The sequence below is a fragment of the Cervus elaphus genome, chromosome 7 (assembly GCF_910594005.1).
Source record: "Cervus elaphus chromosome 7, mCerEla1.1, whole genome shotgun sequence".
NCBI lineage: Eukaryota > Metazoa > Chordata > Mammalia > Artiodactyla > Cervidae > Cervus > Cervus elaphus.
In genome coordinates, this window is record NC_057821.1 from 28,172,099 (window position 1) to 28,460,456 (window position 288,358).

Sequence of the window (288,358 nt, forward strand, 5' to 3'; positions counted from 1 at the left end):
TGCAATCCCACGGACCGTAATCCACCAGGCTCCTCTGTCCACGGGATTCTCCAGGCAAGAATACTGGAGTGCATTGCCATTCCCTTCTCCAGAGGAACTTCCCAACCCAGGGTTAGAACCCTGCTCTCCTGCATTGCAGGCCGTTTCTTTATCGTTTGAGCTACAGGGAAGACCTGCAAACTTTTATTGTTATGTTCCAAAAAGAAGTTTGAAGCACTCAAGAATAACTGACTAAAGGAAGCATTTGATTTACAAAATCCTGAAAGAATATTTAATTTTGATTTTAACATGTGGGTAAATTCTTTGATGTTCCTCCCTTCCAGAAGTGGAGCTTCATTTTCTGCTCTTGAGTTTGGGTTGGACTTAGTGATTCACTTAAAAATTTTCTATTTGTTTGGCTGCATCAGGTCTCAGTTGCAGCATGTGGGCTCTAGTTTCCTGACCAAGGTTCCAATCTGGGCGCCCTGCATTAGGAGCATGGAGTCTTTGCCACTGGACCACCAGGGAAGTCCCAATGATTCCCTTGTAACTGAGAGAACAAGCTGACGTAATGATGTGTGACTCTGGGCCTATGACATCAAACACATTGCAGCTTCCATCTTGGCTGCCCTCTCTCAGATCACTTGCTCTGGTGGAAGATAGCTACCTAGTCATTAGCTGCTTTAAGGAAAGTTGGTATGGCTCAGAACTGAGGCCTCCCAGGACCATCCAGGAGGGAAATGAGGCCTCTTCCAACAGCCGTATGGGTGACCATGTTTAATGTGAATTTCTTGCCCCAGTTAAGTCTTTGGATAATTCAGCCCTGGCTGACAGCTTCATCGCAACCTATGAGAGGCCCTAACCAGAATTCAAGTAAACCTCTCCTGCAATTCTGATTCTGGAAAACTGTGGAACATAATGATTATTTGTTTTTTAAAATTCTCACTTTTACAGCAGTACACAGTTATTACAGCATCCAAAGAAAATAATAGATTATTGCATTTTATTTTTTATCTATTGTAAATTAACAATAGGATGTTAAACATAGAGCTTTCCTGGTATATCAGATGGTAGAGAATTTGCCTGCAATTCAGGAGACCTGGGTTTTATCCCTGGGTCAGGAAGATCCCCTGGAGAAGGAAATGGCAACCCACTCCTGTATTCTTGCTTGGAGAATTTCATGGACAGAGGAGACTGGTGGGCTATAATCTGTGGGGTCACAAAGAGTTGGACACAACTGAGTGACTAACCCTTTCTATTAAACATACCATTTAGTTTTAAGATTTAAGAATTCCCATGGTTAAATGGACAGAAAGCATGTTATTACTATTCACAAAATTTTATTTATTTGAATTTCCATTACCAACTGTAACCCAATTAAACCGAAAGGAAGACCAAGGCTATATTAGGCAGATTCTAAGACATTCAGCGATAACCAACTGCTGGTTATTCACCTTCTCCCACTTGTTTGATCAAACACTAACGCAAGTGGCACTGTGAAGGGATTTTTCTGACGTGGTTAAGGTTCATATCAGTTGAGTTTACAACAGGGGATGATCATGGGTAATCCAGACCGAATCAAGTTAACTCTTAACCAGACTAGGTTATTACTGAACAAAGAGTGAAAGGGATTCAATGCGAGGGAGGGCTTGAAATGGAGGGGCCCACATAGGAAGACATGCTGGTGGCCAGAGGTGCTGAGAGCAGCATTCTCCTGACCTCAGGAAAGGAAATGGGGACCTCAGTGCTACAACTACAAGAAGTAAAATTCTGCAAAGAGTTCTGCGTGAGCTTGGAGGAGGACCTTAAGCTCTAGTTGCAAACACAACCTCATGAAATCTGAACAGAGACCCTCTCCATATCGCGCCTGGACTTCTGATCCACAGAACTGTGAGCACTGAAGTGGCTCTTGTTAGAGCCCACTACATTCGTGGTAACATTTTATGCAGTAGAAAACTAATGCACAGGCTCAGTTGTGCAACATATAAAACATTTTCTCCACAGGAATGAATTTATGAACTCTCACATATACTAGTTGAACAACATAAGATCTTTCCTAATTTCTCTACTTTAAAAAATTTTCTGATTTGTATATGATGCCATCAGACTTCAATACAATCATGTTTGTTTATTTCATTTGTTCAACAATGATTAATTTAGTGCTCACTGTGTACCAAACATAGCTTTATATACTGGGGGTAAAGCTTTAGCCAAAACAGCTTTAACACAAAGCCCCTGTGCTCACGTGCCTTACATTCTGGAAGCTTTCCACGAGTGAGATGGAGCCACTGGAATATTAAAAAATGTCTGAAATGACACGCCTGACCACTGTGGGGGGCATAGTCCATGGGTGGCAGGTGAGGTGGTGGCTCTTGTGCCACAATTCAGGGATGAGAAGTTGGTGGAGACTAACGGGAGAAGAGGGCCTGAGGGATGAGAGAGACAGAGAGAAGGGCTAGAGAAGCAAGAGGTGTGGAAAAGAAGCAGATGTAAAGAATTCTAAAGCAGTGACACTCTCAGATTTAAATACGTTGTTAAATTGACTTGCTTAACAGGTATTCTTTGCATCTTGTATTTGCTCTGTTCTGTGAGGCTGCCTAAAAACCAAATGTCTCCTTATGTCAATCAGGTTACAGAAAATAATACCAAGTGCCCAATAAAATGTGCACATCGCTTAGGTGTGGATCACAAATATAGACGATGCAGGAGTGTTCGTGAAGGGCACTTTGATTGCACTGAACACTTGCAGCTTTGATGGGATTAAAGTTTGTACACTCTGGTTGAAATATAATGTGTTAATAATATTTCTTATTTTCTGTATTTTTTATGCTCTGCCATTTGTGGTCTGGATAACTGGGGAGAGACTTGTGCTATAGAGCTGACCAATTCTTAGAGACAGCAAAGGGCTTGCCCAGGAGCAGCCTTTTCTTTGCAAACTAGACAATCCAGAGTCCGTATCTGGAATCACCCCTTCTATAGCAGAGCCTGGCGGGCTGCAGTCTGTGAGGTCGCAAAGAGTTGGACATGACTGAGCATGAACACACACACATACACACTTCTATCAGGTCTTACATTCCAGGAAGCAATATTCCTCTGCTCTCATTATCCAGGGCCAGGTACCAGGCACCTAGAGACAGGCCCTGTCTCCCAGAACCTGCCAATGACCTTATTCAAACCAGCCAATCCTAAGATGTTTCTCTAGCCCTCCTTTGCTTTCCCTCAGCCCTGAGGAAAACGCCATGAAAGTTTCTGAGCCATGCTTTCTCCCTCTCCCTGACCTTCTGGCCAACCTTGGTGCTTCCCCCTGTGGCCCTGTGTGGTGTGCCATGCCCCCTCCTCTCTGAAAGTGTAATTAGTACAAAGTCTTCTTTCAATCACCTGTCATCACCTAGTCACTGTAGTAAATTCCGGCCTAGGCACGGGTCTTAGGCAGGAAGAAACTGTGCTTCCACGTGCTTTTCTGTATTGACCATGTGCTGAGACTCCAACAGGAAAACTCAGGGCTATGGAATAAAGGTAATTTTAAAGTATAAAAGCCTGGAGCCACAGTTTGGGAAAGTGAAGTTATGAACTTTGGTTATTGCAGAGGTTATTTGAATGGTTATTCCATTCAAATGGGAAGGGTAAAATCATTACTTTTACAGATTAGATGCTCAATCATTCAGGGGACCATCAGGATTATGGTTAACAAGCAAACAGGAAACTGGTCTCTATAGGAATCTCTACATATACAACTGCCCCCAGTTTAATGAGTATCCCGTTGTTTCTTCACCAGCTTTCCGAAGACCAGATTGCTCTCTGGCAACCTATTCCTTGGAAGTTTGTTTTTCCTAAGAGAGTGCCCGAGGGATGAGTGAATAGGGACGCAAGTCAGGGAGAGGGAACTGGGGAAGGGAAGACAAAGGGGTTGAGTCCAGCCTGGGGGTTTCTCCTTGGTTTTCTCAAACAGTCCCAACGCTAGGGAGACTGTGACAAAGGGCTCTTGGTGCAGCCTCGAGGAGAGGGGCGGGCCACAAAGTCCCAGGTGCCCTGGGCGCGGCGCTCAAGGTCTCAGGTTCTAGGGTCAGGGGTTGGCCTCTGGGACACGGAAGCTAAGCACTGGCGATTCCCCATCTCCCTCCCCACAGTTTCACTTCTCTCTCTCACAACCCATGTCAGGTACTTCTTCCTGGACACTTATGACGCTGCTCCGGGCCTCGGTCTACTGGTTTCTAGAGAAGCCAATCAGCGCCACCGCGGTTCCCTGTTATGAAGTTCTCAGACTAGTCCGAACTCACATTCGCCCCAGATCCCAAGAATGCAGGTCACCGAGCCGCGAACCCTCCTCCTGCTGCTCTCGGGGTCCCTGGCCCTGACCGAGACCTGGGCGGGTGAGTGCGGGGTCGAGACGAAATAGCCTCTGCAGGAGAAGCCAGGGGACCGCCTGTCTGGGGCGAAGGACAGCCGGGGAAGACGCGTTTCTATGGCCCCGAGACCAGACTCACTACCTCGCCCCCGTCCCGTCCGGACCCTCCCCTGTCCCTTCCGAGCCTGCAGCCCTCTCCTCTCACCACTCGAGCCTCCCACCGGGCCTTTTCCGTCTCGCACGCCCTCTCGTCCCCTTCTCCCTTACAGGTCACATTCACCTCGGACATGGGGACCCGCGCCCGAAGGAGCGTCGGGCCGGGTGGCAGCCCCTCCCGGTCCCGGGGGTCCACTCCTTGAGGTACTTCCACATTTTGGTATCGCGTCCTGTCCTCGGGAGGGACCTTTATCAATCTGTCGGTTACTTGGACGACACGCAGTTCGTAAGATACAACAGCGACGCCGCGAATCCGAGGGTGGAGCCGCGGGCGCCGTGGATTGAGCAGGAGGGGCCGGAGTACTGGGACTGGCACACCAGCATAGCCAGAGAACATTCGCAGGATTCGCGGTCGAACCTGCAGATCATCGTTGGCAACCACAACCACAGCGAGTTGGGTGAGTCTCAAGCCCTGCATTCCGCTGCGATGAGCCGGGGTCCCCATGAGTTCCCGGGTCCGAGGTTTCGCCCCGAGGTCAGGAGATCCTCCGACCTCTCTTCGGTCTGGGAAGAGCACTGTAGGAACTAGGATTCACAGGGATTGCGTTTTCAATTTAGAAGAAAAAACGGGCTCTGAGCAATCACTGCCCGTGAGTCTGGAGCAGGAGGGGGGCTAGGTTGAGCGCTGGGCGGGGCAAAGTGGGCGGCGCTAACCGCGGGGGCGGGGCAGAATCGCACAGTTTCCTTTGGATGTCTGGCTGCGACGTCGGGCCGGACGGCCGCTTGGTCCGAGGGTACGAGCACTTCGCCTACGACGGCGAGGATTACATCACGCTGAACGAGGACCTGCGCTCCTGGTCCGCGGGGGGCACGGTGGCTCAGATCATCCGGCGCAAGTGGGAGGCGGAGGGAGTCGCGAAGCAGTATCGGGAATACCTGGAGACCGAGTGCGTGAACTGGATCCGCAAATACCTGGAGAAGGGGAAGGAGATGGGGCTGCGCGCAGGTACGAGGGGCCCCGGGCCCTCCCAGATCTCACCTCAGGTTGCGGCTGTACCTCCAACTAGCCCAACCTACAGGGGAGAAGCATAGGCTTGACACTAGAATTCTTCCCCCTCTCCCCCACCACTTGGATCCTTAGAGTAAGGCTTACAGATTCTTACCCAGTGTCTGAAATGACACTCCTGACCACTGTGTAGAGAATAGTCTATCGGTGGCAGGTGAGATGATGGTTCTTGTGCCACAATTCAGGGATGAGAAGTTGGTGGAGACTAAGGGGGATGAGCGATGTGAGAGACAGAGAAAAGAGCTAGAGAAGCAAGAGGTGCAGAAAAGAAGCAGACGTAAAGAATTCTAAAGCAGTGACACTCTCAGATTTAAATACATCGTTACATTGATTTGCTTAACAGGTATTCTTTGCACCTTGTTTTTGCTGTGTTCTGTGAGACTGCCTAAAAACTAAATGTCATTCTCAGGACAATTAAAGGATTCTGTCTCTCTGGATGTGGAGGTCTCTGAAATAATTTATTAACAGATTTCTTTGACTTTGGCCCAAGTCTTAGTGATTCACTCTCTCACCTTTTTCTCTGCCCCATGCCTTCTTCACTGGCCACCTGACTCCAGATTTTTTGAGTCAACTCGGTCTTCACCTAGGTCAGGACCAGAAGTTTGTATCATCTCACTCAGAGACCTGGAGCCTCCTACCCTGGGCTGTCTTATCCTGTTTCTAGAGCTTCTCAAAACATAAGAAGTTTTCCCATATCCTGGGGTCCAGGCTCATGTCTGGCTTCTGCACTCTCACCTCTCACACCATTTATTCCCTCCATTCTCAGAATGGTCACAGAAGTGCCCGCTCATGTGGCCTGTTAGAGTTAATACAAAGTTCCTAAATTTTCTCACCTTTCTCCTCAGTTCCTCCAAAGACCCATGTGACCCGACACCCCATCTCTGACCGTGAGGTCACCTTGAGGTGCTGGGCCCTGGGCTTCTACCGGGCGGAGATCTCACTGACCTGGCAGCGTGACGAGGAGGACCAGACCCAGGACATGGAGCTTGTGGAGACCAGGCCTTCAGGGGATGGAACCTTCCAGAAGTGGGCAGCCCTGGTGGTGCCTTCTGGAGAGGAGCAGAGATACACATGCCGTGTGCAGCATGAGGGGCTACAGGAGCCCCTCACCCTGAGATGGGGTAAGGAGCAGAGTGGGGTGGAGATTCCTCTCAGATAAAGCAGGAGCCCTTCAGGACTCAGTTCAGTAAGGTCAGGGCTCAAGCCTGAGGTAAGGGCCCTTCTCTTTCTTCCACAGAACCTCCTCAGCCCTCCATCCCCATCATGGGCATCATTGCTGGCCTGGTTCTCCTCGTGTTGGCAGTGGTTGCTGGAGCTGTGATCTGGAGGAAGAAACACTCAGGTAGGGAGAAGAGTGAAATCTGAGTTTTCTTGTGCCCCCAGGGGGTTTCAGGACAGAAAATGTCCAGTCTTTTGCCTCAGTGCTGGGAGGCACCACCTACATAGACGTACTTACCCAGTCTGAGGTCCTGTTTCTGACACTCTTTTTAAAAAATAATTTTATTTATTTATTCATGGCTGTGTTGGGTCTTTGTTACTGCACAGGCTTTTCTCTAGTTACAGAGCCGGGGGCTACTGTCTAGTCATTGTGTGCCCGGCTTCTCATTTCGATGGCTTCTTTTGTTGTGGAGCACTGGCTCTAGGGTGTGTGGGCTCAGTAGTTGCAGCTCCTGGGTTCCAGAGCACAGGCTCAAGAGTTGTGGCTCAGGGAGTTGGTTGCTCCACAGCATATGGAATCTTCCTGGACCAGGGATCGAATCTGTGTCTTCTGCATTGGCAGGTGAATTCTTTATCACTGAGCCACCAGGGAAGCCCTCTAACACTCTTTTGAAAGGCATGTGTGTAAAAGAGGATTACATTCTCACTTTGATGATTCCCTTAATGGGGATCTGATTTCCAGCAGCTAAGTATAGACATCCAGAAGAGGATTGGTACAGTTCCCATAAACCCTGTTTCCTCATGTTTCTCAATCCTGCCCTGGATCTGCATTCACAGTTCTGGAAACTTTCCTAGGATTCAGGACTAAGGGCTTCCTATAGAACCTCATGACTCTGCCTCTCCTGAGGCCTCTCACATGATGTCTTTTACCCACAGATGGAGATGGAGGGAGTTATACTCAGACTGCAAGTAAGTATGGACAGGTGTGTGTGTGGGTGCACCCTGAGACCCTTGAGATAGTGTAGATGGGAACCCCCTGGGGGGTTTACCCACCCTGTATTGTCTCCTTTAGTTTTAACTCCTGTGGGCTCTGACCAAGTTCTGTTCTATCCCAGGAGAAGACAGTATCTGAGGCCCTAATGTATCTCTCATGGCTCCTAAAGGTGAGACTCCGGAGGGCCTGAAGTGGGAGAGGGGTTGGGTTATGGGGATGCTCTGGATTTGAACATTTTGAGTAGTGGAAATTTGTCCAGAATGTCTCCACCTATGATGACTGACCTGAATTTATTCTTGATTATTTTCTTCTATAGTGTGAGACTGATGGCTTGTGTGGAACCGAGCAAAGAAAGCTGTGTTCACGTCCCCACTCTATGACTTTAGAACCCAGACCTCTTTTCGTAGAGGTGTCTGAATGTGTCTGTGTTCTTGTACTATAATGTGAGAAAGTGGGGAGGCTGACCCACCCCTGCCCGCAATGGCCTCCATTTCTTCTCCCCACCATTGTGCGATGGTATCATAGGTGTTTGTGTATCATCATATTATTTATTTACATATGTGCAGTTCTTTGTTGTATATCAGTGCTACCGCAAAAAATATCATTTTGAAAAACATACTTTGAAAGTGGCTGAGTGGTTCCTAATTTAGCCATTGCCTTTTGAGATCATATGTTAGATTGACAAAGTCCTTGTAATTTTTATGTATTTTATTTTTAAAGTAAATGATTCACTCTACTTTCTGATCAGAAATAATGTTAACTTTGAACTTCCCTGAGGTCTAGTGGTTAAGACTCTGTGCTTCCACTGCAGGGGGCATGGGTTCCATCCCTGGTCGGGGATGTTCCACATGCTGCAGTGTGGCCCCCCCCTGCAAAAAAAAAAAAAGATATAATGTTAACTTGAAATCTTAGTTTGAGTAGTTCAACTTTCAGCTAATTATGTGCAATCCTATCTGACAGAAGTTGTGTGTGTACAGTGAAGCTTAGAGAATATCAACAAAAAGTGGATGTGAATCTTCAGTTCTTAAATTACAGACAAAAAGGAAAGTTTATAAATCACAAGTCTTGCTGTTCTTTCTGCTAGATCAGCTCAAGATAGACAAATTGACACCTGGGTGTGGTTTCCGTGTGTATATGGTTTCACCTCCTCTTTATAAATAGCAGGAAGCACAATTAATGGGTTGTATAAGCATATGTTTAGTTTTGTAAGAAACCGCCAAACTCTCTTCCAAAGTGACTGTATCATTTTGCATTCCCATAAGCAATGAATGAGATTTCTTTATTCTCTGTATTTTATTGGCATTTGGTGTTTCAGTGTTATGCTTTTTGGCTGTCCAAATAGCTATGTTGTAGTACTCTTGTTGTTTTAATTTGCACTTTTCTGATGACATATGGTATGGAGCATCTTTTCATGTACTGTTCTGCCATCTGTATGTCTTCTTTCATAAGGTATCAGTTAAGGTCATTGGCCCATTTTTTAACCAAGTTTTTTCTTATTGTTGAACTTTAAGTTCTTTGTATATTTTAGATAACAGTGCTTTGTCAGTTATGCATTTTGTAGGTATTTTCTCCTAGTCTATGGCTTGTCTTTTCGTTCTTTTAAGCATTGCTAGATTTAATATTTAAATGTATAATTTAAAAAATATAGTAGTACAGCAAAACTATTTATAAAATACCTCTTCGATAGAAAACTATACTTAGAAAGTTTTCTCACTTTATACCAACTCTGTAATTGGAAAAGTACTTTTATTTCATATATGAATAAAAAAATTTTTTGAATAAAAATTTGATACTATTTTTCTATACTCATAGAGAACAGTGATAAATGTGTCCTTTATATAATTCAGATATTTGATTAGTTTCCCAGTATAAGAAAATGTTACCCCTGAAGTAAGTTTCAATAACATTATTTTTGTTGAAATAGGGTTTGTTCCAAAGGTAATAATAACAACAAAGCTGGGGATTCCCTGGCTATCCTGTGGTTAGCTGTTCAAGCTCTCACTGCTGAGGAACTGGGTTCAATCCCTGGTTGGGGAATTAAAATCCAACAAGCCACCTAAGGTGGCCAAATAACAACAATAATGAAGCTATTTTATTTTTTTGAGGGTAATACAGAGTTTATTGAATTAGATTTTTCTAGTTAAAACTGAGATCACATTTACATACTATTTTGCTAGTCTACATGGGTACATTATTTCTAACAAGTTTAGACTTGTTAGATTGAAATGGCCTCAATAATACAAAGCCACATGCACACACCCACAAAAATTGTTTTTAAACAGTAGTGCATACATTATACTCCTTGGACTTCCCAGGTGGCTCAGTAGTAAATAATCCACCTGCCAATGCAGGAGACACAGGAGACAGTTCAATGCCTGGGTCGGGAAGATCTCCTGGAGGAGGAAATGGCAATCCACTTCTTGCTGGGAAAATCCCAGGGACAGAGAAGCCTGGTGGGCTACAGTCCATGGGATCACAAAGAATTGGACACAACTGAGTGACTGAGCAGACACACACAAAGCCAGCTTTGCTTAAAAACCGCTAGTTCTAAAGATCAGTCTGTTTTGAAGACTAACCAAGACACACACCATATGATTCTAAAATCTATTTTAGCCATTTTGTAAGATAGCCATTGAGCTAGTTACTGGACTGTGATATATATTTTTAAAAAGGACACTGATGAGGGGCACCATCTGGTATTAAAATAACTTTTACCAGACAGCTGACTGCCTCCCTCTCCTGTCAAAAACCTCTGGCCAAAAACCTCTGGCTCCCCTATGAAGACCGAAAGGACCTGGCGATACTTCAGCAGCAGTTCCCTTACAGCTTGATGGTGACAGAAGCAGGCCCATGTCCGCCTTTAATTCTACCATATTAAGCAATTCGCAAACAGTTCTGAGATTAGAACATTTACCAGGGTACTTACACGCTCACTGACACGGAGAGTCTGCTAGAACAGAGGAAAAGTCATAGGTGGGTAAGCAGGAAGGTAGACACAGGAAGAGCCAAGCTGCTCTGTCCAACACCTGTGTGTGTACCTGTGCTTTAACTAAATGAACTCAGGAGGCCAATAGCAATTCAATTCAGTTCATTTCAGTCCCTTAGTCGTGTCTGACTCTTTGTGACCCCATGAACCACAGCACGCCAGGCTTCCATGTCCACCACCAACTCCTGGAGTTTACCCAAACTCATGTCCATTGAGTCAGTGATGCCATCCAACCATCTCATCCTCTGTCATCTCCTTCTCCTCCCGCCCTCAATCATTCCCAGCATCAAGGTCTTTTCAAATCAGTCAGCTCTTCGCATCAGCTTGCCAAAGTATTGGAGCTTCAACTTCAACATCAGTCCTTCCAGTGAACACCCAGGACTGATCTCCTTTAGGATGGACTGGTTGGATCTCCTTGCAGTCCAAGGGACTCTCAAGAGTCTTCTCCAACACCACAGTTCAAAAGCATCAATTCTTTGGCACTCAGCTTTCTTTAGTCCAATTCTCACATCCATACATGACTATTGGAAAAACCATAGCCTTGACTAGACGGAACTTTGTTGACAAAGTAATGGCTCTGCTTTTTAATATGCTATCTAGGTTGGTCATAGCTTTCTTTCCAAGGAGTAAGCGTCTTTTAATTTCATGGCTGCAGTCACCATCTGCAGTGATTTTGGAGCCCCAAAAATAAAGTCAGCCACTGTTTCCACTGTTTCCCCATTTATTTGCCATGAAGTGATGGGACTGGATGCCATGATCTTAGTTTTCTGAATGTTGAGCTTTAAGCCAATGTTTTCACTCTCCTCTTTCACTTTCATCAAGAGGTTCTTCAGTTCTTCTTCACTTTCTGCCATAAGGGTGGTGTCATATGCATATCTGAGGTTATTGATATCCCTCCCAGCAATCTTGATTCCAGCTTGTGCTTCATCCAGCCCAGCATTTCTCATGATGTACTCTGCATATAAATTAAATAAGCAGGGTGACAATATATAGCCTTGACGTACTCCTTTTCCTATTTGGAACCAGTCTATTGTTCCATGTCCAGTTCTAACTGTTGCTTCCTGACCTACATACAGGTTTCTCAAGAGGCCGGTCAGGTGGTGTTCCCATCTCTTTCAGAATTTTCCACAGTTTATTGTGATCCACACAGCCAAAGGCTTTGGCATAGTCAATGAAGCAGAAATAGAAGTTTTTCTGGAACTCTCTTGTTTTTTCAATGATCCACTGGATGTTGGCAATTTGATCTCTGGTTCCTCTGCCTTTTCTAAAACCAGCTTGAACATCTGGAAGTTCATGGTTCACATATTGCTGAAGCCTGACTGGGAGAATTTTAAGCATTACTTTACTAGCATGTGAGATGAGAGCAATTGTGAGGTAGTTTGAGCATTCTTTGGCATTGCCCTTCTTTGGGACTGGAATGAAAACTGACCTTTTCCAGTCCTGTGGCCACTGTTGAGTTTTCCAAATTTGCTGGCATATTAAGTGCAGCACTTTCACAGCATTGGCTTTCAGGATTTGAAATAGCTCAACTGGAATTCCATCACCTCCCCTAGCTTTGTTCGTAGTGACGCTTCCTAAGGTCCACTTGACTTCACTTTCCAGGATGTCTGGCTCTAGGTGAGTGACCACACCGCCGTGATTATCTGGGTCATGAAGATCTTTTCTGTACATTTCTTCTGTGTATTCTTGCCACCTCTTCTTAATATCTTCTGCTTCTGTTAGGTCCATACCATTTCTGTCCTTTATTGAATGGACTTGCTCAATTCACCTTCCAAATCAGAACAAGACTAAAAAGCTCAGGTGAGTTTTCTATGTGCACAGGTTCTGCCAGTGATGAGGAGCTTGTAAGCAGGCTCTCTACTCCTTCTGCACAACAGGATGCAGGCACAGAGCCCGACCAGTAGCTGGAGACCTGCAGATGTCACTGCGCATAGATAACATGCCTCATGATTTCCGGTGGTTTCTTCACAACTTCCGGTAGCCTCATACCCTGCGGCATAGAGATCAGAGGGGCGGGCCAGGCTGCCATGACAACTGCTGGCAGTCTCCTTGCAATAGCTAAGAGGGACATTCTGATTTTTGGTTTCTTTGAACCAGACTGTATTTTCTTAGTGAGAAGAGTTGTGAATGGGACAACAGGGCAGCTGTCTGGGAACATAATAGCCCAGCTAGCAGCACAGGGTTGGTTCCACCGTAGGTTTTATATATTTTCCAAATGCTGCAATCAACCTCATTTTCCACCTTCGCTCTGTAAACACATCCCCAAACCACTGCAACAACTTCTGTGACAAAAATCTAACAGTAGGATGACGACAAACGTGGCAGGTCCATAGCGGCTTTCCTGGATGGTGGCATAGCAGCCAATCAGCCCGGTAATGAAGATCCGAGCTCCTACAGCTACGATCAGCACAGCAGGGAGGAGAGGGTAGACATCTTCAAAGAAGTGGTCGTACTGGTTCTAAGGGATGAAGACATACGCTCCCACACCAGGACATGAGGTTGAGAAACACCAGTGTGGTCTTGGAGTAACTTATGCCACACTGGCCCTTCTCATGGATGGGACACGCTCACTGACGGAGGTTGCAATGGTGACATTGCCTCCCTGCTGGGAACCGCCCAGCCTGCAGAGGAAGGCGGGGCCCTCCCCCACCCAACCTTCCTCGACATCGCTCACTCCAAGCCCCAGCCAAAGGTTTGTTAACAATGATGGATGGACTGAATTGTTAAAAAGCGATAGCAGACCCTTTGTTTCATTTTTCTAATGCTGCCCTGTCCACATGAAACTGTTTATATTTAAATCTATTAAAATAAAATGAAATTTAGAATTCAGTTCCTACATTGAACTGGCCATATTTCAAATGCTCAAAAGTCCCATGTGGTCAGTAGCTACCATAATCAAAGTGTAGATCTAGAACATTTCTATCATTGCAGAAGGAAATTTTGGACAGCAGCAGACCAGTGGATTCTTCTTTCATAGGCAGAATCTTGAGTATAGTTACAGGATAATGACAATGCGGAGTTCCAATTCCTATTCATGAACTCTTTTCTGATGAGTGAGTGTCCATCTCCTGTGTGAGTAAAGGTTAATTATTCCAACTAGACAGAAATAGTTAATATTACTTTTAACAGTTTTACATTGTAAATTGCAACCAATAGAGGGGCATGTAAAATACATTTGGCTTTACTTTAAGTGAAAGAATTTTTTTGTTTTTTTTACATATCATATTATATTAATTTACATACATCTATTTTCAGGTGTACCACATAGTGATCCAAAATTTTTATAGAGTATAATCCATTTTGGAGAAGGAAATGGCAACCCACTCCTGTATTCTTGCCTGGGAAATCCCATGAACAGAGGAGCCTGATGGACTGCAGGCCAAGGGGTCACAAAAGAGTTGGACATGACATAGCAAATAAATAACAACAATGTACTTCATTTAAAGTTGTTACCAAGTATTGGTTAAATTTTCTTTGCTGCACAATATACCCTTATAGCTTATTTATTTTATACACAGTAGTTTGTACCTCTTATTCCCCTACTCCCATCTTAACCCCTTCCCATTTCCTTCTCTCCAGATTACTAGTTTGTTTCTGTATCTGTGAGTCTGTTTCTGTTTTGTTATATTCATTTGTTCATTTTATTTTTTAGATTTTACATGTAGCGATAACATACAGTATTTGTCTTTCTTTGACTTATTTCACTAAGCATAATACCCTCCAAGTCCATCCATCTTTTAGGATTTGAAATAACTCAACTGGAATTCCATCACCTCCACTAGCTTTGTTTGTAGTGATGCTTCCTAAGTCCCACTTGACTTCACATTCCAGGATGTCTGGCTCTAGGTGAGTGATCACACCATCATGGTTATCTGGGTCATGAAGATCTTTATTGTATAGTTCTTCTGTGTATTCTTGCCACCTCTTCTTAATATCTTTGGTCCATATAATTTCTGTCCTTTATTGAGCCCATCTTTGCCTGAAATGTTCCCTTGGTATCCCTAATTTTCTTGAAGTGATCTCTAGTCTTTCCCATTCTATTGTTTTCCTCTATTTCTTTGCATTGATTCCTGAGGAAAGCTTCCTTATCTCTCCAAGCTATTATTTGAAACTCTGCATTCAAATGGGTATATCTTTCCTTTTTCCTTTGCCTTTAGCTTCTCTTATTTTCTCAGCTATTGTAGGCCTCCTCAGATAGCCATTTTGCCTTTTTGCATTTCTTTTTCTTGAGGATGGTCTTAATCACTGCCTCCTGTATAATGTCGTGAACCTCAGTCCATAGTTCTTCAGGCACTCTGTCTATCTGATCTAATTCCTCGAATCTATTTGTCACTTGCACTGTATAATCATAAGGGATTCACTTTAGGTCATACCTGAATGGTCTAGTCATTTTCCCTACTTTATTCAGTTTAGTCTGATTTTGGCAATAAGGAGTTCATGATCTGAGCAACAGTCAGCTCCCAGTCTTGTTTTTGCTGACTGTATAGAGCTTCTTCATCTTTGGCTGCAAAGAATATAATCAATCTGATCTCAGTATTGACCATCTGGTGATGTCCATGTGTAGTGTCTTCTCTTGTGTTGTTGGAAAAGGGTGACTAGTGGAAATGCTATGACCAGTGCATTCTCTTGGCAAAACTCTATTAGCCTTTGCCCTGCTTCATTCTGTACTCCAAGGCCAAATTTGCCTGTTGCTCCAGATATCTCTTGACTTCCTACTTTTGCATTCCAGTCCCCTGTGATGAAAAGGACATCTTTTTTGCGTGTTAGTTCTAGAAGGTCTTGTAGGTCTTCATAGAACCATTCAACTTCAGCTTCTTCAGCATTACTGGTTGGGGCATAGACTTGGATTACTCTGATATGGAATGGTTTGCCTTGGAAACGAACAGAGGTCATTCTGTCATTTTTGAGATTGCACCCACGTACTGCATTTCAGGCTCTTTTGTTGACTATGAGGGCTACTCCATTTCTTCTAAGGGATTCTTGTCCACAGTAGTAGATATAATGGTCACCTGAATTAAATTCGCCCATTCCAGTCCATTTTAGTTCACTGATTCCTAAAATGTTGATGTTCACTCTTGCCATCTCCTGTTTGACCACTTCTAATTCATGGACCTAACATTCCAGGTTCCTATGCAATATTGCTCTTTACAGTATCGGACTTTACTTCTATCACCAGATGCATCCACAACTGGGCATTGTTTTCACTTTGGCTCCATCTCTTTACTCTTTCTGGAGTTATTTCTCCACTCTTCTCCAGTAGCATATTGGGCACCTACCGACCTAGGGAGTTAGTTCATCTCTCAGTGTCATATCTTATTGCCTTTTCATACTTTTCATGGGGTTCTCAAGGCAAGAACACTGAAGTGGTTTGCCATTCCCTTCTCTAGTGGACCACATTTTATCAGAACTCTCCACCATGATCTGTCCTTCTTGGGTGGCCCTACACAGCATGGTTCATAGTTTCATTGAGTTAGACAAGGCTGTGGCCCATGTGATCAATTTGGACTGATCAGTTTTACATCATTTAGGTCTTTATTCTGAGATTATTTTTGTGTATGATATGAGGAAAATTTTTTTATCTCATTCTTTTACATGTAGCTGTCAGTTTTCCCATCACCAATTATTGAAGAGACTGTCTTTTTTTCCATTGTATATTCTTGCTCCCTTCATTGTAGATTAATTGACTAGATGGCATAAAAACAGATATATAGATCAGTGCAACAGAAGACAGGGCCAGAAACAAAGACACACCTCTAGTCCCAGAACTGTTGTACTTCTGCTGGTGAACGGGGCTGATGCCTGCTGACTGGTTTGTGAGGCTGGTCGTGAGGCTGGTGTCAGCTGGCTAGTGGGTGGTGCTGGGCCCAGAGTATCCTGGGGCTGGTGCCTGCCCACTGAGGAGTGGAGCTTGGTCCAGGGGTCTCTGGCTGCAGGGCCCTGGGAGTCTTGGGTCGAGTGCCTGTGCCAGTCTGTGGGGTGCATCCTGGGCCCTCTGGTGGAGGGCCGTGTTCAAGGGTGGCTGTGGGCTCAGGGAGTTTTAAGGCAGTTTGCCTGGGAACTCACATCCCCTCATTCACACCAGCCACCCCCCCCCCCCTTACATACACACACACACATAATGATTCATATGAGGTCTGTGCAGCATTGCATTGCCCTGGCCCAGCTCCTGGTGGAGCAGAACTTCTCAGTCATTTCCATGCACTGGGGGATGCCCCAGGAGGAGAGGTGTGTCAGAGATGGGGAAGATGTTTTGTGTCCTTGGGAGGAAGAGGTCAAAAAGAGGCCTTTCAACATTTTTCTACTTTCCTTCCTCACAAAGGCATTCTCAGTATCAACAGTTTAAAGATTTTCAACAATGAATTCTTGTGGCTACCAACCTTTCCTCTGTGAGCAAAGGGGAAAACAGAAAAAGAGACACAGAAGTACAGAACAGACTTTTGAACTCTGTGGGAGAAGGTGAGGGTGGGATGTTGTGAAAGAACAGCATGTATATTATCTATGGTGAAACAGGTCACCAGCCCAGGTGGGATGCATGAGACAAGTGCTCGGGCCTGGTGCACTGGGAAGACCCAGAGGAATCGGGTGGAGAGGGAGGTGGGAGGGGGAATTGGGATGGGGAATACGTGTAAATCTATTGCTGATTCATGTCAATGTATGACAAAACCCACTGAAAAAAAAAAAATAAATAAATAAATTAAAAAAAATATTTGTTGATCTAATATCCTCAAAAAAAAAAAAAAAAAGAAAAAGAGAGGAAATTCCCTGATGGTCCAGTGGTTAGGACGCCATGCTTTCACTGCAGGGGGTAGAGGTTTGATCCCTGGCTAGGGAACTAAGATCCCACAAATTTCGCTGAGCATACAAGAAAAAAAAAAAAAAAGCGAGGGGTGGTGGGAAGAGAGAGAGAGAGAAAGCTATCCCTGGTGCCTCTTTTTTTTTTTTTTTGATAAAGATACCAGACCTATCCAGGAGTTGGTGATGGACAGGGAAGCCTGGCATGCTGCAATCCATGGAGTCACAAAGAGTCGGACATGACTGAGCAACTGAACTGAATGGAACCAGATCTATCATAAGGCCCCAGATCTATCATTTTGGGGCAATCTTTACCGTCTTATTTAGCCTCCTTGAGGGCCCCATCTTCAAATTCAGTCTCATGGGTCTTAAGTATTCAGCATGAGAATTTGGTTGGGAGGGATGTAATTAAGTCCAGTAACAGAAGTGTTGATTTGATTTCCAGAGGCCCAGACTCATTAGGTGCGAAGCTGTGGTCACACTCCTAGGTGAGGTACAAGGCTGGGGTTCTGTGCTCTGAAATCCACGGCAGCATCTGTGCAGAGGCTCAGCTTCCCTGGTGGCTCAGATGGTAAAGAATCTGCCTGCCATGCAGGAGATGTGGGTTTGATCCCTGGGTTGGGAAGATCCCCTGGAGAAGGGAATGGCAACCCACTCCAGTGTTCTTGCCTGGAGAACTCCATGAATGGAGGAGCCTGGTGGGCTACAGTCCATGGGATCACAAAGAGTCAGACACGACTGAGTGACTAACACTTTCACTTCACTTTACTTCACTTCACCTGTTCCCCATGGGTTGTTCTCAGACAGTAACTGGTCTCAGCAGGGACACCAGGGGAGGCTCATTCCTGGGAGATATGGGGCTCTCCAGATGACCACCTGTGACTTGAGGACTCGCTCTGGCCTTGTTTAACTCTGGTCAGATTGTCTGATGGTCTTGGAGAGTCCAGTAAACCTCTCCTTCTGTCTGTCACTTGGGATCAGAGTTGCATCTTGGTCTGCGAGCTCTCATCTTTACTGATGCCCTCTCCATATTCTCTGACAAGTGTTTAATAAAATTCTGCTGATCCTAATCCCATTTTGGCAATTGTTCCTTCTCCTTTTAAAAAATATTTATCTATTTGACTTCTTTGGGTCTTGGTTGCAGCACTCAGGATCTTTTGCTGCAGTGTGCAGACTCTCTAGTTGTGGTGTGCAGACTTAGTTGCTCTGCTGCATGTGGGATCTTAGTTCCCTGACCAGGGATCCAACCTCGTCTCCTGCATTGCAAGGTGGATTCTTAACCACTGGACCACCAGGGAAGTCCCAGCACTTGTTTCTTGGAGGACTGGGACTAACAAAATAATTTCCATCTGTATACCAATACCAATATACTTATTCCATTTTGTAAAATCCTTCTCTTTTCCCAACTTCTCCTACCAGTGTTTGCACCATTTTGCTTGTTTCATATTATCTCTTTGAGGTAATAGATGATTTTTTCCAAAAAATTGAAGTATAGTTAATTTACAATGTTGTGTTACTTTTAGGTGTAGAGCGAAGTGATTCAGTAAATATATATATATATATATATATATTCTTTTTCAGATTCTTTTCTATTATAGGTTATTACAAGATATTGACTATAGTTCCTTGTGCCATAAACTAGATCCTTGTTTTTTACTTATTTTATATATAGTAGTTTTTAACCTGTTTTATATGTAGTAGTGAGTATATGTTCATCCCAAACTCTTAATTTATATCTCCCCTCATCTTTCTCTTTTGGTAACCGGAAGTTTGTTTTCTATGTCTGTGAGTCTATTTCTGTTTTGTAAATAAACTCATTTGTCTCATTTTTTTAAAGATGCCACATATAAGTGATATTGTATGATATTTGTCTTTCTCTAACTATAGATATTTATTGTTTCAAGCTACTAAGTTTTAGAAGTAGTTTGACACACAGCAATGGATAACTAACAAAGCTCTCGTAAGTCTCTATTATTCTATAGGCATTGCCTACATTTATTTTATTTCCTTGCCACTTGAAAATGTTATTTATACTCATTTCCAATTACTCTCTTCTTCTTTCATTGTTTATTTTCTTTTGTCTTTTTTGCTTCCTCCCTTCCTTTCTTCCTTCCCTCCTCTCCTCCTTCCTTTATTCTTATTTTTGGATATTTCAAACATATAAAAAAATACTAAGTAGGTATACTAAAAGGAAGCACTATTTGTATATACTAAAAATATAATGCCAAGATATATGGAATAAAAGCAAAATAAAAGAAGTAACTAGCTGTCTGAAAAGAAAATGCTTGGTTGATTGTGCAAACAAGGAAGTGAGTAACTCTTACTTCCTTCCCTTAAGCTGTTTGTTTCATTTTTAGAACAAACACATCAGCTACATGAACACTTAAACATTTCTGATAAAAGCTTTTTTGTTGTTGTTTCATTTTGCTTAATTATAATATAGTTGATTTATAATGATGTGTTTGGTAGTAGCACTTTGGAAATCAAAATAGCGCTATTCAGTATGGTTAAAGTGTATATACGATCTACTCTAGTATTTGACTTTAAAAATCCTGAAAAAATATTTAATTTAAATTTTGGTTTTAGCACATATATGAAAGCTTTGATGACCCTCCCTTCCAAAGATGAAGCTTAATTTTTTTTCTTCTGAGTGTGGGCCACACTTAATGGTTCACTTCTACTTGAGAGAGTAAGGCTGATGTAATGGTGTGTGACTTGGAGTCTAGGACATAAAACTCACTTCAGCTCCCATCTTTGTTGCTCTCTCTCACTCAGATCACCTGTTCTGGGGAAAGCCAACTGGTATGTTATAAGCACGCTGGTGGGGCTACTAGTACAGAATCTGCCTGCCAGTGCAGGAGATGCAAGAGACATGAGTTCGATCCCTGGGTCAGAAAGATCCTCTGGAGTAGGAAATGGCAACCCACTCCAGTATCCTTGCCTAGAACATTCCATGGGCAGAGGAGGGTGGTGGGTTATAGTCCATGTAGTCGTGGGGCCATAAAGAGTTGGACACGACTGAGTGACTAAGCACAAACATAAGGAACGTGTTATACGCAGCCCTGTGGAAAGGTCCGTGTGGCTGCAAATGGAGGCCCTATTTCAACAGCCTGCAGGCCCAGTCAAGCCATCAGATGATGCAACCCGGGCTGACTGTTCCCTTTCAAGAGGCCCAGAACCAGAGACCTTCTGGGAGATGATACATGTTCGCTGTTTTGAGCAGCTGATTTTTGAATAATTTATTATGCAACAAGAGGCAACTGATACAGTGTCTTAGGAGGAAAACAAATTATTGTACTTAAATTTTTGGTTGCTCTAAATTTCTCTAAATGCCTACTCAGGTCCAAGATGTACTGAAAGAGCATTGGATGGGAACTTGCAGACTTGGATTTTGCTTGAACTATGCTAACTGAGCAAGTTATTCAACCTCCATAGTTCTCTGCTTGTTTCCTGTAAATGGAGGGTTAGAGTATGACCTTGCAGGTCTCTTCTGGACCAGCTGTCTCAGAGTCTGAGTGCACATTCCTGAGCAGAGTCACAAAGCACAGCATTCATGTAAGAGGACACCCGCCCAGAACACTCATCCTTCAGGTGCTGAGATGCAAACAGCTCAACACTAACAAACACCAAATTTGTGCTGAGAAAATTCCTGAATGGATTTCAGAATTAAATACAAGTAATTCTGGGGTTGCTTTCCTGGTGACCCAGCAGTAAATAATCCGCCTACCAAGGCAGGAGACACAGGTTTGATTCCTGGGTCAGGAAGATCCCCTGGAGATGGGAAGGGTAATCCTCTCCCTCTCTCCCCCCTTGTTTCCCTCTATCCACCAGAGGAGACAAGGCTTGAGCATCAAGTATGTGCCAGACACTGTTCTGAGCACTTCATATATCAACTCAGCCAACCCTCACCACATCCCTAAAATGTCACACATTATATTAAAGCCAAATCATGTCTCCTCAGGCTCCTTTGGCTGTGACAGTCCCTCTCACTTCTCTTGTGTTTGATGACCTTGATCCTTTTGAGAACTCCTCAGGGATATTATAGAATCTCTCTCTATGTGAGTTGGGTTTTTGTGAAGAAAACCACAGAGGTGAGTGACATTTTCCACACATCAAGGGTATATACATGTCCACTCAAATACCACTAATAAGTTCACCTGATCACCTGGCTCAGGTACAATTTCCAGGTTTCTCTTTGTGAACGTTTTATTTTTAGTTCCCTATTTCCCATACTGTAACCTTTAAAAGGAAGTCACCATGTGCAGCCCACACTGAAGGGGGTACCTGCTGTAAACACTGGTGTGCAGGGGTTTGTCTAAATATAAGTTTTCCAATGAGTTGGGGAAACACTAGATGAACTGGTAGACTGGATGAAGAGCACGTGTGTACCGTCATTACTCTCTTGTGTGTGCTTTTGAAAAACAACCCGAAAACTCCCTGTAATTGTAAAACCCTTGACTGATCATCTTCAGATTACATGTTAGGACACGCATTCTCTGCTCCAGGACCCATCATATTTTGACTAAGTTGTTCAGCCGTAGAAATTCTATCACTGGAAAAGATGGGCTGGATTCTACCCACTGCAAATAGCTGAAAATGCCATGTAACATACAAAGACCATATTAAAAGCATCAAAGAGTGATGATGTTCTAATAAATGATGACACTCTAAAAAGAAGGGAAAGAACCTGCTTGGCCTCCACAGAGAACTCAGTCCTGAGAAGAGAAGAGAAGGCTGTGACTCCCCAGAGCTCAGGAATGGAGCCCAGCAGGTCCAGCTCTGTGTCCCCAGCTCTTCACTTTTCTACCTACCTGCCTTCCTTCTTAATAATTTAGACAAACCTTTATAATTCTGATTATGATGTATCTGTGTAATTTATGATATATGTTTAATCTATATTCACAGTAAAACAAGTAATAAAGTATTCTTTTTTTGTAATAAAGTGTTGAAAGAGATAAATGACAAAGTAAAAAGAACTGTAATCCTCATGTTGGAAATATTTTGTTCCATTGTGCTTGTTTTTTTGTTTCTTATGCATCCTCCTGCTGTTGGAAGTACTGGAAATTTCTCTGTCTAAGTTGAAGAGCACAGACCTCAGTGGCCCCCACCCTGCACTCTCCAGATGCCATTTCCCAAGTCAGCTCACTCTCCTGAGTAAGAGGGGATTTTCAGTTCTACCTCCCTCCTCAGTCCCCTCCACTCCTTTTTTTACTTTGTCTAAAAAATTAATAATTTTTTTAATATTTTTTTCTCCTTATTTTTTCTAAAATAAAATTTATTTATTTGACTGTGTTGGTTCTTAGTTGCAGCATGGTGATCTTCCTTGCGTCATGTAGGACCTCTCTTGCAGCACAGACTGTGGCACACGGGCCGCAGAGAACACGGGTTTCAATAGTGGTGGCATACGGGCTTCACTGCTCCACGGCAGGTGGGATCTTAGTTCCATGACTAGGGATCAAACCAGCATATCTTGCATTAGCAGGTGGATTCTTAACCAGTGGACCATCCAGGAAGTCCTGTCAAACTCAAAGTCCTGTCTTTGAGTTTGAATAGGAGCATGTGCTCATATTAATATCTTTGTGAGTGTCTGGTTGACACAGACGATTTATGGTTTTTTATGATTTTTCATCTTTGGGTCATACAACCGTATTCCCCAAGTGTAAAAAATTCATGTATGTTTTTGTCTACAAGAGAGGGGTCCAAGGGTGAAGGGGAAAAAATTGATTGAATTTGAGGGGAACGTATAGAAGAAGTTAAGAATTTTAAGGTGGAGCTTTCCTGGTGGCTCAGTGGTAAAGATTCCACCTGCCAATGCAGGAGACAGGTTCAATCCCTGGCCGGGGAAGATCCCACATGCTGGGGAGCAACTAAGCCTGTGTGCCACAACTACTGAGTCTGTGCTCTAAAGCCCGCGTGCTGCAACTTCTGAGCCCACAAGCCGCAACCATTTAAGCTCGCATGTCCTAGGGCCCGTGCTTTGCAACGAGAAGCCACCACAGTGAGAAGACTATACACTGCAACTAGAGTGTAGCCCCTATTCCCAGCAACTAGAGGAAAGCCCATGCAGCAATGAAGACCCAGCACAGCCAAAAATAAATACATAGGTAAAATTATTTTTAAAAATAAAATTTAATTATTATCATTAATTTTATTATTATTTAATTTTTAAGTATTAAAAAATAATTTAGGGGTGGTGGATTCTAAGGTTACCTCTTCTGCTTTAATTTTACAGGTATGTACAGGGCCTTCAAGATATTTGATATCTGCTGTGTTCAATAAATACTTTCTCTTGGGCGAGGTGAAGACTTCCGTGTCTAATTATGTTTAAGTAGGTTAAAGAAACAGGTTAAGGAAAACAAGAGGTGCTCAGTGCAATAAGGACAAGGATTATCTCCAGTGAGGGGCAGTTTTGAACTCTTATGACCTTAAGGTGATAAACCAGGGTTTGCTTAATGTCTGAACATTCTCGTTGTTAAAATACACAAGACCCGCATAGACAAATCCATGATTTCCATGTGAAGATTGCATTTTAATATACATCAACCTGTGAGTCACACAGTATCTTTTGGAGGAAGAGACTGAAAATTAAGAATACTCTGGATATGCACTGGCCAATATGCTAGTGACAAGTCATACATGGCTATTTAAATTAAATAAAACAGAAACAGACTCACAGATATAGAGAACAGACTTGTAGTTGCCAAGGGGGAGGGGAGTTGGGGAAAGAATGGCCTGGGGGTTTGGAGTTAATAGATACAAGCTATTATGTATAGAATGGATAAACAGGGGACTTCTGTGTTGGTCCAGAAGTTAAGAATCCACTTTGCAATGCAGGGGATGAGAGTTCCATCCCTGGTCAGGGAACTAAGATCCCACATGCTGTGGGGCAACTGAGCATGTGCCCCACAATGAAAAGATCCCACGTGACACAACAAAAATCATTCATGCTGCAACTAAGACCAGACAGAACCAAGTAAATAAGAAACAAATATTAAAAAAAATAGAATGGATAATAACAAGATCCTACTGTATAGCACAGGGAACTGTATTCAAAACCCTGGGATAAATCATAGTGTAAAAGAATATAAAAAGAAAATATATATGTGTATAACTGAGTCCCTTTACTGTACAGCAGACATTTTTTCTTAGTTTTTTAAATTAATTAATTAATTAATTTTACTTTACACTATTGTAGTGGTTTTGCCATACATTGACTTGAATCCGCCACGGGTGTACATGTGTTCCCCATCCTGAACCCCCCTCCCACCTCCCTCCCAATCCCATCCCTCTGGGTCATCCCAGGGCACCAGCCCCGAGCATCCTGTATCATGCATTGAACCTGGACTGGCGATTCGTTTCACATATGATAATTTACATATTTCAATGCCATTCTCCCATATCATCCCGCCCTTGCCCTCTCCCACAGAGTCCAAAAGACTGTTCAACACATTTGTGTCTCTCTTGCTGTCTTGAATATAGGGTTATCGTTACCATCTTTCTAAATTCCATATATATGCGTTAGTAGAGAAGGCAATGGCACCCCACTCCAGGACTCTTGCCTGGAAAATCCCATGGATGGAGGAGCCTGGTAGGCTGCAGTCCATGGGGTCTCGAAGAGTCAGACATGACTGAGCGACTTCACTTTCACTTTTCACTTTTATGCATTGGAGAAGGAAATGGCAACCCACTCCAGTGTTCTTGCCTGGAGAATCCCAGGGATGGGGTCGCACAGAGTCGGACACGACTGAAGTGACTTAGCAGTAGCAGTAGCATACTGTATTGGTGTTTTTCTTTCTGGCTTACTTCACTCTGTATAATAGTCTCCAGTTTCATCCACCTCATTGGAACTGATTCAAATGCATTCTTTTTAATGGCTGGGTAATATTCCATTGTGTATATGTACCACTGCTTTCTTATCCATTTGTCTGCTCTTGGACATCTAGGTTGCTTCCATGTCCTGGCTATTATAAACAGTGTTGCAATGAACATTGGGGTACATGCGTTTCTTTAAATTCTGGTTTCCTCACTGTGTATGCCCAGCAGCGGGATTGCTGGGTCATATGGCAGTTCTATTTCCAGTTTTTTAAGGAATCTCCACACTCTTCTCCATAGCGGCTGTACTAGTTTGCATTCCCACCAACAGTGTAAGAGGGTTCCCTTTTCTCCACACCCTCTCCAGCATTTATTGCTTGTAGACTTTTGGATAGCAGCCATTCTGACTGGTGTGTAATGGTACCTCACTGTGGTTTTGATTTGCATTTCTCTAATAATGAGTGATGTTGAGCATCTTTTTATGTGTTTGTTAGCCATCTGTATGTCTTCTTTGGAGAAATGTCAGTTTAGTTCTTTGGCCCACTTTTTGATTGGGTCTTTTATTTTTCTGGAATTGAGCTGCAGGAGTTGCTTGTATATTTTTGAGATTAATTCTTTGTCTGTTGCTTCATTTGCTATTATTTTCTCCCATTCTGAAGGCTGTCTTTTCACCTTGCTTATAGTTTCCTTTGTTGTGCAGAAGCTTTTAATTTTAATTAGGTCCCACTTGTTTATTTTTGCTTTTATTTCCAAATAAAATTATTCTGGGAGGTGGGTCATAGAGGATTCTGTACAGCAGAAATTAACACAACACTGTAAATCAATTATACCTTGATAAAATAAATAAAAATATTTTAAAAGTTCACTCAGTAAATAAAATTAAAGTGCTCAGCACAATAGCCACTTTTGAGGTGCTAAGTAGCCACATGCAGCAAGTGGCTCCCTGACTGGACAGCACAGATATAGAACAATTTCTTCATTACAGAATGTTCTGTTGGACAGGACTGCCCTTCATGCTTTGTGGGCCTCAAATCAGATGCATTAGCCATGTGAGTTGAAGCAGTCAATATTATTTCTCTTAGACATTATGTCAGATTTCTGCCTGGGATATGAATACATAGTAAGTTGGTATGAAACAAAACCAAAATTAGTTATAAGAGCATGTGGTGTCTTCAGGCACAAACTGTCCCAATCCCAAACAGGAAACACCTGTTTCCCCACCTCCCTTCCCAGACTAAGAACACTCTCTGGCATCACTTTCTAGGGGGTGAGTGCTCTTCCAGAGCAACCCAGGGGCAGGACCTTCAGCTGAGTTTGGGAAGGCAGGAAGTCCAGTTCAGGGAGAAGGATTTTCCAAAATGAAGAGGAGGCAAAGGCAGGGATCATTTGGGAGACTCACTAGTTTATTCAAAACAGCAGTTCTCAGACTGTGGTCTTTGGAATCCTTGACATCACTTAGACTCTTTTATGAGACCCATGAGGTGCTACCTACTTTCACAGTATTATTAAGATATTATGTGACTTTCACTATGTTGATATTTGCTTTGAGGCAAAACTTCGCAATATTGAAGACTATGGCAGCAAACTGTAATAGTAATTATTTTCACCACAACTTACTTGCACAGAAAAAAAGTAAATTTGCTTCAAAACATCCTGATTGACACGTTAAAAATTCTTTTTTTTCATAAATAATTATGGAAAAGAATATGAAAAAGAATATGTATATATATACAAAGTTGAGTGACTATGCCATACAGTATGAATTAACACAATATTGTAAATCAACTATAATTCAGTAAAATAAATTTTATAAATATTAATAAATGAAAATTCTTATCTTTAAATTCACATTTTTACAAAAAAAGTTATTTCTTTTTTTTTAAATGTGCTTGACTTTATTGATGTTTCTCTATTTCCCAATGCACCAGTTTGAAAAAGCAGTTATTTCTTTATTTAGGCTGGGCAAGGTCTTAGTTGCAGCTCGTGGGTTCTTTACCTGCAGCAAATGGGGTCTTCAGTTGGCATATGGGATCTTTAGTTGCAACATGTGAGATTTAGTTCCCCAATCAAGGACTGAAATCGGGCCTGCTGCCTTGGGAGTACAGAGTCTTAGCTGCTGGACCACCTGGAAAGTTCTTTAAATTCACATTGTAAAAGTATCTTCTGTAGCCACTGAGGTGCTGGAGCTCCTGGAAGCCCCTCATCCTGAGGAAAGGGAAGGTGGAGACTGAGATGGTCCCCAAAATATGACACTCAGGGTGAAGGAGCAGGGCAAAGTTGAAAGCATCACTCTTCAAGTAGTCTAGAGACAGCCCCAGGGCACTCCTGGAGTCCACCCCCAAACTGGTGCCCTGGTACCAGCATGAGCCCTCTGAGCCCCTCCTGCTTCTCAGGATTCCCAGGTGCTTAGACCTCAGCCCCACCAGCATCCTTCAGCAGAAGGAGTGAGAATGTGGAGAAATGCATGTGAGAGGTCGTGATGGGTCAGATCTGAACGGATACACACCAGGTCCTCTCCTGCTCCACTGACAGCGACATGGTCCTGTGGCGACAAAGGAGGCTGGGAAGTCTTCCCCATGTGTCCCCAAGAGGGCAGAACAATTAAAGTCGTCAGCAGCAGTGAGTATTCATTTCAGTTTATTTAGCTTTCAAATGTTTAGTGACTGTTTACCAGACACCAAGCTCTGTGCAAAGAATGGCCTGAGACTTGATTGAGCAGCATCTTGGTCAGAGAGAAGCTCTGAATCCACAGGAGAGAAGACATGGTGGGAAGTGCCTGCCATCCCAGGAGAAAAGGATAAAGAGAACGTCTTCTGGAAGTTCATAGAGTGATTCTAGATTGGAAGGTGCCTGGACATGATAGGATTTGGACTCTACTTTCAGAGAAGAACAGGATATTGGTGGGAGAAGCTGGAACAGGAGCTTTAAAGTAGAGCCTTTAAGTACAGGGTGTCATAAGAAATAGTATGATATTGAATTCATTAAATTTGTACACTGTAAAGTTATGAATGATTGGAACAATTATTCATATTAAATGAAAGAGTCGAGTAAGATAAGGGAATCCAATTTTTTAGAAAGCTATATAAATCCAGATGAAATCATAGATATGTTGAGTGATAGTTTTCTATTTTCTAAAGTATTTTCTTGTTAATATAAACAGAAATGTGCCATAAACTGCTTTGCTTAGATAGACTAACTTCTCCCCAGCAGACCATAAAGCTGGGATGTAGATAAGTGAACTCAGCACCTTTCTACCCTCTCTCTGCAGTTCCCCTGAGGCAGAGACGTCCTCTCTAATCTCCCCTGTGGAACCAGCTCTTGACTCAGGGGCTCAATCAACACTCCCCAAAACACTACACTTGGCAAGTGGCCTCTCGTGTCCTAGTCAAGACAGTAACTTTCTCTAGAAGGCACCTCCAAAACACCAAAACTTACAGAATTTGGTTTGCTCTAACAGGAGGGCTGTGATGGTGGCAAGTTGGAATATGAGCTTCTTTTGCTGATTTGTCAAGGAGCCCTGCAGCACTCACATTGCCCCTAGAGGACAGTGTATTGCTGCTTATGACAAACACACTGCCCCATTCCCTTGATGTCCTCTCCAAATTAGCCTTAATCAGAGTTTTATAAATGTAGAGGATTTCTTTAAAGTACATCGATTTGCTTTTCTTCTTTAACCTCTCTTGGAAGCTATTGAAAGTCCACTACAGGTAACAAATATAAGATGTGCCCCTGACATAAGTTGTCTCTGTGACACACAGACATGTAAAACTATGTGTCCAGTCCCTCATCTGTGCCCACCTCTGTCCTGCCCTGTCTCTCTCTATCATCTATAAACATCTATCTGTGTAAAACAGCTTTTGACAGTCTGTGTAATGTACTAGAGATGTTTTTCAATCATGTTGCCCCTGCTTTGTGATATGAGTCTTTGGGGACCAAGTCTGCTCAGAAGACATACCATACCAGGGAATGTCCCTGGCACCTTAGGAGACCACGTGAAGGTAGGCAGTAGATCTCAGTGGAGTCAGGCAAAGGGGGAGGTCTGCTGAGCAGAGCCAAGGTCCGTACTGTCTCCTGTCCCCAGAGCACAAAGTCTGCCTTCCTGGGGAAACTTTGCTAAAATCCTATATATTCTAAGAAACAACAGGGTGAGAATAATGAACAATGGTTGTAATAATTGTGAGAGAGAGATGAGGTGATGATTTTAGTTATTGGTTTGTTCTCTGCCAGCAACAGCCTACACTATATTCCATTCTAACCAGTGTTCAGCCATGTGAGAGCATTGATTTTGAATGTATGACAGGCCCCCAGCCCAGCACTGGGCAAAGCAGACATGCCACTACTGCTGAATGAACACATTTGGGATCAGGACCTGACAGATTTGAGAATGTATTTGAAATCGGGACTCTCCTGGAGCTGTCCTGACAGGAGGACATCATAAATCAGCTGCCACCTCTCCTGCTAGGCCTGGGACACTGGAGAACCTTCCCATAGCACCCCTCAGCCAGGACTCACCTAGTTCCAGGTACTCCCCAGATCAAATCTCTCCATCTGCTCTAACTTCTCCTGCTCACTTTGGCCTCCTTGATTGTCCTACTGTGTGTTGTCCACTCTAGGGATCTGGGGACACCTCTGATACCCTTAGTAAACTAACACCAGATCCTATGGAGCTAAAGCTTAAATACGGGATTTAACTGACAGGAAATAATTACATGGACAAGTAAAGTTCTATATGACTCTATCTTAATACAGCTGCTTTTCTTGAACAACGAGTGGTAACCTGATGACATAAAACAGGCGTGTGCTTTCTTTGAAGTGAGCAAGCTTGGTGAATGTCGCACTTTCTCTGATGATGCTCTAAAAGGCCTGATGCTCTGCAAGAGGAAGAAGTAAAGTATGTCATGTTATAATGCACTATAGAATGGTATGATAATTCTAAAACCTTCTATTATTCACTTGTGCTAGAGAGTGAATAGTGGTCTGTTAAACTTCTCATGCTTAGATGAAATTCAGAAGATGGTGTTCTAACCTTAACATGTATCTTGCACAAATATTGTTAATGTTGCATTTCTTATTGCAAAAATGAGCTGCTTCCCTAAGGAAAATCAAAAGTTAATGGTCACCTCTCAAAATGCTAATAAATAGTTCTTTTTCTCAAAAAACCAAAAGTATCAAAAAAAAAAAACAAAACAAAAGTATCTTCTATGATGACATGGGAAGTACATATCAAGAGCTTCTGCTACATTCCAAAGTCCTGTGACTCAAGGAAAATAATCTGTATGAGCTGAACTACCCTCTCTTGCATGGACTACAATCTTTACTTGAAAGAGTAAATGGGGACTTCCCTGGTGGTCCAGTGGTTAAGACTTTGCCTTCCAATGCAGGGGGTGCAGGTTCAGTCCCTGGTTAGGGAGCCAAGATCCCACATGCCTCGCAGCTGAAAAAACAAAACATAAAGCAGAAGCAATATTTTAACAAATTCGATAAAGACTTTAAAAAAATAAGAGTGAATGACACTGGAAGATTTATGTAACTTAGTGAAACAATGTATTACTTACAAAAAATCTTATATTAGTATAAGAGATTCAATATGGAAAAAAACCTTAGGGATTTTGATGTAACAGAACAGTAAATAGACAGTAATATAATTTCAGGTCCACTTTGAAAATAACCTTTAAGAAACTACCAGTTGTGTAGTTTTAGATTTGTATCAAAGATGAACTTACATAATTACCTGAAAAGGTTATAAAAATACTACTCTTACACACATGTGGTGGTGTAGTCGCTAAGTCATGTCCAACTCTTGCAACCCCATGGACGGTAACCTGCCAGGCTTCTCTGATCATGGGATTCTTTACGCGAATACTGGAGTGTGTTGCCATTTCCTTCTCCAACATACGTGTGGGCCTTTTTATTTTCATAGATTTCAATCAAAATAACAGATTTAACGTAGAAGCAAACCTGAAAATCCTGTGGTCTTCTAATGAGATGGCAAGAAAGGGAATTGCAAAAATATAAAAAATGTAGAAAAATGTAGGTAGCGTATTAAAAAGCAGAGACATTACTTTGTCAACAAAGGTCTGTCTAGTCAAGGCTATGGTCTTTCCAGTAGTCATGTATGGATGTGAGAGTTGGACTATAAAGAAAGCTAAAGGCGGAAGAATCGATGTTTTTTAACTGTGGTGTTGGAGAGACTCTTGAGAGTCCTTGGACAGCAAGGAGATAAAACCAGTCAATCCTAAAAGAAATCAGTCCTTAATATTCATTGGAAGAACTGATGCTGAAGCGGAAACTCCGACAATTTGGCCACCTGATGTGAAGAGCTGACTCATTGGAAAAGACCCTGATGCTGGGAAAGATTGAAGGCGGGAGGAGCAGGAGATGGCAGAGGATGAGATGGTTGGATGGCATCACCAACTGGATGGACATGAGTTTGAGCAAGGTCCGGGAGTTGTTGATGGACAGAGAGGCCTGGCGTCCTGCAGTCCACAGGGTCACAAAGAGTTGGACACGACTGAGGACTGAACTGAACTGAAAAAGCTTCACTGTTCTCACTACCATGTTTGTTTTGGGAAATAACTTATTTTTCATATTAAATGCATGGGTTATTAATATTACTCTAAACAAGTTAATTAACGAATTCAAACTTTATAATCTCTACCATGGAAAATGTCGATTGGACTCAGGCAGTGTGGCAAGGAGCTCTCGGCGGCGTAGGAAGGGAGGCATCAGGGCAAAGTCCCAGGTGCCCGAAGAGGGCGAAGCTCTGAGTCTCAGGGTCAACGGCCGTGTCTGGGGCGGGGACGCTCGGTCTTCAGGTTTCTCGTCTCTTCGAGTTTCATTTTCTTTTCTTTCTTCTTTATTTTTTTTTGAGTTTCATTTTCTTGTCTCAACGATTGTCGGGCCCTCCTGCCTGGACACTCGTGACGCGGCCCCAGTTCTCACTCCCATTGGGTGTTCGATTTCTACCTGCCAGTATTCGTCTGCGCAGTTCCGGGTTCCAGTATCTGTCCACCCGCCGAGTCTCTTCCTCCCAGATCCCCGGGATGTGGGTCGTGGGTCCGAGAGCCCTCCTGCTGCTCTCGGGGGCCCTGGTCCTGACCGAGACCTGGGCGGGTGAGTGCGGGGTCGGGAGGGAACGGCCTCTGCGGGGAGGGGCGAGGGGACCGCCCGAGGGTAGGAGGGGCCAGGACCCCCAGGGAAGGAGTGACCCCCGCCGCCCCCGACCAGACCCGGGGCCTCCGCCAGGTCCCGTCCTGTCCCTCCCTTGCTTCCCGTCCCCTCTTCTCTCCCCAAAAGTCCTGGTCCTTCTCCGACCTTTTCCGTCTCACGAGCTCCTCTCTCCCTCCCCTGCTCCCTGCCTGGTCACCTAGGACCCGGGACCTGAGCTGGGAGGAGGGTCCAGATCTCACCCCTCCCCGCCCCCAGGCTCCCACTCCCTGAGGTATTTCTACACCGCCGTGTCCCGGCCGGGCCTCGGGGAGCCCCGCTTCATCACCGTCGGCTACGTGGACGACACGCAGTTCGTGCGGTTCGACAGCGACGCCCCGGATCCGAGGATAGAACCGCGGGCGCGGTGGGTGGAGCAGGAGGGGCCCGAGTATTGGGATCAGGAGACTCAGAGAACCAGAGACACCGCACAGTTTTTCCGAATGAGCCTGAACACCCTGCGCGGCTACTACAACCAGAGCGAGGCCGGTGAGCGACGCGGGCCCGGATCCAAGTCACGACCCCCATCCCCAGGGACGGCCCGGAGTAGCCCCGAGTCTCCGGGTCCTAGGGTCACCCCAACACTGCGGGAGGAGCTCGCGGGGGCTTGACCCAGTTTCATTTTCAGTTTGGATTTAATGACCGCGTGTGGTCGGGGCGGGTCAGAGTCTCACACCCTCCAGGAGATGTATGGCTGCGACGTGGGGCCGGACGGGCGTCTGCTCCGCGGGTATGACCAGTTCGCCTACGACGGCAGAGATTACATCTCCCTGAATGACGACCTGCGCTCCTGGACCGCGGCGGAGACGGCGGCTCAGATCTCCAAGCACAATGCTGAGGCGGCCGGTGATGCGGCGCGTGTGAGGAACTATCTGGAGGGCAAGTGCGTGGAGTGGCTCCGCAGATACCTAAAGACAGGAAACGACACGCTGCTGCGCGCAGGTAAGAGGAGCGCAGGGCCTCCCTGATCTCCCCTCGGGCTGGAGCTGCCTGGCTTCCCACGAGAAGAAAATGGAGTCTCTGTGGGAACAGCGCCGCAACGTCAGGAGAGGGAGGAATCCGCCCAGGTTTTCATATTCTGTACAAGACGGTGACTCGCCAGTGGCCCCACTGGTTATTTAGTCGCTCAGTCGTGTCTGACTCTTTGCGACCCCATAGACTGAAGCACGCCAGGCTTTCCTGTCCATCACTAACTCCGGGAGCTAAGCTCAAACTCATGTCCATTGTGTCTGGTGATGCCATCCAACACTTTCATTCTCTGTCATTCCCTTTTCCTCTTACCTTCAATCTTTCCCAGCCTCAGGGTCTTTTCCAATAAGTCGGCTCTTCACATCAGGTGGCCAAAGTATTGGAGTTTCAGCTTCAGCATCAGTCTTTCCAATGAATGTTCAGGGTTGATTTCATTTAGAATTGACTAGTTTGAACTCCTTGCTGTCCAAGGGATTCTCAAGGGTATTCTCCAACACCACAGATCAAAAGCATCAATTCTTCAGCACTCAGCCTTCTTTATGGTACAGTTGTCACATCCATACATGTCTACTAGAAAAAAACATAGCTTTGACAATATGAACCTTTGTCAGCAATGTGATGTCTCTGCTTTTTGATATACTGTCTAGGTTTGTCATAACTTTTCTTCCAAGGAGCAGATATCTTTTAATTTGGTGGCTGCAGTCACTGTCCACAGTGATTTTTGGAATCCAAGAAAATAAAGTCTGTCACTGTTTACATTGTTTCCCCGTCTATTTGCCATGAAATGATGGGGCTGGATGTCATGATCTTAGTTCTCTGAAGGACAATTAAGGAATCCAGTGTCTTTGACTAAGAAGAAGTAAACCATCCCTGAAAAAGTTGGTCAGTGCTGCCCTTTGACCCTGGCCACCATCTTGTGAACCATGACTTTGTCTCTCAAGGCTTGTTCTCACCCTGAGAACATCTTAGGAGCCCTGACTCCAGCTTTTCTAAGTCATTCAGCCTGCTCCCACGTCAGGACCATTACTCTGAATTCTGCCTCTTACACGGAGCCTCCTCCCTTAGCTGTCACCCTGACTCCAGAACTTTCCAAGGACTAGGAGCTGTTCCCAGACCCTGGAGTCCAGGCTGATGTCTGGTGTTTGTGCTTCTTCTTTTCAAACCCACTCTCCTGTTTATTCTCAGGATGGTCACCTGATGCTGCTTCCGGTGGCCCATGGGGGTAACACAAAATGTGAGTTTTCTGATTCTTCTTCCTCAGACCCTCCAAAGGCACATGTAAACCATCACCCCATCTCTGACCGTGAGGTCACCTTGAGGTGCTGGGCCCTGGGCTTCTATCCCGATGAGATCTCACTGACCTGGCAGCGAGACGGGAAGGACCAGACTCAGGACATGGAGCTTGTGGAGACCAGGCCTTCAGGGGATGGAAGCTTCCAGAAGTGGGCAGCCCTGGTGGTGCCTTCTGGAGAGGAGCAGAGATACACGTGTCATGTGCAGCATGAGGGGCTTCAGGAACCCCTCACCCTGAGATGGGGTAAGGAGGGGGTAGGAATGGAGCTTCCTCTCAGATAAAGCAGGAACCCTTCTAGGCACAATCAGCAAGGTCAGAACTGAAGCCTGAAGTCTGGCCCCTTCCCTTTCTTCCACAGAACCTCCTCAGCCCTCCGTCCTCATCATGGGCATCATTGTTGGCCTGGTTCTCCTAATGTTTGCTGTGGTGACTGGAGCTGTGATTTGGAGGAAGAAGCGCTCAGGTAGAGAAAGGAGGGAGGGATCTGAGTTTTCTTGTCTCACTGGGCGGATTTCTGGCCCAGATGGAAGTTTGCCTGCCTCCTTTCTGGAAAGTACCCTCCACACACATGTGGAATCTGAGCTGATGCTAAGACTGACCCTTTTGTTAAGTACATGTGAAAATGAAAGACAAATTTTTCATCTTCATAATCCCATTTGGGGGCCTGTTTCTCAGCATTTGAAGGTCAGGAGGGAATGTCCCTCCTGAGGGCAGACCTCCAGGAGGGCAGGTGGTCCAGTCCCCCCGTGTCTCCTTCTTTCATGTTCCTGAGCCTGTCCTGGATTTTTGGTTACAGTTCTGAGAAGTTCTTTGTCATCCAGGACTAGGGAGTTCCTCTAGGGTCTCATGACTCAGTCTGCTCCCTGGTCTCTCATGTGATATTTTCTTCTCACAGGTGAAAAAGGACGGATCTACACCCAGGCTTCAAGTAAGTACAAAGTGGATATGATTCCCGAGACCCTTGTGAGGGTGCAGAAGGGAGGCCATGGGGGACTCACCCTCCTCAAAGTGCTTTCTCTAGTTTCTCTCCTGTGGGTTCTGACCACGTCCTGGTCTTGTTCTCCCCCAGGCTGTGACAGTGCCCTGGGCTCTGATGTGTCTCTCACAGTTCCTAAAGGTGAGACCCTGGAGAGTCTAGATTGGGAGAGGAGTTGGGGCAGAGGGGACACACTGGGTGGCAGGGGTCTTTGAGTGGGACATGTGAGTGTGTGGGGGGCTGTGGAGAATGTCAGCCCTTACATGACCTACCTGAACTGGTTCCTGATTCTTTTCTCTCACAGTGTGAGACAGCTGCCTTGTGGGGACTGAGTGATGCTTCATCCCACTTTGTGACGTCAGATCCCCAGACCCCTCTTTCTGCAGCTGCATCTGAATGTGTCTGTGCTCCTATTAGCATAACGTGAAGAGGTGGGGAGACTGCTGACCTCTTCCAATGCAAATTCCTGGATTTATAAAGCAGCGCCTAATAGTCACAGCAGGTTGGAATATGTGACCTGTCAGCCTTGGATCTTTTCTCAAGAGAAAATATCGTTATGTGTAGAGTGCAGACTGGTTGGTGTGGGAGCGAGGGGTGATCAGCTTTTGTGGGGAAAGTACAGGCAGCATTGATGTCAGAGTGAATGCATGTTGTTCTGTAGCTGCAACAAGAGAGCAAGTGGCCTGAGTTTACATTAATAAAGATAGAATACAGAGGCATGTACACTGATCTTTCCTTAATCTGATATTTGTTGTGTGCCAGATAGATGATGCTCTATTTTTGCATCTGTGAAACCTCAGTAAACTAAAAACAGACACACTCTGTTGGCCTCGTGCCCTATGTTCTGGTGAGAGGGGGCAGAGTGAGCCTAATAAGTGAGGAAAGTGTCTGCCTAAGGATTGGCAAGTTCTTTGACGAAGGCGACCTAGAGTATGTGTGTGGGTACAAGGAATGTGGCTGTTTTACTAGGGTGGTCAGTATAGGCCTCGTTGAGGAGATGATATCGGAGTAAAGGTGTGAAGGACGTGAGAGAATGTCCACTAGGATCTCTGGGGGAAGTTCTCTCCAGGCAGAGGAGCCTCCAGTGCAAATGCAGGAAGGCAGGAGAGTGTATGTGATGAAGGAAGAGCCAGGAGGCAGGTGTGACTGGAGGAGCGAGGAATTGAGATGAGATCCAGTGTCTGGCCAGATCATGTGGGCCTCCAGCATATTGGAAGGTGTCTGATGTCTGTGAAAGATGTGGACTCATAAGATGGTTTGAATAGAAGATGACCTGGTGTGACTGCTCGCTAGGAGCGTCAGTCTAACTGCTGTGCAGAATCAGGAGGTGAAGGGAGAACGATGCAGTAGAGGAGCCTGTAGGATTAGTGCAGGGTCCAGGTGGGGATGCTGGTGCTCCCCTGGACCCTCATTAAATCTAGACAGTCGGGAGTAGAGCCTGAGAATCTGCATTTGTGATAAGGTTGGTGCTGATGCTGCTGGTCTTCAGATCACACTTTCAGTAGCAAGAACAAATGTAGGCCAGGATTCCCACATGCTGTGTATCAGCCTCACACACAGAGATTGTTAAAAAAGCAATCCCTTGGTCTTATCCTAATACTCTGAGAAGGTGGTTCTGGGGAGAGGCTGAACATTTTATAAGAAGCCCCACAGGCAATTCTGATGATTAGCCAATTTGGAAACCCCTGAGGTATATGAGAGCGAGTGGCCAGAGAGGGGTCTTAAATGCACATTTAAAAGCGTATTTTTTCTTCAGAAAGAAAAGGGAATTTATATTGACAATTCATATTGTCAATTATGAGGTGTGATGTTGAGAAATAATGTAGTTCTTATTCCACCTGAAGACTTAGGCAGTGGTTCAGAGTTCAGCGTAATGAAATCCTTGCTCTCTGAAACTATTCTCCAGGTTGAGTTCTCCTCACTCATTCTTGGAGCTAACAATGGGATCCAAATTAAGTTAGACATACAGTACTATATATATATGGCCCCACGGGAACAGACCCACAGTGTTCACTCCAGGCCAGGTGCCACAAAGGAACTTTCGCCCCCGCTGGGGCACAGTGTCACTGTTCACACAGTGAGCCCCTCATGCTGGACGTGGACCCCGCACTGAGGACGGCTATCACTGAGGCTCCTGACAACTGGAGGTGGTTTGACTCCCACTCTTGACACCCTTGTCAGATGCATCCTGCCTAGTTCCAGCTTCTCTGTGTCACAACGGCCTGAGTAGAGTCTGACATGTGGTCACCTGAGTGCTGGGACTGCAGCTTTATGCTGTGTGCTCTGGCAAGAATATTTGGGAAAGTGGGTCTTCTTTAATGGAGGAAGGTGGTCTCTGCCTCCTACCAAGACTCTTTTAGTGTGGAATTCTCCTAATCTAGAAATGCTCCTAGTGAGGGGGAGAGAGGGATGGACAAGGATGTCAAATTTCAATTGTTAGAGCAAAGATCTGGAACTGGAACTTGATCTGGTACAATGCAGGCACTTGGTTTTGGCTGAAAGAACACGTGACTAATAAATGACATCCAGGGTAGAGATCTGCTTGCTTACTTGTTTGTTTTGTTTTCATTGGAGTGTAATTGATTTACAATGCTGTGTCACTTTCTGCTGGACAATAAAGTGAATCAGCTGTAAATATATCTAGTCTTTCAGATTCTTTCCCCATATACACCATTAGAGAGTGCTGGGTAAAGTTCCCTGTGCTATGCAGTATTCACAGCACTTTAAAGTGTTGCCCAGGTGGTGGAGGGAGATCCTAGGAGGATGGCTCTGCTCCAGATGCTGAAGAATCCAGACCAGGTGGGAGCATGTCAGAAGGGTCCAGGATGACATTTCCAAAAAAGGAAAAACTGATGGAATATCCAAAGTATCCACACTTCTTGGAAGAGTCATGCAAAAAGAGCAATCATTAGAGCTGAATTCATGAGAGCTTCATAGAACACAATCAGGAAAAGCAAAGCCTCATCAAGAGGCTCTTTAGTTCTTCACTTTCTGCCATTAAAGTGCTATCATCTCCATATCTGAGGTTTTTGATATTTATTTCTCCTGGCAATCTTGATTTCAACTTCTGATTCATCCAGCCCTGCATTTTGCGTGATGTATTCTGCATATGAGTTAAATGAGCAGAGTGACAATGTACAGCCTTATTATACTCCTTTCCCAATTTTAAACCAGCCTGTAGTTCTGTGTCTGGTTCTAACTGTGCTTCTTGACCTGCATACGGGTTTTCAGTAGACAAGTAAGATGGTCAGGTATTCCCATCTCTTTAAGACTATTCCACAGTCTGTTGTGATCCACACAGTCAAAGGCTTTAACATAGTCATTGAAGCAGAAGTAGATGTTTTTCTGGTATTCCCTTGCTTTCTCTGTGATCCATCAAATGCTGGCAATGTGATCTCTGGTTCCTCTACCTTTTCCTTTTCTAAACCCAACTTGTACATCTGGAAGCTCTCAGTTCACATACTGCTGACGCCTAGCTTGAATTTTGAGCATGATTTTGCTAGCATGTGAAATGAGTACAATTGTACAGTAGTTTAAACCTTCTTTGGCATTGCCCTTCTTAGGGACTGGAATGAAAACTGACTTTTTCCAGTCCTTTGGATCGCTTCACTTCCTCATATGAAGAAAAGCCTTAAGTCCTTTCACGGTGAGGTCAGCTCCTCATGACTAGCAGAAAACCTTGGGAAGATAAGTACCTGATTGCACTGGATTCCCCCTTTACCAAAATCATATATGCTGACCTCCCCTCCGTACCTCTTTGGAGCTGTTTCTCAGAGCTATCTGAGGTGCTGTCTCCCAGGCTGCGGTCCTCATTTTGCCCCAAATAAAAATTCACAAGTCTCAAGTTGAGCATTTTGTTAGTTGACTTGTGTATTAGTCATGGAAAAGAAAAAGCTGATTGAACTAAGTATGATCAATATATAAATAATGTGGGAAACTGAAGGAATGGGAAGAGTGAAAGAAAGCAATGACTTAACTATTGCATCAGCCACTGTGTGATGGGACAGACAGTGGCTGTGACAGAAGAATCAAGCAGCAGTTGTAGTAAGGCACTGTGTTTAGAGATTTGGAAATAAAAGCCAAAAGAATCAGCTAAAAATTATTGAAAGTGGTTGCCAATGGGAAAGCAGAAATTGAGAAGATTCAGGATTATAACAAGAGTCTGTATCATGAGAAATCATGCACAGATATATGACTTCTTAATTTACAGACAATTGTGCCTTTGATTAATCACACAAGAAAATGAATGAGGATGAAAATTTATGGTTAATGAAAGCTGAGTACAACAAATGACACTTGGGAGTTTACTAAAATGCAAGAATACTCTAATGGAAACTTGCATGCACAACTGCGTGAAAGATGTTAACTGTGAATAAAACCATGAAAGAATATATCATCCCATTCAGATAAACAGATATGGAATGAGTTCTCTATTCCCATTACCTTACTGTGCATCATGTGCATCGTGTGCACCAGGCAGGGAGGGAACAGGACCTGACCTGGGAGAACCCTTTGTCTCCCTCTTGCTTCCAGTCCGGTCCTGCTGCAGAAAGTGCTCCTGTCATCTGTCTCGGGTCTGTGGGAGGTGCCCCTTAGAACACGCTGCCACAAATGCTTTACCTGGGTGAGGCTAAGGTGGTCCTGACCAAGGAGAGCACCACTCACCTGTATGCCCCCAGACCAGAAGTCAGGAACAACTGAGGGTCCGATGGAGAAGTCTCACCTCCTGTCTGCCCTGTGGAAATCAGTCTAAGCTCATGGAGGGAGATGCAGCTCCTTGATTGATGCCTCCATGTTTTGGGCTCCTTTACTCTCTCGGTTCAGGACACTCATCCCCAACAGTCACAGCTCCCTAGAAGCAGACTGACCCCTGGTCCTCCTAATCAGAAGCCCCCACGCCCTGTCCTGTCCCTTCCCCCGACATAGCCCTTCAGCTCTGCTTCATCACAATAGAGTGACAGCTGCTCAGGGGAGATTCCCCCCAGGGTCAGCCACTGAGCACTGGCCCCAGGAGTCCCACTGCATTATCCCCCAGCCCTTTATGCTGATCCTGTCAGACAATGGGAGCTGGGGGGAGAGAGAGGTCGGGAATTATTAGAGCCTCCCCAAGGCTGAAATAAAACTCTCCTTTTCCCCAGAATCATACACACTGTCCCTTCCCAGCATGGGAAACAAAATGCAATCCAGATGTGTATATTTAAAGAGCAGTTAAAACTTTTAATATGAAATAATACAGATGTTGCAGGCATGAAGTAACATATATGCATATTTGACTGTGACAAGGATGAAGGGAACCTTAGATTTCCAGAAATCTGCTAGTAGTCATCTGAAGAGAAGCCATAATAAGGAAACTGGCAGATAAAGCTTATTGGTAACAATTTATTGTCCATGTGCTCTATTATAAAAAGCAAAAGTAATATTAGTACTAGTGTGGTGCAGCTGCAACCACCTCAAATATATTAATGCTTTTAATCATCCCAATCACGACTGCAAAGAAACACTAGTTTTTCCATTTCATAGATGAGGAAAAGGAGACCTCAAGAAGGAATGTGTTATATTTTACATCAACTAACTTCAAAAATAATAATAATAAAAAATACACCTATATGGAATCTAGAAAAATGGTACTCATGAACCTATTCACAGGGCAGGAATGGAGATGCAGATGTGGAGAATGGCCTTGTGGACACAGTGAAGGAAGGCGAGGGTGGGACGAATTGAGAGAGTAGCATTAAAACATATCCATTACCACGTGTAAAATAAAAGCTAGTGGGAAGTTTTGGTATAACATAGGAAGCTCAACCTGGTGCTCAGCAACCTAGAAGGGTGGGATGGGGAAGGTGGAGGGAAGGACCAGAGGGAGGAGATACATGTATACTTATGGCTGATTCACACTGCTGTGTGGCAGAAACCAATACAACACTGTAATGCAAGTATTCACCAATTAAAAATAAAATATAAAATAAAAATAATTTTAAAATAATAAGATAAATAACAGAACACACATAAAAGAAAAAGTGCTATTAATACCAGAACTCGGAACTGAATTCAGGCCTCCTGGCTGCAAATTCTAAGCTTCCCCTGTTAGATTGATGGAACCAGGATCTGACATGAGGACTGAAATTCTGGGTGTGTGAGGCCATTATTATCAGTTGGCTCCATCTGGAATTGATCCAGGTCTTGTAGGCTAATAGGCTCTGGGGAAAAGGAAAAACCAATAAATAACTGACCAACTGGTTGCAGAATATTGTTTTTTATTCCCTCAGAGATTCTCTTTCAGTTGCTCCAAGGTCAGATTTGACCATCCTCTGAGGGAAGACACATCCGTTCTTTTTTGCCTCCTTTTCCCCAGCTCTTGCTGGACTCCTCCTCTGATTCCATCAACATCATCACCTGTCCCTGCTGCCACCACCATCCACAACAGGGACAGAAGTCGGCAGGAAGAAAGGAAAAGATACAGGGGTGAAAACTCAAGGTACTCGTGCCTTCAACGCAGACCCATCTCCTAATTGGTTTCCCCTTTCAGTTTAGTTCAGTCTCTCAGTCGTCTCTGATTCTTTGTGACCCCATGGACTGCAGCATGCCAGGCTTCCCTGTCCATCACCAACTCCCAGAGCTTGCTCAAACTCATGTCCATCAAGTTGATGATGCTATCCAACCACGTCATCCTCTGTTGTCCCCTTCTCCTTCTGCCTTCAATCTTTCTCAGCATCAGGGTCTTTTCCAATGAGTCAGTTCTTTGCACCGGATGGCCAAAGTACTGGAGCTTCAGCTTCAGCATCAGTCCTTCCAATGAATATTCAGGACTGATTTACTTTACGGTTGACTTCTTTGATCTCCTTGCAGTCAAAGGGACTCTTAAGAGTCTTCTACAACACCACAGTTTAAGAGCATCAATTCTTCAGCACTCAGCTTTCTTTATAGTCTAACTCTCAGATCCATAGATGACTACTGGAAGAACCATGGCTTTGACTAGAGGGACCTCGGTCGGCAAAGTAATGTCTCTGCTTTTAATATGCTGTCTAGGTTGGTGATAGCTTTTTTTAAAGGAGCAATTAATTTCATGGCTGCAGTCACTGTCTGCAGTGATTTTGGAGCCCCAAAAAGTAAAGCCTGTCACTGTTTCCATTGTTTCCCCATCTATTTGCCATGATGAAACCGGATGCCATGATCTTAGTTTTTTAGAGTGTTGAGTTTTAAGCCAACTTTTTCACTGTCCTCTTTCACTTTCATCAAGAGGCTCTTTCGTTCCTCTTTGCTTTCTGTGATAAGGGTGGTGTCATCTGCATATCTGAGGTTATTGATATTTCTCCCAGCAATCTTGATTCCAGCTTGTGCTTCATTCAGCTTGGGATTTTGCCTAATGTACTCTGCATATTAGCTAAATAAGCAGGATGACAATATACGGTCTTGACATACTCCTTTCCCAGTTTGAAACCCGTCTCTTTTTCCATGTCTGGTTCTAACTGTTGCTTCTTGACCTGCATACAGATTTCTCAGGAGGCAGGTAAGGTCGTCTGGTATTCCCATCTCTTGAAGAATTTTCCACAGTTTGTTGTGATCCATAGTCAAAAACGGTGTAATCAATAAAACAGAAGTAGATGTTTTTCTAGAATTCTCTTTCTTTTTCTATGATCCAATGGATGTTGGCAGTTTGATCTCTGGTTCGTCTTCCTTTTCTAAATACAGCCTGAACATCTAGAAATCCACGGTTCCCAAACTGTTGAAGCCTGGCTTGGAGAATTTTGAGCATTACTTTGCTAGCATATGAGATGAGTGCAATTGTGTGGTAGTTTGAAGATTCTTTGGCATTGCCCTTCTTTGGATTGGAATGAAACAGAACTTTTCCAGTGCTGTGGCCACTGCTGAGTTTTAGGAGAAACTAATATGGTTCCCTGATTCTGATTTCCTTTACCTGCTGTCAGCTCTGCCATGAGGAGTGGTCTACACTTGGGTACAGGATGTTTTGAAAAAGCACTGGATGTAGACTTTCAGACTTGGACTTTGCTTGAACTGTGTTAACTGGGCAAGCTATTCATCTCCCATGGTTCTGTTTATTTCCCCTAAATGGAGGGTTAGATTACGACCCTGCGGGTCTCTTCGGTACCAGTGGTCTTGGATCTGAGCATGCGCCTCTGAGCACGGAGTCACAGGCGCAGCATTCACGTCGGAGGACACCCCGCTCAGCACACTCGTCCTCCAGGTGCTGAGATACAGCCGCTCGACGCTAACAAGCACCAAACTTGTGCTGAGAAAATTCCTGAATGAATTTCAGAATCAAACACAAGTGACTCTGGGGTTGCCCCAGCCTGGGTTCAACACACCCTGCCTGGGCTCCAGAGTCTCCAGCGCCAGCTCCCAGACCAGCACTGACACACTCCCAGCATCTCTGCGTGTCCCGCCCTCCTCTCACACTCTGAGCCCTTGGAACGTGGGTCTGTGCAGGTGTCTGGATGTGACCCCTGGAGAAACCTTGGTTGAATTCATGCTCCTGTAAGGCTCAACTGATAAGAGCTGAGCAGCCTCACCATTCAGCTTTGATTGAACCTCTTCTTTATGTCTTGACTTGGTTTCAGGGCTTTCCACACACTGTTTCAACAGAGCTGAACCCTCAAGAGACATTAACCAGAAATTATTAAACTACAACGTCATCCCTGAACCCACTGTGCCTGATTGCACCGCATACCTTCTTGCACACTAACTCCTGACTGCTTGCAATGTCATTATTTTCTTTTCCTTTTTGTCTTTGATGATTATCCTACTCATCCACGTGGGTGAAGTTCTATCCAAAGTTCCACCTCATTCATTAAACTCTAACTACTGGGGTGTCTGGCCCATGAACTTTAGGAAACTATTCCTCTGCTTCACCTGTAGCCATTAAGGAGGTTCCAGTCTGGGACATCTCTGCACATGCATCAGTGTCCATAAGGAGTTCCCAGAAGTAGGGGAGTATCATCCACCAGTCATTGTCAGCCCTCTAATGACCAGCACTAGGTTTTAATCTGGTTCCCCATCTCCAGAGCCCCCAAATTATTTGCTAAGCATGCATCCATGAGCAGTGAGATTGCTGGATTAATACTTAATTAATGGCACACAGACCCCAGCCTTCATTCTCAGGTGATGACTTGTGTTCACTCACCTGCCTCACCTGATGCTACGGGAACCCCGTCCAGAGGGCCTCTCGCTCCTGAGGACTGGGGAGAGGTGGAGAGCATCGCTCTCCTGCTTTCTCCCAGGCTCCTGCCTGCTTTCATCAATGGGTGCTCTCTGTTCAGACCAGTCTCCAGCCTTTGGCTGTGATATCAGCGCACATTTCTCAGATTTAGTGGGAAATCCTCACCTGACTCGTCAAGAGCTTGGTCTCATCGTCAAAATAGTTTGGCTCCTCCATCAACCACACAAGATTCTGCCCTCCCTGCCTCACTGTTCTGGAGGATGAAAGTTCCTGATGAAAGTGTCCATCCTCAAACCAGAGGCAGTAAGTGCAGGGACTCCTGACCTGGTTCAGACACAGCCGTGCAGAAATACCGCAGAGCTTGATCCTGAGGTCAGAACCAGTGGATCGAAGGTAAGCCCTATTATTTATGAGGAATGATCCTTTCCCAGTGTGTGAGAAATGTTGTGTTGTGTGTGTGAAACAGAGAGAGAGATTTATTTTCAAACTTGGCTCATGAGCCTAAGGGTCTTGTGCTTCCAAAGGTGCAGGGCTGGCAAGCAGGCTGGAGACTCAGGGAAGGATCGATGTTACAGAGTCCAAAGGTGGTCCGGACAAAAGTGTGGCTGGCCTGACTCTCTTCACTCTGAGATTTAGGAAAATCGTGAGTTTATCATTACCCTCATATTGCACAACTTTTAAAAGGCCTGTGTGTTTGGCTTTTCCTTTGTTCTTATTGTTAGTGTGCTGCTACTTTTGTGGAAAGAATAGTTGTGCAATGTTCTGACTTCTGTAAATTTATGAACTTACAATAGGGAGTTCCCTGAAGGTTCAATGGTTAAGACTGCACTTCCAATGCAGGGTTGCAGAACTAGAATCAGTCGAGGTGGGGGAACCTGGATCCCACAAGCTGAAGGGCATGGCCAAAAAAAAATAAAAAAGAAAAAAAATTTTTCAAAATAACCTACAATAGATTACTAAGAATAAATAAATTCTTAGTCACACTCGAAGAGAATGAAGATGGTACTATTATCATATTAGGTAGTGAGACTGCGGGTGAATTTTGTGGTGTACAATCAGAAAAAAATTGAAAGAAAGAAAAGAGCTGATTTTGGCTGTCATGATGCAAAAAAAAGAAGAAAAGAAAACAAAAACGTACATGTACTATCCAATTTATTCCATTTATAACTCTGAAGTCAGACAGATATAATCACAGCTTAACTATCAAGTGTTTGGAATGAGACTCAGAAGTGCCCAGCCCAGGGTCACACAGCTTTGCGTGCCTGCGTGCTAAGTCACACAGTCATGTCCGACTCTTTGCAACCCCATCGACTGTAGCCCGCCAGGCTCCTCTGTCCATGGGCTTCTCCAGGTGAGGATACTGGAGTGAGTTGCCTTGCCCTCCTCCAGGGGATCTTCCCAATCCAGAGATCAAACCCACATCTCTTAATGCCTCCTGCATTGGCCTGCGCGTTCTTTACCACTAGCGCCACCTGGGAAGCCCAATGATGCTTTGAGGAAGTTTATTAATTCTTTTTTTTTTTTTATTTATTTTTATTAGTTGGAGGCTAATTACTTTACAATATTGTAGTGGTTTTTGCCATACATTGACATGAATCAGCCATGGATTTACACATATTCCCCATCCCAATCCCCCCTCCCCCCTCCCTCCCCAGCCCATTCCTCTGAGTCTTCCCAGTGCACCAGCCCTGAGCACTTGTCTCATGCATCCCACCTGGGCTGGTGATCTGTTTCACCCTTGATAATATACCTGTTTCGATGCTGTTCTCTCAAAACATCCCACCCTCGCCTTCTCCCACAGAGTCCAAAAGTCTGTTCTGTACATCTGTGTCTCTTTTTCTGTTTTGCATATAGGGTTATCATTACCATCTTTCTAAATTCCATATATATGTGTTAGTATACTGTATTGGTCTTTATCTTTCTGGCTTACTTCACTCTGTATAATGGTCTCCAGTTTCATCCATCTCATTAGAACTGATTCAAATGAGTTCTTTTTTAATGGCTGAGTAATATTCCATGGTGTATATGTACCACAGCTTCCTTATCCATTCGTCTGCTGATGGACATCTAGGTTGCTTCCATGTCCTGGCTATTATAAACAGTGCTGCAATGAACATTGTGGTGCTTCCTTAACTGAAAAGATATTTATTTACCACATACTCTCTGCCAGGCCCTGGGGATGCATTAGGTGAAAGTGAAAGCCAATCAGTCCTGTCTGACTCTTTGCAAACCCATGGACTACAGTCCAGGGAATTCTCCAGGCCAGGCTATTGAGTGGGTAGCTTTTCCCTTCTCCAGGGGATCTTCCCAACCCAGGGATCGAACCCAGGACTCCCGCATTGCAGGCAGATTCTTTACCAGCTGAGCCACAAAGGAAGCCCAAGAACATGCCCTGTGTGTTTCGATGCTAAATAGTCCAGCTGGAAAATAAGCATTTGGAATAGAGAGCAAGGGCCCCACTCTAGTCTGGGAGCAGCTCAGGACGTCCTTCCTGAGGAGGGGACATTTGAAATCAGCCTTGAGATTGGACAGGAGTTGACGGGGCAGCTGTGGTCTGTATAGAGGGAAACCGCTGATAAGGAGTCGTGTGTGTATATTGGACGGTGTGGTGGTGTCACAGGGCTGACCAAGTCCCTGGAGACTGGAGAGTGGGGGCTCCACCTGGGCAGTCTGGACCCCAGTATCCTCCCCCACCCTCCTAGCTGTGTTACTCCAAACAAGTTATTTCCCCCTGTGCTCATCCGCATCTGCAAAACGGGTGACGTTTTCGGGATGTGGTGAGAGTTGGCTGAGTTGATGTAGGAAGTGGTCAGGACAGTGCCTGGCACAGACTGGATGCTCAAGCCTTGTTTGCTCTGCTGGCTGGAGGGAAACGAGGTGGGAGAGAGCGGGAGGCTGAGGATAAAGGCTGGGCCCTGGAAGCCCTCCTTGCCTGGTGGGATTTCATTTGCTGACCCAAGATCCTATCAAAGACATATGATATAAATTAGGTTCTAATCATGTTCCCTTCAGGCTCCTCTGGCTGTGACAGTCTCTCAGACTTCCCTTTTTGTTTGATGACCTGGATGCTTTTGAGAATTGCTCAGGCATAGTGTGGAATGTCTCTGTATTTGAGTTGGGTTTTTGGATAGAAGGCCACAGAGATGAAGTGACATTCTCCACACATCAAGGGTTTATACTGTCCACTGGAATATCCCTAATAAAATCACTTCAGCACCCACCTAAGATATATTTCCTAGGTTTCTCCTTATGAAGTTCTATTTTTACTTCCTCACTGTCCACACTATAGTCTTTGGAAGGAAGTCACCATGTGCAGTCCACACTTAAGGGGCACTCTGATATAAACTCTGGTGTGCAGGGGTTTGTGCAAATACAAGTTTTCCCATGGGATGGAGAAGTGCTAGACTGATGAGCAGACTGGATGGAGAGTCTCTGTGTAGCTTCATAAGAAACTGCTGACTCTCATTTCTGGCTGCTGCGCTGCTTCCTATTCCTGCCCCAGTGAGCGAGGGTTTCTGCTGCTCCATGTCCTGGTCAGCGCTGGGCATCACCGGTTCTTGGATTCTAGCTACTCTACTAGGTGTGTGAGGATGTATCATTGCTGTTTTTATTTGCCTGTCTTAATAACATGTGACATTGAGCATATTTTGTGTGTATTTCCATATCATCTTCAAGAGGTGTCTGTTAGACTTTTCCTTCATTGCAAAACATAAATTGCTGTTTATTTATATATTGTTGAATGTAATGGTTCTATTTATATTCTAAAGCAAGTTCTTCTTCATATATGTGAATTTGCACATAATTTGTTCCTCTCTGTGCCCTGAGCTCTTTCCCTGAAATAACAGTGTTCATTAATGTCTAGATGTCCATTTCTGAGACGAGAAATAAGGAATTCCTAACTGCAATGGTTTCTAAGTAGAGGTCTTGGGTGACTGGGGAATGCAGGGAGAACATGAATTAGTTATTTTGTCTATTCTGGAGTATCTTCTCAATCCTCTTGTGTGGAGTTAAATAATGCTTTCAAAAAATGAGCTGAAAGTACCTTGCCCTTGTAAAACCCTTGACCGATCACCTTCAGGTCAAGTGTGAGGACGCACATTCTCTGCTCCAGGACCCATCATATGTCGACTGAACTGTTCTGCCATAGAAATGCCACCACTGGAAAAGATGGGCTGACATGTACGGACAATTCTTCCCACAGCAAATAGCTGAAAATGCCATGGAAAATACAAAAACTGTTTTCAAAGCATCAAAGAGGCGACAAAGTCCTAATAGATGACCACACATCTCAAAAGAAGGCTAAGATTCCGCTTGGCCTCCACAGGGAACCCGGTCCTGAGAAGAAAAGAAAAGACCGTGTGAGTCACTGCCCGGAGCCCAGACACGGAGCCCAGGACGTCCAGCCTCGTGTCCCCAGCTCTTCACTTGCCTCCCACCTGCCTTCTTTCTTAAAAATTTAAATAAGCTTTATAATTCTGATTATGATGTATATGTATAACACAGGATATAATAAAGATTCACTGTAAAATAAGTTACAAAGGGTTGAAAGTGATAAAGGACAAAAGAACTGTAATCCTCACACAGGAGATATTTGGTTGCACTTACTTACCAGTTTACTTTCATCTTCCAGCTGCTGCCCAGGTGCTGGAACCGTCTCTGTCTAAGCTGTTGAGCTCAGACCTCAGTGGCCCCCACCCTGCGCTCTCCAGAAGCTACTTGCTGAGTCAGCTCACTTCCTCCTCCCTCCTCTGTCCCCTCTACTCTTTATTCTTTTTTTTTTAAATATGTATTTGTTTGGCTGCTTCGGGTCTTAGTTGCAGCACGAGGGAGCTTCCTTGCTCCTTTGCCGTACATGGATTGTGGCACATGGGCTCCAGAGCAGGTGAACCTCAATAGTTGTAGCATGCTAGCTGAGTTGCTCTGTGTCCTCTGGGATCTTAGTTCCCTGACCGAGGATTGAAGGTGTGGACCTTGCATTGGCAGGCGAATTCTTAACCACTGCAGTTGGGAAGTCCTGTCAAAACTGTTTATGTGTCTTTGAGTTTGAATAGGTGCATGTGTTTGTATCTTTGTGAGTGTTTGTGTAACACAGAGAAGATTGATGGATTTTTATGATTTTTCACCTTTGGTCATACAACTCTTCATTTCCCAAGTGTAAAATATTCATATATATTTTTGTCTAGGAGACAAGAGTCCAAGGGTGAAGGAAAAAAGAATTGCTTGAATTTGAGAGGAAAGTGTAGAAGGAGAAGAATACCATAGAACTAGTTCTTTCCAGCTAGAGTAACCCCTGAAACGAGAAGCTGTGTGCCATAACTAGAGAGTAGACCCTACTCGCCACAACTAGAGAAAAGCCCACAGAGCAATGAAGACCCAGCACAGCCAAAAATAAACAAAGAAAATTATTTTTTTTTAAAAGAATTTTAAGGTGGTGGATTCTTAGGTTACAGCTTCTGCTTCATAATTTTACAAGTATGTACACGTCCTACAAGGTAATTGATTTCTGTTGTGTTCAACAAATACTTTCTCTTGGGTTGAGTGAACACTTCTGTGTCTACTTATGCTTACCAGGTTAAGGAAACCACCAAGAGTTCAGTATAATAGAGACAAGAATTAGCTCCAGTGATGGGCACTTTTGAACACTTATAACCTGAAGGTGATATACCGTGGTCTGCTTAATGTCTGCTTAACATTCTAGTTGCTAAAACACTTATTAATGAAACTTCCTGTGTATGCAACATTTTAAGGCTATACCTTAAATAGACAAACCCACTATATTCATATGAAGTGAAAGTGAAGTCAATCAGTGGTGTCTGACTCTTTGCGACCCCATGGACTGTAGCCCACCAGGCTCCTTGGTCCATGGGATTTTCCAGGCATGAATGCTGGAGTGGGTTGCCATTTCCTTTTCCAGGGGAATTTCCTGACCCAGGGATTGAATCCACGTCTCCTCATTGTGGGCAGATGCTTTACCGTCTGAGCTACCAAAGAATGTATGTTAACATGCATCAATCTATGAGTCACACAATAACTTTTGGGAGGAAGAGAGTGAAAGTTAAGGACATTCTAGACACGCACTGTCCGATATGCTGGTGACTAGTCATATATGGCTATTTGAATTAAATAAAATTAAAATAGACACAGACTCACAGATACAGAGAACAGACTTGTTGTTGCCAAGAGGGAAGGGTCTGGGGAAGGGGGCTGGGGAAAGTAATGCCTGGGGGTTGGGGGTTCGTTAGATGTAAACTATTACATAAAGAATGGGTGAACAGGGGACCTCCCTGGTGATCCAGTGGTTAAGAATCCGTCTCGCAATGCAGGGCAAAAGGGTTCAATCTCTGGGCAGGGCACTAAGATTCCACATGCCTTGGAGCAACTGAACCAGCATACCAGGATGAAAAAGATCCATCATGATGCAGTGAACATCCTGTGTATTGCAACTAAGACCCAATACAGCCAAGTAAATAAATAAGTAAGTATTAAAAAAAAATAGAATGGATAAACAATGACAGCACAGGTAACCGTATTCAACATCCTGGAATAAATCATAATGGAAAAGGATATAAAGAAGAACCTATAAATTGTATAACTGAGTCACTTTGCTATACAGCAGAAACTAACACAACATTGTAAATCAACTAGACTTCAACAAAATAAATAAAAATATTTGAACAATTAATTCATTAAATAAAATAAAGAGTACTCATCACAACAGTCATGTTTGAGGTGCTGAAATAGCCACATGTAGCCATTGTCTCCCTGACTAGACAGCACAGATAAAGAACAATTCCTTCATCACAGAACATTCTGTTGGACAGGGCTGCCCTTCATGCTTTGTGGACCTAAGTCAGATGCATCTACGTCAGATGCATTAGACCATGGGAGGTGAAAGAGTCACTATTATTTCTTTAGACACTATGTCAGATTTCTGTCCAGGATATGAAGACATATCAAGCTGGTATGTAACAAAACCAAAGCAGGTCGTAAGTGTGTGCAGTGCCTTTAGGAACAAACTGTCCCCAGTTCCAAAGGGGAAACACCTGTCCCCCGATGCCCTTTCCCAGACTGAGGACACTCTGTGGTATCAGTTGCTAGGGGGGCAGTTCTCTTGGAGAGGAGCCCAGAAGAAGGGCTTTCACTAAGTTTAAGGAGGCAGGGAGTCCAGTTCAAGGAGAAGATCTCTAAAACAAAGAGGAGGGACAGGGATCAGTTGGGAGACAGTCTGGTTTACTCAGAACCGCAATTCTCAGAGTGTGGTCTCTGGAACCCCTGAGGTCACTGAGATACTTTGACTGTTCACTACATGGACATTTGCTTTGAGGTAAACCTTAGCAATAATGGAGATTACGGCAGCAAACTTCACTAGTAATTATTTTCAGTACAATATACTTGCAGGGAAAAAAGGCAAGTTTTCTTTAAAACGTCCTGGTTGACATATTAAAAATTCTTATCTTTCCTTCATAAACCATAATGGATAATAATATGAAAAATATATATATATATATAACTCAGTCAAAATTTGTTTTGCGGTACAAAACAAATTAACACAACAATGTAAATCCACCATACTTCAGTAAAATAAATTTTAAAAATAAATGAATAAAAGTCCTTTTCCTCCTGAATTCATCATCCTTAAATCCATGTTTTAAAGTATCTTCTGTAACTGCTGAGCTGCTGGAAGCCCCCCACCCTGAGGAAAGGGAAGCTGGAGACTGAATGGTTCCCCAACTCTGTGACACCCCCTGTGGGGGAGCAGCACAAAGACGATGGTGAAAGCATTATTCTTTGAATAGTCTAAAGACACCCCCAGAGGACACCTGGAGTCCACCCCCAAACCTGTGCTGGGGACAAGCATGCGCCCGTTGAGCCCCTCCTGCTTCTCGGATTCCTAGGTGTTTTGGAGGTTAATCCCCATCTGCCTCCATCAGCAGAAGGAGCCAGAACCTGGAGAAATGCCTATGGGGAGTAGGGATGGGCCAGGTCTGAAAGGACGCACACCAGGTCCTCTCCTGCTCCATTAGCAGCAGCATGGTCCTGTGACCACAGAGAGGCTGGGAAGTCCCCTCCCAAGAGGGGAGACCAGTTAAAGTTATCAGCAACAGTGAGTGCTCAGTCCAGTTTATTTCGTTTTCAAATATTTATTGACTCTTTACCACACGCCAAGCTCCGTGCGAACAGCAGCCTGAGACTCGACTGAGCAGCATCTTGGTCTGGGAGAAACTCTGAATCCACAGCACAGAAGACCTGTTGGGAAGTGCCTGCCACCCAGGAGAAAGGATGAAGAAAACGTCTTCTGGAAGTTCATAGAGTGATTCTAGATTGGAAGGTGCTTGGAGATGACAGGATTTGGACTCCACTTGCAGAGAAGAACAGGATACCAGTGGGGGAAGCTGGAGCTGGAGCTTAGAAGCAGGGCCTATAAGTACAAGGTGGCATAAGGAATATTGATATTGAATTCATTAAATCCATACATTCTAAAGTTATCAATGGATGGAATAATTACTCATTATATGAAGTGAAAAAGATATCAGGAAGATGAATTCATCCCATATTTTGGAAAGCTATATGAATTTAGATGAAATCACACAGATATGTTGAGTGAAACCTTTCTAATTTTCAAACTGTTTTATTGTTAATATAAAGAGAAAAGTGCCACAAACTGCTCTGCTTGGATAGGCTGACTTCTCCTCAACAGACACTCAGAGCTGGGGTGTGGACAAGTGAACCCAGCATGTCCCCAACCTCTCCCTGCAGGTCCCCTGAGGCAGCGACCTCTTGTCTAGTCTCCCTTGGGGACCCAGCGCCTGACTCAGGGGCTCAGTCAACACTCTCTGAAGTACTACACTAGGGATGTGGCCTCTTGTGTCCTAGTCAAGATAGTGATTTCCTCTAGAACACACCACCGAAACACTGACTCTCACAGAAATGGGTTTGCTCTGACACCAGGACTGTGATGGTGGCAAGTGTGAGTTGTTGGCTCTTTTACTGACAAAGCCAAGGAGCCCTGCAGCACTCATGCCATTTCTCACAAGGCCACCAGAGGGCGGTGTGCAGCTGCTTATGACAAACCAGCCCCATTCAAACATCCTTTCCAAGTTAGCCTTGTCAGAACATGTCAGAACATGTTTCACAAAGTTAGAGGATTTCTTTAAAGTACATTGATTTGCTTTCTGTCTTTAATCTCATTTGGACCCTAGTGGAAGTCCACTGTAAGTAACAAATATAAGGTGAGCCACTGACAGAAGAAGCCCCAGACACTTATGTGTCCAATCCCCCATTTGTCCACCTCTGTCCAGTACGCTCTCCCTCTCTTCAGTTCAGTTCAGTCGCTCAGTCGTGTCCGACTCTTTGCAACCCTATGAACTACTGCACGCCAGGCCTCCCTGTCCATCACCAACTCCCGGAGTTTACTCAAACTCGAGTCCATTGAGTTTGGTGATGCCATCCAACCATGACTACTGGAAAAAGCACAGCCTTGACTAGGCAGACATTTGTTGGCAAAGTAATGTCTCTATTTTTAATATGCTGTCTAGATTGGTCATAACTCTTCTTCCAAGGAGCAAGTGTCTTTTAATTTCATGGCTGCAGTCACCATCTCCAGTGATTTTGGAGCCCCCCAAAATAAAGTCTGGCACTGTTTCCACTGTTTCCCCATCTATTTGCCATGAAGTGATGGGACTGGATGCCATGATCTTCGTTTTCTGAATGTCGAGCAGTAAGCCAACCTTTTCACTCTCCTCTTTCACTTTCATCAAGAGGCCCTTTAGTTCTTCACTTTCTGCCATAAGGGTGGTGTCATCTGCATATCTGAGGTTATTGATATTTCTCCCAGCATTCTTGATTCCAGCTTTTGATTCATCCAGCCCAGCATTTCTCATGATGGACTCTGCATATAAGTTAAATAAGCAGGGTGACAATATACAGCCTTTTTGTGCTCCTTTTCCTATTTGGAACCAGTCTGTTGTTCCACGTCAAGTTCTAACTGTTGCTTCCTGACCTGCATACAAGATTCTCAAGAGGCAGGTCAGGTGGTCTGGTGTTCGCATCTCTCTCCTGACTCGCAAAGAGTCAGACACAACAGTGCAACTGAACAGAACTGAACTGAGTCTGAAGACTGTCTTTGCCACTGAACCACCAGGGAAGCCCAATCTATAGGTCTATGGACTATTAATTCTTTGCCTCATCTGTTATTTCCTTTACTTTCTTGAACGATTTTGTTGAAGAAATCAGCTTGTTAGTACCACTATCTGAATTTTACTCATTTAAGCCTCATGATACACTTTAGCACTTCTCTGTATTTTGCTGTTGTTAAAAAAAAGACTTGGTAAGATTCAGATCACACTAGGTTTTTAAAAATTACTCTAGCACAAGTGCATAATATTAATAGCAGCTTATAGAACTATCATACCATTTCATACTGCTTTATAACATGGTAATTTACTTCTGTTCCTCTTGCAGGGTATCAGGTCTTTTAGATCATCATTAGAGAAAGGGTGACATTCACCAAGCATGCTCACTTCAGAGAAAACACATATGTCTGTGTCATCAAGATTAACATTCATTGATCAAGGAAAACAGCACCATTAAGATCGATTCAGTCAGTTCAGTTGCTCAGTCATGTCTGACTCTTTGCGACCCCATGGACTGCAGCATGCCACGTCTCCCTGTCCATCACCAATTCCCGGAGGTGGTCAAACTCATGTCCATCAAGTTGGTGATGCCATCCAACCATCTTATCCTCTGTCGTTCCCTTCTCCTCCTGCCTTTCTTTCTCAGCATCAGGGTCTTCCCTAATGAGTCAGTTCTTCACATCAGGTGGCCAAAGTATTGGAGTTTCAACTTTGACATCAGTCCTTCCAATGAATATTTAGGACTGATTTCCTTTAGGATAGACTGGCTGGATCTCCTTGCAATCCAAGGGACTCTCAAGAGTCTTCTCCAACACCACAGCGCAAAAGCATCAATTCTTCACCACTCAGCTTTCCTTATGGTCCAACTCTCACATCCACACATGAATCCTGGAAAAACCATAGCTTTGACTAGACAGACCTTTGTTGGCAATGCTATGTCTCTGCTTTTTAATATGCTGTCTAGGTTGTTCAATAGCTTTTCTTCCAAGGGGCAAGCGTCTTTTAATTTCATGGCTGCAGGCACCATCTGCAGTGACTTTGGAGCCAAAGGAAATAAAGTCTGTCACTGTTTCCATTGTTTCCCATCTGTTTGCCATGAAGTGATGGGACCAGATGCCATGATCTTAGTTTTTGAATGTTGAGTTTTAAGCCATCTAGTCATCAGACTAGCTTGATACATTTGTGAATGCAAGCCCTGAAAATAAGAGTAACCTCAGGGAAAGTGACTTTGAAGGTCACTGGGATTTAATTACAGAACTTGTACAGGAATGGGGAAACAGAGTCTCTCAGAGGGCACAAACAAAACCTTGTATGCACCAGGACCCAGGAGAAAGGAGCAGAGTCCCCACTAGAGACTGAGCCAGACTTGCCTGTGAGTGTGAGGGAGTCTTGGGCGGAGGCATGGGTCAGCAGTGGCCTGCCGTGGGGTCAGGGGCACTTGACTGCAACAGTCCTGGGAGGCATGGTGTTCTGGCATAAGTCCTTTAGGAGGAGGTCGCTGTTACCCCTACCATAGTTTGGCTTCAGGTCTAAGTACAGGAAGAGAACACGGGCCCACCCATCAGCAGAAAACTGGGTTAAAGACTTACTGAGCACGGCCTTGCCCACAAGCACAAGATGGGCAAAACGTTTCCCCACAGCCAATCAAATCCTTCCCCACAGCCAGTCCCTCACATCAGGAAACTTGCACAAGCCTCTTATTCTCATCCATGAGAACGCAGACAGAATGAAAACCACAATCACAGAAAACTAACCTAACTGATCACATGGATGACAATCTAATTTCATTCTAACTCAGTGAAACTATGAGCCATGCCATGTAGGGCCATCCAAGATGGACAGGTCATGGTGGAGAGTTCTGACAAAACGTGGTCCACTGGAGGACAGAATGGCAAACCACTTCATTATTCTTGCCTTGAGAACCCCATGAACAGTATGAAAAAGCAAAAACATATGACACAGAATGTGAACCTCTAGGTTGGTAGGTGTCCAATATGGTACTGGAGAAGAGTGGAGAAATAGCTCCAGAAGGAATGAAGAGGCGGACCCCAAGTGGAAACAATGCCCTTTTGTGGCTGGTGGTGAAAATAAAGTCTAACGCTGTCAAGAATGATATTGCATAGGAACCTGGAATGTTAGGTCCATGAATCAAGGTACATTGGGAGTGATCAAACAGGAGACGGCAAGAGTGAACATCGACGTTTTAGGAATCAATGAACTAATCAGAACTGGAATGGGCAAATTTAATTCAGATACCACTATATCTACTACTGTGGGTGAGAATCTCTTAGAAAAATGGAGCAACACGCATTGTCAACAAAAGAGTCCAAAATGCAGAACTTAGGTGCAATCTCAAAAATGACAGAATGATCTCCATTCATTTCCAAGGCAAGCCATTCAATAACACAGTTATCCGAGTCTATGCCCCAAACACTAATGCCAAAAAAGCTGAAGTTGAACAGCTCTATGAAGACCTACAAGATCCTCTAGAACTAATGCCAAAAGAAGGGTGTCCTTTTCATCATAGGTTACGGGAATGCAAAAGTAAGAAGTCAAGAGATACCTTGAGTAACAGGCAAGTTTGGCCCCGAAGTAGAAAATGAAGCAGGGTAAAGGCTAACAGAGTTTTGCCAAGAGAACATACCGGTCACAGCAAACTCCATCTACCAACAAAACAAGAAATGACTCTACACATGGACATCACCAGATGATAGATAGTGAAATCCGATTGATTACATTCTTTGCAGCCAAAGATGGAGAAGCTCTATACAGTCAGCAAAAACAAGACCAGAGCTGACTGTGGCTCAGATCATGAACTCCTTATTGCCAAGTTTAGACTTAAATTGAAGAAAGTAGGGCAAACCACTAGGCCATTCAGGTATGACCTAAATCAAATCCCTTACGATTATACAGTGGAAATGACAAATAGATTCAAGGGAGTAGATATGACAGACAGAGTGCCTGAAAAACTATGAACAGAGTTTTGTGACATTGTACAGGAGGTGCTGATCAAAACCATCCTGCAGAAAAAGAAATGCAAAAAGGCAAAATGGTCGTTTGAGGAGGCCTGATAAATAGCTGAGAAAAGAAGAGAAGTAAAAGGCAAAGGAGAAAACGAAAGATATACCATCTTGGAGTAGAGTTCCAAAGAATAGCAAGGAGAGACAAGAAAGCCTTGCTAAATGATCAGTGCAAAGAAATAGAGGAAAACAATAGAATGGGAAAGACTAGAAATCTCTACAAGAAAATTAGAGATACCAAGGGAATACTTCATGCAAAGATGGGCACAATAAAAGACAGAAACAGTATGGACCTAACAGAAGCAGAAGATATTAGGAAGAGGTGGCAAGAATACTTCCAGAAGAACTATACAGAGATGATCTTAATGAACTGGATAACCACGATGGTGTGATCACTCACATAGAGCCAGACATCCTGGAATGTGAAGTCAAGTGGGTCTTAGGAAGCACCACTATGAACAAAGCCAGTGGAGGTGATGGGATTCCAGCTGAGCTATTTCAAATCGTAAAAAATGATGCTGTAAAAGTGCTTCAGTCAATATGTCAGCAAATTTGGAAAACTCAGCAGTGGCCACAGGACTGGAAAGGTCAGTTTTCATTCTGATCCCAAAGAAAAGCAATGCCAAAGAATCTTCAAACTACCACACAATTGCTCTCATTTCACAGGCTGGCAAGATTATGCTCCAAATCCTTCAAGCTATGCTTTAGCAGTATGTGAACTGAGAACTTTCAGCTGTTCAAGCTGCATTTAGAAAAGGCAGAGGAGCCAGAGATCAAATTGCCAACATCTGTTGGATCATCGAAAAAGCAAGAGAATTCCAGAAGAACATCTACTTGTGCTTTATCGACTACGCCAGAGACTTTGACTGTGTGGATTACAACAAACTGTGGGAAATTCTTAAAGAGATGGGAATACCAGACCATTTGACCTGCCTCCTGCCAAACCTGTATGCAGGTCAAGAAGGAACAGTTAGAACCGGACATGGAACAACTGACTGGTTCCAAATTGGGAAAAGAGTACGTCAAGGCTGTATATTGTGACTCTGTTTATTTAACTTGTGTGCAGAATACCTCATGTGGAATGCCTGGTTAGATGATGCACAAGCTGGAATCAAGATTGCTGAGAGAAACCTCAGATAGGCAGATGATACCACCCTAATGGCAGAAAGCAAAGAGGAACTAAAGAGCTTCTTGAGGAAGGTGAAAAAGTAGAGTGAAGAAGCTGGCTTAAAACTCAACATTCAAAAACTAAGATCATGTCATCCGGTTCTATCACTTCATGGCAAATAGATGGGAAAACAATGGAAACAGTCAGAGACTTTATTTTGGGGGGCTCCAAAATCACTGTAGATGGTGACTGCAACCATGAAAGTAAAAATCGCTTGCTCCATGGAAGAAAAGCTATGAACAACCTAGACATCATATTAAAAAGCAGAGACACTACATTGCCAACAATGGGCCATCTAGTCAAAGCTACAGTTTTTCCAGGATTCATATATGGATGTGAGAATTGGACTATAAAGAAAGCTGAGTGCCAAAGAATTGATGCTTTTGAACTGTGGTGTTGGAGAAGACTCTTGAGAGTCCCTTGGACTGCAAGGAGATCCAACCAGCCAGTCTTAAAGGAAATCAACCCCGAATTTTTACTGGAAGGATTGATGTTGAAGGTGAAGCTCCAATAGTTTGACCACTTGATTTAAAGAAAAGACTCATTGGAAAAGACCCTGCTTCTGGGAAAGATTGAAGGCAGGAGTTGAAGGGGATGACAGAGAATGAGATGGTTGGGTGGCATCACTGACTCAATGGACATGAGTTTGAACAAACTTCAGGAAATAGTGAAGGACAGGGAAGCCTGGCGTGCTGCAGTCCATGAGGTAACAAAGAGTTGGACAACAACAACAAGAGGGCTCTGGATTATCACCAATAAACTAGGCCTATGATTTTGGCCATGTTATTGGATTCATCTCATTTGTGAATAAAGAGATACAACTGGATATTTTTATTGTGATTGTCATGATCAGTATTGAATATTTATAGTAGGTTGAAAGGTAGATGAAGACTATGACAAGTAGATTGATAGGTAGATAGACAGATGTATAGCAGTGGCAAATGTTGGAACTGAACTCAGATTTGTCTGACATTGTGATGAAACTCTATAACATCTCTTAATGCTACTTATAAACTGAAGTTAGCTGTGATTCAAGACAGAAAGGGCAATTTGTTGCTTGCAGTCTGCCTTGTAAAGGTATTCCAGCTGCCACCAGTATTCACAAACACGTTCAGTTTAGATTTACACATTTCTCCTAGGAAACTGTCAAAGAAGATCATATTAGAGTATTTTGTCCATTAGCATAAATGTATAATAGCTTCAAGGTGGTAGGTCAGAAATGAAAGAGGTTGATCAATGTTTAATCATTACAAACTTAAGTCATTGCCCTTTGAACTTCCAGTCACGCAGACCAAGCAAAGCAGAGGACTCCTACAGTTTTGGATCTGGTGCTTTCTCCTTATTCATGTTTATCCTAACTGTACAACATTTTATGTGGAATTATTGAAATGAAATCTTATTGTGACATTTCTGAGTAGTTGTGCACATTTTCCTGGGGAGAAAAGGAATAATAGAACAAAATGAAGAAAAAAACAGAAATGAAAGGTGATAAAAGTAGCAACAGTAAACTGTCTTTTTAGGGACCTTTGGAAGTCTGGACATCATCTGAGACCAATAATTACTCTCAGTGTGTCTTCAAACTTCCAAATTTCTTTGTTCTTCTGAAAGGAACTTATTTCACATTATTTTTGTTGTTCAGTTGCTCAGTCGTGTCCAACTCTGTGACGCCAAGCACTGCAGCATACCAGGATTCCCTGTCCTTCACCATCTCCAGGAGCTTGCTCAAACTCATGTCCATTGAATAAGTTTTGCCATCCAATCATCTCATCCTCTGTCGTCCCCTTCTCCTCCTGCCTTCAATCTTTCCCAGCAGCAGGGTCTTATCTAATGAGTTGGCTCTTTGCATCAGGTGGCCAAAGAATTGGAACTTCAGTTTTGGCATCAGTCCTTCCAATGAATATTCAGGACTGATTTCCTTTAGGATGGACTGGTTGGATCTCCTTGTAATTCAAGGGACTCTCAAGAGTCTTCTGCATCACCACAGTTCAAAATCATCATTCCTTTGTTGCTCAGCTTTCTTTATAGTCCAACTCTCACATCCATACATGACTACTGGAAAAACCATAGTTTTGACTAGATGGACCTTTGTTGTCTCTGCAATTAATATGCTGTCTAGGTTGGTCATAGGTTTTGTTCCAAGGAGCAAGCATCTGTTAATTTCATGGCTTCAGTCACCATCTGCAGTGACTTTGGAGCCCAAGAAAATAAAGTCTCTGTTTCCATTGTTTTCCCATCTATTTGCCTTGAAGTGATGGGACCAGACACCATGATTTTAGTTTTCTGAATGTTGAGCTTTAAGCCAATTTTTTCACTCTCCTTTTTCACCTTCCTCAAGAGGCTTTTTAGTTCTTCGATTTCTGCCATAATGGTGGTGTCATCTGCATATCTGAGGTTATTGATATTTCTCCCGGCAATCTTGATTCCAGCTTGTGATTCATCAAGCCTGGCATTTTGCATGATGTACTCTGCATAGAAGTTACATAAGCAGGGTGACAGTATACAGCCTTGAGGTACTATTTTACCAATTTGGAACAAGTCTGTTGTTCCATGTCCAGTTCTAACTGTTGCTTCCTCACCTGAATATAGGTTTTGCAAGAGGTAGGTAAGGTGGTCTGGTATTTCCATCTCTTGAAGAATATTGCACAGTTTGTTGTGATCTACACAGTCAGGAAAAACAAGACCAGGAGTGGACTGTGGCTGAGATCATGAACTCCTGATTGCCAAATTCAGACTTAAATTGAAGAAAGTGGGGAAAACCACCATGCGATTCAGGTATGACCTAAATCAAATCCCTTATGACTATACAGTGGAAGTGAGAAATAGATTTAAGGGACTAGATCTGATAGAGCGCCTGATGGAGGTTCGTAACATTGTACAGGAGACAGGGATCAAGACCAACCTCGAGAAAAAGAAATGCAAAACAGCAAAATGGCTGTCTGAGCAGGCCGAGCTTGGAGAATTTTGAGCATAATCTTGATAGTATGTCAAATGAGTGCAATTGTGTGATAGTTTGAAGACTGTTCAAACTAGGGCATTGCCCTTCTTTGGAATTGGAATGAAATGGACTTTTTCCAGTCCTATGGCCACTGCTGAGTTTTCCAAATTTGCCAGTATATTGAGTGCACCACTTTAACAGTATCATCTTTTAAGATTTGAAATAGCTCAGTTGGAATTCCGTCACCTCCACTAGTTTTGTTTGTAGTGGTGCTTCCTGAGGCCCACTGGACTTCACCCTCCAGGATGTCTGGCTCTAGGTCAGTGATCACACCATCATGGTTACATGGGTCTTTAAGATCTGTTTTGTAGAGTTCTTCAGTATATTCTTGACACTTCTTCTTAATAATCTTGTCATTGAAGTTACTAGTGAGATTTGTTATTAATGAATCTTGTGCTCCTTTCTAGAATTCTGTTGTGTCAATCTGAATGTCAGCTTCCTCATTTGAGATATAACATTTTAATGGCATATATGCTTTAACTGTTTTTTTTTTCCTGAATGCTCTTTTTTTTTCCCCATTTATTTTTATTAGTTGGAGGCTAATTACTTTACAATATTGTAGTGGTTTTTGTCATACATTGACATGAATCAGCCATAGATCTACATGTATTCCCCATCCCGATCCCTACTCCCACCTCCCTCTCCACCCGATCCCTCTGGGCCTTCCCAGTGCACCAGGCCCGCGCACTTGTCTCATACAGACTTTCGGACTCTGTGGGAGAAGGCTTTAACTGTTTTTAATGCTTCCTTCAGAAATGTTGCATTTGCAATTCTTTCCCTTAGAAAAATCTTTCTGGATTACCTGGTATCTAGTGTCTTACCATCTTTTGAGACTTTATTGACTGCTAATACTTAATATAGGTTGCTCTCCTGTTTCCCTGGTTTGCCATTTCATAATATTAAAAATTATCAATATTTACACAAAAATGGTGTGAATATTGGCCTCAGGTTTTTCATGCTTAAGCAAAATTCAGGAAATGGTGTTCTAATCTTAATATATGCCTTGCACAAAATTGTTCTGTTGTTTCCCTACTGTAAAAATGAGCTGCTTCTTTGAGGAAAATAATAGGCTTGCAGTCATATCTCAAAATGTTAATAAATGGTTATTTTTCTTAAAAAGAACTATTTTCTACGATGACATGGGAAGTATACATCAAGCATTTCTACTACATTCCAAAGTCCTATGTCCCAAGGAAAATCATTTGTATGAGCTGAACTACCCTTTTTCATGGAATGCAATTTTTATTTGAAAGAAGGAATGACACTGAAAGATCTATAAAACTTAGTGAAACAATGAATTACTTTTTAAAAATCTTACATTAGTACAAGTGACATCCAGTGTGCAAAATAGGCTTATCAATTTTAATGCAACAGAATAGGAAATAGTGATATTGTTTCAGGCCCACTGAGAAAATAACTTTTAAGAAACTATCACTTGTGTAGTTTTAGTTTTGTATCAAAGATACACATCCACAAATAACAGGAAAGGTTATTAAAAATATTACTCCTACATATGTATGGTCCTTTTTATTTTCATAGATTTCAATCAAAATAACGGATTCAGTGCAAAAGCAAACATAAAATCCAGTGAGACAGACAAGGAAAAGACTTGCAAAAATATAAAAATGAAAAAACTTCCACTGTTCCCACTATAGAGTTTATTTGGAGAAATAGTTATTTTCATATAAACTAACATGGGTTATTAACATTATTCTAAGTAAATTAGTTAAAAAATTTTAAACTGTTATTTCTACTATGGAAAATATCGACAGAAGTAACCACATAAACAAAATTATCCTTGGGGTCCTCATTAATTTGTAGGACTGTATAAATATCCTGACCAAAATGTTCTGAAACTATCTGACTACACAGTCGCGGGACCAGGACTCAGGGACAGTGTGACTGCAGAGTTCTCTGTGCAGGAGAGGAGGGATCAGGGCAAAGTCCCAGGTACCGGATGTGGTTCTCAGGATCTCAGCGTCTCAGAGTCAAGGGCCTTGTTTGGGGCGGGGGCTGTCTGTGTTAGGATCCCTAGTCTCCTCGAGTTTCACTTTCTCTTCGCAAACTGTGTTGTGCCTTTCTGCCGGGACACTCGTGTCGCGGCCCTAGTTCTCACTGCCATTGGGTGTCTGGTTTTTAGAAGCCAATCATCGGCCCTACGTTTCCAGGTTATAAAGTTTCTACCGGTTCCCACGCCCACCCCCACCCTCCACCGGGACTCGGTTTCTCCCCAGACCCCGAGGATACCGGTCATGGGGCCGCGAACCCTCCTCCTGCTGCTCTCGGGGGTCCTGGTCCTCACCGAGACCTGGGCGGGTGAGTGCGGGGTCGGAAGGGAACGGCCTCTGCGGGAAGGGGCGAGGGGACCGCCCGGGGATCGGGGGTTGGGGGGAGGACCCCCAGAGAAGGAGCCACCCCGCCGCCCTCGCTCAGACCCGTCCTGTCCCACCTCGTCCCGTCCTGTCCTTCCCCTGCTTCCCGCCCCCTTTTCTCGCCCCCAAGAAGTCTGGGTCTTTCTTCGACTTTGTCGGTCTCACGTGCCCCTAGCCCACTCCCCTCTCCCGGCCCCATCACCTCTGACCCGGGACCCGCGCCAGGAGGATGTCGGGCCGGATCTCACCCCCTCCCCGCCCCCAGGCTCCCACTCCCTGAACTATTTCTGCACCAGCGTGTCCCGGCCCGGCCTCGGGGAGCCCCGTTTCTTTGCCGTCGGCTACGTGGACGACACGCAGTTCGCGCGGTTCGACAGCGAGGCCCCGAATCCGAGGATGGAGCCGCGGGCGCCGTGGATGGAGCAGGAGGGGCCGGAATACTGGGAAGAGATTACACGAGATGCCAAGAAAGCTCAACAGAGATTACGGTCAGGCTTGAACACCCTGCCCGGTTTCTACAACCAGAGCGAGGCCGGTGAGCGACGCGGACCCGGGTCCAGGTCACGACCCCCATCCCCAGGGACTGGCTGGGGTCGCCCCGAATCTCTGGGTCCGAGGGTCACCCCGACATTGAGGGACCCTCACCGCTCCCCGATTCGGGAGTAGGCGGGGGCGGGGCGGGCACTTGACCCGGTTTCATCTTCAGTTTGGATTGAATCACCGCGGGTGGTCGGGGCGGGTCAGGGTCTCACACCCTCCAGTGGGTGTTTGGCTGCGACGTGGGGCCGGACGGGCGCCTCCTCCGCGGGATCTGGCAGAACGCCTATGACGGTGCGGATTACCTCGCCCTGAACGAAGACCTGCGCTCCTGGACCGCGGCGGACACGGTGGCTCAGATAACCAAGCGCAAGTGGGAAATCTCCGGTGAGGCTGAGTTCCAACGGAACTACCTGGAGGTCAAGTGCGTGCAGTGGCTCCGCAGACACCTGGAGAACGGGAAGGACACGCTGCTGCGCGCAGGTACGAGGGGCACCGGGCCTCCCTGATCTCCTCTCAGGCTGGAGCCGGCTTTCCACGAGGAGAGGAAAATGGGGTCCTTCTGGGAACACCGCCCCAACTTCTTGTCTGGAGAGGGGGGGATCTCCCCAGGTTTTCATATTCTGTAGAAGACAGTGACACACCAGTGGTCCCACTTCTCTGAAGGACAGTTAAAGCATTCAGTGTTTTTGGAGAAGAAGCAGAAAAGCATCCCTGAAATAACTGGTCAGTGGTGCCCTTTGACGCTGACTGCCATCTTGTGAACCATGACTTTCTCTCTCAAGGCCTATTCTCACCCTGAGACCATCTTAGGAGGCCAGACTCCAGCTTTTCTGAGACTTTCAGCCTCCACCCAAATCAGGACCATTGCTCTGTATTTTCCCCTTACATGGAGTCTCCTATGTTGGCACTCACCCTGACTCCAGAACTTTCCAAGAACTAGGAGTTTTGCCCAGACCACAGATTCCAGGCTGGTGTCTGGTGTCTGTGCTGCTTCTTTTCAAACCCGTTATCTCACCCATTCTCAGTATGGTCACGTGGTTCTGCTTCAGTGGCCCATGGAGTGTGAATTTTCTGATTCTTCCTCTTCAGACCCTCCAAAGGCACGTGTGACTCATCACCCCATCTCTGACCGTGAGGTCACCCTGAGGTGCTGGGCCCTGGGCTTCTACCCTGAGGAGATCTCACTGACCTGGCAGCGAGACGGGGAGGACCAGACTCAGGACATGGAGCTTGTGGAGACCAGGCCTTCAGGGGATGGAACCTTCCAGAAGTGGGCAGCCCTGGTGGTGCCTTCTGGAGAGGAGCAGAGATACACGTGTCATGTGCAGCACGAGGGGTTTCAGGAGCCCCTCACCCTGAGATGGGGTAAGGAGGGGGTAGGAGTGGAGATTCCTCTCAGATAAAGCAGGAACCCTTCTGGACACCATCAGCAAGGTCAGGACTGAAGCCTGAAGTCTGGCCCCTTCCCTTTCTTCCACAGAACCTCCTCAGCCCTCCGTCCTCATCATGGGCATCATTGTTGGCCTGGTTCTCATGGTCACTGGAGCTGTGGTGACTGGAGCTATGATTTGGAGAAGGAAGTGGTCAGGTAGAAAAAGGAGGGAGGAATCTGAGTTTTCTTGTCTCACTGGGCAGGTTTCTGGCCCAGGTGGAAGTTTGGCTGCCTCGTTACTGGAAAGTACCCTCCACACACATGTGGAATCTGAGCTGATGCTATGACTGACCCTTCTGTAAAGTACATGTAAAAATGAGAGACAAATTTTTCATCTTTATAACTCCGTTTTGGGGCCTGTTTCTCAGCGTTTGAAGGTCAGGAGGGAATGTCCCTGCTGAAGCCAGACCTCCAGGAGGGTAGGTGGTCCAGTTCCCTCACGTCTCCTTCCTTCATGTTCCTGAGCCTATCCTGGATTTTTGGTCACAGTTCTGAAACGTTATTTGTCGTCCAGACTAGGGAGTTCCTCTAGAGTCTCATGACTCAGTCTTCTCCCTGGTCTCTCATGTGGTACTTTCTTCTCACAGGTGAAAAAGGAAGGGGCTACACGCAGACTGCAAGTAAGTACAGAGGGAGTGTGATTCCTGAGACTCTTGTGAGGGTGTAGATAGGAGGCCATGGGGGACTCACCCTCCTCAAAGCGGTTTCTCTAGTTTCTCTCCTGTGGGTTCTGACCACGTCCTGGTCTTGTTCTCCCCCAGGCTGTGACAGTGCCCTGGGCTCTGATGTGTCTCTCACGGTTCCTAAAGGTGAGACCCTGGAGAGTCTAGATTGGGAGAGGACTTGGAGCAGAGGGGACACACTGGGTGGTGGGGATCTTTGAGTGGGACATGTGAGCATATGGGGGGCTGTGGAGAATGTGAGTGCTTACATGACAGACCTGAACTGGTTCCCGATTCTTTTCTCTCACAGTGTGAGACAGCTGCCTTGGGGGGACTGAGTGATGCTCAGTCCCACTGTGTGACATCAGATCCCAGGACCCCTCTTTCTGCAGCTGCATCTGAATGTGTCTGTGCTCCGATTAGCATAACGTGAGGAGGTGGGGAGACCGCTGACCTCTTCCAATCCAAACTCCGGGATTTAAAATGCGGTGCCTAATAGTCACAGCCTTGGATCTTTTCTGAAGAGAAAATATCATTATGTGTAGAGTGCAGACTGGTCGGCATGAGAGGGAGGGGTGATCAGATCTTGTGGGGAAAGTACAGGCAGCACTGATGTCAGTGTGAACGGATGATGTGCTGTAGCTGCCATGAGAGAGCAAGTGGCCTGAGTTCACATTAATAAAGATAGAATACAGAGGCATCTACACTCATCATTCCAGTGTCCACTCCAGGCCAGATCCCACAAAGGAACTTTCGCCCCCGCTGGGGCACAGTGTCACTGCTCACACAGTGAGCCCCTCATGCTGGACGTGGACCCCGTGCTGAGGACGGCTATCACTGAGGCTCCTGACAACTGGAGGTGGTGTGACTCCCACTCTCGACACCCTTGTCAGATGCATCCTGCATAGTTCCAGCTTCTCTGTGTCACAATGGCCTGAGTAGAGTCTGACATGTGGTCACCTGAGTGCTGGGACCTCAGCTTCATGCTGTGTGCTCTAGCAAGAATATTTGGGAAAGTGGGTTTTCTTCTTTAACGGAGGAAGGTGGTCTCTGCCTCCTACCAAGACTCTTTCAGTGTGGAATTTTCCTAATCTAGAAATGCTCCTAGTGAGGGGGAGAGAGGGATGGACAAGAATGTCAAATTTCAATTGTTAGAGCAAAGATCTGGAACTGGACCTTGATCTGGTACAATGTAGGCACTCGGGTTTGACTGAAAGAACAAGTGACTAATAAATGACATCCAGGGTAGAGATCTGCTTGCTTACTTGTTTGTTTTGTTTTGTTTTCATTGGAGTGTAATTGATTTACAATGCTGTGTCACTTTCTGCTGGACAGTACAGTGCATCACCTATAAATACATTCAGTGTTTCTTAGATTCTTTCCCCATATACACCATTAGAGAGTGCTGGGTAGAGTTCCCTGTGCTATGCAGTATCCACAGCACTTTAAAGTGCCGCCCAGATGGTGGTGAAGGGAGATCCTAGGAGGATGGCTCTGCTCCAGATGCAGAAGAATCCTGACCAGGTGGGAGCACGTCAGAAGGGTCCAGGATAACATTTCCAAAAAAGGAAAAACTGATGGAATATCCAAAGTATCCATACTTCGTGAAAGAGTCATGCAAACAGAGCAGTCATTAGAGCTGAATTCATGAGAGCTTCATAGAACATAATCAGCAAAAACAAATCCTCATCAAGAGGCTCTTTAGTTCTTCATTTCTGCCATTAAAGTGGTATCATCTCCTTATCTGAGGTTGTTGATACTTATTTCTCCTGCACTTTTGATTCCAACTTGTGATTCATCCATCCGGCATTTTGCCTGATGTATTCTGCATATAAGTTAAATAAGCAGAGTGACAATGTACAGCCTTATTATACTCCTTTCCCAATTTTAAACCAGTCTGTAGTTCCGTGTCTGGTTCTACCTGTTGCTTCTCCACCTGCAGACAGGTTTTCAGTAGACAAGTAAGATGGTCTGGTATTCCCATCACTTTAAGACTATTCCACAAGTTTGTTGTGATCCACACAGTCAAAGGCTTTAGCATAGTCAATGAAGCAGAAGTAGATGTTTTTGTGGAATTCCCTTGCTTTCTCTGTGATCCAACAAATGCTGGCAATATGATCTCTGGTTCCTCTGCCTTCTCTAAACCCAGCTTGTACATCTGGAAGTTCTCAGTTCACATACTGCTGACTCCTAGCTTGAAGAATTTTGAGCATAATTTTGCTAGCATGTGAAATGAGTACAATTGTACAGCAGTTTAAATATTCTTTAGCATTGCCCTTCTTAGGGATTGGAATGAAAACTGACCTTTTCCAGTCCTTTGGATCGCTTCATTTCCTCATATGTAGAAAAGCATTAAACCCTTTCATGGTGAGATCAGCTCCTTGTGACTAGCAGAAAACCTTGGGAAGGTAAGTACTTGATTGCACTGAACTCCCCCTTTACCAAAATCATATATACTGACCTTCCCTCCCTACCTCTTTGGAGCTGTTTCTCAGAGCTATCTGAGGTGCTGTCTCCCAGGCTGCAGTCCTCATTTTGCCCCAAATAAAACTTAACTCACAAGTCTTTAGTTGAACATCTTTTTAGTTGACCTGTGTATTAGTCATGGAAAAGAAAAAGCTGAATGAACTAAATATGATCAGTCTATAAATAAAGTGGGAAACTGAAGGAATGGGAAGACTGAAAGAAAGCAATTACTTAATTATTGCATCAGCCACTGTGTGATGCGACAGACAGTGGCTGTGACAGAAAAATCAAGCAGTGGTTCTAATAAGGCATCGTGTTTAGAGATTTGGAAATAAAAGCCAAAAGAATCAGCTAAACATTATTCAAAGTGGTCTGCTTTCCTATGGGAAAGCAGAAATTGAGAAGAATCAGGATTATAATAAGAGTCTGTATCACGAGAAATCATGCACAGATATTTGACTTCTTAATTTACAGCCAGTGGTGCCTTTGATGAAATAATCACACAAGAAAATGAATGAGGATGAAAGTTTATGCTTAATGAAAGCTGAGTACAACAAATGACACTTGAGAGTTTACTAAAATGCAAAAATACTCCAATGGAAACATGCATGCACAACTGCGTGAATCACATTAACCTTGAAAACCGTGAAAGAATATATCATCCCATTTGGATAAACAGATATGGAATGAGTTCTCTATTCCCATTAGCTTACTGTGCATCGTGTGCACCAGCAGGGAGGGAACAAGACCTGACTGGGTACTCAGCCTGGTGCTCAGTGTCCTAGAGGGGTGGGGTGGGGAGGGTGGGAGGGAAGTTGCAGAGGGAGGAGATACATGTAGACTTAGGGCTGATTCACAGTGCTGTGTGGCAGAAACCGATACATTATAATGCAAGTATTCTCCAGTTACAAATAAAATATAAAATAAAAATAATTTTAAAATAATAAAATAAATAACACACATAAAAGAAAAAGTGCTATTAAGACCAGAACTAGGAACTGAATTCAGGCCTCCTGGCTGCAGATTCTAAGCTTCCCCTGTTAAACTGAGGAGCTGAGTCTGACACGAGGACTGGAATTCTGGGTGTGTGAGGCCATTATGATCAGTTGGCTCAGTCTGGAATTGATCCCGGTCTTGTAGGCTAATAGGCTCTGGGGAAAAAGAAAAACCAATAAATAACTGACCAACTGGTTGCAGAATAATGCTTTGCATTCCCTCAGAGATTCTCCTTCAGTTGCTTCAAAGTCAGATTCTGCCTTCCTCTGAGGGAAGGACACACCTGTTCTTTTTTCCCCTCCTTTTTCCCAGCTCTTGCTGAACTCCTCCCCTGGCTCCACCAACATCATCACCTGTCCGTGCTGCCACCACCCTCTGCAACAGGGACAGAAGTCGCAGGACACAAGGACAAGATCCAGGAGTGAAAACCCAAGGCCTTTCCGCCTTGAACCCAGATCCATTCGCTAACGCAATGCAAGGCTCCCTCACAGACAGGACCCAGCTCCATGTTCCTCCAGCCCGGGAGTGGACACACACACACAGCTCCTTCCTCTCCTCAGTTCTTAGCCTCCTCACCTGCACAAGCACCTGCTCCACCGCCCAGTTCCACCTCAACCCTGATCTCCACCTTCTGCAGCCCCCCTCCCCCTCATCCCCAGCCCTGAGCCAGCAGCTCCGAACTGGAAAGCCCATCCGGAGGCCCAGGGGACAGCAGCCCTGTCTAGAAACACTGGGCTGCCGTGGACTCTGCCCATGAATGGACCCTGGAGCACCCCTGGCCTCGCCCCAACCCTCACTCTCTGCCCAGGCTTCTAGGCTGCACTTGGCCTTTCCTGCTCCTTCCTGGGAATCCCAGCTCCACTCCAAGTGCTGGGCTGGGCTGAGGCAGAGCAGGCCCTCCTGCCTTGCTCAGCCAGGGAGTCAACCAGGACCCGCCCTCACTACCTGCAGGGGATCTGCTTTTCAATGTGGATTGGGGTTCTTGAGAACTTCCCCAGAATGAGGCTGTACCTGGCCTCCTCTGCACCCTGGGACTGCCATCCCACCCTCCACCTCCTAGCGGGAGCGCCCCATTTGAATTCCTGTTTCATTTAATATGCATGGAAATCCTCTTAAGGTCTGCCACCTGAAATCATAAACAATTTTGTTGAACACTAAAAACTTCAAAAGTGATCTTGAGAAATTAGCACATGATTTTCACAGTTTTCCTGGCAAATGCCCCAATACATACAAGACAACCATTTATGCCCCAGAGGAACCAGAGTTGATGTTCCCCAGAGAAGAGCAGGAGAAACTACAGATCTGCTGGGTCCCTGCTCTGGGTGCTACATGGACAGAGCCTGCTGCTGTGAGAACTAACCACCCCTGTATGCCCAGGCCGAAGGCCGACTGATAAGGGAATTAGGTTTGGGGATAAGAAACCAAGCCCCCAACAAGGCAACTGACACAGAAGAGGTGGCCTCGACAGGAGCCGAGTCTCTGCCACCTTTTTCCTGTTCCACGTTCTGCCTTTGCGCTTTGCCACACACAAAGCTCTGCTTCTCTTTTCCTCTCCACTCAACCCACTTGATGATGGGGAAATCAAAGTGATCATCCCTTCCTCAAAATCTACAAGGCAGTGACCACCATGAACAAGGGAACTGACTCAGGGGGCAGGGTGAGTCCACAGAGCGCAGACCCAGTGTCCTGCTCTAAAGAGCCCTTGGACTGTGTCCCAAGGGGCTAGGTAGGAAAAACCTGGAGATAGGATAAACTCAGTGACCCCAGTTGCCTGAGGATTGACTGGTCTCCTCTCCTCAAATGGTCAAGGGATATCTACCAGTCCTCCATATTATGGGGAAGGAGAGCCCAGCAAGCATGCGGGCACTTGATGGGAACTTGCGAAAGGTGCAGGCTGGGAGTGATCCAGCAGACACTCAACTCAGAAGATGGTTCATGGAGGAGGAATTTGAGAGGCTGCCAGACATCTCTAAGTGGGGCCTGGCAAGGGGACATCACATGCAGGGCTCTGACCATCCACCGACCCCTAGTTTGAGCTTTATGATTCTTTCACTTGGATTCTTAATAATGACTGAAAATCCGGGGGAAGAAATGAAGACAGGCACTTAGGTCACCACCTTTCCTCTGAATTCCTCTTCAGGTTTTTATCGCCTCCTCACCAGGTACAGACACTTTACTAAAGGTTCTCTCTGGTTCCTGGATCACCTAGACCCTCCCAACCAGCACATGATTCAACACATGCTCCCCAGACAAGCCCCAGTGAGCCTGACAGAAAACAAACAGAGCGGAGAACGGAGCAGGGAGCTAAATCCTCATCGCTGCCGAATCTCACGCAGAGCACCCCCTGCCCAGATTTCTCACCTGGCCTCCCTGTAGCTGACACTGTCTTCCTCAACAAGAGACAAAATCCGATGATAAAAACAACAGCAACAGGAACGCTCACAATCCACCATGATCTCTGGTGCACCAGGCTCTTTCCTGAAACAGGACCTTATTATATACAACCCGGGCACCCCAGAGCCACAACCTGCTCTCCTCTCCCTGACCCTGGCCTCTGACCCTCCCAGGGCCACAACCCCCTCCAGGCTCACCCCAGTCTCACCCAAGGGTGCGAGGTGTGTACTGTGATTCCCGCTGTGTTCCACAAGGCACTTGACCCGCTGCTCCTCTCCTTGGGGAATTATTATGGTTTCCCAGGTGTAGTAGGTCCCGTTCCCATCAGGCTGGATACCCCCAGACTCCAGGGTGTCCTGGCTCATGGGTTCCTCATCCCGAAACCAGACCACTGAGATATTCCGGGGAAAGAAGCCAAGAGCCCTGCATGTGAGGTGGACCATGCCCTCCGAGTCCTGGCTGCGGGTCACATTCACGGCTGGCGGCACTGTGGGGAGAAAGCACAGAGCCAGTGAGGCCCACGGCCAAGCCCTGCTCCCTGAAGGAGGACGGGGCGCACAGGGCTGCTCCTCCTCACTGTCACCTCTGGCTGAGCCCTCTTCCCCCCAGGCCTGCTCCAAGTCTGTTCTGCACCCTGGGGCCCAAGTCCTCCGGCGGGGAAGAGGAGGGGTGGGATGGGCCTCACTCTCTTGGATCCACAGTTGATGCTGGGGAGGGAGCTGTGAAGGGTGGGCTCCTGGGAACTAGAGGGGATTTTCTGAATCAGGCAGGCTGGGAGCCAGGGGCCCATCCCTATCTAAGGGCCTCCTCTGCTGCCTGACACCCACCTCTGCTCGTACAGATTGTGTCAGAGGACCCGCTGCTCCACTGGACCATTGACACAGGGGCAGTTCATTCCCCCAACCTACCCATCTTTCTACAGTGGATTTAAAAGAACAGGAAAGAAACCCCAGGACACCATGCCAACAGACCACATAAGTGCCCAGAGGACAGGGAGGGTCTCCGTGGGCAAGTCGGGATGGGTGGCTTTAAGATCCGGGCAGAGGAAGGGCCTGGCCCAGGGTCAGTACCTGTCCTCTCCATGAAGCCCGTCCAGGATTCCAGGTAGGCCCGTAATCCTCTACAAAGTTCTCCCTGCATGTGTGCCCGGTAATGCTTGCTTAGAAAGCCGTCTGTGTCCCAGGACTTCTCCATTTCCATGGCCAAGGTCCGAGTCGAGGACTGGGGCAAGGTACATCCGTGGGCCTCCGGGTAACAGGAGAGGAGGAGCTCCCCATCGAAGTGGAGAAGCCGGAAGCCCTGGGGTTGGCTGTCTTCACGGATCTCACAGCCCACGGTCTCCTGGAGGGAATGTAAGCCTGCCCCATCCCCACCCCCCAAGCAGTGACTCCTCTGGTCCCGAGGGCCTCTGTTCTCCCACCCAAGTGAGAAAGTCCAGATAGAGGGCTCCCCCGTGCTCCCCTCCATGTCTTCCCTGTGCTGCTGAACTCACAGACCCCAATTCCTCACCCCCATCCCCAAATTCAGAGGAAAGAGGCCCGTGCTCTGGGCTGCAGACCCTCTTGGAAAATGCCCCACAGCACTCTCGCCCCCTCTGCCCTCTCACCTCTTTTCTCCTTCTGCAGGGACAGGATTTCTGCTAGAAGTTTCCTGAGCTCCTTCCAGGTCTCGTTCAAGTCCTTGGACACTGTCTGCCACACCTCTGCTCCCAGCCTTTCAGCCCACCGTCCCCGGAGCTCTGCCCTGCCTTTCTTGTGATCATAGTTCAGGAAGTTCTGACCATCCAGGTATCCCCCAGCAGAAAACCTGGACTGCACAAAGCCATCCCGGGACAGCACCGTAGTGTTGTAAGAAAGCCTGTGGGATCCTGGGGAAGGAGGAACCGCAGATGAAGCTGCTTTCTGGGAGACAAGTGCACATCAGATGTTTAACAGACAAGTTCTGTGTCCTGACCTGCTCCAGCTGCTGAGGATGCAGAAGAAGCATGTGTTTTATGGACAAGAGTGAGGATTTCCATACAGGAAAAATGGGAAAGAGAAGGAGGGAGAGGGGAATCGAGGAGCGGAGGGAGAGTGTGGAGATGGACACACATGTAGGGCAAGTGCCAGGGCAGGGAGGCGTCGGCTCCCTAAGGGTCCAGGCAGGAGGGCAAGGGAGAGGCAGGAAGAGGGAGAGGGGAGGTGGAGTCGGAGGCAGGGAAGGGCAGTGTCAGACCCAGGACCAGAGGCATCCCTGGTCAGAGGGGGGTCAGGAGATGGAGATCAAGGGCTGCCCCCCCTGGTGCAGGCTCATCATGGACAAGGTGGGCTCCAGGGAGGCTGAGGCAGGAGGCGGAGGGGCCTGAGGGGCTGGGCTGTGGCCCCAAGAGAGATGAAGGTGGCCAGTAAGCTGGGGGAGGTGAAGGAGTGGGTCTGGGCCCAGAGTGCAGAGAGGCCTGGTGAGGCCATGGGTGGGGGGTGTCCCCTGGGAGGAGTCAGTCCATGTGCACAAGGGTCATGGAGAATTAGGAGTAGGGTGGCAGGAGAAGATAGAACTGAAGGCCAAGGTGCACACTGGGAAGCACCTACGTGGTGGGAGGGGTTGGAGGGAGTGACGTCACACCTCCACGGAGGGTCAGGGTCAGGCATCCAGCAAGCAGGGTTGGGGGCCTGGGAGAAGACTCCCTGTAGGAAAGGCCTGCTGACCTAGCGGCATAAACAAGGATTTTGGATTCAAGATTGAGATAGTGAGAGCCCACTGGGGTCATGGAACCAAAGAGAGGGTGATGAAGGCTATGGAAGTGGGCAGTGAACCAAGGGCAGTATTCCTACTGTGGGAAGGGAAGAGATTGCAGAGGAGATGAGGTGAGGGCCTGGGATTGAGGGGCAAGGGATGAGCATGGCTCAGGGGTGACCCCCCCCCCCCCGTTGGGTTAAGGTAAAGACAGAAGAGGAGGGACGCCCTGGGTGAGGGAGAGGGTAAGGTGGAGATTCTGGGCACCAGGGGGCCTGTGATTGATGAGAACTTGGTGAGGGCCCAAGGCACTCGGACAATGTGTGAGCAGGGCAAGGTGCCATGGTGGGAGCTGCAGCGGGACCGGGGCAAGTGGAGTCCAGCACCTGTGGCCTGGAGAGTGGAGGAATCCAGAGGATGAGGTTTAGGATGCACGAGTGGGGGAGGGGCTGTGTTGGTGAAAGCCCCCCTTGGAAGAGGGCCAAGAGCAGGTGCCTGGACAGGGGCGGAGGTAGGAGGATGGGTGTCAAGTGGGGGACAGGTCCTCCCCCAGGGGCTGGGCTCTGTGCTCAAGACCCAGGGATCATTGGCAGGAGAGCTCCCCCTGGTAACGAAAATAGGGCAGTGAGGGTGGAGGCGAAAATCCATGGGTAAAAGTCATACCTAGAAACGTAAGGTTAGTGAAAGCTGAGGGGAGGTAGAAGCCTTGCAGATGACCGATCCTCGCAGGAAAAGACCCATGAGGGGAGGGGAGGGACCTGTAGCGGGAAAAGGGATGAGGATGGGGACGCCCTAGGAAGAGCTCAGAGAACGGTAGAGAGGAGGGGCAGCGGCGGGGGGGGGGGCAGCACGGAGGGGGGAGGGCAAATCCCGAGGGGGCTCGAGGGCCAGCAAGGGAGGAGGTAAGGAGAGATTCAGTTGTGGGACCACAGGCACAGCGGAAAATTAGAGTTCACGTTAGTTGGGGAGGGGCGAGTAAGGGGGGAGGGGAGGGGAGACCACGGAAATCGCAGGAAGAATCCTTTGGTCCCAAAGCCCGCAGACCTAACCTCCATCAGTGATCAGGAGACGCCACAGTGCCCATAGCAGTAGGAAGAGTGTGGATCGAGCTTGCCCCTTCCCAGAGGCCCGGGTCACTAGAAGAAGCGCCCTAACTCTCGGGGCTGAGGACCTTGAACGCCGTCTGCCTGGAAACTCCTTGTTTCCAGCGGCCAGATTAAGAGACTGCAGATCTAAGAATAAGAGAGGATAACTTTCAGGGGCCGAAGAGGGCGCCCCACAGACGGCTAAGAAGTGATCGCCTGAGCCTGGGACCTGGAAAAAACCTCGACGCCATTCAAGACAGCAGCGGGGAGTCCGGGGGGTGGGGGTTGGTGCGGGGGGTAGCGGCAGGGAGCGGGATGGGGACCAGGCTGCCTTGTCAATTAGGGGAATCTGAGGACTGAGACATGTGATGAGGAGGAAACCGGGGAGGGCAGGTGGGGCAGAGAGAGCAGAGGCTAGGTACTGGAAAGAGACTGAAAAGCGGGATGCAGGGCTCGCCACACGCCGTGTGAAGTTCCCGGCCGCTCCTAGACCTTACACCACCACCCCCGCCCCCCACCTTCCTCCCACCCCACCCCCAACTCCTCTATTCGCTGAACCCCCGCCGCAATTGAGACGGTCCCCGCGACGCTCACCGAATCCCATCGAATGCTAACCACACGGACCCCTGAAACCACCCCGGGCTCCGTCCGGACTGAGACCTCAATGAACCCCACTCACCGGTGGCGGTACCCGGGAGCACAAAAAAGGCAGCGCCGGCTAGAAACGGCCAGACAAGAGAGAGCCCCATGGCCCAGATCATGTCTCCGTGCCAGAGGCTCAGGGACCGCAGGAAAGCTGGCGGACCCGAGGAACCGCGGCGGGGAACTGAGCTGTGGTTAAGGCGAGTTGGAGAATTATTTCACCCGCCGCGGGTCCAGGACCCCACCCCCGGCCCCGGCCCCGCCCCCTCTGTTTGGTTAGCCGGTCACCTTCGGCTCCTCAGTTCAGTTCAGTTCAGTGGTTGAGTCACATGACTCACATGAACCACAGAACCACATGAACGGCAGAACTCCAGGCCTCCCTGTCCCTCACCAACTCCCGGAGTTTACCCAAACTCATGTCCATTGAGTCAGTGATGCCATCCAACCATCTCATCCTCTGTCGTCCCCTTCTCCTCCTGCCTTCACTCTTTCCCAGCATCAGGGTCTTTTCCAATGAGTCAACTCTTCACATGAGGTGGCCAAAGTACTGGAGTTTCAGCTTCAGCATCAGTCCTTCCAATTAACACCCAGGACTGATCTCCTCTAGGATGGAGTGGTTGGATCTCCTTCCAGTCCAAGGGACTTTCAAGATTCTTCTCCAACACCACAGTTCAAAGTATCAATTTTTCGGCGCTCAGCAATCTTCACAGCCCAATTCTCACATCCATACACAACCACTGGAAAAACCATAGCCTTGACTAGACGGACATATGTTGGCAAAGTAATGTCTCTGCTTAGACAACTGCAAAGGCTTCCTAAACACAGGTCTGTCCCCAGTTATAACCATAAGGCCCCAAGCCATCCACAGCTGCCCCATCTGCAGAATTAACACACAATGTCTCTACTCCATCATTAAGTGGCAGCTGCCACAACCAGCTAGGTGGCACCATTCTTCCATTTCTCTGTGACATCAGGATGCCACCACTTACACATCACTCTCCTATGGGTTACTCTCCTCTGCCTTCCAGCCCATCAGAACAACAGATCCTAAAAGAGCATCCCAATTAGATGGTGGTAAGGGTGGCACAACCTTGGGATTATACTAAAAACTACTTAACTGTTTGCTTTAAAAGGGTGAATTAAGTGATATATGAACTATATTTCAAAAATACCAATAATGCCATCCTGAAAGTCCTCTTCTACTGAAAGCTGTGCTTTATCCCCAAAGCCATCTTTTGGTCTTTGGAATATGTCCACCATGGTCCTCAAACTTGACTGCTTATAGAACCACCTGGAGAGTTTTTACTGTCCATATCTCTAGGCCATGGCCAAAACCAATTGAATTAGTATCCCTTGGGTTGGACCTAGGCTTCCTATCCTTTAAAGCCCCCTCACTGAATCCAGTTTTAGAATAACTGGTCTAGACCTTGTTGAAATGCTGATGGAACCAAGTGTGCCCTGCCTTGAACCCCATCTGACCATTTTATACACCCCCCCCATTAGACAATGAGTCACTTTGGGATTAGGAACTGTGTTCATTTCATGTTTGCGTCCCCGCAAATGCTTTTAAAAAGTTGTACTCTGCCTCTCATTACTAACCATTCCACTAAGATCCTTATGCAATACTTTTGCTGTGGACCCAAATGTCATGCCTCAGAAAGTTTTAACACATCTTAGATTTCACATCAGTTTTGTTAATTACTTTGACCATCATAATTTATTTAGCAGGTCAGAGATTGGATCCTGTCCCATCCCAGAGAGATCTTTTTCACTGCTAAAGCCCACAAGTGAAAGTGGACCTCCCCCCGAGTAGAAGAGTGGATGGAGCCTGCCTCCCAATGCAGGGAACATGGGTTCCATCCTTGGTCTGGGAAGACTCCACAGGCCCGGGAGCAGCTGAGCCCCTGTACCAACTGGGCTTCCCTGGTGGCTCAGACAGTAAAGCGCCTGCTGTAATGCCGGAGACCTGGGTTCGACCCCTGGGTCGGGAAGATCCCCTGGAGAAGGAAATGGCAACCCACTCCAGTACTCTTGCCTGGAAAATTCCATGGATGGAGGGGCCTGGTAGGCTACGGTCCACGGGCTCCCAAAGAGTTGGACACGACTGAGCAACTTCACTGGTTCACCACAACTACGGAACACCCCCTCCCCGCTCTAGACCAGCTCCTGGCAACTAGAGAAGCCCCCCTGCAGCAACAACGACTCAGAGCAGCCAAAAATAAATAAATAAATGAGTAGTGAAGGTATAGACAGGCAGATGGAAGCCAGCTCTCCTGACAGCTAGACAAGCCTTTTCCTCCAAGTCAGTCTTCTTTCCAAGACTTGCTGGGTTTGGCTGCTCCAGCAAGCCGGTTCACTTAGGTGAATCCTCTCCCTCTCCCCTCAAAGAATTTTAATACTAACGTTACCATGATACGTTTGTTTCCCAGCATTTCGGGATTATTGTAATGAGAGATAAAGCCAACTATTCTGCGTGGGAAGTAGGAGTCCAGACTGGGGGGCTCCTCCCCCAGCACACATCGCAGCTAGTCCGGGGTACCAAGTGCTTTTCATCCGCCCACCCGGCCTCCAGACTCCCCTGCTTTGCTCTATAAACTACTTTTTCTCCATTCTTCCTTTTGTACCCCTGGACTCACCGGCACACGGGCCTCTTTCTCTCCGCAGACGTCTGGTACCACTACAAGGTCGGGAAAGGAAACAGAAAACGACCCGACAGTTGGGAGTTTACATAACCCAGGGCGGGGCTCGGCAAACCCTCGGAAGATCACCCCTCCCCTCTAACTCTGGCTTAAAGGGAAGAAATGCTGTTCGTGGATTAAAAAAAAAAAAAAAGCAGAATGAAGGAATTTATGGGCAGGCTGGGAGAGGAGTGAGCTGCATTTAGGTTTCTCGTTCTCAAACTGCTCAACAATTAACATCTGCAGTCTGCAGGCTGTGAAAACGCAGATCTGTCCGGGTCCACGGAAATTCCCAGTTGTAGGTCCGAAGGGAGATACCGGAACCCGATTTATTTCAAGCACTCTCTGGGTCGATTCTGAATAGGTTTTTCCCGAGCGCCCGAGCCCACGGGGCCGCTCTGGAATTCTAGGATCCAAGTACATTCCCCGCCGCCTCGCGTCGCCCCGGGAAGGAAAGAGTCCGCGGCGGAGCTGGCCTTTGAATCCGGTCCCGCCCACGGCAGAGGCAAGCAGAAACTGAGGATCCAGGAAAATATACACACACTGAGGTTCTGTCAACGTTAGGGAGGAAACTAGACCCAGAGTGACTTCCTTCAAAGACCGGGGTGACTTCCTGAAACGATACAATAGCTGCAGAGCCGTGAGGTGCTTCAGCCTTTGCAAAATGCCAGAGTGAGCTCTGACTTGGGCTTTGGTCCTTGACCGGCCCCAGATGAGTGACGTGTGCTTGAAAACGAGGGGATAAACTGTATAAGTGGGAGTGGAAAAGGAAGGAGGGAAGGGGAAAGGTTGAAAAAAGAAAAAGATAGGAGAAAGGGAGAAAAAAGCTACAGGGAAGATGAATTTTTAACTGTAATTTTACGATTTCTAACATCTTTATTCTTCATCTAGATCTGTCTTTTTTTTCAAGTTTGCTGTAACTGTTTGGTCGCTCTCTGAATGCATACCTAGACGGCTGTTTTTGTTACTGCCCAACCACTGGGGAGTAAATGGCCTAGTCTCTCCCTCCAGATGGGCAAGGCATAGCTCTCAGCAAAAAGACAAGGTGTCCTGTTTCTTTTGTTTACCTAACCAAAAGACTCATTCCAAAGAGATTTATATTTTAAAAATCAACTTTGAAAGTACATACTTTACATAAAACACCTATTTGAAACAGAGTTGGTTGAGTTTTGCCAATTGACATGCCCATGTCACCACGATGAAGATGTAGAACTATTGTTGTTTAGTCGCTAAGTTGTGTGCAGCTCTTTGCGACCCCATGCACTGTAGCCTGCCAGGTTCCTCTGTTCATGAGATTTTCCAGACAAGAATACTGGAGTGGGTTGCCATTTCCTTCTCCAGGGGATCTTCCTAAACCATGGATCGAACCTGGGTCTCCTGCATTGGTGAGTGGGTTCTTCACCACTGAGCCACCAGAGAAGCCCCAGAGTCACCTAGGGTGGGGGTCAAATTCCCTCAAAGAAATATCATTAAGAGAAAATCTTTGTGACACAAATGCTCAAACAAAACCAACACCAGAAAACCAAAATGCTAGTTCAGATGAGATCTCTGAAGCTGGCTGTAATTCTTTGTGGGACGTGTTAGGTAGAAAGGATAACTCTATTTAGGGCTATAGCTCAGTAGCCCCTACATCCCGGGAGCCTCAGAAAGGACCCTGGATCTTCAGCTGCCCACAGGGAGGTTATTCCTGGGGCAAAAGTAGAATCTTCTTGAATTCTTAGTTGCTTAGTTGCTCCCAGCCATGTGGGATCTTAGTTTCCTGACCAGGGAGAGTTTCCTGCATTGGAAGGCAGATTTTTAACTACTGGACTGCCAGGGAATGATCTTTTAAATTGACCTTTTAAATTGACATTTTAAATGACGATATGATCTTTTAAGCTGTGAATTAGAGCATGTCCTCGCCACCACACTCCGAAGAACACTGCAGTGTCTACCCTTCTTAGAATGAACTCCCAGCCCCTCATCACTGCCGACAAGCCCCTCATGACAGGGCCCCTCTGGCCACCCTAGCCTCAGTCCACCACTCTCAGCCCAGCTCCTTCGTCGACACACACGGGCCTCTAACACTGCTCGGTCCTGTACAGGGCTCCTGGCCCTGCTGGGACTCCCCAAAAGCACCCCTTCTCCAGAAACTCACCTGGTTGGTTCCCCCTTCCATTCAGGTCTCTGGTCCAGTGGCCCAAGGTCAAGGCCTCAGAATCGTGGTGTCTAACAAACCCTGAATTATTGCCCCTGCTAGCGCCACTGCCAATCTTCTAGCCCAGCCTTAATTTTCTCCAGAGCAGTTATCAGTGATATCAGAATATTTGTTTTTGTCATCTGTATCACTGAAATATATATTCTTTAAAATAAGAACATTCAGGCTTCTGTGATAATCCAGTAGATGAGAATCCATTTGCCAATGCAGAGGACATGGGTTTCATCCCTGGTCCGGGAAGATTGCTCAGGCAATGCAGCAACTTAGCCGTGTACCACAAGCACTGAGCCCGAGTGCTGCAACTACTGAAGCCTGTGCACCGAGAGCCTGTGCTCACAACAAGAGAACTCCTACTTGCTGCCCCTAGAGAAAGTCTGCTCACAGCAACAAAGACCCAGTTCAGTTCAGTTCAGCTGCTAAGTCGAGTCCACTCTTTGCGACCCCATGGACTGCAACACGCCAGGCCTCCCTGTCCATCACCAACTCCTGGAGTTTACTCAAACTCATGTCCACTGAGTCAGCCATCCAACCGTCTCATCCTCTGTCATCCCCTTCTCCTCCTGCCCTCAATCTTTCCCAGCATTGAGGTCTTTTCAAATGAGTCAGCTCTTCACATCAGGTGGCCAAAGTATTGGAGTTTCAGCTTCAACATCAGTCCTTCCAATGAACACCCAGGACTGATCTCCTTTAGGATGGACTGGCTGGGTCTCCTTGCAGTCCAAGGGACTCTCAAGAGTCTTCTCCAACACCACAGTTCAAAAGCATCAATTCTTCGGCACTCAGCTTTCTTTACAGTTCAACTCTCACATCCATACGTGACTACTGGAAAAACCATAGCCTTGACTAGACGTACCTTTGTTGACAAAGTAATGTCTCTGCTTTTTAATATGCTATCTAGGTTGGTCATAACTTTTCTTCCAAGGAATAAGCATCTTTTAATTTCATGGCTGTAGTCACCATCTGCAGAGATTTTGGAGCCCCCAAAAATAAAGTCAGCCACTGTTTCCACTGTTTCCCCATCTATTTGCCATGAAGTGATGGGACCAGATGCCATGATCTTAGTTTTCTGAATGTTGAGCTTTAAGCCAACTTTTTCACTCTCTTCTATCACTTTCATCAAGAGGCTCTTTTGTTCTTCTTCACTTTCTGCCATATGCAGGGGGTGTCATCTGCATATCTGGGGTTATTGATATTTCTCCCAACGATCTTGATTCCAGCTTGTGCTTCATCCAGCCCAGCGTTTCTCATGATGTACTCTGCATATAAGTTAAATAAGCAGGGTGACAATATACAGCCTTGAGGTACTCCTTTTCCTATTTCGAACTAGCCTGTTGTTCTAACTGTTCATTTCTAACTGTTGCTTCCTGACCTGCATACAGATTTCTCAAGAGGCAGGTCAGGTGGTCTGGTATTCCCATTTCTTTCAGAATTTTCCACAGTTTATTTGATCCACACAGGCAAAGCCTTTAGCATAGTCAATAAAGCAGAAATAGATGTTTTTCTAGAACTCTTTTGCTTTCTCAATGATCCAGTGGATGTGGGCAATTTGATCTCTTGTTTCTCTGCCTTTTCTAAAACCAGCTTGAACATCTGAAGCTCATGGTTCATATATTGCTGAAGCCTGGCTTGGAGAATTTTGAGCATTACTTTGCTAGCGTGTGAGATGAGTGCAATTGTGCGGTAGTTTGAGCATTCTTTCGCATTGCCTTTCTTTGGGATTGGGATGACAACTGACCTTTTCCAGTCCTGTGGCCACTGCTGAGTTTTCCAAATTTGCTGGCATATTGAGTGCAGCACTTTCACAACATCATCTTTTAGGATTTGAAATAGCTCAACTGGAATTCCATCACCTCCACTAGCTTTGTTTGAAGTGATGCTTTCTAAGGCCCGCTTGACTTCACATTCCAGGATGTCTGGCTCCAGGTGAGTGATCACACCATCGTGATTATCTGGGTCATGAAGATCTTTTTGTACAGTTCTTCTGTGTATTCTTGCCACCTCTTCTTAATATCTTCTGCTTCTGTTAGGGTCATACCATTTCTGTCCTTTATTGAGCCCATCTTTGCATGAAATGTTCCCTTGGTATCTCTAATTTTCTTGAAGAGATCTCTAGTCTTTCCCATTCTATTATTTTCCTCTATTTCTTTGCACTGATCACTGAGGAAGGCTTTCTTATCTCTCCTTGCTATTCTTTGGAACTCTGCATTCAAATGGGTATATCTTTCCTTTTCTTCTTTGCTTTTTGCTTCTCTTCTTTTCACAGCTATTTGTAAGGTCTCCTCAGACAGCATTTTGCTTTTTTGCATTTCTTTTTTTTGGGGATGGTCTTGATCCCTGTCTCCTGTACAGTGTCACAAACCTCCATCCATAGTTCATCAGGCACTATGTCTATCAGATCTAGTCCCTTAAATCTATTTATCACCTCCACTGTATAATCATAAGGGATTTGATTTAGGTCATACCTGAATGGCTAGTGATTTTCCCCACTTTCTTCAATTTCAGTCTGAATTCATGATCTGAGCCACAGTCAGCTCCCGGTCTTGTTTTTGCTGACTGTCTAGAGTTCTCTATCTTTGGCTGCAAAGAGTATAATTAATTTGATTTTGGTGTTGACCATTTGGTGATGTCCATGTCTAGGGTCTTTTCTTGTGTTGTTGGACCCAGCACAACAATAAATGAATATGTGCTGGCCTTAGTTGCTCAGTTGTGTCCCACTCTTCTTGACCCCATGGACTGTAGCCAGCTAGGCTCCTCTCTCCATGGGGATTCTCCAGGCAAGAATACTAGAGTGGGTTGCCATGCCCTCCTCCAGGGGATCATCCCAACCCAGGGATCAAACCCAGGCTTCCTGCATTGCTGTTAATACAGGCATATATAGTAGCCTGCCTCAGGGAACCCTGTCTCTCCTCCTCCTGACCCTTAGACTAAAGTGCCTTTGTTTACATCACAGGGAGATAACCTGAGCGTCCCCACCTGTGAGGGACTGTGACATTCTTGGGTTTTTGTGTGGGAAATGACACCACTTGTCTGATGCTTACCGGAGTGGCTCAGAAGTTCATGTGGCTCAGGGGGCGGGTAGGAGGGCAGGAATCATGGAGAGGTGTGATATCTTTGTTTATTGATAGGGCAGGAGATAGTCCATTTCATACCACCTCTGAAATGACTGTAAGGAAGCAAAACTAACAACCATCCCCTGCCTGAGTCTTGTCATTCTAGGAGATATTTGCAAGAATTAAGTAGTCTTTTTACTCTGTTTCCTCACAGCATCCCCATTTCTGATCCATAAAAGAACCTGGCATCCAGGCTTCAACAAGATGGTTATTTAGAGACATTAGTCTGCCGTTTTCTTAGTCAGTTGGCTCTCCAAATAAAGTTGGATTCCTTGCCCTAACACCTTGTCTCTTGGATTTATTGGCCTATTGTGTGATGAGCAGAGAGAGCTTGGACTTGGTTACAGTAGTACACACTGGACAATGTAGGGTAGGTTCAAGCCAAACAGTACAGTAAGAAAGATTTGAGACGGGCCAAGAGGGGCGGGATGACCAGGGAAGGGTAAACTTTTGGTCAAGGTAAAATTCAGAAAGAGAAGGAAAATATAGGGCATGGGAGAGATGCCTCAGAGAAGGAAAAGCTGAGCAAGTTGGAATAATACAGGGCAAAACAGGGCATGCCACGCATGGTATGTCAGGGTAAGCAAGCATAATCTGTCAGGGTGAACTAACATGACAGGTGGGGTACAGCAGAGAAGATTGAAAACGAAAAATCTGAAACTGCTGAGAAGAACAGAGCAGAAAAACACACTCAAAAGGTAAGTGTCATGTGGGTTACAGCAGGGCACATCCATACCTGAGAGAGAAAGGCTAAATAAATACAGAAATGACGAGACACAGAAAGCTTGGGTAAGGTGCCATGGAGCTGGAAGGGTAATGAATGAAAATTGAGTCTGTAAAGAAAAGTTGATCCCATGATGAAACTAAGAAGAATCTGTTCCCATTAACTCATTAGCAAGAATTATGTGGAATATAGTTGTGATTGATGTGGGTTTTCAATATTGGTAGCATATATTAAGCAGATCCCAATATTGATTATCCCAAATTCTCAGGGTCCTACATCAAGGTGTTCATCAACACGTTACCAATCACAGAATTCTGTTCTGCAATTGGTCCTTAAACCTGCGCAATTTTTTAAATTATTAAAAAAAATAAAAAAAAAAAACAAGAACCTTGGCTATTTGTCACCGCTTGCATATCTCAAATCTAGAACAGTCCCAGTACATAGTAGGGGTTCAATAAATATGGGTTGACTGCAAGCTGGCAGAGTGCTTTCAAAAAGCAAGTTGAAAACATGTAGGCTGCCAGTGTGCTCAGTGGCTTCAGTTGCGTCTGACTCTTTTTGACCCTATTGACTGTTGCCTGCCAGGCTTCTCTGTCCATGGGATTCTCCAGGCAAGAACGCTGGAGTGGGTTGCCATGCCCTCCTCCAGGGGATCCTCCTGATCCAGGGATTGAACCTGCATCTCCTGTGTCTCCTGCATTGCAGGTGGATTCTTTACTCACTGAGCCACCTGGGAAGCCCCGAAAACATGTATGACAAGCCTTAAAAATATTCATGCAAAACTTTCCTGGTGACCCAGCAGTTAAGATTCCACCTTGTAATCCAGGCGACCCTGGTTCAGTCCCTGGCCCAGGAAGTAGGATCCCACATGCGGGCACAGATAAGCCAGTGCACCGCAACTATGAGCCTTAGAACTCCTGGACCCACCCACACCTAGAGAGTCAGTGGGCCACAACAAAAGATCCTGCCACAACTGAGACCTGATGCAGCCAAAAAAAAAAAAATGTTCATGCTCTTTGACCCAGTGATTTTTATTCAAGAAATCCATCATTTTAAAATAAAATACAGAATAATGTTTAGGTATGCACATTTTATTTTTTAAAAATTTTGGCCTTGCCAGGTGGCTTAGCAATATCTCAGTTCCCCAACCAGGGATTGAACCTGGGCCTCTGCAGTCAAAGCTCTGAATCCCAACTAGACCACAGAGGAACAATCTCAGGATAAGAATATTAATCAAGGAATTCCATGGTGGTCCAGTGGTGAAGACTAAGCACTCTCACTGCTGTGTCCTGAGTTCAGTCCCCGGTTGGGGAACTGAGATTCTGCAAGCCATGAGGGCAACCAAAAATAAAAAATAAAGTTAACAAAAGAATGTTAATCAAACTATTTGTAAAGGTAGAAAAAAGATACAGAAGAGTGGGTATATTTTTTTTTTAATAGTATACAGCTAGTAAGAGCAGATTTTAAGGAGAGTTTATAATATATAAACTTATTTATTGATTATAGTGAAGTTTTCAAAAACAAGATTGAAAATAATTCATAATGAAAAAAAAAATTCAAAATGTATAACTACAGCTATGCGGTCCTGTATAGACATGCAAATACATGGGAAGCAGTTTGTGCAATTGAGCGTAGCTAAGAAGTGACAATCTGCCAAAGAGCTCACCATGTCCCTCCCCGTGGAGACATTAGATGGTTTCGCATCTTTCTGCTTTTATATATTTTTATATATTGTTTGTGATTGCACAAGGTTTACTTTTTAAATATAATTATTTACTTAGTTAGTTAGCCATTTATTTTTGTCTGTGCTGGGTCTTCATTGCTCAACGGGCGTTCTCTAGTTGCGGCGAGCTGGGGCTTCTCTCTCCCTGTGGTGCACGGGCTCCTCCTCGTGGTGGCTTCCCTTATTGCGGAGCACGGGCTCTAGGGCGAGCAGGCTTCGGTGGTTGTGGCCCAGGTGCTCAGTCGTCTCGGCTCCTGGGCTCTAGAGCACAGGCTCAATAGCTGTGGTGAATGGGCTTAGTTGCTCCAAGGCATGTGGGATCTTCCTGGATTAGAGACCAAACCCCTGTCTCCTGCATCAGCAGGCAGATTCTTTACCACTGAGCCACTAAGAAAGCCCCTGACTTTTTAATGGGATAAAATGCTTATTATGATGTATTAAAACGTGCAAAATAAAGTTTTAATGAAAAATTCAAGTCTCCTTTCCCAACTCACCTTGAAACATCTCTCCTCCAACATCATGGGGCAGAAATCCCTACTGATGGTCCTCCAGGGGAAAGAATTGAACTCTTCCTCCACAATCCTTGATCCATTCTTAGATTTGGGAGTCAACTGAGCAATGAAGGCAACACTAAGAATGCCATCTATTATTGGGCTTCCCTGGTGGCTCAGATGGTAAAGAATCTGCCTACAATGCAGGAGACCTGGGTTCGATCTCTGTGTCAGGATGATCCTCTGGAGAAGGAAATGACACAAACCACTCCAGTATTCTTGCCTGAAGAATTCTATGGTCAGAGGAGCCTGGGGGGCTATAGTCCATGGGGTCCCAAAGTGTTGGACATGACTGAGAGACTTTCACTCCCTCATAAGATCTTACCATCAATTATTATTATTATTTTTTTTTAGGTAGTAAAGAGATTTTTTTTTTCCCAGTGGGTTTTGTCATACATTGATATGAATCAGCCATAGATTTACACTTATTCCCCATCCCGATCCCCCCTCCCACCTCCCTCTCCACCCGATTCCTCTGGGTCTTCCCAGTGCACCAGGCCCGAGCACTTGTCTCATGCATCCCACCTGGGCTGGTGATCTGTTTCACCATAGATAGTATGCATGCTGTTCTTTTGAAACATCCCACCCTCACCTTCTCCCACAGAGTTCAAAAGTCTGTTCTGTATTTCTGTGTCTCTTTTTCTGTTTTGCATATAGGGTTATCGTTACCATCTTTCTAAATTCCATATATATGTGTTAGTATGCTGTAATGTTCTTTATCTTTCTGGCTTACTTCACTCTGTATAATGGGCTCCAGTTTCATCCATCTCATTAGGACTGATTCAAATGAATTCTTTTTAATGGCTGAGTAATATTCCATGGTGTATATGTACCACAGATTCCTTATCCATTCATCTGCTGATGGGCATCTAGGTTGCTTCCATGTGCTGGCTATTATAAACAGTGCTGCGATGAACATTGGGGTGCACGTGTCTCTTTCAGATCTGGTTTCCTCAGTGTGTATGCCCAGAAGTGGGATTGCTGGGTCATATGGCAGTTCTATTTCCAGTTTTTTAAGGAATCTCCACACTGTTTTCCATAGTGGCTGTACTAGTTTGCATTCCCACCAACAGTGTAAGAGGGTTTCCTTTTCTCCACACCCTCTCCAGCGTTTATTGCTTGTAGACTTTTGGATAGCAGCCATCCTGACTGGCGTGTAATGGTACCTCATTGTGGTTTTGATTTGCATTTCTCTAATAATAAGTGATGTTGAGCATCTTTTCATGTGGTTGTTAGCCATCTGTATGTCTTCTTTGGAGAAATGTCTGTTTAGTTCTCTGGCCCATTTTTTGATTGGGTCATTTATTTTTCTGGAATTGAGCTGCAGGAGTTGCTTGTATATTTTTGAGATTAATCCTTTGTCTGTTTCTTCATTTGCTATTATTTTCTCCCAATCTGACGGCTGTCTTTTCACCTTACTTATAGTTTCCTTTGTAGTGCAAAAGCTTTTAAGTTTCATTAGGTCCCATTTGTTTAGTTTTGCTTTTATTTCCAATATTCTGGGAGGTGGGTCATAGAGGATCTTGCTGTGATTTATGTCGGAGAGCGTTTTGCCTATGTTCTCCTCTAAGAGTTTTATAGTTTCTGGTCTGACATTTAGATCTTTAATCCATTTTGAGTTTATTTTTGTGTATGGTGTTAGAAAGTGTTCTAGTTTCATTCTTTTACAAGTGGTTGACCAGTTTTCCCAGCACCACTTGTTAAAGAGGTTGTCTTTTTTCCATTGTATATCCTTGCCTCCTTTGTCAAAGATAAGGTGTCCATAGGTTCGTGGATTTATCTCTGGGCTTTCTATTCTGTTCCATTGATCTATATTTCTGTCTTTGTGCCAGTACCATACTGTCTTGATGACTGTGGCTTTGTAGTAGAGTCTGAAGTCAGGCAGGTTGATTCCTCCAGTTCCATTCTTCTTTCTCAAGATTACTTTGGCTATTCGAGGTTTTTTGTATTTCCATACAAATTGTGAAATTATTTGTTCTAGTTTTGTGAAAAATACCGTTGGTAGCTTGATAGGGATTGCATTGAATCTATAGATTGCTTTGGGTAGAATAGCCATTTTGATAATATTGATTCTTCCAATCCATGAACACGGTATGTTTCTCCATCTGTTTGTGTCCTCTTTGATTTCTTTCATCAGTGTTACCATCAATTATTGATTACTGACTATTGAATAATTTTAATCTCACCACACCTAGAGAGTAGAATGGATTCTTTCATTTTCACAGCTTGAGAATCTGAGTCCCTGTTATACTAAATGTGTAGCCTGGATTCCCAGAAAATGTTGGCCTTGAAACTTAGATGACTCTGGACTTCCTGGGAAGCCCACCTAGGCACCACCTGGGTGACAGATGAGTGAGTCGTTCAGCCATGGAGTGTGGGTCCTAGCGTTCTCAGAGGTGTCTGCAGGTTTTCACCTGAAGACTCCTGCACATACTAAAACTATGTTTTCTCTCCCTTCCAGGTCAAGTATGCTTTTCTTTAAAATGCAAAGATAGCTTCCCTAATATGAAGGCCAACCCACATCCCCCTACCCCCACCCCACCCCATGACTCATCCCAATTGGTAATCTAAATTCAGTGAAATTACCCTTAGGGTTGTAGTTGAGCATGTGGATCCAGGACAGAAGTTATTTGGGGATTTGGACTTGGCTGATCTGGAAGGCAGTCCTGAAAGTTGATGTTTTACTAGATGGGCTTTGGGAAGGGGAAGACAGGTGAGAAGATTCCAAAAGCAAACCTCAGTGAGCGCTGTGTTCCAACAGAAGGACTTGGAAAATCTGCCAGTCATTCTTGGCTTATAGTTTCGAGTTTCAATTCCTTCTCCATTGTAGACCATTCATTTGGCAGACATGTACTAAATATCTACTATGTGATGACCGTTACTTTTAGGAGGAACTGGGGCTGATGGACCCACACTCTCTTGGCACTCAAGGTTGGCTCAGTCTTGCTCAGGCTGATGTGGGTAAGGAAGTTTTCACACAAATGGTAAGTGCAACATGCACAGGTGCCTTGTGGACATATATGTAGACTGGCAGCTTTGAGCAAGGAGTTACAAAAACCTTATGAAAGAGACAGCATATATGAGCTGCATTTTGAGTATAAGTAGGAACCCAATGGACACACAGGACTAATGAACACGACTCATAATCCAAGACATGCATTCATTTGCCTAGGCCAGGACACGACTCAGACTAAGCTGACTGGGGAGCTTTGCCAGTTTCTTTCCTGGCAAGAAAGAATGCCCCCAACATCTGACTGCTTGGGAATCACAATTACTAAATATTCAGATGAGGAGTGGGCAGGGCAGGGCTTGATTTGAACAGGAAAATTCTGCTGGAGGGATTGTTAAAATGCAAAGGCCTGGGCCCCCACCCCTGGAGTTCTCATCTGTAGGTCTGGGGTAGGTCCTGAAAACTGCATCCCAGGTGATGCCAGTGTAGCCTGTTTTGGGTCTGCACTTTGAGAACTATACTAGAACCACTTTCTTGCAGGAAGAGCAAGGGTGTGTGAGTCTAGTTTGGTTTCTAATATCAGAAGGGAACTATGAGGTGTAGAATAAACCAGACCACACCTGACCCACCCTGGCACCGCACGCCTACCCTAGTGACCCAGTGTTTGATTGCCTTGGGGTCACAGGAACGGCAGACAGCCAGGAAGGGACCTGACATTGAGGTCAGAGAGGGTGCCCTGGAAGCAGAGCTCAACACTCATCACCTGGGGCTGCTGCAGCTCCACAGACTGGCTCCTGCCCCCTCAGGTCCTTCCTCACCCCTCAGGACACTGACCTCCAGGCCTTCCTCTCACTCTACCTCAAATGTTTGCACCTCTGATGACAGAGGAGCTCTGATCACACTTTCTGATCCAGACAGGGTAACATAAGGTGACCGACATGGACAAACTTGTAGGTTAACAGAATGGGCTAATAATGAGGGCCCTGAAAGTGTTGGCAAATGGCTTCAGTCAGGTGTCCTAGGAGAAACACCAAAGAGGCTCGTTGGTCTAGGAGTGTGAGTCTTGGTTTGGGTGTGAGAGGTCCTGGGTTCAAATCCGGGTTGAGCCCACATCCTTTTGGGCTTCCCTGATGGCTCCAATGGTAAAGAATCTGCCTGCCTGCAATGCGGCAGACCTAGGTTTGATCCCTGGGTTGGGAAGATCCCCTGAAGAAGGTCATGGAAACCCACTCCAGTATTCTTGCCTGGAGAATCCCCCATGAACAGAGGAGCCTGGCAGGCTACAGTCCATGGGTCGCAAAGTGTTGGACATGACTGAGTGACTAAGCACACAAGAGAAACACCAGTGATATATCTAATTTTTGAGGCTTTGACATGGACGCTAGAGGGCGACCGGAGATTGCTGAAACTACAAGTGTTGGTCCAAACACCAAAAGAATGCTTTGTAGGTTGGGCGAGCATGCTCAGTCACGACCCACTCTTTATGACCCCAAGCAGCCAGGTTCCTCCGTCTATGGGATTTCCCAGCAAGAATACTGGATTGGGTTGCCATTTCCTCTTCCAGGGGATCTTCCTAACCCAGGAATTGAACCGGGGTCTCCTACCTTGGCAGGAGGATTCTTTATCACTGAGCCACCTGGGAAACTCCTAGATTGGGCTTTTCTGCTTAAATCAAAAATCTGTCAAATACTATTAAAAAATAATACTTTTTTAAAGTGGGAATTGCCTGGCAGTCCAGTGGTTAAGGGGCTTCGCTGGTGATTCAGATGGTAAATAATCTGCCCACAATGCAGGAGACTCACGTTTGATACTTGGGTCAGATGTGGCTACCCACTCCAGTATTCTCATCTGGAGAATTCTATGGACAGAGGAGCCTGGTAGGCTACAGTCCTTGGGGTCGCAAAGAGTCGGACACGATTGAGCGGCTATCGCTTTCACTTTCACCAGTGGTTAAGACTTGGCTCTTTCACTGCTGTGGGCTGGTTAGCATCTCTGGTCTGGGAACTAAGATGCCACAAGTCACACAGCTAGGCCAAAAGAATAACAATAAAATAGCCAATTTCCTTGACCAAACGACTTTCATTTGTTGATTAATCGTGCCCTTATTTCATCTTTTAATGAATGAAAGACAGATATGTAAAGAAGGAAAATGCAACTAAAAGAAAAACAACACACTCAATTAAAATGGTAGTAATAATTCAAGGAATTATGTAATAATTCAAAGAATAATAGATCTATTTTCATACCTTAATCTATTTTTCTCCCAGTTTTATTGAGATATAATTGACATACAGCAGTACTGTACACAATTAAGATATAGAGCATCCTGATTTGACTTACATATGTTATGAAATGATTATCAGAGAATGATATAATTTTGAGACATTAAAAAACCTTAATGAAGGTTAAAACTCTTCAAGTTATTTTTAAGTTTTTTCAGTTCCATTTTTCTCCTTTGGAAAAGATAATTATCTTTTACTTTTTATTTTGATTTGGTTCAAATTTCAAGTGCAGCAAAAAGGCTAGGAGTCTCTCTCACTCTTGTCCCATCCCTAACAGGCAACCACTGATAGGAATTTCTTGTTTATTCCTCCAAAGACATTTCATGCATATGCAAGCAAACAGAATTCTATACAAATATATTTTATTCCCCCTCATATAACTTAATATATGCTTTCCTGCAACGTGCTTTTTTACGTTTAACAAGATACCATGAAGATACATATCAAGAGCTTCCTATGTCTTCATTTTTTGTTTTTGTTCTTTTTTGTTTGTTTGTTTCAGGCTGCACCAGGAGGCAAATGGTATCTTAGTTCCCCGACCAAAGATCCAACTAATAACCCCTGCAATGGAAGCAGAGAGTCTTAACTCCTGGATCTCCAAGAAAGTCCTTTTATTTTTTAAAAAATTTCTTAAGGTACTTTATTTCTAGATATGCAGTGTTTCTTAACCAGTTCCTTACTTGTAGGCATCTGGATTTTTTCTTTTAAAGTGAATACGACAACATATAATTTTGAATACAGTCATTTTGCAGATATACCAGTATGTTTTTGGATATACTCCTGGAAGTGGTTCTCCTGGGTGTATGCGTTTTAAAAACTTGGACAGAGATTGTCATATGCCCTTTGAGAAAACACTACAAGTTTACAATCCCATCTGTAATATGTACCTGTTTTGGTATGGTTATTTTTTAAACTATGAGAATATGTGTGTGTGTGTGTGTGTGTGTGCGTGTGTGTGTGTGCTTAGTTGAGTCCAATTCTTTGTGACCCCTTGAACTGTAGCCGGCTGGGCTCCTCTGTCCATGGAATTTTCCAGGCAAGAATACTGGACTGGGTTACCTTTTCCTCCTCCAGAGGATCTTCCGGACCCAGGGATCAAACACTGGTCTCCTGCATCTCCTGCATTGGCAGGCGGATTCTATACCCCTGAACCACCTGGGAAGCCCATGGAAATATGCAGGGATACATATTTGGAAGCCATCTGTGTATAGATGATATTTAAAACCCTGGGACTGGATAGAACTAGAGCAATTAGGAAGTTAGTAGGAACAGAATAAGAAGCCCAGGTAAAGCTCTTAAACATGCCAAAATTTACAGCAAAAGGAGCCAGCAAAGGAGATTGAGAAGGAACAGCCAGTGTGGTAAGAAGAAAGCTAGAACAGTATGTCATAGCTTTAAGGGTGCCTGGGGTGGGGGTGGGGAGTAGGATCATAAATATAAACTCATACAATCACTCTGGAGAACAGTTTGGCATCTCATGGTAAAGATGTGCAATAATTCCACTCCTACAGACATATTCTAGCGTGACACATAGGGACCAAGGAGACGAAAGTTCACTGCAGGCAGCAGGTCTGCGATAAAAAACAAAGGAAAAGTCAATGAAAAGTAAAAAGAGAGATAAATTGTAGCACATTCATACCATTCCCCAGGTGGCTCAGTGGTAAAGAATCTGCCTGCCAATGCAGGAGACACAGGAAACAAGAGTTCCATCCCTGGATTGGGAAGATCCCCTGGAGGAGGAAACCGCAACCTACTTCAGTATTTTTGCCTGGAGAATCCCATGGACAGAGGAGCCTGGCAGCCTACAGTCCACAGGGTCACAAGAGTCAGACACAACTTAGCGACTAAAGTACCACCACACACCTATCAGAAAAGCTAAAAGTAAAAAGATTAATAACTGTAAATGTTGGCAAAAATGGGAAATAACCTGAACTCTTATCCATTGTCTATAGGAATATAGAACAATTACTTTGGAAATTACGTTATGGATCTTCAAAGAAAATAAAACAACAAAGACTCTATGACCAAAATTTATTTTCCTTGGTATTTACTCAAGAAAAATGAAGATAAAAAAAAGGAAAAAAGAAAAATGAAGATATATGTCCCTGAAAACCATATATGAGAGTGTTCTTAGTTGCTTTATTTGTAGTAGCCAAACACTGGGAATACCCTCAAATGTCCACAAACCGTGGTCCAGTCTGCAGAGGAATGTGCTATGCTGTGTTCCGTTGCTTCAGTGTGTCCATCTCAGACAGAATACCGTAGATCCCGTTCTTTCCAGTTAAAGAAATCCCTGCAACGAGCAGCTCTGTGCCACAGCTAGAGAGTAGCCCCCACTCGCCTCAACTAGAGAAAAGCCCACAGAGCAGGAAAGACCTAGCACGGCCAAAAATAAGCAAATAAAATTATGTATTTTAAAAAGAATTTTAAGGTGGTTCATTCTTAGGTTACATCTTCTGCTTCATAATTTTACAAGTATGTACACGTCCTACAAGGTATTTGATTGATGTTGTGTACAACAAATACTTTCTCTTGGGTTGAGTGAACACTTCTGTGTCTACTTATGCTTACCAGGTTAAGGAAACCACCAAGAGCTCAGTATAAGAGAGACAAGAATTAGCTCCAGTGATGGGCACTTTTGAACACTTATAACCTGAAGGTGATATACCATGGTCTGCAAATGTCTGCTTAACATTCTAGTTGCTAAAACACATATTAATGAAGCTTTCTGTGCATGCTACATTTTAAGGCTGTACCTGAAATAGACAAACCCACTATATCAATATAAAGTGAAAGTGAAGTCACTCAGTCATGTCCGACTCCTTGCGACCCCATGGACTGTAGCCCACCAGGCTCCTCGGTCTATGGGGTTTTCCAGGCATGAATACTGGAGTGGGTTGCCATTTCCTTCTCCAGAGGATCTTCCTGACCCAGGGATGGAACCCGGCTCTTCTGCATTGTAGGCAGATGCTTTACCGTCTGAGCTACCAAAGACTGTATTTAAATATGCATCAATCTATGAGTCACACAATAACTTTTGGGAGGAAGAGAGTGAAAGTTAAGGACATTCTAGACACGCACTGTCTGATATGCTGGCGACTAGTCATATATGGCTATTTGAATGAAATAAAATTAAAATAGACACAGACTCACAGATACAGAGAACAGACTTGTCGTTGCCAAGAGGGAGGGGGCTGGGAGAAGGATGGCCTGGGGGTTGAGGGTTAGTTAGATGCAAACTATTATAAAAAGAATGGATGAACAGGGGACTTCCCTGGTGATCCAGTGGTTAAGAATCTATCTCACAATGCAGGGCAAAAGGATTCAATCTCTGGGCAGGGCACTAAGATCCCACATGCCTTGGAGCAACTGAACCCTCATGCCAGGATGAAAAAGATCCCACGTGATGCAGTGAACATCCTGTGTGTTGCAACTAAGACCCAACACAGCCAAGTAAATCAATAAATAAATAATTTTTAAAAAATAATAGAATGGATAAACAATGATAGCACAGGTAATCTTATTCAACATCCTGGAATAAATCATAATGGAAAAGGATATAAAGAAGAACCTATAAATGTGTATAACTGAGTCACTTTGCTATACGGCAGAAACTAACACAACATTGTAAATCAACTAGACTTCAACAAAATAAATAAAAATATTTGAACAATTAATTCATTAAATAAAATAGAAAGTACTCATCACAACAGTCATGTTTGAGGTGCTGAAATAGCCACATGTAGCCATTGTCTCCCTGACTAGACAGCACAGATATAGAACAATTCCTTCATCACAGAACCTTCTGTTGGACAGGCCTGCCCTTCATGCTTTGTGGACCTAAGTCAGATGCATCTACGTCAGATGCATTAGACCATGGGAGGTGAAAGAGTCACTATTATTTCTTTAGACACTATGTCAGATTTCTGTCCAGGATATGAAGATATATCAAGCTGGTGTGTAACAAAACCAAAGCAGGTCGTAAGTGTGTGCAGTGCCTTTAGGAACAAACTGTCCCCAGTTCCAAAGGGGAAACACCTGTCCCATGATGCCCTTTCCCAGACCGAGGACACTCTGTGGTATCAGTTCCTAGGGGGCAGCTCTCTTGGAGAGGAGCCCAGAAGAAGGCCTTCCACTAAGTTTAAGGAGGCAGGGAGTCCAGTTCAAGGAGAAGATCTCTAAAACAAAGAGGAGAGAAAGACAGGGGTCAGTTGGGAGACAACCTGGTTTACTCAGAACCGCAGTTCTCAGAGTGTGGTCTCTGGAACCCCTGAGGTCACTGAGATACTTTGACTGTTCACTACATGGACATTTGCTTTGAGGTAAAACTTAGCAATAATGGAGATTACGGCAGCAAACTTCACTAGTAATTATTTTCAGTACAATATACTTGCAGGGAAAAAAGGCAAGTTTTCTTTAAAACGTCTGGTTGACATATTAAAAATTCTTATCTTTCCTTCATAAACCAAAACGGAAAAGAATGTGAAAAATATAAATATGTATAACTCAGTCACACTACTGTACAGCACAAATTAACACAACAATGTAAATCGACCATACTTCAGTAAAAAAATTTTAAAAATAAATGAATAGAAGTCTTTTCCCTCTCGAATTCATCATCCTTAAATCCACGTTTTAAAGTATCTTCTATAACTGCTGAGCTGCTGGAAGCCTCCCACCCTGAGGAAAGGGACGTTGGAGACTGAATGGTTCCCCAACTCTGTGACACTCCCTGTGGGGGAGCAGCACAAAGACGATGGTGAAAGCATTATTCTTTGAATAGTCTAGAGACACCCCCAGAGGACACCTGGAGTCCACCCCCAAACCTGTGCTGGGGACAAGCATGCGCCCTTTGAGCCCCTCCTGCTTCTCGGATTCCCAGGTGTTTTGGACATGAATCCCCATCTGCCTCCATCAGCAGAAGGAGCGAGAACTGGAGAAGCGCCTGTGGGGAGTAGGGATGGGCCAGGTCTGAAAGGACGCACACCAGGTCCTCTCCTGCTCCATTAGCAGCAGCATGGTCCTGTGACCACAGAGAGGCTGGGAAGTCCCCTCCCAAGAGGGGAGACCAGTTAAAGTTACCAGCAACAGTGAGTGCTCAGTTCAATTTATTTCAATTTCAAATATTTATTGACTCTTTACCACATGCCAAGCTCTGTGCGAACAGCAGCCTGAGACTTGACTGAGCAGCATCTTGGTCTGGGAGAAACTCTGAATCCACAGCACAGAAGACCTGTTGGGAAGTGCCTGCCATCCCAGGAGAAAGGATGAAGAAAACGTCTTCTGGAAGTTCACAGAGTGATTCTAGATTGGAAGGTGCCTGGAGATGATAGGATTTGGACTCCACTTGCAGAGAAGAACAGGATACCAGTGGGGGAAGCTGGAACTGGAGCTTAGAAGCAGGGCCTATAAGTACAAGGTGGCATAAGGAATATTGATATTGAATTCATTAAATCCATACATTCTAAAGTTATCAATGGATGGAATAATTACTCATTATATGAAGTGAAAAAGATATCAGGAAGATGAATTCATCCCATATTTTGGAAAGCTATATGAATTTAGATGAAATCACACAGATATGTTGAGTGAAAGATTTCTAATTTTCAAACTGTTTTATTGTTAATATAAAAAGAAAAGTGCCACAAACTGCTCTGCTTGGATAGACTGACTTCTCCACAACAGACACTCAGAGCTGGGGTGTAGACAAGTGAACCCAGCATGTCCCCAACCTCTCCCTGCAGGTCCCCTGAGGCAGCGACCTCTTGTCTAGTCTCCCTTGGGGACCCAGCGCCTGACTCAGGGGCTCAGTCAACACTCCCTGAAATACTACACTAGGGAAGTGGCCTCTTGTGTCCTAGTCAAGATAGTGATTTCCTCTAGAACACACCACCGAAACACTGAATCTCACAGAAATGGGTTTGCTCTGACACCGGGACTGTGATGGTGGCAAGTGTGAGTTGTTGGCTCTTTTACTGACAAAGCCAAGGAGCCCTGCAGCACTCATGCTATTTCTCACAAGGCCACCAGAGGGCGGTGTGCAGCTGCTTATGACAAACCAGCCCCATCCAAACATCCTTTCCAAGTTAGCCTTGTCAGAACATGTCAGAACATGTTTCACAAAGTTAGAGGATTTCTTTAAAGTACATTGATTTGCTTTCTGTCTTTAATCTCATTTGGACCCTAGTGGAAGTCCACTGTAAGTAACAAATATAAGGTGAGCCACTGACAGAAGAAGCCCCAGACACTTATGTGTCCAATCCCCCATTTGTCCACCTCTGTCCAGTACTCTCTCCCTCTCTTCAGTTCAGTTCAGTCGCTCAGTCGTGTCCGACTCTTTGCAACCCTATGAACTACTGCACGCCAGGCCTCCCTGTCCATCACCAACTCCCGGAGTTTACTCAAACTCGAGTCCATTGAGTTTGGTGATGCCATCCAACCATGACTACTGGAAAAAGCACAGCCTTGACTAGGCAGACATTTGTTGGCAAAGTAATGTCTCTATTTTTAATATGCTGTCTAGATTGGTCATAACTCTTCTTCCAAGGAGTAAGCGTCTTTTAATTTCATGGCTGCAGTCACCATCTGCAGTGATTTTGGAGCCCCCCAAAATAAAATCTGGCACTGTTTCCACTGTTTCCCCATCTATTTGCCATGAAGTGATGGGACTGGATGCCATGATCTTCGTTTTCTGAATGTTGAGCTGTAAGCCAACCTTTTCACTCTCCTCTTTCACTTTCATCAAGAGGCTCTTTAGCTCTTCTTCACTTTCTGCCATATATGTGGTGTCATCTGCATATCTGAGGTTATTGATATTTCTCCCAGCATTCCTGATTCCAGCTTGTGATTCATCCAGCCCAGCATTTCTCATGATGTACTCTGCATATAAGTTAAATAAGCAGGGTGACAATATAGAGCCTTTTTGTGCTCCTTTTCCTATTTGGAACCAGTCTGTTGTTCCACATCAAGTTCTAACTGTTGCTTCCTGACCTGCATACAGGATTCTCAAGAGGCAGGTCAGGTGGTCTGGTATTCCCATCTCTCTCCTGACTTGCAAAGAGTCGGACACAACAGTGCAACTGAACAGAACTGAACTGAGTCTGAAGACTGTCTTTACCACTGAACCACCAGGAAAGTCCAATCTATAGGCCTATGGACTATTAATTCCTTGCCTCATCTGTTATTTGCTTTACTTTCTTGAAAGATTTTGTTGAAGAAATCAGCTTGTTAGTACCACTATCTGAATTTTACTCATTTAAGCCTCATGATACTCTTACTTCTCTGTATTTTGCTCTTGTTAAACAAGAGACTTGGGAAGATTCAGATCACACTAGGTTTTTAAAAATTACTCTAGCCCAAGTGCATAAGATTAATAGCAGTTTATAGAACTATCATATCATTTTACACTTCTTTATAACATGGTAATTTACTTCTGTTCCTCTTGCAGGGTATCAGGTCTTTTAGATCATCATTAGAGAAAGATTGACATTCACCAAGCATGCTCACTTCAAAGAAAACACATATGTTTATGTCATCAAGATTAACATTCATCGATCAAGAAAAACAGCACCATAAAGATCGGTTCAGTCATTCAGCTGCTCAGTCATGTCCACCTCTTTGTGACCCCATGGACTGCAGCATGCTAGGTTTCCCTGTCCATCACCAACTCCTGGAGGTGGTCAAACTCATGTCCATCAAGTTGGTGATGCCATCCAACCATCTCATCCTCTGTCGTTCCCTTCTCCTCCTGCCTTCAATCTTTCTCAGCATCAGGGTCTTTTCCAATGAGTCAGTTCTTCACATCAGGTGGCCAAAGTATTGGAGTTTCAACTTCAGCATCAGTCCTTCCAGTGAATATTCAGGACTGATTTCCTTTAGGATAGACAGGCTGGATCTCCTTGCAGTCCAAGGGACTCTCAAGAGTCTTCTCCAACACCACAGCGCAAAAGCATCAATTCTTCACCACTCAGCTTTCCTTATGGCCCAACTCTCACATCCATACATGAATCCTGGAAAAACCATAGCTTTGACTAGACAGACCTTTGTTGGTAAAGCTGTGTCTCTGCCTTTTAATATGCTGTCTAGGTTGTTCATAGCTTTTCTTCCAAGGAGCAAGTGTCTTTTAATTTCATGGCTACAGTCACCCTTTGCAGTGACTTTGGAGTCAAAGGAAATAAGGTCTGTCACTGTTTCCATTGTTTCCCATCTATTTGCCATGAAGTGATGGGACCAGATGCCATGATCTTAGTTTTTTGAGTTTTTTTTTTTTCCCATGTTACTTTATTTATTTATTTTTTCATTTATTTTTATTAGTTGGAGGCTAATTACTTTACAATATTGTAGTGGGTTTTGTCATACATTGACAGGAATCAGCCACGGATTTACATGTATTCCCCATCTCGATCTCCCCTCCCACCTCCCTCTCTACCCGATCCCTCTGGGTCTTCCCAGTGCACCAGCCCCGAGCACTTGTCTCATGCATCCAACCTGGGCTGGTGATCTGTTTCACCATAGATAACATACATGTTTCGATGCTGTTCTCTCGAAACATCCCACCCTCGCCTTCTCCCACAGAGTCCAAAAGTCTGTTCTGTACATCTGTGTCTCTTTTTCTGTTTTGCATATAGGGTTATTATTACCATCTTTCTAAATTCCATATATATGTGTTAGTGTGCTGTAATGTTCTTTATCTTTCTGGCTTCCTTCACTCTGTATAATGGGCTCCAGTTTCATCCATCTCATTAGAACTGATTCAAATGCATTCTTTTTAATGGCTGAGTAATATTCCATGGTGTATATGTACCACAGCTTTCTTATCCATTCGTCTGCTGATGGGCATCTAGGTTGCTTCCTTGTCCTGGCTATTATAAACAGTGCTGCGATGAACATTGGGGTGACCGTGTCTCTTTCAGATCTGGTTTCCTCGGTGTGTATGCCCAGAAGTGGGATTGCTGGGCCATATGGCAGTTCTATTTCCAGTTTTTAAAGAAATCTCCACACTGTTCTCCATAGCGGCTATACTAGTTTGCATTCCCACCAACAGGGTAAGAGGGTTCCCTTTTCTCCACACCCTCTCCAGCATTTATTGCTTGTAGACTTTTGGATAGCAGCCATCCTGACTGGCGTGTAATGGTACCTCACTGTGGTTTTTATTTGCATTTCTCTGATAATGAGTGATGTTGAGCATCTTTTCATTGAATGTTGAGTTTTAAGCCAGCTAGTCATCAGACTAGCTTGATACATTTGTGAATGCAAGCCCTGAAAATAAAAATAACCTCAAGGAAAGTGACTTTGAAGGTCACTGGGATTTAGAATGTTGAGTTTTAAGCCAGCTAGTCATCAGACTAGCTTGATACATTTGTGAATGCAAGCCCTGAAAATAAAAATAACCTCAGGGAAAGTGACTTTGAAGGTCACTGGGATTTAATTACAGAACTTGTACAGGACTGGGGAAACAGGCTCTTGGAGGGCACAAACAAAACCTTGTGCACACCAGGACCCAGGAGAAAGGAACAATGTCTCCACTAGAGACTGAGCCAGACTTGCCTGTGAGTGTTAGGGAGTCTTTGACGGAGGCATGGGTCAGCAGTGGCCTGCCTTGGGGTCAGGGGCACTTGACTGCAACAGGCCTGAGAGGCGTGGCATGCTGGCATAAGTCCTTTTGGAGGAGGTCGCTGTTACCCCTACAATAGTTTGGCTTCAGGTCTAAGTACAGGAAGAGAACACGGGCCCACCCATCAGCAGAAAACTGGATTAAAGACTTACTGAGCATGGCCTTGCCCATAAGCACAAGATGGGCAAAACTTTCCCCCCAGCCAATCAAATCCTTCCCACAGCCTGTCCCTCACATCAGGAAACTTGCACAAGCCTCTTATTCTCATCCATCACAGGGCAGACAGAATCAAAACCACAATCACAGAAAACTAACCAAACTGATCACATGGACGACAATCTAATTTCATTCTAACTCAGTGAAACTATGAGCCATGCCATGTAGGGCCATCCAAGATGAACAGGTCATGGTGGAGAGTTCTGACAAAACGTGGTCCACTGGAGGACAGAATGGCAAACCACTTCATTATTCTTGCCTTGAGAACCCCATGAACAGTATGAAAAAGCAAAAATATATGACACAGAAAGGTGAACCTCTAGGTTGGTAGGTGTCCAATATGCTACTGGAGAAGAGTGGAGAAATAGCTCCAGAAGGAATGAAGAGGCGGAGCCAAAGTGGAAACAATGCCCCTTTGTGGCTGGTGGTGAAAATAAAGTCTAACGCTGTCAAGAATGATATTGCATAGGAACCTGGAATGTTAGGTCCATGAATCAAGGTACATTGGGAGTGATCAAACAGGAGATGGCAAGAGTGAACATCGACATTTTAGGAATCAGTGAACTATTCAGAACTGGAATGGGCGAATTTAATTCAGATACCATTATATCTACTACTGTGGGTGAGAATCTCTTAGAAAAATGGAGCAACGCGCATCGTCAACAAAAGAGTCCAAAATGCAGAACTTGGGTGCAATCTCAAAAATGACAGAATGATCTCCATTCATTTCCAAGGCAAACCATTCAATAACACAGTTATCCAAGTCTATGCCCCAAACACTAATGCCAAAGAAGCTGAAGTTGAACAGCTCTATGAAGACCTACAAGATCCTCTAGAACTAATGCCAAAGAAGGGTGCCCTTTTCATCATAGGTTACTGGAATGCAAAAGTAGAAGTCAAGAAATACCTTGAGTAACAGGCAAGTTTGGCCCCGAAATACAAAATGAAGCAGGATAAAGGCGAACAGAGTTTTGCCAAGAGAACATACTGGTCACAGCAAACTCCATCTACCAACAACACAAGAAATGACTCTAGACATGGACATCACCAGATGATAGATAGTGAAATCAGATTGATTATATTTTTTGCAGCCAAAGATGGAGAAGCTCAATGCAGTCAACAAAAACAAGAACGGGAGCTGACTGTGGCTCAGATCATGAACTCCTTATTGCCAAGTTCAGACTTAACTTGAAGAAAGCAGGGCAAACCACTAGGCCATTCAGGTATGACCTAAATCAAATCCCTTATGATTATACAGTGGAAGTGATAAATAGATTGAAGGGATTAGATCTGATAGAGTGCCTGAAAAACTATGAACAGAGTTTCATGAAAGTGTACAAAGGTGCTGGTCAAAACCACCCCGCAGAAAAAGAAATGCAAAAAGGGAAAATGGTTGTCTGACAAGGCCTGACAAATAGCTGAGAAAAGAAGAGAAGTGAAAGGCAAAGGAGAAAAGGAAAGATATACCATCTTAGAATAGAATTCCAAAGAATAGTAAGGAGAGATAAGAAAGCCTTGCTAAATGATCAGTGCAAGGAAATAGAGGAAAACAATAGAACGGGAAAGATAGAGATCTCTACAAGAAAATTAGAGATACCAAAGGAACATTTTATGTAAAGATGGGCACAATAAAGGACAGAAACAGTATGGACCTAACAGAAGCAGAAGATATTAAGAAGAGGTGGCAAGAATACTTCCAGAAGAACTATACAGAAATGATCTTAATGACCCGGATAACTACGATGGTGTGATCACTCACGTAGAGCCAGACATCCTGGAGGATGAAGTCAAGTGGGTCTTAGGAAGCACCACTATAAACAAAGCCAGTGGAGGTGATGGGATTCCAGCCGAGCTATTTCAAATCATAAAAACTGATGCTGTCAAAGTGCTGTAGTCAATATGCCAGCAAATTTGGAAAACTCAGCAGTGGCCACAGGACTGGGAAAGGTCAGTTATCATTCCAATCCCAAAGAAAGGCAATGTCAAAGAATCTTCAAAGTACCACACAATTGCACTCATTTCACAGGCTAGCAAAATTACACTCCAAATCCTTCAAGCTATGCTTTAGCAGTATGTGAACTGAGAACTTTCAGTTGTTTAAGCTGGATTTAGAAAAGACAGAGGAACCAGAGATCAAATTGCCAATATCCATTGGAACTTTGAAAAAGCAAGAGAATTCCAGAAAAACATCTACTTCTGCTTTATTGACTATGCCAATGCCTTTGACTGTGTGGATTACAACAAGCTGTAAAAATTCCTAAAGAGATGGGAATACCAGACCACCTGACCTGCCTCCTGGCAAATCTGTACGCAGGTCAAGAAGCAACAGTTAGAACTGGATATGGAACAACTGACTGGTTCCAAATTGGGAAAGGAGTATGTCAAGGCTGTATATTGTGACTCTGTTTATTTAACTTATGTGCAGAATACCTCATGTGAAATACCTGGCTAGATGAAGCACAAGCTGGAATCAAGATTGCTGGGAGAAACCTCAGATAGGCAGATGACACCACCCTAAAGGCAGAAAGCGAAGAGGAACTAAAGAGCATCTTGAGGAAGGTGAAAAAGTAGAGTGAAGAAGCTGGCTTAAAACTCAGCGTTCAGAAAACTCAGATCATGTCATCCGGGTCTATCACTTCATGGCAAATAGATGGGAAAATAATGGAAACAGTCAGAGACTTTATTTTTCAGGGTCTCCAAAATCACGACAGATGGTGACTGCAGCCATGAAATTAAAAGACGCTTGCTCCTTGGAAGGAAAGTTACGACCAACCTAGACAGCATATTAAAAAGCAGAGTCACTACTTTGCCAACAAAGGGACATCTAGTCAAAGCTACGGTTTTTCCAGGATTCATGTATGGATGTGAGAATTGGACTATAAAGAAAGCTGAGTTTGAAAAATTGATGCTTTTGAACTGTGGTGTTGGAGAAGACTCTTGAGAGTCCCTTGGACAGCAAGGACATCAAACCAGCCAATCTTAAAGGAAATCAACCCCGAATTTTTACTGGAAAGACTGATGTTGAAGGTGAAGCTTCAATACTTTGACCAGTTGATTTGAAGAACGAACTCATTGGAAAAGCCCCTGCTGCTGGGAAAGATTGAAGGCAGGAGTTGAAGAGGATGACAGAGGATGAGATGGTTGGGTGGCATCACTGACTCAATGGACATGAGTTTGAACAAACTTCAGGCAATAGTGAGGGAGAGGGAAGCCTGGCGTGCTGCCGTCTATGGGGTAACAAAGAGTCGGACAACGACAAGAGGGTTATCACCAATAAGCTAGGCGTATGATTTTGGCCATGTCATTTAATTCCTCTCATTTGTGAATAAAGAGATACAAGTAGACATTTTTAGTGTGATTGTCATGATCAGTATTGAATATTTATAGTAGGTTGAAAGGTAGATGAAGACTATGACAAATAGACTGATAGGTAGATAGATGGACAGATGAATAGCAGTGGCAAATGTTGGAACTGAATTCAGATTTGTCTGACATTGTGATGAAACTAGTAGAACGTCTCTTAATGATACTTATAAACTGAAGTTACCTGTGATTCAAGACAGAAAGGGCAATTTGTTGCTTGCAGTCTGCATTGTAAAGCTGCCACCAGTATTCACAAACACTTTCAGTTTATATTTAAACATTTCTCCCAGGAAACTGTCAAAGAAGATCATATTAGAGTATTTTGTCCATTTAATATAAATGTATAATAGCTTTAAGGTGGTAGGTCAGAAATGAAAGAGGATGATCAATGTTTAATCATTACAAACTTAAGTCATTGCCCTTTAAACTTCCAGTCACACAGACCAAGTAAAGCAGAGGACTCCTACAGTTTTGCATCTGGTGCTTTCTCTTTATTCATGTTTATCCTAACTGTACAACACTTTATGTGGAATTACTGAAATGATAGCTTATTGTGACATTTCACGTGCACATTTTCCTGGAGACAGAATGAATGATAGAACAAAATGAGGATGAAAAACACAAATGAAAGGTGATAAAAACAGCAACAATAAACTGTCTTTTTAGGGACCTTTAGAAGTTTGAACATCATCTGAGAACAATAATTATTCTCAGTGTGCCTTCAAACTTCCAAATTTCTTTGTTCTTCTGAAAGGAACTTAGTTAACATTAGTTTTGTTGTTCAGTTGCTCAGTCCTGTTCAACTCTGCAACGCCATGCACTGCAGCATGCCAGGCGTCCCTGTCCTTCACCATCTCCAGGAGCTTGCTGAAACTCATGTCCATTGAATCAGTTTTGCTATCCAATCATCTCATCTTCAGTTTTCCCCTTCTCCTCCTGCCTTCAACCTTTCCCAGCAGCAGGGTCTTTTCTAATAAGTTGGCTCTTTGCATCAGGTGGCCAAAGAAATGGAACTTCAGTTTCGGCATTAGTCCTTCTAATGAATATTCAGGACTGATTTCCTTTAGGATAGACTGGTTTGATCTCCATGCAGTCCTAGGGACTCTCAAGAGTCTTCTCCAACACCACAGGTCAAAAGCATTATTCCTTTGTTGCTCAGCTTTCTTTATAATGCAACTCTCACATCCATACATGACTACTGGAAAAACCATAGCTTTGACTAGACGGATCTTTGTTGGCAAAGTAATGCCTCTGCTTTTTAATATGCTGTCTAGGTTGGTCATGGCTTTTCTTCCAAGGAGCAAGCATCTTCTAATTTCATGGCTTCAGTCACCATCTGCAGAGATTTTGGAGCCCAAGAAAATAAAGTCTCTCACTGTTTCCACTGTTTTCCCATCTATTTGCCATGAAGTGATGACCAGATGCCATGATCTTAGTTTTCTGAATGTTGAGTTTTAAGCCAACTTTTTCACTCTCCCTTTTCACCTTCCTCAAGAGGCTTTTTAGTTCTTCGATTTCTGCCATAAGGGTGGTGTCATCTGCATATCTGAGGTTATTGATATTTCTCCTGGCAATCTTGATTCCAGCTTGTGCTTCATCCAGCCTGGCATTTCACATGATGTACTCTGCATATAAGTTAAATAAGCAGGGTAGCAATATATAGCCTTGACGTACTCCTTTCCCAATTTGGAACTAGTCTGTTGTTCCATGTCCAGTTCTAACTGTTGCTTCTTCACCTGCATATAGGTTTTGCAGGAGGTAGGTCAGGTGGTCTGGTATTCCCATCTCTTGAAGAATATTCCTCAGTTTGTTGTGATCTACACAGTCAAAGGGTTTAGTGTAGTCAATGAAGCAGATGTTTTTCTTGAACGCTCTTGCTTTTTCTATCCAGTGGATATTGGCAATTTGATCTCTGATTCCTCTGCCTTTTCTAAATCCAGCTGGAACATCTAGAAGTTCTTGGTTCACATACTGTTGAAGCCTAGCTTGGAGAATTTTGAGCATAATCTTGACAGTGTGTGAAATGAGTGCAATTTTGCGGTAGTTTGAAGATTCTTTGGCATTGCCCTTCTTTGGGACTGGAATGAAAATGGACTTTTTCCAGTCCTATGGCCACTGCCGAGTTTTCCAAATTTGCCAGCATACGGAGTGCAACACTTTAACGGCATCATCTTTTAAGATTTGAAATAGCTCAGCTGGAATTCCATCTCCTCCACTAGTTTTGTTCATAATGATGCTTCCTGAGGCCCACTTGACATCACCCTCCAGGATGTCTGGCTCTAAGTCAGTGATCACACCGTCGTGGTTAGATGAATCTTTAAGATCTGTTTTGTAGAGTTCTTCAGTATATTCTCGACACTTCTTAATAATCTTCTCATTAATGTTATTAATGAGATTTAATATTAATGAATCTTACACTATTTTCTAGAATTCTTTTGTGTCAATCTGAATGGCAGCTTTCTCATTTTGAGATATAACATTTTAATGACATATATGCTCTAACCATTTTGAATGCTTCCTTCAGAAATGTTGCATTTGCAATTCTTTCCCTTAGAACAATCTTTCTGGATTACCTGGTATCTAGTGTCTTACCATCATTTGAGACTTTATTGACTGCTAGTACTTAATACAGGTTGCTCTCCTGTTTCCCTGGTTTGCTATTTCAAAGTATCAAAAACTATCGATACTTAAAAAAAAAAAACACAAAACTGGTGTGAATATTGGCCTTTCAAGTTTTTCATGCTTAAGCAAAATTCAGAAAATGGTGTTCTAATTTTAATATATGCCTTGCACAAATATTGCTCTGTTGTTTTCCCTACTGTAAAAATGAGCTGCTTCTTTGAGGAAAATAATAGGCTTGTGGTCATATCTCAAAATGCTAATAAAGGTCATTTTTCTTAAAAAGAACTATCTTCTATGATGACACGGGAAGTAATCAACAAGCATTTCTGCTACGTTCCAAAGTCCTATGTCCCAAGGAAAATCATTTGTATGAGCTGAACTACCCTCTTTTTCATGGAATGCAAGTTTTATTTGAAAGAAGGAATGACACTGGAAGATCTATAAAACTTAGTGAAACAATGAATTACTTGTTAAAAATCTTACATTAGTACAAGTGATATCCAGTGGGCAAAATAGGCTGATGGATTTTAATGTAACAGAATAGGAAATAGTGATATTGTTTCAGGTCCACTGAGAAAATAACTTTTAAGAAACTATTACTTGCCTAGTTTTAGCTTTGTATCAAAGATAAACATCCACAAATAACAGGAAAGGTTATTAAAAATATTACTCCTACATTGTATGGTCCTTTTTATTTTCATAGATTTCAATCAAAATAACGGATTCAATGCAAAAGCTAACATAGAATCCAGTGAGACAGACAAGGAAAAGACTTGCCAAAATATAAATGAAAAACTTCCACTGTTCCCACTATAGAGTTTGGAGAAATAGTATTTGGGGAAATAGTTATTTTCATATAAAAATCATGGGTTATTAACATTATTCTATATAAGTTAGTTAAATTTTTTTAAACTGTTATTTCTACTACGGAAAATATCAATAGAAGTAACCACATAAAATTATCCTTGGGGTCCTCACTAATTTGTAGGACTGTATAAATATCCTGACCAAAATGTTCTGAAAATATCTGACTACACAGTCGCTGGGCCAGGACTCAGGGACAGTGTGACTGCAGAGTTCTCGGAGCAAGAGAGGAGGGATCAGGGCAAAGTCCCAGGTACCGGATGTGGTTCTCAGGATCTCAGCGTCTCAGAGTCAAGGGCCTCGTTTGGGGCGGGGGCTGTCTGTGTTGGGATCCCTAGTCTCCTCGAGTTTCACTTTCTCTTCGCAAACTGTGTTGTGCCTTTCTGCCCGGACACTCGTGTCGCGGCCCTAGTTCTCACTCCCATTGGGTGTCTGGTTTCTAGAAGCCAATCAGCGGCCCCGCGGTTCCAGGTATAAAGTCTCCACCGGTACCCCACCCCCACAACCACCCTCCGCCGGGACTCAGCTTCTCCCCAGACCCAGAGGATACGGAGACCCGGAGGATACCGGTCATGGGGCCGCGAGCCCTCCTGCTGCTCTCGGGGGTTCTGGTCCTGAACGAGACCTGGGCCGGTGAGTGCGGGTCGGAAGGGAAAGGCCTCTGCGGGGAGGGGCGAGGGGACCGCCCGTGGATGGGGGGGAGAGGGGCAGGACCCCCAGAGAAGGAGCCACCCCGCCGCCCTCGCTAGACCCGTCCTGGCCCACCTGGTCCCGCCCTGTCCCTCCCCTGCTCCCCGCCCCCTTTTCTCTCCCCCAAGAAGTCCCGGTCCTTCTCCGACCTTGTCGGGCTCACTTGCCCCTACCCCCCTCCCACTCCCGGCCCCATCACCTCTGACTCGGGACCCGCGCCAGGAGGAATGTCGGGCCGGGTCTCACCCCTCCCCGCCCCCAGGCTCCCACTCCCTGAACTATTTCTGCACCGCCGTGTCCCGGCCCGGCCTCGGGGAGCCCCGTTTCTTTGCCGTCGGCTACGTGGACGACACGCAGTTCGCGCGGTTCGACAGCGACGCCCCGAATCCGAGAGTGGAGCCGCGAGCGCCGTGGATAGAGCAGGAGGGGCCGGAATACTGGAAAGAGATTACACAAGATGCCGAGGAAACTCAACGGGGAATGCGATCAGGCTTGAACACCTTGCGCGGCTACTACAAGCAGAGCGAGGCCGGTGAGCTACGCGGGCCCGGGTCCATGTCACGACGCCCATCCCCAGGGACTGGGTAGGGTTGCCTCGAGTCTCTGGGTCCGAGGGTCACCCCGACACTGCGGGATCCTCACCGCCCTCCTCGGGAGGAGCCAGGGGCGGAGATGGGGACGGGGACTTGACCCGGTTCCATTTTCAGTTCGGGTTTAATCACCGCTGGTGATCGGGGCGGGTCAGAGTCTCATAGCTACCAGTTTCGGTTTGGCTGCGACGTGGGACCGGACGGGCGCCTCCTCCGCGGGTTCTGGCAGACCGCTTACGATGGCAGAGATTACATCGCCCTGAACGAAGACCTGCGCTCCTGGACCGCGGCGGACGCGGTGGCTCAGATCACCAAGCGCAAGTGGGAAATCTACGGTGAGGCAGAGCGCCAACGGAACTACATGGAGGTCAAGTGCGTGCGGTGGCTCCTCAGCCACCTGGAGAACGGGAAGGACACGCTGCTGCGCGCAGGTATGAGGGGCACCGGGCCTCCCTGATCTCCTCTCAGCTGGAGCCGGCTTTCCACGAGGAGAGGAAAATGGGGTCCTTCTGGGAACACCGCCCCAACTTCTTGTCTGGAGATGGGGGAATGCCCCTAGGTTTTCATATTCTGTAGAAGACAGTGACACACCAGTGGCCCCACTTCTCTGAAGGACAGTTAAAGCATTCAGTGTTTTTGGAGAAGCAGAAAAGCATCCCTGAAATAACTGGTCAGTGGTGCCCTTTGACCCTGACTGCCATCTTGTGAACCATGACTTTCTCTCTCAAGGCCTGTTCTCACCCTGAGAACATCTTAAGGAGACCAGACTTCAGCTTTTCTGAGATATTCAGCCTCCACCCAAATCAGGACCATTAATTACTCTGTATTTTCCCCTTACATGGAGTCTCCTATGTTGGCACTCACCCTGACTCCAGAACTTTCCAAGAACTAGGAGTTTTTCCCAGTCCCCGGAGTCCGGGCTGGTGTCTGGTGTTTGTGCTCCTTCTTTTCAAACCCATGATCTCGTCCATTCTCAGCATGGTCACATGGTACTAGCTTCAGTGGCCCATTAAATGTGAATTTTCTGATTCTTCCTCTTCAGACCCTCCACAGACACGTGTGACCCGTCACCGCATCTCTGATCATGAGGTCACCCTGAGGTGCTGGGCCCTGGCCTTCTACCCTGAGGAGATCTCACTGACCTGGCAGCGTGACGGGGAGGACCAAACTCAGGACTTGGAGCTTGTGGAGACCAGGCCTTCAGGGGATGGAACCTTCCAGAAGTGGGCAGCCCTGGTGGTGCCTTCTGGAGAGGAGCAGAGATACACTTGCCATGTGCAGCACGAGGGGCTACAGGAGCCCCTCACCCTGAGATGGGGTAAGGAGGGGGTCAGAGCTTCCTCTCAGATAAAGCAGGAGCCTTTCTGGACACGTTCAGCAAGATCAGGACTGAAGCCTGAAGTCTGGGCCCCTTCCCTTTCTTTCACAGAACCTCCTCAGCCCTCCATCCCCATCATGGGCATCATTGTTGGCCTGGTTCTCCTGTTTGCTGTGGTGACTGGAGCTGTGATTTGGAGGAAGAAGCGCTCAGGTAGAGAAAGGAGGGAGGGATCTGAGTTTTCTTGTCTCACTGGGCAGGTTTCTGGTCCAGGTGGAAGTTTGCCTGCCTCGTTACTGTCAAGTAGTCTCCACACACACGTGGAATCTGAGCTGATGCTAAGACTGACCCTTTTGTGAAGTACATGTGAAAATGAGAGACAAATTTTTCATCTTCATAATTCCAGTTGGGGGCCTGTTTCTCAGCATTTGAAGGTCAGAAGGGAATGTCCCTGCTGAGGACAGACCTCCAGGAGGGCAGGTGGTCCAGTCCCCCCACTTCTCCTTCCTTCATGTTCCTGAACCTGTCCTAGATTTTTGGTCACAGTTTTGAGAAGTTCTTTGTCATCCAGGACTAGGGAGTTCCTCTAGAGTCTCATGACTCAGTCTGCTCCCTGGTCTCTCATGTGATACTTTCCTCTCACAGGTGAAAACGGAGGGGGCTACACCCAGACTGCAAGTAAGTACAGAGGGTGTGTGATTCCTGAGACCCTTGTGAGGGTGCAGACAGGAGGCCATGGGGGACTCACCCTCCTCAAAGTGCTTTCTCTAGTTTCTCTCCTGTGGGTTCTGACCACATCCTGGTCTTGTTCTCCTCCAGGCAGTGACGGTGCCCAGGGCTCTGATGTGTCTCTCACGGTTCCTAAAGGTGAGACCAGGAGAGTCTAGATTGGGAGAGGAGTTGGAGCAGAGGGGACACACTGGGTGGTGGGGATCTTTGAGTGGGACATGTGAGCATGTGGGGTCTGTGGAGAATGTGAGCCCTACATGACCGACCTGAACTGGTTCCTGATTCTTTTCTCTCACAGTGTGAGACAGCTGCCTGTGGGGACTGAGTGATGCTCGGTCCTGCTTTGTGACGTCAGATCCCAGGACCCCTCTTTCTGCAGCTGCATCTGAGTGTGTCTGTGCTCCGATCAGCATAACAAGAAGAGGTGGGGAGACTGCTGACCTCTTCCAATCCAAACTCCTGGATTTATAAAGCAGTGCCTGATAGTCACCACAGGTTAGAATATGCGACCTGTCAGCCTGGGATCTTTTCTGAAGAGAAAATACCATTATGTGTAGAGTGCAGACTGGTCTCTGTGGGAGGGAGGGGTGATCAGCTCTTGTGGGGAAAGTACAGGCAGCACTGATGACAGTGTGAATGGATGTTGTGCTGTAGCTGCCACAAGAGAGCAAGTGGCCTGAGTTCACATTAATGAAGATGGAATACAGAGGCGTGTACACTGATCATTCCTTCATCTGATATTTGTTGTGTGCCAGGTGATGCTCTATTTTTGCATCTGTGAAACCTCAGTAAACTAAAAACAGACACACTTTGTTGGCCCCGTGCCCTATGTTCTGATGAGTGGGAGCAGAGTGAGCCTAATAAGTGAGGAAAGTGTCTGCCTAAGGATTGGCAAGTTCTTTGATGAAGGTGACCGAGAATATAAGTGCATGGGTACAAGGAATGTGGCTGTTTTACTAGAGTGGTCAGTGTAGGCCTCGTTGAGGAGATGATATTGGAGTAAAGATGTGAAGGACATGAAAGAATGTCCACAAGGATGTCTGGGGGAAGTTCTCTCCAGGCAGAGGAGCCTCTAGTGCAAATGCAGGAGGGCAGGAGAGTGTCTGTGTTCAAGGAAGAGCCAGGAGGCAGGTGTGGCTGGAGGAACGAGGAATTGAGATGAGATCCAGTGTCTGGCCAGATCATGTGGGCCTCCAGCATATTGGAAGGTGTCTGATGTCTGTGAAAGATGTGGACTCATAAGATGGTTTGAATAGAAGATGACCTGGTGTGACTGCTTACTAGAAGTGTCAGTCTAACTGCTGTGCAGAATCAGGAGGTGAAGGGTGAGTGATGCAGTAGAGGAGCCTGTAGGATTAGTGTTGGGATCCAGGGTGGGGATGCTGGTGCTCTCTGCACCCTCATTAAATCTAGACAGTCGGGAGTAGAGCCTGAGAATCTGCATTTGTAATAAGGTTGGTGCTGATGCTGCTGGTCTCCAGATCACACTTTTAGTAGCAAGAATGTGCATAGACCAGGATTCCCAAATGCTGTGTATCAGCCTCACACACAGAGGTTGTTAAATGGGCGGTCCCTTGGTCTTCTCCTAATACTTGGCTTAAGAAGGTGGTTCTGGGGAGAGACTGAGCATTTCGTAAGAAGCCCCACAAGCAATTCTGATGATCTGCCAGTTTGGGGACCACTAAGGTATATGAGAGCAAGTGGCCAGAGTGGGTCTTAAATCCACATATAAAGCGTTTTTTTCTTCAAAAAGAAAAGGGAATACCTATATTGTCAATTATGAGGTGTGATGTTGAGAAATAATGTAGTTCTTACTCCACCTGAAGACTTAGGCAGTGGTTCAAAGTTCAGCGTGAAAAATCCTTGCTCTCTGAAACCATTCTCCAGGTTGAGTTCTCCTCACTCATCCTTGGAGCTAACCATGGGATCCAAAGTTAGACAAACAGTACTATATATATATGGCTCCACCGGAACAGGACCCACAGTGTCCACTCCAGGCCAGATACCACAAAGGAACTTTCGCCCCCGCTGGGGCACAGTGTCACTGTTCACACAGTGAGCCCCTCGTGCTGGACGTGGACCCCGCGCTGAGGACGGCTATCACTGAGGCTCCTGACAACTGGGTGTGGTGTGACTCCCACTCTCGACACCCTTGTCAGATGCATCCTGCATAGTTTCAGCTTCTCTGTGTCACAATGGCCTGAGTAGAGTCTGACATGTGGTCACCTGAGTGCTGGGACCTCAGCTTCATGCTGTGTGCTCTAGCAAGAATATTTGGGAAAGTGGGTTTTCTTCTTTAATGGAGGAAGGTGGTCTCTGCCTCCTACCAAGACTCTTTCAGTTGGGAATTCTCCTAATCTGGAAATGCTCCTAATCAGGTGAAGGGGAGAGAGGGATGGACAAGAATGTCAAATTTCAATTGTTAGAGCAAAGATCTGGAACTGGAACTTAATCTGGTACAATGCAGGCACTCGGATTTGGCTGAAAGAACAAGTGACTAATAATGACATCCAGGGTAGAGATCTGCTTGCTTACTTGTTTGTTTTGTTTTCATTGGAGTGTAATTGATGTACAATGCTGTGTCACTTTCTGCTGGACAATAAAGTGAATCAGGTCTCTATATATCCAGTCTTTTAAATTCTTTCCCCATTTACACCATTAGAGAGTGCTGGGTAGAGTTCCCTGTGCTATGCAGTATCCACAGCACTTTAAAATGCTGCCCAGATGGTGGTGGAGGGAGATCCTAGGAGGATGGCTCTGCTCCAGATGCAGAAGAATCCTGACCAGGTGGGAGCATGTCAGAAGGGTTCAGGACGACATTTCCAAAAAAGGAAAAACTGATGGAATATCCAAAGTATCCACACTTATTGATAGAGTCATGCAAACAGAGCAGTCATTAGAGCTGAATTCATGAGAGCTTCATAGAACATACTCAGCAAAAACAGAGCCTCATCAAGAGGCTCTTTAGTTCTTCTTCACTTTCTGCCATTAAAGTGGTATCATCTCCTTATCTGAGGTTGTTGATATTTATTTCTCCTGGCAATCTTCATTCCAACTTCTGATTCATCCAGCCTTGCATTTTGCCTGATGTATTTTGCATATAAGTTAAATAAGCAGGGTGACAATGTACAGCCTTATTATACTCCTTTCCCAATTTTAAACCAGTCCGAAGTTCCGAGTATGGTTCTACCTGTCGCTTCTTGACCTGCATGCAGGTTTTCAGGAGACAAGTAAGGTGGTCTGGTATTCCCATCTCTTTAAGACTATTCTGCAGTTTGTTGTGATCCACACAGTCAAAGCCTTTAGCATAGTCAATAAAGCAGAAGTAGATGTTTTTGTGGAATTCCTTGCTTTCCCTGTGATCCAACAAATGCTGTCAATATGATCTCTGCTTCCTCTGCCTTCTCTAAACCCAGCTTGTACATCTGGAAGCTCTCAGTTCACATACTGCTGACGCCTAGCTTGAGGAATGTTGAGCATGATTGTGCTAGCATGTGAAATGAGTACAATTGTACGGTAGTTTAAATATTCTTTGGCATTTCCCTTCTTAGGGATTGGAATGAAAACTGACCTTTTCCAGTCCTTTGGTTCGCTTCATTTCCTCATATATAGAAAAGCATTAAATCCTTTCACTGTGAGATCACCTCCTTGTGAGTAGCAGAAAACCTTTGGAAGATAAGCTTGATTGCACTGAACTCCCCCCTTCACCAAAATCATATATACTGACCTTCCCTCCCTACCTCTGTGGAGCTGTTTCTCAGAGCTATCTGAGGTGCTGTCTCCCAGGCTGCAGTCCTCATTTTGCCCCAAAGAAAACTTAACTCACAAGTCTTCAGTTGAGCATCTTTTTAGTTGACAAGTGTATTAGTCATAGAAAAGAAAAACCTGAATGAACTAAGTGTGATCAATATATAAATAAAGTGGGAAACTGAAGGAATAGGAAGAGTGAAAGAAAGCAATGACTGTTAACTATTGCATCAGCCCCTGTGTGATGCGACAGACAGTGCTGTGACAGAAAAATCAAGCAGAGTTCTAATAAGGCATCGTGTTTAGAGACTTGGAAATAAAAGCCAAAAGAATCAGCTAAAAATTATTCAAAGTGGTCACATGGTTAAGCAGAAATTGAGAAGAATCAGGATTATAAGAGTCTGTATCATGAGAAATCATGCACAGATATTTGACTTCTTAATGTACAGCCAGTTGCGCCTTTGATTAAATAATCACACAAGAAAATGAATGAGGATGCTTAATGAAAGCTGAGTACAACAAATGACACTTGAGAGTTTACTAAAATGCTAGAATACTCTAATGGAAACATGCATGCACAACTGCGTGAATGACATTAACCTTGAATAAAACCATAAAAGAATATATCATCCCATTCGGATAAACAGATATGGAATGAGTTCTCTATTCCCATTACCTTACTGTGCATCATGTGCACCAGGCAGGGAGGGAACAGGACCTGACCTGGGAGAACCCTTTGTCTCCCTCTTGCTTCTAGTCCCGTCCTGCTGCAGAAAGTGCTCCAGTCATCTGTCTCGGGTCTGTGGGAGGTGCCCCTTAGAACACCCTGCCACAAATGCTTTACCTGGATGGTGCTAAGGTGGTCCTGACCAAGGAGAGCACCGCTCACCTGTGTGCCCCCAGACCAGAAGTCAGGAACGACTGAGGGTCTGATGGAGAAGTCTCACCTCCCGTCTGCCCTGTGGAAATCAGCCTGAGCTCATGGAGGGAGATGCTGCTGCTTGACTGATGCCTCCACGTTCTGGGCTCCTTTACTCTCTCGGTTCAGGACACTCATCCCCAACCGTCACGGCTCCCTAGAAGCAGACTGACCCTTATTCCTCCTAATCAGAAGCCCCCACGCCCTGTCCTGTCCCCTCCCCCGACATCGCCCTTCAGCTCAGCTTCATCACATGAGGGTGATAACTGCTCAGGGGAGATTCCCCCCAGGGTCAGCCACTGAGCACTGGCCCCAGGTGTCCCGCTGCATTATCCCCCAGCCCTTTATGCTGAACCTGTCAGACAATGGGAGCTGGGGGGAGAGAGAGGTGGGGGATTATTAGAGCCTCCTCAAGGCTGAGGTAAAACTCTCCTTTTCCCCAGAATCTTACACACTGTCCCTTCCCAATACGTGAACCAAAATGCAATCCAGATGTGTATATTTAAAGAGCAGTTAAAACTTGTAATATGAAATAATACAGATGTTGCAGGCATGAAGTAACATATATGCATATATGACTGTGACAAGGGTGAAGGGAACCTTAGATTTCCAGAAATCTGCTAGTAGTCATCTCAGGAGAAGCCACCATAAGGAAACTGGCAGATAAAGCTTATTGGTAATAATTTCTTGTGCATGTGCTTCATTATAATATAAAAAGCAAAAGTAATATTAGTACTAGTGTGGTGCAGCTGCAACCATCTCAAATATATTAACACTTTTAATCATCCCAATCATGACTGGAAAGAAACACTAGTTTTTTCATTTCATAGATGAGGAAATGGAGACCTCAAGAAGGAATGTGTTATATTTTACATCAACTAACTTCAAAAATAATAATAAAAAATACATCTATATGGAATCTAGAAAAATGGTACTGATGAACCTATTTACAGGGCAGGAATAGAGATGCAGATGTGGAGAATGGCCTTTGGGACACAGTGAAGGAAGGCGAGGGTGGGATGAATTGAGAGAGTAGCATTGAAATATATCCATTACCATGTGTAAAATAAAAGCTAGTGGGAAGTTTTGGTATAACATGGGAAGCTCAACCTGGTGCTCAGTGACCTAGAGGGGTGGGATGGGGAAGGTGGAAGGAAGTTCCAGAGGGAGGAGTTACATGTATACTTATGGCTGATTCACACTGCTGTGTGGCAGAAACCAATACAACACTGTAATGCAAGTATTCTCCAGTTAAAAATAAAAATAATTTAAAATAATATGATAAATAACAGAACACACATAAAAGAAAAAGTGCTATTAAGACCAGAACTCGGAATTGAATTCAGGCCTCCTGGCTGCAAATTCTAAGCTTCCCCTGTTAGACTGATGGAGCAGGGATCTGACACGAGGATTGAAATTCTGGGTGTGTGAGGCCATTATTATCAGTTGGCTTCATCTGGATTTGATCCAGGTCTTGTAGGCTAATAGGCTCTGGGGAAAAAGAAAAACCAATCAATAAGTGACCAACTGGTTGCAGAATATTGCTTTTTATTCCCTCAGAGATTCTCTTTCAGTTGCTCCAACATCAGATTTGACCATCCTCTGACATGATGCACAGACCCCAGCCTTCATTCTCAGGTGATGACTTGTGTTCACTCACCTGCCTCACCTGATGCTACAGGAACCCCACCCAGAGGGTCTCTCGCTCCTGAGGACTGGGGAGAGGTAGAGCGCACCACTCCCCCTGCTTTCTCCCAGGCTCCTGCCTGCTTTCATCAACGGGTGCTCTTTGTTCAGACCAGTCTCCAGCGTTTGGCTGTGACATCACTGCACATTTCTCAGATTTAGTGGGAAGTCTTCACCTGACCCGTCAAGAGCTTGGTCTCATCGATAAAGTAGTTTGGCTCCTCCATCAACCACACAAGACTCTGCCCTTCCGCCTTGCTGTTCTGGAGGATGAAAGTTCCTGATGAAAGTGTCCATCCTCAAACCAGAGGCAGTAAGTGCAGGGACTCCTGACCTGGTTCAGACGCAGCCGTGCAGAAATACTGCAGAGCTTGGTCCTGAGGTCAGAACCAGTGGATCGAAAGTAAACCCTACTATTTATGAGGAATGATCCCTTCCCAGTGTGTGAGAAATGTTGTGTTGTGTGTGTGAAACAGAGAGAGAGATTTATTTTAAAACTTGACTCATGAGTCCAGGGGTCTTGTGTGTGTAGGGCTGACAAGCAGGCTGGAGACTCAGGGAAGGATTGATGTTACAGACAGAGTCCAAAGGTGGTCTGGACAATAATGTGGCTGGCCTGACTCTGATTTAGGAAAATCGTGAGTTTATCATTACCCTCATATTGCACAACTTTTAAAAAGCCTGTGTATTTGGCTTTTCCTTTGTTCTTATTGTTAGTGTGCTGCTATTTTTGTGGAAAGAATAGTTGTGCAATGTTCTGACTTCTGTAAATTCATGAACTTACAGTAGGGAGTTCCCTGAAGGTTCAGTGGTTAAGACTGCACTTCCAATGCAGGGTTGCAGAACTAGAATCAGTGGAGGTGGGGGAACCTGGATCCCACAAGCTGAAGGGCATGCATGCCAAAAAAAAAAAAGAAAAAAGAAAAACAAATTTTTTTTAAAAGAACCTACAATAGATTACTAAGAATAAATAAATTCTTAGTCACACTGGAAGAGAATGGAGACGGTACTATTATCATATTAGGTAGTGAGACTGCGGGTGAATTCTTTTCCATTTAAAAAATTATTTGCTGATGTTGTTGATATGTGGTGTGCAATCAGAAAAAAATGAAAGAAGAAAAAGAGCTGATTTTGGCTGTCATGGTGCAAAAAAAAGAAGAAAAGAAAACAAAAATGTACATGTACTATCCAATTTATTCCATTTATAACTCTGAAGTCAGTCAGCTATAATCACAGCGTAACTATCAAGTGTTTGGAATGAGACTCAGAAGTGCCCAGCCCAGGGTCACACAGCGGGTGGAAGCCAGGTCCTGAGACAACCAGCCCAGTGTTCCATTGATAGGCAGCTTCAGAGAGGAAGGGGGCTTCAGAGACCATGGGATTGATCCTCTCACAACAGCACCCTTCTGTATACAACATCCAGAGGGAACAGTTGAACTCCTTTAGTGATGGAGAATTCAGCTGCTACCAAAGAAGCTGATTCCTGTGTAATTGTAATTGCTAATAAAAACAAAACTTTATGATGAACCCAATTCTGTCTCTCTAATGCTTCTACAGAAATGACCAATTTTTGAATTCTAGGGTCAGACAGAATTTTTAAGCCTTCAGATAACACTCTTCAAATATTTGAAGAGTCTATTCTTAAGTGAATTATATCTCATCAGGAAAAAAAAAAGGCTATTATTAGTGGGAAGGTTGGTCCAAATATTTCAGCCAGTCAATACTATAAACATGAAGTTCTCCCTAATGACACATTGCGTGCCTGCGTGCTAAGTCACACAGTCGTGTCCGACTCTTTGCAACCCCCTAGACTGTAGCCTCCAGGCTCCTCTGTCCATGGGCTTCTCCAGGCGAGAATACTTGAGTGAATTGCCTTGCCCTCCTCCAGGGGATCTTCCCAATTCAGAGATCAAACCCGTATCTCAACGCCTCCTGCATTGGCCTGCGAGTTCTTTACCACTAGCGCCACCTGGGAAGCCCAATGACTGAGGAAGTTTATTAATTCTTTAACTGAAATGATATTTATTTAGCACATGCTCTCAGCCAGGCCCTGGGGATGCATAGGTGAAAGTGAAAGTCGCTCAGTTGTGTCTGATTCTTTGCAACCCCATGGACTGTATAGTCCATGGAATTCTCCAGGACAGACTATTGAGTGGGTAGCCTTTCCCTTCTCCAGGGGATCTTCCCAACCCAGAGATCGAACCCAGGTCTCCCGCATTGCAGGCAGATTCTTTACCAACTGAGCCACAAGGGAAGCCCAAGAACATGCCCTGTGTGTTTCGATGCTACATAGTCCAGCTGGAAAATAAACATTTGGAATAGAAACCAAGGGCGCCACTCTAGTCTGGGAGCAGCTCAGGACGTCCTTCCTGTGGAGGGGACATTTGAAATAAGCCTTGAGGATAAACAGGAGTTGACGGGGCAGCTGTGGTCTATATAGAGGAAAACGGCTGATAAGGAGTCGTGTGTGTATATTGGACGGTGTCCCTGGAGACAAGGTGACCAAGTCCCTGGAGACTGGAGAGTGGGGGCTCCACCTGGGCAGTCTGGACCCCAGTATCCACCCCCCACCCTCTTAGCTGTGTTACTCCAAACAACTTATTTTCCCCCTGTGCTCATCCGCATCTGCAAAATGGGTGACGTTTTCGGGATGTGGTGAGGGTTGGTTGAGTTGATATGGGACGTGCTCAGGACAGTGCCTGGCAGATACTGGATGCTCAAGCCTTGTTTGCTCTGCTGGCTGGAGGGAAACGTGGTGGGAAAGAGCTGGAGGCTGAGAATAGAGGCTGGGCCCTGGAAGCCCTCCTTGCCTGGTGGGATTTCATTAGTTTTTCTTTTTGTTGACCCAAGATCCTATCAAAGACACATGATATAAATTAGGTTCTAATCATGTCTCCTTCAGGCTCCTCTGGCTGTGACAGTCTCTCAGACTTCCCTTTTTGTTTGATGACCTGGATGTTTTTGAGAATTGCTCAGGGGTAGCATGAAATGTTTCTCTATTTGAGTTGGGTTTTTGGAAAGAAGACCACAGAGATGAAGTGACATTCTCCACACATCAAGGGTTTATACTGTCCACTGGAAAGTGAAGTCACTCGGTCGTGTCCAACTCTTTGTGACCCCATGGACTGTAGCCTACCATGCTCCTCCATCCATGGGATTTTCCAGGCAAGAGTACTGGAGTGGGAATATCACTAATAAATTCACTTCAGCACCCACCTAAGATATATTTCCTAGGTTTCTCCTTGTAAAGTTCTATTTTTACTTCCTCACTGTCCATACTGTAGTGTTCGGAAGGAAGTCACCATGTGCAGTCCACACTTAAGGGGCACCCTGATATAAACTCAGGTGTGCAGGGGTTTGTGCAAATATAAATTTTCCAATGAGATGGAGACTTTCTGCGTAGCTTCATAAGAAACTGCTGACTCTCATTTCTGGCTACTGCACTGCTTCCTATTCCTGCCCCAGTGAGCGAGGGTTTCTGCTGCTCCATGTCCTGGTCAGCGCTTGGCATCACCGGTTCTTGGATTCTAGCTACTCTACTAGGTGTGTGAGGCTTTATCATTGCTGTTTTTATTTGCATGTCTTAATAACATGTGACATTGAGCATATTTTGTATGTATTTCCATATCATCTTGAAGAGGTGTCTGTTCAGACTTTTCCTTCATTAAATTGCTGTTTATTTGTATATTGTTGAGTGTAATAGTTCTATGTATATTCCAAAGCAAGTTCTTTTTCATATATGTGAATTTGCAAATAATTTGTTCCTGTCTGTGCCCTGAGCTCTTTCCCTGACATAACAGTATTCATTAATGTCTAGATGTACATTTCTAAGAAGAGAAATAAGGAATTCCTAACTGCAATGGTTTCTAAATAGAGGACTTGGGTGACTGGGGATGGAGGGAGAACATGAATTAGTTATTTTGTTTATGCTGGAGTATCTTCTCAATGCTCTTGTGTGGAGTTAAATAATGCTTTTGAAAAATGAGCTGACATTATCAGAGAAATGCAAATCAAAACCACAATGAGGTACCATTACACACCAGTCAGTGTGGCTGCTATCCAAAAGTCTACAAGCAATAAATGCTGGAGAGGGTGTGGAGAAAAGGGAACCCTCTTACCCTGTTGGTGGGAATGCAAACTAGTACAACCACTATGGAGAACAGTGTGGAGATTCCTTAAAAAACTGGAAATAAAACTGCCATATGACCCAGCAATCCCACTTCTGGGCATACACACCGAGGAAACCAGATCTGAAAGAGACACGTGCACCCCAATGTTCATCACAGCACTGTTTATAATAGGCAGGACATGGAAACAACCTAGATGTCCATCAGCAGATGAATGGATAAGGAAGCTGTGGTACATATACACCACGGAATATTACTCAGCCCTAAAAAGAATTCATTTGAATCAGTTCTAATGAGATGGATGAAACTGGAGCCCATTATACAGAGTGAAGTAAGCCAGAAAGATAAAGAACATTACAGCATACTAACACATATATATGGAATTTAGAAAGATGGTAACGATAACCCTATATGCAAAACAGAAAAAGAGACACAGATATACAGAACAGACTTTTTGACTCTGTGGGAGAAGGTGAGGGTGGGATGTTTTGAGAGAACAGCATCGAAACATGTATATTATCTATGGTGAAACAGATCCCCAGCCCAGGTTGGATGCATGAGACAAGTGCTCGGGGCTGGTGCACTGGGAAGACCCAGAGGGATCGGGTGGAGAGGGAGGTGGGAGGGGGGATTGGGATGGGGAATACATGTAAATCCATGGCTGATTCATGTCAATGTATGGTAAAAACCACTACAATATTGTAAAGTAATTAGCCTCCAACTAATAAAAATAAATGAAAAAAAAAGAAACAAAGTGAAACACATAGCTGAGGGTTTTCGACCTACGTATAATAAGCAGCTATTATTTAGTAGCTTTTAAAATCCCTTGTCAGCCAAGATATTTTAAGCACCTTTCTATGATTTAATTGTGTGAAATAAACATGGTCTTAAAGTTGAAAAAAAAAAAACCACACACACACACACAAAAAAACCCAAGGAAGTCAAAATTCAGCAAAGATTTATCCAAGCTTCAATTTCCTGGAAGACTGAGTGAAAAGCTCAATCTATTTCTATACATGGATTCTTTTACTTTGGCCAACTCACTACATATGTGTTAACTCTGCACAGGTTTCATTCTTATTTAGTGGTGTACTTTTAAATATGCACACACTCATACTGATGCCTATACGTTATTGCCACAATTACCAGCCATTCCCTATCCTGGTTTCACACAAAAATAATCCAGAAAAAAATGAAAATAATGTGTCAACACCACTGTAGATCATTTAATCAGGCTTGATGGGAGAGGGACCTGGGCAAACTACTCCAAGTGATGTGGATATGTAGCCAGTGTCCACAGGGGAAAAAAAAAAAAAGAATCCGTCTCACAATGCAGGGCAAAAGGGTTCAATCTCTGGGCAGGGCACTAAGATTCCACATGCCTTGGAGCAACTGAACCGGCATACCAGGATGAAAAAGATCCCTCATGATGCAGTGAACATCCTGTGTATTGCAACTAAGACCCAATGCAGCCAAGTAAATAAATAAGTAAGTATTAAAAAAAATAGAATGGATAAACAATGATAGCTCAGGTAACCGTATTCAACCTCCTGTAATAAATCATAATGGAAAAGGATATAAAGAAGAACCTATAATGTGTGTAACTGAGTCACTTTGCTATACAGCAGAAACTAACACAACATTGTAAATCAACTAGACTTCAACAAAATAAATAAAAATATTTGAACAATTAATTCATTAAATAAAATAAAGAGTACTCATCACAACAGTCATGTTTGAGGTGCTGAATAGCCACATGTAGCCAGTGTCTCCCTGACTAGACAGCACAGATATAGAACAATTCCTTCATCACAGAACATTCTGTTGGAAAACAGGCCTGCCCTTCATGCTTTGTGGACCTAAGTCAGATGCATCTACGTCAGATGCATTAGACCATGGGAGGTGAAAGAGTCACTATTATTTCTCTTGGACACTAAGTCAGATTTCTGTCCAGGATATGAAGACATATCAAGCTGGTGTGTAACAAAACCAAAGCAGGTCGTAAGTGTGTGCAGTGCCTTTAGGAACAAACTGTCCCCAGTTCCAAAGGGGAAACACCTGTCCCCAGATGGCCTTTCTCAGACCTAGGATACTCTTTGGTATCAGTTTCTAGGGGGGCAGTTCTCTTGGAGAGGAGCCCAGAAGAAGGCCTTCCACTAAGTTTAAGGAGGCAGGGAGTCCAGTTCAAGGAGAAGATCTCCAAAACAAAGAGGAGGGAAAGACAGGGATCAGTTGGGAGACAACCTGGTTTACTCAGAACCGCAGTTCTCAGAGTGTGGTCTCTGGAACCCATGAGGTCACTGAGATACTTTGACTGTTCACTACACGGACATTTGCTTTGAGGTAAAACTTAGCAATAACGGAGATTACGGCAGCAAACTTCATTAGTAATTATTTTCACGACAATTTTACTTGCAGGAAAAAAAGGTAAGTTTTCTTTAAAACGTCCTGGTTGACATATTAAAATTTCTTATCTTTCCTTCATAAACCATAATGGAAAAGAATATGAAAAAAATATATATATATAACTCAGTCACACTACTGTACAGCACAAATTAACACAACAATGTAAATCGACCATACTTCAGTAAAACAAATTTCAAAAATAAATGAATAAAAGTCTTTTCCCTCCTGATTTCATCATCCTTAAATCCACGTTTTAAAGTATTTTCTGTAACGCTGAGCTGCGGGAAGCCCCCCACCCTGAGGAAAGGGAAGCTGGAGACTGAATGGTTCCCCAACTCTGTGACACTCCCTGTGGGGGAGCAGCACAAAGACGATGGTGAAAGCATTATTCTTTGAATAGTCTAGAGACACCCCCAGAGGACACCTGGAGTCCACCCCCAAACCTGTGCTGGGGACAAGCATGCGCCCTTTGAGCCCCTCCTGCTTCTCAGATTCCCAGGTGTTTTGGATGTTAATCCCCATCTGCCTCCATCAGCAGAAGGAGCGAGAACTGGAGAAGCGCCTGTGGGGAGTAGGGATGGGCCAGGTCTGAAAGGACGCACACCAGGTCCTCTCCTGCTCCATTAGCAGCAGCATGGTCCTGTGACCACAGAGAGGCTGGGAAGTCCCCTCCCAAGAGGGGAGAACAGTTAAAGTTATCAGCAACAGTGAGTGCTCATTTCAATTTATTTCGTTTTCAAATATTTATTGACTCTTTACCACATGCCAAGCTCCGTGCGAACAGCAGCCTGAGACTTGGCTGAGCAGCATCTTGGTCTGGGAGAGACTCGGAATCCACAGCACAGAAGACCTGTTGGGAAGTGCCTGCCATCCCAGGAGAAAGGATGAAGAAAACGTCTTCTGGAAGTTCACAGAGTGATTCTAGATTGGAAGGTGCCTGGAGATGATAGGATTTGGACTCCACTTGCAGAGAAGAACAGGATACCAGTGGGGGAAGCTGGAACTGGAGCTTAGAAGCAGGGCCCATAAGTACAAGGTGGCATAAGGAATATTGATATTGAATTCATTAAATCCATACATTCTAAAGTTATCAATGGATGGAATAATTACTCATTATATGAAGTGGAAAAGATATCAGGAAGATGAATTCATCCCATATTTTGGAAAGATATATGAATTTAGATGAAATCACACAGATATGTTGAGTGAAAGGTTTCTAATTTTCAAACTGTTTTATTGTTAATATAAAGAGAAAAGTGCCACAAACTGCTCTGCTTGGATAGGCTGACTTCTCCACAACAGACACTCAGAGCTGGGGTGTGGACAAGTGAACCCAGCATGTCCCCAACCTCTTCCTGCAGGTCCCCTGAGGCAGCGACCTCTTGTCTAGTCTCCCTTGGGGACCCAGCGCCTGACTCAGGGGCTCAGTCAACACTCCCTGAACACTAGGGAAGTGGCCTCTTGTGTCCTAGTCAAGATAGTGATTTCCTCGAGAAGGCACCGCCAAAACACTGACTCTCACAGAACTGGGTTTGCTCTAACAGCAGGACAGTGATGGTGGCGAGTGTGTGTTGGCTCTTTCACTGACAAAGCCAAGGGGCCCTGCCCACTCATGCCATTTCTCACAAGGCCACCAGAGGGCGGTGTGCAGCTGCTTATGACAAACCAGCCCCATTCAAACATCCTTTCCAAGTTAGCCTTGTCAGAACATGTTTCACAAAGTTAGACGATTTCTTTAAAGTACATTGATTTGCTTTCCGTCTTTAATCTCATTTGGACGCTAGTGGAAGTCCACTGTAAGTAACAAATATAAGGTGAGCCCATGACAGAAGTTGACCCCGTGATACATAGATGTGTAAACTTATGTGTCCAATCCCCTATATGTCCACCTCTGTCCAGTACTCTCTCCCTCTCTTCAGTTCAGTTCAGTCGCTCAGTCCTGTCCGACTCTTTGCAACCCCATGAACTGCAGCACACCAGGCCTCCCTGTCCATCACCAACTCCCGGAGTTTACCCAAACTCAAGTCCATTGAGTCAGTGATGCCATCCAACCATGACTACTGGAAAAACCATAGCCTTGACTAGACAAACCTTTGTTGGCTAAGTAATGTCTCTGTTTTTAATATGCTGTCTTGGTTGGTCATAACTTTTCTTCAAAGGAGCAAGTGTCTTTTAATTTCATGGCTGCAGTCACCATCTGCAGTGATTTTGGAGCCCCCCAAAATGAAGACAGCACTGTTTCCACTGGTTCCCCATTTATTTCCCATGAAGTGATGGGACCGGATGCCATGATCTTCGTTTTCTGAATGTCGAGCTTTAAGTCAACCTTTTCACTTTCCTCTTTCACTTTCATCAAGAGGCTCTTTAGTTCTTCTTCTCTTTCTGCCATAAGGGTGGTGTCATCTGCATATCTGAGGTTATTGATATTTCTCCCAGCATTCCTGATTCCAGCTTGTGATTTATCCAGTCCAGCGTTTCTCATGATGTACTCTGCATATAAGTTAAATAAGTAGGGTGACAATATACAGCCTTTTCGTGCTCCTCTTCCTATTTGGAACCATTCTGTTGTTCTACGTCCAGTTCCAACTGTTGCTTCCTGACCTGCATACAGGATTCTCAAGAGGCAGGTCAGGTCGTCTGGTATTCCCATCTCTCTCCTGACTCACAAAGAGTTGGACACCACAGTGCAACTGAACAGGACTGAACTGAGTTTGAAGACTGTCTTTACCACTGAACCACCAGGGAAGCCCAGTCTATAGGTCTATGGACTATTAATTCTTTGCCTCATCTGTTATTTGTTTCACTTTCTTGAAAGATTTTGTTGAAGAAATCAGCTTGTTAGTACCACTATCTGAATTTTACTCATTTAAGCCTCATGCTGCACTTTAGCACTTCTCTGTATTTTGCTCTTGTTAAACAAGAGACTTGGTAAGATTCAGATCACACTAGGTTTTTAAAAATTACTCTAGCACAAGTGGATACTATTAATAGCAGTTTATAGAACAATCATACCATTTTACACTGCTTTATAACATGGTCATTTACTTCTGTTCTTTTGCAGGGTATCAGGTCTTTTAGATCATCATTAGAGAAAGGGTGACATTCACCAAGCATGCTCACTTCAGAGAAAACACATATGTTGATGTCATCAAGATTAACATTCATCGATCAAGGAAAACAGCACCATGAAGATCAGTTCAGTCATTCGGTTGCTCAGTCGTGTCTGACTCTTTGCGACTGCAAGGACTGCAGCACGCCAGTTTTCCCTGTCTATCACGTACTCCCGGTGTTTGCTCAAACTCATGTCCATCAGGTTGGTGATGCCATCTAACCATCTCATCCTCTGTTGTTCCTTTCTCCTCCTGCCTTCAATCTTTCCCAGCATCAGGGTCTTTTCCAATGAGTCTTTTCTTCACATCAGGTGGCCAAAGGATTGGAGTTTCAACTTCAGCATCAGTCCTTCCAGTGAATATTCAGGACTGATTTCCTTTAGGATAGACTGGCTGGATCTCCTTGCAGTCCAAGGGACTCTCAAGAATCTTCTCCAACACCACAGCGCAAAAGCATCAATTCTTCACTTCTCAGCTTTCCTTATGGTCCAACTCTCACATCCATACATGAATCCTGGAAAATAGCTTTGACTAGACAGACCTTTGTTGGCAAAGCTTTGTCTCTGCCTTTTAATGTGCTGTCTAGGTTGTTCATAGCTTTTCTTCCAAGGGGCAAGCGTCTTTTAATTTCATGGCTGCAGGCACCATCTGCAGTGACTTTGGAGCCAAAGGAAAAAAGGTCTGTCACTGTTTCCATTGTTTCCCATCTATTATATGCCATGAAGTGATGGGACCGGATGCCATGATCTTAGTTTTTGAATGTTGAGTTTTAAGCCAGCTAGTCATCAGACTAGCTTGATACATTTGTGAGTGGAAGCCCTGAAAATAAGAATAACCTCAGGGAAAGTGACTTTGAAGGTCACTGGGATTTAATTACAGAACTTGTACAAGACTGGGGAAACAGAGGCTCTTGAAGGGCACAAACAAAACCTTGTGCATACCAGGACCCAGGAGAAAGGAGCAGTGTTCCCACTAGAGACTGAGCCAGACTTGCCTGTGAGTGTGAGGGAGTCTTTGGCGGAGGCATGGGTCAGCAGTGGCCTGCCGTGGGGTCAGGGGCACTTGACTGCAACAGTCCTGGGAGGCATGGCATGCTGGCATAAGTCCTTTTGGAGGAGGCTGCTGTTCCCCTACCATAGTTTGGCTTCAGGTCTAAGTACAGGAAGAGAACACGGGCCCACCCATCAGCAGAAAACTGGATTAAAGACTTATTGAGCATGGCCTTGCCCACAAGCACAAGATGGGCAAAACTTTTCCCCACAGCCAATCAAATCCTTCCCCACAGACAGTCCCTCACATCAGGAAACTTGCACAAGCCTCTTATTCTCATCCATCAGAGGGCAGACAGAATGAAAACCACAATCACAGAAAACGAACCCATCTGCTCACAGGGACAACAATCTAATTTCATTCTAACTCAGTGAAACTATGAGCCATGCCATGTAGGGCCATCCAAGACGGACAGGTCATGGTGGAGAGTTCTGACAAAACTTGGTCCACTGGAGGACAGAATGGCAAACCACTTCATTATTCTTGCCTTGAGAACCCCATGAACAGTATGAAAAAGCAAAAATATATGACACAGAATGTGAACCTCTAGGTTGGTAGGTGTCCAATATGCTACTGGAGAAGAGTGGAGAAATAGCTCCAGAAGGAATGAAGAGGCAGAGCCAAAGTGGAAACAATGCCCAGTTGTGGCTGGTGGTGAAAATAAAGTCCAATGCTGTCAAGAATGATATTGCATAGAAATCTGGAATGTTAGGTCAATGAATCAAGGTAAATTGGGAGTGATCAAACAGGAGATGGCAAGAGTGAACATCGACATTTTAGGAATCAGTGAACTAATCAGGACTGGAATGGGCGAATTTAATTCAGATGACCATTATATCTACTACTGTGGGTGAGAATCTCTTTTAAAAAAATGGAGCAATACTCATCGTCAACAAAACAGTCCAAATGCAGAACTTGGGTGCAATCTAAAAAATGACAGAATGATCTCCATTCATTTCCAAGGCAAACCATTCAATAACACAGTTATCCAAGTCTACACCCCAAACACTAATGCCAAAGAAGCTGAACAGTTCTATGAAGACCTTCCAGATCCTCTAGAACTAATGTCAAAAGAAAGGTGTCCTTTTCATCATAGGGGACTGGAATGCAAAAGAAGAAGTAAAGAGATACTTTGAGCAATAGGCAAGTTTGGCCCTGAAGTACAAAATGGAGCAGGGTAAAGGCTAACAGAATTTTACGAAGAGAACACACTGGTCATAGCAAACTCCATCTACCAACAACACAAGAAATGACTCTACACATGGACATCACCAGATCGATAGCAAAATCAGATTGATTATATTCTTTGCAGCCAAAGATGGAGAAGCTCTATACCAGCAAAAATAAGACCAGTAGCTGACTGTGGCTCAGATCATGACCTCCTTATTGCCAAGTTCAGACTTAACTTGAAGAAAGCAGGGCAAACCACTACGCCATTCAAGTATGACCTAAATCAAATCCCTTATGATTATACAGTGGAAGTGATAAATAGATTCAAGGCATTAGATCTGATAGAGTGCCTGAAAAACTATGAACAGAGTTTCGTGAAAGTGTACAAAGGTGCTGATCAAAACCATCCCGCAGAAAAAGAAATGCAAAAAGGCAAAATGGTTGTCTGACAAGGCCTGACAAATAGCTGAGAAAAGAAGAGAAGTGAAAAGCAAAGGAGAGAAAGAAAGCTATACCATCTTAGACCCAAAGAATATCAAGGAGAGATAAGAAAGACTTGCTAAACGATCAGTGCAAAGAAATAGAGGAAAACAATAGAATGTGAAAGACTAGAAATCTCTACAAGAAAATTAGAGATACCAAGGGAACATTTCATGCAAAGATGGGCACAATAAAGGACAGAAACAGTATGGACCTAACAGAAGCAGAAGATATTAAGAAAAGGTGGCAAGAATATTTCCAGAAGAACTATACAGAAATGATCTTAATGACCCAGATAACCATGATGGTGTGATCACTCACATAGAGTCAGACAACCTGGAGGATGAAGTCAAATGGGTCTTAGGAAGCATCACTATGAACAAAGCTAGTGAAGGTGATGGGATTCCAGCTGAGCTATTTCAAATCATAAAATCTGATGCTGTCAAAGTGCTGTAGTCAATATGCCAGCAAATTTGGAAAACTCAGCAGTGGCCACAGGATTGGAAAAAGTCAGTTTTCATTCTGATCCCAAAGAAAAGCAATGCCAAAGAATCTTCAAACTACCACACAATTGCTCTCATTTCACAGGCTAGCAAGCTTACGCTCCAAATCCTTCAAGCTATGCTTTAACAGTATGTGAACTGAGAACTTTCAGTTGTTCAAGCTGGATTTAGAAAAGACAGAGGAACCAGAGATCAAATTGCCAACATCCATTGGATCTTTGAAAAAGCAAGAGAAATCCAGAAAAACATCTACTTCTGCTTTATTGACTATGCCAATGCCTTTGACTGTGTGGATTACAACAAACTAAAAATTCTTAAAGAGATGGGAATACCAGACCACCTGACCTGCCCCCTGGCAAATCTGTATGCAGGTCAAGAAGCAACAGTTAGAACTGGACATGGAACAACTGACTGGTTCCAAATTGGGAAAAGAGTACGTCAAGGCTGTATATCGTGACTCTGTTTATTTAACTTATGTACAGAATACCTCATGTGAAATGCCTGGCTAGATAAAGCACAAGCTGCAATCAAGACTGCTGAGAGAAACCTCAGATAGGCAGATGACACCACCCTAAAGGCAGAAAGCGAAGAGGAACTAAAGAGCGTCTTGAGGAATGTGAAAAAGGAGAGTGAAGAAGCTGGCTTAAAATTCAACACTCAGAAAACGAAGACCATGGCATCCAGTTCCATCACTTCATGGCAAACAGATGGGAAAACAATGGAAACAGTCAGAGACTTTATTTTGGGGGCTCCAAAATCACTGCAGATGGTGACTGCAGCCATGAAATTAAAAGACGCTTGCTCCTTGGAAGGAAAGTTACGACCAACCTAGACAGCATATTAAAAAGCAGAGTCACTACTTTGCCAACAAAGTAGTCAAAGCTACGGTTTTTACAGGATTCATGTATGGATGTGAGAATTTGACTATAAAGAAAGATGAGCGCCGAAGAATTGATGCTTTTGCACTGTGGTGTTGGAGAAGACTCTTGAGAGTCCCTTGGACAGCAAGGAGATCCAACCAGCCAATCTTAAAGGAAATCAACCCCGAAATTTTACTGGAAGGACTGATGTTGAAGGTGAAGCTTCAATACTTTGACCAGTTGATTTGAAGAATGAACTCATTGGAAAAGACCCTGCTGCTGGGTAAGATTGAAGGCAGGAGTTGAAGAGGACGACAGAGGGTGAGATGGTTGGGTGGCATCACTGACTCAATGGACATGAGTTTCAGCAAAGGGACAGGGAAGCCTGGCGTGCTGCAGTCCATGGGGCAGCAAAGAGTCGGACAACAACAACAAGAGGGCTCTGGATTATCACCAATAAGCTAGGCCTATGATTTTGGCCATGTCATTGAATTCGTCTCATTTGTGAATAAAGAGATACAAGTAGACATTTTTAATGTGATTGTCATGATCAGTATTGAATATTTATAGTAGGTTGAAAGGTAGATGAAGACTATGACAAGAAGATCGATAGGTAGATAGACAGATGTATAGCAGTGGCAAATGTTGGAACTGAATTCAGATTTGTCTGACATTGTGATGAAACTAGTGGAACATCTCTTAATGATACTTATAAACTGAAGTTAGCTGTGATTCAAGACAGAAAGGGCAATTTGTTGCTTGCAGTCTACATTGTAAAGCTGCCACCAGTATTCACAAACACTTTCAGTTTAGATTTAACCATTTCTTCCAGGAAACTGTCAAAGAAGATCATATTAGAGTATTTTGTCCATTTAGTATAAATGTATAAAGCTTCAAGGTGGTAGGTCAGAAATGAAAGATGATGATCGATGTTTAATCATTACAAACTTAAGTCATTGCCCTTTAAACTTCCAGTCACGCAGACCAAGTAAAGCAGAGGACTCCTACAGTTTTGCATCTGGTGCTTTCTCTTTATTCATGTTTATCCTAACTGTACAACATTTTATGTGGAATTATTGAAATGAAAGCTTATTGTGACATTTCACGTGCACATTTTCCTGGAGACAGAATGAATGATAGAACAAAATGAGGATGAAAAAACACAAATGAAATGTGATAAAAACAGCAACAATAAACTGTCTTTTTAGGGACCTTTAGAAGTTTGAATATCATCGGAGAACAATAATTATGCTCAGCATGACTTCAAACTTCCAAATTTCTTTGTTCTTCTGAAAGGAACTTAGTTAATGTTATTTTTGTTGTTCAGTTGCTCAGTCCTGTTCAACTCTGCAACGTCATGCACTGCAGCACGCCAGGCTTCCCTGTGCTTCACTATCTCCAGGAACTTGCTCAAAGTCATGTCCATTGAATCAGTTTTGCTATCCAATCATCTCATCTTTGGTTTTCCCCTTCTCCTCTTGCCTTCAATTTTTCCCACGAGCAGGGTCTTTTCTAATGAGTTGGCTCTTTGCATCAGGTGGCCAAAGAAATGGAACTTCAGTTTCAGCATCAGTCCTTCTAATGAATATTCAGGACTGACTGCCTTTAGGATAGACTGGTTTGATTTCCATGCAGTCCAAGGGACTCTCAAGAGTCTTGTCCAACACCATAGTTCAAAAGCATCCATCCTTTGTTGCTCACCTTTCTTTATAGTCCAACTCTCACATCCATATATGACTACTGGAAAAACCATAGCTTTGACTAGATGGACCTTTGTTGGCAAAGTAATGTCTCTGCTTTTTAATATGCTGTCTAGGTTGGTCATGGCTTTTCTTCCAAGGAGCAAGCATCTTCTGATTTCATGGTTTCAGTCACCATCTGCAGTGATTTTGGAGCCCAAGAAAATGAAGTCTCTCACTGTTTCCACCGTTTTCCCATCTATTTGCCATGAAGTGATGGGACAAGATGCCATGATCTTAGTTTTCTGAATGTTGAGTTTTAAGCCAACTTTTTCACTCTCCTTTTTCACCTTCCTCAAAAGGCTTTTTAGTTCTTCGATTTCTGCCATAAGGGTGGTGTCATCTGCATATCTGAGGTTATTGATATTTTTCCTGGCAATCCTGATTCAGGCTTGTGCTTCATCCAACCTGGCATTTCACATGATGTACTCTGCATATAAGTTAAATAAGCAGGGTGACAATATACAGCCTTGATGTACTCCTTTCCCAATTTGGAACTAGTCTGTTGTTCCATGTCCAGTTCTAACTGTTGCTTCCTCACCTGCATACAGGTTTTGCAGGAGGTAGGTCAGGTGGTCTGGTATTCCCATCTCTTGAAGAATATTCCTCAGTTTGTTGTGATCTACACAGTCAAAGGGTTTAGTGTAGTCAATGAAGCAGATGTTTTTCTCGAACTCTTTTCCTTTTTCTATGATCCAGCGGATATTGGCAATTTGATCTCTGATTCCTCTGCCTTTTCTAAATCCAGCTTAAACATCTGGAAGTTCTTGGTTCACATACTGTTGAAGCCTAGCTTGGAGAATTTTTAGCATAATCTTGATAGTGTGTGAAATGAGTGCAATTGTGTGGTAGGTTGAAGATTCTTTGGCATTGCCCTTCTTTGGGATTGGAATGAAAACGGACTTTTTCCAGTCCTATGGCCACTGCTGAGTTTTCCAAATTTGCCAGCATATCGAGATCAGCACTTTAACAGCATCATCTTTTAAGATTTGAAATAGTTCAGCTGGAATTCCATCTCCTCCACTAGTTTTGTTCATAGTGATGCTTCCTGAGGCCCACTTGACTTCACCCTCTAGGATGTCTGGCTCTAGGTCAGTGATCACATCATCTTGGTTAGATGGGTCTTTAAGACCTGTTTTGTAGAGTTCTTCAGTATATTCTTGACACTTCTTAATAATCTTCTCATTAATGTTATTAATGAGATTTAATATTAATGAATCTTACACTGTTTTCTAGAATTCTTTTGTGTCAATGTGAATGTCAGCTTTCTCATTTTGAGATATAACATTTTAATGACATATATGCTCTAACCATTTTGAATGCTTCCTTCAGAAATGTTGCATTTGCAATTCTTTCCCTTAGAACAATCTTTCTGGATTACCTGGTAGCTAATGTCTTAGCATCATTTGAAACTTTATTGATTGCTAATACTTAATCCAGGTTGCTCTCCTGTTTCCCTGGCTTGCTATTTCAAAGTATCAAAAACTATCAATACTTAAAAAAAAAACAAAAACTGGTGTGAATATTGGCCTTTCAAGTTTTTCATGCTTGAACAAAATTCAGAAAATGGTGTTCTAATCTTAATATATGCCTTGCATATATATATATATGTGTGTGTATATATATATAACATATACATCTGTTGCTTTCCCTACTATAAAAATGAGCTGCTTCTTTTAGGAAAATAATAGGCTTGTGGTCGTATCTCAAAATGCTAATAAATGGTTATTTTTTTTTAAAAAGAACTATTTTCTATGATGACATGGGAAGTATACAACAACAACAAGCATTTCTGCTACATTCCAAAGTCGTATGTCCCAAGGAAAATCATTTGTATGAGCTGAACTACCCTCTTTTTCATGGAATGCAGGTTTTATTTGAAAGAAGGAATGACACTGGAAGATCTATAAAACTTAGTGAAACAATGAATTACTTTTTAAAAATCTTACATTAGTACAAGTGACATCCAGTGTGCAAAATAGGCTTATGAATTTTAATGTAACAGAATAGGAAATAGTGATATTGTTTCAGGTCCACTGAGAAAATAACTTATAAGAAACTATCACTTGCGTAGTTTTAGCTTTGTATCAAGATAAACATCCACAAATAACAGGAAAGGTTATTAAAAATGTCACTCCTACATAGTATAGTCCTTTTTATTTTCATAGATTTCAATCAAAATGACAGATTCAATGCAAAAGCTAACATAGAATCCAGTGAGACAGACAAGGAAAAGACTTGCCAAAATATACTAATTAAAAACTTCCACTGTTCCCACAATAGGGTTTATTTGGAGAAATTGTTATTTTTCATATAAAAATCATGGGTTATTAACATTATTCTAAATAAATTAGTTAAAATTTTTTAAACTGTTATTTCTACTACGGAAAATATCGATAGAAGTAACCACATAAACAAAATTATCCTTGGGGTCCTCACTAATTTGTAGGACTGTATAAATATCCTGACCAAAATGTCATATCATCTTGAAGAGGTGTCTATTCAGACTTTCCTTCATAAAATTGCTTCATAAAATTGCTGTTTATTTTCATATTGTTGAATGTAATGGTTCTATGTATATTCCAAAGCAAGTTCTTTTTCATATATGTGAATTTGCAAATAATTTGTTCCTGTCTATGCCCTGAGCTCTTTTCCTGACATAACAGTATTCATGAATGCCTATACATACATTTCTGAGAAGAGAAATAAGAAATTCCTAACTGCAAGGGTTTCTAAATAGAGGACTTGGGTGACTGGGGAATGGAGGGAGAACATGAATTAGTTATTTTGTCTATTCTGCAGTATCTTTTCAATTCTCTTGTGTGGAGTTAAATAATGCTTTTGAAAAATGAGCTGAAAATCCCTGCCCTTGTAAAACTCTTGACCGATCACCTTCAGGTCAAGTGTTAGGATGCACATTCTCTACTCCAGGACCCATCATATGTCAGCTGAGCTGTTCTCATAGAAATTCCACCACTGGAAATGATGGGCTGACTTGTACAGACAATTCTGCCCCCTGCAAGTAGCTGAAAATGCCATGGAAAATACAAAAACTGTCTTCAAAGCATCAAAGAGGTGACAAAGTGCTAATAGATGACCACACCTCTCAAAAGAAGGCTAAGATTCTGCTTGGCCTCCACAAGGAACTTGGTCCTGAGAAGAGATGAAAAGACCGTGTGAGTCACTGCCTGGAGTCCAGGCACGGAGCCCCGGATGTCCAGCCTTGTGTCCCCAGCTCTTCACTTGTCTACCCACCTGCCTTCCTTCTTAAAAATTTAAATGAAGTTTTATAGTTCTGATTATGATGTATATGTATAACACATGTCATATATATTCACTGGAAAATAAGTTACAAAGGGTTGAAAGTGATAAAAGACAAAGTTAAAAGAACTGTAATCCTCACACAGGAGATATTTGGTTGCATTTACTTTTAGTTTACTTTCATCTTCCGGCAGCTGCCCAGGTGCTGGAACTGTCTCTGTCTAAGCTGTTGAGCTCAGACCTCAGTGGCCCCCACCCTGCATGCTCCAGAAGCTGCTTGCTGAGTCAGCTCACTTCCTCCTCCCTCCTCAGTCCCCTCTACTACCTCCGTCCCCACTCTTTATTCTTTTGCTTTATATATATATGTATAGATATATATATCTATATATATATTTGTTCGGCTGATTTGGGTCTTAGTTGCAGCACGAGGGGGCTTCCTTTCTCCTTTGCTGTACATGGATTGTGGCACATGGGCTCCAGAGCAGGTGAACTTCAATAGTTAGAGCATGCTAGCTTAGTTGCTCTGTGGCCTGTGGGATCTTATAACCTTAAGGTGATATACCATGGTCTGCTTACTGTCTGAACATTCTAGTTGTTAAAATACATATTAATGAAACTTTCTGTGCATGCTACATTTTAAGGCTGTATCTAAGAGCCACATATACAAACCCACTATATTCATGTAAAGACTGTATTTTAATAGGCATCAATCTATGGGTCACACAATAACTTTTGGGAGGAAGAGAGTGAAAGTTAAGGACATTCTAGACATGCACTGTCCGATATGCTGGCTACTAGTCATATATGGCTATTTGAATTAAATAAAATTAAAACAGACACAGACTCACAGATACAGAGAACGGACTTCTGGTTGCCAAGAGGAAGGGGGCTGAGGGAGGGAGCTGGGGAATGATGGCCTGGGGGTTGGGGGTTAGTTAGCTGCAAACTATTACAAAAAGAATGGATAAACAGGGGACTTCCCTGGTGATCCAGTGGTTAAGAATCCATCTTGCAATACCAGGCACAGGGTTCAATCTCTGGTCGGGGCACTAAGCTCCCACATGCCTCAGAGCAACTGAACCCGTGTACCACAATGAAAAAGATCCCACACTACGCAGTGAACATCCTGTGTGCTGTAACTAAGACTCAACGCAGCCAAGTAAATAAATAAATAAGTGTTTTTAAAAAAACAATAGAATGGATAAACATTGATAGCACAGGGAACCCTATTCAACATCCTGAGATAAATCATAATGGGAAAGAATATAGAAAAGAACCTATAAATGCGTGTAACTGAGTCACTTTTCTGTACAGCAGAAACTAACACAACATTGTAAATCAACAAGACTTCAACAAAATAAATAAAAATATTTGAACAATTAATTCATTAAATAAAATAAAAGCACTCATCACAATAGTCACGTTTGAGGTGCTGAAATAGCCACATGTAGCTAGTGGCTCCCTGAGTGGACAGCACAGATATAGAACAATTCCTTCATCACAGAACGTTTTGTTGGACAGGACTGCCCTTCATGCTTTGTGGGCCTCAGGTCAGATGCATTAGACTATGTGAGGTGAAAGAGTCAATATTATTTCTCTTAGACACTATGTCAGATTTCTGTCTGGGTATGAATAGTGGTAAGTTGGTGTGAAATAAAACCAAAATTAGTTGTAAGTGCAGATGGTGCCTTCAGGCACAAACTGTCCCAGTCCCAAAGGGGAAATACCTGTCTCCCCCCACACCTTTCCCAGACTGAGGACACTCTATGGCATTGCTTTCTAGAGGGTGAGTTCTCTTCCAGAGCAGCCAAGGGGCAAGGCCCTCAGCTGAGTTTGTGGAGGCAGGAAGTCCAGTTCAAGGAGAAGGATTCTCTGAAATGAAGAGGAGGCAAAGGCAGTGATCAGTTGGGAGATTCCCTGATTTATTCAAAAGAGTGGTTCTCGATGTGGTCTGTGGAATCCTTGACGTCACCGAGACCCTTTTATGAGATCCATGGGGTGCAACCTACTTACATAGTATTACTAAGATATTATGTGACTTTTCACTATGTTGACATTTACTTTGAGGTAAAACTTCACAATAATGGAGACCATGGTAGCAAACTGCAACAGTAATTATTTTCACCACAACTTACTTGCAGGGAAAAAAACTTTGCTTCAAAATGTCTTGATTGACACATTAAAAATTCTTATTGTTTGTTCATAAATAATAACAGAAAAGAATATGAAAAAGAATATGTGTATATATATACATATATAACTGAATCACTATGCTGTATAGCACAAATTAACACTGTATTGTAAAACAACTATAATTCAGTAAAATAAATTTTATAAATATTAATAAATAAATTAAAATTCTTATTTTTACATTGACATTTTTACAAAACTTATTTCTTTTTCTTTTAATGTACTTGACTTTATTGATGTCTATTTCCCAAGGCACCAGTTTGAAAAAGCAGTTATTTCTTTATTTAGGCTGTGCCAGGTCTTAGTTGTAGGGTGTGGGTTCTTTAGCTGCAGAATATGGGGTCTTTAGTTGGCATATGGGATCTTTAGTTGCAACGTGTGAGATCTAGTTCCCCAACCAAGGTTTGAACTCTGGCCCGCTGCCTTGGGAGCTCAGAGTCTTAGCCACTGGACCACCAGGGAAGTTCTTCAAATCCATATTGTAAAAGTATCTCCTGTAGCCACTGAGGTGCTGGAGCTCCTGGCAGCCCCTCATCCTGAGGAAAGGGAAGTTGGAGACTGAGATGGTCCCCAAAATGTGATACTCACGGCGGAGAAGCAGGGCAGAGATAAAGATGAAAGCATCACTCTTAAAATAGTCTAGAGACACTCACCAGAGGATACCTGGAGTCCACCCCCAAACTGGTGCCTGGTACCGGCATGAGCCCTCTGAGCCCCTCCTGCTTCTCAGGATTCCCATGTGCTTAGACCTCAGCCCCACCAGCATCCTTCAGCAGAAGGAGCGAGAATGTGGAGAAATGCATGTGAGAGATCGTGATGCGCCAGGTCTGAAAGGACACACACCAGGTCCTCTCCTGCTCCATTGACAGCGACATGGTCCTGGGACCACAAAGGAGGCTGGGAAGTCTTCCCCATGTGTCGCCAAGAACAATTAAAATCATCAGCAACAGTGAGTATTCATTTCAATTTATTTAGCTTTCAAATGTTTAGTGACTGTTTACCAGACACCAAGCTCTGTGCAAAGAATGGCCTGAGAATTGATTGAGCAGCATCTTGGTCAGAGAGAAGCTCTGAATCCACAGAAGGAGATAAGACACGGTGGGAAGTGCCTGCCATCCCAGGAGAAAAGGATAAAGAGAACGTCTTCTGGAAGTTCATAGAGTGATTCTAGATTGGAAGGTGCCTGGAGATGATAAGATTTGGACTCCACTTTCAGAAAAGAACAGGATACCCGTGGGGGAAGCTGGAACAAGAGCTTGGAAGCAGGGCCTTTAAGTACAAGGTGTCATAAGAAATAGTATCATATTGAATTCATTACATTTGTACACTCTAAAGTTATGAATGGTTGGAACAATTACTCAAATGAAAAAGAGTCAAGTAAGATAAGGTAATCCAATTTTTTAGAAAGCTATATAAATCCAGATGAAATCATACAGATATGGTGAGTGATATAGTTCTCTATTTTCTAAAGTATTTTCTTGTAAGTATAAACAGAAAAATGCCATATACTGCTTTGCTTGGATAGACGAACTTCTCCCCAACAGATACACAGAGCTGTGGTGGAGACAAGTGAACCCAGCGCATTCCCACCCTCTCTCTCTCTGCATGACCCATGAGGCAGAGACCTCCTCTCTAATCTCTCCTGTGGACCCCACCACCTGACTCACGGGCTCAGGCAATACTCTCTGAAACACTGCACTTGGAAAGTTGCCTCTTGTGTCTTAGTCAAGACAATGACTTCCTCTAGAAGGCACCCGCGAACACCGAATCTTACAAACCTTGGTTTGCTCTAACAGCAGGACTGTGAAGCTGACAAGTTGGGAAATGGGCTTCCATATTTGTCAAGGAGCCCTGCAGCACTCATGCCATTCCTCACTTTACCACTAGAGGGCGGTAGTTACTGCTTACAAGGAACACACCGCCCCCTTCTCTAGTTGTCCTCTCCAAATTAGGCTTAGTCAGAACTTGTTTTATAAACATAGAGGATTTCTTTAAGGTACATCGATTTGCTTTTCTTCTTTAACCTCTCTTGGAAGCTATTGAAAGTCCACTACAGGTAACAAACGTAAGATGTGCTCCTGATATAAGTTGTCTCTGTGACACACAGACATGTAAAATTATGTGTTCAATCGCTCATCTGTGCCCACCTCTGTCCTGCCCTGTCTCTCTCTATCATCTATAAACATCTATCTGTGTAAAACAGCTTTTGACAGTCTATGTAATGTACTAGAGATGTTTTTCAATCATGTTGCCCCTGCTTTGTGATATGAATCTTTGGGGACCAAGTGGTCTGCTCAGAAGACAATTGGGAATGTCGTGACACCCTAGGAGACCATGTGAAGGTGGACAGTAGATCTCAGTAAAGTCATCCAGAGAGGGAGATCTGCGGAGCAGAGCCAAGGTTGGGTCCACACTATCTCCTGTCCCCAAAGCACAAAGTCTGCCTTCCTGGCGGAACTTTGCTAAAATCCTATATATTCTAAGAAACAACAGGGTGAGAATAATGAGCAATGGTTGTAATAATTGTGAGAGAGAGATGAGGTGATGAGTTTAGTTACTGGTTTTTCTCTGCCAACAACAGCCTACACTGTATTCCATTATAACCTGGTGCTTAGCCATGTGAGAGTAGAGTCTACATCTTGGTTTTGAATGTATGACAGGCCTCCAGCCCAGCACTGGGCAAAGCAGACATGCCAATACTGCTGAATGAACACATTTGGGATCAGGACCGGACAGATTTGAGAATGTATCTGAAATCAGGACTCTCCTGGAGCTGTCCTGACAGGAGGACATCATAAATCAGCTGCCACCTCTCCTGCTAGGCCTGGGACACTGGAGAGCCTTCCCATAGCACCCCTCAGCCAGGACCCACCTAGTTCCAGGTACTCCCCAGATCAAATCTCTCCATCTGCTCTAACTTCTCATGCTTACTTTGGCCTCCTTGATTGTCCTACTGTGTGTTGTCCACTCTAGGGATCTGGGGACACCTCTGATATCCTTAGTAAACTAACACCAGATCCTATGGAGCTAAAGCTTAAATACGGGATTTAATTGACAGGAAATAATTACATGGACAAGTAAAGTTCTACATGACTCTATCTTAATGATGCTGCTTTTCTTGAACAATGAATGTAAACCTATTGGCATAAAATAGGTATGTGCTTTCTCTGAAGTGAGCAAGCTTGGTGAATGTCGCACTTTCTCTGATGATGCTCTAAAAGGCCTGATGCTCTGCAAGAGGACAGAAGTAAAGTATGTCATGTTATAATGAAGTATAGAATGTTATGATAATTCAAAAATTGGCTATTATTCACTTGTGCTACAGTAATTAAAAAAAAAACATGAATAGTGGTCTGTTAAACTTCTCATGTTTAGATTAAATTCAGAAGATGGTGTTTTAATCTTAACATGCATCTTGCACAAATATTGTTATGTTGCATTTCTTATTGCAAAAATGAGCTGCTTCCCTCAGGAAAATTAAAAGTTTATGGTCACATCTCAAAATGCTAATAAATAGTTTTTTTTTCCTCCAAAGAACCAAAAGTATCTTCTATGATGACACGGGAAGTACAGGTCAAGTGCTTCTGCTACATTCCAAAGACCAGAGACCCAAGGAAAATAATCTGCATGAGCTGAACTACCCTCCCTTGCATGGAATACAAACTTCACTTGAAAGAGTGAATGACACTGGAAGATTTATTTAACTTAGCGAAACAATGTATTACTTACAAAAAATCTTATAGTAGTTTAAGAGAGTCAATATGGAAAAAAGGCTTAGGGACTATTTACTGCAGTAAATAGTCAATGATATAGTTTCAGGCCCACTTTGAAAATAATCTTTAAGAAACTACCAGTTCTATAGTTTTAGATTTGTATCAAAGATGAATTTACATAATTACCTGAAAAGCTTATTAAAAATACTACTCCTACATATATGTGGGCCATTTTATTTTCATAGATTTCAATCAAAATAACGGATTCAACGTAGAAGCAAAGGTGAAAATCCAGTGGTCTTCTAATGAGACGGGAAGAAAGGGAATAGTAAAAATATAAAAACGTAAAAAGCTTCACTGTTCCCACTACCACGTTTGTTTTGGGAAATAACTTATTTTTCATATTAGATGCACGGGTTACTAACATTATTCTAAACTAATGAAAGAATTTAAACTTTATTATTTCTAATAAATAATATTAGAAAATATCTTAGAAAAATTAGAAAATCCTTGGAAAATATCGATAGGACTCAGGGAGACAGTGTGACAAAGACCTCTCGGTGCAGGAGGGGAGGGATCAGGGCAAAATCCCACGTCCCCAGAGGCTCTCAGGGTGCAGGACTGTGTCTGGGGCGGGGTCGGTCAGTGTCGGAGATTCCCAGCCTCCCGAGTTTCATTTCTCTCTCACAACCTGTGTCGAGCCCTCCTGCCTGGACACTCGTAACGCGGCCCCAGTTCTCACTCCCACTGGGTGTCCGGTTTCAAGCAGCCAATCAGTGTCCCCGTGGTTCCCGGTTACAAAGCCTCCACAGACCCGCCGGACTCAGCTTCCCCCCAAGCACGGAGAATGCTGGCCATGGGGCCGCGAACCCTCCTCCTGCTGCTCTCGGGCGCCCTGGTCCTGACCGAGACCCGGGCCGGTGAGAGCGGGGTCGGGAGGGAACGGCCTCTGCGGGGAGGGGCGAGGGGACCGCCCGGGAGTCGGGGGGCGGGGCGCAGGACCCCCAGGGAAGGAGCGACCCCGCCGTCTCCTCCCAGACCTGCCCCCTGCCCCCCGTCCTGTCCTGTCCCCCCTTACTCCCCAGTCCCCCAAGTCCTGGTCCTTCTGCGACCTTTTCCGTCTCATGAGCCCCTCGCCCCTCCCTCCCCTCCCTGCCCCGTCACCTCGGACCCGGAATCCGCGCCGGGAGGAGGTCGGGCCGGGTCTCACCTCTTCCCGCCCCCAGGCTCCCACTCCCTGAGGTATTTCCTCACCGGCGTGTCCCGGCCCGGCCTCGGGGAGCCCCGCTTCATCATCGTCGGCTACGTGGACGACACGCAGTTCGTGTGGTTCGACAGCGACGCACCGAATCCGAGGATGGAGCCGCGGGCGCGGTGGGTGGAGCAGGAGGGGCCCGAGTATTGGGATCAGGAGACGCAGAGGGCTAAGAACACCGCACAGACTTTCCGAGTGAACCTGAACACCCTGCGCGGCTACTACAGCCAGAGCGAGGCCGGTGAGCGACGTGGACCCGGGTCCAGGTCACGACCCCCATCCCCAGGGACCGGCCCGGGGTCGCCCCGAGTCTCCGGGTCCGAGGGTCACCCCAACACTGTGAGACCCGCCCCTCCTCCCGACCCGGGACGAACTCGCGGGGACTTGACCCGGTTTCATTTTCAGTTTGGGTTTAATCCCTGCGGGTGGTCGGGGCGGGTCAGGGTCTCACACCTTCCAGTGGGTGTACGGCTGCAACGTGGGGCCGGACGGGCGTCTCCTCGGCGGGTATGACCAGTTCGCCTACGACGGCAGAGATTACATCGCCCTGAACGAGGACCTGCGCTCCTGGACCGCGGCGGACACGGCGGCTCAGATCACCAAGCACAAGTGGCTGGCGGCAGGCGTTGCGGAGGAACACAGGAACTACCTGGAGGGCGGGTGCGTGAAGTGGCTGCGAAGATACCTGAAGAACGGGAAGGACACGCTGCTGCGCGCAGGTTCGAGGGGCGTGGGGCCTCTCTGATCTCCCCTCGGGCTGGAGCTGGCTTCCCACGAGGAGAGGAGATTGGGGTCCCTGTGGGAACAGCACCCCAGCTTCTTGTCAAGAGAGGGAGGAATCTGCCCAGGTTTTCATATTCTGTACATGGTGACTTGCCAGTGGCCCCATTTCTCAAAAGGACAATTAAGGAATCCATTGTCTTTGGGGAAGAAGCAGGAAACCATCCCTGAAATAACTGGTCACAGCGCTGCCCTTTGACCCTGGCCGCCATCTTGTGAACCTTGACTCTCTCTCAAGGCCTGTTCTCACCCTGAGAGCATCTTAGGAGGCTTGAGTCCAGCGTTTCTGAGTCACTCAGCCTCCACTCAAGTCAGGAACAATACAGAAAAAGCTCTGTATTTTTTTTTTACATGCAGCCTCTTACCTTGGCTCTCACCCTGTCTCCAGAACTTTCCAAGACTAGGCGATGTTCCCAGACCCTGGAGTCCAGGCTGATATCTGGTGTTTGTGCTTCTTTTCAAGCCCACTATCTTGTTTATTCTCGGGATGGTCACCTGATGCTGCTTCAGTGGCCCATGGAGGTAACACAAAGTGTGAGTTTCCTGATTCTTCTTCCTCAGACCCTCCGAAGGCACACATCAGCCATCACCCCATCTCTGACCGTGAGGTCACCTTGAGGTGCTGGGCCCTGGGCTTCTATCCTGAGGAGATCTCACTGACCTGGCAGCGTGATGGGGAGGACCAGACCCAGGACATGGAGCTTGTGGAGACCAGGCCTTCAGGGGATGGAACCTTCCAGAAGTGGGCGGCCTTGGTGGTGCCTTTTGGAGAGGAGCAGAGATACACGTGCCATGTGCAGCACGAGGGGCTTCCGGAGCCCCTTACCTTGAGATGGAGTAAGGAGGGGCATGGGGTGGAGCTTCTTCTCAGATAAAGCAGGTATCTTGAGAACTTCTACAAGGTCAGGACTCAAGCCTGAGGTTAGGGCCCCTTCATTTTCCTCCACAAAATCTCCTGAGCCCTCCATCCCCATCATGGGCATCATTACTAACCTGGATCTCCTTCTGGTCAGTGGAGCTGTGGTGGGTGGAGCTGCGATGGGGAGGAAAAAGCGCTCAGGTAGGGAAGGGAGGGAGGGACCTGAGTTTTCTTGTCTTTCTTGGGGTTTCAAGCCCAGGTAGAAATTTTCCTGCTTCATTACTGAAAAGTACCCTCCACACACTTGTGGAATCAAGCTGATGCTAACACTGACACTGACCCTTTTGTAAAGTACCTGTGAAAGACAGAATTTTCACTTTCGTAATTCCAGTTGGAGATTAGATGTTTCTCAGGAATTGAAGGTCAGAGGGGAAGGTCCTCACTGACTACAGGTCCCCAGAAGGACAGTTAGTCCAGTCCTCCCTCATTTCCTTCTTTCATGTTCCTGATTTTGTCCTGGATTTTTGGTCACGGTTCCAGAAAGTTTTCTGGGGTCCAGGATTAGGGGGTTCCCCTAGGATCTCATGACTCAGTTGTCTCCCTGGCCTCTCACATGATGTTTTCTTCTCACAGATGAAAAAGGAGGGAGCTCCACTCAGGTTGCAAGTAAGTATGGAGGGAGTGTGATTCCAGAGACACCTTGTGAGGGTGCAGACGGGAGGCCGTCGGGGGTTCACCCTCATCAAAGTTCATTCTCTAGTTTCTCTCCTGTGGATTCTGACCATGTCCTGGTTTTGCTCTCCCCCAGGCAGTGACAGTCCCCTGGTCTCTGATGTGTCTCTCGTGGGTCCTATAGGTGAGATCCTGGAGCGTCTAGTTGGGAGACGAGTTGGGGCAGAGGGGACACACTGGGTGGTGGGGGTCTTTGAGTGGGACATGTGAGCATGTTGGTGGGGGGCTGTGGAGAATGTCAGCCCGTACATGACTGACCTGAACTGGTTCCTGATTCTTTTCTCTCACAGTGTGAGACAGCTGCCTTGTGAGGACTGAGTGATGCTCGCTCCTGCTTTGTGACGTCAGATCCCCAGACTCCTCTTTCTGCAGCTGCATCTGAATGTGTCTGTGCTCCTATTAGCGTAACGTGAGGAGGTGGGGAGACTGCCCACCCCTGCCCACTGCCCTGACTCCCCACCCTGACCTGTGTTCTCCTCCCTCATCTAATGTCCTGTTCTAGCAGAGGCAGGGCTGGGTGGGACTCTATCCCTGTCTTAACTTTACATTACACTGAGTAATGATGCCGTGTTTCCTTGATGAAAATAAAATTTATATATATGAATTTTTTTAATTGGTGCCACAAGGGGTTGATGGGATGATAAAGGAGAGGATTCCTAAAATTTGAGAGAGGAAATAAATGGAAACTCTGAAAACCTTCCAGAATGTGTGTGCTATATTCAGTCTGTTGCAGGTGAGGCAAGAGGAAGCTGTGAGGAGCCAAGTAAAGTACCCAGTTAGTGTTCAGTGCGTTGTGGTTTTGACATGGTCACTCCCAGGCTGGGTCATCTTCTCTGGTCCTTTGTCCTTGTCTCTTCAGTAAAACATTGTCCCACCAGGACCTGTGATCTCAGAGGAAGTCTCCAGGTCAGTCTTGGTTCAGGCCTTCATCCAGTTCTCAGCTCCCATCTTTTGGGTGTTTCTTTGTTGTTTCCTTTCTTCTTTAGAGATTTTTGGCTGAGTTTGTGTTTTATTCTCATCTGAGTGTCCCCCACCTCTGACAGCTGGAGGAGTTGTTTTCCTGTCATGGTCCCACAAGGCCCAAGACTGCCCATGCACACAGGAGACTTTGGTGTCCAGAGGTGGATTTTCAGGTTCATCCAGGTCTTGCCCTCCTTCTAGGGTTTGATTGATTGTTGTTTCCATATTTCCCCCAACCTTCTCAAAGGATCTAGATTCTGGAATTAGCAGGAAGGAGGGAAAGCTTAATTTCTCAGATTAGATCCTGTCTGAATTCTGTTCTGCTTGCCTACCCACTCTTCCTGCCCTTAGTGCTAGTAATCCTAGTGCTGGCTCCAATACAAACTCATAGATTTATAAAGCAGCATCTAATGTAGCTTTATATTGGGTTGGAAAATAGGACCTATGAGTCAATTATTATTTTTTTCTGAAAAGAAAAAATATAATTGTGTGATGTAGTGTGGAGGATGGTTCTTGAGGGAAGGGGAGAGAAGCACTTGTGAGGAAAACACAGATGCGAATGTGGGTAGATACTGTGCTGCTGCTGTTGTTGCTCAGTTGCTAAGTCGTGTCCAACTTTTTGCAACCCCATGGACTGCAGCATGGCAGGCTTCCCTGTCCTTTACCATCTCCAAGAGATTGCTCAGAATTCATGTCCATTGAATCAGTGTTGCTATCTAAACATCTCATCCTCTGTTCCCTTCTCCTTTTGCCTTCCATCTTTCCCAGGATCAGGGTCTTTTCCAATGACTGGGCTCTTTGAATCTGCTGACCAAAGTATTGGCGCTTCACCTTCAGCACTGATGCTTCAGTGAATATTCAGGATTGTTTTCCTTTAGTATTGACTGTTTTGATCTCCTTGCGGTCCAAGGGACTCTCAGGAGTCTTCTCCAGCACAGTTCGAAAGCATGAATTCTTAGGCACTCACTCTTCTTTATGGCCTAACTCTGACATCCATACATGACTACTGGAAAAACCCTAACTTTAACTGTACAGACCTTTATCCACAAAGTGATGTCTCTTTTTTTTAATATGTAGGTTTTTAACATGTAGGTTTTAATATGTAGGTTTTTTAATATGTAGGTTTTAATATCTAGGTTTGTCAGAGCTATCCTTCCAAGGAGCAGGCATCTTTTAATTTCATGGCTGCAGTCACCATCTGCAATAATTTTGGAATCCAGGGAAAAAACCGTCAGTTTTCACTCCAATCCCCCAAAAAAGGCAATGCCAAAGAATGTTCAGACTACCATACAATTGTGCTCATTTCACATGCTAGCATAGTAATGCTCAAAATCCTTCAAGCTGGGCTTCAACAGTATGTGAACCGAGAATTTTCAGATATATAAGCTGGATTTAGAAAAGGCAGAGAAACCAGAGATCAAATTGTGAACATTTGTTGGCTCCTGGAGAAAGCAAGGAAATTCCAGAAAAACATTGACTTCTGCTTCAGTGACTACACTAAAACCTTTGACTGTGTGGATCAAAACCAACTGTGGAAAATTCTTAAAAAGAGATGGAAATAGCAAACCACCTTACCTGCCTCCTGAGAAACCTGAATGCAGGTCAAGAAGCAATAGTTAGAGCCAGACATGGAACAATGGACTGGTTCAAAATTGGGAAAGGAGTAGGTCAAGGCCATGTGTTGTCGCCTTGTTTATTTAACTTCCATGCAGAGTATATCATGCGAAATGCCAGGCTGGATGAAGCACAAGCTGGAATCATGATTGCTGGGAGAAATATCAATAACCTCAGATATGCAGATGACACCACCCTAATGGCAGAAAGTGAAGAGGAACTAAAGAGCTTCTTGATGAAGGTGATAGAGGAGAGCGAAAAAACTGGCTTAAAACTCAACAATCAAAAAACTAAGACCATGGCATCTTGTCCCGTCGCTTCATGGCAAATAGATGGGGAAACAATGGAAACAGTGACAGACTTTATTTTTTGGGCTCCGAAATCACTGCAGACAGTGACTGCAGCCATGAAATTAAAAGATGCTTGCTTGCTCCTTTAGTTTTGGACAAAAAGCGACGACAAGCCTAAACAGCATATTAAAAAGCAGAGACATCACTTTTCTGACAAAGCTCTGTGTAGCCAAAGCTATGGTTTTTCCAGTGGTCATGTATACAGATGTGAGAGTTGGACAATAAAGAAGACTGAGTGCCAAAGAATTGATGCTTTTGAACTGTGGTGCCAGAAAAGATTCTTGAGAGTCCATTGGACAGCAAGGAGATCAAACCAGTCAATCCTAAAGGAAATCAACCCTGAATACTCATGGGAAGGACTGATGCTAAAGCTGAAACTCCAATACCTTGGCCACCCGATGCAAAGAGCCAACTCATTGGAAAAGATCCTGATGCTGGTGAAGATTGAAGGCAGGAGGAGATGGGAACAACAGAGAATGAGATGGTTAGATGGCATCACTGATTCGATGGACATGAGTTTGAGCAAGCTCCAGGAGATGAAGGACAGGGAAGCCTGGCGTGCTGCAGTCCATGGGATCACAAAGATTCAGACATGACTTCTCAACTGAACAACAGCAAAGAAAATAAAATCTGTCACTGCTTCCACTGTTTCCGCTTCTATTTGCCATGAAGTGATGGGACCGGATGTCATGATCCTCCTTTTCTGAATGTTGAATTTCAAGCCAACTTTTTCACTTTCCTCTTTAACTCTCATCAGGAGGCTCTTTTGTACCTATTTATTTTCTGTCATTAGAGTGGCATCATCTGCACATCTGAGGTTGTTGATATTTCTCCCGGCAATCTTGATGAATCTTGTGATTCATCCAGCCCAGCATTTTGCTTGATATACTCTGCATATGATGAGTTAAATAAGCAAGGTGACAGTATACAGTCTTGTTGTACTTCTTTCCCAGTGTTTGAACTCTGAAGGGATGTGATCCATAGTTCAAAGTTGGAAAGGAATTCGACAAGGCTGTGTGATCCATGAAGGAGTGATGTACTGTAATTGTCACAAAACAACATTTATCCTGAGGTCCCATTAATATAAATACTGTGCCGGGGTCCAGCCTCGGCAGGATCCAGGGGGTACCCTCAGGATGAATGGCATCGGTGAGAGAGAGAGAGAGAGAGAGAAAGACACGTGAGACCGGCCTTGATAGGGCCAAGTCTGTGTTTTACTTTTTGACAACCGGTTTTATACCCTTTCACAGAACGTTTTCAAGGTACAAGATGCTTACTCATGATTACACAGGGTTAGGATTACATCATTTTGTTTTTTAGGAAAAGCAGGATGTTTTTTGCTTTCTAATTCTATAGTAATTCTTAGCACATGATCTTCTGGCCTTGGGGCTATTAACATTTTATGCAGGTCAGGTGAATGTAAACCTATTTTCCATTTTTATGATGACCTTAACTGAAAGGTAACAGTCTCATAGGGAAATAGTACAGAGTAGAATTATATTCTTGTTAATACAAAAATTAATCCTTCTGCAAAAGTTGTCAGTCACGTTTATCTAAGAAGTTTACCCCATACTGACTCTGTGACTTTGGTGAGGCAGCTTCTGCCTAGCACTCCTGGCTGACAGTTAACAACCATCTCATTGTTACCACACTAGGGCTAAGTCCTTATTTCTCTAGATCTTTAACTATATTAACAATGGTTTCTATAACACAACCTTAGCACATTAAAAGCAAAAACACAGCAAGCAAAACACAGCAAGTAAAACAGCAAGCAAATCTTAACCCAATAACCACCTATAGAATAATTTTTCTTATGTTTTCTAATAGGACTCCTTTGCCCCTTAAAAAGGCTTTATGTCTATTAGGGCTTTTATATAATCAGGTTCTTTATGCTATTTTATGATTAGGATATTATAAGCAATCATGCATATTAGTACCAAGGGCATAAATGCATTTGCCTAACAAACTACCAGCAAAGGAGTTTAAATTAAAACACTCCTTTCACCCTGGATAATCTCATGAAATACCACCACCTGGGAAGCTTATTGATTAAAGTTCTAAATTGATTCTTATTTGGGAAGAGATCCGGGAAGGCCTTCTGCCTGTGTCACAGAAATTAGGGACTAGTCCATTGAGGCAGGCATCAGAAAGACAGATATCATCTTTAAGGTGAGCACAGGGGGGCAGCTTTTCGAAATCCCTGAAAACCTGATCTGCCTTGCCTGTCAGGCTTTCTCCTCGTGACCTTGTCATGGGTGGGATCTCGTGAACTGGCCTTTTCGAAACCCCTGAAAACCTGATCGGCCTTGCCCATCAGGTTTTCTCCATCATGGCCTTGTTAGGGGTAGGGTCTCGTGTGTTGGCTCCCAGCAATACTGTGTCTAGAAATAGGGAGGTGCATTACACTCACCGTTCATTCAGCTGATATCTGTTGTGTGCCAGATACATGACACAATGTTTTGCATCTGGGAAACATCATTGAAGTTAAAAAATTGCTGGCTTTGTGGAGCATGTACTGTGGTGAGAAGAGACAGACTATATGCAATGAACATAGTAAATAAGGAAAGTGTTCTGTTAATTCCCTGAGATTTCAGATGGTAAAGAATCTGTCTGCCAATGCAGGAGACACAGGAGATGCAATCCCTGGGTCAGGAAGATCCCCTGGAGAAGGAAATGGCAACCCATGCCAGTATTCTTGCCTGGAGAAGGCCAAGGACAGAAGAGACTGGCAGGCTACAGCCCATAGGGGCCAAAGAGTCGGACTTGACTGAGTGACTAACACTTTCACTTTCTGTTACAAAAGGACACATACAATGGGAAAGATGAGTTGGAGATGGTGATCTAGTATGTGAACAGAGAAGATGGTTGTTTTACTAGGGTGGCCAAGGTGGGCCTCACTTGGACGGTGATGTTGGTGGAAAGATTTGAAGGGCGTGAGGAATTATCCCCGAGGATGTCTGAGGAATCTTCTTTCCAGGCAGAGGGTATCTCCAGATAAATGCACCAGGGTAGGAACATGTCTGTATGTTCCTGTTAAAATGAGAAGGCCAGTATGGCTGGAGCAGAGTTTAATTGAGATGAGGTCAGAGGTCCAGCCAGACCTTGTAGGCCTGGAGTATATTGGAACGATTTTGACTTTTGCTCTGAAGTGAGATGGAAGTTATAGTTTTATTTAATATTTTTATTTTATTGGAGTATAGTTGATTTGTAATGTGTTAGTTTCAGGTGTACAGCAAAATGTTTCAGTTATGCATATACATATATTCATTCTTTTTTAGATTCTTTTCTCATATAGGTTATCACAGAATATTGGGTGGAGTTCCCCGTACTATACAGTAGGTCCTTGTTGATTATCTGTCTTATATATAGTAGTGTGTGTGTTCATCCCAAGCTCCTGATTTATCCCTCTTCCCTACGTTTGTGCTTTGGTAACCATAAGTTTGTTTTTCATATCTGTAAGTCTGTTCCTGTTTTATAAATGAGTTCTTTTGTATCTTTAAAAAAAAAAAATCGATTCCAGGGACTCCCCTGGTGGTCCAGTGGCTAAGACTCCACACTCCCAGTGCCAGGGGCCTGGGGTTCCACCCCAGGTCAAGGAACTAGAGCTCACATGCCACAACTAAAAAGAACCACGTGCTGCATCTCAGACCCAGTGCAGCCAAATAAATAAATAAATTTAAAAAAATAGATTTCACTTATGGTTGATATTATATGGAATTTCTCTTTCTCTGTCTGATTTACTTCACTTAGAATGATAATCTTTAGGTCCATGCATGTTACTGCCAATGGCATTATTTCATTCTTTTTTATGGCTGAGTAATATTCCACTGAACCTCTCCTTTACAAGGAACATTTGACTGCTGGGCTGAGAAAAGAACTGGGAGGTGAGAAGTGAGTGAGTTCCTGGGTAAGTGGTGGCAACTAGTACAGTGTCCAGGCTGGAGATGGCCATTGCTTCAACTGGGGTATGGGCTATGGATGTAGTGGGAAGTGATTGTATTCTCTGCATGTTCTAAAGATGGACTTTGCAGCATTTCCTAAAGGATTAAATCTGGGGTATGAGAAAGAGGAGTCAAGGGGACACGCTCAATTTTGGACTATCTAAGTAAAAAGATGGAATTCTCTCATCAGAGATGGGGAAGACCAAGAAGCATATTTTTGGAAGGAGGGGACATTATGGGCATTTGGTTTAAGAGATGTTGAAGCTGAGATTTTCTTAGAAATACAAGTCAGGTAGTTGGATTGGCAGTTTGACAAATGAGTCTGGAGTTTAAGAGAAATGTCTGTGCTGGAGAAATAGATTTGGGTGACTGATGTTGAAGCTGAAACTCCAATATTTTGGCCACCTGGTGCAAAGAGCTGACTCATTTGAGAAGGCCCTGATGTTGGGAAAGATTGAAGGCAGAAGGAGAAGGGGATGACAAAGGATGAGATGGTTGGATGGCATCACTGACTCAATGCACATGAGTTTGGGTAAACTCCGGGAGTTGGTGATGGACAGGGAGGCCTGGCGTGCTACAGTTCATGGGGTTGCAAAGAGTCGGACACGACTGAGTGACTGAACTGAACTGAACCACATAATGATACTTAAAGCCTTGAGAACTGAGGAGGTCACCAAGAGAGGGAGTGATGGCTGTAGAAGTGGAAGGACTCCCCACCCAGCACTATGCAATTGGGTGAGATCACACACCTAAGCAGACTGCATGGTTCTGACACTGCATGTATAAGGCACACAGACCCAGGAGTCCTGATCTTGCTTTGTATAGGAAACCCCTGGACATCTTTGGGTTTTTTTTTTTTAAGATTCAGAAAGTCTGGAGTAGGACATAGAGATTCTGGGTTTTAACAAGGTTGGTGCTGTTGCTGCTGGTCTTCAGATCACACTTTTAATAGCAAGAACATACATAGACCAGGATTCCTACATGGTTGAAGAAGTTCTGCCTTGGTCTTGTCCTAATACTCTGAGAAAGTGGTTCTGGGAAGAGGCTGAGCATTTTGTAAGAAGCCCCACAAGCAATCCTGGTGCTCAGCCAGTTTGGGAACCATCAAGGTCCGTGACAGAAAGTGCCCAGAGAGGGGTCTTATCCACATTTAAAAGTGTTTTGTTTTTCCTTCCTTCAGAAGGAAAAGGGAGTACCTCTATTGTCAGTTGTGAGGTGTGATGTTGAGAAATATTGTAGTTGTCTCTGCCACGGGGTTTGGTCAGGTTGAAGCCTTAGACAGTGGTTCACAGTTCAGTGTAATGAAATTCTTGCTCTCTGAAATTACTCTCCAGCTTGAGGTCTCACTTACTGTTGGAGAAGACACTGGGATCCAAAGTTGTTCTCATTTAGGCATAAACTACTATATATGTGTGCATATATGACATAGGGGCTTATAGTATTTGGGGGAAGGGCACAGAGTCAGGCTTGAGGCTCCATAGGAACAGGATCCACAGTGTCCACCCCAGGCCAGGTCCCACAAAGGAACATTGCCCCTGGGGGGGCACAGCCGTCGCTGCTCACACAGTGAGCCCCTCATGCTGGACGTGGACCCCACGCTGAGGACGGCTATCACTGCGGCTCCTGACAACTGGTGGTGGTGTGACTCCCACTCTCGACACCTTGTCAGATACATCCTGCACCACTGCAGCCTCTCTGTGTCACCTCATCCTGAGGAGAGTCTGACATGTGGTCACCTGAGTGGTGGGGCCTCAGCTTCATGCTGTGTCCTCTGGCAAGAATGTTTGGGGAAGAGGGTTTTCCTCTTTTATGGAGTAAGGTGGTCTCTGCCTCCTACCAAGACTCTTCCAGTGTGGAATTCTCCGAATCTAGGAATGTTCCTAATCAGGTGCGGAATTGGGGAGGAAGAGAAAAAGAATGTCAAATTTCAATTGTTAGAGCAAAGATCTGGGACTGGATCTGGACATGGTACATTGTAGGCAGTTGGCTGAAAGAACAAGTGGCTAATAAATGACATCCAAGGTAGAGATTTGCTTGATTACTCACGTTTTTCTCTTTTGTTTCGTTTCCTAGAGTATAGTTGATATGCAATACTGTTTTACTGTCTGCTGTACAGAACAGTGAATCAGTTATGTGTATCCACTCTTTTTTAGAGTGTTTGATTATTCATACTCTGAATTTCTTTGTGGGATGATTAAATTTTTCCTTCACCCAGCCCGTGCTTAGACACCAACTGGTTGTCCTATGTTGTTGTTGTTGTCATTGCTATTGTTGTTCAGTTGCTCAGTTGTGTCTGACTCTTTGCCACCCCATGGACTACAGCACACCAGGCTTCCCTGTCCATCACCAACTCCCAGAACTTGTTCAGACTCATGTCCACCAAGTCGGTGATGCCCTCCAACCATCTCATCCTCTCTTATCCCCTTCTCCTCTTGCTCTCAATCTTTTCCATCATTAGAATCTTTTCCAGTGAGTCAGCTCTTCGCATCAGATGGCCAAAGTACTGGAGCTTCAGCTTCAGCATCAGTGCTTCCAATGACTATACAGAGTTGCTGTCCTTTAGCATTGACTGGTTTGATCTCCTTGCTGTCTAAAGGACTCTCAAGAGTCTTCCTCAGCACCCCAGTTTGAAAACATCAGTTCTTTGGCCCTCAGTCTTCTTGATAGTTCAACTCTCACATCCATACATGATTACCAGAAAAACCAAGCTTTGACTATATGAACTTTGTCAGCAAAGTGATGTCTCTGCTTTTTAATTTCTGTCCTTTATTGTGCCCATCTTTGCATGAAATGTTCCCTTGGCACCTCCAATTTTTATAATTCAGCTCAATTCTGACACAATCTACCTGGAATTACACCAGACCTCACAGGTTTAAGGGCTTATTCCCACAGACTGCCTTTACTTCACAGGCAAGTTGCAAGCATCGAGTTCCATGTTACCTGCACTTCTATCTGACTTGACTACAAAACTAGGGGTTCACTCAAGTCTGATAATTTGGTGGAACAAGTCAAGGAACTCAAGGAAATGCTGTGCTTACTATTACAGTCTATAATAAATGATACAAGTGAGCAACCTGATAAGAGGTACAGGTCGAGGTCTGGAGGGTCCTGAGGGCAGGAGCCTGTCACCATGGAGTTGAGAAGTGCCACTCTCCCAGCACATGGACATGTTCACCAATCCAGAAGCTCTCTGAATTCCATCACTTCAGGGTTTTTCATGAAAGTTTCATGATGTAGGCATGATTGATTCAGTTCCTCAGTTCACAGGATTCTCCAGGCAAAAATACTGGAGTGGATTGCCATGCTCTCCTCCAGGGGATCTAACCCCCCAGAGATCAAACCCATGTCTCCTGCATTACAGGCGGTTTTTTAACCGCTGAGCCCCGGGGAGTGGGGTCCCCTTTCCCTGGTATTACAGTGGTTAACTCTGAGCTTCCAAGGCAGGGAGCACAGTTCCATCCCTGGCCTTGGAAATAAGATCCCACATGCTAGGCAGCAAGGCCGAAAAAACAAAAACAAAACCATGTTAGCCATCTACTTAAGTATTCAGAGGGAGATCAAACGGGATAAAATTTTAATAAGTGACAGAAGTACATAAAGAATAAATTTAAGTTCGAAATTAAAATGTGTTTTAGAATTTATTTCCACTGTAGATTTGTCCACCGCTTTTTGTCTTCTCTCTACTTTTCTTCAACTCTTCTCCTCCCTGCCCTCCACTTCCCAGTCTTAACTATATCCCCTGCTCATTCGGGCCCCACAGTGAACACAGGTGACTCCATCCACCTCAGACAGGCCAGGTGAGGACAGGGGAGGGGGCACTCGGTGGGCAATTTGTAAGCTGTGCCTGGACCTGCTGTTACTGTGTTCTTCAGTGAAGTCGCTCCAGTCTTTAAAGGAAGTCACACCAAGTCTAAGTTATGTTTCCAGTGGAAGAAGGCAGAACCTTGGTGGGTATTTCCTGGATCCTTAGATACTGATTTTTATCCAGACCGGCAGAGCCGATTCAAACCCAACGTTCGGAGGTAGATCCTTTGCTTCCTGGGTGAAAGGGAGTCTGGAGGAAGGGTTTTTGATTCTTAGAATCTAAGGGCGAGACCTGAGCGAGGGGTGCAGTTGGGGTGGCTGGAAGAATCATTTCCCTACTCATGAATCTCAGAATCAACCCAGACCGTGTTTAAGTAAGTCGGATTCCAGATCCCCCTCGGAACTACCAGCTCAGAATTTCCGAGGACCAGGCAGGTGTTCATCTTCTCATCCGGGAGTTTGAGAACCAGAAATCTAACTGCAGCTCGCTCCGCTCCCAACCTGCACAGAAGTTCCTTTATTCTACATTCATATCAGTGAACAACGTTCATTTCTTTCAGCCCAAGATCTGGGGGACAGGTGATTTCCAGCCCTCCCTCTGAACTCTGGCCCGGCAGAAAAAACTTCAGGGCCGCCCTGCGAAGCCCCGCCCTGGGTTTCCTGAGCATCCCACTGGGTATATTCGGTTTCTCCTCCGGACCAGGCAGTGGTGACCGAGGTCTGCGGAGAGAAAGACGTCGCCGTGTGGGTGAGTCCAGGGATACAAAGGGGAACATGGAGGGAGAAAATGTCTTTTATGCGCCACAGCAGGACAGACTGGGAGCGAGGTTGGAGAGACACCTCTGGGGGGTCTTGAGGTGGAGTGGGGAAGAGACCTTTGTGTCTTCGTACAAAGACAACCTGGGAGACTTGGTGGGTGAGGGGAGGCAGCCACATCTAGATCCTCGGGAGCACCCATTCCCCTGAGCCGTATACCACCAGGGCATCTTCCACACCCAGATGAGCAGGATTAGCTTTATCCTAATTAGTCATTCTAAAGGCTCTGCAACAAACCTAGCCTATTAGTATGGAAGTGTTAGAAGTCTTTGGGGGAGGGTAGGGGTGAGCTGAATGAGACATTTTGCTGAATTTGCACACCTAAGACCTCCTCTATGGGACTTCCCTGGCGGCTTAGTACACAGTGCTGTGGGTATGTGAACTCAGACAAGGTGGTTTTAGTCGCTAGGCCGTGTCCAACTCTTCTGACTCCATGGGCTGTAGCCTGCCAGGCTCCTCTGTCCATGGGATTTTCCAGGCAAGAATACTGGAGTGGGTTGCCATTTCCTTCTCCAGGGGATCTTCCTGACCCAGGGATCGAACCTGGGCCTCCTGCATTGCAGGCACATTTTTTTTTTTGCCTACTGAGCCACCAGGGAAGCCTGAACTCAGACATATAGAGATGTTATTGAACAAATTTTGTCTGAAAAAAATAACACACGTGATGAGTGGGGAAAAAACATGTTTATTACTTATTCATATAATTTTTAGTGTCCGGTGAAACTTGAAAGGTTGTGAAGAGGTTTTCCACATGAAAAATCTAGCAGTTGAGTACATGTGACCCTAGTAAAATTTAAAGCATACAAGCGAGGGCAAACACAGGATTTGTCCAGGAACTTAAAATACTCGTTAAACAAGTATTCAGGGATTTCCCTGGTGGCCCAGTGGCTAGGAATCCGAGCTCTCACTGCCAAGGGCCCAGGTTCTATCCTTGGTTGGGAAACTAAGATTCCATGAGTCGTGTGGCAAAAAAAACCCACAAAAAACATTAAAAAAAAAAAAAAAAAAAACCTAAGTATTCAGGTGCTGGTCCTGCAGCTCTGTGGCAAGCCGCAGAGTCGGGATTCTGTTCCGCAGGATGGGGTTTGTTAAAGTTGTCAAGAACAAGGCCTCTTTCAAGAGACATCAAGTGAAATTCAGAAGACAACGAGAGGGCAAAACTGGCTACTATGCTTTGAAATGATCAGTAATCCAAGATGAAAATAAGCACAACACACCTAAATACAGAATGATCGTTCGTATAACGAACAGAGATATCATTTGTCAGATTGCTTATGCCCGTGTAGAAGGAGATGTGATAGTTTGTGCAGCTTATGCTCATGAACTCCCAAAATATGGTGTGAAGGTTGGCCTGACAAATTATGCTGCAGCATATTGTACTGGCCTGCTGCTGGCCTGCAGGCTTCTTAATAGGTTTGGTATTGACAAAATTTATGAAGGCCAAGTCGAGGTGACTGGAGATGAATATAATGTGGAAAGCATTGATGGTCAACCTGGTGCCTTCACCTGTTAACTTCGATGCAGGACTTGCCAGAACTACTGCTGGGAATAAAGTTTTTGGTGCCCTAAAGGGAACTGTCGATGGAGGCTTGTCTATCCCTCACAGTACCAAACAGTTCACTGGTTATGATTCAGAAAGCAAAGAATTCAGTGCTGAGGTACATTGAAAGCACATCATGGGGCAGAATGTTGCAGATTACATGTGTTACTTGATTGAAGAAGATGAGGATGCTTACAAGAAACAGGTCTCTCAGTACATAAAGAACAACGAAACTCCAGACATGATGGAGGAGATGTATAAGAAAGCTCATGCTGCAGTACGAGAGAATCCAGTGTATGAGAAGCAGCTTAAGAAAGAAGTTAAAAAGAAGAGGTGGAACCGTCCCAAAATGTCACTTGCCCAGAAAAAAGATCGGGTAGCTCAGAAGAAGGCAAGCTTCCTTAGAGCTCAGGAATGGGCTGCCGAGAGTTAAAAGTTTTAAGTTGAGTCGCTCAGTTGTGTCCAACTCTTTGCGACCCCATGGACTGTAGCCTACCAGGCTCCTCTGTCCATGGGATTTTCCAGGCAAGAATACTGGATTGGGTTGCCATTTCCTTCTCCAGAGGATCTTCCCAACCCAAGGAGCGAACCTGGGTCTCCCACATTGTCGGCAGATGGTTTACCATCTGAGCCACCAATTTTCTATCAAGATTTTTCAGATACAGACAATAATGAACTTATTGAACAAGAAAAACAAACAAACAAGTATTCAATGGGATAAGCACTCCTGGGGCCTGCCAGACTCCTCCATCCATGGCATTTTCCAGGCAAGAATACTGGAGTGGGTTGCCACCTTAAAGAGCAGGTTAGCACAGGGCCGCAACTTATCTGGGGAGAACTCGAGGGGAGTTACAGTCCCTTTACCCAGCAGGTTAACACCCTCACGTGCTAGTAGAATTTGTGGGTACCATTCCCATTCGGGATTCCCTGGTGGCTCAGATGGTAAACACTCTGCCTGCAGTGCAGGAGACCTAAGTTCAATTCCTGGGTGGGAAGGATCCCCTGGAGAAGGGAATGGCAACCCACTCCACTATTCTTGCCTGGAAAATGCCATGGATGAAGGAGCCTGGCAGGCTACAGCCCATAGGGTCACAAAGAGTCAGATATGACTGAGCGACTACACTCTAACCCCCATTTACCACCATGACAGTGGTCTCTAGGCCTACACTCTGATACATACTCCACAAAATGAACACAGGTCCTTTTACATGATTTTCCAGCTTGTGATCATCCATCCTGATTAATGGAGACCTCACCACCGTCTGGTTTTGGAGATTGTTCTTCTTCATGAATATCTGTAGCTACTTCCTCTCCCTTCCACCTAGCCATGACCTTTGAGGTCATATATGAATAGAATAAGCCTAATATCTGCAGGCTACAGTCCATGGAGTCACAAGAGTTGGACACGACTTGGTGATTAAACCACCGCCAATGCCTGTCATTTTTCCAACATTTATTCTTACAATCGAAGACATGCATCTTGGCTTTTATTTCACAGAGTCTGTATAATCTCAACATCCTAATTGTTCTTTGTCTGCTCTCCGGGTTCTGAACCACTTGTGGAGCATCACTTACATTTCCAGTTATTCTCACAGAACACATCACTTGGGGTCTTTGCTCTCTGGCTTCCGGCTGGGTTTGTCCTTAGGAGGCACTGCAGGGACCATCATGTGGGAGGAGAGGATTCAAGGCATGGATGCCCCCACACTTACCTCCAGGGCTGCACAACAGTAATCCCTACATACCTCTATCTACAATGGTAACATATGTTCAGTGACCCCTCTGGGAGGCTACAGCTCTGCTGGGATCTAGAAACAAATGCCTTCTGCTGTCCCTTCAGTCTAGAGGGAGTAATAGCTTCCTGCTATTTCTAATTCCAGGGGGCTCTGCCTCCTATTGCTGTTAGCTGCCGGCATCTCTATAAATAGCCTGGTCACTAAATTCTCTCCAGTTAGCTCTTTGGTTCTGCCTTCTGTGTCCTTCTTTAGGACATACCATATTTCAGACACTCAAAGGTATAGATTATCAACAAGAATTAACACATGTTATAATATTCACACACCCTCTTAATGTCAAATTTGGCTTACCGTAATATAGTGCATGGAGAAGTGCTCTGGTAATCGAGTCAGAAGGAAAACAAGGCAGAAACAGTTTGGTTATTAATGTGTGAAATTCAGAGACTCAATGAGCAGCTGCTGCCCTGCCTACAAATTACTGCCCGCACACCCCAGTTTCTTCAGAAGAGGAGAGAGAAAGAAAAACATGGATGGAGCAGTGCCTCCAAATTTCAGAGGGAAGAATTCTGGCATAAAATTCTTCACCCAGCCAAACTATTCATCAAACCAAAGAATAATACACTTTTGGACTTCCCTGATGGTCCAGTGGTTAAGAATCCACCTGCCAGTGCAGGGGACACGGGCTCGTTCCCTGATCTGGGAAGGTTCCACATGCTATAGGGCAGCTGAGCCCGTGCATCGCAACTACTGAACCTGTGTGTCCTAGAGCCTGTGCAACAAAAGAAGCCATAGCAATGAAAAGCCCGCATGCCGCGAGAAGAGAATGCTCATGCCAGGCAATGAAGACCCAGCACAACCAACAATTAGTTAATTAATAATTTTTAAAGAATTAAAAAAAAATAAGCAAAGGGCTGTTCAGAGGGTGGTAAAGGGAGATCCTAGGAGGGTGGCTGTCGTCCAGATGCAGAATAATCCAGTCCAGGTGGGGGCATGTCAGAAAGGCCCAGGAGGATATTTCCAAAAAGCAAAAACTGATAGAACACCCAAAGTACCCTCACTTCTTTAAAGAGTCATACAGATAGAAGAATCATCAGAGTTCTATTAGTGACAGCTTCATAGAACATAATGAGTCAAAAACAAAGGCAATATTATCAATTCAGGGAGAATAAGATGTTGTGCAGAAAAAATAGTAGAGTTTACGTGTGAGTATAATAGTCACAGGATAGAAAAAGCTGAATGAACTAAACATGATTGTTATACAAATAAACTGGGAAAGTGAAGGAATGTAAAGAGTGCAAGAGAGCAATGACTATCAGCTATTGCATCAGCCATTGAGTAATGCAGGAGACTGGTTGTGACCAAAGAGTCAAAGGCATCATATGTAGAGATTTGGATGTAAAGCCAAAAAAAATCAGCTAAAGATATTGAAGGTGGTTGCCAGTGGGAAGACAGAAATTTAAAACAGAGAGGATTACAATAATAGTCTATTTTATGAGAAACCATGCACAGATATTTGACTCCTTAATTTATTGGTAATAAGTTAATTATTATCCATGTATTCTAAGAAAACAAAAATAAAGTTAATGACTAGTGTGGCACAGCTGCAACCACCTCAAATATGTTAATACTTTAAATGGTCTAAACCACAACTGGAAATAAACACGGTTTTTGCCATTTCATAGATGAAGAAACTGAAGCATCAAGAGGGAAAAGGGATATGTTGAAAATAAACTACACCTTCAAAAATAATAACAAAAAATAAAATAAAAATAAAGTAATTTTCAAATAATAAAATAAGTAACAGAACACACACAAAAGGAAAAGTGCCATTGTTGCAGGAAGGGGGACCCCTTCCAGGGCCCGAAACTGGGCTCTTGTCTAACACTCGGAAATGAACTGTCCGAAGAGACACATCTGCTGACAAAGCAAGAAATTTTATTAGGAAAGGGGACCAGGGTGGAGAGCAGTAGGGTAAGGGAAACCAGGAGAACAGCTCTGCCATGTGGCTCAAAGTCTTGGGTTTTATGGTGATGGGATTCGTTTCCGGGTTCTCTTTAGCCAATCCTTCTGACTCAGAGTCCTTCCTGGTGGTGCACACCTTATTCAGCCAAGATGGATGCCAGAGAGAAGGATTCTGGGAGGTGGTTGGACATGTGGTGTCTCCTTTTGACCTTTCCTGAACTCTTCCGGTTGGGGGTAAGCTTTTTAGTTCCGTGTTCCTTACCAGGACCTCCTGTTGTAAAGCAACTCATGCAAATGGTTATGATGGTGCCTGGCCAGGGTGGGCGGTTTCAGTCAGTGTGACTCCCCTGACAACTCCCCGCTGAGAGGCTTCATACTCAAGGTACTTCTTGGGAAATGGGGCGGAGGTCTGTTTCTTCTGTAACTTCTTCCTGTTGTGCATGGTCAAGGCCTGCCTAGCAGAGCAGAAGTCTCTCTCTACCTGATCTAAGTCAAGGTATTTTTTTTGCCTGAAACCAGCATCCACCCTTGTAATAACAGCAATTTAGTTTGAAACTAAATTGGCTTCTCTCAGAGATGGAATAGACAGGGGCCAAACAGGAGACCTAACAGGATGGTCATCACAGAAGGCCGGAAACAGAAGGCAACATTTAGGGTGAGGTCTGCAAGGTTTGTGACCTTTTTTGACTGGTTGCTGGTGAGGAAACAGAGCTGTGCTCTGGGAATCTTGTGTTCAGTCTGAAGTTACCATCCTCCACCTGGGTGGAGGCTCCAGTTCTGTAGAAGAACTCAAAGACATTGTTATACATATGTTTTTTTCGAGTAGGAGCCAGGACCCTGTCTCAAGGCTGTACCACCATTTGATTCTTTCTCCTCTGTTTCCGTATCCCCTCCCTTCCCTGATTAGCAACTGTTTGGATCCACCCTTTGGAATTCAGGGAAGGTCAAGGAGGCTGAATGAAGCCTATATCCTACAGACAAAAAATGGAGAACACAAAACAGATTTGTACTCCAGAGCCCCACAAAGTCCTGCTCAGTTTTAATTTAGGGAACTAGGCAACTATGGCTGTGATAATTTCCTGTCAAAATGGGACTGCCTCAGCTTGGAGAACAGACACTAAATTGGAAGTATTCCTGAGTTCCAAGTCCTAGATCTGAGTCTTGTATGATTAAAATCTCAATCCCTTGGTCTGCCTTTTGGTGTAACAGACCTAATTAGAAAAAGTTAGAGGAGTGATAACTGGAATTTTAATAGACAAAATAAATCTCGTTTCTTCTTAGAAGAATAGGCCTGAAACCCAGTCTGGATCTGGCACATCGGGGAGACTTGTAGCCAGGTAGCCAGTTGCCTAATCTTATAAAAAGTAAGGTTGCAGTTACTAGTTTCCAGCAGACATTGTTTTGAGAATGGTGGCATCTAAGCCTGACACGACTCAGAAAACTCAAGTGTTTAGCAATACAAAGTCTAGTCTGAAATTACACGCATACTATCACCTAGTTGCGAGAGGGCATCGGAGGGCAGACACACTGAAACCATAATCACAGAAAATTAGCCAATCTGATCACAGGGCCACAGTCTTGTCTAACTCAATGAAACTAAGCCATGCCGTGTGGGCCCACCCAGGAAGGATGGGTCATGGTGGAGAGGTCTGACAGAATGTGGTCCACTGGAGAAAGGAATGGCAAACCACTTCAGTATTCTTGCCTTGAGAACCCCATGAAAAGTATGAGAAGGTAAAATGATAGGATACTGAAAGAGGAACTCCCCAGGTCAGTAGGTGCCCAATATGCTACTGGAAATCAGTGGAGAAATAACTCTAGAAAGAATAAAGGGATGGAGCCAAAGCAAAAACAATACCCAGTTATGGATGTGACTGGTGATAGAAGCAAGGTCCAATGCTGTAAAGAGCAATATTGCGTAGGAACCTGGAATGTTAGGTCCATGAATCAAGGCAAATTGGAAGTGGTCAAACAGGAGATGGCAAGAGTGAATGTCAACATTCTAGGAGTCAGCGAACTAAAATGGACTGGAATGGGTGAATTTAACTCAGATGACCATTATATCTACTACTGTGGGCAGGAATCCCTTAGAAGAAATGGAGTAGCCATCATGGTCAACAAAAGAGTCCAAAAAACAGTACTTGGATGCAATCTCAAAAATGACAGAATGATCTCTGTTCGTTTCCAAGGCAAACCATTCAATTTCACGGTAATCCAAGCCTATGCCCCAACCAGTAACACTGAAGAAGCTGAAGTTGAACGGCTTTATGAAGACCTACAAGACCTTTTAGAACTAACACCCAAAAAAGATGTCCTTTTCATTATAGGGGACTGGAATGCAAAAGTAGGAAGTCAAGAAACACCTGGAATAACAGGCAAATTTGGCCTTGGAGTACAGAATGAAGCAGGGCAAAGGCTAATAGAGTTTTGCCAAGAGAACGCACTGGTCATAGCAAACACCCTCTTCCAACAACACAAGAGATGATTCTACACATGGACATCACCAGATGGTCAACACCGAAATCAGGGATCAAGACCATCCCCATGGAAAAGAAATGCAAAAAGGCAAAATGGTTGTCTGAGGAGGCCTTACAAACAACTGTGAAAAGAAGAGGAGTGAAAAACAAAGGAGAAAAGGAAAGATATTCCCATTTGAATGCAGAGTTCCAAAGAATAGCAAGGAGAGATAAGAAAGCCTTCCTCTGCGATCAATGCAAAGAAATAGAGGAAAACAATAGAATGGGAAAGACTAGAGATCTCTTCAAGAAAATTAGAGATATCAAGGGAATATTTCACGCAGAGATGGGTTCGATAAAGGACAGAAATGGTATGGACCTAACAGAAGCAGAAGGTATCAAGAAGAGGTGGCAAGAATACACAGAAGAACTGTACAAAAAAGATCTTCACGACCCAGATAATCACGATGGTGTGATCACTCACGTAGAGCCAGACATCCTGGAATGTGAAGTCAAGTGGGCCTTAGAAAGCATCACTACGAACAAAGCTAGTGGATGTGATGGAATTCCAGTTGAGCTATTTCAATTCCTGAAAGATGATGCTGTGAAAGTGCTGCACTCAATATGTCAGCAAATTTGGAAAACTCAGCAGTGGCCAGAGGACTGGAAAAGGTCCGTTTTCATTCCAATCCCTAAGAAAGGCGATCCCAAAGAATGTTCAAACTACCGCACAATTGCACTCATCTCACACCCTAGTAAAGTACTGCTCAAAATTCTCCAAGCCAGGCTTCAGCAATATGTGAACTGTGAACTTCCAGATGTTCAAGCTGGTTTTAGAAAAGGCAGAGGAAGCAGAGATCAAATTGCCAACATTCGCTGGATCATTGAAAAAGCAAGAGAGTTCCAGAAAAACATCTATTTCTGCTTTATTGACTATGCCAAAGCCTTTGACTGTGTGGATCACAATAAACTGTGGAAAATAAACTGCGGAATAACAATAAACTGTGGAAAAGATGGGAATACCAGACCACCTGACCTGCCTCTTGAGAAACCTGTATGCAGGTCAGGAAGCAACAGTTAGAAATGGACGTGGAACAACAGACTGGTTCTGAATAGGAAAAGGAATACATCAAGGCTGTATATTGTCACCCTGCTTATTTAACTTATATGCAGAGTACCTCATGAGAAACGCTGGGCTGGAAGAAGCACAAGCTGGAATCAAGACTGCTGGGAGAAATATCAATCACCTCAGATATGCAGATGACACTACCTTATGGCCGAAAGTGAAGAAGAACTAAAGAGCCTCTTGATGAAAGTGAAAAAGGAGAATGAAAAAGTTGGCTTAAAGCTTAACATTCAGAAAACTAAGATCATGGCATCTGGTCCCATTACTTCATGGGAAATAGGTGGGGAGACAGTGGAAACAGTGTCAGACTTTAATTTTTTGGGCTCCAAAATCACTGCAGATGGTTATTGCAGTCAGGAATTAAAAGACGCTTAATCCTTGGAAAGAAAGTTAAGACCACCCTAGATAGCATATTAAAAAGCAGACATTACTTTGCCAACAAAGGTCCGTCTGGTCAAGGCTATGGTTTTTCCAGTAGTCATGTGTGGATGTGAGAGTTGGACTGTGAAGAAAGCTGAGCACCGAAGAATTGATGCTTTTGAACCGTGGTGTTGGAGAAGCCTCTTGAGAGTCCCTTGGACTGCAAGGAGATCCAATCAGTCCATCCTAGAGGAGATCAGTCCTTGGTGTTCATTGGAAAGACTGATGCTGAAGCTGAAACTCCAGTACTTTGGCCACCTGATGCGAAGAGTTGACTCATTGGAAAAGACCCTGATGCTTGGAGGGATTGGGGGCAGGAGGAGAAGGGGATGACAGAGGATGAGATGGTTGGATGGCATCACCGATCGATGGACATGGGTTTGAGTAAACTCCGGGAGTTGGTGATGGACAGGGAGGAGTGGCATGCTGTGATTCATGGGGTCGCAAAGAGTCGGACACGACTGAGCAATTGAACTGAACTAATCACCTAGTTATTTCCCAGGATGTCTGAACCATAGCTACTCTATTTTGACTTTTAATTGTAAAATTTTCCTTAATAGACAAAGCAGATGTCACCATTAATGATGTCAGTGTTTCTCTAGGTATGAGAAGATGCAAGTATTGGGACTCATAAAATCTTCTCCTGAACAGATCTAACCATATGAAGGCCTGTTCTGCCATTTTTTCCCAGAGCACAGAGTGCCTCTTTCCTGATTTTCACCCTGAATTCCTTTCAGGGGAGTTGAAGGTCAGCAGTTGCAGTGGCCATGATTTAATCTTTGTAGACATAGATGGCAAGTGTCAATTTTCAGTTGACAGAGCCCCTTTTTGCTCATAAACTTGAGTATGATTTTGAGCGGGGCATTTCATGACCATTTTATCCCATGGTGCTGAGAATATCCATTTTCAGCTTTGGCAAAGATTTTGTTGACAGGCCACTCAATGTGTTGTTACTGGACTAGGCCATAAAACAGTATCCAAAATTCTCTGAACCACCTGTTTTACTATCCTCTTGGTCCAGGAAAATATTCCCTCTTGTTGCTTCTTCCCATATCTAGAGTTACACTGTTACCATCATCATTCTCATATGGAACTATATATTATTTTATCAGAGGCTTCAGTCACACATTTGGCAGTGTAAGAAACAGCAATTTTGTAAAACAGGTGAAATACAAATAACATAGGCAGCAGGATTAGTAAAGTCATAAGTAAGACTTAAGTTAAGAGCTTGCATTTGATGTAGCCAGTATGTCCCAGGGCATCTGACTTAGTCTACTCTGTATGAATCTTTATCTTCCAGGCAAATTATATATTGGCACTGTCTATAGGCACATAGCCCAGTTTTCTAGTGTTACTAGACTGATTCTCTTTAGTATGATTTAATTGTTTCCAACATAGAGGAGACTTTAAACCTAAATTACCATAGCCTGGTGTTATCTTTATAAATCCATCCCATAACTGTGGGAGGTTTTTTCCTTTGCTGAAACTTTGCTTGTTGCTCTGATTGAACTTGAATAATAAAAGAAAACTCAAATGTATGGCCAGAGTCAGAGCAGGCATTATTAATTGGCCAGGTGAGGAGATCCCATCTAGTAATATCAATAGTGACCTGAATATGACTATAATTTTTTTTTAAGTAAATTTTCTCAGGGCCAACCAGTTAGAGCCTTGTAGTAGAGAAATTTACTAACGTAACCCAGAACTAGACAGGTAATTGGCCACAAACCCAACAATTGGATTGATTTCTAAAACTACCATAGGATCAAGCTTTTGATAGAAAAGCATTTGATTTATATGCAAAGGTCTAAGAAGTCAAGAAAACATTATAAATGATCATACAAATCAGGTCCAACATCTTGGGCAAGCTGTCTACCTCTGATGTCATCATTTTCTCATCCTGGTGTAGTGTAGTTTCTCCTCCGTTTGAGCATCATTTTAAGGTGCGATCAGGTCAGCTGTCTTCTCTATAGACCAATCCAGTATAGTGGCCTTCAGTTTCATTGTGCATGAGCTAGTTAAGAATACCTGATAAAAAAAGTCCTTCCGTCCAGGTTGGAGACAGTCCCTTAAATTATGTCTTTTTCCAGTCCTGGTTGCAGGTCATGAGGCATCTGATCTTCATCCAAAGATAGATTTCAGAGATAAGCTTCAGAAACAAACCTAGGGTGTTCTTTAAGAATTCTATTAAATTTTACATTAATATCACATAACAGCAAAGAACTATCCAAGAAATGAGTCTTACTAGACACAGACCTCCATTAACAAACTGGGATTTAACATTTATTGAAACATCTTTTTCTCCCTAAAATTACCCTCATTTTTATCAAATATAACCAAATTAAGACTAGTTTGTTTGCAAAATAGGTCTGTTCTCACTAATTTTTGTCTGGTTATTTATATAACCATAATTGATCATAGACTTTTTCTTTTGCTGAAACATTTAGAGTCACAGACTGAACTTTTAAAAGAAAACAGTGCTGGGAAACTCACACCAAAGGCTTATCACAGATTTCGCCTAATAAATCTAGGTGAATTCTTCTCTTTTTAAGGTCTCAAAAATTCCTTGAGATTTTATACCTGTTAGTGAGTTAAAGTTTCTAATTCATTTGATAAACTTACTGGAAACCTAAGAGTTTCCAATTTCTGGAGGAGTCAGATAGAAAGAAAATATAATTGTTTTGTTTATAATGTATAGGAGAAGGCAATGGCAACCCACTCCAGTACTCTTGCCTGGAAAATCCCATGGAAGGAGGAGCCTGGTAGGCTGCAGCCCATGGGGTCTCGAAGAGTGGGACACGACTGAACGACTTCACTTTCACTTTATAATGTATAATTGTACCAAATTATTGTCATAATTAGTTTGAGAGGAAGGTTTTCCCTACTCCCGGAAAACACAGGATTCAAACCTGTAATTTTTCAGATAGAAATCATAAAAGTTATAAGCATATTCACTGGTTCATTCAGTCCTTTTGTTAACTTCTGTGAAGTCATTAGGTTTTCCATTAGAATACCAGGACATATCAGAATGTTAAGAACTCCATATAATTTCTAGCATATCTATATTAGTAATTTTACCACACATTATAATATGAGAGCATTTATTTGATAATATTTTTCATGTAATTTAACCAACCAAATAAACACAATTAGTTGAATATCTCTCTTTGGGATATTTCAGGGGCCTTCTGAAGCACCCCCAGAGAAGGCAATGGCAACCCACTCCAGTACTCTTGCCTGGGAAATCCCATGATGGAGGAGCCTGGTAGGCTACAGTCCATGGGGTCGCGAAGAGTCGGACACAACTGAGCGACTTCACTTTCACTTTTCACTTTCATGCACTGGAGAAGGAAATGGCAACCCACTCCAGTATTCTTGCCTGGAGAATCCCAGGGATGGGAGCCTGGTGGGCTGCCATCCATGGGGTCGCACATAGTCGGACATGACTGACGTGACTTAGCAGCAGCAGCAGCTGAAGCACCCCAAATTTAGCCAGAGGTCAGAAAAACTTCAAAAAAATTCGATTTAGGAAGTTTTGTCAAAAAAATCAATTAAAAAGGTTTAGAACATTTGGCAAGATTTAGTCAATGTTGATGGGTGTATCATTTAGCTTGTTGACGTGTCACAATGGGCATAAATACCGAGGCTCAAGGTCTAGTGAAAGTCGACTCTGCCATATTGACCTAGTTGGCACTAACCAGTTTTCCTATAGCTGTGTCATTTCTAACAAAATTCATTTATCTAACTAATTGTAATCCAATTTTTAAAAAATCCTGATCATGCATAACTCTTTTTAGTATTTTTTCGTATCTTTTTTTTTTTTAACAGAAAACACACTTCCTACTTTCCGTTAGCAACCAAGAACTAACTTTTATATTAGCATTTTTAGATTGGTGAGCATAAATACCAGTGATAATTTTGAAAACCCTTGCTTTCTTAAAACATTTTAGGATGGCACCAAATGTTATTCATTTATAGTCCCAAATCTCTTTAGTTTTTCTGGAAAAGGACATCAGTGTTGAGTAGTAAATGTTTCAAAATTTAATTTTTTTGGAAATGACCTAACTATTCAACAGATTTCTAACACTTAGTTTAGCACAACCCTTAGAAATTCAAGTTACCCCAATCTAGAGAGACTATTTTAGACCGATATTCCTAAAGCATAATTATTCTTAATAGAACTTATCTAAAAGCGCATATCTCATTTACATTTTTTCAGAAATTTCTTCACTTGTGATAATTGCCTTATTGACAAACTTGTAACAGATATGATAATATTTAGCTTATATTAAACCTAGGTACAATGAAAATATTCTACTTAATGTTAATTACTCTAAGATATCCCTATGTTAGATAGGTCAACAAACAAACATTAATATCAGATATTTAATACTGAACATTTACCTGGAATTACCAGGTTCACATGAACCTGGAATTTATTGTTTTATTTAGAATTATTTGATTTGTAAGCGCTTACCTTTCTTTAAGGCAATTAAATAGAGCTCATTTACGAGTTAATCTAAAAAATATTATCCAGAGACAAAGACATACCAAGACATATTTAGACAGACACAAGGCAAGATCTAGCTTCATTTTCTAAGCTTAGTCATGAATTAGATATTATAATATCAAATTTACTAGTTTATAAAAAACAGTTGGAATAAATAAAATTTTTACAGGCTTTTTCACATTTTCCCTCAGTGTCAGGAGTTAGAGATGGTCTAGATAAGTGTTCCTGAGAGCCCTGGTCTCAAGGAACAGGGAAAGAAAATCAAGTACTAACAAAATGGCAGCAGGTCTAAACCAGATGGTAGCCAGACAAAGCAAAATGGCCGTCAAAAATCACAACACAGAACACAGAGTTAAAACACACATATAGACCTGGCAGTCCTCATCAGACACTCCCTTAAATACAAGAATACAGTCTCTCAGAAAACCTCCTATAGAGACACAGAACTTCAGATCCAAGTACTAACAGAGTAAATGAAAATATCTCAGGTCTTCAAACATTTCAAAGGGAGGAAAGGAAGCCAGGTTGAAAGAAGAAGGGGGAGAAGGCAGGAGAGGGCGGCAAAAGGGGTGACCTTACAGACGTCTCCTGCCACCTGCAGATACCAGGCATTATGGGACATTACCCTGGGCCTCCAGAAAAGGGAGAACTGGAACTTGGCCCCACCAGAAACCAGACCAAAACAGAACCAGAATTCGAGTTCTCTGCCAAGAGGAGGTGATCAGTCTCCAATCCTCAGCTCAGGCTGAGGCCCTTTGACCAGATTCCTGCGTTCAGGACCAGGGGACTAGAAAAAAGGGGAAGGATAGGAAGGGTTAAGGAGAGGAAAGATGAGAGGGGTCAATAAAACCTCTTGTCCCTTACTGGTCAGGGCGCTCTGGCTAGTTTTCCGCGTCAGGAGGAGACCAGGGACAAGAGGGTCTCAGTTGCGGTCGCTGGGTCTGGTCCTTTGGCAGGCAAGCTGGCCCCTGAGTACCCCGAGTGGTCAGGATGTCAGTCACAGTGAAGAAGAGTCCCACCAGAGTCCTCATTTGTTGCAGGAAGGGGGACCCCTTCCAGGGCCCGAAACTGGGCTCTTGTCTAACACTTGGAAATGAACTGTCCGAGGAGACACATCTGCTGACAAAGCAAGAAATCTTACTGGGAAAGGGGACCAGGGTGGAGAGCAGTAGGGTAAGGGAAAGCAGGAGAACAGCTCTGCCATGTGGCTCAAAGTCTTGGGTTTTATGGTGATGGGATTCGTTTCCGGGTTCTCTTTAGCCAATCCTTCTGACTCAGAGTCCTTTCTGGTGGTGCACCCCTTATTCAGCCAAGATGGATGCCAGAGAGAAGGATTCTGGGAGGTGGTTGGACATGTGGTGTCTCCTTTTGACCTTTCCTGAACTCTTCCAGTTGGGGGTAAGCTTTTCAGTTTCGTGTTCCTTACGAGGACCTCCTGTTGTAAAGCAACTCATGCAAATGGTTACGATGGTGCCTGGCCAGGGTAGGCAGTTTCAGTCAGTGTGCTTCCCCTAACATTAGTAAGACCAGGACAGGGAGCTGAATTCAGGCCTTCTGGCTGCACGTTCTAAGCTTCCCCAGTTGAACTGATGGATCCAGAGCCTGACACAAGGACTGAAATTCTGGGTGTGTGAGGCCATTATGATCAGTTGGCTCCGTCCGGAATTGATCCAGGTCTTGTAGGCTAATAGGCTATGGGGAAAAGAAAAAGAAATAAATAACTGACCAACTGGTTGCAGAATAATGCTTTTCATTCCCTCAGAGATTCTCCTTCAGTTGCTTCAAAGTCAGATTCTGCCTTCCTCTGAGGGAAGGACACACCTGTTCTTTTTTTGCATTCTTTTCCCCAGCTCTTGCTGAACTCCTCCCCTGACTCCATCAGCATCATCACCTGTCCCTGCTGCCACCACCGTCCGCGACAGGGACAGAAGTCGCAGGACACAAGGACAAGATCCAGGAGTGAAAACCCAAGGCCTTTCCGCCTTGAACCCAGATCCATTCGCTAACGCAATGCGAGGCTCCCTCACAGACAGGACCCAGCTCCATGTTCCTCCAGCCCAGGAGTGGACACACACCCAGCTCCTTTCTCTCCTCATTTCTTGGCCTTCTCACCCACACAAGTACCTGCTCCACTGCCCAGTTCCACCTCAACCCTGACCTCCACCTCCTGCAGCTCCCCTCCCCCTCATCCCCAGCCCTGAGCCAGCAGCTCCGAACTGGAAAGCCCATCCAGAGGCCCAGGGGACAGCAGCCCTGTCTAGGAACACTGGGCTGCCCCGGACTCTCCCCGACCGGACCCTGGAGCACTGCTGGCCTCGCCCCAACCCTCACTCTCTGCCCAAGCTCCTAGGCTACACTTGGCCTTTCCTGCTCCTTCCTGGGAATCCCAGCTCCACTCCAAGTGCTGGGCTGGGCTGAGGCAGAGCAGGCCCTCCTGCCTTGCTCAGCCAGGGAGTCAACCAGGACCCGCCCTCACTACCTGCAGGGGATCTGCTTTTCAATGTGGATTGGGGTTCTTGAGAACTTCCCCAGAATGAGGCTGTACCTGGCCTCCTCTGCACCCTGGGACTGCCATCCCACCCTCCACCTCCCAGCAGTAGCGCCCCATTTGAATTCCTGTTTCATTCAGTACGCATGGAATCCTATTAAGGTCTGCCACCTGAAATCATAAACAATTTTATTGAACACTAAAAAATTCAAAAGTGATTTTGAGATGATTGTCACAGTTTTCCTGGCAAATGCCCCAATACATACAAGACAACCATTTATGCCCCAGAGGAACCAGAATTTATGTTCCCCAGATAAGAGCGGGAGAAACTACAGATCTGCTGGGTCCCTGCTCTGGGTGCTACACGGACAGAGTCTGCTGCTGTGAGAACTAACCATCCCTGTATGCCCAGGCCAAAGGCTGACTGATAAGAGAATTAGGTTTGGGGATAAGAAGTCATGCTCCCAACAAGGCAAATGACACAGAAGAAGTGGCCTTGACAGAAGCCGAGTCTCTGCCACCTTTTTCCTGTTCCACGTTTGCCTTTGCTCTTTGCCACACACAAAGCTCTGCTTCTCTTTTCCTCTCCCCTCAACCCACTCTATGATGGAGAAGTCAAAGTGACCATCCCTTCCTCCAAATTAACAAGGCAGTGACCACCTCGAGCAAGGGAACTGACTCAGGGGGCAGGGTGAGGCCACGGAGTGCAGACCCAGTGCCCTGCTCTAAAGAGCCCTTGGACTGTGTCCCAAGGGGCTAGGTAGGAAAAACCTGGAGATAGGATAAACTCAGTGACCCCAGTTGCCTGAGGATTGACTGGTCTTCTCTCCTCAAATGGTCAAGGGATATCTACCAGTCCTCCATATTATGGGGAAGGAGAGCCCAGCTAGCATGGGGACACTTGATGGGAACCTGAGAAAGGTGCAGGCTGGGAGTGATCCAGCAGACATTCAACACAGAAGATGGTTCATGGAGGAGGAATTTGAGAGGCTGCAAGACATCTCTAAGTGGGGCCTGGCAAGGGCACATCACATGCAGTTTGAGCCTTATGATTCTTTCACTTGGATTCTGAATAATGACGGAAAACCCGGGGGGAAGAAATGCAGACAGGCACATAGGTCATCGCCTTTCCTCTGAATTCCTCTTCAGGTTTTTATCCCCTCCTCACCAGGTACAGACACTTTACTAAAGATTCTCTCTGATTCCTGGATCACCTAGACGCTCCTAACCAGCACATAATCCAACACGTGCTCCCCAGACAAGCCGCAGTGAGCCTGACAGAAAACAAAGAGAGCTGAGAACAGAGCAGGGAGCCGAAATCCTCATCGCTGCCGAATCTCACCCAGAGCACCCCCGCCCAGATTTCTCACCTGGCCTCCCTGTAGCTGATGCTGTCATCCTGTTAATATACTTATAGACACACACACAAAATCCGATGAGAGCAAGAGCAGCAACAACAGTGATCACAATGATCCACAGTGATCTCTGGTGCACCAGGGTCTTTCCTGAAAAGAAAAGGACCTTATTATATACAAGCCGGGCACCCCAGAGCCACAACCTGCTCTCCTCTCCCTGACCCTGGCCTCTGACCCTCCCAGGGTCACAACGCCCTCCAGGCTCACCCCAGTCTCACCCAAGGGTGCGAGGTGTGTACTGTGATTCCCGCTGTGTCCCACAAGGCACTTGACCCGCTGCTCCTCTCCTTGGGGAATTATTATGGTTTCCCAGGTATAGTAGGTCCCGTTGCCATCAGGCAGGACACCCCCAGACTCCTGGGTGTCCCGGCTCATGGGTTCTTCGTCCCGAAACCAGGCCACTGAGATATTCCGGGGAAAGAAGCCAAAAGCCCTACATGTGAGGTGGACCATGCCCTCCGAGTCCTGGCTGCGGGTCACATTCACGGCTGGTGGCACTGTGGGGAGAGGGCACAGAGCCAGTGAGGCCCGCGGCCAAGCCCTGCTCCCTTGAAGGAAGACGGGGTGCACAGGGCTGCTACTCCTCACTGTCACCTCTGGCTGAGCCCTCTTCCCCCCAGGCCTGCTCCAAGTCTGTTCTGCACCCTGGGGCCCAAGTCCTCTGGCGGGGAAGGGGAGGGGTGGGATGGGACTCATTCTCTTGGATCCACTGTTGATGCTGGGGAGGGGGCTGTGAAGGGTGGGCTCCTGGGAACTAGAGGGAATTTTCTGGATCAGGCAGCTTGGGAGCCAGGGGCCCATCCCCATCTAAGGGTCTCCTCTGCTGTCTGACACCCACCTCCCCTCATACAGTTTTCTATCAGAGGACCCGCTGCGCCCCGGGACGATTGTCACAGAAGCAGTTCATTCCCCCCCCCCCCATCTTTCTACAGTGGATTTAACAGAACAGGAAAAAAACCCCAGGACACCATGCCAACAGAGCACATATGTGCCCAGAGGACAGGGAGGGTCTCCGTGGGCAAGTCGGGATCGGTGGCTTTAAGATCGGGGCAGAGGAAGGGCCTGGCCCAGGGTCAGTACCTGTCCTCTCCATGAAGCCCGTCCAGGATTCCAGGTAGCCCCGCAGTCTTCCACAAAGTTCTCCCTGCACGTGGGCCCGGAAATGCTTGCTTAGAAAGCCGTCTGTGTCCCAGGACTTCTCCATTTCCATGGCCAAGGTCCGAGCCGAGGACTGGGGCCTGGCACATCCGTGGGCCTCTGGGTAGCAGGAGAGGAGGAGCTCCCCATCGAAGTGGAGAAGCCGGAAGCCCCGGGGGTGGCTGTCTTCACGGATCTCACAGCCCACGGTCTCCTGGAGGGAATGTAAGCCTGCCCCATCCCCACCCCCCGAGCAGTGACTCCTCTGGTCCCGAGGGCCTCTGTTCTCCTACCCAAGTGAGAAAGTCCAGATAGAGGGCTCCCCCCGCTCCCCTCCATGTCTTCCCTGTGCTGCTGAACTCACAGACCCCAATTCCTCACCCCCATCCCCAAATTCAGAGGAAAGAGGCCCGTGCTCTGGGCTGCAGACCCTCCTGGAAAATGGCCCACAGGACTCTCACCCCCTCTGCCCTCTCACCTCTTTTCTCCTCCTGCAGGGACAGGATTTCTGCTAGAAGTTTCCTGAGCTCCTTCCAGGCCTCGTTCAAGTCCTTGGACTCTGTCTCCCACATCTCTGCTCCCAGCCTTTCAGCCCACTGTCCCTGGGGCTCTGCCCTCCACTTCGTGTCATCAAAGTGCAGGAAGGCCTGACCATCCAGGTATCCCTCAGCAAAAAATCTGGCCTGCACAAAGCCATCCCAGGACAGCACCGTAGTGTTGTAAGAAAGCCTGTGGGATCCTGGGGAAGGAGGAACCGCAGATGAAGCTGCTTTCTGGAGACAAGTGCACATCAGGTGTTTAACAGACAAGTTCTGTGTCCTGACCTACTCCAGGTGCTGAGGATGCAGAACAAGCATGGGTTCAAGGGACCAGAATGAGGATTTCCATATAGGAAAAATGGGAAAGAGAAGGAGGGAGAGGGGAATGGAGGAGTGGAGGAAGAGGGTGGAGATGGACACACATGTAGGACAAGTGCCAGGGCAGGGAGGCGTTGGCTCTCTAAGGGTCTAGGCAGGAGGGCAAGGGGAGAGGCAGGAAGAGGGAGGAGGAGGTGGAGTCAGAGGGAGGGAAGGGCAGTGTCAGACCCAGGACCAGAGGGATCCCTGGTCAGAGGGGGGTCAGGTGAGATGGAGAGCTGCCGCCCCTGGTGCAGGCTCATCATGGACAAGGCGGGCTCCAGGGAGGCTGAGGCAGGAGGCAGAGGGGTTGAGGGGCTGGGCTGTGGCCCCAAAAGAGATGAAGGTGGGCCAGTAACCTGGGGGAGGTGAAGGAGTGGGTCTGGGCCCAGAGTGCAAAGAGGCCTGGTGAGGCCACGGGTGGGGGCTGTCCCCTGGGAGGAGTCAGTCCATGTGCACAAAGGTCATGGGAATTAGGAGTAGGGTGGCAAGAGAAGATAGAACTGAAGGCCAAGGTGCACACTGGGAAGCACCTACGTGGTGGGAGGGGTTGGAGGGAGTGACGTCACACCTCCACGGAGGGTCAGGGTCAGGCATCCAGCAAGCAGGAGGTGGGGGCCTGGGAGAAGACTGCCTGTAGGAAAGGCCTGTGACAAAGTGGCATAAACAAGGATTTTGGATACAAGACTGAGGTAGTGAGAGCCCACTGGGCTCATGGAACCAAAGAGAGGGTGATGAAGGCTAAGGAGGTGGGCAGTGGACCAAGGGCAGTATTCCTACTGTGGGGGAAGGGAAGAGACTGCAGAGGAGATGAAGTGAGGGCCTGGGATTGAGGGGCAAGGGATGAGCATGGCTCAGGGGTGACCCCCGCCCCCATCTTGGGTTAAGGTAAAGACAGAAGAGGAGGGACGCCCTGGGTGAGGAAGAGTGAGGGTAAGGTGGAGATTCTGGGCACCAGGGGGCCTGTGATTGATGAGAACTTGGTGAGGGTCCAAGGCACTCGGACAAGGCTGGGAGCAGGGCAAGGTGCCATGGGGGGAGCTGCAGAGGGACCAGGGAAAGTGGAGTCCAGCACCTGTGGCCTGGAGAGTGGAGGAATCCAGAGGGTGGTGAGGTTCAGGATGCAGGAGTGGGGGAGGGGCCGTGTTGGGTTAAAGGCCCCCCTTGGAAGAGGGCCAAGAGCAGGTGCTTGCACGGGGGCAGAGGTAGGAAGATGGGTGTCAAGTGGGGGACAGGTCCTCCCCCAGGGGCTGGGCTCTGTGCTCAAGGCCCAGGGATCATTGGCGGGAGAGCTCCCTCCTGGTGATGATAATAGGGCATCACCTATTTGGAGTGGAAATCCATGGGTAAAAGTCATCCCAGGAAAAGTAAGGTTAGTGAAAGCTGAGGGGAGGTAGAAGCCTTGCAGGTGACCGATCCTCGCAGGAAAAGACCCATGAGGGGACGGGGTGGGGGGGGGTGACCTGTAGCGGGAAAAGGGATGAGGGTGGGGACGCCCTAGGAAGAGCTCAGAGAACGAAGAGGGGAAGGGGCAGCACGGAGCGGGGAGGGCAAATCCGGAGGGGGCTCGAGGGCCAGCAAGGGAGGAGGTAGGAAGAGATTCAGTTGTGGGACCACAGGCACAGCGGAAAATTAGAGTTCACGTTAGTGGGGGAGGGGGGAGTAAGGGAGGAGGGGAGGAGAGACCACGGAAACCGCAGGAAGAATCCTTTGGTTCCAAAGCCTTCAAACCTAACCTCCGTCAGTGATTCAGGAGAAGCCACAGTGCCCATAGCAGTAGGAAGAGTGTGGATCGAGCTTGCCCCTTCCCAGAGGCCCGGGTCACTAGAAGAAGGGCCCTAACTCTCGGGGCTGAGGACCCTTAACGCCGCCTGCCTGGAAACTCCTTGTTTCCAGCCGCCAGAAATAAGAGACGGCAGAGCTAAGAATAGGAGAGGGCAGCTTTCAGGGGCCGAAGAGGGCGCCCCACAGACGGCTAAGAAGTGATCGCCTGAGCCTGGGACCTGGAAGAAACTTGGGCGCCATTCAAGAGAGCAGCGGGGCGGGGGAGGGGGAGCGACAAGGAGCGGGGTGGGGACCAGGCTGCCTTGTCAATCAGGGGAATCTGAGGGCCGAGACTTGTGATGAGGAGGAAACCCGGGGAGGGCAGGTAGGGCAGGGAGAGCAGAGGCTAGGAACTGGAAAGAGACTGAAAAGCGGGATGCAGCGCTCGCCAGACACCGAGTGAAGTTCCCGGCCGCTCCTTGACCTTACACCCCACCCCACCCCCGGCCCTCACCTTCCTCCCACTCCCCCAACTCCTCTATTCGCCCAACCCCCGCCGCAATTGAGACGGTCCCCGCGACGCTCACCGAATCCCATCGAATACTAACCACACGGACCCCTGAAACCACCCCGGGCTCCGTCCGGACTGAGACCTCAATGAACCCCACTCACCGGCGGCTGTACGCAGGAGCACAAAAAAGGCAGCTCCGGCTAGAAACGGCCAGACAAGAGAGAGCCCCATGGCCCAGATCTTGTCTCCCTGCCAGAAGCTCCAGGACCGCACGAAAACTGGCGGACCCGAGGAACCGCGGCGGGGAACTGAACCGGAATTCAGGCTGACAAATCCCTTTCTGCGCGTGGCCGGCTCCCGGCCCCGTCCCCAGCCCTGCCCCAGGCCCAAGATTAACAGTTTCCCTCGGCTCCTCCCTGGAGAATCCCATGGAGGGAGGAGCCTGGTAGGCTACAGTCCACCCGGTCGCAAACAGTCTGAGACGACTGAGCTACTTCACTTCACTTCACTTCCGCCGCTCAGTTTTACTCTGCCTCTCATTACTAACCATTCCACTAAGATCCTTATGCAATACTTTTGTTATGGGCCCAAATGTCATGCCTCAGAAAGTTTTAACATTTCTTAGATTTCGCATCATTTTTGTTAATTACTTTGACCATCATAATTTACTTAGCAGGTCAGAGAGTGGGTCCTTTCCCAACCTAGAGAGATTCTTTTTCACTGCTAAAGCTCAGAAGTGATAGGAGGCATAGAGTGGTTGGAGTCTGCCTCCCAGTGCAAGGAACATGGGTTCCATCTTGCTCTGGGAAGACTCCACAGGCCCGGGAGCAGCTGAGCCCCTGTACCAACTGGGCTTCCCAGGTGGCTCAGACGGTAAAGCGTCTGCTGTAATGCAGGAGACCTGGGTTCGACCCCTGGGTCGGGAAGATCCCCTGGAGAAGGAAATGGCAACCCACTCCAGTACTCTTGCCTGGAAAGTTCCATGGATGGAGGAGCCTGGTAGGCTACAGTCCATGGGGTCACTAAGAGTCGGACACGACTGAACCACTTCACTGGTTCACCACAACTACTGAACGGCCCCTCCCCACTCTAGACCAGCTCCCAGCAACTAGAGAAGCCCCCACGTGCAGCAACAAAGACTCAGAGCAACCAAAAATAAATAAATAAATGAGTAGTGAAGGTATAGACAGGCAGATGGAAGCCAGCTCTCCTGACCGCTAGACAAGCCCTTTCCTCAGTCTTCTTTCCAAGACTTGCTGGGTGTGGCTGCTCCAGCAAGCTGGTTCACTTAGGTGAACCCTCTCCCTCTCCCCCCAAAGACTTTTAATACTAACGTTAACATGCTGTTTGTTTCCCAGCTCCGGATGATTGTAATGAGAGATAATGCCAACTACTCTGCTTGGGAAGTAGGACTCCAGATTTGGGGGGCTCGCCTGGATTTAGCCCTGGCTGCCTCCTCCCCCGGCACCCGTCGCAGCTAGCCCGGTATACCAAGTGCTTTTCCTCTGCCCACCCGGCCTCCAGGCTCCCCTGCTTTGCTCTATAAACTACTTTATCTCCATTCTTTCTTTTGTACCCCTGGACTCACCGGCACACGGGCCTCTTTCTCTCCGCAGACGTCTGGTACCACTACAGGGTCGGGAAAGGAAACAGAAAACGACCCGAGAGTTGGGACGTTACATAATCCAGGGCGGGGCTCGGCAAACCCTCAGAAGATCGCCCCTCCCCTCTAACTCTGGCTTAAAGGGAAGAAATGCTGTTCGTGGATTAAAAAAAAAAAAAAAAAAAGCAGAATGAAGGAATTTATGGGCAGGTTGGGAGAGGAGTGAGCTACATTTAGGTTTCTGGTTCTGAAGCTGCTCAACAATGAACATCTGCAGGCTTCAGGCTGTGAAAACGCAGATATGCCCGGGTCCACGGAAATTCCCAGTTGTATGTCCGAAGGGAGATACCTGAACCCGACTTATTTCAAGCACTCTCTGGGTCGATTCTGAAGAGGTTTTTTCCGAGCCGCCGAGCCCACGGGGCCGCTCTTGAATTCTAGGATCCAAGTACATTCCCCGCCGCCTCGCGTCGCCCCGGGAAGGAAAGAGTCCGCAGCGGAGCTGGCCTTCGTATCCCGTCCCGCCCACCGCAAAGGAAAGCAGAAACAGGATCCAGGAAAACACACACACCGAGGTTCTGTCAACCTTAGGGAGGAAACTAGACCCAGAGTGACTCTTCAAAGACCGGGGTGGCTTCCTGAAACGATACAATAGCTGCAGAGCCGTGCGGTGCTTCAGCCTTTGCAGAATGCCAGAGTGAGCTCTGACGGGCTTTGGTCCTTGACCGGCCCCGGATGAGGGACGTGAAAGCGAGGGGATAAACTGTATAAGTGAGAGTGGAAAAGGAAGGAGGGAAGGGGAAAGGGTTAAAGAAAGAAAAAAATAAGAGAAAGGGAGAAAAAAGCTACAGGGGAGATGAATTTTTAACTGGAATTTTATGATTTCTAACATCTTTATTCTTCATCTAGATCTGTCTTTTGTTCAAGTTTGCTGTAACTGTTTGGTCTCTCTCTGAATGCATACGTAGACGGCTGTTTTTGTTACTGCCCAACCACTGGGGCCCAGTCTCTCCCTCCAGATGTGCAAGGCACAGCTCTCAGCAAAAAGACAAGGTGTCCTGTTTCTTTTGTTTACCTAACCAAAAGACTCATTCCAAAGAGATTTATATTTTAAAAATCAACTTTGAAAGTACATACTTTACATAAAACACCCTTTTGAAACACATAGCTGGTTGAGTTTAGACATGCCCATGTCACCATTACCACGATGAAGATGTAGAACTATTGTTTAGTCGCTAAGTTGTATGCAGCTCTTTGCAACCTCATGGACTGTAGCCTGCCAGGTTCCTCTGTTCATGAGATCTTCCGGACAAGAATACTGGAGTGGGTTGCCATTTCCTTCTCCAGGGGATCTTCCCAAACCATGGGTCGAACCTGGGTCCCTTGCATTGGTGAGTGGGTTCTTCACCACTGAGCCACCAGACAAGCCCCAGAGTCACCTAGGGTGGATGTCAAATTCCCTCAAAGAAATATCATTAGGAGAAAATCGTTGTGACACTTTAGTAAAGTTGCTCCGTCGTGTCCGACTCTTTGCGATCCCATGGGCTGTAGTCTACCAGGCGCCTCGGTCCATGGAATTTTCCAGGCAAGAGTACTGGAGTGGGTTCCCATTTCCTTCTCCAGGGGATCTTCCCAACCCAGGGATCGATCCTGGGTTTCCCACATTGCAGGCAGATGCTTTACCATCTGAGCCACCAGGGAAGCCCCTGTGACACTTTAAGCCCACACAAATGCTCAAACAGAACCAACCCCAGAAAACCAAAATCCTAGTTCAGATGAGATCTCTGAAGCTGGCTGTAATTCTTTGTGGGATGTGTTAGGTAGAAAGGATAACCTATTTAGGGCTATAGCTTAGTAGCCCCTACATCCTGGGAGCATCAGAAAGGACCCTAGATCTTCAGTTGCCCACAATGAGGTCATTCCTGGGGCAAAAGTAGAATCTTCTTGAATTCCTGAGGATTTTACATTTACTCAGTGACACTGTGGATGTTGATTTCATCTTTGAACATTTTGGAATTAATTTGCTTTGACTCTAAATAAGGACCAGAAACATGAAGTCAGGAACTGATCTTGAACCATCGCCCCACCCCATGACTCATGCAATAATCCTAAGAGTTTTTGAGTCAATGAAATCCATGGTTAGAAAAACAGTAAACTCTCCCTTTCAACATGTTTCAGATATCTCAGCTTGCCTGGTAATGTTCTAACTTGAACCCCAGACTTAACATTTAAAATTTATATTTTTCTTAATACTGATTTTTATTTTTATTTCTTTTAAATGTTTATTTATTTAATTTTGGCTGTGCTGGGTCTTCGTTGCATGGGCTTTTCTCGAGTTGTGATGAGCGGGGGCTACTTTCTAGTTGCGGTTCACAAGCCTCTCACTGCTGTAAATTTTCTTGCTGCCGAGCACAGGTTCTAGGGCGCACAGGCTTCAATACTTGCCAGCACATGGGCTCAGTAGTTGAGGCTCCTAGGCTCCAAAGCACAGGCTCAATAGTTGTGGTGCATGGGCCTGTTTCCCTGCGGTATGTGGGATCTTCCCAGATCTGGGATCAAACCCGTGCCTCCTGCATTGGAAGGCTGATTCCTTACCACTGAGTCACCAGGGAAGCCCTGATTTTTAAATAATTCCTGTATTGTACAATGAGTTTGTTGCAGTAAGCTGTTGCAGCCTGGCAGAGCAGAAACCAGAACCTGCCCCATGACTCAAGGATAAGGCAAACTGTGCCCTCGTGATTGTCCTAGTAAGCATGCCAATGGTGGGACGTGCTCTCTGCTCCCCTTCACTGCCTACCCCTGCATCTGTCCCCATGGAAACAAAACAAGATGTTCCTGATCAACCGCAGAGCCTTAACTTGACTCGTTATGGTGTGCTAATCAAACTCCCCAGTATAGCTATTCCCTAATGATCTGATGTGACTTCTGCCAGTAAAAGTGCAGGCTGAAAGGAGCCGTTTTGTCTTCGTGCCGTGGAGAGCAGGAGGGCCCCCTGACTCCCCGGTTGCCAGATTATATGTGTCTGTCTTTTCATTATGCGCTCGCCCCTATATCAGGTCTTTCTCACTCACTGTGCTGGACAGGGCAGTAAGCCATCTGAAATCACCTATAAACTGAAGTGAACAGATGTGTAGATCATTGGCTTTCTGCTAACATTGTCTCTAAAATGTATCAACACTGAAATCGGTCACTTCTGACACCTCTACTGCTTCCATCCTAGAAGCATCCTCTCCTCAGTAGTAACAGGCTAGCCTTCCAGGTGGGCTCCCTGCCCTGCAGTCTATTACCCACATAACAGGACAAGATCCTTTTCTTTTCTTCTTTAATGAATGGCATCTTCCTTTTCATTTACTTATTTGGGCACAACGGGTCTTCTTTACCACTTGTGGGATCTTGCCCAGCAGGAGGGCTTCTCTGTAGCAGTGGCTGCAAGCTCAGTAGTTGCAGCCTGTGGGCTCAGTTTCCCACACTAAGATGTGGGATCTTAGTTTCCTGACCAGGGAGTTTCCTGTATTGGAAGGCAGATTTTTAACTACTGGACTGCCAGGGAATGATCTTTTAAATTGACCTTTTAAATTGACATTTTAAATGACGATATGATCTTTTAAGCTGTGAATTAGAGCATGTCCTCGCCACCACACTCCGAAGAACACTGAAGTGTCTACCCTTAGAATGAACTCCCAGCCCCTCATCACTGCCGACAAGCCCCTCATGACAGGGCCCCTCTGGCCACCCTAGCCTCAGTCCACCACTCTCAGCCCAGCTCCTTCGCCGACACACATGGGCTTCTAACACTGCTCAGTCCTGCCCAGGGTTCCTGGCCCTGCTGGGACTCCCCAAATGTACCCCTTCTCCAGAAACTCATCTGGTTGGTTCCCCCTTCCATTCAGGTCTCTGGTCCAGTGGCCCAAGGTCCAGGCCTCCGAAACGCGGTGTCTAACAGACCCTGAATTATTGCCCCTGCTATCGCCACTGCCAGTCTTCTAGCCCAGCCTTAATTTTCTCCAGAGCAGTTATCAGTGATGTCAGAATATTTGTTTTTGTCATCTGTATCATTGAAATATATATTCTTTAAAATAAGAACTTTGGGGCTTCGGTGATAGTCCAGTAGATGAGAATCCATTTGCCAATGCAGAGGACATGGGTTTCATCCCTGGTCCGGGAAGATTGCTCAGGCAATGCGCAACTTAGCCGTGTGCCACAAGCACTGAGCCCAGTGCTGCAACTACTGAAGCCAGTGCACCGAGAGCCTGTGCTCACAACAAGAGAACTCCTACTTGCTGCCCCTAGAGAAAGTCTGCTCACAGCAGCAAAGACCCAGTTCAGTTCAGTTCAGTTGCTAAGTCGAGTCCACTCTTTGCGACCCCATGGACTGCAGCACGCCAGGCCTCCCTGTCCATCACCAACTCCTGGAGTTTACTCAAACTCAAGTTCACTGAGTCAGCCATCCAACCATCTCATCCTCTGTCACCCCCTTCTCCTCCTGCCCTCAATCTTTCCCAGCATCGAGGTCTTTTCAAATGAGTCAGCTCTTCACATCAGGTGGCCAAAGTATTGGAGTTTCAGCTTCAACATCAGTCCTTCCAATGAACACCCAGGACTGATCTCCTTTAGGATGGACTGCTTGGATCTCCTTGCAGTCCAAGGGACTCTCAAGAGTCTTCTCCAACACCACAGTTCAAAAGCATCAATTCTTCGGTGCTCAGCTTTCTTTACAGTCCAACTCTCATATCCATACATGACTACTGGTAAAACCATAGCCTTGACTAGCCGGACCTTTGGTGGCAAAGTAATGTCTCTGCTTTTTAATATGCTATCTAGGTTGGTCATAACTCTCTTTCCAAGGAGTAAGCATCTTTTAATTTCGTGGCTGTAATCACCATCTGCAGAGATTTTGGAGTCCCAAAAAATAAAGTCAGCCACTGTTTCTATTGTTTCCCCATCTATTTGCCACGAAGTGATGGGACCGGAGGCCATGACCTTAGTTTTCTGAATGTTGAGCTTTAAGCCAACTTTTTCACTCTCATCTTTCACTTTCATCAAGAGGCCCTTTAGTTCTTCTTTCCTTTCTGCCATAATGGTGGTGTCATCTGCATATCTGAGGTTATTGATATTTCTCCTGGCAATCTTGATTCCAGCTTGTGCTTCTTCCAGCCCAGCGTTTCTCATGATGTACTCTGCATATAAGTTAAATAAGCAGGGTGACAATATACAGCCTTGAGGTACTCCTTTTCCTATTTAGAACTAGTCTGTTCTAACTGTTCAGTTCTAACTATTGCTTCCTGACCTGCATACAGATTTCTCAAGAGGCAGGTCAGGTGGTCTAGTATTCCCATCTCTTTCAGAATTTTCCACAGTTTATTGCAATCCACACAGTCAAAGGCTTTGGCATAGTCAAAAAAGCAGAAATAGATGTTTTTCTGGAACTCTCTTGCTTTCTCGATGATCCAGTGTATGTTGGTAATTTGATCTCTGGTTTCCCTGCCTTTTCTAAAACCAGCTTGAACATCTGGAAGCTCATGGTTCATGTATTGCTGAGGCCTGGCTTGGAAAATTTTGAGCATCACTTTGCTAGCGTGTGAGATGAGTGCAATTGTGCGGTACTTTGAGCATTCTTTGGCATTGCCTTTCTTTGGGATTGGAATGAAAACTGACCTTTTCCAGTCCTGTGACCTCTGCTGAGTTTTCCAAATTTGCTGGCATATGAGTGCAGCACTTTCACCGCATCATCTTTTAGGATTTGAAATAGCTCAACGGGAATTCCATCACCGCCACTGGCTTTGTTTGAAGTGACGCTTCCTAAGGCCCACTTGACTTCACATTCCAGGATGTCTGGCTCTAGGTGAGTGATCACACCATCGTGATTATCTGGGTTGTGAAGATCTTTTTGTACAGTTCAGCTGTGTATTCTTGCCACCTCTTCTTAACATCTTCTGCTACTGTTAGGGCCATACCATTTCTGTCTTTTATTGAGCCCATCTTTCATGAAATGTTCCCTTGGTATCTCTAATTTTCTCGAAGAGATCTCTAGTCTTTCCCATTCTATTATTTTCCTCTATTTCTTTGCACTGATCACTGAGGAAGGCTTTCTTATCTCTCCTTGCTATTCTTTGGAACTCTACATTCAAATGGGTATATCTTTCCTTTTCTCCTTTGCTTTTTGCTTCTCTTCTTTTCACAGCTCTTTGTCAGGTCTCCTCAGACAGCCATTTTGCCTTTTTGCATTTCTTTTGTTTGGGGATGGTCTTGATCCCTGTCTCCTGTACAATGTCACAAACCTCCATCCATGGTTCATCAGGCACTCTGTCTATCAGATCTAGTTCCTTAAATCTATTTCTAACCTCCACTGTATAATCATAAGGGATTTGATTTAGGTCGTACCTGAATGGTCTAGTGGTTTTCCCCAAATTCTTCAATTTCAGTCTGAATTTGGCAATAAGGAGTTCATGATCTGAGCCACAGTCAGCTCCCGGTCTTGCTTTTGCTGTCTGTCTAAAGCTTCTCCATCTTTGGCTGCAAAGAGTATAATTAATCTGATTTCATTATTGACCATCTGGTGATGTCCATGTCTAGTTGTGTTGTTGGACCCAGCACAACAATAAATGAATATGTGCTGGGCTTAGTTGCTCAGTTGTAACCCACTCTTTTTGACCCCATGGACTGTAGCCAGCTAGGCTCCTCTCTCCATGGGGATTCTCCAGGCAAGAATACTAGAGTGGGTTGCCATGCCCTCCTCCAGGGGATCTTCCCAACCCAGGGATCAAACCCACATTTCCTGCATTGCTGTTAATACAGGCATATATAGTAGCCTGCCTCAGGGAACCCTGTCTCTCCTCCTCCTGACCCTTAGACTAAAGTGCCTTTGTTTACATCACAGGGAGATAACCTGAGCCTGCCCACCTGTGAGGGACTGTGACTTTCTTGGGTTTTTTGTGTGGGAAATGACACCATTTGTCTGGTGCTTACCAGAGTGGCTCAGAAGTTCACGTGGGTCAGGGGGCGGGGTAGGGGGGCAGAAATCATGGAGAGCTGTGGCATCTTTGTTTATTGATATGGCAGGAGATAGTCCATTTCATACCACCTCTGAAATGACTGTAAGGAAGCAAAACTAACAACCATCCCCTGCCTGAGTCTTGTCATTCTAAGAGATATTTGCAAGAATTAAGTAGTCTTTTTACTCTGTTTCCTCACAGCATCCCCATCTCTGATCCATAAAAGAACCTGGCATCCAGGCTTCAACAGATGGTTATTTAGAGACATTAGTCTGCCATCTTCTTCGTCAGTCGGCTCTCCAAATAAAGTTGGATTCCTTGCCTTAACACCTTGTCTCTTGGATTTATTGGCCTATTGTGTGATGAGCAGAGAGAGCTTGGACTTGGTTACAGTAGTACACACTGGACAATGTAGGGTAGGCTCAAGACAAACAGTACAGTAAGAAAGATTTGAGACAGGCCAAGAGGGGCGGGTTGACCAGGGAAGGGTAAACTTTTGGTAAAGGTAAAATTCAGAAAGAGAAGGAAAATATAGGCTATGGGAGAAATGCCTCAGAGAAGGAAAAGCTGAGCAAGTTGGAATAATGCAGGACAAAACAGGGCATGCCACACATGGTGTGTCAGGGTAAGCAAGCATAATCTGTCAGGGTGAACTAACATGACAGGTGGGGTACAGCAGAGAAGATTGAAAAGGAAAAATCTGAAACTGTTGAGAAGGACAGAGCAGAAAAACACACTCGAAAGGTAAGTGTCATGTGGGTTACAGCAGGGCACAACCATACCTGAGAGAGAAAGGAAAGGCTAAATAAATACAGAAATGGCGAGACACAGAAAGCTTGGGTAAGGTGCCATGGAGCTGGAAAGGGTAATGAATGAAAATTGAGTCTGTAAAGAAAAGTTGATCCCATGATGAAACTAAGAAGAATCTGTTCCCATTAACTCATTAGCAAGAATTATGTGGAATATAGTTGTGATTGATGTGGGTTTTCAATATTGGTAGCATATATTATGCAGGTCCCAATATTGATCATCCCAAATCCTCAGCGTCCTACATCAAGGTGTTCATCAACACATTACCAATCACAGAATTCTATTCTGCCATTGGTCCTTAAACCTGCACAGTTTTTTAAGTTATTAAAAAGAAAAACCAAAAAACAGGAATCTTGGCTATTTGTCACCACTTGTATCTCTCGAATCTAGAACAGTCCCAGTACATAGTAGGGGTTCAATAAATATGAGTTGACTGCAAGCTGGCACAGTGCTTTCAAAAAGCAATTTGAAAACATGTAGGCTGCCAGTGTGCTCAGTCACTTCAGCTGTGTCTGACTCTTTTTGACCCTATTGACTGTTGCCTGCCAGGCTTCTCTGTCCATGGGATTCTCCAGGCAAGAACACTGGAGTGGGTTGCCACGCCCTCCTCCAGGGGATCTTCCTGATCCAGGATTGAACCTGCATCTCCTGTGTCTCCTGCATTGCAGGTAGATTCTTTACTCACTGAACCGCCTGGGAAGCCCCGAAAACATGTATGACAAGCCTTAAAAATATTCATGCAAAACTTACCTGGTGATCCAGCAGTTAAGATTCCACCTTGTAATCCAGGCAACTCGGGTTCAGTCCCTGGCCCAGGAAGTAGGATCCCACATGTGGGCACAGTTAAGCCAGTGCACCGCAACTATGAGCCTTAGAACTCCTGGACCCACCCACACCTAGAGAGTCAGTGAGCCACAACAAAAGATCCTGCCACAACTGAGACCTGATCCAGCCAAAAAAAAAAAATTCATGTTCTTTGACCCAGTGATTTTTATTCAAGAAATCCATCATTTTAAAATAAAATACAGAATAATGTTTAGGTATGCAAATTTTATTTTTAAAAAATTTTGGCCTTGTCAGGTACTTAGCAGTATCTCAGTTCCCCAACCAGGGATTGAACCTGGGCCTCTGCAGTGAAAGCTCTGAATCCCAACTAGACCACAGAGGAACAACCTCAGGATAAGAATATTAATCAAGAAATTCCATGGTGTTCCAGTGGTTAAGACTAAGCCCTCTCACGCTGTGTCCTGAGTTCAGTCCCCAGTTGGGGAAATGAGATCCTGCAAGCCATGAGGGCAACCAAAAATAAAAAATAAAATTAAAAAAAGAGTGTTAATCAAACTTTATTTGTAAAGGTAGAAAAAAGATTCAGAAGAGTGGGTATATTCTTTTTTTTTTTTTAATAGTATGCAGCTAGTAAAAGCAGTTTTTAAGGAGAGTTTATAATATATATACTTATTTATTAATTATAATGAAGTTTTCAAAAACAAGATTCAAAATAATTCATAATGTATAACTACAGCTATGCCATGCTGTATAGACACGCCAGTACATGGGAAGCAGTTTGTGCAATTGAGCTTAGCGAAGATGTGACGATCTGCCAAAGAGCTCACCATGTCCCTCCCCGTGGAGACATTAGATGGTTTCGCATCTTTCTGCTTTTATATATTTTTATATATTGTTTGTGATTGCACAAGGTTTACTTTTTAAATATAATTATTTACTTAGTTAGTTAGCCATTTATTTTTGTCTGTGCTGGGTCTTCATTGCTCAATGGGCGTTCTCCAGTTGCGGCGAGCTGGGGCTTCTCTCTACCCTGGTGCACGGGCTTCTCCTCGTGGTGGCTTCCCTTATTGCGGAGCACGGGCTCTAGGGCGAGCAGGCTTCGTGGTTGTGGCCCAGGTGCTCAGTCGTCTCGGCTCCTGGGCTCTAGAGCACAGGCTCAAAAGTTGCGGTGAATGGGCTTAGTTGCTCCAAGGCATGTGGGATCTTCCTGGATTAGAGACCAAACCCCTGTCTCCTGCATCAGCAGGCAGATTCTTTACCACTGAGCCACTAAGGAAGCCCCTGACTTTTTAATGGGATAAAATACTTATTATGATGTATTAAAACATGCAAAATAAAGTTTTAATGAAAAAATTCAAGTCTCCTTTCCCAACTCACCTTGAAACATCTCTCCTCTGACATCATGAGGCAGAAGTCCCTACTGATGGTCCTCCGGGGAAAGAATTGAACTCTTTCTCCACAATCTGTGATCCATTCTTGGATTTGGGAGTCTGCTGAGCAATGAAGGCAACACTAAGAATGCCATCTATTATTGGGCTTCCCTGGTGGTTCAGATGGTAAAGAATCTGCCTACAATGCAGGAGACCTGGGTTTGATCTCTGTGTCAGGACGATCCTCTGGAGAAGGAAATAACACAAACTACTCCAGTATTCTTGCCTGAAGAATTCTATGGTCAGAGGAGCCTGGGGGGCTATAGTCCATGGGGTTCCAAAGTGTTGGACATGACTGAGAGACTTTCACTCCCTTATAAGATCTTACCATCAATTATTGATTACTGATTATTACATAATTTTAATCTCACCACACCTGAGAGAGTAGAATGGATTCTTTCATTTTCACAGCTTGAGAATCTGAGTCCCTGTTATACTAAATGTGTAGCCTGGATTCCCGGAAAATGTTGGCCTTGAAACTTAGATGACTCTGGACTTCCTGGGAAGCCCACCTAGGCACCATCTGGGTGACAGATGAGTGAGTCGTTCAGCCATGGAGTGTGGGTCCTAGCGTTCTCAGAGGTGTCTGCAGGTTTTCACCTGAAGGCTCCTGAACATAATAAAACTATGTTTTCTCTCCATTCCAGGTCAAGTATGCTTTTCTTTAAAAATGCAAAGACAGCTTCCCTAATGTGAAGGCCAACCCACATTTCCCTACCCCCTCCCCACCCCATGACTCATCCCAATTGGTAATCTAAAGTCAGTGAAATTACCCTCAGGGTGGTAGTTGAGCATGTGGATCCAGGACAGAAGTTATTTGGGGATTTGGACCTGGCTGATCTGGAAGGCAGTCCTGAAAGTTGATGTTTTACTAGATGGGCTTTGGGAAGGGGAAGACAGGTGAGAAGATTCCAAAAGCAAACCTCAGTGAGCTCTGTGTTCCAACAGAAGGACTTGGAAAATCTGCCAGCCATTCTTGGCTTATAGTTTTGAGTTTCAATTCCTTCTCCATTATAGACCATTCATTTGGCAGACATGTACTAAATATCTACTATGTGATGACCGCTACTTTTAGGAGGAACTGGGGCTGATGGACCCACACTCTCTTGGCACTCAAGGTTGGCTCAGTCCTGCTCAGGCTAATGTGGGTAAGGAAGTTTTCACACAAATGGTAAGTGCAACCTGCGCAGGTGCCTTGTGGACATATATGTAGACTGGCAGATTTGAGCAAGGAGTTACAAAAACTTTATGAAAGAGACAGCATATATGAGCTGTATTTTGAGTATAAGTAGGAACCCAATGGACACACAGGACTAATGAACATGACTCATAATCCAGGACATGCATTCCTTTGCCTAGGCCAGGACACAACTCAGACTAAGCTGACTGGGGAGCTTTGCCAGTTTCTTTCCTGGCAAGAAAGAATGCCCCCAACATCTGACTGCTCGGGAATCACAATTACTAGATATTCAGATGAGGAGTGGGCAGGGCAGGGCTTGATTTGAACAGGAAAATTCTGCTGGAGGGATTGTTAAAATGCAAAGCCCTGGGCCCCCACCCCTGGAGTTCTCATCTGTAGGTCTGGGGTAGGTCCTGAAAACTGCATCCCAGGCGATGCCAGTGTAGCCTGTTTTGGATCTGCACTTTGAGAACTACGCTAGAACCACTTTCTTGCAGGAAGAGCAAGGGTTTGTGAGTCTAGTTTGGTTTCTAATATCAGAAGGGAACTATGAGGTGTAGAATAAACCAGACCACACCTGACCCACCCTGACACCGCACGCCTACCCTAGTGACCCAGTGTTTGATTGCCTTGGGGTCACAGGAGCGGCAGACAGCCAGGAAGGGACCTGATGTGGAGGTGGGAGAGGGTGCCCTGGAAGCAGAGCTCAACACTCATCACCTGGGGCTGCTGCAGCTCCACAGACTGGCTCCTGCCCCCTCAGGTCCTTCCTCACCCCTCAGGACACTGACCTCCAGGCCTTCCTCTCACTCTACCTCAGATGTTTGGGCCTCTGATGACAGAGGAGCTCTGATCACACTTTCTGATCCAGACAGGGAAACATAAGGTGACAGACATGGACAAACTTGCAAGTTAACAGAATGGGCTAATAATGAGGGCCCTGAAAGTGTTGGCAAATGGCTTCAGTCAGGTGTCCTAGGAGAAACACCAAAGAGGCACGTTGTTCTAGGAGTGTGTCTTCGCTTCGGGTGTGAGAGGTCCTGGGTTCAAATCCTGGTTGAGCCCACATCCTTTTGGGCTTCCCTGATGGCTCCAATGGTAAAGAATCTGCCTGCCTGCAATGCGGGAGACCTAGGTTTGATCCCTGGGTTGGGAAGATCCCCTGAAGAAGGACATGGAAACCCACTTCAGTATTCTTGCCTGGAGAATCCCCCATGAACAGAGGAGCCTGGCAGGCTACAGTCCATGGGTCGCAAAGAGTTGGACGTGACTGAGCGACTAAGCACACAAGAGAAACACCGAAGTGATTTATCTAATTATTGAGACCTTGACATGGACGCTAGAGGGCGACCTGAGATTGCTGAAACTACAAGTGCTGGTCCAAACACCAACAGAATGCTTTGTAGGCTGGGCGAGCATGCTCAGTCACGACCCACTCTTTATGACCCCAAGCAGCCAGGTTCCTCTGTCTATGGGATTTCCCAGCAAGAATACTGGATTGGGTTGCCATTTCCTCCTCCAGGGGCTCTTCCTAACCCAGGGATTGAACCGGGGTCTCCTACCTTGGCGGGAGGATTCTTTATCACTGAGCCACCTGGGAAACTCCTAGATTGGGCTTTTCTGCTTAAATCAAAAATCTGTCAAATACTATTAGAAAATAATAATTTTTTAAAGTGGGAATTGCCTGGCAGTCCAGTGGTTAAGGGGCTTCGCTGGTGATTCAGATGGTAAATAATATGCCTACAATGCAGGAGACTCACGTTTGATACTTGGGTCAGATGTGGCTACCCACTCCAGTATTCTCACCTGGAGAATTCTATGGACAGAGGAGCCTGGTAGGCTACAGTCCTTGGGGTCGCAAAGAGTCGGACACGATTGAGCGACTATCGCTTTCACTTTCACCAGTGGTTAAGACTTGGCTCTTTCACTGCTGTGGGCTGGTTAGCATCTCTGGTCTGGGAACTAAGATGCCACAAGTCACACAGCTAGGCCAAAAGAATAACAATAAAATAGCCAATTTCCTTGACCAAACAACTTTCATTTGTTGATTAATCATGCCCTTATTTTATCTTTTAATGAATGAAAGACAGATATGTAAAGAAAGAAAATGCAACTAAAAGAAAAACAACACACTCAATTAAAATGGTAGTAATAATTCAAGGAATTATGTAATAATTCAAAGAATAATAGATCTATTTTCATACCATAATCTATTTTTCTCCCAGTTTTATTGAGATATAATTGACATACAGCAGTACTGTACACAATTAAGATATAGGGCATGCTGATTTGACTTACATACATTATGAAATGATTATCAGAGAATGATATAATTTTGAGACATTAAAAAACCTTAATGAAGGTTAAAACTCTTCAAGTTATTTTTAAGCTTTTTCAGTTCCATTTTTCTCCTTCGGAAAAGATAATTATCTTTTACTTTATATTTTGATTTGGTTCAAATTTCAAGTGCATCAAAAAGGCTAGGAGTCTCTCTCACTCTTGTCCCATCCCTAACAGGCAACCACTGATAGGAATTTCTTGTTTATTCCTCCAAAGACATTTCATGCATATGCAAGCAAACAGAATTCTATACATACATATTCTTTTCCCCTTCATATAAGACTTAATATATGCTTTCCTGCAAATGTGCTTTTTTACGTTTAACAAGATACCATGAAGATAAACATCAAGAGCTTCCTATGTCTTCATTTTTCGTTTTTGTTCTTTTTTGTTTGTTTGTTTGGGGCTGCACCAGGAGGCAAGTGGGATCTTAGTTCCCCGACCAAAGATCCAACTAATAACCCCTGCTATGGAAGCAGAGAGTCTTAACTCCTGGATCTCCAAGAAAGTCCTTTTATTTTTTAAAAAATTTCTTAAGGTACTTTATTTCTAGATACGCAATGTTTCTTAACCAGTTCCTTACTTGTAGGCATCTGGATTTTTTTCTTTTAAAGTGAATACAACAACATATAATTTTGAATACAGTCATTTTGTGGATATACCAGTATGTTTTTGGATATACTCCTGGAAGTGGTTCTGCTGGGTGTATGCGTTTTAAAAACATGGACAGAAATTGTCATATGCCCTTTGAGAAAACACTACAACTTTACAATCCCATCTGTAATATATTTGAGTACCTGTTTTCATATGGTTGTTTTTTAAACTATGAGAATATGTGTGTGTGTGTGTGTGTGTGTAAGTATGCTTAGTTGAGTCCAATTCTTTGTGACCCCTTGAACTGTAGCTGGCTGGGCTCCTCTGTCCATGGAATTTTCCAGGCAAGAATACTGGACTGGGTTACCATTTCTTCCTCTAGAGGATCTTCTGGACTCAGGGATTAAACACTGTTCTCCTGCATCTCCTGCATTGGCAGGCGGATTCTATACCCCTGAACCACCTGGGAAGCCCATGGAAATATGCAGGGATACATATGTGGAAGCCATCTGTGTATAGATGATATTTAAAACCCTGGGACTGGATAGAACTAGACCAACTAGGAAGTTAGTAAGAACAGAATAAGAAGCCCAGGTAAAGCTCTTAAACATGCCAAAATTTACAGCAAAAGGAGCCAGCAAAGGAGATTGAGAAGGAACAGCCAGTGTGGTAAGAAGAAAGCTAGAACACTATGTCAGAGCTTTAAGGGTGCATGGGGTGGGGGTGGGGAGTTGGATCATAAATATAAATTCATACAATCACTCTGGAGAACAATTTGGCATCTCATGGTATAGATGTGCAATAATTCCACTCCTACAGACATATTCAAGCGTGACACATAGGGACCAAGGAGACGAAAGTTCACTGCAGGCAGCAGGTCTGCGATAAAAAAACAAAGGAAAAGTCAATGAAAAGTAAAAAGAGAGATAAATTGTAGCACATTCATACCATTCCCCAGGTGGCTCAGTGGTAAAGAATCTGTCTGCCAGTGTAGGAGACACAGGAAACAAGAGTTCCATCCCTGGATTGGGAAGATCCCCTGGAGAAGGAAATGGCAACCTATTCTGGTTATTCTTGCCTGGAGAATCCCATGGACAGAGGAGCCTGGCAGCCTACAGTCCACAGGGTGGCAAGAGTCAGACACAACTTAGCGACTAAAGTACCACCACACACCTATCAGAAAAGCTAAAAGTAAAAAGATTAATAACTGTAAATGTTGGCAGAAATGGGAAATAACCTGAACTCTTATCCATTGTCTATAGAAATATAAAACAGTTACTTTGGAAATTAAGTTATGGATCTTCAAAGAAAATAAAACAGCAAAGACTTTATGACCAAAATTTATTTTCCTTGGTATTTACTCAAGAAAAATGAAGATTTAAAAAAAAAAAGAAAAAAGAAAAATGAAGATATATGTCCCTGAAAACCATATATAAGAGTGTTCTTAGTTGCTTTATTTGTAGTAGCCAAACACTGGGAATACCCTCAAATGTCCACAAACCGTGGTCCAGTCTGCAGAGGAATGTGCTATGCTGTGTTCAGTTGATTCAGTTGTGTCCATCTCAGACAGAATACCATAGAACCCGTTCTTTCCAGTTAAAGAAATCCCTGCACCGAGCAGCTGTGTGCCACAACTAGAGAGTAGACCCCACTCGCCACAACTAGAGAAAAGCCCACAGAGCAAGGAAGACCCAGCACGGCCAAAAATAAACAAATAAAATTATGTTTCTTAAAAAGAATTTTAAGGTGGTGGATTCTTAGGTTACATCTTCTGCTTCATAATTTTACAAGTATGTACACATCCTACAAGGTATTTGATTGATGTTGTGTTCAACAAATACTTTCTCTTGGGTTGAGTGAACACTTCTGTGTCTACTTATACTTACCAGGTTAAGGAAACTACCAAGAGCTCAGTATAATAGAGACAACAATTAGCTCCAGTGATGGGCACTTTTGAACACTTATAACCTGAAGGTGATATACCGTGGCTGCTTAATGTCTGCTTAACATTCTAGTTGCTAAAACACATATTAATGAAGCTTTCTGTGCATGCTACATTTTAAGGCTGTACCTTAAATAGACAAACCCACTATATCCATATAAAGTGAAAGTGAAGTTGCATTAGTCGTGTCCGACTCTTTGCGACCCCATGGACTGTGGCCCTCCAGGCTCCTCGGTCCATGGGATTTTCCAGGCATGAATACTGGAGTGGGTTGCCATTTCCTTCTCCAGAGGATCTTCCTGACCCAGGGATGGAACCCGGGTCTCCTGCATTGTAGGCAGATGCTTTACCTTCTGAGCTACCAAAGACTGTATTTAAATATGCATCAATCTATGAGTCACACAATAAATTTTGGGAGGAAGAAGCTGAAAGTTAAGGACGTTCTAGACACGCACTGTCTGATATGCTGGTGACTAGTCATATATGGCTATTTGAATGAAATAAAATTAAAATAGACACAGACTCACAGATACAGAGAACAGACTTGTCGTTGCCAAGAGGGAGGGGGCTGGGGGAGGGGGCTGGGGGAAGAATGGCCTGGGGGTTGGGGGTTAGTTAGATGCAAACTATTATAAAAAGAATGGATGAACAGGGGACTTCCCTGGTGATCCAGTGGTTAAGAATCTGTCTCGCAATGCAGGGCAGAAGGATTCAATCTCTGGGCAGGGCAATAAGATCCCATATGCCTTGGGGCAACCGAACCCACATGGCACGATGAAAAAGATCCCACGTGATGCAGTGAACATCCTGTGTGTTGCAACTAAGACCCAACACAGCCAAGTAAATAAATAAATATTTTAAAAAAAATAGAATGGAAAAACAACGATAGCACAGGTAACCGTATTCAACATCCTGGAATGAATCATAATGGAAAAGGATATAAAGAAGAACCTATAAATGTGTATAACTGAGTCACTTTGCTATACAGCAGAAACTAACACAACATTGTAAATCAACTAGACTTCAACAAAATAAATAAAAATATTTGAACAATTAATTCATTAAATAAAATAAAAAGTACTCATCACAACGGTCAGTTTGAGGTGCTGAAATAGCCACATGTAGCCATTGTCTCCCTGACTAGACAGCACAGATATAGAAGAATTCCTTCATCACAGAACATTCTGTTGGAAAACAGGCCTGCCCTTCATGCCTTGTGGACCTAAGTCAGATGCATCTACGTCAGATGCATTAGACCATGGGAGGTGAAAGAGTCACTATTATTTCTTTAGACACTATGTCAGATTTCTGTCCAGGATATGAACACATATCAAGCTGGTGTGTAACAAAACCAAAGCAGGTCGTAAGTGTGTGCACTGCCTTTAGGAACAAACTGTCCCCAGTTCCAAAGGGGAAACACCTGTCCCCCGATGCCCTTTCCCAGACAGAGGACACTCTGTGGTATCAGTTCCTAGGGGGGCAGTTCTCTTGGAGAGGAGCCCAGAAGAAGGCCTTCCACTAAGTTTAAGGAGGCAGGGAGTACAGTTCAAGGAGAAGATCTCCAAAACAAAGAGGAGGGAAAGACAGGGATCAGTTGGGAGGCAACCTGGTTTACTCAGAACCGCAGTTCTCAGAGTGTGGTCTCTGGAACCCCTGAGGTCACTGAGATACTTTGACTGTTCACTACATGGACATTTGCTTTGAGGTAAAACTTAGCAATAACGGAGATTACGGCAGCAAACTTCATTAGTAATTATTTTCACGACAATTTTACTTGCAGGAAAAAAAGGCAAGTTTTCTTTAAAACGTTCTGGTTATCTTTCCTTCATAAACCATAATGGAAAAGAATATGAAAAAAATATATATATATATAACTCAGTCACACTACGGTACAGCACAAATTAACACAACAATGTAAATCGACCATACTTCAGTAAAACAAATTTCAAAAATAAATGAATAAAAGTCTTTTCCCTCCTGAATTCATCATCCTTAAATCCACGATTTAAAGTATCTTCTGTAACTGCTGAGCTGCTGGAAGCCCCCCACCCTGAGGAAAGGGAAGCTGGAGACTGAATGGTTCCCCAACTCTGTGACACTCCCTGTGGGGGAGCAGCACAGACGATGGTGAAAGCATTATTCTTTGAATAGTCTAAAGACACCCCCAGAGGACACCTGGAGTCCAGCCCCAAACCTGTGCTGGGGACAAGCATGTGCCCTTTGAGCCCCTCCTGCTTCTCGGATTCCCAGGTGTTTTGGACATTAATCCCCATCTGCCTCCATCAGCAGAAGGAGCAAGAACCTGGAGAAGTGCCTGTGGGGAGTAGGGATGGGCCAGGTCTGAAAGGACGCACACCAGGTCCTCTCCTGCTCCATTAGCAGCAACATGGTCCTGTGACCACAGAGAGGCTGCAAAGTCCCCTCCCAAGAGGGGAGAACAGTTAAAGTTATCAGCAACAGTGAGTGCTCATTTCAATTTATTTCGTTTTCAAATATTTATTGACTCTTTACCACATGCCAAGCTCTGTGGGAACAGCAGCCTGAGACTTGGCTGAGCAGCATCTTGGTCTGGGAGAAACTCTGAATCCACAGCACAGAAGACCTGTTGGGAAGTGCCTGCCATCCCAGGAGAAAGGATGAAGAAAACGTCTTCTGGAAGTTCATAGAGTGATTCTAGATTGCAAGGTGCATGGAGATGATAGGATTTGGACTCCACTTGCAGAGAAGAACAGGATACCAGTGGGGGAAGCTGGAACTGGAGCTTAGAAGCAGGGCCCATAAGTACAAGGTGGCATAAGGAATATTGATATTGAATTCATTAAATCCATACATTCTAAAGTTATCAATGGATGGAATAATTACTCATTATATGAAGTGGAAAAGATATCAGGAAGATGAATTCATCCCATATTTTGGAAAGATATATGAATTTAGATGAAATCACACAGATATGTTGAGTGAAAGCTTTCTAATTTTCAAACTGTTTTATTGTTAATATAAAGAGGAAAGTGCCACAAACTGCTCTGCTTGGATAGGCTGACTTCTCCACAACAGACACTCAGAGCTGGGGTGTAGACAAGTGAACCCAGCATGTCCCCAACCTCTCCCTGCAGGTCCCCTGAGGCAGCGACCTCTTGTCTAGTCTCCCTTGGGGCCCCAGCGCCTGACTCAGGGGCTCAGTCAACACTCCCTGAACACTAGGGAAGTGGCCTCTTGTGTCCTAGTCAAGATAGTGATTTCCTCTAGAAGGCACCGCCAAAACACTGACTCTCACAGAACTGGGTTTGCTCTGACAGCAGGACTGTGACGGTGGCGAGTGTGAGTGTTGACTCTTTCACTGACAAAGCCAAGGAGCCCTGCAGCACTCATGCCATTTCTCACAAGGCCACCAGAGGGCGGTGTGCAGCTGCTTATGACAAACCAGCCCCATTCAAACACCCTTTCCAAGTTAGCCTTGTCAGAACATGTTTCACAAAGTTAGAGGATTTCTTTAAAGTACATTGATTTGTTTTTTGTCCTTAATCTCATTTGGACACTAGTGGAAGTCCACTATAATTAACAAATAGAAAGTGAGCCCCAGACAGAAACTGACCCTGTGATACATAGATGTGTAAACTTGTGTCCAATCCCCCGTATGTCCACCTCTGTCCAGTACTCTCTCCCTCTCTTCAGTTCAGCTCAGTTGCTCAGTCGTGTCCGACTCTTTGCGACCGCATGAACTGCAGCCCGCCAGGCCTCCCTGTCCATCATCAACTCCTGGAGTTTACTCAAACTCAAGTCCATTGAGTCGGTGATGCCATCCAACCATCTCATCCTCTGTTGTCCGCTTCCCCTCCTGCCCTCAATCTTTCCCAGCATCAGGGTCTTTTCCAATGAGTCAACTCTTCGCATCAGGTAGCCAAAATATTCAGCTTCAACATCAGTCCTTCAACATCAGTCCAGAACTGATCTGCTCTAGGATGGACTGGCTGGAACTCCTTGCAGTCCAAGGGATGCTCAAGAGTCTTCTCCAACACCACAGTTCAAAAGTATCAATTCTTCAGTGTTTAGCTTTCTTTATAGTCCAACTCTCTCATCCATACATGACTACTGGAAAAATCAAAGCCTCAACTAGAGGGACCTTTGTTGACAAAGTAATGTCTCTGTGTTTTAATATGCTGTCTAGGTTGGTCATAACTTTCCTTCCAAGGAGTAAGCACTTTTAAGTTCATGACTGCAATCACCATCTGCAGTGATTTTGGAGGCTAAAAAAACAGTCAGCCACTGTTTCCATTGTTTCCCCATCTTTTGCCATGAAGTGATGGGACTGGATGCCATTAACTTAGTTTTCTGAATGTGGAGCATTAAGCCAACTTTTTCACTCTCCTCTTTCACTTTCATCAAGAGGCTCTTTAGTTCTTCTTCACTTTCTGCCATAAGGGTGGTGTCATCTGCATATCTGAGGTTATTGATATTTCTCCTGGCAATCTTGATTCCAGCTTGTGCTTCTTCCAACACAGCGTTTCTCATGAGGTACTCTGCATGTAAGTTAAATAAGCAGGGTGACAATATGCAGCCTTGACGTATTTCTTTTCCTATTTGGAACTAGTCTGTTGTTCCATGTCTAGTTCTAACTGTTGCTTCCTGACCTGCATATAGGTTTCTCAAGAGGCAGGTCAGGTAGTCTCGTATTCCCATCTCTTTCAGAATTTTCCATAGTTTAGTGTGATCCACACAGTCAAAGGCTTTGGCGTAGTCAATAAAGCAGAAATAGACGTTTTTCTGGAACACTCTTGCTTTTTCGATGAACCAACAAATGTCGACAATTTGATCTCTGGTTCCTCTGCCTTTGCTAAATCCAGCTTGAATATCTGGAAGTTCACGGTTCCTGTACTGTTGAAGCCTGGCTTGGAGGATTTTGAGCATTACTTTACTAGTGTGTGAGATGAGTGCAATTGTGTGGTAGTATGAACATTCTTTGGCATTGCCTTTCTTTGGGACTGGAATGAAAACTGACCTTTCCAGTCCTGTGGCCACTGCTGAGTTTTCCAAATTTGCTGGCATATTGAGTGCAGCACTTTCACAGCATCATCTTTTAGGATTTGAAATAGCTCAACTGGAACTCCATCAGCTCCACTAGCTTTGTTCATAGTGATGTTACTTATAAACTGAAGCTAGCTGTGATTCAAGACAGAAAGAGCAATTTGTTTCTTGTAGTCTACATTTTAAAGGTATTCTAGTTGCCACCAGTATTCACAAACACGTTCAGTTTAGATTTAAACATTTCTCCCAGGAAACTGTCAAAGAAGATAATATTATTCTGTCCATTTAGTATAAATGCATAATAGCTTCAAAGTGGTAGGTCAGAAGTGAAAGAGGATGATCAATGCTTAATCATTACAAACTTAAGTCATTGCCCTTTAAACTTCCAGTCACGCAGACCAAGTAAAGCAGACTCCTACAGTTTTGGACCTGTTGCTTTCTCTTTATTCATGTTTATCCTAACTGTACGGTATTTTATGTGGAATTATTGAAATGAAAGCTTATTGTGACATTTCACATGCATATTTTCCTGGAGACAAAATGAATTATAGAACAAAATGAACATGAAAAAACCCAAATGAAAGGTGATAACAGCAACAATAAACTGTCTTCTTAGGGACCTTTAGAAGTCTGAACATCATCTGAGAACAGTAATTATTCTCAATGTGTCTTCAAACTTCCAAATTTCTTTGTTCTTCTGAAAGGAACTTATTTAACATTATTTTTGTTGTTCAGTTGTTCAGTCCTGTTCAACTTTGCAACGCCATGCACTGCAGCTCGCCAGGCTTCCCTGTCCTTCACCATCTCCAGGAGCTTGCTCAAAGTCATGTCCACTGAATCAGTTTTGCCACCCAATCATCTCATCTTCTGTTTTCCCTTCTCCTCCTGCATTCAATCTTTCCCAGCATCAGGGTCTTTTCTAATGAGTTGGCTCTTTGCATCAGGTGGCCAAAGAATTGGAACTTCAGTTTCTGCATCAGTCCTTCCAATGAATATTCAGGACTGATTTCCTTTAGGATAGACTGGTTTGATCTCCTTGCAGTCCAAGGGACTCTCAGGAGTCCTGTCCAACACCACAGTTCAAAAGCATCAATCTTTCAGCTTTCTTTACAGTCCAACTCTCACATACATACATGACTACTGGAAAAGCCATAGCTTTGACTGCTGCCGCTGCTGCTAAGTCACTTCAGTCGTGTCCAACTCTTAGTGACCCCATGGACTGAAGCCTACCAGGCACCTCCGTCCATGGGATTCTCCAGGCAAGAGTACTGGAGTGAGTTGCCATTGCCTTCTCCATAGCTTTGACTAGATGGACCTTTGTTGGCAAAGTAATGTCTCTGCTTTTTAATATGCTGTCTAGGTTGGCCATAGGTTTTCTTCCAAGGACCAAGCATCTGTTAATTTCATGGCTTCAGTCACCATCTGCAGGGATTTTGGAGCCCCCCCCCCAAAATTAAGTCTCTCACTGTTTCCATTGTTTTCCCATCTATTTACCTTGAAGTGATGGGACCAGATGCCATGATCTTAGTTTTCTGAATGTTGAGCTTTAAGCCAACTTTTTCGCTCTCTTTTTTTACCTTCCTCAAGAGGCTTTTTAATTCTTCGATTTCTGCCATAAGGGTGGTGTCATCTGCATATCTGAGGTTATTGATAGTTTTCCTGGCAGTCTTGATTCCAGCTTGCGCTTCATCCAGCCTGGCATTTTGCATGATTTACTCTGCATATAAGTTAAATGAGCAGGGTGACAATATACAGCCTTGACATACTCCTTTCCCAATTTGGAACTAGTCTGTTGTTCCATGTCCAGTTCTAACTGTTGCTTCCTCACCTGCATATATGTTTTGCAGGAGGCAGGTCAGGTGGTCTGATATGCCCATCTCTTGAAGAATATTTCACAGTTTGTTGTGATCTACACAGTCAAAGGGTTTAGTGTAGTCAATGAAGCAGATGTTTTTCTTGAACTCTTTTGCTTTTTCTATGATCCAGCGGATATTGGCAATTTGATCTCTGATTCCTCTGCCTTTTCTAAATCCAGCTGGAACATCTGGAAGTTCTTGGTTCACATACTGTTGAAGCCTAACTTGGAGAATTTTGAGCATCATCTTGACAGTGTGTGAAATGAGTGCAATTTTGCAGTAGTTTGAAGATTCTTTGGCATTGCCCTTCTTTGGGATTGGAATGAAATGGACTTTTTCCAGTCCTGTGGCCACTGCTGAGTTTTCCAAATTTGCCAGCATATCCAGTGCAGCACTTTAACAGCATCATCTTTTAAGATTTGAAATAGCTCAGCTGGAATTCCATCTCCTCCACTAGTTTTGTTTGTAGTGATGCTTCCTGAGGCCCACTTGACTTCACCCTCCAGGATGTCTGGCTCTAGGTCAGTGATCACACCATCATGGTTAGATGGGTCTTTAAGATCTGTTTTGTAGAGTTCTTCAGTATATTCTTGACACTTCTTCTTAATAATCTTCTCATTAATGTCATTAATGAGATTTAATATTAATGAGTCTTACACTCTTCTAGAATTATTTTGTGTCAGTCTGAATGTCATCTTTCTCATTTTGAGATATAACATTTTAATGACATATATGCTCTAACCAATCTTAATGCTTCCTTCAGAAATGTTGCATTTGCAATTCTTTCCCTTAGAACAATCTTTCTGGATTTCCTGGCAGCTAATGTCTTACCATCATTTGAGACTTTATTGACTGCTAATACTTAATACAGGTTGCCCTCCTGTTTCCCTGATTTCAAAGTATCAAAAACTCTCAATACTTAAAAAAAAAACAAACTGGTGTGAATATTGGCCTTTCAAGTTTTTCATGCTTAAGCAAAATTCAGAAAATGGTGTTCTAATCTTAATATATTGCTCTGCTGTTTTCCCTACTGTAAAAATGAGCTGCTTCTTTTAGGAAAATAATAGGCTTGTGGTTGTATCTCAAAATGCTAATATAAATGGTTATTTTTCTTAAAAAGAACTATCTTCTATGATGACATGGGAAGTATACATCAAGCATTTCTGCTACATTCCAAAGTTCTATGTCCCAAGGAAAATCATTTGTATGAGCTGAACTAGCCTCTTTTTCATGGAATGCAATTTTTGTTTGAAAGAAGGAATGACACTGGAAGATCTATAAAACTTAGTGAAACAATGAATTACTTTTAAAAAATCTTACAGTAGTACAAGTGACATCCAGTGTGCAAAATAGGCTTACAGATTTATTGTTTCAGGTCCACTGAGAAAATAACCTTTAAGAAACTATCACTTGCATAGTTTTAGTTTTGTATCAAAGATAAACATCCGCAAGTAACAGGAAAGGTTATTAAAAATATTACTCCTATGTATGGTCCTTTTTATTTTTATAGATTTCAATTAAGATAACGGATTCAATGCAAAAGCAAACATAAAATCCAGTGAGACAGACAAGGAAAAGACTTGCAAAAATATAATAATGAAAAAAGTTCCACTGTTCCCACTATAGAGTTTATTTGTAGAAATGGTTATTTTTCATATAAAAATCATGGGTTATTAACATTATTCTAAATAAATTAGTTAAAAAATTTTAAGCTGTTATTACTCTGGCCATCTGATGTGAAGAGCTGACTCATTTGAAAAGACCTTGATGCTGGGAAAGATTGAGCGCAGAAGGAGAAGGGGACGACAGAAGATGAGAAGGTTGGATAGCGTCACGGACTCGATGGACATGGATTTGGGTGGACTCCGGGAGTTGGTGATGGAGAGGGAGGCCTGGTGTGCTGCAGTTCATGGGGTCGCAAAGAGTCGGACACGACTGAGGACTGAACTGAACTGAAACTGTTATTTCTACTACGGAAAATATCGACAGAAGTAACCACATAAACAAAATTATCCTTGGGGTCCTTACTAATTTGTAGGACTGTATAAATATCCTGACCAAAATGTTCTGAAACTATCTGACTCCACAGTCGCTGGGCCAGGACTCAGGGATAGTGTGACTGCAGAATTCTCGGTGCAGGAGAGGAGGGATCAGGGCAAAGTCCCAGGTACCGGAGGTGGTTCTCAGCATCTCAGCGTCTCAGAGTCAAGGGCCTTGTTTGCGGCGGGGGCTGTCTGTGTTAGGATCCCTAGTCTCCTCGAGTTAAACTTTCTCTTCGCAAACTGTGTTGTGCCTTTCTTCCCGGACACTCGTGTCGCGGCCCTAGTTCTCACTCCCACTGGGTGTCTGGTTTCTGGAAGCCAATCAGCGGCCCCGCGGTTCCAGGTTATAAAGTCTCCACCTCGCCTCCGCCGGGACTCCGTTTCTCCCCAGGCCGTGAGGATATTGGTCATGGGACCGTGAACACTCCTTCTGCTCCTCTCAGGGGTCCTGGCCCTGACTAAGACCTGGGCAGGTGAGTGCGGGGTCGGGAGGGAACGGCCTCTGCGGGAAGGGGCGAGGGGACCGCCCGGGGAATGGGGTGGAGAGGGGTGGGCAGGACCCCCAGAGAAGGAGCCACCCCGCCGCCCTCGCTAGACCCGTCCTGTCCCACCTGGTCCCGTTCTGTCCTTCCCCTGCTCCCCTCCCCCTTTTCTCTCCCCCAAGAAGTCCCGGTCCTTCTCCGACCTTGTCGGTCTCACGTGCCCCTAGCCCCCTCCCCACTCCCGGCCCCAGCACCTCTGACCCGGGACCCGCGCCAGAAGGAAAGTCCGGCCGAGTCTCACCCCTCCCCGCCTCCAGGCTCCCACTCCCTGAGATATTTCTACACCTGCGTGTCCCGGCCCGGCCTCTGGGAGCCGCGTCTCTTGGCCGTCGGCTACGTGGACGACACGCAGTTCGCGCGGTTCGACAGCGACGCCCCGAATCCGAGAATGGAGCCGCGGACGCCGTGGATGGAGCAGGAGGGGCCGGAATATTGGGAAGAGGTGACACGAGAGGCCAAGGAAGCTCAACAGAGGTTCCGTTCACTGTTGAACATCCTGCCCGGCTACTACAACCAGAGCGAGGCCGGTGAGCGACGCGGGCCCGGGTCCAGGTCACGACCCCCATTCCCCGGGGCCGGCCGGGATCGCCCCTAGTCTCCGGGTCCGCGGGTCTGCCCGACAGAGCGGGACCCTCCCGCCCCGCCTCAGGAGGAGCCGGGGGCGGAGATGAGGGCGGGGATTGACCCGGTTTCATTTTCAGTTTGGGTTTAATCACCGCTAATGGTCGGGGCGGTCAGGGTCTCGCACCTATCAGTGGATGTTTGGCTGCGACGTGGGGTCGGACGGGCGCCTCCTCCGCGGGTTCTGGCAGACCGCCTACGACGGTGGGGATTGCATCGCCCTGAACGAAGACCTGCGCTCGTGGACCTTGGGGGACAGAGTGGCTCCTATCATCAAGAGCAAGTGGGAAAGCTCCTGTGAGATAGAGCCCAAACGGAACGACGTGGAGGGCAAGTGCGTGCAGTGGCTCCGCAGACACCTGGAGACCGGGAAGGACACGCTGCTGCGCGCAGGTACGCGGGGCACCGGGCCTCTCTGATCTCCTCTCAGCTGGAGCCGGCTTTCCACGAGGAGAGGAAAACGGGGTCCTTCTGCTTACACTGCCCAAACACTGTCTGGTACAGAATATGAAAACCTGGGGGGATTCCCCCCTTCTCCAGACAAGAAGTTTGGGCGGTGTAAGCAGAAAGTGAAAGTGGTGGCTTAGACGGTTAACCGTCTGCCTACAATGCGGGAGACCCGGATTCAATCCCTGGGTCTGGAAGATCCCCTGGAGAAGGAAATGGCAACCCACTCCAGGACTCTTGCCTGGAAAAATGGACGGAGTAGCCTGGTAGGCTACAGTTCATGGGGTCGCAAAGAGTCGGACACGACTGAGCGACTTCACTTTCACTTTCTGCTTACACCGCCCAAACTTCTTGTCTAGAGAGGGGGGAATGCCCCAGGTTTTCATATTCTGTACAAGACAGTGAAACACCAGTGGCCCCACTTCTCTGAAGGACAGTTAAAGCATTCAGTGTTTTGGAAGAAGAAGCAGAAAAGCATCCCTGAAATAACTGGTCAGCGGTGCCCTTTGACCCTGACTGCCATCTTGTGAACCATGCCTTTCTCTCTCAAGGCCTGTTCTCACCCTGAGAACATCATAGGAGACCAGACTCCAGCTTTTCTGAGACATTCAACCTCCACCCAAATCAAGACCATTACTCTGTATTTTCCCCTTACATGGAGTCTCCTACCTTGGCACTCACCCTGACTCCAGAACTTTCCAAGGACTCAGAGTTTTTCCCAGACCCTGGGGTCCAGGCTGGTGTCTGGTGATTGTGCTGCATCTTTTCAAACCCATTATCTCGTCCAGTCTCAGCATGGTTCTGCTTCAGTGGCCCATGGAATGTGAATTTTCTGATTCTTCCACTTCAGACCCTCCAAAGACACACCTGACCCATCACCGCATCTCTGACCGTGAGGTCACCCTGAGGTGCTGGGCCCTGGGCTTCTACCCTAAGGAGATCACACTGACCTGGCAGCGTGATGGGGAGGACCAGACTCAGGACATGGAGCTTGTGGAGACCAGGCCTTCAGGGGATGGAAGCTTCCAGAAGTGGGCAGCCCTGGTGGTGCCTTCTGGAGAGGAGCAGAGATACATGTGCCGTGTGCAGCACGAGGGGCTACAGGAGCCCCTCACCCTGAGATGGGGTAAGGAGGGGGTAGGAATGGAGCTTCTCCTCAGATAAAGCAGGAGCCCTTCTGGACACAATCAGCAAGGTCAGGACTGAAGCCTGAAGTCTGGCCCCTTCCCTTTCTTCCACAGAACCGCCTCAGCCCTCCTTCTTCATCATGGGCATCATTGTTGGCCTGGTTCTCCTCATTGTCACTGGAGCTGTGGTGACTGGAGCTGTGATTTGGAGGAAGAAGCACTCAGGTAGAGAAAGGAGGGAGGGGTCTGAGTTTTCTTGTCTCACTGGGCAGATTTCTGGCCCAGGTGGAAGTTTGACTGCCTTGTTACTGGAAAGTACCCTCCATACACTTGTGGAATCTGAGCTGATGCTAAGACTGACCCTTTTGTAAAGTACATGTGAAAATGAAAGACAAATTTTTCATCTTCATAATTCCAGCTGGGGGCCTGTTTCTCAGCATTTGAAGGTCAGAAGGGAATGTCCCTGCTGAGGACAGACCTCCAGGAGGGCAGGTGGTCCAGTCCCCCCACTTCTCCTTCCTTCATGTTCCTGAGCCTGTCCTGGATTTTTGGTCACAGTTCTGAAAAGTTCTTTGTCGTCCAGGGCTAGGGAGTATCCTCTAGGGCCTTATGACTCAGTCTGCTCCATGGTCTCTCATGTGATATTTTCTTCTCACAGGTGAAAAAGGACGGACCTACACCCCGGCTGCAAGTAAGTACAGAGGGGGTGTGATTCCTGAGACCCTTGTGAGGGTGCAGACAGGAGGCCATGGGGACTCACCCTCCTCAAAGTGCTTTCTCTAGTTTCTCTCCTGTGGGTTCTGACCACATCCTGGTTTTGTTCTTCTCCAGGCAGTGACAGTGCCCAGGGTTCTGATGTGTCTCTCACGGTTCCTAAAGGTGAGACCCTGGAGGGTCTAGATTGGGAGAGGAATTGGAGCAGAGGGGACACACTGGGTGGTGGGGATCTTTGAGTGGGACATGTGAGCTTGTGGGGGGCTGTGGAGAATGTCAGCCGTTACATGACTGACCTGAACTGGTTCCTGATTCTTTTCTCTCACAGTGTGAGACAGCTGCCTTGTGGGGACTGAGTGATGCTCAGTCCCACTTTGTGACATCAGATCCCCGGACCCCTCTTTCTGAAGCTGCATCTGAATGTGTCTGTGCTCCGATTAGCATAACAAGAAGAGGTGGGGAGACTGCCGACCTCTTCCAATGCAAACTCCTGAATTTATAAAGCAGTGCCTAGTAGTCACAGCAGATTGGAATACATGATCTGTCAGCCTCAGATCTTTTCTGAAGAGAAAATATCTTTATGTGTAGAGTGCAGACTGGTCGGTGTGGGAGGGAGGGGTGATCAGCTCTTGTGGGGAAACAGGCAGCATTGATGTCAGAGGGAATGCATGTTGTGCTGTAGCTGCCATGAGAGAACAAGTGGCCTGAGTTCACACTAATACAGATAGAATACAGAGGCGTGTACACTGATTATTCCTTCATCTGATATTTGTTGTGTGTCAGATGATGGTCTATTTTTGCATCTGTGAAACCTCAGTGAACTAAAAACAGACACACTTTGTTGGCCCCGTGCCCTATGTTGTTGAGTGGGGGCAGAATGAGCCTAATAAGTGAGGAAAGTGTCTGCCTAAGGATTGGCAAGTTCTTTGATGAGGGTGATGTAGAGTATGTGTGTGGGTACAAGGAATGTGGCTGTTTTACTAGGGTGGTCAGTGTAGGCCTCGTTGAAGAGATGATATTTGAGTAAAGATGTGAAGGACATGAAAGAATGTCCACAAGGATGTCTGGGGGAAGTTCTCTCCAGGCAGAGGAGCCTCCAGTGCAAATGCAGGAGGGCAGGAGAGTGTCTGTGATCGAGGAAGAGCCAGGAGGCAGGTGTGTGTGGAGGAACGAGGAATTGAGATGAGATCCAGTGTCTGGCCAGATCATGTGGGCCTCCAGCATATTGGAAGGTGTCTGATGTCTGTGAAAGATGTGGACTCATAAGATGGTTTGAATAGAGGATGACCTGGTGTGACTGCTGGCTAGGAGCATCAGTCTAACTGCTGTGCAGAATCAGGAGGTGAAGGGAGAGCGATGCAGTAGAGGAGCCTGTAGGATTAGTGCGGGGTCCAGGTGGGGATGCTGGTGCTCCCTGGACCCTCATTAAATCTAGACAGTCGGGAGTAGAGCCTGAGAATCTGCATTTGTGATATGGTTGCTGCTGATGCTGCTGGTCTTCAGATCACACTTTTAGTAGCAAGAACGTATGTAGACCAGGATTCCCACATGCTGTGTATCAGCCTCACACACAGAGGTTGCTAAATAAGCAATCCCTTGGTCTTGTCCTAATACTCTGAGAAGGTGGTTCTGGGGAGAGGCTGAGTATTTCGTAAAAGCCCCACAAGCAATTCTGATCATCAGCCAATTTGAGAACCCCTGAGGTATATGAGAGCGAGTGGCCAGAGAGGGGTCTTAAATGCACATTAAAAGCGCTTTTTTTCTTCAGAAAGAAAAGAGAATTTATATTGATAATTTATATTGTCAATTATGAGGTGTGATGTTGAGAAATAATGTTGTTCTTATTCCACCTGAAGACTTAGGCAGTGGTTCACAGTTCAGTGTAATGAAATCCTTGCTCTCTGAATCTATTCTCCAGGTTGAGTTCTCCTCACTCATTCTTGAAGCTAACAATGGGATCCAAATTAAGTTAGACATACAGTACTATATATATATGGCTCCATGGGAACAGGATCCAGTGTCCACTCCAGGCCAGGTCCCACAAAGGAACGTTTGTCCCCACTGGGGCACAGTGTCACTGCTCACACAGTGAGCCCCTCGTGCTGGACGTGGACCCCGCGCTGAGGACGGCTATCACTGAGGCTCCTGACAGCTGGGTGTGGTGTGACTCCCACTCTTGACACCCTTGTCAGATGCATCCTGCATAGTTTCAGCTTCTCTCCGTCACAACGGCCTGAGTAGAGTCTGACATGTGGTCACCTGAGTGCTGGGACCTCAGCTTCATGCTGTGTGCTCTGGCAAGAATATTTGGGAAAGTGGGTTTTCTTCTTTAATGGAGGAAGGTGGTCTCTACCTCCTACCAAGACTCTTTCAGTGTGGAATTCTCCTAATCTGGAAACGTTTCTAATCAGGTGAGATGGAGAGAGGGATGGACAAGAATGTCAAATTTCAATTGTTAGAGCAAAGATCTGGAACTGGAACTTGATCTGGTACAATGCAGGCACTCGGGTTTGACTGAAAGAACAAGTGACTAATAATGACATCCAGGGTAGAGATCTGCTTGCTTACTTGTTTGTTTTGTTTTGTTTCCATTGGAGTGTAATTGATTTACAATGCTGTGTCACTTTCTGCTGGACAGTACAGTGAATCACCTATAAATACACTCAGTCTTTCTTAGATTCTTTCCCCATAACGCCATTAGAGAGTGCTGGGTAGAGTTCCCTGTGCTATGCAGTATCCACAGCACTTTAAAGTGCTGCCCAGATGGTGGTGAAGGGAGATCCTAGGAGGATGGCTCTGTTCCAGATGCAGAAGAATCCAGACCAGGTGGGAGCATGTCAGAAGGGTCCAGGACGACATTTCCAAAAAAGGAAAAACTGATGGAATATCCAAAGTATCCATACTTCTTGAAAGAGTCATGCAAACAAGAGCAGTCATTAGAGCTGAATTCATGAGAGCTTCATAGAACATAATCAGCAAACACAAAGCCTCATCAAGAGGCTCTTTAGTTCTTCTTCATTTCTGCCATTAAAGTGGGATCATCTCCTTATCTGAGGTTGTTGATATTTATTTCTCCTGGCAGTTTTGATTCCAACTTGTGATTCATCCAGCCTGATGTTTTGCCTGATGTATTCTGCATATAGTTAAATAAGCAGGGTGACAATGTACAGCCTTATTATACTCCTTTCCCAATTTTAAACCAGTCCGTAGTTCCGTGTCTGGTTCTACCTGTTGCTTCTTGACCTGCAGACAGGTTTTCAGTAGACAAGTAAGATGGTCTGGTATTCCCATCACTTTAAGACTATTCCACAATTTGTTGTGATCCACACAGTCAAAGGCTTTAGCATAGTCAATGAAGCAGAAGTAGATCTTTTTGTGGAATTCCCTTGCTTTCTCTGTGATCCAACAAATGCTATCAATATGATCTCTGCTTCCTCTGCCTTCTCTAAACCCAGCTTGTACATCTGGAAGTTCTCAGTTCACATACTGCTGACACCTAGCTTGAAGAATTTTGAGCATAATTTTGCTAGCATATGAAATAAGTACAATTGTACAGTAGTTTAAATATTCTTTAGCATTGCCCTTCTTTGGGATTGGAATGAAAACTGACCTTTTCCAGTCCTTTGGATCGCTTCATTTCCTCATATGTAGAAAAGCATTAAGTGCTTTCATGGTGAGATCAGCTCCTTGTGACTAGCAGAAAACCTTTAGAAGACAAGTACTTGATTGCACTGAAGTCTCCCTTTACCAAAATCATACATACTCACCTTCCTTCCCTACCTCTTTGGAGCTGTTCTTCAGAGCTATCTGAGGTGCTGTCTCCCAGGCTGCAGTCCTCATTTTGCCCCAAATACAGCTTAACTCACAAGTCTTAAGTTGAGCATCTTTTCGGTTAACCAGTGTATTAGTCATGGAAAAGAAAAAGCTGAATGAATTAAGTATGATCAATATATAAATAAAGTGGGAAACTGAAGGAATGAGAAGAGTGAAAGAAAGCAATGACTATTAACTATTGCATCAGCCACTGTGTGATGCAACAGACAGTGGCTGTGACAGAAAAATCAAGCAGCAGTTCTAATAAGGCATCATGTTTAGAGATTTGGAAATAAAAGCCAAAAGAATCAGCTAAAAAATTATTCAAAGTGGTCACCTATGGTAGAGCAGAAATTGAGAAGAATCAGGATTATAACAAGAGTCTGTATCATGAGAAATCATGCACAGAAATTTGACTTATTAATGTACAGCCAGTGGTACCTTTGATGAAATAATCACACAAGAAAATGAATGAGGATGAAAGTTTATGCTTAATGAAAGCTGAGTACAACAAATGACACTTGAGAGTTTACTAAAATGCAAGAACACTCAAATAGAAACATGCATGCACAACTGCGTGAATGACATTAACCTTGAATAAAACTGTGAAAGAATATATCATCCCATTAGGATAAACAGATATGGAATGAGTTCTCTATTCTCATTACCTTACTGTACATCGTGTGCACCAGGCAGGGAGGGAACAGGCCCTGACTAGGAGAGCCCTTCATCACCCTCTTGCTTCAGTCAGGTCCTGCTGCAGAAAGTGAACCTGTCATCTGTTTGGGGTCTGTGGGAGATGCCCCTAAGAACACGCCGCCACAAATGTTTTACCTGGGTGGGGTTAAGGTGGTCCAGACCAAGGAGAGCACCGCTCACCTGTGTGCCCCCAGACCAGAAGTCAGGAACGACTGAGGGTTCGAGGGAGAAGTCTCACCTCTCATCTGCCCTGTGGAAATCAGCCTGAGCTCATGGAGGGAGATGCTGCCCAGCCCTCCACGTTCTGGGCTCCTTTACTCTCTCGGTTCAGGACACTCATCCCCAACAGTCATGGCTCCCTAGAAGCAGACTGACCCGTATTCTTCCTAATCAGAAGCCCCCAAGCCCTGTCCTGTCCCCTCCCCCGACATCGCCCTTCAGCTCTGCTTCATCACATGAGGGTGACAGCTGCTCAGGGGAGATTCCCCCCAGGGTCAGCCACTGAGCACTCGCCCCAGGTGTCCCACTGCATTATCCCCCAGCCCTTTATGCTGAACCTGTCAGACAATGGGAGCTGGGGGGAGAGAGTGGGGGGGGGGATTATTAGAGCCTCCTCAAGGCTGAGATAAAACTCTCCTTTTCCCCAGAATCTTACACACTCTCCCTTCCCAGCATGGGAAACAAAAGGTAATCCAGATGTGTATATTTAAAGAGCAATTAAAACTTTTAATATGAAGTTATACAGATGTTTCAGGCATGAAGTAATGCATATATGAGTGTGACAAGTGTGAAGGGAACCTTAGATTTCCAGAAATCTGCTAATAGTCATCTCAGGAGAAGCCACAATAAAGAAACTGGCAGATAAAGCTTATTGGTAATAATTTGCTGTCCATATGCTCTATTATAATATAAAAAGCAAAATTAATATTTGTTACGAGTGTGGTGCAGCTGTAACTATCTCAAATATATTATCAGTTTTAATCATCCCAACCATAACTGAAAAGAAACACTAGTTTTCTCATTTCATAGATGAAGAAATGGAGACCTCAGAAGGAATGTGTTCTACTGTAAATCAACTACCTTCAAAAATAATAATAATAAAACAAAAAATGCATCTATATGGAATCTAGAAAAATGGTACTGATGAACTATCTACAGAGCAGGAATAGAGACACAGACATGGAGAATGGACTTGTGAGGGAAGGAGAGGGTGGGATGAATTGAGAGTAGCATTGAAACATACACGTCACTGAGTGTAAAAAGCTACTGGGATAAACAGACATGGAATGAGTTCTCTATTCCCATTAGCTTACTGTGCATCGTGTGCACCAGCAGGGAGGGAACAGGACCTGACTAGGTACTCAGCCTGGTGCTCAGCGACCTAGAGGGGTGGGGTGGGGAGGGTGGGAGGGAAGTTGCAGAGGGAGGAGATACATGTAGACTTAGGGCTGATTCACAGTGCTGTGTGGCAGAAACTGATACATTATAATGCAAGTATTCTCCAGTTACAAATAAAATATAAAATATAAATAATTTTAAAATAATAAAATAAATAACACACATAAAAAGTGCTATTAAGACCAGAACTAGGAACTGAATTCAGGCCTCCTGGCTGCAAATTCTAAGCTTCCCCTGTTAGACTGAGGAGCTGAGTCTGACACGAGGACTGAAATTCTGGGTGTATGAGGCCATTGTGATCACTTGGCTCCATCTGGAATTGATCCAGGTCTTGTAGGCTAATAGGCTCTGGGGAAAAAGAAAAACCAATAAATAACTGACCAACTGGTTGCAGAATAATGCTTTTCATTCCCTCAGAGATTCTCCTTCAGTTGCTTCAAAGTCAGATTCTGCCTTCCTCTGAGGGAAGAACACACCTGTTCTTTTTTTTGCCTCCTTTCTCCCAGCTTTTGGTGAACTCCTCCCCTGACTCCATCAACACCATCACCTGTCCCTGCTGCCACCACCCTCTGCAACAGGGACAGAAGTCGCAGGACACAAGGACAAGATCCAGGAGTGAAAACCCAAGGCCTTTCCGCCTTGAACCCAGATCCATTCGCTAACGCAATGCAAGGCTCCCTCACAGACAGGACCCAGCTCCATGTTCCTCCAGCCCAGGAGTGGACACACACACACAGCTCCTTTCTCTCCTCAGTTCTTGGCCTCCTCACCTGCACAAGCACCTGCTCCACCGCCCGGTTCCACCTCAACCCTGATCTCCACCTCCTGCAGCTCCCCTCCCCCTCATCCCCAGCCCTGAGCCAGCAGCTCCGAACTGGAAAGCCCATCCGGAGGCCCAGGGGACAGCAGCCCCGTCTAGAAACACTTGGCTGCCCCTGACTCTCCCCCTGACTGGACCCTGGAGCATCCCTGTCCTCGCCCCAACACTCACTCACTTCCCAGGCTCCTAAGCTGCACTTGGCCTTTCCTGCTCCTTCCTGGGAATCCCAGCCCCACTCCAAGTACTGGGCTGGGCTGAGGCAGAGCAGGCCCTCCTGCCTTGCTCAGCCAGGGAGTCAACCAGGACCTGCCCTGACTACCTGCAGGGGATCTGCTTTTCAATGTGGATTGGGGTTCTTGAGAACTTCCCCAGAATGAGGCTGTACCTGGCCGCCTCTGCACCCTGGGACTGCCATCCCACCCTCCACCTCCCAGCGGGAGCACCCCATTTGAATTCCTGTTTCACTTAATATCCATGGAAATCCTATTAAGATTTGCCACCTGAAATCATAAACAGTTTTGTTGAACACTAACTTCAAAAGTGATTTTGAGAAATTAGCACATGATTTTCACAGTTTTCCCAGGAAATGTCCCAATTCATACAAGACAGCAACTTATGCCCCAGAGAAACCAGAGTTGATGTTCCCCAGAGAAGAGCAGGAGAAACTACAGATCTGCTGGGTCCCTGCTCTGGGTGCTACAGGGACAGAGTCTGCTGCTGTGAGAACTAACCACCCCTGTATGCCCAGGCCGAAGGCTGACTGATAAGGGAATTAGGTTTGGGGATGAGAAACCAAGACCCCAACAAGGCAACTGACACAGAAGAGGCGGCCTCGACAGGAGCCGAGTCTCTGCTACCTTTTTCCTGTTCCATGTTCTGCCTTTGCGCTTTGCCACACACAAAGCTCTGCTTCTCTTTTCCTCTCCCCTCAACCCACTCTATGATGGGGAAAGCAAAGTGATCATCCCTTCCTCCAAATCGGCAAGGCAGTGACCACCATGAGCAAGGGAACTGACTCAGGGGGGCAGGGTGAGGCCACGGAGCGCAGACCCAGTGCCCTGCACTAAAGAGCCCTTGGACTGTGTCCCAAGGGGCTAGGTAGGAAAAACCTGGAGATAGGATAAAATCAGTGACCCCAGTTGCCTGAGGATTGACTGGTCTCCTCTCCTCAAATGGTCAAGGGATATCTACTAGTCCCCCATATTGTGGGGAAAGAGAGCCCAGCTGGCATGGGGGCACTTGATGGGAACTTGCGAAAGGTGCAGGCTGGGAGTGATCTAGCAGACACTCAACTCAGAAGATGGTTCATGGAAGAGGAATTTGAGAGGCTGCAAGACATCTCTAAGTGGGGGCTGGCAAGGGCACATCACATGCAGGGCTCTGACCATCCACTGACCCCTAGTTTGAGCCTTATGATTCTTTCACTTGGATTCTGAATAATGACGGAAAACCCGGGGGGAAGAAATGCAGACAGGCACTTAGGTCACCACCTTTCCTCTGAATTCCTCTTCAGGTTTTTATACCCTCCTCACCAGGTACAGACACTTTACTAAAGATCCTGTCTAGTTCCTGGATCACCTCGACACTCCCAACCAGCACATAATCCAACACATGCTCCCCAGACAAGCCCTGGTGAGCCTCACAGAAGATAACGAGAGCTGAGAACAGAGCAGGGAGCTGAAATCCTCATCGCTGCCGAATCTCACGCAGAGCACCCCCTGCCCTGATTTCTCACCTGGCCTCCCTGTAGCTCACACTGTCTTCCTCTTCTCAATATAACAACAGACACAAAATCCGATGATAGCAACAACAGCAAGAGTAACAACAAGAGCATGAGCAGTGCTCACAGTCCACGCTGATCTCTGGTGCACCAGGGTCTTTCCTGAAAAGAAAAGGACCTTATTATATACAAGCCGGGCACCCCAGAGCCACAACCTGCTCTCCTCTCCCTGACCCTGGCCTCTGACCCTCCCAGGGTCACAACGCCCTCCAGGCTCACCCCAGTCTCACCCAAGGGTGCGAGGTGTGTACTGTGATTCCCGCTGTGTTCCACAAGGCACTTGACCCGCTGCTCCTCTCCTTGGGGAACTGTTATGGTTTCCCAGGTGTAGTAGGTCCCGTTCCCATCAGGCAGGATACCCCCAGACTCCAGGGTGTCCCGGCTCATGGGTTCCTCGTCCCGAAACCAGGCCACTGAGATATTCCGGGGAAAGAAGCCAAAAGCCCTGCATGTGAGGTGGACCATGCCCTCCGAGTCCTGGCTGCGGGTCACATTCACAGCTGGCGGCACTGTGGGGAGGAAGCACAGAGCCAGTGAGGCCCGCGGCCAAGCCCTGCTCCCTCGGAGGAGGACGGGGCGCACAGGGCTGCTCCTCCTCACTGTCACCTCTGGCTGAGCCCTCTTCCCCCCAGGCCTGCTCCAAGTCTGTTCTGCACCCTGCGGCCCAAGTCCTCTGGCGGGGAAGGGGAGGGGTGGGATGGGCCTCACTCTCTTGGATCCACTGTTGATGCTGGGGAAGGGGCTGTGAAGGGTGGGCTCCTGGGAACTAGAGGGAATTTTCTGGATCAGGCAGGCTGGAGCCAGGGGCCCATTCCCATCTAAGGGCCTCCTCTGCTGCCTGACACCCACCTCCCCTTGTACAGTTTCTGTCAGAGTATCCCCTGCTACCCTGGACGATTGTCATAGGGGCAGTTCATCACCCCCCCCCCCCAACCCACTCATCTTTCTGCAGTGAATTTAACAGAACAGGAAAGAAACCCCAGGACACCATGCCAACAGAGCACATATGCGCCCAGGGGACAGGGAGGGTCCATGGGCAAGTCGGAATGGGAGGCTTTAAGATCGGGGCATGCGAAGGGCCTGGCCCAGGGTCAGTACCTGTCCTCTCCATGAAGCCCGTCCAGGATTCCAGGTAGCCCCGCAGTCTTCCACAAAGTTCTCCCTGCACGTGGGCCTTGTAATCCTTGCTTAGAAAGCCGTCTGTGTCCCAGAACTTCTCCATGTCCATGGCCAAGGTCCGAGCCGAGGACTGGGGCAAGGTACATCCGTGGGGCTCCGGGTAACAGGAGAGGAGGAGCTCCCCATCAAAGTGGAGAAGCCGGAAGCCCCGGGGTTGGCTGTCTTCACGGATCTCACAGCCCACGGTCTCCTGGAGGGAATGTAAGCCTGCCCCATCCCCACCCCCCGAGCAGTGACCTCTCTGGTCCCAAGGGCCTCTGTTCTCCCACCCAAGTGAGAAAGTCCAGATAGAGGGCTCCCCCCTGTTCCCCTCCATGTCTTCCCTGTGCTGCTGAACTCACAGACCCCAATTCCTCACCCCCACTCCCAAATTCAGAGGAAAGAGGCCCGTGTTCTGGGCTGCAGACCCTCCTGGAAAATGGCCCATAGGACTCTCGCCCCGTCTGCCCTCTCACCTCTTTTCTCCTCCTGCAGGGACAGGATTTCTGCTAGAAGTTTCCTGAGCTCCTTCCAGGCCTCGTTCAAGTCCTTGGACTCTGTCTCCCACATCTCTGCTCCCAGCCTTTCAGCCCACTGTCCCTGGGGCTCTGCCCTCCACTTCGTGTCATCAAAGTGCAGGAAGGCCTGACCATCCAGGTATCCCTCAGCAAAAAATCTGGCCTGCACAAAGCCATCCCAGGACAGCACCGTAGTGTTGTAAGAAAGCCTGTGGGATCCTGGGGAAGGAGGAACCGCAGATGAAGCTGCTTTCTGGAGACAAGTGCACATCAGATGTTTAACAGACAAGTTCTGTGTCCTGACCTGCTCCAGCTGCTGAGGATGCAGAACATGCATGTGTTCAAGGGACCAGAGTGAGGATTTCCATACAGGAAAAATGGGGAAGAGAAGGAGGGAGAGGGGAATGGAGGAGTGGAGGGAAAGGGTGGAGATGGACACACATGTAGGACAAGTGACAGGACAGGGAGGCGTCGGCTCCCTAAGGGTCCAGGCAGCAGGGCAAGGGGAGAGGCAGGAAGAGGGAGGGGGGAGGTGGAGTCAGAGGGAGGGAAGGGCAGTGTCAGACCCAGGACCAGAGGGATCCCTGGTCAGAGGGGGGTCAGGTGAGATGGAGAGCTGCCGCCCCTGGTGCAGGCTCATCATGGACAAGGTGGGCTCCAGGGAGGGTGAGGCAGGAGGGAGAGGGGCCTGAGGGGCTGGGCTGTGGCCCCAAGAGAGATGAAGGTGGCCAGTAACCTGGGGGAGGTGAAGGAGTGGGTCTGGGCCCAGAGTGCACAGAGGCCTGGTGAGACCCTGGGTGGGGGGTGTCCCCTGGGAGGAGTCAGTCCATGCGCACAAGGGTCATGAAGAATTAGGAGTAGGGTGGCCAGAGAAAATAGAACTTAAAGCCAAGGTGCACACTGGGAAGCACCTACGTGGTGGGAGGGGTTGGAGGGAGTGACGTCACACCTCCACGGAGGGTCAGGGTCAGGCATCCTGCAAGCAGGGGTGGGGGCCTGGGAGAAGACTGCCTGTAGGAAAGGCCTGTGACAAAGTGGCATAAACAAGGATCTTGGATACAAGACTGAGATAGTGAGAGCCCACTGGGGTCATGGAACCAAAGAGAGGGTGATGAAAGCTAAGGAGGTGGGCAGTGGACCAAGGGCAGTATTCCTACTGTGGGGGAAGGGAAGAGACTGCAGAGGAGATGAGGTGAAGGCCTGGGATGGAGGGGCAAGGGATGAGCATGGCTCAGGGGTGACCCCACCCTTGGGTTAAGGTAAAGACAGGGGGTGTCTTTACCCTGTAAAGGTAAAGAGGAGGGACGCCTTGGGTGAGGGAGAGTGAGGGTAAGGTGGAGATTATGGGCACCAGGGGCCTGTGATTGATGAGAACTTGGTGAGGGCCCAAGGCACTCGGACAAGGCTGGGAGCAGGGCAAGGTGCCATGGGGGGAGCTGCAGAGGGACCAGGGAAAGTGGAGGCACCTGTGGCCTGGAGAGTGGAGGAATCCAGAGGGTGAGGTTTAGGATGCAGGAGTCGGGGAGGGGCCGTGTTGGGTGAAAGGCCCCCCTTGGCAGAGGGCCAAGAGCAGGTGCCTGCTCTGGGTCAGAGGTAGGAGGATGGGTGTCAAGTGGGGGACAGGTCCTCCCCCAGGGGCTGGGCACTGTGCTCTAGGCCCAAGGATCATTATCAGAAGAGCTCCTCCCTGGTGATGAAAATAGGGCATCACCTATTTGGAGGGGAAAATCCATGGGTAAAAGTCAGCCCAGGAAAAGTAAGGTTAGTGAAAGCTGAGGGGCGGTAGAAGCCTTGAGGTGATCGATCCTCGCAGGAAAAGACCCATGAAGGGAGGGGAGGGACCTGTAGCGGGAAAAGGGATGAGTGTGGGGACGCCCTAGGAAGAGCTCAGAGAACGATGGGGGGGGGGGGGGGGGAGGGGGGGGTGGGGCGGGCAGCAGGGAGTGGGGAGGGCAAAGGGCAAATCCCGAGGGGGCTCGAGGGCCAGCAAGGGAGGAGGTAGGAAAAAATTCAGTTGTGGGACCACAGGCACAGCGGAAAATTAGAGTTCACGTTAGTGGGGGAGGGGGGAGTAACGGGGGTGGGGAGGGGAGACCACGGAAATCGCAGGAAGAATCCTTTGGTCCCAAAGCCCTCAGACCTAACCTTCGTCAGTGATTCAGGAGCCGCCACAGTGCCCATAGCAGTAGAAAGAGAGAGGATCGAGCTTGCCCCTTCCCAGAGGCCCAGGTCATTAGAAGATGGGCCCTAACTCTCGGGGCTGAGGACCCTTAACGCCACCTGCCTGGAAACTCCTTGTTTCAGGCGGCCAGAAAGAAGAGACGGCAGAGCTAAGAATAGGAGAGGGCAGCTTCCAGGGGCCGAAGAGGTCGCCCCACAGACGGCTAAGAAGTGATCGCCTGAGCCTGGGACCTGGAAGAAACTTGGGCGCCATCATGGAGCAACCGGGTGGGGCGGGGAGCGGCACGGAGCAGGATGGTCCAGGCTGCCTTGCCAATCAGGGGAATCTGAGGACTAAGACGTGATGAGGGAACCGCGGAGGGCAGGTGGGGCAGGGAGAGCAGAAGCTAGGAACTGGAAAGAGACTGAAAAGCGGGATGCAGCGCTCGCCACACGCCTGGTGAAGTTCCCGGCCGCTCCTTGACCTTACACCTTCCCCGCCCCCCACCTTCCTCCCACCACCCCCCCAACTCCTCTATTCGCCCAACCCCCGTCGCAATTGAGACTGTCCCCGCGACGCTCACCGAATCCCATCGAATACTAAACACACGGACCCCTGAAACCACCCCGGGCTCCGTCCGGACTGAGACCTCAATGAACGCCACTCACCGGCGACTGTACCCAGGAGCACAAAAAAGGCAGCGCCGGCTGGAAACGGCCAGACAAGAGAGAGCCCCATGGCCCAGATCATGTCTCCCTGCCAGAGGCTCCGGGACAGCATGAAATGTGGCGGACCCGAGAAACCGCGGCGGGGAACTGAGCTGGAAGTAGGGCTGACAAATCCATTCCTGCCCCTGGCCCCGCCCCGGCCCCGCCCCCGGTCCTGCCGCCGCTCCAATATAGCAGTTCCCTCCACTCCTCCTTGGCGAATCCCATGGAGGGAGGAGCCTGGTAGGGTACAGTCCACCCGGTCGCAAAGTGTCAGAGACGACTGAGCTACTTCACTTCACTTCACTTCCGCCGCTCAGTTGTACTCTTCCTCTCATTACTAACTATTCCACTAAGATCCTTATGCAATACTTTTGTTGTGGGCCCAAATGTCATGCCTCAGAAAGTTTTAACATTTCTTAGATTTCGCATCATTTTTGTTAATTACTTTGACCATCATAATTTACTTAGCAGGTCAGAGATTGGGTCCTGTCCCATCCCAGAGAGATTCTTTTTCACTGCTAAAGCTCACAAGTGAAAGTGGACCTCCCCCCGAGCAGTAGAGTGGATGGAGTCTGCCTCCCAATGCAGGGAACATGGGTTCCATCTTGCTCTGGGAAGACTCCACAGGCCCGGGAGCAGCTGAGCCCCTGTACCAACTGGGCTTCCCTGGTGGCTCAGACAGTAAAGCGTCTGCTGTAATGCAGGAGACCGTGGTTCGATCCCTGGGTCCGGAAGATCCCCTGGAGAAGGAAATGGCAACCCGCTCCAGTACTCTTGCCTGGAAAATTCCATGGATGGAGGGGCCTGGTAGGCTACAGTCCATGGGGTCACTAAGAGCCAGACACGACTGAGCAACTTCACTGGTTCACCACAACTACTGAACGGCCCCTCCCCGCTCTAGACCAGCTCCCGGCAACTAGAGAAGCCCCCCGTGCAGCAACAAAGACTCAGGGCAACCTAAAATAAATAAATAAATGAGTAGTGAAGGTATAGACAGGCAGATGGAAGCCAGCTCTCCTGACAGCTAGACAAGCCCTTTCCTCAGTCCTCTTTCCAAGACTTGCTGGGTGTGGCTGCTCCAGCAAGCTGGTTCACTTAGGTGAACCCTCTCTCTCCCCCAAAGACTTTTAATACTAACGTTAACATGCTGTTTGTTTCCCAACTCGGGATGATTATAATGAGAGATAATGCCAACTATTCTGCGTGGGAAGTAGGAGTCCAGATTGGGGGAGCTCCTCCCCCAGCACACATCGCAGCTAGTCCGGTATACCAAGTGCTTTTCCTCCACCCACCCGGCCTCCAGACTCCCCTGCTTTGCTCTATAAACTACTTTATCTCCATTCTTTCTTTTGTACCCCTGGACTCACCGGCACACGGGCCTCTTTCTCTCCGCAGACGTCTGGTACCACTACAGGGTCGGGAAAGGAAACAGAAAACGACCCGAGAGTTGGGACCTTACATAATCCAGGGCGGGGCTCGGCAAACCCTCAGAAGATCGCCCCTCCCCTCTAACTCTGGCTTAAAGGGAAGAAATGCTGTTCGTGGATTAAAAAAAAAAAAAAAGGCAAAATGAAGGAATTTCCAACCTGCCCAGGTTGGGAGAGGAGTGAGCTGCATTTAGGTTTCTGGCTCTCAAACTGCTCAACAATTAACATCTGCAGGCTTCAGGCTGTGAAAACGCAGATCTGCCCGGGTCCACGGAAATTCCCAGTTGTAGGTCCGAAGGGAGATACCGGAACCCGATTCATTTCAAGCACTCTCTGGGTCAATTCTGAATAGGTTTTTTCTGAGGCCCGGAGCCCACGGGGCCGCTCTTGAATTCTAGGATCCAAGTACATTCCCCACCGCCTCGCGTCGCCCGGGGAAGGAAAGAGTCCGCGGCGGAGCTGGCCTTCGAATCCGGTCCCGCCCATCGCAGAGGAAAGCAGAAACTGAGGATCCAGGAAAATATACACAGACCAAGGTTCTGTCAACGTTAGGGAGGAAACTAGACCCAGAGTGACTTTCTTCAAAGACCGGGATGACTCCCTGAAAGGATACAATAGCTGCAGAGCCGTGAGGTGCTTCAGCCTTTGCAAAACGCCAGAGTGAGCTCTGACTTGAGCTCTGGCTTGGACTTTGGTCCTTGACCGGCCCCGGATGAGCGAGGGGATAAACTGTGTAACTGAGAGTGGAAAAGGAAGGAGGGAAGGGGGAAAGGTTGAAGAAAAAAAAAGATAAGAGAAAGGGAGAAAAAAGCTACAGGGGAGATGAATTTTTAACTGTAATTTTATGATTTCTAACATCTTTATTCTTCATCTAGATCTGTCTTTTGTTCAAGTTTGCTGTAACTGTTTGTTTGCTCTCTGCATACGTAGACGCCTGTTTTTGTTACTGCCCAACCACTGGGGAGTAAATGGCCCAGTCTCTCCCTCCAGATGTGCAAGGCATAGCTCTCAGCAAAAAGACAAAGTGTCTTGTTTCTTTTGTTTACCTAACCAAAAGACTCATTCCAAAGAGATTTATATTTTAAAAATCAACTTTGAAAGTACATACTTTACATAAAACACCTATTTGAAACACAGAGCTGGTTGAGTTTTGACAATTTACATGCCCATGTCACCATGATGAAGATGTAGAACTATTGTTTAGTTGCTAAGTTGTGTGCAGCTCTTTGAGACCCCATGGACTGTAGCCTGCCAGGTTCCTCTGTTTATGAGATCTTCCAGACAAGAATACTGTAGTGGATTGCCATTTCCTTCTCCAGAGGATCTTACCAAACCATGGATCGAACCTGGGTCCCTTGCATTGGTGAGTGGGTTCTTCACCACTGAGCCACCAGACAAGCCCCAGAGTCACCTAGGGTGGATGTCAGATTCCCTCAAATAAATATCATTAAGAGAAAATCGTTGTGACACTTTAGTGAAGTCGCTCAGTCGTGTCCGACTCTTTGCGATCCCCTGGGCTGTAGTCTACCAGGCGTCTTGGTCCATGGAATTTTCCAGGCAAGAGTACTGGAGTGGGTTCCCATTTCCTTCTCCAGGGGATCTTCCCAACCCAGGGATCGATCCTGGGTTTCCCACATTGCAGGCAGATGCTTTACCATCTGAGCCACCAGGGAAGCCCCTGTGACACTTTAAGCCCACACAAATGCTCAAACAGAACCAACCCCAGAAAACCAAAATCCTAGTTCAGATGAGATCTCTGAAGCTGGCTGTAATTCTTTGTGGGATGTGTTAGGTAGAAAGGATAACCTATTTAGGGCTATAGCTTAGTAGCCCCTACATCCTGGGAGCATCAGAAAGGACCCTAGATCTTCAGTTGCCCACAATGAGGTCATTCCTGGGGCAAAAGTAGAATCTTCTTGAATTCCTGAGGATTTTACATTTACTCAGTGACACTGTGGATGTTGATTTCATCTTTGAACATTTTGGAATTAATTTGCTTTGACTCTAAATAAGGACCAGAAACAGGAAGCCAGGAACTGATCTTGAACCATCGCCCCACCCCATGACTCATGCAATAATCCTAAGAGTTTTTGAGCCAATGAAATCCACGGTTAGATATACAGTAAACTCTCCCTTTCAACATGTTTCAGATATCTCAGCTTGCCTGGTAATGTTCTAACTTGAACCCCAGACTTAACATTTAAAATTTATATTTTTCTTAATACTGATTTTTTTTTTTAATGTTTATTTAATTTTGGCTGTGCTGGGTCTTTATTGCTGCATGGGCTTTTCTCGAGTTGTGATGAGCGGGGGCTACTTTCTAGTTGCAGTTCACAAGCCTCTCATTGCTGTAGATTTTCTCACTGCAGAACACAGGTTCTCAGGCGCACAGGCTTTAATACTTGCCGGCACATGGGCTCAGTAGTTGAGGCTCCTAGGCTCCAGAGCACAGGCTCAATAGTTGTGGTGCATGGGCCTGTTTCCCTGCGGCATGTGGGATCTTCCCAGATCTGGGATCAAACCTGTGCCTCCTGCATTGGAAGGCTGATTCCTTACCACTGAGCCACCAGGGAAGCCCTGATTTTTAAATAATTCCTGTATTGTACAATGAGTTTGTTGCAGTAAGCTGTTGCAGCCTGGCAAAGCAGAGACCAGAACCTGCCCCATGATCAAGGATACAGCAAACTGGGCCTCGTGATTGTCCTAGTAAGCATGCCTATGGTGGGACATGCTCTCTGCTCCCCTTCACTGCCTACCCCTGCATCTGTCCCCATGGAAACAGAACAAGATGTGCCTGGTCAACTGCAGAGCCTTAACTTGACTCGTTATGGTGCGCTAATCAAACTCCCCAGTATAGCTATTCCCTAATGATCTGATGTGACTTCTGCCAATAAAAGTGCAGGCTGAAAGAAGCCATTTTGTCTTCCTGCCGTGGAGAGCAGGAGGGTTCCCTGACTTCCCGGTTGCCAGATTATATGTGTCTGTCTTTTCATTATGCACTTGCCCCCATTTCAGGTCTTTCTCACCCACTGTGCTGGACAGGGCAGTAAGCCATCTGAAATTACCTATAAAATGAAGTGAACAGATGTGTAGATCATTGGCTTTCTGCTAACATTGTCTCTAAAATGTATCAACACTGAAATCTGGTTACTTCTGACATCTCTACTGCTTCCATCCTAGAACCATCCTCTCCTCAGTAGTAACAGGCTAGCCTTCCAGGTGGGCTCCCTGCCCTGCAGTCTATTACCCACATAACAGGACAAGATCCTTTTCTTTTCTTCTTTAATGAATGGCATCTTCCTTTTCATTTACTTATTTGGCCACACCGGGTCTTCTTTACCACTTGTGGGATCTTGCCCAGCAGGAGGGCTTCTCTGTAGCTGTGGCTGCAAGCTCAGTAGTTGCAGCCTGTGGGCTCAGTTGCTCCCAGCCATGTGGGATCTTAGTTTCCTGACCAGGGAGTTTCCTGTATTGGAAGGCAGATTTTTAACTACTGGACTGCCAGGGAATGATCTTTTAATAAAAGACGACATGATCTTTTAAGCTGTGAATTAGAGCATGTCCTCGCCACCACACTCCGAAGAACACTGAAGTGTCTACCCTTAGAATGAACTCCCAGCCCCTCATCACTGCCGACAAGCCCCTCATGACAGGGCCCCTCTGGCCACCCTAGCCTCAGTCCACCACTCTCAGCCCAGCTCCTTTGTCTACACACACAGGCCTCTAACACTGCTCAGTCCTGCCCAGGGTTCCTGGCCCTGCTGGGACTCCCCAAATGTACCCCTTCTCCAGAAACTCATCTGGTTGGTTCCCCCTTCCATTCAGGTCTCTGGTCCAGTGGCCCAAGGTCCAGGCCTCCGAAACGCGGTGTCTAACAGACCCTGAATTATTGCCCCTGCTATTGCCACTGCCAATCTTCTAGCCCAGCCTTAATTTTCTCCAGAGCAGTTATCAGTGATATCAGAATATTTGTTTTTGTCATCTGTATCATTGAAATATATATTCTTTAAAATAAGAACCTTGGGGCTTCTGTGATAGTCCAGTAGATGAGAATCCATTTGCCAATGCAGAGGACATGGGTTTCATCCCTGGTCCGGGAAGATTGCTCAGGCAATGCGCAACTTAGCCGTGTACCACAAGCACTGAGCCCGAGTGCTGCAACTACTGAAGCCAGTGCACCGAGAGCCTGTGCTCACAACAAGAGAACTCCTACTTGCTGCTGCTAGAGAAAGTCTGCTCACAGCAGCAAAGACCCAGTTCAGTTCAGTTCAGTTGCTAAGTCGAGTCCACTCTTTGCGACCCCATGGACTGCAGCACACCCAGGCCTCCCTGTCCATCAGCAACTCCCGGAGTTTACTCAAACTCATGTCCACTGAGTCAGCCATCCAACCGTCTCATCCTCTGTCATCCCCTTCTCCTCCTGCCCTCAATCTTTCCCAGCATCGCAGTCTTTTCAGATGAGTCAGCTCTTCACATCAGGTGGCCAAAGTATTGGAGTTTCAGCTTCAACATCAATCCTTCCAATGAACACTCAGGACTGAACTCCTTTAGGATGGACTGGCTGGGTCTCCTTGCAGTCCAAGGGACTCTCAAGAGGCTTCTCCAACACCACAGTTCAAAAGCATCAATTCTTCGGTGCTCAGCTTTCTTTACAGTCCAACTCTCATATCCATACATGACTACTGGTAGAACCATAGCCTTGACTAGACGTACCTTTGTTGACAAAGTAATGTCTCTGCTTTTTAATATGCCGTCTAGGTTGGTCATAACTTTTCTTCCAAGGAATAAGCATCTTTTAATTTCATGGCTGTAGTCACCATCTGCAGAGATTTTGGAGCCCAGAAGAATGAAGTCAGCCACTGGTTCCACTGTTTCCCCATCTATTTGCCATGAAGTGATGGGCCGGATGCCATGACCTTAGTTTTCTGAATGTTGAGCTTTAAGCCAACTTTTTCACTCTCTTCTATCACTTTCATCAAGAGGCTCTTTTGTTCTTCTTCACTTTCTGCCATAATGGTGGTGTCATCTGCATATCTGAGGTTATTGATATTTCTCCTGGCAATCTTGATTCCAGCTTATGCTTCATCCAGCCCAGCGTTTCTCATGATGTACTCTGCATATAAGTTAAATAAGCAGGGTGACAATATACAGCCTTGAGGTACTCCTTTTCCTATTTAGAACTAGTCTGTTCTAACTGTTCAGTTCTAACTGTTGCTTCCTGACATGCCTACAGATTTCTCAAGAGGCAGATCAGGTGGTCTGGTATTCCCATCTCTTTCAGAATTTTCCACAGTTTATTGTGATCCACACAGTCAAAGGCTTTGGCATAGTCAATAAAGCAGAAATAGATGTTTTTCTGGAACTCTCTTGCTTTTTTGATGATCCAGTGGATGTTGGCAATTTGATCTCTGGTTTCTCTGCCTTTTCTAAAACCAGCTTGTACATCTGGAAGCTCATGGCTCATGTATTACTGAGGCCTGGCTTGGAGAATTTTGAGCATTACTTTGCTAACATGTGAGATGAGTGCAATTGTGCAGTAGTTGGAGCATTCTTTGGCATTGCCTTTCTTTGGGATTGGAATGAAAACTGACCTTTTCCCATCCTGTGACCTCTGCTGAGTTTTCCAAATTTGCTGTCATATTGAGTGCAGCACTTTCACAGCATAATCTTTCAGGATTTGAAATAGCTCAACTGGAATTCCATCACCTCCACTAGTTTTGTTTGAAGTGATGCTTCCTAAGGCCCCCTTGACATCACATTCCAGGATGTCTGGCTCTAGGTGAGTGATTACAGCATCGTGATTATCTGGGTCGTGAAGATCTTTTTGTACAGTTTAACTGTGTATTCTTGCCACCTCTTCTTAATATCTTCTGCTTCTGTTAGGGCCATACCATTTCTGTCCTTTATTGAGCCCATCTTTCATGAAATGTTCCCTTGGTATCTCTAATTTTCTTGAAGAGATCTCTAGTCTTTCCCATTCTATTATCTTCCTCTATTTCTTTGCACTGATCACTGAGGAAGGCTTTCTTTCTTTCTTTCTTTTTTTTTTTAATACAGAAAAGAATTTTAATTGATTCATCATAAAGGCATTGAGCAAAATAATGTTAATAAAAGTTTTCAAATAAAATATTTCAGACAATTTTTAAATACAGCAGTACAGAAACTAGCATTAAAATATTTGGAAAATTACACACATTTTAACACTTTCACAGTCTTTTTAGAACCCAAACTTTTAAATTTTAGAACTACTAACTTAAAGGCCAATAGAAGAATGTAGAGGAACAGATTCTATAGAGTTACGACCTGGACACTACTTCCCTAGAGTCTTACTGCCAGAGTGAAGCTACATGACTTTATAATAATAAAAAAAGCTGAATTTCTCAAAGTAAGTATCCATGAATTATATTAGAAAAATGTATCCATATTTAGGTATATTTACATAAAGTCATCATGTTCTGTGGCCCATCAGCCTAGATATATTTATTAACCTTGGTTCTGTTAGTATACATTTAAAATCTAACCATATGAATCATTTAATCCAACTGGGTATTGTTTTGTTAGACACCAATCACTAGTAATAAGTTCACTAAAGAAAAGTGGCACAAACACCAAAAATTAATGAAATGACAATAGTGCAATTACAAAGTTTAATTTTAATTAAATCTGAAGTGTGCCTTCTGAATAATGATTTTTAAAATGAAAAAATATTTAGCTATAAATTCTGTTCTATACAAAAGGATATTATTCCTTACATCTTTCCCTGGTACAAATTGGAAATTCAAAATACTTTAACTATACTCAAACTGAGTTGCTACAGCCAAGTACCTATAAAATGAGAATTTTGTGTGTGAAATCAGGAGTTACTTTTCAAAAATGGGGATGGAAATTTGCCTTGTGTGTGAAATCAGTAGTTACTTTTCAAAAATGGGGATGGAAATTTGCCTGTCTTTAAACTTTCTGATCAGGCATGAAGTAATTTTGGCCTCAAAGTGTACTTTATAAATAACTGGTCAAATTTCTGTGAAAAACCAATGTTCTTACATAAAAGAGAAATAATTTTCCAGCTATAGCTACAAAGTTTCATAATTAAGGATTCAGAGTGCTAGTCAGTATACATTAAAGATTTTTCCTTTCTTTGTATCCCTAGATAATTGCTATTTGTTAAATAGTTTGTATTTTATGATAATGGGCTGTCAGAACTCATTCACACATAACTGTTCTATAGTTGAAATTGGTTTCAACTATTAAAATTGTATACAAGGAAATTAGGTGTGTTGAAGTACTTGGTTGCAAATAACTTGCCATCTGGTGCTGGGTCAGAAAATGCTATTTCATCAGTCCTGAGAAAATAGCCAAACATGAAGCAGTTCCTGAACGTGTCTACCAGTCGTCGTGCAATGTGCTTTCTTCTTTTAAGTCTGAAGACCCAGATTCTACTTATCCCACACACTGCAGGTTCTGGTACATCTGAACATTGCCAAGCCCTCTGACATTCTTTAGAGCTTGGGGTTTCTGGGCCAGTTGGTTCAGACACAACACGGAAGGCCTGTTTGATGGGCTCTGCAATTAAACACCCAACTACTTTCTTTTCATCAGAGATAAACAGCAAGGTTTTGGTTTTGTTTGGATATTTGGGAACAACTTGCTGGAAGCCCAATTCATTATCAACAAGTTCCTGGACATCTTCAACCTTTCTGATAGCATAACTCGGATCACGTGGCAGGACCAACACAATTTTCCCATCCCAAAACTCAGCTACAACACGTTCTTTTTTCCAGCCTGTATATTTGATTCCCTCCACAAATCGGTGGTGATGCTGAACATGCTGCAGTTCGTCCTCAGGGTTGGAAGCAGCGTAGATCATGCCACAGGACTTGCACATGGTGGCTCCGAAATGTTTCTGACCTGCATCAATGATGAGCTGGTCTCTTGTTTCTTTGTTTGAATCTTTTGTATTAGTACTCTTCTGTACGTTGATTTGTTTTAAGAAGTTAGTAGATGTGGTGGATCCCACAGAAGACTGTTCTTCAACTAGAGATCTTTTTGTGTTGACTGAACACATAGTGAAGATGGGATAGGCAATGGACTCAGGAGAAACTGCCTTGTTCTCACTGAAAGACTCCTCTGAAGGACAACTCTTATTTTCATTAGTTTTACACTCCCTTGAAGAAATGACTCCATCTGATGCATCCTTTATTAATTTCTCTTCACTTTTACTTCTTTCACTCAACAGCTCAATGTTCAGTTCTTTTTCTACTAACACACACTTTGGCACTTGCCTTTTCTCAAAACTTCTTTCATTGACATTCTCTCCATCAGACTCTTCAATAACTTCTGATTTATTTTTCTGGGTGAGTCCCAGTAACGGCTTATCTTCCAGGGATGATTTTCTCAATGAGGGCTTTTTCCTACTAACAAAAAAAGCTGCTCCACCCTGGAGAGTAGCTTGTGGTTTGACCTTCTGGCTTAGAACTCGAGGAGCATTCAGATTATTTTCAGCTGAGTAACAATTATTCTCCACAGCTGGCTTATAGGTCACTCGGTTCTGCTTGGAATTTTTAGAATTCTTTGATACAGGCTTGATGCATTTATATCCTGCTTGACACTTAGCAGTCAAACTCTTCTGTGGTTTTTTGTTCATCTTCTTGGAGCAGACTGGTTTTCCTTGCATTTTTTTCTGTCATATAGGAATACGATTTATCCTCAATATTAGTTTTTAGACCAATGGATCTACTCTCTTTTATCAGCTTTCTCTCCAATGGATTGAGGTACCACTTATCTTTGTTGTAAAAGGATACAGCAGACACAGCAGATTTAAATGGTGAACCTTGATTTGCAGATGGCAATCTATTTTTAGTCGTTTTGAGTGGACTTGAAATCAAATGGCCCTGTTGAGAGCAATGAATCTTTCCTTCATTTTTAATAGTGGTTTGGCAAATGTGCTTTTTATTAGGTGATGGAAATACATTTTCCGTGAAGTCCAAAATTAATTTCTTTGATGGAATTTCTGATAATGGGATGTCATGGTTCAAAGAGCACTGCTTCCTTTTTGTTGGCGTTAAAGCTGACATCCTAACTCCTGGTAGCACCTCAGACAGACGACCTCTCCTCAGCCGAGCCCGTAGTCCCCCACTGTATTCAAATTCTCGCGCGCCAGTCCAGGCGGAAACCGCTGCGTTCCGATTCGCCGCTTCCCAGCGTGTCCAAGGGCAGACTCGACGATTGGTTGTGCACCAGCGCTTGCCCCGCCTCGCAGGAGGCGGTCTCCAAGAGTCTCCCGCCCTTGCAAGGCTGAAACCTCTCCCCTGGTGGAAACCACGTCTTCCAGAACCCCTTGCGGCAGCGCCGGGCTCCTTTCTGGAGGCCTTACCTAGGTGCATTCTGGGAGTCGTAGTTTTCTGCAGAACGACGGCGTTCTCTGTTACTCGATATATTGAGGTCACTTGCTGTTAAGATTTTTTTTTTTTTTTTTTTTTAATAGCAGCGTAAGAGTCTCAAGTTACTTTTCACATTTGGCGCTATAAGGTTGGTGATCTGGTCGCTAAGTCGTATCCGACTCTTGCGACTCGATGGACTGTCGCCTGCCAGGCTTCTCTGTCCATGGGATTTTCCAGGCAAGAATACTGGAGTGGGTTGCCATTTCCTTCTCCTCTTTCTTTCTTTCTTTCTTTTTTTTTTTTTTTTTTGAGGAAGGCTTTCTTATCTCTCCTTGCTCTTCTTTGGAACTCTACATTCAAATGGGTATATCTTTCCTTTTCTCCTTTGCTTTTTGCTTCTCTTCTTTTCACAGCTATTTGTAAGGTCTCCTCAGACAGCCATTTTGCTTTTTTGCATTTCTTTTGCTTGGAGATGGTCTTGATCCCTGTCTCCTGTACAATGTCACAAACCTCCATTTGATTTAAGTCATACCTGAATGGTCTAGTGATTTTCCCCACTTTCTTCAATTTAAGTCTGAATTTGGCAATAAGGAGTTCATGATCTGAGCCACAGTGACCTCCCGGTCTTGTTTTTGCAGACTGTATAGAGCTTCTCCATCTTTGGCTGCAAAATCTGATTTTGGTGTTGACCATTGGGTGATGTCCATGTGTAGAGTCTTTTCTTGTGTTGTTGGACCCAGCACAACCATAAATGAATATGTGCTGGGCTTAGTTGCTCAGTTGTGTCCCTCTCTTTTTGACCCCTTGAACTGTAGCCAGCTAGGCTCCTCTGTCCATGGGGATTCTCCAGGCAAGAATACTAGAGTGGTTTGCCACGCCTTCCTCCGGGGGGTCTTCCCAAGCCAGGGATCAAACCCAGGTTTCCTGCATTGCTGTTAATATAGGCATATACAGTAGCCTCCCTCAGGGAACCCTGTCTCTCCTCCTCCTAACCCTTAGACTAAAGTGCCTTTGTTTACATCACAGGGAGATAACCTGAGCCTGCCAACCTGTGAGGGACTGTGACTTTCTTGGGTTTTTTGTGTGGGATATGACACCATTTGTCTGGTGCTTACCAGAGTGGCTCAGAAGTTCAGGGGGCGGGGTGGGAGAGCAGGAATCATGGAGAGCTGTGGCATCTTTGTTTATTGATATGGCAGGAGATAGTCCATTTCATACCACCTCTGAAATGACTGTAAGGAAGCAAAACTAACAACCACCTCCTGCCTGAGTCTTGTCATTCTAAGAGATATTTGCAAGAATTAAGTAGTCTTTTTACTCTGTTTCCTCACAGCATCCCCATCTCTGATCCATAAAAGAACCTGGCATCCAGGCTTCAACAGATGGTTATTTAGAGACATTAGTCTGCCATCTTCTTCGTCAGTCGGCTCTCCAAATAAAGTTGGATTCCTTGCCTTAACACTTTGTCTCTTGGATTTATTGGCCTATTGTGTGATGAGCAGAGAGAGCTTGGACTTGGTTACAGTAGTACACACTGGACAATGTAGGGTAGGCTTAAGCCAAACTGTACAGTAAGAAAGATTTGAGACAGGCCAAGAGGGGCAGGTTGACCAGGGAAGGGTAAACTTTTGGTAAAGGTAAAATTCAGAAAGAGAAGGAAAATATAGGCTATGGGAGAAATGCCTCAGAGAAGGAAAAGCTGAGCAAGTTGGAAAAATACAGGGTAAAACAGGGCATGCCATGCATGGTATGTCAGGGTAAGCAAGCATAATCTGTCAGGGTGAGCTAACATGACAGGTGGGGTACAGCAGAGAAGATGAAAAAGAAAAATCTGAAACTGTTGAGAAGGACAGAGCAGAAAAACACACTCGAAAGGTAAGTGTCATGTGGGTTACAGCAGGGCACAACCATACCTGAGAGAGAAAGGAAAGGCTAAATAAATACAGAAATGACGAGACATAGAAAGCTTGGGTAAGGTGCCATGGAGCTGGAAAGGGTAATGAATGAAAATTGAGTCTGTAAAGAAAAGTTGATCCCATGATGAAACTAAGAAGAATCTGTTCCCATTAACTCATTAACAAGAATTATGTGGAATATAGTTGTGATTGATGTGGGTTTTCAATATTGGTAGCATATATTATGCAGGTCCCAATATTGATCATCCCAAATTCTCAGGGTCCTACATCAAGGTGTTCATCAACATGTTACCAATCACAGAATTCTGTTCTGCCATTGGTCCTTAAACCTGTGCAGTTTTTTAAATTATTAAAGAAAAAAAAACAAAACACAGGAACTTTGGCTATTTGTCACCACTTGTATCTCTCGAATCTAGAACAGTCCCAGTACATAGTAGGGGTTCAATAAATATGGGTTGACTGCAAGCTGGCACAGTGCTTTCAAAAAGCAAGTTGAAAACATGTAGGCTGCCAGTGTGCTGAGTCACTTCAGTTGTGTCTGACTCTTTTTGACCCTATTGACTGTTGCCTGCCAGGCTTCTCTGTCTATGGGATTCTCCAGGCAAGAGCACTGGAGTGTGTTGCCACGCCCTCCTCCAGGGGATCTTCCTGATCCAGGATTGAACCTGCATCTCCTGTGTCTCCTGCATTGCAGGTAGATTCTTTACTCACTGAACCAATTGGGAAGCCCTGAAAACATGTATGACAAGCCTTAAAAATAATGATGCAAAACTGTCCTGGTGATTCAGTGGTTAAGATTCCACCTTGTAATCTAGGAGACCCCGGTTCAGTCCCTGGCCCAGGAAGTAGGATCCCACATGCGGGCACAGATAAGCCAGTGCACCGCAACTATGAGCCTTAGAACTCCTGGACCCACCCACACCTAGAGAGTCAGTGGGCCACAACAAAAGATCCTGCCACAACTGAGACCTGATGCAGCCCAAAAAAAAAAAAAAAAAAAGTTCATGTTCTTTGACCCAGTGATTTTTATTCAAGAAATCCATCATTTTAAAATAAAATACAGAATAATGTTTAGGTATGCAAATTTTATTTTTAAATCATTTTGGCCTTGCCAGGTGGCTTGGCAGTATCTCAGTTCCCCAACCAGGGATTGAACATGGGCCTCTGCAGTGAAAGCTCTGAATCCCAACTAGACCACAGAGGAACAACCTCAGGATAAGAATATTAATCAAGGAATTCCATGGTGGTCCAGTGGTGAAGACTAAGCACTCTCACTGCTATGTCCTGAGTTCAGTCCCCAGTTGGGGAAGTGAGATCCTGCAAGCCATGAGGGCAACCAAAAATAAAAAATAAAATTAAAAAAAGAATGTTAATCAAACCTTATTTGTAAAGGTAGAAAAAAGATACAGAAGAGTGGGTATATATTTTTTTTAATAGTATACAGCTAGTAAAAGCAGTTTTTAAGGAGAATTTATAATATATAAACTTATTTATTGATTATAATGAAGTTTTCAAAAACAAGATGCAAAATAATTCATAATGAAAAAAAATTCATAATATATAACTACAGCTATGCAGTCCTGTATAGACATGCAAATACATGGGAAGCAGTTTGTGCAATTGAGCATAGCTAAGAAGTGACGATCTGCCAAAGAGCTCACCATGTCCCTCCCCGTGGAGACATTAGATGGTTTCGCATCTTTCTGCTTTTATATATTTTTATATATTGCTTGTGATTGCACAAGGTTTACTTTTTAAATATAATTATTTACTTAGTTAGCCATTTATTTTTGTCTGTGCTGGGTCTTCATTGCTCAATGGGCGTTCTCCAGTTGCTGCGAGCTGGGGCTTCTCTCTACCCTGGTGCACGGGCTCCTCCTCGTGGTGGCTTCCCTTATTGCGGAGCACGGGCTCTAGGGCGAGCAGGCTTCGTGGTTGTGGCCCAGGTAGTCTCGGCTCCTGGGCTCTAGAGCACAGGCTCAAAAGTTGCAGTGAATGGGCTTAGTTGCTCCCAGGCATGTGGGATCTTCCTGGATTAGAAACCTACCCCTGTCTCCTGCATCAGCAGGCAGATTCTTTACCACTGAGCCACTAAGGAAGCCCCTGATTTTTAATGGGATAAAATACTTATAATGATGTATTAAAACACACAAAATAAAGTTTTAATGAAAAAATTCAAGTCTCCTTTCCCAACTCACCTTGAAACATCTCTCCTCCGACATCATGAGGCAGAAGTCCCTACTGATGGTCCTCCAGGGGAAAGAATTGAACTCTTTCTCCACAATCTGTGATCCTTCTTGGATTTGGGAGTCTGCTGAGCAATGAAGGCAACACTTAGAATGCCATCTATTATTGGGCTTCCCTGGTGGCTCAGATGATAAAGAATCTGCCTACAATGCAGGAGACCTGGGTTTGATCTCTGTGTCAGGACAATCCTTTGGAGAAGGAAATGACACAAACCACTCCAGTATGCTTGCCTGAAGAATTCTATGGTCAGAGGAGCCTGGGGGGCTATAGTCCATGGGGTCCCAAAGTGTTGGACATGACTGAGAGACTTTCACTCACTCATAAGATCTTACCATCAATTATTGATTACTGATTATTACATAATTTTAATCTCACCACACCTGAGAGAGTAGAATGGATTCTTTCATTTTCACAGCTTGAGAATCTGAGTCCCTGTTATACTAAATGTGTAGCCTGGATTCCCAGAAAATGTTGGCCTTGAGACTTAGATGACTCTGGACTTCCTGGGAAGCCCACCTAGGCACCATCTGGGTGACAGATGAGTGAGTCGTTCAGCCATGGAGTGTGGGTCCTAGCGTTCTTGGAGGTGTCTGCAGGTTTTCACCTGAAGACTCCTGCACATACTAAAACTATGTTTTCTCTCCCTTCCAGGTCAAGCAGGCTTTTCTTTAAAAATGCAAAGATAGCTTCCCTAATATGAAGGCCAACCCACATCCCCCTACCCCACCCCACCCCATGACTCATCCCAATTGGTAATCTGAATTCAGTGAAATTACCCTTAGGGTTGTCGTTGAGCATGTGGATCCAGGACAGAAGTTATTTGGGGATTTGGACTTGGCTGATCTGGAAGGCAGTCCTGAAAGTTGATGTTTTACTAGATGGACTTTGGGAAGGGGAAGACAGGTGAGAAGATTCCAAAAGCAGACCTCGGTGAGCTCTGTGTTCCAACAGAAGGACTTGGAAAATCTGCCAGCCATTCTTGGCTTATAGTTTCGAGTTTCAATTCCTTCTCCATTATAGACCATTCATTTGGCAGACATGTACTAAATATCTACTATGTGATGGCTGCTGCTTTTAGGAGGAACTGGGGCTGATGGACCCACACTCTCCTGGCACTCAAGGTTGGCTCAGTCTTGCTCAGGCTGATGTGGGTAAGGAAGTTTTCACACAAATGGTAAGTGCAACCTGCGCAGGTGCCTTGTGGACATATATGTAGCCTGGCAGCTTTGAGCAAGGAGTTACAAAAACCTTATAAAGGAGACAGCATATGAGCTGCATTTTGAGTATAAGTAGGAACCCAATGGACACCCAGGACTAATGAACACGACTCATAATCCAGGACATGCATTCCTTTGCCTAGGCCAGGACACGACTCAGACTAAGCTGACTGGGGAGTTTTGCCAGTTTCTTTCCTGACAAGAAAGTATGCCCCCAACATCTGACTGCTCGGGAATCACAGTTACTAAATATTGAGATGAGGAGTGGGCAGGGCAGGGCTTGATTTGAACAGGAAAATTCTGCTGGAGGGATTGTTAAAATGCAAAGCCCTGGGCCCCCACCCCTGGAGTTCTCATCTGTAGGTCTGGGGTAGGTCCTGAAAACTGCATCCCAGGCGATGCCAGTGTAGCCTGTTTTGGGTCTGCACTTTGAGAACTATACTAGAACCACTTTCTTGCAGGAAGAGCAAGGGTTTGTGAGTCTAGTTTGGTTTCTAATATCAGAAGGGAACTGTGAGGTATAGAATAAACCAGACCACACCTGACCCACCCTGGCACCGCATGCACCCCAGTGACCCAGTGTTTGATTGCCTTGGGGGTCACAGAAGCGGCAGACAGCCAGGAAGGGACCTGATGTGGAGGTTGGAGAGGGTGCCCTGGAAGCAGAGCTCTACACTTATCACCTGGGGCTGCTGCAGCTCCACAGACTGGCTCCTGCCCCCTCAGGTCCTTCCTCACCCCTCAGGACACTGACCTCCAGGCCTTCCTCTCACTCTACCTCAGATGTTTGGGCCTCTGATGACAGAGGAGATCTGATCACACTTTCTGATCCAGACAGGGAAACATAAGGTGACAGACATGGACAAACTTGCAAGTTAACAGAATGGGCTAATAATGAGGGCCCTGAAAGTGTTGGCAAATGGCTTCAGTCAGGTGTCCTAGGAGAAACACCAAAGAGGCACGTTGTTCTAGGAGTGTGTCTTCGCTTCGGGTGTGAGAGATCCTGGGTTCAAATCCTGGTTGAGCCCACATCCTTTTGGGCTTCCCTGATGGCTCTGATGGTAAAGAATCTGCCTGCCTGCAATGCGGGAGACCTAGGTTTGATCCCTGGGTTGGGAAGATCCCCTGAAGAAGGACATGGAAACCCACTTCAGTATTCTTGCCTGGAGAATCCCCCATGAACAGAGGAGCCTGGCAGGCTACAGTCCATTGGTCGCAAGGAGTTGGACGTGACTGAGCGACTAAGCACACAAGAGAAACACCGAAGTGATTTATCTAATTATTGAGACCTTGACATGGACGCTAGAGGGCGACCTGAGATTGCTGAAACTACAAGTGTTGGTCCAAACACCAAAAGAATGCTTTGTAGGCTGGGCGAGCATGCTCAGTCACGACCCACTCTTTGTGACCCCAAGCAGCCAGGTTCCTCTGTCTATGGGATTTCCCAGCAAGAATACTGGATTGGGTTGCCATTTCCTCCTCCAGGGGATCTTCCTAACCCAGGGATTGAACCGGGGTCTCCTACCTTGGCGGGAGGATTCTTTATCACTGAGCCACCCGGGAAACTCCTAGATTGGGCTTTTCTGCTTAAATCAAAAATTTGTCAAATACTATTAGAAAATAATAATTTTTTAAAGTGGGAATTGCCTGGCAGTCCAGTGGTCAAGGGGCTTTGCTGGTGATTCAGATGGTAAATAATATGCCTACAATGCAGGAGACTCACGTTTGATACTTGGGTCAGATATGGCTACCCACTCCAGTATTCTCACCTGGAGAATTCTATGGACAGAGGAGCCTGATAGGCTACAGTCCTTGGGGTCGCAAAAAGTCGGACACAAGTGTGTGACTATCGCTTTCACTTTTACCAGTTTTTAAGACTTGGCTCTTTCACTGCTGTGGGCTGGTTAGCATCTCTGGTCTGGGAACTAAGATGCCACAATTCACACAGCTAGGCCAAAAGAATAACAATAAAATAGCCAATTTCCTTGACCAAACAACTTTCATTTGTTGATTAATCATGCCCTTATTCTATCTTTTAATGAATGAAAGACAGATATGTAAAGAAAGAAAATGCAACTAAAAGAAAAACAACACACTCAATTAAAATGGTAGTAATAATTCAAGGAATTAAGTAATAATTCAAAGAATAATAGATCTATTTTCATACCATAATCTATTTTTCTCCCAGTTTTATTGAGATATAATTGACATACAGCAGTACTGTACACAATTAAGATATAGGGCATGCTGATTTGACTTACATACATTATGAAATGATTATCAGAGAATGATATAATTTTGAGACATTAAAAAACGTTAATGAAGGTTAAAACTCTTCAAGTTATTTTTAAGCTTTTTCAGTTCCATTTTTCTCCTTTGGAATTATCTTTTACTTTATATTTTGATTTGGTTCAAATTTCAAATGCATCAAAAAGGCTAGGAGTCTCTCTCACTCTTGTCCCATCCCTAACAGGCAACCACTGATAGGAATTTCTTGTTTATTCCTCCAAAGACATTTCATGCATATGCAAGCAAACAGAATTCTATACCTATATATTCTTTTCCCCTTCATACAAGACATAATATATGGTTTCCTCCAACGTGCTTTTTTACATTTAACAAGATACCATGAAGATACATATCAAGAGCTTCTTATGTCTTCATTTTTTGTTTTTGTTCTTTTTTGTTTGTTTGTTTGGGGCTGCACCAGGAGGCAAGTGGGATCTTAGTTCCCCGACCAAAGATCCAACTAATAACCCCTGCAATGGAAGCAGAGAGTCTTAATTCCTGGATCTCCAAGAAAGTCCTTTTATTTTTTTAAAAATCTCTTAAGGTACTTTATTTCTAGATATGCAGTGTTTCTTAACCAGTTCCATACTTGTAGGCATCTGGATTTTTTTTCTTTTAAAGTGAATACAATAACATATAATTTTGAATACAGTCATTTTGCGGATATACCAGTATGTTTTTGGATATACTCCTGGAAGTGGTTCTGCTGGGTGTATGCATTTTAAAAACTTGGACAAAGATTGTCATATGCCCTTTGAGAAAACACTACGAGTTTACAATCCCATCTGTAATATATTTGAGTACCTGTTTTGGTATGGTTATTTTTTAAACTATGAGAATGTGTGTGTGTGTGTGTGTGCGCTTAGTTGAGTCCAATTCTTTGTGACCCCTTGAACTGTAGCTGCTGGGCTCCTCTGTCCATGGAATTTTCCAGGCAAGAATACTGGACTGGGTTACCATTTCCTCCTCCAGAGGATCTTCCGGACCCAGGGATCAAACACTGGTCTCCTGCATCTCCTGCATTGGCAGGCGGATTCTTTACCCCTGAACCACCTGGGAAGCCCATGGAAATATGCAGGGATACATATGTGGAAGCCATCTGTGTATAGATGATATTTAAAACCCTGGGACTGGATAGAACTAGACCAATTAGGAAGTTAGTAAGAACAGAATAATAAGCCCAGGTAAAGCTCTTAAACATGCCAAAATTTACAGCAAAAGGAGCCAGCAAAGGAGATTGAGAAGGAACAGCCAGTGTGGTAAGAAGAAAGCTAGAACAGTATGTCATAGCTTTAAGGGTGCATGGGGTGGGGGTGGGGAGTTGGATCATAAATATAAATTCATACAATCACTCTGGAGAACAGTTTGGCATCTCATGGTAAAGATGTGCAATAATTCCACTCCTACAGACATATTCTAGCATGACACATAGGGACCAAGGAGACGAAAGTTCACTGCAGGCAGCAGGTCTGCGATAAAAAACAAAGGAAAAGTCAATGAAAAGTAAAAAGAGAGATAAATTGTAGCACATTCATACCATTCCCCAGGCGGCTCAGTGGTAAAGAATCTGTCTGCCAATGCAGGAGACACAGGAAACAAGAGTTCCATCCCTGGATTGGGAAGATCCCCTGGAGAAGGAAATGGTAACCCATTCCGGTTATTCTTGCCTGGAGAATCCCATGGACAGAGGAGCCTGGCAGCCTACAGTCCACAGGGTCACAAGAGTCAGTCACAACTTAGCGACTAAAGTACCACCACACACCTATCAGAAAAGCTAAAAGTAAAAAGATTAATAACTATAAATGTTGGCAAAAATGGGAAGTAACCTGAACTCTTATCCATTGTCTATAGGAATATAAAACAATTACTTTGGAAATGAAGTTATGGATCTTCAAAGAAAATAAAACAGCAAAGACTTTATGACCAAAATTTATTTTCCTTGGTATTTACTCAAGAAAAATAAAGATTAAAAAAAAAATGGAAGATATATGTCCCTGAAAACCATATATAAGAGTGTTCTTAGTTGCTTTATTTGTAGTAGCCAAACACTGGGAATACCCTCAAATGTCCACAAACCGTGGTCCAGTCTGCAGAGGAATGTGCTATGCTGTGTTCAGTTGATTCAGTTGTGTCCATCTCAGACAGAATACCATAGAACCCGTTCTTTCCAGTTAAAGAAATCCCTGCACCGAGCAGCTGTGTGCCACAACTAGAGAGTAGACCCCACTCGCCACAACTAGAGAAAAGCCCACAGAGCAAGGAAGACCCAGCACGGCCAAAAATAAACAAATAAAATTATGTTTCTTAAAAAGAATTTTAAGGTGGTGGATTCTTAGGTTACATCTTCTGCTTCATAATTTTACAAGTATGTACACATCCTACAAGGTAATTGATTTCTGTTGTGTTCAACAAATACTTTCCCTTGGGTTGAGTGAACACTTCTGTGTCTACTTATGCTTACTAGGTTAAGGAAACCACCAAGAGCTCAGTATAATAGAGACAACAATTAGCTCCAGTGATGGGCACTTTTGAACATTTATAACCTGAAGCTGATATACCGTGGTCTGCTTAATGTCTGCTTAACATTCTAGTTGCTAAAACACATATTAATGAAGCTTTCTGTGCATGCTACATTTTAAGGCTGTACCTTAAATAGACAAACCCACTATATCCATATAAAGTGAAAGTGAAGTCGCTCAGTCATGTCCGACTCTTTGCGACCCCATGGACTGTAGCCCACCAGGCTCCTCGGTCTATGGGGTTTTCCAGGCATGAATACTGGAGTGGGTTGCCATTTCCTTCTCCAGAGGATCTTCCTGACCCAGGGATAGAACCCAGGTCTCCTGCATTGTAGGCAGATGCTTTACCGTCTGAGCTACCAAAGACTGTATTTATCTATGAGTCACACAATAACTTTTGGGAGGAAGAAGCTGAAAGTTAAGGACATTCTAGACACGCACTGTCTGATATGCTGGTGACTAGTCATATATGGCTATTTGAATGAAATAAAATTAAAATAGACACAGACTCACAAATACAGAGAACAGACTTGTCGTTGCCAAGAGGGAGGGGGCTGGGGGAAGGATGGCCTGGGGGTTGGGGGTTAGTTAGATGCAAACTATTATGAAAAGAATGGATGAACAGGGGACTTCCCTGGTGATCCAGTGGTTAAGAATCTGTCTCGCTGGGATGGGGAATACGTGTAAATCTATGGCTGATTCATATCAATGTATGACAAAACCCACTGAAAAAATAAATAAATAAATAAAGGGGAAAAAAAAATCTGTCTCGCAATGCAGGGCAAAAGGATTCAATGTCTGGGCAGGGCACTAAGATCCCACATGCCTTGGAGAAACTGAACCTTCATGCCAGGATGAAAAAGATCCCTGGTGATGCAGTGAACATCCTGTGTGTTGCAACTAAGACCCAACACAGCCAAGTAAATAAATAAATAAATAATTTTTAAAACATAATAGAATGGATAAACAATGATAGCACAGGTAATCTTATTCAACATCCTGGAATAAATCATAATGGAAAAGGATATAAAGAAGAACCTATAAATGTGTATAACTGAGTCACTTTGCTATACAGCAGAAACTAACACAACATTGTAAATCAACTAGACTTCAACAAAATAAATAAAAATATTTGAACAATTAATTCATTAAATGAAATAAAAAGTACTCATCACAACAGTCATGTTTGAGGTGATGAAATAGCCACATGTAGCCAGTGTCTTCCTGACTAAACAGCACAGATATAGAACAATTCCTTCATCACAGAACATTCTGTTGGACAGGCCTGCCCTTCATGCTTTGTGGATCTACGTCAGATGCATTAGACCATGGGAGGTGAAAGAGTCACTATTATTTCTCTTAGACACTCTGTCAGATTTCTGTCCAGGATATGAACACATATCAAACTGGTGTGTAATAAAACCAAAGCAGGTCATAAGTGTGTGCAGTGCCTTTAGGAACAAACTGTCCCCAGTTTCAAAGGGGAAACACCTTTCCCCCGATGCCCTTTCCCAGACCGAGGACACTCTGTGGGATCAGTTGCTAGGGGGGCAGTTCTCTTGGAGAGGAGCCCAGAAGAAGGGCTTCCACTAAGTTTAAGGAGGCAGGGAGTCCAGTTCAAGGAGAAGATCTCTAAAACAAAGAGGAGGGAAAGACAGGGATCAGTTGGGAGACAACCTGGTTTACTCAGAACCGCAGTTCTCAAAGTGTGGTCTCTGGAACCCCTGAGGTCACTGAGATACTTTGACTGTTCACTACATGGACATTTGCTTTGAGGTAAAACTTAGCAATAACAGAGATTACGGCAGCAAACTTCATTAGTAATTATTTTCACGACAATTTTACTTGCAGGAAAAAAAGGTAAGTTTTCTTTAAAACGTCCTGGTTGACATATTAAAATTTCTTATCTTTCCTTCATAAACCATAATGGAAAAGAATATGAAAAAAAAAAATATATATAACTCAGTCACACTACGGTACAGCACAAATTAACACAACAATGTAAATCGACCATACTTCAGTAAAACAAATTTCAAAAATAAATGAATAAAAGTCTTTTCCCTCCTGAATTCATCATCCTTAAATCCACGTTTTAAAGTATTTTCTGTAACGCTGAGCTGCTGGAAGCCCCCCACCCTGAGGAAAGGGAAGCTGGAGACTGAATGGTTCCCCAACTCTGTGACACTCCCTGTGGGGGAGCAACACAAAGACGATGGTGAAAGCATTATTCTTTGAATAGTCTAAGGACACCCCCAGAGGACACCTGGAGTCCACCCCCAAACCTGTGCTGGGGACAAGCATGCGCCCTTTGAACCCCTCCTGCTTCTCGGATTCCCAGGTGTTTTGGACATTAATCCCCATCTGCCTCCATCAGCAGAAGGAGCGAGAACTGGAGAAGCGCCTGTGGGGAGTAGGGATGGGCCAGGTCTGAAAGGACGCACACCAGGTCCTCTCCTGCTCCATTAGCAGCAACATGGTCCTGTGACCACAGAGAGGCTGCAAAGTCCCCTCCCAAGAGGGGAGAACAGTTAAAGTTATCAGCAACAGTGAGTGCTCAGTTCAATTTATTTCGTTTTCAAATATTTATTGACTCTTTACCACATGCCAAGCTCTGTGGGAACAGCAGCCTGAGACTTGGCTGAGCAGCATCTTGGTCTGGGAGAAACTCTGAATCCACAGCACAGAAGACCTGTTGGGAAGTGCCTGCCATCCCAGGAGAAAGGATGAAGAAAACGTCTTCTGGAAGTTCATAGAGTGATTCTAGATTGCAAGGTGCATGGAGATGATAGGATTTGGACTCCACTTGCAGAGAAGAACAGGATACCAGTGGGGGAAGCTGGAACTGGAGCTTAGAAGCAGGGCCCATGAGTACAAGGTGGTATAAGGAATATTGATATTGAATTCATTAAATCCATACATTCTAAAGTTATCAATGGATGGAATAATTACTCATTATATGAAGTGGAAAAGATATCAGGAAGATGAATTCATCCCATATTTTGGAAAGATATATGAATTTAGATGAAATCACACAGATATGTTGAGTGAAAGCTTTCTAATTTTCAAACTGTTTTATTGTTAATATAAAGAGAAAAGTGCCACAAACTGCTCTGCTTGGATAGGCTGACTTCTCCACAACAGACACTCAGAGCTGGGGTGTAGACAAGTGAACCCAGCATGTCCCCAACCTCTCCCTGCAGGTCCCCTGAGGCAGCGACCCCTTGTCTAGTCTCCCTTGGGGCCCCAGCGCCTGACTCAGGGGCTCAGTCAACACTCCCTGAACACTAGGGAAGTGGCCTCTTGTGTCCTAGTCAAGATAGTGATTTCCTCTAGAAGGCACCGCCAAAACACTGACTCTCACAGAACTGGGCTTGCTCTAACAGCAGGACTGTGATGGTGGCAAGTGTGAGTTGTTGGCTCCTTCACTGACAAAGCCAAGGAGCCCTGCAGCACTCATGCCATTTCTCACAAGGCCACCAGAGGGCGGTGTGCAGCTGCTTATGACAAACCAGCCCCATTCAAACATCCTTTCCAAGTTAGCCTTGTCAGAACATGTTTCACAAAGTTAGAGGATTTCTTTAAAGTACATTGATTTGCTTTCTGTCTTTAATCTCATTTGGACGCTAGTGGAAGTCCACTGTAAGTAACAAATATAAGGTGAGCCCATGACAGAAGTTGACCCCGTGATACATAGACGTGTAAACTTACATGTCCAATCCCCCATATGTCCACCTCTGTCCAGTACTCTCTCCCTCTCTTCAGTTCAGTTCAGTCGCTCAGTCCTGTCCGACTCTTTGCAACCCCATGAACTGCAGCACTCCAGGCCTCCGTGTCCATCACCAACTCCTGGAGTTTACCCAAACTCAAGTCCATTGAGTCGGTGATGCCATCCAACCATGACTACTGGAAAAACCATAGCCTTGACTAGACAAACCTTTGTTGGCTAAGTAATGTCTCTGTTTTTAATATGCTGTCTCGGTTGGTCATAACTTTTCTTCCAAGGAGCAAGTGTCTTTTAATTTCATGGCTGCAGTCACCATCTGCAGTGATTTTGGAGCCCCCCAAAATGAAGACAGCACTGTTTCCACTGGTTCCCCATTTATTTCCCATGAAGTGATGGGACCGGATGCCATGATCTTCGTTTTCTGAATGTCGAGCTTTAAGCCAACCTTTTCACTTTCCTCTTTCACTTTCATCACGAGGCTCTTTAGTTCTTCTTCTCTTTCTGCCATAAGGGTGGTGTCATCTGCATATCTGAGGTTATTGATATTTCTCCCAGCATTCCTGATTCCAGCTTGTGATTTATCCAGTCCAGCGTTTCTCATGATGTACTCTGCATATAAGTTAAATAAGTAGGGTGACAATATAGAGCCTTTTCGTGCTCCTCTTCCTATTTGGAACCATTCTGTTGTTCTACGTCCAGTTCCAACTGTTGCTTCCTGACCTGCATACAGGATTCTCAAGAGGCAGGTCAGGTGGTCTGGTATTCCCATCTCTCTCCTGACTCGCAAAGAGTCAGACACCACAGTGCAACTGAACAGGACTGAACTGAGTTTGAAGACTGTCTTTACCACTGAACCACCAGGGAAGCCCAGTCTATAGGTCTATGGACTATTAATTCTTTGCCTCATCTGTTATTTGTTTCACTTTCTTGAAAGATTTTGTTGAAGAAATCAGCTTGTTAGTACCACTATCTGAATTTTACTCATTTAAGCCTCATGCTGCACTTTAGCACTTCTCTGTATTTTGCTCTTGTTAAACAAGAGACTTGGTAAGATTCAGATCACACTAGGTTTTTAAAAATTACTCTAGCACAAGTGGATACTATTAATAGCAGTTTATAGAACAATCATACCATTTTATACTGCTTTATAACATGGTCATTTACTTCTGTTCTTTTGCAGGGTATCAGGTCTTTTAGATCATCATTAGAGAAAGGGTGACATTCACCAAGCATGCTCAGTTCAGAGAAAACACATATGTTGATGTCATCAAGATTAACATTCATCGATCAAGAAAAACAGCACCATGAAGATCAGTTCAGTCATTCGGTTGCTCAGTCGTGTCTGACTCTTTGCGACTGCAAGGACTGCAGCACGCCAGTTTTCCCTGTCTATCACGTACTCCCGGAGTTTGCTCAAACTCATGTCCATCAGGTTGGTGATGCCATCTAACCATCTCATCCTCTGTTGTTCCTTTCTTCCTCCTGCCTTCAATCTTTCCCAGCATCAGGGTCTTTTCCAATGAGTCTTTTCTTCACATCAGGTGGCCAAAGGATTGGAGTTTCAACTTCAGCATCAGTCCTTCCAGTGAATATTCAGGACTGATTTCCTTTAGGATAGACTGGCTGGATCTCCTTGCAGTCCAAGGGACTCTCAAGAATCTTCTCCAACACCACAGCGCAAAAGCATCAATTCTTCACCGCTCAGCTTTCCTTATGGTCCAACTCTCACATCCATACATGAATCCTGGAAAATAGCTTTGACTAGACAGACCTTTGTTGGCGAAGCTTTGTCTCTGCCTTTTAATGTGCTGTCTAGGTTGTTCATAGCTTTTCTTCCAAGGGGCAAGCGTCTTTTAATTTCATGGCTGCAGGCACCATCTGCAGTGACTTTGGAGCCAAAGGAAATAAAGTCTGTCACTGTTTCCATTGTTTCCCATCTATTATATGCCATGAAGTGATGGGACCGGATGCCATGATCTTAGTTTTTTGAATGTTGAGTTTTAAGCCAGCTAGTCATCAGACTAGCTTGATACATTTGTGAGTGGAAGCCCTGAAAATAAGAATAACCTCAGGGAAAGTGACTTTGAAGGTCACTGGGATTTAATTACAGAACTTGTACAAGACTGGGGAAACAGAGGCTCTTGAAGGGCACAAACAAAACCTTGTGCATACCAGGACCCAGGAGAAAGGAGCAGTGTTCCCACTAGAGACTGAGCCAGACTTGCCTGTGAGTGTGAGGGAGTCTTTGGCGGAGGCATGGGTCAGCAGTGGCCTGCCGTGGGGTCAGGGGCACTTGACTGCAACAGTCCTGGGAGGCATGGCATGCTGGCATAAGTCCTTTTGGAGGAGGCTGCTGTTCCCCTACCATAGTTTGGCTTCAGGTCTAAGTACAGGAAGAGAACACGGGCCCACCCATCAGCAGAAAACTGGATTAAAGACTTACTGAGCATGGCCTTGCCCACAAGCACAAGATGGGCAAAACTTTTCCCCACAGCCAATCAAATCCTTCCCCACAGCCAGTCCCTCACATCAGGAAACTTGCACAAGCCTCTTATTCTCATCCATCAGAGGGCAGACAGAATGAAAACCACAATCACAGAAAACGAACCCATCTGATCACAGGGACAACAATCTAATTTCATTCTAACTCAGTGAAACTATGAGCCATGCCATGTAGGGCCATCCAAGACGGACAGGTCATGGTGGAGAGTTCTGACAAAACGTGGTCCACTGGAGGACAGAATGGCAAACCACTTCATTATTCTTGCCTTGAGAACCCCATGAACAGTATGAAAAAGCAAAAATATATGACACAGAATGTGAACCTCTAGGTTGGTAGGTGTCCAATATGCTACTGGAGAAGAGTGGAGAAATAGCTCCAGAAGGAATGAAGAGGCGGAGCCAAAATGGAAACAATGCCCAGTTGTGGCTGGTGGTGAAAATAAAGTCCAATGCTGTCAAGAATGATATTGCATAGAAATCTGGAATGTTAGGTCAATGAATCAAGGTAAATTGGGAGTGATCAAACAGGAGATGGCAAGAGTGAACATCGACATTTTAGGAATCAGTGAACTAATCAGGACTGGAATGGGCGAATTTAATTCAGATGACCATTATATCTACTACTGTGGGTGAGAATCTCTTTTAAAAAAATGGAGCAATACTCATCGTCAACAAAACAGTCCAAATGCAGAACTTGGGTGCAATCTCAAAAATGACAGAATGATCTCCATTCATTTCCAAGGCAAACCATTCAATAACACAGTTATCCAAGTCTACACCCCAAACACTAATGCCAAAGAAGCTGAACGGTTCTATGAAGACCTTCAAGATCCTCTAGAACTAATGTCAAAAGAAAGGTGTCCTTTTCATCATAGGGGACTGGAATGCAAAAGAAGAAGTAAAGAGATACTTTGAGCAATAGGCAAGTTTGGCCCTGAAGTACAAAATGGAGCAGGGTAAAGGCTAACAGAATTTTACCAAGAGAACACACTGGTCATAGCAAACTCCATCTACCAACAACACAAGATATGACTCTACACATGGACATTACCAGATCGATAGCAAAATCAGATTGATTATATTCTTTGCAGCCAAAGATGGAGAAGCTCTATACCAGCAAAAATAAGACCAGTAGCTGACTGTGGCTCAGATCATGACCTCCTTATTGCCAAGTTCAGACTTAACTTGAAGAAAGCAGGGCAAACCACTATGCCATTCAAGTATGACCTAAATCAAATCCCTTACGATTATACAGTGGAAGTGATAAATAGATTCAAGGCATTAGATCTGATAGAGTGCCTGAAAAACTATGAACAGAGTTTCGTGAAAGTGTACAAAGGTGCTGATCAAAACCATCCCGCAGAAAAAGAAATGCAAAAAGGCAAAATGGTTGTCTGACAAGGCCTGACAAATAGCTGAGAAAAGAAGAGAAGTGAAAAGCAAAGGAGAAAAAGAAAGCTATACCATCTTAGACCCAAAGAATATCAAGGAGAGATAAGAAAGACTTGCTAAACGATCAGTGCAAAGAAATAGAGGAAAACAATAGAATGTGAAAGACTAGAAATCTCTACAAGAAAATTAGAGATACCAAGGGAACATTTTATGCAAAGATTGGCACAATAAAGGACAGAAACAGTATGGACCTAACAGAAGCAGAAGATATTAAGAAAAGGTGGCAAGAATATTTCCAGAAGAACTATACAGAAATGATCTTAATGACCCAGATAACCATGATGGTGTGATCACTCACATAGAGTCAGACAACCTGGAGGATGAAGTCAAATGGGTCTTAGGAAGCATCACTATGAACAAAGCTAGTGAAGGTGATGGGATTCCAGCTGAGCTATTTCAAATCATAAAATCTGATGCTGTCAAAGTGCTGTAGTCAATATGCCAGCAAATTTGGAAAACTCAGCAGTGGCCACAGGATTGGAAAAAGTCAGTTTTCATTCTGATCCCAAAGAAAAGCAATGCCAAAGAATCTTCAAACTACCACACAATTGCTCTCATTTCACAGGCTAGCAAGCTTACGCTCCAAATCCTTCAAGCTATGCTTTAACAGTATGTGAACTGAGAATTTTCAGTTGTTCAAGCTGGATTTAGAAAAGACAGAGGAACCAGAGATCAAATTGCCAACATCCACTGGATCTTTGAAAAAGCAAGAGAAATCCAGAAAAACATCTACTTCTGCTTTATTGACTATGCCAATGCCTTTGACTGTGTGGATTACAACAAACTAAAAATTCTTAAAGAGATGGGAATACCAGACCACCTGACCTGCCCCCTGGCAAATCTGTATGCAGGTCAAGAAGCAACAGTTAGAACTGGACATGGAACAACTGACTGGTTCCAAATTGGGAAAAGAGTACGTCAAGGCTGTATATCGTGACTCTGTTTATTTAACTTATGTACAGAATACCTCATGTGAAATGCCTGGCTAGATAAAGCACAAGCTGCAATCAAGATTGCTGAGAGAAACCTAAGATAGGCAGATGACACCACCCTAAAGGCAGAAAGCGAAGAGGAACTAAAGAGCGTCTTGAGGAATGTGAAAAAGGAGAGTGAAGAAGCTGGCTTAAAATTCAACACTCAGAAAACGAAGACCATGGCATCCGGTCCCATCACTTCATGGCAAACAGATGGGAAAACAATGGAAACAGTCAGAGACTTTATTTTGGGGGCTCCAAAATCACTTCAGATGGTGACTGCAGCCATGAAATTAAAAGACGCTTGCTCCTTGGAAGGAAAGTTACGACCAACCTAGACAGCACATTAAAAAGCAGAGTCACTACTTTGCCAACAAAGTAGTCAAAGCTACGGTTTTTACAGGATTCATGTATGGATGTGAGAATTTGACTATAAAGAAAGATGAGCGCCGAAGAATTGATGCTTTTGCACTGTGGTGTTGGAGAAGACTCTTGAGAATCCCTTGGACAGCAAGGAGATCCAACCAGCCAATCTTAAAGGAAATCAACCCCGAAATTTTACTGGAAGGACTGATGTTGAAGGTGAAGCTTCAATACTTTGACCACTTGATTTGAAGAATGAACTCATTGGAAAAGACCCTGCTGCTGGGTAAGACTGAAGGCAGGAGTTGAAGAGGACGACAGAGAAGAGATGGTTGGGTGGCATCACCGACTCAATGGACATGAGTTTCAGCAAAGGGAGAGGGAAGCCTGGCGTGCTGCAGTCCATGGGGCAGCAAAGAGTCGGACAACAACAACAAGAGGGCTCTGGATTATCACCAATAAGCTAGGCCTATGATTTTGGCCACGTCATTGAATTCGTCTCATTTGTGAATAAAGAGATACAAGTAGACATTTTTAATGTGATTGTCATGATCAGTATTGAATATTTATAGTAGGTTGAAAGGTAGATGAAGACTATGACAAGAAGATCGATAGGTAGATAGACAGATGTATAGCAGTGGCAAATGTTGGAACTGAATTCAGATTTGTCTGACATTGTGATGAAACTAGTGGAACATCTCTTAATGATACTTATAAACTGAAGTTAGCTGTGATTCAAGACAGAAAGGGCAATTTGTTGCTTGCAGTCTACATTGTAAAGCTGCCACCAGTATTCACAAACACTTTCAGTTTAGATTTAACCATTTCTTCCAGGAAACTGTCAAAGAAGATCATATTAGAGTATTTTGTCTATTTAGTATAAATGTATAATAGCTTCAAGGTGGTAGGTCAGAAATGAAAGAGGATGATCGATGTTTAATCATTACAAACTTAAGTCATTGCCCTTTAAACTTCCAGTCACGCAGACCAAGTAAAGCAGAGGACTCCTACAGTTTTGCATCTGGTGCTTTCTCTTTATTCATGTTTATCCTAACTGTACAACATTTTATGTGGAATTATTGAAATGAAAGCTTATTGTGACATTTCACGTGCACATTTTCCTGGAGACAGAATGAATGATAGAACAAAATGAGGATGAAAAAACACAAATGAAATGTGATAAAAACAGCAACAATAAATTGTCTTTTTAGGGACATTTAGAAGTGTGAATATCATCGGAGAACAATAATTATGCTCAGCATGACTTCAAACTTCCAAATTTCTTTGTTCTTCTGAAAGGAACTTAGTTAACGTTATTTTTGTTGTTCAGTTGCTCAGTCCTGTTCAACTCTGCAACGTCATGCACTGCAGCACGCCAGGCTTCCCTGTGCTTCACTATCTCCAGGAACTTGCTCAAAGTCATGTCCATTGAATCAGTTTTGCTATCCAATCATCTCATCTTTGGTTTTCCCCTTCTCCTCCTGCCTTCAATCTTTACCAGCAGCAGGGTCCTTTCTAATGAGTTGGCTCTTTGCATCAGGTGGCCAAAGAAATGGAACTTCAGTTTCAGCATCAGTCCTTCTAATGAATATTCAGGACTGACTGCCTTTAGGATAGACTGGTTTGATTTCCATGCAGTCCAAGGGACTCTCAAGAGTCTTGTCCAACACCATAGTTCAAAAGCATCCATCCTTTGTTGCTCACCTTTCTTTATAGTCCAACTCTCACATCCATATATGACTACTGGAAAAACCATAGCTTTGACTAGATGGACTTTTGTTGGCAAAGTAATGTCTCTGCTTTTTAATATGCTGTCTAGGTTGGTCATGGCTTTTCTTCCAAGGAGCAAGCATCTTCTAATTTCATGGTTTCAGTCACCATCTGCAGTGATTTTGGAGCCCAAGAAAATGAAGTCTCTCACTGTTTCCGCTGTTTTCCCATCTATTTGCCTTGAAGTGATGGGACCAGATGCCATGATCTTAGTTTTCTGAATGTTGAGCTTTAAGCCAACTTTTTCACTCTCCTTTTTCACCTTCCTCAAAAGGCTTTTTAGTTCTTCGATTTCTGCCATAAGGGTGGTGTCATCTGCATATCTGAGGTTATTGATATTTTTCCTGGCAATCCTGATTCAGGCTTGTGCTTCATCCAGCCTGGCATTTCACATGATGTACTCTGCATATAAGTTAAATAAGCAGGGTGACAATATACAGCCTTGATGTACTCCTTTCCCAATTTGGAACTAGTCTGTTGTTCCATGTCCAGTTCTAACTGTTGCTTCCTCACCTGCATATAGGTTTTGCAGGAGATAGGTCAGGTTGTCTGGTATTCCCATCTCTTGAAGAATATTCCTCAGTTTGTTGTGATCTACACAGTCAAAGGGTTTAGTGTAGTCAATGAAGCAGATGTTTTTCTCGAACTCTTTTCCTTTTTCTATGATCCAGCGGATATTGGCAATTTGATCTCTGATTCCTCTGCCTTTTCTAAATCCAGCTTAAACATCTGGAAGTTCTTGGTTCACGTACTGTTGAAGCCTAGCTTGTAGAATTTTTAGCATAATCTTGATAGTGTGTGAAATGAGTGCAATTGTGTGGTAGGTTGAAGATTCTTTGGCATTGCCCTTCTTTGGGATTGGAATGAAAACGGACTTTTTCCAGTCCTATGGCCACTGCTGAGTTTTCCAAATTTGCCAGCATATCGAGATCAGCACTTTAACAGCATCATCTTTTAAGATTTGAAATAGTTCAGCTGGAATTCCATCTCCTACACTAGTTTTCTTCATAGTGATGCTTCCTGAGGCCCACTTGACTTCACCCTCTAGGATGTCTGGCTCTAGGTCAGTGATCACATCATCTTGGTTAGATGGGTCTTTAAGATCTGTTTTGTAGAGTTCTTCAGTATATTCTTGACACTTCTTAATAATCTTCTCATTAATGTTATTAATGAGATTTAATATTAATGAATCTTACACTGTTTTCTAGAATTCTTTTGTGTCAATCTGAATGTCAGCTTTCTCATTTTGAGATATAACATTTTAATGACATATATGCTCTAACCATTTTGAATGCTTCCTTCAGAAATGTTGCATTTGCAATTCTTTCCCTTAGAACAATCTTTCTGGATTACCTGGTAGCTAATGTCTTAGCATCATTTGAAACGTTATTGACTGCTAATACTTAATCCAGGTTGCTCTCCTGTTTCCCTGGCTTGCTATTTCAAAGTATCAAAAACTATCAATACTTAAAAAAAAACAAAAACTGGTGTGAATATTGGCCTTTCAAGTTTTTCATGCTTGAACAAAATTCAGAAAATGGTGTTCTAATCTTAATATATGCCTTGCATATATACATATATATGTGTGTATATATATATAACATATACATCTGTTGCTTTCCCTACTATAAAAATGAGCTGCTTCTTTTAGGAAAATAATAGGCTTGTGGTCGTATCTCAAAATGCTAATAAATGGTTATTTTTTTTTAAAAAAGAACTATCTTCTATGATGACATGGGAAGTATACAACAACAACAAGCATTTCTGCTACATTCCAAAGTCGTATGTCCCAAGGAAAATCATTTGTATGAGCTGAACTACCCTCCTTTTCATGGAATGCAAGTTTTATTTGAAAGAAGGAATGACACTGGAAGATCTATAAAACTTAGTGAAACAATGAATTACTTGTTAAAAATCTTACATTAGTACAAGTGACATCCAGTGTGCAAAATAGGCTTATGAATTTTAATGTAACAGAATAGGAAATAGTGATATTGTTTCAGGTCCACTGAGAAAATAACTTATAAGAAACTATCACTTGCGTAGTTTTAGCTTTGTATCAAGATAAACATCCACAAATAACAGGAAAGGTTATTAAAAATGTCACTCCTACATAGGTATAGTCCTTTTTATTTTCATAGATTTCAATCAAAATGACAGATTCAATGCAAAAGCTAACATAGAATCCAGTGAGACAGACAAGGAAAAGACTTGCCAAAATATACTAATTAAAAACTTCCACTGTTCCCACAATAGAGTTTATTTGGAGAAATTGTTATTTTTCATATAAAAATCATGGGTTATTAACATTATTCTAAATAAATTAGTTAAAATTTTTTAAACTGTTATTTCTACTACGGAAAATATCGATAGAAGTAACCACATAAACAAAATTATCCTTGGGGTCCTCACTAATTTGTAGGACTGTATAAATATCCTGACCAAAATGTCATATCATCTTGAAGAGTGTCTATTCAGACTTTCCTTCATAAAACTGCTTCATAAAATTGCTGTTTATTTTTATATTGTTGAACGTAATGGTTCTATGTATATTCCAAAGCAAGTTCTTTTTCATATATGTGAATTTGCAAATAATTTGTTCCTGTCTATGCCCTGAGCTCTTTTCCTGACATAACAGTATTCATTAGTGCCTATACATACATTTCTGAGAAGAGAAATAAGAAATTCCTAACTGCAAGGGTTTCTAAATAGAGGACTTGGGTGACTGGGGAATGGAGGGAGAACATGAATTAGTTATTTTGTCTATTCTGCAGTATCTTTTCAATTCTCTTGTGTGGAGTTAAATAATGCTTTTGAAAAATGAGCTGAAAATCCCTGCCCTTGTAAAACTCTTGACCGATCACCTTCAGGTCAAGTGTTAGGATGCACATTCTCTACTCCAGGTCCCATCATATGTCAGCTGAGCTGTTCTCATAGAAATTTCACCACTGGAAATGATGGGCTGACTTGTACAGACAATTCTGCCCCCTGCAAGTAGCTGAAAATGCCATGGAAAATACAAAAACTGTCTTCAAAGCATCAAAGAGGTGACAAAGTGCTAATAGATGACCACACCTCTCAAAAGAAGGCTAAGATTCTGCTTGGCCTCCACAGGGAACCTGGTCCTGAGAAGAGAATAAAAGACCGTGTGAGTCACTGCCTGGAGTCCAGGCACGGAGCCCAGGATGTCCAGCCTTGCGTCCCCAGCTCTTCACTTGTCTACCCACCTGCCTTCCTTCTTAAAAATTTAAATGAAGTTTTATAGTTCTGATTATGATGTATATGTATAACACATGTCATATATATTCACTGGAAAATAAGTTACAAAGGGTTGAAAGTGATAAAAGACAAAGTTAAAAGAACTGTAATCCTCACACAGGAGATATTTGGTTGCATTTACTTTTAGTTTACTTTCATCTTCCGGCAGCTGCCCAGGTGCTGGAACCGTCTCTGTCTAAGCTGTTGAGCTCAGACCTCAGTGGCCCCCACCCTGCACGCTCCAGAAGCTGCTTGCTGAGTCAGCTCACTTCCTCCTCCCTCCTCAGTCCCCTCTACTACCTCCGTCCCCACTCTTTATTCTTTTGCTTTATATATATATGTATAGATATATATATCTATATATATATTTGTTCGGCTGATTTGGGTCTTAGTTGCAGCACGAGGGGGCTTCCTTTCTCCTTTGCCGTACATGGATTGTGGCACATGGGCTCCAGAGCAGGTGAACTTCAATAGTTAGAGCGTGCTAGCTTAGTTGCTCTGTGGCCTGTGGGATCTTATAACCTTAAGGTGATATACCATGGTCTGCTTACTGTCTGAACATTCTAGTTGTTAAAATACATATTAATGAAACTTTCTGTGCATGCTACATTTTAAGGCTGTATCTAAGAGCCACATATACAAACCCACTATATTGATGTAAAGACTGTATTTTAATAGGCATCAATCTATGGGTCACACAATAACTTTTGGGAGGAAGAGAGTGAAAGTTAAGGACATTCTAGACATGCACTGTCCGATATGCTGGCTACTAGTCATATATGGCTATTTGAATTAAATAAAATTAAAACAGACACAGACTCACAGATACAGAGAACGGACTTCTGGTTGCCAAGAGGAAGGGGGCTGAGGGAGGGAGCTGGGGAATGATGGCCTGGGGGTTGGGGGTTAGTTAGCTGCAAACTATTACAAAAAGAATGGATAAACAGGGGACTTCCCTGGTGATCCAGTGGTTAAGAATCCATCTTGCAATACCAGGCACAGGGTTCAATCTCTGGTCGGGGCACTAAGCTCCCACATGCCTCAGAGCAACTGAACCCGTGTACCACAATGAAAAAGATCCCACACTACGCAGTGAACATCCTGTGTGCTGTAACTAAGACTCAACGCAGCCAAGTAAATAAATAAATAAGTGTTTTTTAAAAAACAATAGAATGGATAAACATTGATAGCACAGGGAACCCTATTCAACATCCTGAGATAAATCATAATGGGAAAGAATATAGAAAAGAACCTATAAATGCGTGTAACTGAGTCACTTTCTGTACAGCAGAAACTAACACAACATTGTAAATCAACAAGACTTCAACAAAATAAATAAAAATATTTGAACAATTAATTCATTAAATAAAATAAAAGCACTCATCACAACAGTCACGTTTGAGGTGCTGAAATAGCCACATGTAGCTAATGGCTCCCTGAGTGGACAGCACAGATATAGAACAATTCCTTCATCACAGAACGTTTTGTTGGACAGGACTGCCCTTCATGCTTTGTGGGCCTCAGGTCAGATGCATTAGACTATGTGAGGTGAAAGAGTCAATATTATTTCTCTTAGACACTATGTCAGATTTCTGTCTGGGTATGAATAGTGGTAAGTTGGTGTGAAATAAAACCAAAATTAGTTGTAAGTGCAGATGGTGCCTTCAGGCACAAAGTGTCCCAGTCCCAAAGGGGAAATACCTGTCTCCCCCCACACCTTTCCCAGACTGAGGACACTCTATGGCATTGCTTTCTAGAGGGTGAGTTCTCTTCCAGAGCAGCCAAGGGGCAAGGCCCTCAGCTGAGTTTGTGGAGGCAGGAAGTCCAGTTCAAGGAGAAGGATTCTCTGAAATGAAGAGGAGGCAAAGGCAGTGATCAGTTGGGAGATTCCCTGATTTATTCAAAAGAGTGGTTCTCGATGTGGTCTGTGGAATCCTTGACGTCACCGAGACCCTTTTATGAGATCCATGGGGTGCAACCTACTTACATAGTATTACTAAGATATTATGTGACTTTTCACTATGTTGACATTTACTTTGAGGTAAAACTTCACAATAATGGAGACCATGGTAGCAAACTGCAACAGTAATTATTTTCACCACAACTTACTTGCAGGGAAAAAAACTTTGCTTCAAAATGTCTTGATTGACACATTAAAAATTCTTATTGTGTGTTCATAAATAATAACAGAAAAGAATATGAAAAAGAATATGTGTATATATATACATATATAACTGAATCACTATGCTGTATAGCACAAATTAACACTGTATTGTAAAACAACTATAATTCAGTAAAATAAATTTTATAAATATTAATAAATAAATTAAAATTCTTATTTTTACATTGACATTTTTACAAAACTTATTTCTTTTTCTTTTAATGTACTTGACTTTATTGATGTCTATTTCCCAAGGCACCAGTTTGAAAAAGCAGTTATTTCTTTATTTAGGCTGTGCCAGGTCTTAGTTGTAGGGTGTGGGTTCTTTAGCTGCAGAATATGGGGTCTTTAGTTGGCATATGGGATCTTTAGTTGCAACGTGTGAGATCTAGTTCCCCAACCAAGGTTTGAACTCTGGCCCGCTGCCTTGGGAGCTCAGAGTCTTAGCCACTGGACCACCAGGGAAGTTCTTCAAATCCATATTGTAAAAGTATCTCCTGTAGCCACTGAGGTGCTGGAGCTCCTGGCAGCCCCTCATCCTGAGGAAAGGGAAGTTGGAGACTGAGATGGTCCCCAAAATGTGATACTCACGGCGGAGAAGCAGGGCAGAGATAAAGATGAAAGCATCACTCTTAAAATAGTCTAGAGACACTCACCAGAGGATACCTGGAGTCCACCCCCAAACTGGTGCCTGGTACCGGCATGAGCCCTCTGAGCCCCTCCTGCTTCTCAGGATTCCCATGTGCTTAGACCTCAGCCCCACCAGCATCCTTCAGCAGAAGGAGCGAGAATGTGGAGAAATGCATGTGAGAGATCGTGATGCGCCAGGTCTGAAAGGACACACACCAGGTCCTCTCCTGCTCCATTGACAGCGACATGGTCCTGGGACCACAAAGGAGGCTGGGAAGTCTTCCCCATGTGTCGCCAAGAACAATTAAAATCATCAGCAACAGTGAGTATTCATTTCAATTTATTTAGCTTTCAAATGTTTAGTGACTGTTTACCAGACACCAAGCTCTGTGCAAAGAATGGCCTGAGAATTGATTGAGCAGCATCTTGGTCAGAGAGAAGCTCTGAATCCACAGAAGGAGATAAGACACGGTGGGAAGTGCCTGCCATCCCAGGAGAAAAGGATAAAGAGAACATCTTCTGGAAGTTCATAGAGTGATTCTAGATTGGAAGGTGCCTGGAGATGATAAGATTTGGACTCCACTTGCAGAAAAGAACAGGATACCCGTGGGGGAAGCTGGAACAAGAGCTTGGAAGCAGGGCCTTTAAGTACAAGGTGTCATAAGAAATAGTATCATATTGAATTCATCACATTTGTACACTCTAAAGTTATGAATGGTTGGAACAATTACTCATATTAAATGAAAAAGAGTCGAGTAAGATAAGGTAATTCAATTTTTTAGAAAGCTATATAAATCCAGATGAAATCATACAGATATGTTGAGTGATATAGTTCTCTATTTTCTAAAGTATTTTCTTGTAAATATAAACAGAAAAATGCCATATACTGCTTTGCTTGGATAGACGAACTTCTCCCCAACAGAAACACAGAGCTGTGGTGGAGACAAGTGACCCCAGCGCATTCCCACCCTCTCTCTCTCTGCATGACCCGTGAGGCAGAGACCTCCTCTCTAATCTCTCCTGTGGACCCCACCACCTGACTCACGGGCTCAGGCAACACTCTCTGAAACACTGCACTTGGAAAGTTGCCTCTTGTGTCTTAGTCAAGACAATGACTTCCTCTAGAAGGCACCCGCGAACACCGAATCTTACAAACCTTGGTTTGCTCTAACAGCAGGACTGTGAAGCTGACAAGTTGGGAAATGGGCTTCCATATTTGTCAAGGAGCCCTGCAGCACTCATGCCATTCCTCACTTTACCACTAGAGGGCGGTAGTTACTGCTTACAAGGAACGCACCGCCCCCTTCTCTAGTTGTCCTCTCCAAATTAGGCTTAGTCAGAACTTGTTTTATAAACATAGAGGATTTCTTTAAGGTACATCGATTTGCTTTTCTTCTTTAATCTCACTTGGAAGCTATTGAAAGTCCACTACAGGTAACAAACGTAAGATGTGCCCCTGATATAAGTTGTCTCTGAGACACACAGACATGTAAAATTATGTGTTCAGTCGCTCATCTGTGCCCACCTCTGTCCTGCCCTGTCTCTCTCTATCATCTATAAACATCTATCTGTGTAAAACAGCTTTTGACAGTCTGTGTAATGTACTAGAGATGTTTTTCAATCATGTTGCCCCTGCTTTGTGATATGAATCTTTGGGGACCAAGTGGTCTGCTCAGAAGACAATTGGGAATGTCCCTGACACCCTAGGAGACCATGTGAAGGTAGACAGTAGATCTCAGTAAAGTCATCCAGAGAGGGAGGTCTGCTGAGCAGAGCCAAGGTCGGGTCCACACTATCTCCTGTCCCCAAAGCACAAAGTCTGCCTTCCTAGCGGAACTTTGCTAAAATCCTATATATTCTAAGAAATAACAGGGTGAGAATAATGAGCAATGGTTGTAATAATTGTGAGAGAGAGATGAGGTGATGAGTTTAGTTACTGGTTTTTCTCTGCCAACAACAGCCTACACTGTATTCCATTATAACCTGGTGCTTAGCCATGTGAGAGTAGAGTCTACATCTTGATTTTGAATGTATGACAGGCCCCCAGCCCAGCACTGGGCAAAGCAGACATGCCACTACTGCTGGATGAACACATTTGGGATCAGGACCTGACAGATTTGAGAATGTATTTGAAGTCAGGACTCTCCTGGAGCTGTCCTGACAGGAGGACATCATAAATCAGCTGCCACCTCTCCTGCTAGGCCTGGGACACTGGAGAGCCTTCCCATAGCACCCCTCAGCCAGGACCCACGTAGTTCCAGGTACTCCCCAGATCAAATCTCTCCATCTGCTCTAACTTCTCATGCTTACTTTGGCCTCCTTGATTGTCCTACTGTGTGTTGTCCACTCTAGGGATCTGGGGACACCTCTGATATCCTTAGTAAACTAACACCAGATCCTATGGAGCTAAAGCTTAAATACGGGATATAATTGACAGGAAATAATTACATGGACAAGTAAAGTTCTACATGACTCTATCTTAGTGATGCTGCTTTTTTTGAATAATGAATGTAAACCTATTGGCATAAAATAGGTATGTGCTTTCTCTGAAGTGAGCAAGCTTGGTGAATGTCGCACTTTCTCTGATGATGCTCTAAAAGGCCTGATGCTCTGCAAGAGGACAGAAGTAAAGTATGTCATGTTATAATGAAGTATAGAATGTTATGATAATTCTAAAATTGGCTATTATTCACTTGTGCTACAGTAATTTAAAAAAACTGTGAATAGTGGTCTGTTAAACTTCTCATGTTTAGATTAAATTCAGAAGATGGTGTTCTAATCTTAACATGTATCTTGCACAAATATTGTTATGTTGCATTTCTTATTGCAAAAATGAGCTGCTTCCTTCAGGAAAATCAAAAGTTTATGGTCACATCTCAAAATGCTAATAAATAAGTTTTTTTTTCCTCCAAAGAACCAAAAGTATCTTCTATGATGACACGGGAAGTACAGGTCAAGTGCTTCTGCTACATTCCAAAGACCAGAGACCCAAGGAAAATAATCTGCATGAGCTGAACTACCCTCCCTTGCATGGAATACAAACTTCACTTGAAAGAGTGAATGACACTGGAAGATTTATTTAACTTAGCAAAACAATGTATTACTTACAAAAAATCTTATAGTAGTATAAGAGATTCAATATGGAAAAAAGGCTTAGGGACTATTTACTGCAGTAAATAGTCAATGATATAGTTTCAGGCCCACTTTGAAAATAATCTTTAAGAAACTACCAGTTCTGTAGTTTTAGATTTGTATCAAAGATGAATTTACATAATTACCTGAAAAGCTTACTAAAAATACTACTCCTTCATATATGTGGGCCATTTTATTTTCATAGATTTCAATCAAAATAACGGATTCAACGTAGAAGCAAAGGTGAAAAATCCAGTGGTCTTCTGATGAGACGGGAAGAAAGGGAATAGTAAAAATATAAAAACGTAAAAAGCTTCACTGTTCCCACTACCACGTTTGTTTTGGGAAATAACTTATTTTTCATATTAGATGCACGGGTTACTAACATTATTCTAAACTAATGAAAGAATTTAAACTTTATTATTTCTAATAAATAATATTAGAAAATATCTTAGAAAAATTAGAAAATCCTTGGAAAATATCGATAGGACTCAGGGAGACAGTGTGACAAAGACCTCTCGGTGCGGGAGGGGAGGGATCAGGGCAAAATCCCACGTCCCCAGAGGCTCTCAGGGTGCAGGACGGTGTCTGGGGCGGGGTCGGTCAGTGTCGGAGATTCCCAGTCTCCCGAGTTTCATTTCTCTCTCACAACCTGTGTCGAGCCCTCCTGCCTGGACACTCGTAACGCGGCCCCAGTTCTCACTCCCACTGGGTGTCCGGTTTCTAGCAGCCAATCAGTGTCCCCGTGGTTCCCGGTTACAAAGCCTCCACAGACCCGCCGGACTCAGCTTCCCCCCAAGCACGGAGAATGCTGGCCATGGGGCCGCGAACCCTCCTCCTGCTGCTCTCGGGCGCCCTGGTCCTGACCGAGACCCGGGCCGGTGAGTGCGGGGTCGGGAGGGAACGGCCTCTGCGGGGAGGGGCGAGGGGACCGCCCGGGAGTCGGGGGGCGGGGCGCAGGACCCCCAGGGAAGGAGCGACCCCGCCGTCTCCTCCCAGACCTGCCCCCTGCCCCCGTCCTGTCCTGTCCCCCCTTACTCCCCAGCCCCCCAAGTCCTGGTCCTTCTGCGACCTTTTCCGTCTCATGAGCCCCTCGCCCCTCCCTCCCCTCCCTGCCCGGTCACCTCGGACCCGGAATCCGCGCCGGGAGGAGGTCGGGCCGGGTCTCACCTCTTCCCGCCCCCAGGCTCCCACTCCCTGAGGTATTTCTACACCTCCGTGTCCCGGCCCGGCCTCGGGGAGCCCCGCTTCATCATCGTCGGCTACGTGGACGACACGCAGTTCGTGCGGTTCGACAGCGACGCCCCGGATCCGAGGATGCAGCCGCGGGCGCGGTGGGTGGAGCAGGAGGGGCCCGAGTATTGGGATCGGGAGACGAAGAGGGCTAAGAACACCGCACAGACTTTCCGAGTGAACCTGAACACCCTGCGCGGCTACTACAGCCAGAGCGAGGCCGGTGAGCGACGTGGACCCGGGTCCAGGTCACGACCCCCACCCCCAGGGACCGGCCCGGGGTCGCCCGAGTCTCCGGGTCCGAGGGTCACCCCAACACTGTGAGACCCGCCCCTCCTCCCGACCCGGGACGAGCTCGCGGGGACTTGACGCGGTTTCATTTTCAGTTTGGGTTTAATCCCTGCGGGTGGTCGGGGCGGGTCAGGGTCTCACACCTTCCAGTGGGTGTACGGCTGCGACGTGGGGCCGGACGGGCGTCTCCTCCGCGGGTTCGAGCAGTTCGGCTACGACGGCAGAGATTACATCGCTCTGAACGAGGACCTGCGCTCCTGGACCGCGGCGGACACAGCAGCTCAGATCACCAAGCGCAAGTGGGAGGTGGTAGGCGTTGCCGAGGAACACAGGAACTACCTGGAGGGCGGGTGCGTGAAGTGGCTGCGAAGATACCTGGAGAACGGGAAGGACACGCTGCTGCGCGCAGGTTCGACGCCTGGGGCCTCTCTGATCTCCCCTCGGGCTGGAGCTGGCTTCCCACGAGGAGAGGAGATTGGGGTCCCTGTGGGAACAGCACCCCAGCTTCTTGTCAAGAGAGGGAGGAATCTGCCCAGGTTTTCATATTCTGTACATGGTGACTTGCCAGTGGCCTCATTTCTCAAAAGGACAATTAAGGAATCCAGTGTCTTTGGGGAAGAAGCAGGAAACCATCCCTGAAATAACTGGTCAGCGCTGCCCTTTGACCCTGGCCGCCATCTTGTGAACCTTGACTCTCTCTCAAGGCCTGTTCTCACCCTGAGAGCATCTTAGGAGGCTTGAGTCCAGCGTTTCTGAGTCACTCAGCCTCCACTCAAGTCAGGAACAATACAGAAAAAGCTCTGTATTCTTTTTACATGCAGCCTCTTACCTTGGCTCTCACCCTGTCTCCAGAACTTTCCAAGGACTAGGCGATGTTCCCAGACCCTGGAGTCTAGGCTGATGTCTGGTGTTTGTGCTTCTTTTCAAGCCCACTATCTTGTTTATTCTCGGGATGGTCACCTGATGCTGCTTCAGTGGCCCATGGAGGTAACACAAAGTGTGAGTTTCCTGATTCTTCTTCCTCAGACCCTCCGAAGGCACACGTCAGCCATCACCCCATCTCTGACCGTGAGGTCACCTTGAGGTGCTGGGCCCTGGGCTTCTATCCTGAGGAGATCTCACTGACCTGGCAGCGTGATGGGGAGGACCAGATCCAGGACATGGAGCTTGTGGAGACCAGGCCTTCAGGGGATGGAACCTTCCAGAAGTGGACGGCCCTGGTGGTGCCTTTTGGAGAGGAGCAGAGATACACGTGCCATGTGCAGCACGAGGGGCTTCTGGAACCCCTTACCTTGAGATGGAGTAAGGAGGGGCATGGGGTGGAGCTTCTTCTCAGATAAAGCAGGTATCTTGAGAACTTCTACAAGGTCAGGACTCAAGCCTGAGGTCAGGGCCCCTTCATTTTCCTCCACAAAATCTCCTGAGCCATCCATCCCCATCATGGGCATCATTACTAACCTGGATCTCCTTCTGGTCAGTGGAGCTGTGGTGGGTGGAGCTGCGATGTGGAGGAAAAAGCGCTCAGGTAGGGAAGGGAGGGAGGGATCTGAGTTTTCTTGTCTTTCTTGGGGTTTCAAGCCCAGGTAGAAATTTTCCTGCTTCATTACTGAAAAGTACCCTCCACACATTTGTGGAATCGAGCTGATGCTAACACTGACCCTGACCCTTTTGTAAAGTACCTGTGAAAGACAGAATTTTCACTTTCGTAATTCCAGTTGGAGATTAGATGTTTCTCAGGACTTGAAGGTCAGAGGGGAAGGTCCTCACTGACTACAGGTCCCCAGGAGGACAGTTAGTCCAGTCCTCTCTCATTTCCTTCTTTCATGTTCCTGATTTTGTCCTGGATTTTTGGTCACAGTTCAAGAAAGTTTTCTGGGGTCCAGGATTAGGGGGTTCCCCTAGGATCTCATGACTCAGTTGTCTCCCTGGCGTCTCACATGATGTTTTTTTCTCACAGATGAAAAAGGAGGGATCTCCACTCAGGTTGCAAGTAAGTATGGAGGGAGTGTGATTCCAGAGACACCTTGTGAGGGTGCAGACGGGAGGCCGTCGGGGGTTCACCCTCATCAAAGTTCATTCTCTAGTTTCTCTCCTGTGGATTCTGACCATGTCCTGGTTTTGCTCTCCCCCAGGCAGTGACAGTCCCCTGGTCTCTGATGTGTCTCTCGTGGGTCCTATAGGTGAGATCCTGGAGCGTCTAGTTGGGAGACGAGTTGGGGCAGAGGGGACACACTGGGTGGTGGGGATCTTTGAGTGGGACATGTGAGCATGTTGGTGGGGGGCTGTGGAGAATGTCAGCCCGTACATGACTGACCTGAACTGGTTCCTGATTCTTTTCTCTCACAGTGTGAGACAGCTGCCTTGTGAGGACTGAGTGATGCTCGCTCCTGCTTTGTGACGTCAGATCCCCAGACTCCTCTTTCTGCAGCTGCATCTGAATGTGTCTGTGCTCCTATTAGCGTAACGTGAGGAGGTGGGGAGACTGCCCACCCCTGCCCACTGCCCTGACTCCCCACCCTGACCTGTGTTCTCCTCCCTCATCTAATGTCCTGTTCTAGCAGAGGCAGGGCTGGGTGGGACTCTATCCCTGTCTTAACTTTACATTACACTGAGTAATGATGCCGTGTTTCCTTGATGAAAATAAAATTTATATATATGAATTTTTTAAATTGGTGCCACAAGGGGTTGATGGGATGATAAAGGAGAGGATTCCTAAAATTTGAGAGAGGAAATAAATGGAAACTCTGAAAACCTTCCAGAATGTGTGTGCTATATTCAGTCTGTTGCAGGTGAGGCAAGAGGAAGCTGTGAGGAGCCAAGTAAAGTACCCAGTTTGTGTTCAGTGCGTTGTGGTTTTGACATGGTCACTCCCAGGCTGGGTCATCTTCTCTGGTCCTTTGTCCTTGTCTCTTCAGTAAAACATTGTCCCACCAGGACCTGTGATCTCAGAGGAAGTCTCCAGGTCAGTCTTGGTTCAGGCCTTCATCCAGTTCTCAGCTCCCATCTTTTGGGTGTTTCTTTGTTGTTTCCTTTCTTCTTTAGAGATTTTTGGCTGAGTTTGTGTTTTATTCTCATCTGAGTGTCCCCCACCTCTGACAGCTGGAGGAGTTGTTTTCCTGTCATGGTCCCACAAGGCCCAAGACTGCCCATGCACACAGGAGACTTTGGTGTCCAGAGGTGGATTTTCAGGTTCATCCAGGTCTTGCCCTCCTTCTAGGGTTTGATTGATTGTTGTTTCCATATTTCCCCCAACCTTCTCAAAGGATCTAGATTCTGGAATTAGCAGGAAGGAGGGAAAGCTTAATTTCTCAGATTAGATCCTGTCTGAATTCTGTTCTGCTTGCCTACCCACTCTTCCTGCCCTTAGCGCTAGTAATCCTAGTGCTGGCTCCAATACAAACTCATAGATTTATAAAGCAGCATCTAATGTAGCTTTATATTGGGTTGGAAAATAGGACCTATGAGTCAATTATTATTTTTTTCTGAAAAGAAAAAATATAATTGTGTGATGTAGTGTGGAGGATGGTTCTTGAGGGAAGGGGAGAGAAGCACTTGTGAGGAAAACACAGATGCGAATGTGGGTAGATACTGTGCTGCTGCTGTTGTTGCTCAGTTGCTAAGTCGTGTCCAACTTTTTGCAACCCCATGGACTGCAGCATGGCAGGCTTCCCTGTCCTTTACCATCTCCAAGAGATTGCTCAGAATTCATGTCCATTGAATCAGTGTTGCTATCTAAACATCTCATCCTCTGTTCCCTTCTCCTTTTGCCTTCCATCTTTCCCAGGATCAGGGTCTTTTCCAATGACTGGGCTCTTTGAATCTGCTGACCAAAGTATTGGCGCTTCACCTTCAGCACTGGTGCTTCAGTGAATATTCAGGATCGTTTTCCTTTAGTATTGACTGTTTTGATCTCCTTGCTGTCCAAGGGACTCTCAGGAGTCTTCTCCAGCACAGTTCGAAAGCATGAATTCTTAGGCACTCACTCTTCTTTATGGCCTAACTCTGACATCCATACATGACTACTGGAAAAACCCTAACTTTAACTGTACAGACCTTTATCCACAAAGTGATGTCTCTTTTTTTTAATATGTAGGTTTTTAACATGTAGGTTTTAATATGTAGGTTTTAATATCTAGGTTTGTCAGAGCTATCCTTCCAAGGAGCAGGCATCTTTTAATTTCATGGCTGCAGTCACCATCTGCAATAATTTTGGAATCCAGGGAAAAAACCGTCAGTTTTCACTCCAATCCCCCAAAAAAGGCAATGCTAAAGAATGTTCAGACTACCATACAATTGTGCTCATTTCACATGCTAGCATAGTAATGCTCAAAATCCTTCAAGCTGGGCTTCAACAGTATGTGAACCGAGAATTTTCAGATATATAAGCTGGATTTAGAAAAGGCAGAGAAACCAGAGATCAAATTGTGAACATTTGTTGGCTCCTGGAGAAAGCAAGGAAATTCCAGAAAAACATTGACTTCTGCTTCAGTGACTACACTAAAACCTTTGACTGTGTGGATCAAAACCAACTGTGGAAAATTCTTAAAAAGAGATGGAAATAGCAAACCACCTTACCTGCCTCCTGAGAAACCTGAATGCAGGTCAAGAAGCAATAGTTAGAGCCAGACATGGAACAATGGACTGGTTCAAAATTGGGAAAGGAGTAGGTCAAGGCCATGTGTTGTCGCCTTGTTTATTTAACTTCCATGCAGAGTATATCATGCGAAATGCCAGGCTGGATGAAGCGCAAGCTGGAATCATGATTGCTGGGAGAAATATCAATAACCTCAGATATGCAGATGACACCACCCTAATGGCAGAAAGTGAAGAGGAACTAAAGAGCTTCTTGATGAAGGTGATAGAGGAGAGTGAAAAAACTGGCTTAAAACTCAACAATCAAAAAACTAAGACCATGGCATCTTGTCCCGTCGCTTCATGGCAAATAGATGGGGAAACAATGGAAACAGTGACAGACTTTATTTTTTGGGCTCCGAAATCACTGCAGACAGTGACTGCAGCCATGAAATTAAAAGATGCTTGCTTGCTCCTTTAGTTTTGGACAAAAAGCGACGACAAGCCTAAACAGCATATTAAAAAGCAGAGACATCACTTTGCTGACAAAGCTCTGTGTAGCCAAAGCTATGGTTTTTCCAGTAGTCATGTATACAGATGTGAGAGTTGGACAATAAAGAAGACTGAGTGCCAAAGAATTGATGCTTTTGAACTGTGGTGCCAGAAAAGATTCTTGAGAGTCCATTGGACAGCAAGGAGATCAAACCAGTCAATCCTAAAGGAAATCAACCCTGAATACTCATGGGAAGGACTGATGCTACAGCTGAAACTCCAATACCTTGGCCACCCGATGCAAAGAGCCAACTCATTGGAAAAGATCCTGATGCTGGTGAAGATTGAAGGCAGGAGGAGATGGGAACAACAGAGAATGAGATGGTTAGATGGCATCACTGATTCGATGGACATGAGTTTGAGCAAGCTCCAGGAGATGAAGGACAGGGAAGCCTGGCGTGCTGCAGTCCATGGGATCACAAAGATTCAGACATGACTTCTCAACTGAACAACAGCAAAGAAAATAAAATCTGTCACTGCTTCCACTGTTTCCGCTTCTATTTGCCATGAAGTGATGGGACCGGATGTCATGATCCTCCTTTTCTGGATGTTGAATTTCAAGCCAACTTTTTCACTTTCCTCTTTAACCCTCATCAGGAGGCTCTTTTGTACCTATTTATTTTCTGTCATTAGAGTGGCATCATCTGCACATCTGAGGTTGTTGATATTTCTCCCGGCAATCTTGATGAATCTTGTGATTCATCCAGCCCAGCATTTTGCTTGATATACTCTGCATATGATGAGTTAAATAAGCAAGGTGACAGTATACAGTCTTGTCGTACTTCTTTCCCAGTGTTTGAACTCTGAAGGGATGTGATCCATAGTTCAAAGTTGGAAAGGAATGCAACAAGGCTGTGTGATCCATGAAGGAGTGATGTACTGTAATTGTCACAAAACAACATTTATCCTGAGGTCCCATTAATAAAAATACTGTGCCGGGGTCCAGCCTCGGCAGGATCCAGGGGGTACCCTCAGGATGAACGGCATCGGTGAGAGAGAGAGAGAAAGACACATGAGACCAGCCTTGATAGGGCCAAGTCTGTGTTTTACTTTTTGACAACCGGTTTTATACCCTTTCACAGAACGTTTTCAAGGTACAAGATGCTTACTCATGATTACACAGGGTTAGGATTACATCATTTTGTTTTTTAGGAAAAGCAGGATGTTTTTTGCTTTCTAATTCTATAGTAATTCTTAGCACATGATCTTCTGGCCTTGGGGCTATTAACATTTTATGCAGGTCAGGTGAATGTAAACCTATTTTCCATTTTTATGGTGACCTTAACTGAAAGGTAACAGTCTCATAGGGAAATAGTACAGAGTAGAATTATATTCTTGTTAATACAAAAATTAATCCTTCTGCAAAAGTTGTCAGTCTTGTTTATCTAAGAAGTTTACCCCATACTGACTCTGTGACTTTGGTGAGGCAGCTTCTGCCTAGCACTCCTGGCTGACAATTAACAACCATCTCATTGTTACCACACTAGGGCTAAGTCCTTATTTCTCTAGATCTTTAACTATATTAACAATGGTTTCTATAACACAACCTTAGCACATTAAAAGCAAAAACAGAGCAAGCAAAACACAGCAAGTAAAACAGCAAGCAAATCTCAACCCAATAACCACCTATAGAATAATTTTTCTTATGTTTTCTAATAGGACTCCTTTGCCCCTTAAAAAGGCTTTATGTCTATTAGGGCTTTTATATAATCAGGTTCTTTATGCTATTTTATGATTAGGATATTATAAGCAATCATGCATATTAGTACCAAGGGCATAAATGCATTTGGCTAACAAACTATCAGCAAAGGAGTTTAAATTAAAACACTCCTTTCACCCTGGATAATCTCATGAAATACCACCACCTGGGAAGCTTATTGATTAAAGTTCTAAATTGATTCTTATTTGAGAAGAGATCCGGGAAGGCCTTCTGCCTGTGTCACAGAAATTAGGGACTAGTCCATTGAGGCAGGCATCAGAAAGACAGATATCATCTTTAAGGTGAGCATGGGGGGGGCAGCTTTTCGAAATCCCTGAAAACCTGATCTGCCTTGCCTGTCAGGCTTTCTCCTCGTGACCTTGTCATGGGTGGGATCTCGTGAACTGGCCTTTTCGAAACCCCTGAAAACCTGATCGGCCTTGCCCGTCAGGTTTTCTCCATCATGGCCTTGTTAGGGGTAGGGTCTCGTGTGTTGGCTCCCAGCAATACTGTGTCTAGAAATAGGGAGGTGCATTACACTCACCGTTCATTCAGCTGATACCTGTTGTGTGCCAGATACATGACACAATGTTTTGCATCTGGGAAACATCATTGAAGTTAAAAAATTGCTGGCTTTGTGGAGCATGTACTGTGGTGAGAAGAGACAGACTATATGCAATGAACATAGTAAATAAGGAAAGTGTTCTGTTAATTCCCTGAGATTTCAGATGGTAAAGAATCTGTCTGCCAATGCAGGAGACACAGGAGATGCAATCCCTGGGTCAGGAAGATCCCCTGGAGAAGGAAATGGCAACCCATGCCAGTATTCTTGCCTGGAGAAGGCCAAGGACAGAAGAGACTGGCAGGCTACAGCCCATAGGGGCCAAAGAGTCGGACTTGACTGAGTGACTAACACTTTCACTTTCTGTTACAAAAGGACACATACAATGGAAAAGATGAGTTGGAGATGGTGATCTAGTATGTGAACAGAGAAGATGGTTGTTTTACTAGGGTGGCCAAGGTGGGCCTCACTTGGACGGTGATGTTGGTGGAAAGATTTGAAGGGCGTGAGGAATTATCCCCGAGGATGTCTGAGGAATCTTCTTTCCAGGCAGAGGGTATCTCCAGATAAATGCACCAGGGTAGGAACATGTCTGTGTGTTCCTGTTAAAATGAGAAGGCCAGTATGGCTGGAGCAGAGTTTAATTGAGATGAGGTCAGAGGTCCAGCCAGACCTTGTAGGCCTGTAGTATATTGGAACGATGTTGACTTTTGCTCTGAAGTGAGATGGAAGTTATAATTTTATTTAATATTTTTATTTTATTGGAGTATAGTTGATTTATAATGTGTTAGTTTCAGGTGTACAGCAAAATGTTTCAGTTATGCATATACATATATTCATTCTTTTTTAGATTCTTTTCTCATATAGGTTATCACAGAATATTGGGTGGAGTTCCCCGTACTATACAGTAGGTCCTTGTTGATTATCTGTCTTATATATAGTAGTGTGTGTGTTCATCCCAAGCTCCTGATTTATCCCTCTTCCCTACGTTTGTGCTTTGGTAACCATAAGTTTGTTTTTCATATCTGTAAGTCTGTTCCTGTTTTATAAATGAGTTCTTTTGTATCTTTAAAAAAAAAATCGATTCCAGGGACTCCCCTGGTGGTCCAGTGGCTAAGACTCCACACTCCCAGTGCCAGGGGCCTGGGGTTCCACCCCAGGTCAAGGAACTAGAGCTCACATGCCACAACTAAAAAGAGCCATGTGCTGCATCTCAGACCCAGTGCAGCCAAATAAATAAATAAATAAATAAAAATAGATTTCACTTATGGTTGATATTATATGGAATTTCTCTTTCTCTGTCTGATTTACTTCACTTAGAATGATAATCTTTAGGTCCATGCATGTTACTGCCAATGGCATCATTTCATTCTTTTTTATGGCTGAGTAATATTCCACTGAACCTCTCCTTTACAAGGAACATTTGTCTGCTGGGCTGAGAACAGAACTGGGAGGTGAGGAGTGAGTGAGTTCATGGGTAAGTGGTGGCAACTAGTACCGTGTCCAGGCTGGAGATGGCCATTGCTTCAACTGGGATATGGGCTATGGATGTAGTGGGAAGTGATTGTATTCTCTGCATGTTCTAAAGATGGACTTTGCAGCATTTCCTAAAGGATTAAATCTGGGGTATGAGAAAGAGGAGTCAAGGGGACACGCTCAATTTTGGACTATGTAAGTAAAAAGATGGAATTCTCTCATCAGAGATGGGGAAGACCAAGAAGCATATTTTTGGAGGGAGGGGACATTATGGGCATTTGGTTTAAGAGATGTTGAAGCTGAGATTTTATTAGAAATACAAGTCAGGTAGTTGGATTGGCAGTTTGACAAATGAGACTGGAGTTTAAGAGAAATGTCTGCGCTGGAGAAATAGATTTGGGTGACTGATGTTGAAGCTGAAACTCCAATATTTTGGCCACCTGGTGCAAAGAGCTGACTCATTTGAAAAGGCCCTGATGTTGGGAAAGACTGAAGGCAGGAGGAGAAGGGGATGACAAAGGATGAGATGGTTGGATGGCATCACCGACTCAATGCACATGAGTTTGGGTAAACTCCGGGAGTTGGTGATGGACAGGGAGGCCTGGCGTGCTACAGTTCATGGGGTTGCAAAGAGTCAGACACGACTGAGTGACTGAACTGAACTGAACCACATAATGATACTTAAAGCCTTGAGAACTGAGGAGGTCACCAAGAGAGGGAGTGATGGCTGTAGAAGTGGAAGGACTCCCTACTCAGCACTATGCAATTGGGTGAGATCACACACCTAAGCAGACTGCATGGTTCTGACACTGCATGTATAAGGCACACAGACCCAGGAGTCCTGATCTTGCTTTGTACAGGAAACCCCTGGACATCTTTGGGTTTTTTTTTTTTAAGATTCAGAAAGTCTGGAGTAGGACATAGAGATTCTGTGTTTTAACAAGGTTGGTGCTGTTGCTGCTGGTCTTCAGATCACACTTTTAATAGCAAAAACATACATAGACCAGGATTCCTACATGGTTGAAGAAGTTCTGCCTTGGTCTTGTCCTAATACTCTGAGAAGGTGGTTCTGGGAAGAGGCTGAGCATTTTGTAAGAAGCCCCACAAGCAATCCTGGTGCTCAGCCGGTTTGGGAACCATCAAGGTCCGTGACAGAAAGTGCCCAGAGAGGGGTCTTATCCACATTTACAAGTGTTTTGTTTTTTCTTCCTTTAGAAGGAAAAGGGAGTACCTCTATTGTCAGTTGTGAGGTGTGATGTTGAGAAATATTGTAGTTGTCTCTACCATGGGGTTTGGTCAGGTTGAACCCTTAGACAGTGTAGACACAGTTCAATGTAATGAAATTCTTGCTCTCTGAAATTACTCTCCAGCTTGAGGTCTCACTTACTGTTGGAGAAGACACTGGGATCCAAAGTTGTTCTCATTTAGGCATAAACTACTATATATGTGTGCATATATGACATAGGGGCTTATAGTATTTGGGGGAAGGGCACAGAGTCAGGCTTGAGGCTCCACAGGAACAGGATCCACAGTGTCCACCCCAGGCCAGGTCCCACAAAGGAACATTGCCCCTGGGGGGGCACAGCCGTCGCTGCTCAGACAGTGAGCCCCTCATGCTGGACGTGGACCCCACGCTGAGGACGGCTATCACTGCGGCTCCTGACAACTGGTGGTGGTGTGACTCCCACTCTCGACACCTTGTCAGATACATCCTGCACCACTGCAGCCTCTCTGTGTCACCTCGTCCTGAGGAGAGTCTGACATGTGGTCACCTGAATGGTGGGGCCTCAGCTTCATGCTGTGTCCTCTGGCAAGAATGTTTGGGGAAGAGGGTTTTCCTCTTTTATAGAGGAAGGTGGTCTCTGCCTCCTACCAAGACTCTTCCAGTGTGGAATTCTCCGAATCTAGGAATGTTCCTAATCAGGTGTGGAATTGGGGAGGAAGAGAAAAAGAATGTCAAATTTCAATTGTTAGAGCAAAGATCTGGGACTGGATCTGGACATGGTATATTGTAGGCAGTTGGCTGAAAGAACAAGTGGCTAATAAATGACATCCAAGGTAGAGATTTGCTTGATTACTCAAGTTTTTCTCTTTTGTTTCGTTTCCTAGAGTATAGTTGATATGCAATACTGTTTTACTGTCTGCTGTACAGAACAGTGAATCAGTTCTGTGTATCCACTCTTTTTTAGAGTGTTTGATTATTCATACTCTGAATTTCTTTGTGGGATGATGAAATTTTTCCTTCACCCAGCCCGTGCTTAGACACCAACTGGTTGTCCTATGTTGTTGTTGTTGTCATTGCTATTGTTGTTCAGTTGCTCAGTTGTGTCTGACTCTTTGCCACCCCATGGACTACAGCACACCAGGCTTCCCTGTCCATCACCAACTCCCAGAACTTGTTCAGACTCATGTCCACCAAGTCGGTGATGCCCTCCAACCATCTCATCCTCTCTTACCCCCTTCTCCTCTTGCTCTCAATCTTTTCCATCATTAGGATCTTTTCCAGTGAGTCAGCTCTTCGCATCAGATGGCCGAAGTATTGGAGCTTCAGCTTCAGCATCAGTGCTTCCAATGACTATACAGAATTGCTGTCCTTTAGCATTGGCTGGTTTGATCTCCTTGCTGTCTAAAGGACTCTCAAGAGTCTTCCTCAGCACCACAGTTTGAAAACATCAATTCTTTGGCCCTCAGTCTTCTTGATAGTTCAGCTCTCACATCCATACATGATTACCAGAAAAACCAAGCTTTGACTATATGAACTTTGTCAGCAAAGTGATGTCTCTGCTTTTTAATTTCTGTCCTTTATTGTGCCCATCTTTGCGTGAAATGTTCCCTTGGCATCTCCAATTTTTATAATTCAGCTCAATTCTGACACAATCTACCTGGAATTACACCAGACCTCACAGGTTTAAGGGCTTATTCCCACAGACTGCCTTTACTTCACAGGCAAGTTGCAAGCATCGAGTTCTGTGTTACCTGCACTTCTATCTGACTTGACTACAAAACTAGGGGTTCGCTCAAGTCTGATAATTTGGTGGAACAAGTCAAGGAACTCAAGGAAATGCTGTGCTTACTATTACAGTCTATAATAAATGATACAAGTGAGCAACCTGATAAAGAGGTACAGGTCGAGGTCTGGAGGGTCCCGAGGGCAGGAGCCTGTCACCATGGAGTTGAAAAGTGCCACTCTCCCAGCACATGGACATGTTCACCAATCCAGAAGCTCTCTGAATTCCATCAGTTGAGGGTTTTTCATGAAAGTTTCATGATGTAGGCATGATTGATTCAGTTCCTCAGTTCACAGGATTCTCCAGGCAAAAATACTGGAGTGGATTGCCATGCTCTCCTCCAGGGGATCTAACCCCCCAGAGATCAAACCCTTGTCTCCTGCATTACAGGCGGTTTTTTAACCGCTGAGCCCCGGGGGGTGGGGTCCCCTTTCCCTGGTGGTACAGTGGTTAACTCTCTGAGCTTCCAAGGCAGGGAGCGCAGTTCCATCCCTGGCCTGGGAAATAAGATCCCACATGCTAGGCAGCAAGGCCGAAAAAACAAAAACAAAACCATGTTAGCCATCTACTTAAGTATTCAGAGGGAGATCAAACGGGATAAAATTTTAATAAGTGACAGAAGTACATAAAGAATAAATTTAAGTTAGAAATTAAAATATATTTTAAAATTTATTTCCACTGTAGATTTTTCCACCGCTTTTTGTCTTCTCTCTACTTTTCTTCAACCCTTCTCCTCCCTGCCCTCCATTTCCCAGTCTTAACTTTACACCCGATCCCCTGCTCATTCGGGCCCCACAGTGAACACAGGTGACTCCATCCACCTCAGACAGGCCAGGTGAGGACAGGGGAGGGGGCACTTGGTGGGCAATTTGTAAGCTGTGCCTGGACCTGCTGTTACTGGGTTCTTCAGTGAAGTCGCTCCAGTCTTTAAAGGACGTCACACCAAGTGTAAGTTATGTTTCCAACGGAAGAAGGCAGAACCTTGGTGGGTATTTCCTGGATTGTTAGATACTGATTTTTATCCAGGCCGGTGGAGCAGATTCAAACCCAACGTTCGGAGGTAGATCCTTTGCTTCCTGGGTGAAAGGGAGTCTGGAGGAAGGGTTTTTGGTTCTTAGAATCTAAGGGCGAGACCTGAGCGAGGGGTGCGGTTGGGGTGGCTGGAAGAATCATTTCCCTACTCACGAATCTCACAATCAACCCAGACCGTGTTTAAGTAAGTCGGATTCCAGATCCCCCTCGGAACTACCAGCTCGGAATTTCCGAGGACCAGGCAGGTGTTCATCTTCTCATCCGGCAGTTTGAGAACCAGAAATCTAACTGCAGCTCGCTCCGCTCCCAACCTGCACAGAAGTTCCTTTATTCTACATTCATATCTGTGAACAACGTTCATTTCTTTCAGCCCAAGATCTGAGGGACAGGTGATTTCCAGCCCTTCCTCTGAACTCTGGCCCGGCAGAAAAAACTTCAGGGCCGCCCTGCGAAGCCCCGCCCTGGGTTTCCTGAGCATCCCAGTGGGTATATTCGGTTTCTCCTCCGGACCAGGCAGTGGTGACCGAGGTCTTCGGAGAGAAAGATGTCGCCGCGTGGGTGAGTCCAGGAATACAAAGAGGAGCGTGGGGGGAGAAAATGTCTTTTATGGGCCACAGCAGAACGGGCTGGGAGCGAGGTGGGAGAGACACCTCTGGGGGGTCTTGAGGTGGAGTGGGGAAATGACCTTTGTATCTTCGTACAAAGACAACCTGGGAGGCTTGGTGGGTGAGGGCAGGCAGCCAGATCTAGATCCTCGGGAGCACCCATTCCCCTGAGCCCTATACCACCAAGGCATCTTCCACACCCAGAATGAGCAGGGTTAGCTTTATCCTAATTCGTCATTCTAAAGGCTCTGCAACAAACCTAGCCTATTAGTGTGGAAGTGTTAGAAGTCTTTGGGGGAGGGTAGGGGTGAGCTGAATGAGACATTTTGCTGAATTTGCACACCTAAGACCTCCTCTATGGGACTTCCCTGGCAGCTTAGTACACAGTGCTGTGGGCGTGTGAACTCAGACAAGGTGGTTTTAGTCGCTAAGTCGTGTCCAACTCTTCTGACTCCACGGGTTGTAGCCTGCCAGGCTCCTCTGTCCATGGGATTTTCCAGGCAAGAATACTGGAGTGGGTTGCCATTTCCTTCTCCAGGGGATCTTCCTGACCCAGGGATCGAACCTGGGCCTCCTGCATTGCAGGCACATTTTTTTTGCCTACTGAGCCACCAGGGAAGCCTGAACTCAGACATATAGACATGTTATTGAACAAATTTTGTCTGAAAAAAATAACAAACTTGATGAGTGGGGAAAAAACATGTTTATTACTTATTCATATAATTTTTAGTGTCTGATGAAACTTGAAAGGTTGTGAAGAGGTTTTCCACATGAAAAATCTAGCAGATGAGTACATGTGACACTAGTAAAATTTAAAGCATACAAGCGAGGGCAAACACAAGATTTGTCCAGGAACTTAAAATACTTGTTAAACAAGTATTCAGGGATTTCCCTGGTGGCCCAGTGGCTAGGAATCCGAGCTCTCACTGCCAAGGGCCCAGGTTCTATCCTTGGTTGGGAAACTAAGATTCCATGAGTCGTGTGGCAAAAAAAACCACAAAAAACATTAAAAAAAAAAAAAAAAACAAAACCTAAGTATTCAGGTGCTGGTCCTGCAGCTCTGTGGCAAGCTGCAGAGTCGGGGTTCTGTTCCGCAGGATGGGGTTTGTTAAAGTTGTCAAGAACAAGGCCTCTTTCAAGAGACATCAAGTGAAATTCAGAAGACAACGAGAGGGCAAAACTGGCTACTATGCTTGGAAATGATCGGTAATCCAAGATGAAAATAAGCACAACACACCTAAATACAGAATGATCGTTCGTATAACGAACAGAGATATCATTTGTCAGATTGCTTATGCTCGTGTAGAAGGAGATGTGATAGTTTGTGCAGCTTATGCTCATGAACTCCCAAAATATGGTGTGAAGGTTGGCCTGACAAATTATGCTGCAGCATATTGTACTGGCCTGCTGCTGGCCTGCAGGCTTCTTAATAGGTTTGGTATTGACAAAATTTATGAAGGCCAAGTCGAGGTGACTGGAGATGAATATAATGTGGAAAGCATTGATGGTCAACCTGGTGCCTTCACCTGTTACTTGGATGCAGAACTTGCCAGAACTACTGCTGGGAATAAAGTTTTTGGTGCCCTAAAGGGAACTGTCAATGGAGGCTTGTCTATCCCTCACAGTACCAAACAGTTCCCTGGTTATGACTCAGAAAGCAGAGAATTCAGTGCTGAGGTACACTGAAAGCACATCATGGGGCAGAATGTTGCAGATTACATGTGTTACTTGATTGAAGAAGATGAGGATGCTTACAAGAAACAGGTCTCTCAGTATATAAAGAACAACGTAACTCCAGACATGATGGAGGAGATGTATAAGAAAGCTCATGCTGCAGTACGAGAGAATCCAGTGTATGAGAAGCAGCTTAAGAAAGAAGTTAAAAAGAAGAGGTGGAACTGTCCCAAAATGTCACTTGCCCAGAAAAAAGATCGGGTAGCTCAGAAGAAGGCAAGCTTCCTTAGAGCTCAGGAATGGGCTGCCGAGAGTTAAAAGTTTTAAGTTGAGTCGCTCAGTTGTGTCCTACTCTTTGTGACCCCATGGACTGTAGCCTACCAAGCTCCTCTGTCCATGGGATTTTCCAGGCAAGAATACTGGAGTGGGTTGCCATTTTCTTCTCCAGAGGATCTTCCCAACCCAAGGAGCGAACCTGGGTCTCCCACATTGTCGGCAGATGCTTTACCGTCTGAGCCACCAATTTTCTATCAAGATTTTTCAGATACAGACAATAATGAACTTATTGAACAAGAAAAACAAACAAGTATTCAATGGGATAAGCACTCCTGGGGCCTGCCAGACTCCTCCATCCATGGCATTTTCCAGGCAAGAATACTGGAGTGGGTTGCCACCTTAAAAAGCAGGTTAGCACAGGGCCGCAACTTATCTGGGGAGAACTCGAGGGGAGTTACAGTCCCTTTACCCAGCAGGGTAACACCCTCACGTGCTAGTAGAATTTGTGGGTACCATTCCCATTCGGGATTCCCTGGTGGCTCAGATGGTAAACAGTCTGCCTGCAATGCAGGAGACCTAAGTTCAATTCCTGGGTGGGAAGAATCCCCTGGAGAAGGGAATGGCAACCCACTCCACTATTCTTGCCTGGAAAATGCCATGGATGAAGGAGCCTGGCAGGCTACAGCCCATAGGGTCACAAAGAGTCAGATGCGACTGAGAGACTACACTTTAACCCCCATTTACCACCATGACAGTGGTCTCTAGGCCTACACTCTGATACATACTCCATGAAATGAACACAGGTCCTTTTACGTGATTTTCCAGCCTGTGATCATCCATCCTGATTAATGGAGACCTCACCACCTTCTGGTTTTGGAGATTGTTCTTCTTCATGAATATATGTAGCTACTTCCTCTCCCTTCCACCTAGCCATGACCTTTGAGGTCATATATGAATAGAATAAGCCTAATGTCTGCAGGCTACAGTCCATGGAGTCACAAGAGTCGGACACGACTTGGTGATTAAACCACCGCCAATATCAGTCATTTTTCCAACATTTATTCTGACAATTGAAGACTTGTATCTTGGCTTTTATTTCACAGAGTCTGTATAATCTCAACATCCTAATTGTTCTTTGTCTGCTCTCCGGGTTCTGAACCACTTGTGGAGCATCACTTACATTTCCAGTTATTCTCACAGAACACATCACTTGGGGTCTTTGCTCTCTGGCTTCCGGCTGGGTTTGTCCTTAGGAGGCACTGCAGGGACCATCGTGTGGGAGGAGAGGATTCAAGGCATGGATGCCCCCACACTTACCTCCAGGGCTGCGCAACAGTAATCCCTGCATTCCTCTACCTACAATGGTAACATTTGTTCAGTGACCCCTCTAGGAGGCTACAGCTCTGCTGGGATCTAGAAAAAAATGCCTTCTGCTGTCCCTTCAGTCTAGAGGTAGTAATAGCTTCCTGCTATTTCTAGTTCCAGGGGGCTCTGCCTCCTATTGCTGTTAGCTGCCGGCACCTCTATAAATAGCCTGGTCACTAAATTCTCTCCAGTAGCTGCGCCGGCACCTCTATGAATAGCCTGGTCACTAAATTCTCTCCAGTAGCTGCGCCGGCACCTCTATAAATAGCCTGGTCACTAAATTCTCTCCAGTTAGCTCTTTGGTTCTGCCTTCTGTGTCCTTCTTTAGGACATACCATATTTCAGACACTCAAAGGTATAGAATATCAACAAGAATTAACACATAATATTCACACACCCTCCTAATGTCAAATTTGGCTTACTGTAATATAGTGCATGGAGAAGTGCTCTGGTAATCGAGTCAGAAGGAAAACAAGGCAGAAACAGTTTGGTTATTAATGTGTGAAATTCAGAGACTCAATGAGCAGCTGCTGCCCTGCCTACAAATTACTGCCTCCACACCCCAGTTTCTTCAGAAGAGGAGAGAGAAAGAAAAACATGGATGGAGCAGTGCCTCCAAATTTCAGAGGGAAGAATTCTGGCATAAAATTCTTCACCCAGCCAAACTATTCATCAAACCAAAGAATAATACACTTTTGGACTTCCCTGATGGTCCAGTGGTGAAGAACCCACGTGCCAGTGCAGGGGACACGGGCTCGTTCCCTGATCTGGGAAGGTTCCACATGCTATAAGGCAGCTGAGCCCGTGCATCGCAACTGCTGAACCTTTGTGTCCTAGAGCCTGTGCAACAAAAGAAGCCATAGCAATGAAAAGCCCGCATGCCGCGAGAAGAGAATGCTCACGCCAGGCAATGAAGACCCAGCACAACCAACAATTAATTAATTAATAATTTTTAAAGAATTAAAAAAAAAATAAGCAAAGGTCTGTTCAGAGGGTGGTAAAGGGAGATCCTAGGAGGGTGGCTGTCGTCCAGATGCAGAATAATCCAGTCCAGGTGGGGGCATGTCAGAAAGGCCTAGGAGGATATTTCCAAAAAGCAAAAACTGATAGAACACCCAAAGTACCCTCACTTCTTTAAAGAGTCATACAGATAGAAGAATCATCAGAGTTCTATTAGTGAGAGCTACATAGAACATAATGAGTCAAAAACAAAGGCAATATTATCAACTCAGGGAGAATAAGATGTTGTGCAGAAAAAATAGTAGAGTTTACATGTGAGTATAATAGTCACGGGAAAGAAAAAGCTGAATGAACTAAATATGATTGTTATACAAATAAACTGGGAAAGTGAAGGAATGTAAAGAGTGCAAGAGAGCAATGACTATCAGCTATTGCATCAGCCATTGAGTAATGCAGGAGACTGGTTGTGACCGAAGAGTCAAAGGCATCATGTGTAGAGATTTGGATGTAAAGCCAAAAAAAAATCAGCTAAAGATATTGAAGGTGGTTGCCAGTGGGAAGACAGAAATTTAAAACAGAGAGGATTACAATAATAGTCTATTTTATGAGAAACCATGCACAGATATTTGACTCCTTAATTTATTGGTAATAAGTTAATTATTATCCATGTATTCTAAGAGAACAAAAATAAAGTTAATGACTAGTGTGGCACAGCTGCAACCACCTCAAATATGTTAATACTTTAAAAGGTCTAAACCACAACTGGAAATAAACACGGTTTTTGTCATTTCATAGATGAAGAAACTGAAGCATCAAGAGGGAAAAGGGATATGTTGAAAATAAACTACACCTTCAAAAATAATAACAAAAAATAACATAAAAATAAAGTAATTTTCAAATAATAAAATAAGTAACGGAACACACACAAAAGGAAAAGTGCCAGTGTTGCAGGAAGGGGGACCCCTTCCAGGGCCCGAAACTGGGCTCTTGTCTAACACTCGGAAATGAACTGTCCGAGGAGACACATCTGCTGACAAAGCAAGAAATTTTATTGGGAAAGGGGACCAGGGTGGAGAGCAGTAGGGTAAGGGAACCCAGGAGAACAGCTCTGCCATGTGGCTCAAAGTCTTGGGTTTTATGGTGATGGGATTTGTTTCTGGGTTCTCTTTAGCCAATCCTTCTGACTCAGAGTCCTTCCTGGTGGTGCACACCTTATTCAGCCAAGATGGATGCCAGAGAGAAGGATTCTGGGAGGTGGTTGGACATGTGGTGTCTCCTTTTGACCTTTCCTGAACTCTTCCGGTTGGGGGTAAGCTTATTAGTTCCGTGTTCCTTACGAGGACCTCCTGTTGTAAAACAACTCATGCAAATGGTTACGATGGTGCCTGGCCAGGGTGGGCGGTTTCAGTCAGTGTGATTCCCCTAACAACTCCCTGCTTAGAGACTTCATACACAAGATACTTCTTGGGAAATGGGGTGGAGGTCTGTTTCTTCTGTAACTTCTTCCTGTTGTGCATGGTCAAGGCCTGCCTAGCAGAGCAGAAGTCTCTCTCTACCTGATCTAAGTCAAGGTATTTTTTTGCCTGAAACCAGCATCCACCCTTGTAATAACAGCAATTTAGTTCGAAACTAAATTGGCTCCTCTCAGAGATGAAATAGACAGGGGCCAAACAGGAGACCTAAGAGGATGGTCATCACAGAAGGCCGGAAACAGAAGGCAACATTTAGGGTGAGGTCTGCAAGGTTTGTGACCTTTTTTGATTGGTTGCTGGTGAGGAAACAGAGCTGTGCTCTGGGAATCTTGTGTTCAGTCTGAAGTTACCATCCTCCACCTGGGTGGAGGCTCCAGTTCTGTAGAAGAACTCAAAGACATTGTTATACATATGTTTTTTTCGAGTAGGAGCCAGGACCCTGTCTCAAGGCTGTACCACCATTTGATTCTTTCTCCTCTGTTTCTGTATCCCCTCCCTTCCGTGATTAGCAACTGTTTGAATCCACCCTTTGGAATTCAGGGAAGGTCAAGGAGGCCGAATGAAGCCTATATCCTACAGACAAGAAATGGAGAACACAGAACAGATTTGTACTCCAGAGCCCCACAAAGTCCTGCTCAGTTTTAATTTAGGGAACTAGGCAACTATGGCTGTGATAATTTCCTGTCAAAATGGGACTGCCTCAGCTTGGAGAATAAACACTAAATTGGAAGTATTCCTGAGTTCCAAGTCCTAGATCTGAGTCTTGTATGATAAAAATCTCAATCCCTTGGTCTGCCCTTTTGGTGTAACAGACCTAATTAGAAGAAGTTAGAGGAGTGATAACTGGAATTTTAATAGACAAAATAAATCTCATTTCTTCTTAGAAGAATAGGCCTGAAACCCAGTCTGGATCTGGCACTTCGGGGAGACTTGTAGCCAGGTAGTCAGTTGCCTAATCTTATAAAAAGTAAGGTTGCAGTTACTAGCTTCCAGCAGACATTGTTTTGAGAATGGTGGCATCTAAGCCTGACACGACTCAGAAAACTCAAGTGTTTAGCAATACAAAGTCTAGTCTGAAATTACACGCATACTATCACCTAGTTGCGAGAGGGCATCGGAGGGCAGACACACTGAAACCATAATCACAGAAAATTAGCCAATCTGATCACAGGGCCACAGTCTTGTCTAACTCAATGAAACTAAGCCATGCCGTGTGGGCCCACCCAGGAAGGATGGGTCATGGTGGAGAGGTCTGACAGAATGTGGTCCACTGGAGAAAGGAATGGCAAACCACTTCAGTATTCTTGCCTTGAGAACCCCATGAAAAGTATGAGAAGGTAAAATGATAGGATACTGAAAGAGGAACTCCCCAGGTCAGTAGGTGCCCAATATGCTACTGGAAATCAGTGGAGAAATAACTCTAGAAAGAATGAAGGGATGGAGCCAAAGCAAAAACAATACCCAGTTATGGATGTGACTGGTGATAGAAGCAAGGTCCAATGCTGTAAAGAGCAATATTGCGTAGGAACCTGGAATGTTAGGTCCATGAATCAAGGCAAATTGGAAGTGGTCAAACAGGAGATGGCAAGAGTGAATGTCAACATTCTAGGAGTCAGCGAACTAAAATGGACTGGAATGGGTGAATTTAACTCAGATGACCATTATATCTACTACTGTGGGCAGGAATCCCTTAGAAGAAATGGAGTAGCCATCATGGTCAACAAGAGTCCAAAAAACAGTACT

General features: G+C 44.9%; 4 protein-coding genes, 2 long non-coding RNA genes and 3 pseudogenes across 49 annotated transcripts; 5 read left to right on the forward strand and 4 right to left on the reverse strand.

The window, feature by feature from the left end:
- Positions 1 to 4,209: 4,209 nt before the first annotated feature.
- LOC122697304 (BOLA class I histocompatibility antigen, alpha chain BL3-7-like) lies at positions 4,210 to 214,483 on the forward strand. 30 transcript variants are annotated; one of them, XR_006342034.1, is made up of 9 exons: positions 4,210 to 4,349; positions 4,594 to 4,938; positions 5,211 to 5,486; positions 6,392 to 6,667; positions 35,116 to 35,220; positions 35,653 to 35,685; positions 35,827 to 35,874; positions 36,038 to 37,757; positions 67,967 to 68,482. XR_006342034.1 is itself a non-coding variant. In XM_043907963.1 (8 exons), the coding sequence occupies exons 1-8, from the start codon at positions 4,277 to 4,279 to the stop codon at positions 212,154 to 212,156; spliced, it is 1,161 nt and encodes a 386-aa protein (XP_043763898.1). In that variant the 5' UTR covers positions 4,210 to 4,276; the 3' UTR covers positions 212,157 to 214,483. The 30 variants fall into 30 exon arrangements, 28 of the variants coding, with proteins under 28 accessions (XP_043763898.1, XP_043763895.1, XP_043763897.1 ...); XM_043907963.1 differs by lacking the exons at positions 35,827 to 35,874; positions 36,038 to 37,757; positions 67,967 to 68,482 and adding exons at positions 67,330 to 67,377; positions 212,152 to 214,483; XM_043907960.1 differs by lacking the exons at positions 35,827 to 35,874; positions 36,038 to 37,757; positions 67,967 to 68,482 and adding exons at positions 113,836 to 113,883; positions 212,152 to 214,483.
- Positions 12,481 to 13,351, reverse strand: LOC122697694 (annotated as a pseudogene).
- LOC122697315 lies at positions 41,714 to 49,530 on the forward strand. 3 transcript variants are annotated; one of them, XR_006342037.1, is made up of 4 exons: positions 41,714 to 42,208; positions 43,423 to 45,301; positions 45,433 to 45,551; positions 48,987 to 49,530. It is a non-coding gene; the product is annotated as an uncharacterized LOC122697315 (long non-coding RNA). The 3 variants fall into 3 exon arrangements; XR_006342038.1 differs by having other exon boundaries at positions 45,009 to 45,301; XR_006342036.1 differs by lacking the exon at positions 41,714 to 42,208 and having other exon boundaries at positions 43,309 to 45,301.
- LOC122697302 (MHC class I polypeptide-related sequence B-like) lies at positions 41,846 to 224,984 on the reverse strand. Of its 13 annotated transcripts, none has more exons than XM_043907941.1 (7): positions 77,934 to 77,985; positions 76,848 to 77,030; positions 74,693 to 74,953; positions 74,157 to 74,444; positions 73,295 to 73,573; positions 73,054 to 73,170; positions 70,208 to 70,847 (listed from the first exon to the last, which is right to left on the reverse strand). In XM_043907941.1, the coding sequence occupies exons 1-7, from the start codon at positions 77,977 to 77,979 to the stop codon at positions 70,723 to 70,725; spliced, it is 1,299 nt and encodes a 432-aa protein (XP_043763876.1). In that variant the 5' UTR covers positions 77,980 to 77,985; the 3' UTR covers positions 70,208 to 70,722. The 13 variants fall into 13 exon arrangements, with proteins under 13 accessions (XP_043763887.1, XP_043763876.1, XP_043763877.1 ...); XM_043907942.1 differs by lacking the exon at positions 77,934 to 77,985 and adding an exon at positions 77,563 to 77,782 and having other exon boundaries at positions 73,295 to 73,477; XM_043907940.1 differs by lacking the exon at positions 77,934 to 77,985 and adding an exon at positions 77,563 to 77,780.
- LOC122697310 lies at positions 160,649 to 161,791 on the forward strand (annotated as a pseudogene).
- LOC122697316 lies at positions 217,204 to 219,001 on the reverse strand. The gene is made up of 2 exons (XR_006342039.1): positions 218,751 to 219,001; positions 217,204 to 218,668 (listed from the first exon to the last, which is right to left on the reverse strand). It is a non-coding gene; the product is annotated as an uncharacterized LOC122697316 (long non-coding RNA).
- Positions 224,985 to 233,544: 8,560 nt separating the features above from the next.
- LOC122697300 (N-acetyltransferase ESCO2-like) lies at positions 233,545 to 235,750 on the reverse strand. Its single transcript, XM_043907938.1, is given in 2 exon segments — positions 233,545 to 234,981; positions 234,983 to 235,750. Coding segments are annotated over 2 exon segments (2,142 nt in total). The 5' UTR covers positions 235,688 to 235,750.
- A 30,808-nt stretch (positions 235,751 to 266,558) lies between these two features.
- Positions 266,559 to 270,022, forward strand: LOC122697309 (BOLA class I histocompatibility antigen, alpha chain BL3-7-like). Its single transcript, XM_043907991.1, has 7 exons — positions 266,559 to 266,719; positions 267,025 to 267,294; positions 267,496 to 267,771; positions 268,389 to 268,664; positions 269,320 to 269,352; positions 269,495 to 269,542; positions 269,709 to 270,022. Exons 1-7 carry the CDS (start codon positions 266,647 to 266,649, stop codon positions 269,711 to 269,713), a joined length of 981 nt encoding a protein of 326 aa, XP_043763926.1. The 5' UTR covers positions 266,559 to 266,646; the 3' UTR covers positions 269,714 to 270,022.
- An 11,539-nt stretch (positions 270,023 to 281,561) lies between these two features.
- Positions 281,562 to 288,358, forward strand: part of LOC122697311 — a 17,967-nt pseudogene continuing 11,170 nt past the window's right edge.

Excerpts from the sequence above, each read along its gene's own strand:
- LOC122697304 (XM_043907963.1), top strand. The coding sequence starts at position 4,277 with ATGCAGGTCACCGAGCCGCGAACCCTCCTCCTGCTGCTCTCGGGGTCC. Across the intron at positions 35,221-35,652 it reads TTGGAGGAAGAAGCGCTCAG|GTGAAAAAGGACGGATCTAC; the intron begins GTAGAGAAAGGA and ends TTCTTCTCACAG. Across the intron at positions 35,686-67,329 it reads GATCTACACCCAGGCTTCAA|GCTGTGACAGTGCCCTGGGC; the intron begins GTAAGTACAAAG and ends GTTCTCCCCCAG.
- LOC122697302 (XM_043907940.1), bottom strand. The coding sequence starts at position 77,644 with ATGATCTGGGCCATGGGGCTCTCTCTTGTCTGGCCGTTTCTAGCCGGC. Across the intron at positions 77,031-77,562 it reads GCTCCCGGGTACCGCCACCG|ATCTGCAGTCTCTTAATCTG; the intron begins GTGAGTGGGGTT and ends TCTTATTCTTAG. Across the intron at positions 73,574-74,156 it reads GGGCTTCATGGAGAGGACAG|TGCCGCCAGCCGTGAATGTG; the intron begins GTACTGACCCTG and ends TTCTCCCCACAG.
- LOC122697309 (XM_043907991.1), top strand. The coding sequence starts at position 266,647 with ATGCTGGCCATGGGGCCGCGAACCCTCCTCCTGCTGCTCTCGGGCGCC. Across the intron at positions 267,772-268,388 it reads GGACACGCTGCTGCGCGCAG|ACCCTCCGAAGGCACACGTC; the intron begins GTTCGACGCCTG and ends CTTCTTCCTCAG. Across the intron at positions 269,353-269,494 it reads GATCTCCACTCAGGTTGCAA|GCAGTGACAGTCCCCTGGTC; the intron begins GTAAGTATGGAG and ends GCTCTCCCCCAG.